Source organism: Eretmochelys imbricata, chromosome 12, assembly GCF_965152235.1.
Source record: "Eretmochelys imbricata isolate rEreImb1 chromosome 12, rEreImb1.hap1, whole genome shotgun sequence".
Taxonomy (NCBI): Eukaryota; Metazoa; Chordata; order Testudines; family Cheloniidae; genus Eretmochelys; species Eretmochelys imbricata.
Window position 1 is genome coordinate 43,201,835 of NC_135583.1, and position 215,751 is coordinate 43,417,585.

The 215,751-nt window shown below is 49.6% G+C and overlaps 5 protein-coding genes and 1 non-coding gene across 16 annotated transcripts; 3 read left to right on the top strand and 3 right to left on the bottom strand.

The window, feature by feature from the left end:
* Positions 1-11,379: 11,379 nt before the first annotated feature.
* DHODH (dihydroorotate dehydrogenase (quinone)) lies at positions 11,380-18,826 on the bottom strand. 3 transcript variants are annotated; one of them, XM_077831343.1, is made up of 9 exons: positions 18,693-18,826; positions 16,493-16,705; positions 15,811-16,010; positions 15,239-15,321; positions 14,304-14,491; positions 13,650-13,763; positions 12,945-13,098; positions 12,701-12,860; positions 11,380-12,310 (listed from the first exon to the last, which is right to left on the bottom strand). In XM_077831343.1, exons 1-9 carry the CDS (start codon positions 18,708-18,710, stop codon positions 12,256-12,258), a joined length of 1,185 nt encoding a protein of 394 aa, XP_077687469.1. In that variant the 5' UTR covers positions 18,711-18,826; the 3' UTR covers positions 11,380-12,255. The 3 variants fall into 3 exon arrangements, with proteins under 3 accessions (XP_077687469.1, XP_077687470.1, XP_077687471.1); XM_077831344.1 differs by lacking the exon at positions 12,945-13,098 and having other exon boundaries at positions 12,701-12,855; XM_077831345.1 differs by lacking the exon at positions 11,380-12,310 and having other exon boundaries at positions 12,707-12,860; positions 12,945-13,094.
* A 22,182-nt stretch (positions 18,827-41,008) lies between these two features.
* IST1 (IST1 factor associated with ESCRT-III) lies at positions 41,009-64,911 on the bottom strand. Of its 4 annotated transcripts, none has more exons than XM_077830797.1 (10): positions 64,823-64,911; positions 50,939-51,038; positions 49,091-49,271; positions 48,474-48,561; positions 47,608-47,691; positions 47,076-47,186; positions 46,544-46,720; positions 45,384-45,476; positions 44,069-44,117; positions 41,009-42,276 (listed from the first exon to the last, which is right to left on the bottom strand). In XM_077830797.1, the coding sequence occupies exons 2-10, from the start codon at positions 51,024-51,026 to the stop codon at positions 42,077-42,079; spliced, it is 1,071 nt and encodes a 356-aa protein (XP_077686923.1). In that variant the 5' UTR covers positions 51,027-51,038; positions 64,823-64,911; the 3' UTR covers positions 41,009-42,076. The 4 variants fall into 4 exon arrangements, with proteins under 4 accessions (XP_077686923.1, XP_077686925.1, XP_077686926.1 ...); XM_077830799.1 differs by lacking the exon at positions 64,823-64,911 and adding an exon at positions 64,620-64,686; XM_077830800.1 differs by lacking the exon at positions 64,823-64,911 and adding an exon at positions 63,882-64,393 and having other exon boundaries at positions 45,388-45,476.
* A 4,864-nt stretch (positions 64,912-69,775) lies between these two features.
* ZNF821 (zinc finger protein 821) lies at positions 69,776-86,104 on the top strand. 6 transcript variants are annotated; one of them, XM_077831321.1, is made up of 9 exons: positions 69,836-69,884; positions 71,621-71,710; positions 73,671-74,076; positions 75,302-76,461; positions 81,636-81,761; positions 81,929-82,077; positions 82,957-83,061; positions 84,202-84,368; positions 85,176-86,104. In XM_077831321.1, exons 4-9 carry the CDS (start codon positions 76,341-76,343, stop codon positions 85,828-85,830), a joined length of 1,323 nt encoding a protein of 440 aa, XP_077687447.1. In that variant the 5' UTR covers positions 69,836-69,884; positions 71,621-71,710; positions 73,671-74,076; positions 75,302-76,340; the 3' UTR covers positions 85,831-86,104. The 6 variants fall into 6 exon arrangements, with proteins under 6 accessions (XP_077687449.1, XP_077687447.1, XP_077687446.1 ...); XM_077831320.1 differs by having other exon boundaries at positions 69,859-69,884; positions 73,425-74,076; XM_077831322.1 differs by lacking the exon at positions 69,836-69,884 and having other exon boundaries at positions 71,375-71,710.
* A 7,032-nt stretch (positions 86,105-93,136) lies between these two features.
* On the bottom strand, positions 93,137-102,769 carry ATXN1L (ataxin 1 like). The gene is made up of 2 exons (XM_077831026.1): positions 102,667-102,769; positions 93,137-100,199 (listed from the first exon to the last, which is right to left on the bottom strand). The coding sequence occupies exon 2, from the start codon at positions 100,080-100,082 to the stop codon at positions 97,992-97,994; it is 2,091 nt and encodes a 696-aa protein (XP_077687152.1). The 5' UTR covers positions 100,083-100,199; positions 102,667-102,769; the 3' UTR covers positions 93,137-97,991.
* Positions 102,770-111,618: 8,849 nt separating this feature from the next.
* On the top strand, positions 111,619-211,397 carry AP1G1 (adaptor related protein complex 1 subunit gamma 1). Its single transcript, XM_077830860.1, has 23 exons — positions 111,619-111,843; positions 131,598-131,801; positions 151,760-151,884; positions 161,747-161,888; positions 163,096-163,192; positions 169,818-169,894; positions 177,065-177,160; positions 177,757-177,837; positions 178,119-178,217; positions 182,269-182,324; positions 182,835-182,948; positions 187,318-187,458; positions 188,037-188,091; positions 191,372-191,494; positions 191,869-191,958; positions 192,541-192,668; positions 194,435-194,539; positions 196,355-196,496; positions 197,021-197,147; positions 197,647-197,742; positions 197,993-198,153; positions 199,112-199,210; positions 207,216-211,397. The coding sequence occupies exons 2-23, from the start codon at positions 131,601-131,603 to the stop codon at positions 207,315-207,317; spliced, it is 2,457 nt and encodes an 818-aa protein (XP_077686986.1). The 5' UTR covers positions 111,619-111,843; positions 131,598-131,600; the 3' UTR covers positions 207,318-211,397.
* On the top strand, positions 184,493-184,579 carry LOC144273074 (small nucleolar RNA SNORD71). Its single transcript, XR_013347730.1, has one exon. It is a non-coding gene; the product is annotated as a small nucleolar RNA SNORD71 (small nucleolar RNA).
* Positions 211,398-215,751: the final 4,354 nt, after the last annotated feature.

Here is a 215,751-nt window from a genome sequence, read left to right on the forward strand (position 1 = left end):
GGCAGGGTGCGGGGGGGGGGGGAGCAGAGGGCAGTGTAGGAAGGGGGGGAGCAGAGGGCAGTGTAGGGCGGGGGGAAGGGGGGGAGCAGAGGGCCGTGTAGGGCAGGGTGCGGGGGGAGGGGAGCAGAGGGCCGTGTAGGGCAGGGTGCGGTGGGGGGGGAGCAGAGGGCAGTGTAGGGCAGGGTGCGGGGGGGGGCGGAGCAGAGGGCAGTGTAGGGCGGGGGGGAGCAGAGGACAGTGTAGGGCAGGGTGCGGGGGGGGAGCAGAGGGCTGTGTAGGGCAGGGGCAGGGGGGGAGCAGAGGGCCGTGTAGGGCAGGGTGCGGTGGGGGGGGAGCAGAGGGCAGTGTAGGGCGGGGGGGGAGCAGAGGGCAGTGTAGGGCAGGGTGCGGGGGGGGCGGAGCAGAGGGCAGTGTAGGGCAGGGTGCGGGGGGGGCGGAGCAGAGGGCAGTGTAGGGCAGGGTGCGGTGGGGGCGGAGCAGAGGGCCGTGTAGGGCAGGGTGCGGTGGGGGCGGAGCAGAGGGCAGTGTAGGGCAGGGTGCGGGGGGGGCGGAGCAGAGGGCAGTGTAGGGCAGGGTGCGGGGGGGGCGGAGCAGAGGGCAGTGTAGGGCGGGGGGAGCAGAGGGCAGTGTAGGGCGGGGTGCAAGCAGAGGGCCGTGTAGGGCAGGGGGCGGGGGTGGAGCAGAGGGCAGTGTAGGGCAGGGGGGGGAGCAGAGGGCCCAGGGCTGTATATCCTGTGGCACTGGAGGGCTGAACTGGGGTGGGCCAAGGCCTGGGGGATGAGTGTGGGGCAGAGGCTAGTGTAAAGGGGGGAGGTTTGGGGTTGGCAGGTGACACAGGGCAGTTCTGCGGGGGTAGGAAGGAGCCGGGGCAGTGGCAGGGCAGCCTGGGGCAGGGGGGCGGCGGGTGAGGTCCCGGCCCTGGTGGGGCAGCCGGGGGGGGGCTGATAGGGTTCTCGGAAGAGAACAGGCTATGCTCTGGCGCGCTCGCCCTGGGGCTGGCCGGGGGCCATACAGCCTGGATCCCTGAGCCCTACTTGGCACGATCCTCCAGCCGTGGGGCCCTGGCTGCACACAGGGTCTTCCCCACGCAGCAGGGACCCAGTGGGAACGGCTGCCATGGAGGGCCTTTCCTTCTCCACCCCTTCCCCATCCCTCGGGGGGAGTCAAGGGGGGTGGGGGGCTGCCGCACCCCCTGGCTTGACGTGGGTTCTGTTACAGGTTGGTTTGATGGCCCTCAGCACCCCACAGTACACGTTGTTCCAGGCCCCCTGGGGGAGCTTGTCCCTCAGCACCCTTCCCTGCTGCGCTCAGACCCACAGAAAACCAAAGGGGGGCACACTTCCCAGCCTCACCCGCTTGAGATGCCCCACCCAGAAATTGTGCACTGCTCAAAACGTGATCATGCACCCAGCTCCCCCCATTGCACCAATGCCCCCCACTGGTCCCCTCATGCCCAGCTCCCCCCACAGCAACGGCCCCTCCCCCCACAGTGCCAATGGGGCCTGGCTCTCACCCCCCCCCGTGCCAATGCCCCCCGCTGGTTGCCTCAACCGTGGACTGCCAGGGAAGAGCCCCCCTACTGAGCCCCCCAGCACCACCCAGGGTGACCAGCTCTGACTGCTGGGGAGAGCCCCCCTGCTCAGGCCCCTGCAGTAAGTTTTTCGTGCCAGGACTGGGAGCCACTGACCCACAGCCCAAGGCCAGGGCGTTGCAGGCTGGCCTGCTCCCAGGGAACACTGTGTTTCTGCTCCAAGGACTGGGCTGCATCATTAGCATGGGGCTGACCTCTGCCTAGTTCCTCAGCTCAGCCTGGTCAGCGAGTGAGCTGGCTGGGGCAGAAGGGCTCACTGCAGAGGGGGCCTGGGGGGCCATGGAGGCAAGGGGATTCTGGAGGACACAGCGAGAGCAAGGGGAAGGCCCCGGAGCAGCACTGAAGCTGGGTGCACGTGCAGCAGCCATAGCACCTGTGAAGTCAGTGGCAGCAGGAGCTTTGGAGCCGAGGATGGGACCCCAATTCTCCCAGAGAGTTTGAGGACAGCAGGCCCGAGCTAGCTTCCACCGCCTGGCACTTGCAGGCCCAGCACCTATAGAGGGTTGAGGGCTGGAGGCTGCGAGCGGCTTGCCCAAGCAAATTTAAGCAGAGAACTGTGCAAGAGAGAAATCTAGGTTAAGAGCAAGTCTTTAGAAGCCTGCAGGAGCTTTTCTGCTGGAGCCAGGAGGGGAGGCCCAAAGGCCTGGGAGCGAGCGTGCGGGGCAACTGGGCAGGGAGTTCAGAAGACAGAAAAAGGAGCCTACCAAAAGTCAGGGGTGAGGTCTGTGCAGGAAATGCAGGGGGCCTCAGGCCTGGCACTGGCCCCGTGGCCAGGCACTCAGCCTGATCCCTGGCAGCTCAGCTGGGGACTGTGGGTGGCTGCTGGGCACAAGAACTGCCTCAGAGCATCACTGTGTTCCCCAAACCCTGTCCCAGGTGAGAAGTGGAGATCCCTTCCCCTGGAACAACCTGCCAGGGCTGGCCTCCTGCACCGTGCCCAGGAGAGCAATGGGGCCTGAGGGAGGATCGGGCCATACTCCAAAGTGGAGGGGAGCCCCAGCTTGGCAGAATCTGGCTGAGTTTATGAGGGCTCTCAGCTGTGCCCACCTGCATTTCCCCAGGCTTGTGCCCAGCGTGAGCACACAGGCCCCAAGTCACTCCCAGCTGTGCTTTGTCTACACTTGGAGCCACTGCTGGGCCCTTAGGACCACCCCGGGGCTCAGCGTCCCCCAGCCCCACACTGGGGCACTGCAGCCAGCCCTGACTCCCCGAGGGGAGTGCACCAGTTACAAGCCCCCACCCTGCTGGCAGCATCGTCCTGGATTCTTTTTCCCATGTGTCTCCCCCGACACTGGCATGGGAGGACTCTGCCTAGCTGGCGAGCATAGACCAGCGCCCTCGGCCAGGGCCAGCTCTCTGGCATGGCCTGCTGCAAGCGTCCCCAGCCCACAGGCATGGCCTGGCTCTTACCAATGCTCTTAGCTGGAAGCTGAAGCTAGACACATTCGGACTGGAACCGAGGTGCACATTCCTACCTGTGAGAGTGATGAACCCTGGGCCAATTCACCAGCACTGGCCATTTTTAAACTAAGCTGGGATGTCATTCTAGCTCCACTGCAGTGATTAGCCTGTGACGAAGTGGGACTGTTCTTAATGTTTCCTCCAAATATTGTGGGGGTGCCTTAGTTTCCCCTATGCAGTTCTTAAGTATCTAGGTGGTGGGGTAAGGGTGTATAATCACTGCAGAGCCCTAGAGGGCATGTGTGAGTTGTCACAGAGTCTCATCCGGGCCATGCTCTGGAACTGCTCCCCATGAAGCCAGGCAGGCCTCTGGTGACATCTGCTCTCTGGGAGCAGCCTGTCTGCAGGACACCCAGCTCACACAGCTTCCACCTTCCTGGGTCTGACCTTGGAGCATTCAGCATCCTCTGCCCCTCCGTGCGCTTCTCACAGCGAGTCCACCCAGGCGGGGTCCTGGGGAAGCCAGAGGGTCCTGCCCCCCAACTTCGCAGTCAGACGTGACTCTCAGCCAGCCAGTAAAACAGAGGTTTATTAGATGACAGGAACATGGTCTAAAACAGAGCTTGTAGGTGCAGAGAACAGGACCCCTCAGCTGGGTCCATTTCGGGGGGCAGTGAGCCAGACAACCACGTCTGCCCTTCACTCCATGTCCCAGCCAGCCCCAAACTGAAACTCCCTCCAGCCCCTCCTCCTCTGGGCTTTGTTCCTTTCCCGGGCCAGGAGGTCACCTGATTCCTTTGTTCTCCAACCCTTCAGCTTTCACCTTGCAGGGGGGAAGGGCCCAGGCCATCAGTTGCCAGGAAACAGGGTGTCGGCCATTCTCTGTGTCCAGACCCCTGCACACACCTGCCCTCTAGGGCTCTGCAAGGATCATACACCCTCACCCCACCCCCTAGACACTTAAGAACTGCATAGCGGAAACTGAGGCACCCCCACAATATTCAGAGGAAACATTAAGAACAGTCCCACTTCGTCACATCTCCCCCCTTCGAGATCGAACTGAGTGGGGTCACTTTACCCGGTGACCTGGGGAAGTTCGAAGCCACCAATGTTTCCATGGATGCCCCAGCATCTCTCCCATTCCTTGGTAGGAGTTACACCAGGCCCTTCCAGTTTCACGCCCTCCTTTAGGTCGGGGGTGGTCGATAGCACTCGCAGGCCGCATGTGGGAAAGTCTATGCAGCCCGTGCCCTTTGGTCACCCCAAAACCCCAGGAGGTCAAACTGGGATTGAGTCTTCTCCCCAACAAGCTGGCCAAACACAGCCACTTGGTTATAGGACTGTTTAACTTTCTTAACAGTTTTCACTTCATAGAATAGAATACCAGGGTTGGAAGGGACCTCAGGAGGTCATCTAGTCCAACCCCCTGCTCAAAGCAGGACCAATCCCCAATTTTTGGCCCAGATCCCAAATGGCCCCCTTAAGGACTGAACTCACAACCCTGGGTTTAGCAGGCCAATGCTCAAACCACTGAGCTATCCCTCCCCCCCAAAACACTGAGTGAATTTGCTCATCCGCCTTTTGATGGCATTTCCTCCATCAAGGGTTCCACTACCCTTGTCAGGTGCTCATCGGTCCAAAGCTGTTGGCGCTTCCTGAGGTTTCTGGGTTAGAATCATAGAATATCAAGATTGGAAGGGACCTCAGGAGGTCATCTAGTCCAACCCCCTGCTCAAAGCAGGACCATTCCCCAATTTTTGCCCCAAATCCCTAAATGGCCCCCTCAAGGATTGAACTCACAACCTTGGGTTTAGCAGGACCTTCTCAAAGCTATCCACACTGGATCTTTCAACAGGAAAGTCAGTGGAGCCATTCACAACAGAAAATTTCTGGCTGCTAGGAACTGAAACTTTCTTGATTAAAATCACTTTCACACCCTTCAGTTGCCGTGAACTGCTTGCAAAGACTCCATGAGGATTCCTTTCCCTAGGGCTTTTCTATGCAACAATTCACCCCTCACAGAAATTCTGCTCTTACCCTCTTCACCTAGGGCTTGCTCTAGAGGAACACTTTCCTGAGCAACAACAAACTCTTTCTGGGTCTCCCTTACATCCAGAATCACCTCTGGCCCATCAGGCGGATTCCTACCCAATTCCATTTCAGGCAAACTGACAGACTTCCTAGATAAAAGGTTAGAAGCATTCTCCTTCCCTTTGCCACACACAAGTTCAGGAATCTTTTCCTTCTTGCGACAGGTTTCCACACCCTCAGTAGGTAACACAATCACATTACCTTCATGCTCTCCTTGTGCCCTGGCTAGGATCTCACTCTGATTAGACATTGCTGCGACACCCTTTTCCAACAACACACTAGCAACAGGCAAAATGCAAGCAACAGAATTGTCTGGACTCTGGGATTTTACATAGACACTAACTGGATGCGACTAGTTACAGGGCCATTCTCCCGAGCAGACACAAACTTAGGACCCTTCCCTTCCTGGGCTTTAGCTGAATCCAGAACAAATTCTGAGACAACTGCACTACCCTCAACCATCACAGGCTGAAAGGCCCCTTCTGTCTGCTCCACAGACAAAGAAGAGCCGGACACACTTTCTCCTTTCCCAGACACACAGCTTGGGACCTCTTTCCCCTTGTCCCAGCACACAAGGCTGGTCACAGACAACTGCTTGGGGATCAGGGTAGCTCCCTCCACAGGCAAGTCAATACCCGACAGACACAGGCATATTTCCTTCCCTGTCCCAATTCTCCACCCAGCTAACAGGTAAGGTCCAGGGACACTCATCTTCCGCTCTCCTCCTTCCCACCCTGCTGACTAGACAAAGCCATCAGCTCACAAGGCTGCCTGGGCTCATCCAGACTTTCCTTACCAAGCACCTTGCCACTCCCCACAGATCCCCTGCCCTGCCTGTGTCTCCCCCCCCTCAGCTGGGGTCTCAGCTCCCACTGTGCTCAGCGCTGCCCTTGCTGACTCAGTGGGGGCAGGCAGCGAGCTCGCTGCTTTCCTCACTTCATCAGAGCCAGCGAGAGCCCCCGCTCTGGTGTGCAAGGGGGGCGGGGAGCATCTCTCTGTCCCACCCAGCCCCAGGGGTCTGGTCACAGGCACGCAGGTAGCCTGAGCCTAGCGGATCCTCCTCCCTGCCAGCCAGGTCATCCGCATTTTCACTGACCATTTCCCTCTCCGCCGATTGGTTCCCTGGATTCAAATTCAAACCCTCAGCAGTTACAGGAGCAAGGCCTGGATCCTGTCCCAAAGAGACACAGTCGCCCCACAACAGGGTCTCGCAGCCGATATCCTGGAGAACCCCAACGGCCAGCCAGCCCCACCCCTCCTGGGTCTGCACAGGGATCTGGGCCATAGGCAGGGTGAGGGGCTTCGTCCCTGGGACCCTCACCCAGCTCACACAGCCCCTCAGCATCTGGTGAGGCTGCACCCCCCAGGGCCTGACAACAGTTCTCTGTCCCAGGATCTTGCCACCCCAGGAATGTCTCCCCATTGACCATCACCTTCCGCCCCCACTGGGGGTCCGAGGGGCCAGAGCCCAGGAAACTCCACACTGTCATATAGGTTGGGGTCAGGAGTGGGAGCCTGTCCACCTCCCCACCCATCTGGCTGACACAGTCTATGGCCTTGGGACCCAGTAAGGGAGCTAGACACCGGGGCTTTTCCGCAGGGTCCCCCTGGTTCAAATCGCCAGCCTGCTCAAAGGCAGTGAGGTGGGCATCCACATCCCCCCCTCCTTAACCAGGGGCAGCAATTTAGTCTCGAGGTTCCCTGCAGAACTGGCCCCCCGGGGTCTATCCCCACTCACCCCTGGGAGGTCCCCTAGGCCTCTCCGCTCCTCCACTGCCAGTTCATGCTGCTGGTGCTTCTGCCACTCTCGGGCTCTCGCTGTCTCTCACAGTCCTCTTGCTCTCTTGGACTCAGCTCCAATCCCGTCCGTCTCCGATCCCCCGATGGGGAACCTGACCGTGAAGACCCCCATCTGGTCCTGGACAGGAGTCTTGGCGATGCCTGGCTACTACTCCAGCTGCTCCCAGATCCTGCTATAGCCCTATTTAGGGTCAGGAATCTGTTCCTTAGAGCGGGCATCCTCCTCCAGCTGCAAGATGAACTGTGCTTTGGTGAACTTTCCAGTGCTCAACCCTCTCTTTCTGCACAGGACTACAAAGTCCTTCTTCAGGAGACAGTGACAGACCATCACTCCGCTCTTCCCAAGTTGTTGTGAACTCACAGGCCTGTGTGCTCTCAGCTCCCCACAGTTCCAGGGAGAACCCCTAGTGTGCCAGCCCTTCTCGAGGTCACCACCTCTTTGCCAGGGTCGAGCTGCAGACTCCTCTGCCCCTGGGACCACCCGCTGCAATCCCCCGGGGGACCCTGTTACTGCAAAAGTCCTTCTCTCTCGTCACACACTTCCAGGGGTTAACCACCCCCTGAAACCGTCTCTCTCTGAATCTTCAGCACGCCTGGTCCCCGTCAATCCCCCTTCGTTTTACTGCTCCCCAGTCACTTACTGCAGGAAGCACTGTCCACAGGGTGCAGTAGATCCCACCACTTCCACCAGTTGTCACGGAGTCCCTGGGCGATGCTCTGGAACTGCTCCCCATGAAGCCAGGCAGGACTCTGGGGCAGTCTCCTTTCTGTGAGCAGCCTGTCTGCAGGACACAAAGCTCACACCTTCCTGGGACTGACCTCGGAGCATTCAGCATCCTCTGCCCCTCCGTGCGCTTCCCACAGCGAGTCCACTCAGGCGGGGCTCCTGGGGAAGCCAGAGGGTCCTGCACCCCAACTTCGCAGTCAGACGTGACTCTCAGCCAGCCAGTAAAACAGAGGTTTATTAGATGACAGGAACATGGTCTAAAACAGAGCTTGTAGGTGCAGAGAACAGGACCCCTCAGCTGGGTCCATTTTGGAGGGCAGTGAGCCAGACAACCACATCTGCCCTTCATTCCATGTCCCAGCCAGCCCCAAACTGAAACTCTCCTCCAGCCCCTCCTCCTCTGGGCTTTGTTCCTTTCCCGGGCCTGATTCCTTTGTTCTCCAACCCTTTAGCTCTCACCTTGCAGGGGGGAAGGGCCCAGGCCATCAGTTGCCAGGAAACAGGGTGTCGGCCATTCTCTGTGTCCAGACTCCTGCACACACCTGCCCTCTAGGGCTCTGCAGTGATTATACACCCTTTCCCCTAAGCAGTTCTTAAGTATCTAGGTGGTGGGGTAACTGAGGCACCCCCACAATATTCAGAGGAAACATTAAGAACAGTCCCACTTCGTCACATAGCCTCAGGCCGGTCTCCAGCCTGTGCTATGCAGGGGTCAGACTCGATGATCACCATGGGCCCTTCCGGCTTGGAATCCATGAACATACCCGACAGTTTCCACACCACCTGTTTGCGGCTGGAGCAGATGCTACATCCTAGCAGCCTCAGGTCCCAGGCTGGAGAGAATTCACCCAACTGCCCTGGACCTGAGGCCGGGGACCTGCCCTGCTTCAAACACCATGCCCCATAGCTTGGCTGTGGTTCTTAGGGCGAAGGGCAGGCACTGGCCCAGCCTGTTCGGTGGGGGACGCAGGCTTGAGGGGTGGCTGGTCAGAGCTCAGCAGGGGTAGATCCAACTCCTCAGCCTGCTGGCCCCATGCTCTCTGGCCTCCCCGCAACCATGGGGTTGCCCCACAGGCTACAGCATCCAAGCCAGGAGGGGAGTTAGTGATGCCCCTACTGATAGCACTGGAGTAGGCTCCCTGTGGTGCCCTTCAGTGGGGTGTCTCCAAAGGAGACAATTGGGATCATTTAGTGCAGTGCATCAGGAGAGAGGGATCCAAGTTCACCAGCGAGGCCATGCTAGTAAATTGCAGAACATAAGAACCAGGGGGACAGGCCATGAAATCAAAAGGCAACAAACCACTGACAGGAAAGTTAGCCTGTGGAACTCACTGCCACAAGAAATCTGGGCCCCAGGCTCAGGAGGATTTAAGACAGGATTAGAGGCGTTTGTGGGAGAGAACATCCAGCATTACCTTCAACCAGTCAGAATAAGCCAGGCCGTAAGCCTGCTCCTGGCCTGAGGAATAGGGAGCTGATGGGCTCAGATACCCGCTCCAGGTGCTCCACTGGGACCACACCAGGGCTTCCCCCACCTGTCCCCCACAGCAGCTAGCACCAGCCTGGCCCCAGCAAGGCACGGTACCAGGCCAGGCTCCCCACAGAGTCCCCAGCAACAGCAGGGGGAGGCAGCGTGAGGCACTGCAGCAGCCAGCACAGCGACACCCCTCTGCACCAGCCCAACAGGGCCTGGAACAAGCCCCTGCCTCCCGCCAGGTCCCCGCTCTTGCAGGGGTCACATCACGGCCATACGCGGGGGGAGGGAGGAGGTGGAGCCAGCAGCCTGCCCTGCTCAGAGATCACGGAGGGATGGACACAGGACACCAGCTAACTGGACATGGGGGTGCTGACCCTGGACTGATAGACACAGTCGTCCCCCATCAATGGTCTCTGACCTGGCCTGTTGATCTGTCACCCTCCAGCAACAGTGGGGCTGGTCCCTGAAACAGGCTGCGGGCAGCTCCTGCCTGTCTGTCCAGTGAAGCCGTGCACGTCAGTGCGTGGGAGAGGGGGCGATGCCCCATGCCTGCACAGCTGGGTGGGCTGGGGCCAGTGCTGACAGCAGCACGCAGTAGGCTGCCATTAGCTCATGGAGACATTTGCACAGGAGGGTGTGCCCAGGGGCAGATAACAAGCAATGGGGGGGAAGGGAAGACCCAGCTCATACCAGCCTGGCACCCACTATTAAAACACCCATTGGCAGCGGAGCCAGGAGGCTGGCCAGTGCCACCCACCCTCCCAGCCACTGCCAGTGCCCTCCTGCCCGCACTCTAGGCAGGCCTGGGTGCTACCGGAACTTGACAGATTCTAGACAGGCCCCGAGACGTCACCCCTACAGGACACTCTGAACGTGCTCCAGGGCAGAGCCCCCTCCCCTCCTGCTGGGACAGCCAAAGCCCCCCGCCCCTCCCACCAGTGGGGGACAGGTCCGCAGGAGCATTCCCTACCCAGCACAGCCCTACAGCTGCGCCTAGGTGAGAGCTGCAGGAGGCAGGACCAGAGCTGGGGTGAGCAGCCAGCAGGGATCCTCATCTGCCAGCAGAAACCTGAGCTCTTCCCTGGGCAGTGTAGCCTACAGGGCTATCCTGCCTCTATCTCTTTTCTTATAGGTTTCTTATGGTTTTAATTATTTGTTTTATTATAATAGGCTTATAGGTTTATATTAAAGTAGTTTGGCTGTAATGCAAGGGACCTACAGGCCACATCCTGCATGTTGAGCTAAGGCAAAGCTAGCAAACATAAGTCTAGGACCTTTCACCTAGATAGAAAGAAGCAAAATAACTGGGAGGGCAAACACAACAAATGTAAAAATAATCAAATGCAATTAATATGTACAAACATACCAGCCTGTGGCGTAAGTGTGCCCCAACCTTTCGCTGGGTAAGAAAACTAGGTTTAAAGAGAAAAGAAGGGCTCAACCACCCATGCCTCATAAAGGGGGTAGCTCACCATGCCAAGGAAGTGTCTAGGCCTCTAAGCGTCTAAGTGTTTTTTGTACCTGCTTTCTAAATTTTCTAAGCTCCAAGCTTCTTTGTTCTTTGTTTTAATAATCTATTTGTCTGTAAATTCTTAATGTTAAGTTTTAAGTCAGTTAGTCCAACTCTTAGCTCTAGCTTCTTCTAAGCTCTGCACCACCCACTCAAGAATTAAGAAACCTAAACCTAAACTCTCTTGGCATGCCAGTCTCTTACCACCCGGTTATCAAGAAAAGGTGTAAGTATATGAATCAAAAGCCAGATAGTATATAATACCATATGTATCTTTAAAAGTACTGCATCTGTCATTCTAATTTAACCATTTAATTACCAATTATTATTCCATTTATCTCAAAAAAAGTCAAGACTGTATTTGTCTCAGTATAAGCATCTTGTCATACCCCCAAGGGTCCTTTGCAAACTCTGTACAGCCTGATTCTGAAACAAAAACCCCATTATCTTCTAGTCAGATGAACTGGCAAGCCTATAACCCATATTAGCCAAATTAATCATATAGCCTCCTAAAAATCAGGCAACCGCAGGGCAGCAGGCCCTGCCTGCAGCTGGCAGCAGCTGAGCAGAGCCCAGCCCAGCCCCCAGGCAGCCCCTCAGCCAAGCCACCCTGCTCCAGGCCACAGGCTAGAACTGCTGCTGTGGTACCTGCATGGCCCCATGAGCGGCCAGAGCCAGCCTGGAGGGACTGTAGGGAATCCAGAACCAATGCTCCAGCCCCCAGGGCAGCTGGGGGTGAGAGCCACAAGCCCCCCACACACACACAAAAAGGGATGCGAGACTGAACGAGCAGCAAGTTTATTGACAGTCCAGTGAGAAGCCAGGCCCAGGCAGGGCTCTTAGCCCTGCCTCAGTCTCCTTCAGTTGCAGCCCCCAGCCAGCCAGTCCTGGGGAGCAGCACAGACAGCTATGGCCATGGAGGCGAAGTCAAAACCAGAGCCCGGGGCAGATGCCAAGCCAGCGCTCAGGCAGGGCCCTGCAGGCCAGCAAGGGCTGGGCTGAGGCAGCAGCATGGAGCAGGGCTGCCAGTGATGCTGCTTGGGGCACTGCCTGACCCAGCTGGCTCCATGAACAGCATGGCCAGGGCTCCATCAGGCTCAAGGCCTTGTGCACCCACATGGGGGGTGGGGAGGAGGCGAGTCCCTTCGCAGGCAAATGGCAAAGAGCTTCCCCCTTGGAGAAGGGGAGCAGGGACTTGGCACCAGCCCAGCGCCAGCAGCATGCCAGGCCTCGTGCGTCACAGCTTCGTAGGGCAGGGACCCCGACCTGCAGCTGCTCAGGACTGGCAAGGGTCAGCCCAGCCCCACACTGCCAGCACTGCTCAGCAGAGACATCTGGGAGCAGCTCCCCGCCCAGGCCTTGCTTAGGTCCCTCCACGCAGGGCAGCTGGGAGCCTTCTCCACATGCCCAGGGCAGCACCGGCACAAAGACCACGAGCTCCCCAAGACCCCATAAGCCCGCTCACTGGACAGGGGCTGGGGTCTCTCTACGTCACTCGACCCCTCCCATGTTCTGCACAGGGGATGACTCAGTCCAGAGACTCCTGACTGGCTCACACCTGGGAGGTACCAACCATTGTTCCCAGGGCACTGCAGCTTCTCTAGGCTGGGGCATCCAGGGGCGGTGCAGAGAGCCCTATCCACAGCCCCACACGCCCGTCAGCACCGATGATCCGCTCCAACAGCTTCTGTGACGCTCTGAAACCCCTGCTCCCTAAGCCAAGAACAAACAGCTGTGAGCACTCCCCCGAGGCTCAGTCCGGCACTCCCGCCCCCCAGCCCAGGAACAGGTCCTCCCAAACGAGCTATGCTCTGGCCCGTCCTGGGCTAACCCCAGCACAGAGCATAGCTCCGCTTGCAACACAAGCCTGCTGGACCCACGGGTCACAGCTGCCCAGCATCCCAAGGCATGGGGCCTGCAGGACGCTGGCTATGGCAGCAGCCAGCAAGAGCCCTCGGCAGGCCTGGTGCCTGTCGGCCATGAGGCCTTTAGACCCAGCACCTCCCACACCACTGGGATCACAGGCACAGAGCCGTGGCTGTGACGGAAGCCCACCCCCCCCTACGCAGAACACCGCTGGGGAGCAGCCCAGCCCTCACTCACCTCAGCAGCACCTCCAGTTCCCGTTTCACCATGCTCACCACAGGGGGCCCCTGGTAGGTGAGCGCCGTGTACATCTGCACCAGAGAGGCCCCAGCCCGGATCTTTTCCAGCGCGTCCTGCCCGCTGCTCACCCCGCCTACGCCAATGATGGGCACCTTCCCTAGGAGCAAGGGTGGGCATTAGAGGCGGATGGAGCACCTGGCCTGGGGCTGGCGGAGCGGGTGGGGTGGTGGCACTGAGTTACCTTGGGTGAGGGCATACATCTCGCGGACGGTCTGCGTGGAGAGCGCTCGCAGGGGCCGCCCGCTGAGGCCGCCGGGCTCCGCGCGCAGGGTGCCCCGCAGGCTGCTGGGACGGCTGGTGGTGGTGTTGGTGACGACCAGCCCATCCACACCTAGCTGAGACACCGAGGGGACATGATGGCAGCAGAGCTCCAGGCCCCTGCCGCATCTTGTGCCAGCTCGGCCAGCCGCCCTCACAGGGGCGCCAGAGCTAGTGGGGAGCAAGCAGCAGAAGCCTGCTGGCGACCGGCTGCCCGAGCAGCCTAGCACAGCAGCCACCACTGGCATCAGAGCCAGCAGCTCCTGGCGGGGACTGGGGAGGACCTGCCCCTGAGTGCAGCCGGTCAGCAGTGAGACACGGCCCCATCCATCGCCCGCCCTCTGGCCAAAGCCATTTGACTGCAGCCTGCTCCGTGCCCCAAGCTGGAGCTCCTGGCTGGGACACCCTCCCCTTGTTCAGCCTGCACTTCTCTTGTCCCAGCCCCTTTCCCCTAGTGACTCCCCCACGCTCCAGGCCCCTGCAGACAGGTACGTCCCCTGCCAGGGCTACCACTTCACCCCTTCCCTGCACTCTCCCCTAAGCCCCCCACTCTGCCCCCTCCCTCGGGCACAGCAAGGCCTGCGCTGGGCAGCAGCCGCCGCCCCAGAGCTACCTGCCCACTACCTACCTCGGTCACCGTGCTGGCTATGTCCTGCTTGTCCTGGGCAGTCAGGTCAGGGGCAATCTTCACCAGCACGGCCGGCTTGCGCTCACACCTCAGGGCATCCCTCTCCTCCAGCACCTGCAGGGACGACACCAGTGCCAGGAGCTGCTGCAGTAAGTGACATGCCAAGGGAGACACCCACGCTGTCCAGAGCCCCCGCCCCCCCAGACTGGTGTTACAAAGGCTTGACAAGCTGGGTGGGGTGGCAAGGTCAGCGCCCAGGGAGGAAATGGAGGGGGTACATCAGAGCAGCAGAGACGTCTCTGGGGAGCAGGGGAAGAATCCCAAAGGCACAGCCAGAATTGGGGAGGGTAGAGACACAGACAATGCTGCTGCCTAAAGGGAGGAGGGAAGAGCTTGGGATGAATCCCCTCCTCAGGGCCACAGCACAGCCCCCATGCCTTCCAAAGTGAGACGCCCAGCCCCCCACCGAGTCCCAGCTCCCTGCCCATCTGCTGCTCTGCAGAGCCCCCCCCCGAAAACGGCTACCTCCAGCTCAGACAAGCGCTGCGCGAAAGGGCTGGCAGCTGGAGCAGCGAGGGGAGCACCCGGCACCGCCATGCTGCACCAAGGAACACCAGGGCAGGTGCCGCAGGCTGGCCTGGGACAGTCACCCACCTTGGCCAGCAGCCGGCGCAGCTCAGCTTTGCCCTGCAAGTCCCGCAGCCCCGGCGTGTTTGGACTGGACACATTCACCACCAGGTAGTCGGCCAGCGGGCCCAGCGTCCGGACCCCATCCACATAATCTGCCACCGCATCTGCTGAGCCCTTGTTCTTACCCAGGTTTATGCCGAGGGGAATCCCAGCTGGAACACACGTGTGCCACTCAGAGAGGCAGGAGCGCCTGCCTGTCCGCGTCCCCAGCCAGGCCACCCCAGAGACGGCAGCACAGCTGCAAGCACATGCCCTGCTAGCTGCTGCTGGACCAACCCCAGAACGTGCAGGGCCCAGGCCGGGCACCGGGGACGCAGCTGTGCCGGGCCAGGTTTGGGGGAGAGTCCGAACGCAGGCAGCTGCTCTGCACCATGCCAACACCATGGCTAGCTGAGGGTGGCCATGCCGGTGCCAGGCCAATGGCGGAGAATTCCCTGCACTCACCAGGCCCCTCAGCACTGCCCCATCCCTGATGCACAGGGGTCCCAGTGACACCAGTGCCCGCCCCCTGCTGGGGAGCACAGGAATTGCTGTAGCAGGTCACACCCCCACACATCAGGCTAGCCAGGGTCCCCACCCCCCACCCCCCCCAAAAGCAGGTAGTAATGACCAGAGCTGAAGGCGTGAGACTCTGCGGATGGGCAGTTACGGAGTGGCCTGCTATGAAATAGCAAAGCTCTCCTGAGCCATGGCCTGTTGGCTCACGCTCTGAAGCAGGGGCAGCCATCGCCCTTATGGCCTTCCTCGTTATCCCAACATCAAATCCCCTTCTGAATCCCATCACGCCCTTGGGCTCAGCGATATCTTGTGACAGTGAGTTCCACAGGCTAACAACCGACTGCTATAGCACTCTCCCTTGTAACCTTGTTAAGGATTTTCATGATAGCAAGGAGTTTTACCTTCCGTGAGCTGGAGCTGCACTCCCTGCCGGGCCCGAAGCCTACACTCCACAGCGGCATGTCCATGGCTGTTAAAGCCGTATCTGCGTGGGAACAAGGAGAGGTGTCAGCAAGCAGCACGGAGCTGGGCTGGAATCACTCCCACCAAGGAACAATATGCCAGGAAAGGGAGGCCCTCGGTCTCCTTGTGGGACACAGGGGGCTGCTGGCTGCCAGGCCTGGGGCCACAAGACACTTACCTAGAGGGGAAAGCTGCAGCTCCGAGCCCTCCAGGGCTCTGCCCAGCAAGAGATATAGGATGGCAACAGATACCTCTGCTCACTGCCCAGCCACAACACCCTACCCCCACAGGTCACCTGCCCCTCCCACCTCACCCACAGCCAAGGCCCACTGGCTTGCCCCACCCTCAGTCTCCTCCCAGCCTCGTCTCTGGCCTTACTCTCTTTTGCTGCAGGACAATGGAGGTGGGGTAGGGAAAAAATGCCCACCCCCACTGCTCCGGGCAACACCTAGAGGCAAACATGGGATTCCCCTCCCTCCCCCCGTGACAGCAGCCTCTAACCCCAGCCTACCTGTTAATGACAGCCTGGTCCTCTGGCAGCCGGAAGACCCGGGGTTTGGGGTTCCCTTCCTGAGGCTGTGGGGTGACACTCCCCACTTCCACGAAGCCAAATCCAAGCTTGGAGAGCCCATCCACGGCTTCCCCGTGCTTGTCAAAGCCGGCGGCCAGGCCCACCGGGTTCCGGAACCTCCGTCCCAGCACACGCACCTCCTGGGAGAGCAAGCGAGGCCCCATGACCCCCCTCACACTGCACAGCGACTGGCCCGGGGCCAGGGCCCAGCTGCGGGCCAGTCATGAGAGCAGCCCAGATAGGTTATTGGGAGGGGAAGGGAGGTTGACCATCCACAGCCCGAACGAGAAGGTGGGTCCCTCGCTCACTTGGTCTAGCCCAACCTCCAGCAGGCTGCCCCGCACTCAGCAGGGGCAGAGCCCCACAACAGCCAGCCCCCTCCCCCATGGTGACGGGCTCCAGTCCCAAGCCCCCGGGGGTGCAGCTGGCAGAGCAGGGATAGCTCAGCTCCCGGGGACATCACCTTCCCCCAGAGCCACTGGGGCATCCCACCAGCTCTGACGTGGGGTAGGTTCTGGGGCCAGGCGCACGCCCCACATATCCCACCCGGGGGTGATGGGGCAGCCCCCGGGGGGCTCAGACGGGCAGATAGTGTCCCGCGGAGCCCGTGGGAGGGACGCACCAGCATGGCCGAGTCACGCTGGGCCATGCGGGGCAGGACCCCCAGGCTGAGCAGGCGGATGGCGAGCAGGTGGGCGGTCTCGGGCCCCAGCAGCCGCTGCAGCCCCGGCATCAGGCACTCAGCGTAGAACCGCTCCTCGCCCGCAGCCACCAGGTACGAGGCGCAGAGAAGGCCGCCCCCGCCCAGCACGGCCATGGCCTCCCGGAGTCGCTGCTGCAAGGCAAGAGCTGTCAGTTACCTCCCCCCTGAGTGCTCCCCCCGGCCCCGCCCCACTCCCCTCCCAGAGTGCACCCCCCTGCTCCCCCCCAAAGTGCTCCCCCTCCCCTCCTCTGCTCCCACCCCCGAGTGCTCCCCTGCTCCCCCCGAGTGCTCCCCCCAGCCCCGCCCTACCCCACTCCCAGAGTGCTCCCCCCAGCCCCGCCCCACTCCCCTCCCAGAGTGTACCCCCTGCTCCCCCCCAAAAGTGCTCCCCCTCCCCTCCTCTGCTCCCACCCCCGAGTGCTCCCCTGCTCCCCCCAGCCCCGCCCCACCCCACTCCCAGAGTGCTCCCCCCTGCTCCCCCCCCCTCCTCTGCTCCCACCCCCGAGTGCTCCCCTGCTCCCCCCGGCCCCGCCCACCCCACTCCCAGAGTGCTCCCCCCAAAGTGCTCCCCCTCCCCTCCTCTGCTCTCCCCCCCGAGTGCTCCCCTGCTCTCCCAGAGTGCTCCCCCCGGCCCCACCCCGCCCCACTCCCAGAGTGCTCCCCCCCAAAGTGCTCCCCCCTCCCCTCCTCTGCTCCCACCCCCGAGTGCTCCCCTGCTCCCCCCGAGTGCTCCCCCCAGCCCCGCCCTACCCCACTCCCAGAGTGCTCCCCCCAGCCCCGCCCCACTCCCCTCCCAGAGTGTACCCCCTGCTCCCCCCCAAAGTGCTCCCCCTCCCCTCCTCTGCTCCCACCCCCGAGTGCTCCCCTGCTCCCCCCAGCCCCGCCCCACCCCACTCCCAGAGTGCTCCCCCCTGCTCCCCCCCTCCTCTGCTCCCACCCCCGAGTGCTCCCCTGCTCCCCCCGGCCCCGCCCACCCCACTCCCAGAGTGCTCCCCCCAAAGTGCTCCCCCTCCCCTCCTCTGCTCTCCCCCCCGAGTGCTCCCCTGCTCTCCCAGAGTGCTCCCCCCAGCCCCACCCCGCCCCACTCCCAGAGTGCTCCCCCCCAAAGTGCTCCCCCCTCCCCTCCTCTGCTCCCACCCCCGAGTGCTCCCCCCAGCCCTCCCAGAGTGCTCCCCCCAGCCCCGCCCACCCCACTCCCAGAGCGCTCCCCCCTCCCCTCCCCTGCTCCCACCCCCGAGTGCTCCCCTGCTCCCACCCCCGAGTGCTCCCCCCGGCCCTGCCCCACTCCCCTCCCAGAGTGCACCCCCCTGCTCCCCCCCAAAGTGCTCCCCCTCCCTTCCTCTGCTCCCACCCCCGAGTGCTCCCCCCGGCCCCGCCCCACCCCACTCCCAGAGTGCTCCCCCCTGCTCCCCCCAAAGTGCTCCCCCTCCCCTCCTCTGCTCTCCCCTCCGAGTGCTCCCCTGCTCTCCCAGAGTGCTCCCCCCAGCCCCGCCCCGCCCCACTCCCAGAGTGCTCCGCCCTGCTCCCCCCCAAAGTGCTCTCCCCTCCCCTCCTCTGCTCCCAACCCCAAGTGCTCCCCCCAGCCCTCCCAGAGTGCTCCCCCCGGCCCTGCCCACCCCACTCCCAGAGCGCTCCCCCCTCCCCTCCCCTGCTCCCACCCCCGAGTGCTCCCCCCGGCCCCGCCCCACCCCACTCCCCCCGAGTGCTCCCCCCTGCTCCCCCCCACCCCACTCCCAGAGTGCTCCCCCCTCCCCTCCTCTGCTCTCCCCCCCGAGTGCTCCCCTGCTCCCCCCGAGTGCTCCCCCCGGCCCCGCCCTGCCCCACTCCCAGAGTGCTCCCCCCTGCTCCCCCCCAAAGTGCTCCCCCCTCCCCTCCTCTGCTCCCACCCCCGAGTGCTCCCCTACTCCCCCCGAGTGCTCCCCCCTGCTCCCCCCCACCCCACTCCCAGAGTGTTCCCCCCTCCCCTCCTCTGCTCCCACCCCCGAGTGCTCCCCTGCTCCCCCCGAGTGCTCCCCCCGGCCCCGCCCTGCCCCACTCCCCTCCCAGAGTGCACCCCCCTGCTCCCCCCCAAAGTGCTCCCCCCTCCCCGAGTGCTCCCCCCGGCCCGGCCCCCCCTCACCCGCAGCGGCGCCCCCATCCCGCGGGCCGGCCACACACAGGCCACGCGATCTCCAGCACGTCCGGAACCGGAGCCCTCTGATAGGCTGAGGGCCCAGCCAATCGCGGCCGAGCCCGAGGGCGGGGCCCCGCCTCCACACAGCCTGTGAGCACGCGCGATAGAACCCAGGCGTCCGGGTCCCGCCCCGCCCCCTCCCAGAGCTGGGGCTAGAACCCAGGAGTCCTGCTGCCGCACCCCCGCTCCCACCCCACTCCTCTCCCGGAGCCGGGACAGAACCCAGGCGTCCGGGCGCCGCCCCCTTCCCCACCAGACCCCGCCCCCTCCCAGAGCTGGGGCTAGAACCCAGGAGTCCTGGCTCCCGCACCCCCGCTCCCACCCCCACTCCTCTCCGGAGCTGGGACAGAACCCAGGCGTCCGGGCCCCGCCCCCTCCCCCACCAGACCCCGCCCCCTCCCAGAGCTGGGGCTAGAACCCAGGAGTCCTGGCTCCCGCACCCCCGCTCCCACCCCCACTCCTCTCCGGAGCTGGGACAGAACCCAGGCGTCCGGGCCCCGCCCCCTCCCCCACCAGACCCCGCCCCCTCCCAGAGCTGGGGCTAGAACCCAGGCGTCCGGGCCTTCATCCCAGGGTTAGGCTGGCGCCGTTCTGGAAGGGAGCTGCGCCCGCTGGCCCTGGCCTGTGTCTTGGGGACGTGGACACGCCCCGGGGCAGGGCCTGTCCTGGCTCTGTGGGCGCAGCGCGTGGCCCAGTGGGGTCCTGCTCCGTGCCTGGGGCCCTCGCTGGGCGGGAATACAGAGACTGCGGATGGGCAGCCCCATGCCAGGCGTGCAGCCCACTCCGGCCCGCCCTGAATGCTCTCGCGGGTTCCTTTCCTCACTGGCGACCCCTGGATGAGAGAAGCTACTGGCTGCCCCGGCCCCCTGCCCTAGACGGGAGGCCACCTCCCAGAAGGGAGCGCCAGGCTGCGGCCACGCCTGGGTGTGGACGTTCACAGGGTGCAATGGGGCACAGCAAACCCCTGCAGGCTCAGGGCCCTGCTGTTCTACAGCCATGCCAGTCGCGGCTGCTTATTCACAGGTGCACACGAGGCTGGAGGAGACGACGTCTCAGGATTTTACACCCCGGTGCCCTCCCCCCTCTGCCCATGTGAATCTGCCCCCAGGAGAAACTGTACATCTCTAGCCTGCTTAGTGCTGTCTGGTGCTCATGGCTTGGCATTTGCATCAAACTTGCCAAGCATCTGAACCGCCCCATTGTCTAGGGATGGGGTGTGGATGAGGGTGAGATTCAGGCCAGAGGAGACAGGGGTGCTGGAGTGCCATGTTCCCCGGGGGCCCCTTTCTATCTCAGCACCGCTACCTGCCAGCCACCTCTCTAGGCACTGTCACTGAGTCTTCCCTGGCTACCTCGCGAGAGCTATTGTGGGCATGGCAAGGAGGCTGGTGTGGGGCACACACCCCTCAGCATCGACACTGCCAGAGTTTGGCGCCAAACTGGTGGGGGTAGGTGGAGGAGGGGAAGCTGAAGAGATGGTCACCCCAGGTTACAGCCAAAGAGCACTAAGCAACTGAAAGAAGTGTCCAGAAGAAGGAAAACCTGTTTCTATGGCCTTTGTGGAGCTCACAAAGGGCTTTGACCTGCTGAACAGAAAGAGCCTTTTTCAACTGCTCAAGAGAACTGGGCCCTCCAGTCCTCATCAGTCTGGTTCAAGCCTTCCACGCAGGCTGCAGTCCAGTATGATAGTGGTCAGTCTGGCAGCTTTGAAATCCATAGTGGTGTCAAACAGGGCAGTGGTTTGGCACCAACACTTTTCAGTTTATTTTCTCTGCTGCTTTGTCAGACTCTCTCTCTGCTAGTATAAAGGGTGTCCATCTTCATACGAGCTCAGCTGGAAAACCCTTCTTCATTGCACATCTGAGAGCAGAAGGCGAAGTTAAGCGCCTGCAGACAGGAGAACGTCTATTCGCCAGTGACTCAGCGCTCATCGTGTGTCGTGAAGAGGCGCTCCAGCAGCTTTATGCTAGCTTGGCCTAGCCAGCGGTCTGAAGAAGACAATGATTATGGCACAAGGCGCATTGGCTGCACCAGAGGTTTCAGCAGCTAACATCAAGCTCAAAGTTGTACACAAGTTCTGCTATCTAGGGTTAACTGCACTGGATAACTCATTTCTAGCTGACGAGCTTCAGCCTTGCCTCAGAAAGGTGTCCACTACATTTGGTCAACTGACCAAGCACGTTTGGGACAACAGGAAACTAACATTTCATTTTCCCTCTCAAGCCCGACAGACACCTCCACAAGTTCCCTTGGGTGCAATATGACTCCTACCCAGGACCAGTTATTATCCCACATAATGTAAATAGTCCTTGAAAGCCCCAAACACAGGCCATTTATCCCACGCCCAGTGCACACAGTCCATAAATGTTCCAAAGTCCAACACCACAGCTCATCCCCCAGGTCCAGTGGCCCCTGCCATGCCCGGGCACGCCTTCGGTCCCTGCTTGTCATACCACAACCACCACCCCAGCCCTCCCACCTAGAGTCCTTCCCAGGCTTCTTCCTGGCTTCCACACCTCTGCCTGGGGAGGGGCAGCGGGCTAGGGAACTCCGTTCAGAAACCTGCTCCCTAGTCACAGCTGCCTTCCTGTCATTGGTTAGTCCCAGATGCTCTCCCATGCTCCTGGGACTGGACTCACTTCACTTAGGGGGGCCTGCTGCGCTGTGAACCTGTGGGGCCAAAGCAAGGCTGCTCAGGGCTAGCCACACGGCCCAAGGGGGTTGTACTGTGATCTGAGAAACTCGGGGGGCGGGGGGGGGGACACACCAGATTGGAACAGTATGTCTGGGTGTGAGGGAAGCAGCAATAGACAGAAACAGACACGGAAGGAGCAGCAAGCCAAGGACACAGCAGAACAACCACTAGGAGCGTGACCCTGGGAAAAGCTGAAAGAGGGAGCTTTGGGGCTGAGCACTGGCTGAAAGAGGTTTGGAATTGCAAGCTAAGAAAATCACCCCTGTTGGAGTTCCTCGTCCCAGGAAATGGGATTTTGTATCTTCCTTGTAAATAAACGGCTGCCTCCATCAGCCATTTCTTCTCCTGGCAGAAACAAGCCCAGGCCCCAGTGCTACCCTGGGTCAAACGGGGAGCCACATTATGGTGTGGGAGGCAAGAGGGGGCTGGGCCGGTCTTTGTGGAGAGGACGTTTCAAGCTGTGGAAGGAGTCACGCACACTCAGATGAATGCTGGCTCTTGCAGGGTGACTGGGGCCGAGTTCTGGCCCCCGTCCCAAGAGGCTGATGGCAACTCTAGCCAGACTCCTGGGGGAGGGGCAGGCTGGACCCTGAGTCTCCGTTGATAGCGATATTGCCATGCATGGCCCCAGCATCGGTTGTAGTGCTGGACGGCTTGGGGACGGCTGCGCTGTTCTCTCTCTGGTCCTCAGAGTGTGAGGGGTTAACCTCTCCTGCTCCCTCTTGCAGGGGCTGCGAGGCTTTTCCTAGTGGGCTACAGAGCCTTCTCCATATGGATCCAGGAACCCAGCTCCCCATGGTGCTGGGGCACAGGATCCTTCAGGGAAAGGCCATGCCCAGCTGCAGGCTCCTGCCTCCCCCCCGACTTCCTCCCCAGCCCTGTGCATGGGAAGCCCTAGCTGACCTCATCCAGGGTGTTGCCTGGAACACGGCCAAACTCTCTACACCCAGGTGTAATGATGAGGCCTTTGGCGGGACACTACTGAGAGTATCAATTCAGGACAAATTGCTTAGAGCAGGGCAGTCACAGCCCAAGGCTGGGGTCCTTTGCACACCAAAGCAGCCAAACAGAGAGGACTTCGGTTCTACCCCACTGGCTAACCAGCAGTCATACAAGCAATTCCCTTAGACACTCCAGTTCTCTTGTATCACCACCAGCACCACTCGTTATGGGGATGAATGGGTATGAAAACCCATACCCAGTAAAAGAAAAAAGGTTCTCTCAATCCCAAAGGACCAAGTCCCAGACCCAGGCCAATATACAAGTCAGATCTTACCCACAAATCACGCTGTTGCCAATCCTTTAGAATCTAAAATCTAAAGGATTATTCATAAAAAGAAAAATATAGATGAGAGCTAAAATCAGTTAAATGGGATTAATTTCATACAGTAATAGCAAATTTCTTGGTTTAGGCTTATAGCAGTGATGGAATAAACCGCAGGTTCAAATCAAATCTCTGGAGTTCATCCACAGCTGGGATGGGTCATTCAGTCCTTTGTTCAGAGCTTCAGTTTGTAGCAACGTTCCTCCAGAGTTAAGAAGCAGGATTTAAGACAAGATGGAGGAGATGCAGCTGCCTTTTATAGTCTCTTGCCATGCGGCCTGTGCTTCCTTTGTTCCAAAAACAAGCTACACAGCACGTGGCATGGAAAAAACCTTAGAGTTCTGTCCAGAGGCCAGTCCCTGCAACCCTTGCTGAGTTACAAGGTGTATCTGCCTTCTCTCAATGGGTCAGTTGTGTCGCTGATGGTCCTTAATGGGCCATCAAGCAGGCTAGGCAGAGCTGACACCAAATTGTCTGGGGTGTCACCCAGAAGCATAGCACAAGTTTGAAATACAGACTGTATAGAGCCAATACTTATAACTTTAAATTAAAAAATGATACATGCACCCAGATAGCATAATCAGAAACAGCAAACCATAACCTTTTCATAGACACCTTGCTTAACCTACTTTGTACAAGATTTGGTGCCACTATAGGGCCTTGCTTGCAACAATGATCTATACAGTCACAGTTCATGCTATTAAGCCCAGACCTGCCGTGGCCGGGGGAGAGGCGTCTATCCTGCGGGTCCAGCCCTGGTGCTGTTGCGGGGAGAGGCACCTCTCCCCCACGGCCCAGGTGCTGTTGCGGGGAGAGAGAGCTGGGGGGAGTCCTCGCTCCCTACCTTAGCCCCAGGGCAGCCTGCACCCCAAACCCTTCATCCCTGGCCCACACCCCCAGCCAGAGCCCTCGCACACACTCACACACCCGCACTCCAACCCTCTGCCCCAGCCCTGAGCCCCTCCCGCACTCCAAACCCCTGGACCCCACCCCCACCACATGAATTGTGTGCACCAATATGGAGGTGATGTGTCGCCTCCGTACTGGTGCACATAACAAAATCCATTCCGCAAATGTGTGGGGTAAATTAGAAGGAACACTGCCCACCAGGACCCCAACCTACCTGCATCCAAGCCCCTCCCAAGGACGCCAGCAGGAAGCCAGCTGAGATGGCTGGTTGCAGGGGGTCCGTGGGGCTCACTCTGCACCATGTGAGGCATGAGTTCAAACTGGTGTAGCAGAAAGGCCTGGGCACTGATTTCAGTGCGAGAGCAGCACAGCACGGTTCAGCTGGGGCCACCCATGAACAAGTGTAACTGCCCTGCCGCAAGCCACTCGTACACCAGTGTGGCTCTGAAGCCTTTTCCTGGTGCCGTTGATTTGAACTCACGCCCGGCATGGTCCTGGGGCCAGTGGCCCATGCAGCCAACTCCTGAGCCTCTAGAAAAGCCAGCCTAGCGGCAGTGCCCACCTGCGCCGAGCCTGGCTGTGCTGGGGAGTCTTGGGGCACACACTGGCCTTTCGGGGGGGCACTCCCTGCCTGCAGGCTCTCCCACGACAAGCGGCCCTGCATACTGCCAGGCTGTGACTCCCTTTTGGGGCGTGGGTCTGACACAAGCTGGCACGTTTATGGCACAGGCAGCTCCATCCCAGCAAAGCCCAGGAACACGGCTCCCCGCGTACTAAGTGGGCACAGCTGCCAGTGCGGTGACAGGCCAGGCGCTCCCTGGGCAGAGGTCTGTATTTACACCGAGGATACTGCATAATTGGCTGAGATGAACCTGCCCATCACACCCGCAGCGTGAAGCTGGGCTCAGTGGGAGGCCCAGGATCCAAGAGGAGAATCCTGGATTAGCTAAAATGATTCAACTGTCTGGCAGTAACTGTCCCCTTTGCACAGCCTGCTAACTGAGCTCTCGCTGCCCGGCCCCACCTGCAGCCCCGCCCCAGGCCCCTAGCCCAGCCCCAGGGACCCCAGCCCAGCCCTGCCTGCAGCCCCTCCCCAGTACCCCCAGCCCCGCCCTAGTGCCCCCGCCCCAGCCCCAGGGACCCCCAGCCCAGCCTGTAGCCCCACCCCACCGCCCCCAGCCCAGCCCTAGTTCCAAAAGTGCCCTCCAGTTCTCACACCCCCAGCCAGGCAGGCAGCAGGCCCACCGCCCCCAGCCCCAGCCAAGTGGGGGGGGCTCCCCAATTCTAATTGCAAAGACCCCATTTGGTTCCTAAATCAAGGCCCTGTCTTTCTAGACGAGATGCTTCCAGCTCAGCCCCAGGCAGGGGCTCAGTGCTGGCAGCCCAGGGGTTTGGGGGTGCAGCCGCTCTGGCCTTGTCACACAGGCAGTCAGCCAGGGTGGGCACCATGGTCCCTGTGTATGAATCTCACATCATGCCATAGAAACATTGGGCCCATCCGCCTCCAGGGGCTGCGGTTGTCCTCCTCCCCAGCACCCTGCGGGTTCCCTCTCCAAGGGCAGGCTGCCAGTCCAGCCCCAGCAGGTGTTCAGCTCCCTGTGCCTTGCATGGGAACATTGCATCCTCCGCTCTCCTTTGTGTCCCACAGCCAGGCTGAGGCCCAGCAATTGCCTCACCCTTCTCTGCAGACAGCCGCCGGTCTCAATGGCCCTGCCTGGCAGGCAGGTGGGACGCGCTCGCCTCTCTCTGTTTGCTTGGCAGCCCTGGGTGGGAACCTGAGTTGGGTGGGTTTGTCTCAGCTTGGACGTGGGACAAAAGTGCCGGGCTTGTATAAAGGGCTGGGCGGGCAGCCGAAGCCACCGGCACCATTCGACTCCCATCAGCGATGTGGCTTTGGTTCTGTTTGGCAAGCGTTACCCGAGCTGGGCCTGCCTCGAGATGGGCCTAGCACCAACAACGCGTGGGAGACGTCAGCTACAAGTTCGTCCGGCTCTGGAACAGCTTCTGGGGAGCCCAGGCCTGGTGCCAGGCCAATGGCGGGTGCCTGGCATGCACCTGGAACCCAGAGATGCAGGCCCTCCTGAGCCACCGCCTGGTGGAAGGGGAGAAGTGGTGGATCAGCCTGCGAAAGCACCCGTGTGAAAAGAACCCAGGTGAGGGCGAGGGGTCCTGGGACTTGCTGCCCCTCTCTCTGCTGGGAGGAGGGCTTTGGGGGGCTCATCCTCGGCCTCCCTTGCCCTCTCCCTTGCCATTCCAGAAGGCTGGCCAGCCCCAGCGGTGCTCAGGGGCGGCTCCCAATCGCTCTGCACCCTGCCTGTCCGAGCACATGCAGCAGGGCTCACGGCAGCCCCTAGCTTTCATGGGGACGTTCGCACAGCCCGCAGCAGGTCGGCAGACTCGGGCTCACGCACCAGCGCTATACACAGCTGTGCAGATGTTGGTCTGGGGCTGGAGCCTGGGTTTCAGAGCTCGAGCTCCTGCCTGAGACAAAGCCCTGCCCACTTGGCTAGCTCCTGTGGGTAGCACGAGCCCGGGTCTGCTGACTTGGGCTCTAACTCGGGCCATGGGCTACTGCTGGCTGGGTAGACATCCCCTCAGAGCTCAGCCAGCGAGTCCTGGGAGCACCCTGCCTGACGTGACAGGGAGCAGCTTGAGGCCATGCTGCTAGGTGCCGCACCCCCTCAATTTTCTCCATGGGCGCTCCAGCCCCAGAGCGCCCACCCCCGGAGTCCGCACCTCTGGCCCGGCAGCAGGTAAGAGCGGTCGGCTCCCGCACAGCCGGCGCGTGCCGCAGTCTCCTTACTAGGCAGGGGCCGTATTCACAGAGCCGAAGGCGCTGGCGTACGGGCACCAGCTCAATAATACCGCGTAGGGCCCCATAAATCCTAAGGACAGCCCAGCTCGGGCAGGCTCCGAGCTGCCATCCTCTGCCTGCCCGGCCGTGCAGCTTGTTCTCCTGGCCTCACTGATGGTCATGGTGCTACACGGAGCGGAGCCCCCACGAGCTGGACTTCAACGAGGCCATTCGCAAGAGCGTCACACGCAACTTCTACCACATCCGTGGCCTGGGGGACTTCTATCGCTGGGCCCGCGGCACGCTCCTGCCCAGCCTCGACAGGCCACACCCAGGTGAGAGCACCCACCCTCTGCCCGCGCCACAGGGACCCACCAGGGCCCTTCCCTGCCCCGGGGCAGACACAGACATGGGCAGAGCGGGGAGCAGGGAGTGCCTCGCCCACCTGGACAGTCGAACTTGGTGTAGAAGAGTGAGGGCATGGCTGAGGGGAGGGGCTGCTCCCCATCATTGCCCCCCAGGGTGGTGCATCCTCTGCGGGCCTGCCCTGGCCTCGGCAGCGAGGCCCATAGGGCTGGACTCCCAGAGAGCAGCACAGCTGGGCACCCTTTGCCCCCAGGCTCTTCAGGGCTCTACGGGTTCCACTGGGGTCTCCACTTCGATGCTGTTCTAGAGCAGTGGCTTTCAGCTGGGGCTCCATGGACCGTCTGTGATTTCCAAAGGGGGCTGCGCCCCCAGGCATACATTTTCAGGGGTCTGCAACAACAGAACATTAAACAACACAGGGCTGGAGAGAGGGTTCCCACCCAGCTGGGATTTGACTGGCCTGGCTGGTTTTTTATATATTTGCCAGTTGCCAGAAAACTCATTTAATCTGCCAGGGTTTTAGCTGGGTCTAAAGCTTTGCTTTATCATCACAATACACTGAGGTAGCGAATGGTAAAAGTTTCTGTGTCCAGCTAGAGATGCTGCAGTGTTCCCACTTCCCAGTTTAAGTCCTAACAGACCAGAGCTGTTGAAAATACAGCAGCTGTCTGCCCACCACCATGCCAGCGCTGGGCGTGGCAGAGGGCTTGAGGCGCGCGTGCGAGGAGCCGCGCAAGGTTCTTGATCTTAGCGACACGTGTGACCTCGTTGGATACTGTAAGTGGCTGCTGCCGTGGGGTGCGGAGTTGCCTTGGGGCAGGGGGGCCAATTAGTTTGCAGTTCAAAGGTGGTAACCCTAGCGCCAGGCTGATGAAACTTCCCCCCCACACACACACACACCGTTTTTCTGAAACGATGCATCTGCAGCACAGGCTCGAAGGGGTTGGGGGGGCTGCCTGAGTGACTCAGACGACGGGGCCCGAGGCAGGCAGCGGGGCGCAGTGTCCCAGCCCCCCCCCGCCCGCGGCGGGCACTCCATGCCCCAGCCCCCCCCCGCCCGCGGCGGGCACTCCATGCCCCAGCCCCCCCCGCCCGCGGCGGGCACTCCATGCCCCAGCCCCCCCGCCCGCGGCGGGCACTCCATGCCCCAGCCCCCCCCGCCCGCGGCGGGCACTCCATGCCCCAGCCCCCCCTGCCCGCGGCGGGCACTCCATGCCCCAGCCCCCCCGCCCGCGGCGGGCACTCCATGCCCCTGTACCTTCTATTCAAAGACCCTTTCCGTGGCACTTACCCCTTGTGCCGCAGGGTTCATCTCAGACGGAAACGCCCTCCTCCTCGGCGGCGTGCGACCGCAGCAGCTCCGGCCCCAGCCACAGCACCAGCTCTGCTCCTGCCGCCAGCAGGACGCAGGGGCCATGGGCCTGGCTGGGGTCCCCCTGGCCAGAACAGGGCCACAAGACAGCATCTGGGTGAACCACAGTGCAGAGAGCCTAGGGGAAAACCCCGGGTAGAGGGACAGCTGCCCCCACACGGGAGGAGGCTACCTGGCACACCTGGGAACCAATTCCAGCAGTGCACACAGGTGGGGGTAGAGCCTGCATGGGTCACACTCCCCCAAGCTGCCTGCCCTTTGCACCCCCCATGCCCTCTGTGCCGCCCATGAGAACTGAAGCAGCTGGCTCAGCTCCACTTCGCCATCACTGCAGCCTCCTGCTGTGAGGACAGACACGGTCTCTATCCCTCAACTGACTGAACTCCACGTGTCTGTCACGCCCTGTTCTCCCAGGCTGGCGGGTGCTGGGCCTGCCCCGCAATCCCCCTGTGCAGCCCTGCACTGCGCCAAGCAGCCAGCCCGGCCTCAGCACCAGGGACTGACGGGACACGTTAGCGGCAGGGGGCTGTAAAGAATGGCAGTGTGGGGAGCAGTTCAGAGCTCTGGAACTCCTGGGGGTGGGGGGACAGGCCCGGGGCTCCGGCGGGGGCGGGGGCACGGGCCCCCGGCTGGCGAGCGGGCCCCCAATGCAGGGAGGGTCAGAGGTGAATCACTGGCCACTAGTACATGCCCCAGTGCTCCTGGCCTGATGCTCTTTCCAGGCCTGGTTCCAGGCTGGCTGCTTTCCTGGGCAGGGTCCTGCCGTCCGGGCTCCCAGCCTTACTCTGTAACAGCCCCCCACCCCTTACAGTGTCCTGCGGCACCTGGAGTGGAGCCGGTGGCTCGACGGATGCAGCTGCGCCATCTTTGTAGAATTCACCGTCTACAACGCCAACGTGAACCTCTTCTGTGTGGTCACCCTGCTCCTGGAGACCCCCGGGACGGGTAGGTGGCATGCCCAGCTCCTCCCCGCAGCCTAGCCTTGCGGCCGGGGAAGGCACAGCGGGAGGGCAGGGTAAATTCCCAGTGGCAGAGGGTCCAGCTGGCACAGCTAGTGGACACCAGTTAGGAGAAATAGGAGCCAGCCCCTGCCGGCACTGTCCTGCCCCACAGCTTCCTTGGTCCGGGAAGCAGGCCTTGACAAGGCAGGTGTTGCTACTTGCCTGCTTGGGGCTGGGCTGTTCCCAGGGATGCAGGGGAAGAAGGTGCTTTCTAGAGCCCAGCGCTCTCCTCTCCCACTGCCTTTGTCCCTCTCAGGTGCCTTCCTCCCCTCTGTGGAGCTGCAGAGCGTCCGGCTCTACAGCAGCAGCGGCTTGACCCAGCTGGCCTGCGCACAAGTCACCTACCTCCTGCTGCTGCTGCTCTTCGACATCTGGGTGCAGGCGAGCCGGGCGAGGCGTGAGGACAGTTAGGAGGGCCTGGCGTGCACCTGGCTGCTCTCAAGAGCATCTCCTGCCTTGCTCCAAGGAGGTGGCATGGCCCTGGCGGTGAGCACACAGCATTTAATTTCACTCTGAGGGACCCTCCGCTCCCTGCGGTCCTCCCAACACAAACACTGCCACTGGCCCGTCCCCTGCGTCCCGACAGGCCCACGTCCAGCCCCTGAGCTGTGCCTAGTGCTCCCACTCTGCAAGGCCATTAGCGCGCTCTGCCGGCTGCCCACTCCATATCTCGGGCTCTCCCCTAGCCTGGCCTCTCGCTCTGCTCTGAGTGGAGCCCCTCGCACTGTGCCCATCGCGCCCGCTGAGTAAGGGATTCACAGGGCACGCCCTGACCACGGAGGTCCCCTGTGTCCAGGGGCAACGGCTGAAGCAGCAGAAGTGGGGATACTTCAGCAGCCAGAGAAACGTGCTGGACATAAGTATAATTCCCATCAGCCTTGCAGCATTTGCGATCTACATCGAGTGCCGTCTCCTGCAGAAGAGCGTGATGGAGAAATCTCACCAGGACTGCAGCGGGTGAGCCAGCGGGCGCAGGGAGCAAGACCCAGAGAGAAGGGTGGGACCTGGAGCTACTGCAGGGCAGACATGCTGCCACGTCCAGGCTGGCAGTAGCGCAAAGCCAGACAAGTCTCTTCCATACCCAGAGCCTGCCCTTGAACTCACTGGTCCACGCAAGGAAGGCGCTTTCCTTCCACTGAGCAGGGCTTGGTTGAGCGGCAGGCCCCTGAGCAGCTGGCCTGGCACAATGCAGCCGCTTGGCCTTTGCCGTGGGGCAGGGCGCTCCGTCACCAATAGGCTCTCAGGCCTCCAATGTCCCACTCCACTCACTAAGTCAGGCTGCGAGGGGGTCCTAGGACTCCGTGCCGGGGTTGTGCTCTGAGGAACGTTCTCTAACCTAACAGCTGAGGCCTCACCTCCTCTAGCAGGTCTCATCCCCCTCTCAGCCCTTTGGCCAGTCAGCCTCCTTGCAAAGAAGCCATGTTTGCATGTGAGTCACTATGGGGCAGCCAGACAAGCCCTGACTGGCTGAGAGACGCTGCTCTCTCTCCCTCTCGAAGACAATGCGTATAGCGGGGGTGCTGAGAACCATTGAACCAAACTGTAAACCCTGCATATAATGGAAGCCAGGGGGTGCTGCACCACCCCTAATTCCAGCACCTATGGACAGAGGTGGGTGACAGAGGCTATTGAAATCCTTTCTGAGTGAGTTTCAATTGGAATTTGCCCCATATTCTGCCCTGGAGCTGTGAAAATGGGTCCCCAGGACAGGTCAGAGCAGGCCTCCAGCTGCATCTCTCCCCCTGCTGAGGACATCTTACCAGACAAGCAGGGCTGCAGGGACCATCCCATAATCCCCCACCATCTCTGCCAGCCTCGGCCTGGGGAGAAGGAGCAGAGAACACGCTTTGCAGAAACAGGAGTTGATGGAAGACGGAGCCTGTCAAACTAGCTTTTCTTTTTGGACAACATTATAGGTTTGGTTGATAAAGATAATTCATGGTGCTGATGTAATAGGGTCCGTAAAGCCTTTGACATATCACTGTCATGCAGTACTATTAAAAAGCTAGAGCAATACGCGATCAACGTGGCAGACAGTAAATGGATGAGATACTCCCCACCTGGCAGCTCTCAAATGTAACTGAATGAGAATCCCCACTGAGCAAGAGTGTTCCTGTGAGGTCCTTCAGGGGTCTTGGCCCGAAGCTATTTAATATTTTTATCAGTGACCTAGAAGAAAACAAACGCATGACTGGTTTCAGAGTAACGCATGACTGATAAAGTTGGCAGGTGACACGAAATTGGAGGAGTGGTAAATAATGAAGAGGACAGATCACTGATTCAGAGCAATTTGGATTGCTTGGTAGGCTGGGTGCAAGCAAACTGTGTGTTTCAGTACAGCCAAATGTAAGGTAGTACACTCAAGAACACAGAACGCAGGCCATACCCACAGGATGGGGGACTCTACCCTGGGCAGCAGGGACTCTGAAAAAGACGTGTGGTCTGAACATGGGCTCCCAGTGTGAAGCTGTAGCCACAAGCACTAATACAGGTCTTGGAGGTTATTTTACCTCTGTACAGTATTTGGGAGTGGTGCAGCCAGCATGGGAATACTGTGTCCAGTTCAAGCAGGATGTTGATAAATTGGAGAGGGTTCAGAGAAGAGCCAGGAGAATGAGTAAAGCATCAGAAAACCTGCCTTACAGTGAGAGACTCAAAGAGCACTGTATTTAGCTTAGAAAAGAGAATGTTAAGGGCTGACTTGATTCCAGTTTTTAAGTGTCTACAGGGGAACAGAGGTTTGAAAACAGAGAGCCAATGTAGCAGACTAAGAGCTAACATGATCCAATGGCTGGAAGTTGAATCTGGACAAATTCAGACTAAAAAAGGTATAAAAATTTAACAAGGGAATTCACCATTTGAACATCTTACCAGGGGTTGTGGTCAATTCCCATCACTGGCAGTTTTAAAATTGCAACTGGAGACACAGTCTAGTTCCAACAGGCATTGCTGGACGGAAAGCCGCTGGCCCGTGCTGTACACAACGTCAGACTAACATCACAATGGTCCCTTCTGGCCTTGGAGTATGAATTGCTATAGCCCCTGGATCGAGAGACTCTCCTGGCGTATTACAGACATTTCCTTACTGAACCTTCCCAACTCCCCACAGCTCGAGCCCCCTGCGCTGAGAGAGAAACAGAGGGTGCACCCCACAGAAGCTGGGTGGGGGTGCCAGCTCTGGCAGATCTACCTGCGCTGACTTGGATCAAGCTAGCTTGCTACAACAGACATCCAGCCCCAGCGGTGTGCGCAGCCAGCTGCCCGAGTACAGTCCCATTGGCGACCCTAGGGACACCCTCGGACTGCGACAGCTACCCCTCTGTAGAATGCTCAGAGCCCTGGTGAGACCCCACACCTCCAGCTCCTGGGCAGACGTCTGAAGGCACCGGGAGGTGAGGTGACTTAGCCAGCTCACGGGGTCCATGGCAGAGCGAGGAATAGAGGGCAGGTATTCCGACTCCCAGCCCCTGTGCCGAGCCTCTGCTTCCCATGAGTCACCATCCACCTGCTCCCGGAGGAACCACCAGCCTGGGGGAACCAGCCCTACTCCACCCCCGGGATGGGTGGGGAACGCAACCCCTGTTGCTGGGCCTACAGGGCCCCATCTCTGCTGCTGGGTGGGCTGGGGCCGCGGGGCGCTGGGACGTGCTTGGGGCATGTGCAGACGGGCTCCGCTCCTTTTTGAGGCACGTGTGTCAGTTTCTAGGAGACGGCGCAAGCGGCCTCAGCTCTCACCTACCTGCTGGCCTTCCTGGTCACCCTGGCCAGGGGAAAGCTGTGAAACCGTCTGCGCCTCAGTCCCAGAATGCATCCGATCAGCAGCACGCTGCGCCGAGCCGGGCAGGAGGTGCTGGGCTTCCTGCTGGGGGGCTACGCCATGACGGGAAAGTTCCTCTGCAGGGGCTAGCACCGGCCCTGGCGTGGTGCTTTCTGGGGGGGGGGGCCAGAGAAGCAGGGGGTTAGAGCATGTTCCACTGGGCAGAAGCAGCCAGGGCCATGAATTGCACAGTGTATCAGAGGTCAAAACAGAACTAGCTACGTTCCTGGGGGATAGGGCCATCAGTGGCTATTAGCCAGGATGGGCAGGGATGGTGTCCCTGGCCTCTATTAGCCAGAAGCTGGGAATGGGTGACAGAGGATGGATCACTTGATGATTACCTGTTCTGTTCATTCCCTCGGGGGCACCTGGCTCTGGCCGGTGTCGGAAGACAGGATACCGGGCTGGATGGACCCTTCGTCTGACCCAGTAGGGCCATTCTTGTGTTCACACTGCACGCTCCTCTTTCCATCCTCCCTCCCTATCCTTCTCCTTCATTGCTGACCAGTGTAACCTCCTGTTTGGCTGGAGCATCATGAACTACAAGACTTTCTTCAGCTCATCTGTGACCATTGTTGGGCTCCTGGTCGGGATCTTTAACTAGGACACGGTGAGAGCCCCGAGCCTGGTACCATTTTGTTTCCCCCAGAACAGGGTTCAGAGCAAACAAGGACCTGCTGCTGCCCTTCTAAGCAGCCCCAGGTAATCCCAGTGTAGCAGGAGAAACAAGGGGGTGGGGCCCACAGAAGTGGAGCTGTGCAGTTACTCACCCCAGGTTTGGTACCAGGCACTTCCTCACCCCGGGCTGCAGCCACCACAGAACCGCACACTCTGCGGGGAGCGAGCATGCAGCTCGGCCCCCACAGGAAGCTCTCAGCCTGCACCGGGACATGCACTCTTCGCAGGGCCATGTGCTGTAGGCCCAGACACTTGTGCAGATTTGAAGAGTTTGGAAACATTTGCATGTGCCCCAGCGTTAAACACGGCCTCTGTAAAAGGCCCTGGGAGCAGCTGTTTGTCCAGGCTTCCAGGTGTATCTAAGGGCCGGCCCAGCTGGAAGCATGACTCTGTACTTGTGCCCCCTTCATCCTGGGCTCTGTGCTGCTGCCTTCTAGGTTATCAACTTAGACCCAGTCTTGGGGTCCTTGCTGATCACCACCAGTGTCATATCCATGCTGTACGTGGTCATTAACCTGTTTGTCTCTGGCCTGCTGACAAGCTTCAGTGGGGAGCGAGCATCTGCCACGGTAGGTACACATCTCTGGCTCTATGCCCAAGCTCCCCGCTAGGCTTGTGGCTGGTAGGCAGAAGGCGGCCTCACTCGGAAGCAGGCATGCTTGGCTGTGAAGCAGGTGCAAGGTTTACATTCAGCATTCAATACAGCTGACTCCCAGCACCTAGCCAAGTGTTCAGCGGGACTGTCGCTTGGCCCTGCCTCCACTTGCTCTGCTGACAAGCTGGAGATTAGCCTTTATTATTTTCCTCCCTCATTTCCAGGCAAACAAGGATGAGTCCATGATGGAAGTGATGCTCCTAAAGTTTTCGGGCCTGTTAGCAATTAAGCAGCAGGCCCTGCAGCTGACCAGGCTGGCTGGAGCAGCCAAGAAGGCTGTACCTGTCTGAAGCACGAGCCCACAGCTGTCATCTCCATCCCCCAGAGACATGCTTCTGCTACATAACTTCGGCTGTTGTCTTGATTAATCATTTGCTCCCTCCCTGCGCATGCCCATAGGGAGTAATGAAGGAGCAGGACAGTTACATTTCCAATAGTGTAAAAGTTAAATGCCTACAACCCCAGTCACCAGATTCCACTTTGGGGGGCTCAGCTCTGCCACTCAGCAGCTCAGCTCACCTATTACAAGAAGTGGCCACCTGGCGCCCAGAGAACAAGGGCAATGGAGAGAGAGGCCCTGGTCAGACAGGTACAGGCAGGTCGAGCCCCATCTTGCCCAGCTGGTCGAATATAGCACTGTATGATTACAGGTTTGGAACAGGTCCCATATTAGGAGAGATTAAAGAGGCTAGGACTTTTCAGCTTGGAAAAGAGGAGACTAAGGGGGGATATGACAGAGGTATATAAAATCATGAGTGGTGTGGAGAAAGTGAATAAGGACAAGTTATTTACTTGTTCCCATAATATAAGAACTAGGGGCCACCAAATGAAATTAATGGGTAGCAGGTTTAAAACAAACAAAAGGAAGTTTGTCTTCACTCAGCGCACAGTCAACCTGTGGAACTCCTTGCCTGAGGAGGATGTGACGGCTAGGACTATAACAGGGTTTAAAAGAGAACTGGATAAATTCATGGAGGTTAAGTCCATTAATGGCTATTAGCCAGAACGGGTAAGGAATGGTGTCCCTAGCCTCTGTTTGTCAGAGGATGGAGACGGATGGCAGGAGAGAGATCACTGATCATTACCTGTTAGATTCACTCCCTCTGGGGCACTTGGCATTGGCCACTGTCGGTAGACAGGATACTGGGCTGGATAGACCTTTGGTCTGACCCAGTATGGCCATTGATATGTTCTTACGATCTTTAGTGAGACAGTCAATTTACAACTTAGCAGCCGCAAAGTTCCTGGCTATTCATAGCACCATACAGCCAAACTGAATAACCCTTCCCAGCCCTCCCAGCTAGCTGGGTAAGCACTAGTCACATTTTAGACAAAGATGAAGAGATCAGCCCAAGAACTACCCAACCCCCATCCTTAGCTTCATGTCTCCAGTCCACACTGCCTACAGCACGATTGAAGAGTCTCAGCTCTTAGTTCTGTTGCTAAGGAAGCCTTAGGCTTCCTGTTAGTGTTAGTGTCTGACTCTCCCAGATGGCAAAGTGCTGTCATCCCCTATTCCCATTAGCATCAGCAGGGCACCAGGTAGTGCTGGCAGGGAGCACTAGAGGGTTATTACATCCCATCACTTTCTAGCAGAGTGGTTGTTTATGCTCTTGGCCTGAAAGTGTCTGACCTGCTGGCTGGGGGCAGTCGCACTTCTTAAAAAGGGTGGGGAGACAGGAGAACTCAACCGGTAGCGGTGCCGAGAGGGTGACCTTGAGCGGCGCACTATTGCCGGCTTCCCTCTGGACGGCACCCTTCTAGGTGATGCCGGAGGCTTCTCCCTGCACAGGAGGGGGCTCGGCACCAACAACTCAATGAGGTCTTTTGCTGCCTCGAAAGCGTCAGGTGTGGAGGGGCGTTCGAGGACCTCCTCCAGCCCTTTGTCGGCACTAAATTCGCCGGGTACCGGACTCAATGGGGCCTGTGGCGTGGGAGTCAGTGGTGCCGGTTCTTGGCTTGGGCCCGCAATGTGTCTTTGCATGCCGGGAGCATCTTTGAGCAGCTTAGTAGCTCTCTGGGGAGAGCGCCCTCTTTCCCCTTGCTTGTGCCACTTAGACGGTGCCGGAGAGGTCGATCGGTGCCCAAGTTTGTCGTCCCTTCTCAGTGCCGACGATTTGCGGTGCCGGGTCGTGCATGGACGCCGGGGCACTTCGCACCGAGGACACCAGGGCTGGCCGGTTGGTCGGAGGCCGGAGGTGGTAACGCAGCCTCCATGAGCAACTGCTTAAGGCAAAAGTCTCTTTCTTTCTTCGTGCGCGGCTTAAAGGCCTTGCAGATCTTGCAGTGCTCTGCCCGATGAGGCACTCCTGGACCCCGGAGACAGGAGTCGTGGGGTCGCTGTTGGGCAGAGACTTGCGGCACTTGGTGCAAGCTTTAAAACCCTGGGCTTGCGGCATGCCCCTTCCAGACGCCGGAGACCATGGATTCCTAACTACGGGATTTCTAACCGATAACGGCGTATGAAAGGCTAAGGGATCGCTTGCGAGCAAGCGAGCGAGCGAGAACGTTCCAACGCCGCCATGGAAGGTAAGAAGGAACTGAAGCAGGGGTCGGGCCGGCAGGGGCATATATACACCACCACGAGGGCACTGCTCTAGTGGGCTCCCCACCAGCCCGCCGGGAGCCGCTAAGGGAAAAAGTTTCCAACACCCGTGCACGTGGCGCACACACACCTAATTGGAATGGACGCGAACAAGCACTCGAAGAACCACCTATATTTCAGAAAGGGAAAAAAGTGACCCAGGCAACCTTAGACCCATTGGTCTCCCTTCATAGCGTGCAAACTTCAGAACAAATTTTGAAGAAAAATATAATTAAATGAATGAAGTAAAGGAGATAAAAGCACAAAAGCGGATCGTGCCAGACTGACCTGAGCTTTCTTTGAGACAATAACATTCTCTCAGCAAGGGAAACAGAACGATTTGGATTTCAGTAAAGCATTTAATATGATGCCACATGGGAAATAAGTAAAGCTGGAGAATATGGGGATCAGCACAAGATTTGTAGGGTGGCTAAGGAACTGGCTACAGGGGAGATGACAACAGGCTGTGCTGAAAGGAGAACTATTCAGCTGGAGGGAGGTTAGCAGGGGAGTGCCTCAAAGAGCTGGTTTGGGACTGAACTTATTATTTTAATTCATGACCTTGGCACAAAAAGTAGGTGTGCTAATGAAATGTGATCCCTCAAAGATGGGAGCATGGTTGGCCCATAGGAGGCTCAGAGTATTGCCCAGGGAGGACTGGATGACCTTGAGAACTGGAGTAACAAATAGGATGAATTTAATAGTACAAAGTGCAAGTCATGGATTTAGGGGGTTATAAGAATGTCTGGTCTAAGCTGGGGGCTCACTAACTGGAAGCGGAGGAGAAAGATTTGCATATCAGTCCATCACAGAATTACTATAGTTGTAGACACCCATGTGATGTGGCTGTGAAAAAGACAAAGGTGATCCTAGGATGCATCAGGTGAGACATTTCCTGTAGAGACACGGATGTGTTAATGCCATTGGACAGGGCACTGGCCAGGCCTCTGGCCAGGCCTCATCCGGAACACTGTGGAGTTCTGGTCATCCATGTTCAAGAAAGATGAATTTGACCTGGAGCAGGTGCACAGAAGGGCTGCAAGGACGATTGGGGAATGGAAGGCCAATCTTACAAGAGGAGAGTAAGAGCTTGGTTTGTTTAGCCCGGCAAAACCCCAGGTGCGAGGGGATCTGATTGCTCTCTAAACACCAGGGAGGGTGAAGAGCTATTTAAACTACAGGACAGAGTTGGCACAAGAACAAAAGGGAACAAGATGGCCACTAATACAATTAGGCTGGAAATTAGAAGATTTCTAAGCATGAGAGGATGCCAGTCCTGGGACAGCCTCCAGAAGCAGGAGGGGGTGCAAACACCCTAACCCAGGGATACTCTAGGTGCAGCTTGCGTGCCACCAGTTGCTCTTTAATGTTACTCCTGGGGGAATTCTGCGCTACTGCACATCGCAGAATTCATGTGTCCCACATAATTTTTTTATGCAGAAAATACATTCTGCCCCAGAAGTGCTGCAGTTCCACCTTGCACCCACCAGACGTCACTGTGGTGCCAGAACCGGCAGCCCCATGAATGCAGCAGGCTGCTCCGATGCCACAGCGGCCTCTGGTGGGCAAAAAGCAGAACTGCAGCGCTTCTGGGGCAGAATGTCTTTTCCGGGAGGGGATCTGCGCACAGCGGCACGGAATTCCCTGAGAAGTTCATCACAGCACCTGGCCCATGGAGTCAGGTTAGGACAGAGTGGGCCACGTGGGGCTGCTGGGGGGGGCCAAAGACTGGGGTTCAGAATGGCTAGTGGGGGGGGACAGACTGGGGCATGGGCTCAAGAGCTAGTGGGGTGACTTTGAGCAAGGGACTGAATGGCAGTGAGGGTACATAGCCACTTGGGGATGTGGGGGGGGGCTGCAGGGACCCATCCGGATGGGGGGTGCGGGAACAGGGGCAGACGTGCCTGACTCAATGGGAGAGGCTTGGGATCAGTCGGGGTCTGCATGGGGGAGGCTCCCAGCTCTCTAAAAATCCTCCCCCCCCAAAAAAAACCCCTGTTCCATACTTCTCCCACCCACACCCAACAACCCTCCAAATTCACTCCAGGCTCCTTCCCTCTCCCTCAGCTCCTCCCTTACCCCTGACACTCCCCAGCCTTTGCACTGCTTCTGACAGGTGCAGGAAATACAGTCCTGTAATTTAAATGAATTACTTAAAGTTCTGTGTTAATATGCCCAGTAAGGAATCTATGTATTAAAAAAAAATTACCAGAATCTTTTTGTTTTTGGTCTGAATTGTTAGACATACTTGCTGACATATTTTTAAATCAATTACCAAAATAATTGAAACTGGCATGATTATTGTGTGTTATTTCAGCAAATAAAATAGGCAGAATTTTGCAGGTTTTGACACAGAATTCCCCCAGGAGTCATTTATTGCGTCTCCTGTAGCTCTTTGCAGCACAGGATATTAAAATACTGATTTAATTATTAACCAATCAGGATGCTTTTAGGGTGTTATTAACCAATTGTAGCAGATAAGACAGTAACACACGGTCATTTTACTGTGAGAATATATAATATGTAACTAAATATTTCCCATCCTAACTCTTTAAACATCACTCTGTAGCCCTAGAGCAGCGGTCTCCAGCCTTTTTACACCCACGATCACTTTTTGAATGTAAGGGCCATCCAGGATCTCCCCTGCTCCTTCCCCGCGGCCCCCTGCCCCACTCACTCCATTCCCACCCTCACTCACTTTCACTGGGCTAGGGCAGGGGCCAATGGGTTCGTAGTGTGGGAGGGGGCTCTGGGCTGAGCCTGGGACAGGGGGTTGGGGTGCAGGAGAGGGCGAGGGGTGAACGTGCTGGGAGGGTGTTGGGGTGCAGGAGGGGGCTACAGGCTTGGGCAGAGTGTTGGGGTGCAGGAGGGAGTGCAGGGGTCTGCTGGTTCAGAGGGGGGTCAGGGCTGGGGCAGGGGGTTAGGGTACAGGAGGGGGAATGGGGTTTTGGCTCTGGGAGAGGGGTCAGGGCTGGGGTGCAGGAGGGGGAATGGGGTGCTGGCTCAGGGAGAGGGGTCAGGGCTGGGGCTTGGGTGCAGGAGGGGGTTTGAGGTGCTGGCTCTGGGGCAGGGGCTCAGGACTGGGACAGGAGTTCAGGTTACAGAAGGGGTATCGGGTGCTGGCTCCGGGAGGGGGCTCAGGGCTGGGGTACGGCCTCCCGCCAGGCAGCACTTACCTTGGTTGGCTCCTGGACAGCAGCACAGCGAGGCTAAGGCAGGCTCCCTACCTGCCTTGGCCTCACGCTGCTCCTAGAAGGGGCCAATGTGGCCCCTGGGGGAGGGGGGCACAAGGCTCTGCACACTGTTCCTGCCTGCAAGCGCCCTGTCCCCGGCCAATGGGAGCTGTGGGGGCAGTGGTTGCAGGCAGGATCAGCATGCAGAAGGAGACCCCTGCCCGTCGTGTCCCCCCCACCCCCGCCGGGGCCGCAGAGCTGTGCTGGCCATTTCCTGGAGCAGCATGGGGCTGGGGCAGCCCTGCAGCACCACCGGAGATTGCGATCGATTGGGAGGGTCTCTAGGATTGACCCGTCAATCAACCGGCTGGTGACCACTGCCCTAGAGTAAATGACAGTTAATTCACACAACTGTGGCTCTTTTGGGTGATGCTGATCATTAATTTGGCTCCTGAACCACGGAGGTCTGAGCGTCAGTGCACTAACTAGTTTGATATATTTGCAAATGGGATACAATATGCCAGGACTGCCTGTGATAACAGGGTCTGGACTTGATGACCCAGGTGGTCAGTTCTAGTGCCATGTTTTTATGTTTTGCTGAGAGCATCCACTACAGTAAGGCAGGAGCAGGAGGGGCTAACCACAACGTGCCCATAAATGACAAGCCGGCCTGTTGCTGGCTGGCCCTGCAGGCCCCTCTGCAGAGCTAGTGTTACGACCTGGAGCAACGACTGACACAGTTAATCACTTTCCGAGAGAGCTGTGAGAGCCACCACTTCAGCTCCACACAGAGCTGCCATACCAATGCCCTTTCCCCAGGTGAGCAGGCAGTGCTGAGTGGCTACACTCACTGCCCCCCAGCCCGACGACACGTAGCCTTTCGGACACAGCCACTTCGGTCCTGGACTTTATTAGGAACTAATCTACAAGATACAAACCAATCAAAACCATTAAAGAAAAGCTGTTTGAAAATGTTATGTACAGATACATTACACAGAAGACAGCAACAGTCGTCTTCTAAAGGCCTTTCCAGTGAGCAAGAGCAGCACTGGCTAGCGACGGGGTGGATGGAGAATGATGCAGCTCTGCCTACTCATCTCTGGTCTGGCCACAAGCATCTTCAGCTGTGCTGAGTCCAGTGACACCAGTAACGCTGCAGCCAAGCGTCCAACTCGAACCCTGCTCTGTATCCGCTGTCCTGCCAGGGCGCGCTTCCAGCAGACCCAGGCTGAAGATGAACGGAAGAGACTGTACAGCACTGCCCTCCTGTGAAAGGGAAACAAACCCTCCCACCCAAATAAAGCAGTAAAGGCCACAAAGGGCTCCCTGAGAATCCAGTGGGACTAAACAAGGCCATCAGCTTCCTAGATAAGCTCTGCAACTGGATCCACTGTGGAGCCAGGAGAATTGGGCAAGTATAAGGTGCGGCAAAACCTCTAGGAAGCCCTCGTTTCTACTTGCCATGATATTCCCCATCTCAGCCTGAGCAGCAGGCTCAGTGACCCTTTCGAAAGGGATTTCTGTCACCCTCAGCACTTTGTGCCCTGTGTGTGGGGTGGGCACCCTGTGGTGACTCTCCACTTGGGCCCACCTTCATAAGGAGACAAACTTGTCATTCTTCATCCTCCCTCCCTTTCCCATCCCCGTGGGAGACACTGCAACAGCTATGGAGAGAACCAGGAGTCAAACCTAGAAGGCAGAACAAGGTTTTCTTGTGGAATTACCAACAGAGAGCTGTTCCCTGCTCCAGTCTTATCAGATCGCCCACAGTTCCCCTCCTGGAGCAGCAGATACCAGGACAGCAGCAGCATTTGGTATAAGTACAGCAGGAAGAGAGGTCAAGAGAAAGAGCATTCATTTTAGGTTAATACAGGAAACTGATTTCTATGGGAGTCTGTTTCACAGAGAAGCAGCATGGTCCCAGCTCCTAGACCACACACTGGTGTTACAGCCGAGTCAGTCTTAGGTTTTCTTCTTTAGCTCCTCAAATCTCCGAGAAAGATCATCGAAATCAATATCTTCAGACGCAGAGGTGTTGGCACCAGCAGATGCCATTGGCAGTGTATCGGGCACAGATGGTAATTCGGGCAGCACAAAGTTATCATAGATATCTGGAGCGCCGGTTCCTGGCTTTGTGGAGGCTTCTGGCTTAGGTCCAGGACCTATTTATGATGAGAAACCCAGAGTTACAAGCTATGGGCAAGCGGCCATACCCTGGCTCCCCACTCCAAGGGGAGCTAAGACCAAGCAAACCAAGACACCTATCGAAAGGCTGTAGAACTCCCACACTTTCAAAGAGCACACTTAGCACTGAGATTCCTGGCACCAGAAAGCTATCACAGTGCAGCTCAGCACCTGGCGCTCAGCTGAGCCACACGGCTCCAAACTGCATTCAGATACCCTGGGGATCTCACCGAGACCTGTTGGGGATAATCCCATAGATCACAGAAGAGACTGGAAGAAAGCTGCATTCTATGGCAGAACACTCCTAGTCATGGGTGTGCTGAGCCAAGTGGAGGTGGGTCAGTCTCTAGCCAACCGCTGACATATTAGATGGTAGAGCTCCCTGCTACAAGGCACTAGTGTAGTTAGTTCTGCAGGTCCAGCTGCCCTGAACAATATGGACAAGTCCTGGCATTGGCCACTGTCGGCAGACAGGATACTAAGCTAAATGAGCCTTTGGTCTGACCCAGCGTGGCCGTTCTTATGCAAGTCCCAGGCCAATGAGTTTCTGAATTCCAGAAGCCCATCCCTTCTGCCAGCCCAAGCAGACAAACATCACATTCTCTCCAAAGTGCGCTTCATGTCAAACTTAGTTAACTCTAGAACGCCAAGTGGGCAAGGGCATATGAGCCCACCCCAGAGCTCCTGTGGGCCCAACCCACACATCAGCATTCACCAACTATTTGGACTTATCCTCCTCAGCACAGAAAGCTCCACCACACTGTTGGAAGCAGCAGGCTGGAGCAGACAAGGGACCCATTTAATCTGGAATCCCATCTCTGCCTACGGTCAATGCCCCTGCTGAGTGTCCAGACACCACTATGATGGAGGGTGCTTCAGAAATGCATTGAGCATCTAATTGTTCATTGGTGGGAAACTGCCGATGAGCTTTTACTCTGAAGCATGTGGGCAGCTCAGTAGCTTTTACAGAATGTGGATTTGTGGTCAGTAGCAAAGCTTTGCCACTGCTCCTCATCTTCTGACTGAAGCCAGTATCAGTGCTGGTGTTCTCAGAAACATCCCATTCTCTCCTAAAGCTCCCTGGTGCCATTTCCTCTCTTTTCTGCACCAGAATACTTTGTAAATGACATAATTAGCCATATTTCCTGGCATCAGTTTAAAAACTGTTGCCTTTTAATTTCATGCTGTGCCCCCTTGTTCCTATTGGATTCAGAAGGGAGCACTGTGATCTAGTCTGACCTCCTGTGCAGCACTGGTCAGAGACCTGTCCCAGGATAATTCCTAGAGCGGAGCTTTCAGAACAACCGGCTCTCGATTTAAAAATTGTCAGTGATGGAGAGTTCATCAGAGCCCTTGGCCAAGTGCTCCAATGGTTAATTACTCTCACCACTAAAAATTTACACCTTACTTCCAGGCATAGAGAAGAGGCCAGAAGCACAGGGCCCTCTCCTGTATCAGTGACTACATTATATATCTACCCCACTACTTTCCTTTTACAACTCTCATCAGCTTACTCTTCTCCACTGGGAACTGAATAGTCTTGGGCTTTTGACTTCTCCCTGGGGAAGCCCCTGTTCCTTTCAGCCACCCCACTCCGAATCATCCCAATGTGTTAGTGCTTCCAGTCTGGACTCACATCCTGCTCCATTTCTGGGCGGATGTTTCCAACCAGACACATTGTTCCCTCCTGAGAGAACCTTCCTCTTAGTGACACCAGGAACCTATGCCCCAAGCTGTCAACGGTCCCCAGTGCCTCCCTGGCGTACTCACCAGCCACCTGTGCAGAAGACACATCCTTGTCAGTACTAAGGTCATCAACCTGAAACAAACAGACAGACAGACAGTCACTACACACCCAGACGCGACTCCAAGCAAGTGATGCTTGGGGCTGTCCTCCAGGTGCACCTCACCGAGGACAACACCCGCACCATGTGGAGACTGGCAGCTCCCCTCTGCCCTGCTCAGATGAGGAGCAGTCACATGTAAGCCCCAGCACCATGCATAGATATGCCCCATACATTTCTCTTCCCTTCCTGAGACAAGGGGCATGTTCTCCAGCCCAGATCACAAAGCAGCTGTCCTCAGGAGACACGATAACTAGGATTTATCCAAATGCAGAACTGAAATATTTATCATCCGGTGAGGAAAGAGAAGACAAGCCCCAAACCTGTTCCTCTTCCCTCACAACGCAAGGATAAGAAGCTATGCCACATGCAGCAAGGAAATTCTGGAGTTCCACAAGGAGGGATGAAATCATCCCTCCTTTGTTCCCGCCTGATGTGGGGCCGTGGTCCCGCAGTGCATGCAGTGGCCAGTACTGCAGAGAGAACCCACTCTAGACAATGCCCCAGCCAACCAAGCCAACGGAACTTGGGCACAAAGCTCCAGACAGCAGCTACTGCATTTCTGTGACCAGGGGCACTGGGCCAGCATGCTCAGGGACTGAGCCACATACCCACCCATCCACCCCTCTTAGCACAATCTGAGGGCAGATACACGGATGCTGGTCACAGTACAGAAGAAAAGGCATGATGGGGCCACACACACCAGCATGCACAGAAAGGCCAAGCTGAAATTTCCCTCCCTGTCCCCTCAACAACTCAGTGAGGGGGTAGAGAAGAGTTTGTTCTGTATAAATCATATCAGCTGGTGTCAGCCAAAATTCTCATTTAAGGTTAAACATTAAATTGATCCAAAAGGGATAAGTCAAACACCAATGAAGGCTGCAGATGGCAAACCTGTTACCTGGAAAGATGCAAACCCTTTATAGTCTGCCTGTTAAATACATGGCAGCTCAGGAGAGTCTGCTACAGTTTCATTATCATCAAGGCCATAAAGCAACACAGGCTCAGCGTTTAGAGGCCAGCTCTCTGCCCCAGCCTGCGCAGCAGGGCTGAGCTGGGAACCCTCAAGAGCTGCACGCGTCAGAGTTTACAATGCAACCAGTGCCAGAACCAGCCGCTCAGAAATGAGCGGTGTTTGGGAAGAAGTGTTCAATGGGGAAAGTTTGCCTCCCCTCTGGCTACTGTTCTGCCCTCTTCTCAGGACTTTTGCTGCTGCTTATAAAGAAGGCTCGGGCACTTACAGACTCATACATTGGGGGAGCTGCTGGGATCGGAGGTGGATGTAGGTTGGCAAAAGGCTGGTAAGTCCCCACAGGTACTCCATTGAAGATCTCCTGTAAGCAGGGAGAGGAAAGTCAGCAAAGCCGGGGGGAGCCGGTGGGACAGCACAGCAGCTTTGGGTTTCACTGTACCATCCGTGATCACCGTCATGTCTGGAAATGTATTGAAGGATGTATATCAGCCAAGAAAACATCTCAAATACGCCTCAGACACTGACACTGCAGTGACAAGTCCAGCCTCAGCGCACCAGAAATGGTTTTACTCACCAGATCAAATGCCATGGGGAATCCAGTGCCTCCTGGTACTAAAACCTGAACATTACATCTTCCAGTGCACGCAGCAATCCGACCAAGAGAGGAGAGAATGCCACAGCCCCAGCTCCTGGAGCATTCCACCTACGTGCAGGGGCCATAGCATGGTGCAGAACTCTCACCGGGAACCTGGGCAAAGACCCTTCCAGGCTTTTACTGAATGGCCAGAGGGTTACTGCCCCGAGATAGTTCAGCTCAAAACCTGGACACTGCCCAGGCCCAGGCTTTCCGGGCAGAACACAGACAGGCATGACGGAGCGTTTGCTGGGAAAGTGACCCTGCTGCTAAGTGGCTGGACTGCCTCACAGCTAGCCTGCCCTGCAGAGAGCTCATCAGGCTCCACAGTCAGAGGCAGAACCTTCCCCCAGCTGTCTTTCCGTTCCTACAGGCCTGGCGAGGAGGAGTTTCCCCTGAAGACCTCTGATCCTTTCCCCCTCCCCTCACTGGCTCGCAAAGAGTTCCTGCCAGTTCTTCTCGGTGTTCGCCACCTAACAGAACTTACTCGAGTTCTTTGCCCTGTCTTGGCTTAGGGCTGCAAGCAACTGCTGCCACGGTGAGAGCATGCTACAGTCAGAGGAGGGAGAACCCTCTCTTCCCACAGGATTCTCATTCTTTTAAGACAGAGGAAAGTTGTTGGAGCCCATGGGAGGGGCAGTGGGCAACATCAGCCACACTGGCAATGTCTTCAGTCCCAGGCACACCCTTCAAATTCGCCAGCTAGCGGGCTGCCCCCGCTACTTACGCCTCCCCTTTAGTCCGCGCGTAGGCTCCCATTCAGCTGCCCCCCGAGGCGAGACACACTCACTCACCGGTCCCTTTATAGGTGGATAGGGCGATGGAATGGGCACGGGCATTGGCACTATTCCGTCAGGACCAACCAGCGGGGCCATGAACCCACCGCCCCCTCCTCCACGTCCACCTTTCTTCGTGTCGTCTATGAACCCCACGTCGATCAGATCCGCCTCAACGCCAGTTGGGGCTTCAGCCTGAGGGGGGAGAAAGGGCTCGTGTTGCTAACCCAGAGAGCCAATGGCTGCCTCTGCAGTGTCAAGGAAGCCCCCCGCTCACTAGGAGAGGCACTCATGCCTGCTACAGCAGCATACGGGAACGGGGGAACAAGAGGCAGGGTTCCTGGCTATTCCAATGCCTACAAGAGGAGTGTATATGGAGCAGGTGAGAGGACAGAGCTCACAGCCACCTCAATGCCCACTAGAGGAGCCCAGGGTGGGGGCTGCTGCAAAGCTCATGGCAGTGCCAGAGGAATGAGGGAGATGGTTTGGCTGTCAGAGGAGATGCAGGGGAAGATGCCAGCTCAGAGGTCTCCAGCTCTGCCCCACTCACCATCACCACCGAGTCAGGTTCATAGGGCACATTGTAGTTCTTCGCAATCTCAATCAGGTACCTCTCCACCAGGATTTTGGGGGGAGCCTCCACGCTCAGCTTGTGCATCAGCTGGAACACAGGGACAGAGCCATCAGCCAGCATGGCAGAGGCCAGGAGCTAGCATCCCTGGGGAGGACACACAGCTGTTGGGCAGCTAGGTGCAAGGCCTCCAGAGTGAGGCAGCTCCTTATGACAGGGCCGCTGGAAAAAGTCTCTGCTCAGTGGCCTTGCTCCTCCTGCTGCTGCCAGCTCAACAGTAAGTGCCGGCCCTGCTGCGTACTTCATGCCTCTGTAAGTCTGCGCCCCAGAACTGCCCCTGACAACGTCTCAGTAAGGAGGGCTGCTTGGGCTATCTCAGCTCTGAGCACTCCCCAACGTGACATGCATCCTGGGAACAACCCAGGTGATGTCTCACCTGAAGCAGCATGTGTGTCTGTATGTTACATGCAGCCCCCACCCTGTCACTTAGCCTTCCCTGCTAGGCTGTTACCCTGTCATTGACTGTCCCGATCTGGTTTGTCCTGCATAGCTTGCCATACTCCTTGCTGTACTTTGCACACAGCTGGTCAGCAACCTGCAGTGGAAAAGAAATTCTGGAGAATTTGACCAGAACAACATAGTTTCATAGAGTTTAGTACCAGCTCATCGTCTGACTTCCTGTCTATTACAGGCCATGACATTTCCCCAGGTACCCCTATATTGAGCCCAGTAGTCACACTAAGTCATTTCAACTCTCCGGAGACTAAGCTCTTGTGTGCCACAGAAAACAGAAGAGACTGAGGTGCACCAATGCCAGAGGCCTCTGCAGGGGCAGAGAATTGATTAGATGCAATATACCCAGATGATTCCCACAGGTGATCCGCACCCCATACTGCATAGGAAGGCAAAAGCCCCCAAAGGTCCCTGCCAACTGGAAATGGGAGAAAATTCCTTCCCAACCCCAAGTCTGGTGATCAGTTGGCCCGGAGCATATGAACAAGAAACACCATCCACGGAATGAGATTCTCTGCACGACCTCAGTGGACTCCCAGGCTGTCCTCTCTCCAGCTGCGGCCAACCCCCAATGCATCAAAAAAACAACCAGAATACATACAAAGCTTCCTCCCCACAATTCCACACACACCTCAACTCCTGTCCAGGTGACTTTTGCACTGATGTGCTCTCATTCCCATGCCCTGGGTGCCCCAATCAACCACCCCACAATGACCCCAAGGGTGCAGTCCTCCCCACAGAGATTCACCCATCTCTCGTTCCACAAAGCCCAGGCTGGGAATATAAACCTCTGCCACAGTTAACAGTCCCCAAAGGCCAGGGAGGCTGCCCCACAACCAGCACTGCAGACATAGCTCTACTCACAATTTTCAGCTCGGCCACTTCAGACTGTAGTCGTGGGGCAGCCCAGATTAGTGTAGAGACGGCTTCCGCCAGGCCAGTGTCCAGATCCCTACAGAGACATGAATCCGTAGGTTACCCACCCTAGCTCTGCTGCTTGTGTGTGCAGCTCAAGAACTGCCAGGCCTGAGGCACCCCTATCTTCTCCAGAGGAGCTGCCAGTCTGCCTGAGCCAGGGCAGATCTTTAGGGGTGTGTCTACACTGCACTACACTGCCAGCTGGCTCAGGCTAAGGGCCTGTTTAACTGTAGTGTAGACACACAGGCTCAGGATGGAGCTCGGGCTCTGGGGTCCTGCAAGGGGGGAGGGTCCCAGAGCCTAGGCTCCCCCCAAGCCTGCCCATCTACACTGCAATTAAACAGCCCCTTAGCCCAAACCAGCTGGCATGGACCAGCCACATGGATCTAAGCGCAGTGTAGACAGACCCTCAGAGGGCTCAGCAGACTGACACACACATGCAGGCCCCCTCCAAACTATGGGAAGCCCATGCCAAACTCTTGCTCTATAGGTAACTCCTCCCCAGGTCCCAGCGGGTCCTTCGCCCCCACTCCCCACAGGTAACCTTGTATTCAAGGTCTTACTTCATAGACTGAATCAAGCCGAAGCGAGCTAAGAGCAGGTCACAGTACAGTTCCAGGATCTCCATGGCCTCCACTAAGTAGTCTTCTCGGATGATGTGCTCCACACGGATCCGTGCTCGTTCATCCTTCCCTGATGCCAGGTAATCTGCAATCTCCTTCCTTGCCTTCTGGGCTAGCTCAGCTGCAGGACAAGGCATGAGCGCTGGTTACCCAGTGGCCAAGAGCTGCCCTGCTACCAGCATCACTGGAACTCATCTTATTCACTAGCTTCTTCCTCTCCTCTGGCCATGGCTTTGTAGAACCCTCTCCCGCCCTTACCCGAGGCCTCCCTACTGTTATGCTCAAGAGCACCAGTGCATTTGAGCAGGGCCCAGGGATTCCAGGCTTTCTGGGAGGCGCTGGAGCACCTTTGGGTGCTGTGGCAATAATACAAATGGGGGCACTGGGCATCCACACACGGGGATCCCTCTGCCCGAATGTCTAGGAAGGAAGAGCATGGTCACAGAAGCTGCCACCTGCACTACAAACCCCAGGCTGTGGGTTAAAGGCCATTGTGCCAAGAGAGAAATGGTCACTCACGTAGCCCTTGAGCTTGCTTCAGCTACAGCTTTACTGAAGCCACCAAAGTACCAGACGCTTGCATCTCGTCAGCTCAGGGGCCTGTCTTACAGGTCACATGCCAGAAATAATTAGTGGGGAGACCCTAGGACAAACTGCACTTTCTAGATTTTGTCACCCCATCTCAAAAAAGATATATTGGAATTGGAAAAGGTTCAGAAAAGGGCAACAAAAATGATCAGGGGTATGGAGTAGCTGCCGTATGAGGAGAGATTAAGACAACTGGGACTTTTCAGCTTGGAAAAGAGACGACTAAGGGGGCATATGATTGAGGTCTATAAAATTATGACTGGTGTGAAGAAAGTAAATAAGGAAGTGTTACTTATGCCTTCTCATAACTCAAGAACTAGGGGGTCACCAAATAAAATTAATAAGCAACAGGTTTAAAACAAACAAAAGGAAGTATTTCTTCACAAAACACAGTCAACCTGTGGAACTCCTTGCCAAAGGATGTTGTGAAGGCCAAGTCTATAACAGGGTTCAAAAAAGAACTAGGTAAGTTCATGGAGGATAGGTCCATCAATGGCTATTAGCTAGGATGGGCAGGGACGGTGTCCATAGCCTCTGTTTGCCAGAAGCTGGGAATGGGTGACAGGGCATGACTCAGTTGATTACCGGTTCTATTCGTTACCTCTGGGGCACCTGGCATTGGCCACTATCAGACGACAATACACTGGGCTAGATGGACCTTTGGTCTGACCCAATATGGCCATTCTTATGTTCTAGTGTACGGCTCTCAAATTTTTTTTTACTGGTGACCCCTTTCACATAGCAAGTCTCTGAGTGCAACCCCCTTATAAATTAAAAACAAACACTTTTTAATAAATTTAACACCATTACAAATGCTGGAGGCAGAGCAGGGTTTGGGGTGGAGGTTGACAGCTCGGGACCCCCCAGGTAATAAACTCGCGACCCCCGGGGGGTCCCAACCCCCAGTTTGAGAACCCCTGTTCTAGGGCACCCCAGGAACAGGGCATATTTTAAGCCCTGAGCCAATTCTATTTCGAGGGAAAGCAGAGGGCTCCAGATACATGGTTCTACAGCTGCCTGTATCTTCCCTGCCCCAGTTCTCAGCCTCTCAAGCACTGGAAGTTTTACAAGATGGAAACACCAACTGGGAGGGCAGGGCTGGCACAATCAGCTGGGCCCAGCTAGCAAGAGCAGCGAGTGCTGGGGTCAGGCAGAGAGCACGGTAGAGTTGGCCCTGCAACTACCGTACCAGATACCCACTTTTCTTTTTCTCCAACAGTTTGAGGCGATTGATAACCAGGCGCAGGTTGACTCGCAAACGCTCGGCCTTGAACCCGGAGCCCAGCATGACGTCCAGTTCCTGCAAGAAGAAGAAAGGAGGGTCACTGGGCCCCCTGCAGCCCCCAGGTGTCCCCGCCAGTTTAGCATCACCTCCTCCAGCTGAAGAGCTGCCCAATTCGCCAAACACATGGATACCAGCCGCCAACTCTTAGATGCCTCAAAGGCATGAATGGAACGAAAGCCTCTGTTCTGCTGTTTGTGCTAGAGCCCCCTGGAGCAACCAACCTTCCTCTTCAGGGCACTCCCACACTCCACCTCAAGTGGAACAATCCTGCTCCGCAGACCTGGGAACAGGAGTTCCTTCTGAGTGCACTAGCTTAAATCACCCATTTCAATTGTGAATAAGGCCCTACTTGAATCGCGGGATGACTGTCAAATAATTGCAGTTGAGCTGCGGACAAAACATGGAAAAAAATCACAGAAAAGTAATAATGGACATTTAATTGTGGTAATTTGGAAAAGCTGGAGTAAATATATTTGTTTACAAAAAATTTCCTGGAACAATATAAACACTCAAGTATTATGTTATGCCCTTGAATTGTTTTGATAACCAGACATTTTGCTTCAACTATATTACAGCCAAAGAAAGTGACCGGTACAATATAAAATTCAGAAGACAAAGTCTTAACGCAACTGCTGTAGAAATAGAGTTCAGCCCCTTTAGTCTTTTACATTTACAGGGACTGAATGTTAATGCAGTACACCCCGCTACAGTAGTCTCCATCATGCCCTGTCTTTGCTTTGGGAAGATGGGTCTGGATCAAGATACTGCACACTCAGCATCCACAGAATTACACAAGATTGCTAGTGGTAGCTTTGCTATCTCTGCTAACTCTGGAAAACACTGCAGAACTGCAGCTAAATCCTAAAACTCTCCAAGATCATTTGAAAATGCGTATGGGGAAGCTGTGCTTTAGCTTCATGGCCAGACGTAGGGATTGCCTCCAGATGGAGCCCCTGCACCATTAACACGTTCACTTGTTTCACATCAAATACCCAAACTGCTGTTATAAAGGACAGTGTGGGTTGCGTGAACCTTGGTCCTTGCCGAGCAGGTCTGGCAGCCCACTCCTCAGTGTTGCAGTCCTGTTCCTTCAGTTTGTCTGCGGTTTCCTTGAACACTCCTTGAAAAACCCATTCCGCTCTGCATCTTTGCTATGCTTTTCTTTTGCATTGGAGTCTGCCCAGTGTATCAAATCCATGACAGTGCTGGGCGATTGATGGATAGAAAGAGAACACATCTCCAAAGATTTAACGGTTTGGCATTCTGAGCATTCGCAGCCGTGGGGCTGGAGCAGCTCTGTGCCCCTGTCCATTCCAGGTAGGATCCAGGGATGGGGTTCGGTATAGTTCAAAGTTCGCTATTGTGAAGAGCATTATACCCAGAGCATACTGCATTGCCAAAACTACCTAAGTTAAGGTGGGAAATACTAATGGGGAAGAAAAGTGTGTGTGGCAAACCTCAAAATGTATGCAAAATTGCAGACTGTTCAAAGTAAGCCAATAAAAATAAAAATTGCAGTGGAAGCCTAATACTGCAGGATCAGCAATTTCTGCAATATTGCAAATGAAGTAGGGCCTTAATCATGAATCCATAAGCAGGAAACTGTGATTTAAATAATACCTTTTAATCTTGTTTTGTATTTGTACTTTAGTTATTTTCCAAAGGAAAAGCTGACTCATTATTTGGTACCCATTAAAACATGATGTTTTACAACTCAATTTGGTGATAATTTTTGCTAGCCAGGAGGATAAGCTATATTGATACACATTTTTAAGCAATTATATAGCTGCACTTATTCAGATTCATGATTTTTACTTTATATTAGAAAATGGTGAATGACACTTTTCTTATTTACTAGATTAATTTTGTCTTTGTGATGGGTCAAGCTCTTTTTAGATGGAAACTGGGATTCAATCAAAATTGCACATAACCAGCATTTTTAAAAACTAGGTTTTCAGTAACGACCTTAGACCCAACATATTTATCAGAACATGTCTTGTATTTAAAACTAAATGATTTATTAAGCAAAGGAAGTATATCTGTAGTTAGTGAATTGGACTAATTGTTTCTCATCACCATGTCCTTCAAGATTTTAGCACTAGTAAATCTCATTTCTCACACCTTGTTTTTATTCATAGATTGGAAGAGGAAAACAAGATTTCCTGCTTTTTCATCTCCACATCTGTTTCTCAATTTTCAACAAGCTAGTCATTGAGCAGAACAAGCTGAACTGAAATCCTAAAATCATAAAGGTTAGAAGGGACGGCAAGGGTCAGCTAGTCTAACCCAGTGGTTCTCAACCAGGGGTATGCATACCTCTGGGGGTACACAGAGGTCTTTGATAGGGTACATCAACTCATCTAGATATTTGTTTAGTTTTACAACAGGGTACAAAAAAGCACTAGTGAAGTCAGTACAAATTAAAATTTCACAGACAATTATTTATGCTGCTCTGTATACTATCACTGAAATGCCAGTGCGATATTTATATTCCGATTTATTTTCATCATATGGTAAAAATGAGAAAGCAAGCAATTTTTTAGCAATAGTGTACTGTGACACTTTTGTATTTTTAGGTCTGATTTTGTAAGCAAGTAGTTTTTAAGTGAGGTGTAACTTGGGGGTACGCTAGACAAATCAGACTCTTGAAAGGGGTACAGTCATCAGGAAAGGTTGAGAGCCACTGGTCTAACACCTGCCAAGATGCAGGATTCGGATAAACACAATATTCTCTCTGCAGCTGTGGAAGAGGGTCCTGCTGCTGAAAGCTGGCTTAGCACTCACTCTCATTGCATGTGCTTATCCAGTTACCTCCACCAGTTCAGTGGTTTGGCTTTCTTTAAAATTTCTACAGCAAACATGCACTGCTTGAATAGTTTTTTTTTTTTTATTTTAATAGGATTATAGTAAATTTAGGCCATAGTATCATAGAACTATAGGGCAGGAAGGGACCTCAAGAGGTCATTGAGTCCCTCCCCCAATGCTGATGCAGGGCAAAATAAACCTATACCATCCCTGAGAGGTGGTGTTCTTAAGCACCTCCTATGATGGGGATTCTACAACCTCCATTGGTAACCTATTCCAGTTTCTATCCACCTTTATAGTTAGAAAGTTTTCCCTAATATCTAACCTAAATCTCCTTTGCTGCAGATTAAGCCCATTGCTTTTTGTCCTTCCTTCTGTGGACAGAGAGAACAATTGATCACCACCTTTTTTTATGGGTTTCAGAGTAACAGCCGTGTTAGTCTGTATTCGCAAAAAGAAAAGGAGTACTTGTGGCACCTTAGAGACTAACCAATTTATTTGAGCATAAGCTTTCGTGAGCTACAGCTCACTTCATCGGATGCATACTGTGGAAAGTATAGAAGATCTTTTTATACACACAAAGCATGAAAAAATGGGTGTTTACCATTACAAAAGGTTTTCTCTCCCCCACCCCACTCTCCTGCTGGTAATAGCTTATCTAAAGTGATCACTCTTCTTACAATGTGTATGATAATCAAGGTGGGCCATTTCCAGCACAAATCCAGGGTTTAACAAGAACGTGGGGGGGTGGGGGGACAAGGGGAAATAGGTTACCTTGCATAATGACTTAGCCACTCCCAGTCTCTATTCAAGCCTAAGTTAATTGTATCCAATTTGCAAATGAATTCCAATTCAACAGTCTCTCGCTGGAGTCTGGTTTTGAAGTTTTTTTGTTGAAATATCGCAACTTTCATGTCTGTAATCGCGTGACCAGAGAGATTGAAGTGTTCTCCCACTGGTTTATGAATGTTATAATTCCTGACATCTGATTTGTGTCCATTTATTCTTTTATCATACACATTGTAAGGAGAGTGATCACTTTAGATAAGCTATTACCAGCAGGAGAGTGGGGTGGGGGAGAGAAAACCTTTTGTAATGGTAAACACCCATTTTTTCATGCTTTGTGTGTATAAAAAGATCTTCTATACTTTCCACAGTATGCATCCGATGAAGTGAGCTGTAGCTCACGAAAGCTTATGCTCAAATAAATTGGTTAGTCTCTAAGGTGCCACAAGTACTCCTTTTCTTTTTGCAAATACAGACTAACACGGCTGTTACTCTGAAACATGTTAAACTATATAATTACTTAAATAACTAGATATAATGTATTGTCCTGGTTAACAAAGAACACCTGATTTTGTGTTCAGACTTTATGTAGTTAAAACATGTTGACTGGGAATGGTTACCAACCAATAAAAATAAACTTTTATTTAGGGAAATAATGTACAAATGCAAAAAACAAACCAACAACCACCCCCACACACACACAAAAAACCCCAGTGATTTAAATCACTGATTTAAAAATCAATCAGCCCTCCTACATCATCATATGTAGTATGTAGTTCTAGTTACTGCAGATAATAGCAATATATACAAACATATTTCAATATAAAGTACAGTGAGATCTGTACAAAAGACCACTCTTGCAGGCAACTCTAACCATATCGAAATATCCCCAAAACATGAGTACACTTTTGTTCCCCCTTTGTCAGAGCACCGCCTCTGCTAAGTAACATATTTTGCTCTTTCCTTGTATAATTGTTTGAGTTTCACTTTTTTTTTTTTTTTATTTATTATTAAATTGAGGCACTCTGACTTTATGGTGATGGATGTGGCATGGATTACAAATTTTAGTAACTAAAAAACCTAAGGGTTTGTTGATTGGTAACTATGTCAGAACAGGTTGTTTCTGGAATGTCTAATAGGAATTTTCACAAGCGTAGATGTGAAAGTCAGGTACTGAAATTAAATATAATAGAAATTGACATCTTCAAGACCAAACCCCCTGAAGTTCATACATTCTCTTATATCCATTCTTTTATGTAAAGATTTTTTAATCATGGTAAAATTCTTCATAGTGTCTGTACTTAGTTACATAACCATAACTTTCATTTGACATGTTTTTGGATGGGAACAATAATGCGAGTGAGAGGAGTTAAACATCAGGAAGAACTTAAAGTCTAAGCCCCTATTTTCAGGCAAACAGCTTCCCAGAAAAACTACTCTTTGGGCTGAGACTTCTTATGTTGTGTCTCAGGGCAGAAGGAAAAGGAGTACTTGTGGCACCTTAGAGACTAACCAATTTATTTGAGCATGAGCTTTCGTGAGCTACAGCTCACGAAAGCTCATGCTCAAATAAATTGGTTAGTCTCTAAGGTGCCACAAGTACTCCTTTTCTTTTTGCAAAGACAGACTAACATGGCTGTTACTCTGAAACCTGTCAGGGCAGAAGGGAATTCGTTCAAAAGAGTTGGTACAGCATCTTTTTTGCTGTTATTTAGGTGGTCAGGCTGGGGATCAGTTTTCACACAAGTCATTTCAACTTTTTTTTGCACTTGGATAACGAGTTATTTTTAAAAGGTTCAAAGTTTGCCTGCCCCTCCCGGCTATATAGAATGTGGCTTTGCCACACAGGAAAAAAAAAAATGGTTGCACAATGAGTTTACTGACAAGCAAAAACAGTGTCCAGAACAAAGCAAACACTATTTATCTTCCTGATTTAAGGACCACATTGGGTGCAGCTATCCAAATACATTCACGTAAAGATGTCAGTGAGTGAACAGGTTTTGATCACTCATTCTGCTTTTTTCAAACCAGAAAATTTTAATAAAAACAGAACTGCAACATTATGGGTGAGATTTGTACAAGCACAGATGGCATGAAAACTCTTGACAGGCAAGTGGATCAGCTTGGTTTTAGTTCCCTTGCAGGAGAAGTAGAGCAGCACTAGGGGCTGCTGCTCCTTTTCCTGTAGGGAAGGGAGGAGCCCTTGTCACTGAAAACAGAGCAGGAGGGAGAAGAAAGAGGCGGCCATGTTTTATTAACATAGTGTTTTGCATTTTATGGAAGTCAAACAAACAGCAAGCAGCACAAGTGCCAGGAAGCCTAGCCATCCTGTCACAATAGCATCTCTGTGCTCTACTCAGCTAGGATTCCAACTAGCCATATTCCAAAGCAGGGACAGAGACTAAGGCAATACAAACCAGATAGCTTACAAGCCTTGCACTCCCATCCCCATTCTTCAGCACTGGTTTAACACAACCCCTTGCTAGGTCACATCTAATTTAGAGTGTAAACTCCCCAGGGACTTGCCTTTCTTGTTGCCTATAAAATGCTGCACACACGAGGCTAAAGAAATAAAAAATAAGGAAGTCCTAAGAACAAAGGTACCTCTATGTCACATTGAAAGAAGGTGCTATTAGGATAATGATTTCTCTCTTCCACCCTTTATCTTATCTATGTAGACTGTAAACCAGGGGTGAGAAAACTTTTTGGCTCGAGGGCCACATCTGGGTGCGAAACTGTATGGAGGGCCAGGTAGGGAAGGCTGTACCCCACAAACAGCCTAGCCCCCGCCCCCTTCCCACCTGCTGATTGTCCCCCTTAGAACCCCCGACCCATCCAACCCCCCCCGGCTCCCTGTCCCCTGACTGCCCAGACCTAGCCACACCCCCACCCCCTGACAGGCTCCCCAGGACCCCACCCCCTATCCAACTCCCTCTGTTCCCCAACCGCCCCCTGCCCCTCCCCAGGGCCTCCTGCTCCTAACCACCCCCTGACTGCCTCCTGGGACCCCCTACTCAACCTCTTCACCACTGCACCCTTACCATGCCACTCTGAGAATGGCTGGAGGGGAGGGGGAACAGCAGGGGAGGGGCCAGGGGCAAGCCTCCCGACCAGAAGCTCAGGGGCCGGGGAAGGACAGTCCCACGGGCCGGATGTGGCCCGCAGGCTATAGTTTGCCCACTTCTGTTGTAAACCCTTTGGACAGGGTCTTCTCGTACTCCATGTTTGTACAGTGTCAAGTACAATGAGGCCCCCAAGCACTACTGTAATATAAATAATATATTTCACATTCACAGCACTAGCACCTATAAAGTGTAAGATGCTTGATGGAGCAGAGAGCACTCGTACCTCAGGAATAGGCAAACTGAATCAAATAGATATTCCTTTCTTTAAGGAAAGTCTTAAATTATGATGCCATGTCCACAACAATATCTATCTTAGATACGCCCATCCCTGCAGCATCTGAGCACCTCACACTCTCCACAGCATCCTTGTGAGGAAGGGAATCATAGAATCATAGAATATCAGGGTTGGAAGGGACCCCTGAAGGTCATCTAGTCCAACCCCCTGCTCGAAGCAGGACCAATTCCCAGTTAAATCATCCCAGCCAGGGCTTTGTCAAGCCTGACCTTAAAAACTTCCAAGGAAGGAGATTCCACCACCTCCCTAGGCAACGCATTCCAGTGTTTCACCACCCTCTTAGTGAAAAAGTTTTTCCTAATATCCAATCTAAACCTCCCCCACTGCAACTTGAGGCCATTACTCCTCGTTCTGTCATCTGCTACCATTGAGAACAGTCTAGAGCCATCCTCTTTGGAACCCCCTTTTAGGTAGTTGAAAGCAGCTATCAAATCCCCCTCATTCTTCTCTTCTGCAGGCTAAACAATCCCAGCTCCCTCAGCCTCTCCTCATAAGTCATGTGTTCTAGACCCCTAATCATTTTTGTTGCCCTTCGGTGGACTCTCTCCAATTTATCCACATCCTTCTTGTAGTGTGGGGCCCAAAACTGGACACAGTACTCCAGATGAGGCCTCACCAATGTCGAATAGAGGGGGACGATCACGTCCCTCGATCTGCTCGCTATGCCCCTACTTATACATCCCAAAATGCCATTGGCCTTCTTGGCAACAAGGGCACACTGCTGACTCATATCCAGCTTCTCATCCACTGTCACCCCTAGGTCCTTTTCCGCAGAACTGCTGTGGAACATGTCACAGAATCACAGAAATGCAGGGCTGGAAGCCCTGTGCTGAGGCAGGACCAAATAAACCTAGGCCATTCCTGACAGGTGTTGTCTACCTGTTCTTAAAAACCTCCAGTGAAGGGGATTCTACAGCCTCCCTTGGAAGCCTGTTCCAGAAATTAATTACCCCAATTGTTAGAAAGATTTTCCTATATTTCTCTCGCTGTAAATTACGCCCATGACCAACGTTCCCTCTAATTTTTTCCATCCATGTGTGGAATAAATTTTGTTCTGTGCACCGAGGTAATGTGTGGAGGTGCGCCACCAGTAGAAACAAAAAACCTAGATAGAATATATATTTTTAAAAGGTAACCATAGGGATAATTACTCCAGCCAGGAGAGGTTAGGCATTTTAGAACGCGCTACTCAAAGAATTAAATTTAATTGTAAGAGAGAATTTGATTTGAGAACTTCAATAGCTCAGACATAGGTGAGAGGTTTAAAGCAGGAGTGGGTGGGTGAAATTCTGTGGCCTGCATTGTGCAGGAGATCAGACTAGATGATCATAATGGTCCCTTCTGACCTTAATAATAATAATATTAATATCTATGAGAAATGCATATACCCGTCAAAAAACCTAAAACAACACACTTTGAAAGACTAAAATTACAGAGAATATATGCACACGGCAGGGAGTACCAAGATGTAACAATACAAGCGTGCGTGGGCACGCGCTGGCTGCTGGGGAAGTTTCGGAGAGATGCTGTGCACAGTCTCTTTAAGGCACTCTCACTGAAAGTTCTCCTGCTCTTGAGCCCTGTCCCCCCTCCCCTGCTCTGCAGAGATGGGGTACATGGGTAGGGGGAGCCAGTGAGAGAGAGATATTGTGTGTGCTGCCTGCTGGGGAAGTCTATGAGAGACCTGTGTCGCCTCTAAGGCCCTCACTCACTGCCCAGGTGGGTTGTTCAGACCTCAGATTGCAGCAGCTCTCTCCTGCTTTGACTCCTGAGCCCTGTCCTTAGGTGCTGGAACTAAGGGTGTGGGGGGTGCTGCAGCACTCCCTGACTTGAAATGGTTTCCATTATATACAGGGTTTACAGTTTGGTTCAATGGCTCTCAGCACCTACAGTATAAAAATTGTTCCAGAGCCCCTGTCCCCTCTCCCCTGCTCTACAGAGATGGGGTACGGGGCAGGGGGAGTGGGACACCCTGACATCCACAGCCCCCTTTTCCCCCCACTCAGCACAGCCAGCAGGAGGGTCCCAGGAGCAGCTGGCCAGGGGCTCCAAAGCAGAGGGCAGAGCAACATGGCAGCAAAACAGTGGGGGGGGGGGGAAGGCACCTGAACACATACTGCCGGATATGCACAGTTCTGCTAATCAAGTGCACAGCACTTGAATCACTCCTGGGCAGCCGTTCAATTGTACAGCTTAGAGGGAACACAGCCCACGACTCCTTGACCTGCCTTCAGTGGACATGGATCACTGTCCTCTTTACAACAGCCCTTTTTGGTTCACATTTCCACTTTTTGTAGGATTCCTTTTTGATTTCAGGTCATTAAAGAGCTCCTGATGGAGCAATATTGGCCTCTTACTACCTTCCTACCTTTCTTTTGCACTGGGATAATTTCCAGTTGTGCCTTTAATATGATCTTCTTGATAAACTGCAAGCTCTCCTAAACCCCTTATTTCAGAGTAGCAGCCATGTTAGTCTGTATCGCAAAAAGAACAGGAGTACTTCCGGCCCCTTAGAGGCTAACGAATTTATTTAAGTGTTGCGGTTCAAATACAAGACAGAACAAGGCTTTAAGCAAGCAAGCAGGCTGGTCTGCTGACGGGCTGGTCTCCCTATCAGCTTTCCACCCTTTCTTTTATTTCTCTCCCTCCTCCTGCGCATTACATACTCCAACAGATAAAAGGAATACACTGGCTTTGTTTAATATTCTTATTTACCAATATCTATCTACCGCATTCCTTGCTCTCGGGCCTTGAGCCCAGTCCTGGGAGGCTTCCCACGGTTCATTTCATCTGGGCGAGATTCCAAGGTTCATGCCCTTGAGAGGAGCCGTGTGTGCACTGCTCCTACACAACACTCCGGGTGTGCCCTGAATGTTGCCAAGTGCATGAACCCTGCATGAATCCTACATTTGAGCATAAGCTTTCGTAGGCTACAGCCCACTTCATCGGATGCATAGAATGGAACATATAGTAAGAAGACAGACAGACACAGAGAGAACATGAAAAGGTGGAGTAAGAGGCTAATTAAGATGAGCTATTATCAGCAGGAGAAAAAAACTCAACTCCTTGGATTTTCTTCCCATGGGATTTTTTCTACCCTGTGTTCGTGAAAGTCTGCGTTTTTCAAGTCCATTATCCTTATTTTGCTGTTCTTACTCCTTCCTTTGTCACACAAGGCCAAGCTTAAAGGTCTGCATCATTTATAATGCTGTAAAGGGGATTCATGGCTTTTACTGCTCTTTCCCCTAAGTATGTGGAGGGATTTACACATTTTCTAGTTTCTCTTACACCTGTTAATCCATTAAGACCTGAACTCAAGCTTCTGATATTTTAACAGAACCCTCTTGTCCAATAGTGATGAGTGAGGTATACATACTTAGAAGATTTGCATAGTTACCCAACTGCCAAAGTTTCAAATTCTGAACTTTTTTAAAAGCACGGCATGGGTCAGATTTCAAGGAACGAGGCAATAAACGTTTGCTCAAAGGGTAATTCCTCCTGTTTTAGCACTGGCCTATTATCCCACTAGGTGAAATTCCGACAATGGATACAAACCAATGTTGTAAAACAATTTTACATTTGATATTTTTAATTTAAGTTTACACTTGTTTTAAGCTTACAATTGAACATACAGCCATCTGCTTTACAGGCAAAGTGCCCAAACCGTTTCATTATTTAAATGAACTAGGCAATTCAGTCTGACCATCTTTAGGAGATGCTGCAAAATCTCTCTTTGAAAAAAACCTTTGTACCATATCAAGCCTGACTCTTAACAGGCAAATCAACAACAACAACAACAAAAAAGCAGCACCACGAGCAGGCTTTACCTCAAAAAGGGAGGAGGAACCAGTCCACTAGGGACTTTGCTATTGATATTATATGGAAGGTGCTCAGTTACTATAACAACCAGCTATACTATAAAACCTTAGAATAGATTAACTGATGAGTAAGTTTTTCAAAAACTAAACTACAAGATTTAGGAACTTAAATGCCATTGATTTGGCTCCTTGGTCTCTTAGGCACTTTTGACAATTTTAACCATGGATCCTTTTCAGTGTAATATGTTAAATCAGTTTCTTCCATTGTCACCACAGTAAGACATCACACTGTGTAAGCAGCAATGGCTTACTACACGGTGTCATAAAAATAAAGGGAAGGGTAACCACCTTTCCGTATACAGTGCTATAAAATTCCTCCTGGTCAGAGGAAAAACCCTTTCACCTGTAAAGGGTTAAGAAGCTAGGATAACCTCGCTGGCACCTGACCAAAATGACCAATGAGGAGACAAGATACTTTCAAAGCTGGAGGGGGGGAAACAAAGGGTCTGTCTGTCTGTGTGAAGCTTTTGCTAGGAACAGATCAGGAATCCAGCCTTACAACTGTTAGTTAGTAAGTAATCTAGCTAGAAATGCGTTAGATTTCCTTTTGTTTAATGGCTGGTAAAATAAGCTGTGCTGAATGGACTGTATATTCCTCTTTTTGTAACTTAAGGTTTGGCCTAGAGGGATTCTCTACATTTTGAATCTAATTACCCTGTAAGGTATTTACCATCCTGATTTTACAGAGTTGATTCTTTTACCTTTTCTTTAATTAAAATTCTTCTTCTAAGAACCTGATTGATTTTTCATTGTTCTTAAGATCCAAGGGTTTGGGTCTGTGTTCACCTATGCAAATTGGTGAGGATTTTTATCAAGCCTTCCCCAGGAAACGGGGTGTAGGGCTTGCGGGGAAGATGTCTCCAAGTGGGCTCTTTCCCTGTTCTTTGTTTAACACGCTTGGTGGTGGCAGCATAGGGTTCAAGGACAAGGAAAAGTTTGTACCTTGGGGAAGTTTTTAACCTAAGCTGGTAAGAATAAGCTTAGGGGGTCTTTCATGCAAGTCCCCACACCTGTACCCTAGAGTTCAGAGTGGGGGAAGGAACCTTGACACACAGACTATGTCAAATTGAAATCTAGCCAATTAAAAAAATAGTTAAAAGTAGGCTCAGGTCATAGGCATGTCTGAATCCCCTGCCAAATTTTGTCATTTTGCAGACACATTTTCCTACCCTTAAAGATATTTTTCTCTTCCCTGCTGCATGTGAAAAGCTCGCAAAAACAAGGGCAAGAGTGAAAGTGACTATCAAACACACAAAGTAAAATTAATTTTTCCCTTTAATCTTTTTCAGTTATAACAGAGGTTGCTGATGACCCAGGGAGCTGGCTGGTCACATGGTGCTAGTGCCTCATTTCCAGCTGCTACACTGTATTAGAAGATGGCTAGACTACAATACCTTCCTAATATTACTTTTACATGTAAACAATTTTATAGGGTTGCAAATGAGAGTGGGTGATTCCTGCTATTAAAGTTTGGGAATCCTTGAGTTACTTTATTTTTAATGTTACTTACACCAATAGGAGTAAAAGTGTTCAGACAGATGCAGTGTTTCAGCTGACAGGGTCTCTAGACATTATGGATTGCTAGGAATAAGCATTGGTTAGTTACTGGAAGTCATTTTATCCATCCCTCAATTTGTTAAAGATTGGTCCCTACATTTATGTAGCCTGGATTAATTGTCCATTTCAGATTAAAATATGGGAAATAATTAGGCTTCTACCTATTAGACAGACTACTGCACAATCTAACATATCTTAATGTTATTGTCAACAATACAATACACAGTCAACAATTTTCTCAGTTTCTCAGAATCCCTTTTCACCTCTTTAAATAATTTCATTTCCTCCTTGATGTTTACCCTTGCCACATGCTTGTACACTCATGTTCCCTCCCACTACGTACCTATCCATTAGCCAACATACACACATGTAGCTCATTCCACATGTCCTCAAATCACTTCATCTTCCTTACTTTTATGCTTGTCTCTACAGTCTCCCAAATCTGTCAATATCTTTTGGTAATGAAGTGTCCAACAATTAATCACATTTAAAACTCTTGCGTAGGTGACGCACAACCGCAGGCAGGTTCCATCCCAGATGCAGATGCATTCAATGGCAGGTTAATCTCTGTAAAATGTTTGAGATGTATCTAGAGTTTCATAAGAAGTATGCATGCGCTTTACATACAAATGAAGATGAGACCCGACGCTGAAGATCTTACAATGTAAATTAAAGCAAAAGTGAGGAGTGACACGCGAGTAGAGAAGAGGCTGAAAGCGTGAAGTCATCCGCTTGACCGACCTCGGGGCCATCTCAAAAACTCCGAAACGCGATTCCCCGCCAGCACAAGCCTGTCCCCGCAGCTGAGCCCCAGGCAGGAGCCGGGCCCGGCCGCCGGCAGAGCGGGGAAAGCCGGCGCGGGGGGAGACCCGGCCGCGGCGCGGCTCGGCCCCTTGCCCGACAGCCCGGGCCGGGTCCCCGCAGGGCCCCAGGGCTGGCGCGGCGCCCGCCCACCGCCCTGGCCCGAGACCTCCGCGCCAGCACCTGGCCAGGCGGCTGCCGGCCCCTCGGAGCCCGCAGGCCTTCGACGCGCTGCCCCGGCCCGGGCCCGGGGAGGCGGGCGGGAAGGAAGGGGCCGGACCAGCCGGCGGGGCGGGGGCGGCCGAGCCGCGGGCCGAGCCCGGCGGGGGCGCCCGCTGCCCCCACTCACCGGCCGGTCCCCGCGGCTGGGCGGTAGCAGCCAGGCGCCAAAATGGCGGCGGCGCAGCCTCAGCACCGCCGCCGGCGGAGCGACCCACGGGGCGGGACTCGGACCCGCGGCGAAGACGCGGCCGCCGCCCTGTCGCACCGGCCGGCGCGGGGGCTGCAGGGCCCCTGAGCCGGGCGCGGGGGTGTCCTCGGGCACTACTTTACCTGGGGGAGGCAGCCGCGCTACTCCGCTGCCGGCCGTGAGAGGAGTCACACGGCTCTGAGTCACTCCGCCGCTGCCCCGCCCCGCCGAGCGCGGCCCGGCCCCGCCCCTCCGCGCCCCGCCCCGCCCCGCCCCTCCGCGCCCCGCCGAGCGCGGCCCGGCCCCGCCCCTCCGCACCCCGCCCCTTCCCTCCCCGCCCCGCCCCGCCCCGCCGAGCGCGGCCCGGCCCCGCCCCTCCGCGCCCCGCCTGCCGAGACCCGCTTCACCGGCCGGCGACCAGGTTGAGGGGCGGGGCCTGGCGGGAGGTTGGCCTGACTGCCCCCTCCTCAGCCCCGTGCAGCATCTGGCCCCGCCCTCGTACGACACCTGGCCCCGCCCCCAGCCCCGTGCGGCACCTGGCCCCGCCCTCGTACGACACCTGGCCCCGCCCCCAGCCCTGTGCAGCACCTGGCCCCGCCCTCGTACGGCACCTGGAGTTGTCGGGGGGTTGGCTTAGAAATATGGGCTGGTCTAGAACCCATCACCATGACGGAGATTGGCTCAAGGTAGATTGCTAAAAGGCCAGATATTAGCATCAGCGCTGTAAAGGAAACTGCCCCCGGTTTGTCCGGTAAGGCTGCTGCAGAGAATGTGTAACTTAGAGCCAGGTAGGGTCAATGATCCAGTTTTTAGTTTGACTGGTATGACACTGAGCTAGAAAGGGCTAAGCAACTAGCAGGCTAAGTGACCCCAATTCAACCTTTAAAGACATATTAGGAAAGGATATAAATGATAATTAGAGCTATTCCTTATCAATAGCTAACAAAGCATGTTAGATAGAGTAGAGCTTTGAAATTTAAACTTGTATTGTTAGAGAATTAGAGTATATACTAATTGTATGTGTGTTTACCTATATCTTGTCAGATGTTAACCATGCAACCAGATTAGTTTATGGATGCTAATTCACTTTGATGTCTTAATTACATTATATTATGTCTGTGGATGGCTAAGTTAACCTTAAGATCAAAGATGTAAGATATTGTAGGAAATAATATTACTTACATTGTCTTCCATTTAAATTGTCTGTGCAATAATGGAATGCTTTGATAGTTTGAATGGATAATTGTCTTATGTTCATTAATACTACTAGAATAGGAAATAGGGAATTTTACTTCAAAGCAACTATGTGCATTACCTATTCTTCATTCAAGGAAGGCCTGTTGTGTTATCATGCTGTCAAGAGGCTATAGTAGCCTGCTAGAGATCTATAAAAGAACTCAAGACCTGATCCTATCATCTCAGATCTGCTTAAGCTTGGTCAGGGGAATCTTGAGTAGCAAGACTGAGGTCTCCAGCTCCAGTGTGGATCACCCTGATATTGGACATGAACTGCCTATTTTGGACTATAACCTGATGAACTGATTCTGGAAAGAACTTTTTGCAGCTCACCATCTCTACTTTGAAACTGACCTAAGAACTCTATTCATATCTGTATGTATAATCAAAAAGAAAAGGAGTACTTGTGGCACCTTAGAGACTAAGCAATTTATTTGAGCATAAGCTTTCGTGAGCTACAGCTCACTTCATCGGATGCAGCTGTAGCTCACGAAAGCTTATGCTCAAATAAATTGCTTAGTCTCTAAGGTGCCACAAGTACTCCTTTTCTTTTTGCGAATACAGACTAACACTGCTGCTACTCTGAAACCTGTATGTAGAATGATCTTTTAACCACAGTACTCTTTTCTTTTTTAATAAATCTTAGTTTAGTTAATAAGAATTGGCTGTAAGTGTATATTAGGTTAAGATCTGAAATATTAATTGATCTGGTGGATATGTGTCTGATTTCTTGAAATTTTCAGTAATCCTCATCATATTTGACTTGGCTGCCTGGGTGGGAGCCGAAGGTTGGGTTGATTTAAGGGAGCTGTGGTTTTGGCTTCTGGGTAACCAGGAAGGTATTGTAAAAGCTGTTTTGTCACTGGATTGGTAAATCTAATTATCATAGAATATCAGGGTTGGAAGGGACATCAGGAGGTCATCTAGTCCAACCCCCCGCTCAAAGCAGGACCAATCCCCAACTAAATCATCCCAGCCAGGGCTTTGTCAAGCCTGACCTTAAAAACCTCAAAGGAAGGAGATTCCACCACCTATGTAGGTAACCCATTCCAGTGCTTCACCACCCTCCTAGTGAAAAAGGTTTTCCTAATATCCAACCTAAACCTCCCCCACTGCAACTTGAGACCATTACTCCTTGTTCTGTCGTCTGCTACCACTGAGAACAGCCTAGATCCATCCTCTTTGGAACCCCCTTTCAGGTAGTTGAAAGCAGCTGTCAAATCCCCCCTCATTCTTCTTCTGCAAACTAAATAATCCCAGTCCCCTCACCCTCTCCTCATAAATCATGTGTTCCAGACCCCTAATCATTTTTGTTGCCCTCTGCTGGATGCTTTCCAATTTTTCTACATCTTTCTTGTAGTGTGGGGCCCAAAACTGGACGCAATACTCCAGGTGTGGCGAATAGAGGGGAATAATCACTTCCCTCAATCTGCTGGCAATGCTCCTGCTAATACAGCCCAGTATGCCATTGGCCTACTTGGCAACAAAGGCACACTGTTGACTCATATCCAGCTTCACATCCACTGTAACCCCGAGGTCCTTTTCTGCAGAACTGCTGCCGAGCCATTCGGTCCCTAGTCTGTAGCGGTGCATGGGATTCTTCCGTCCTAAGTGCAGGACTCTGCCCTTGTCCTTGTTGAACCTCATCAGATTTCTTTTGGCCCAATCCTCCAATTTGTCGAAGGCCCTCTGTATCCTATCCCTACCCTCCAGCGTATCTACCTCTCCTCCCAGTTTAGTGTCATCTGCAAACTTGCTGAGGGTGCAATCCACACCATCCTCCAGATCATTTATGAAGATATTGAACAAAACCGGCCCAAGGACCGACCCTTGGGGCACTCCACTTGATACTGGCTGCCAACTAGACATGGAGCCATTGATCACTACCCGTTGAGCCCGACAATCTAGCCAACTTTCTATCCACCTTATAGTCCATTCATCCAGCCCATACTTCTTTAACTTGCTGTCAAGAAAACTGTGGGAGACTGTGTCAAAAGCTTTGCTAAAGTCAAGGAACAACACGTCCACCACTTTCCCCTCATCCACAGAGCCAGTTATCTCGTCATAGAAGGCAATTAGATTAGCCAGGCATGACTTGCCCTTGGTGAATCCTTGCTGACTGTTCCTGATCACTTTCCTCTCCTCTAAGTGCTTCAGAATTGATTCCTTGAGGACCTGCTCCATGATTTTTCCGGGGACTGAGGTGAGGCTGACTGGCCTGTAGTTCCCAGGATCCTCCTTCTTCCCTTTTTTAAAGATGGGCACTACATTAGCCTTTTTTCAGTCGTGCAGGACCTCCCCCGATCGCCATGAGTTTTCAAAGATAATGGCCAATGGCTCTGCAATCACATCCGCCAACTCCTTTAGCACTCTCGGATGCAGGGCATCTGGCCCCATGGACTTGTGCACGTCCAGCTTTTCTAAATATTCCCAAACCACTTCTTTCTCCACAGAGGGCTGGTCACCTCCTCCCCATGCTGTGCTGCCCAGTGCAGCAGTCTTGTTCGTGAAGACAGAGGCAAAAAAAGCATTGAGTACATTAGCTTTATTCACATATTCTGTCACTAGGTTGCCTCCCTCATTCAGTAAGGGGCCCACTCTTTCCTTGACTTGCTTCTTATTAGAATAATCACCAGTTTTGGGGATTGTCTGTCTGCCACATTCTTTGCAGTTTGCCCTGATTGAGCAATCTCAGTGTGAAGCCCCCAATGACAACTGTCACATATATTTTATCTTTGGCTGATTCATGGTCCTTGCACCGCTATGCCTTGGACAGTCCCCTTCAAACTTCTGTGTACTGAGATGGTTGATAATGGATTTGAGAGGTATTGTGATGGGGTGGGGAAATAATGGTGAGGTAAAGATGGGAGGTTTGGAAGCATGAAGATTGTGAGGAAGAAGAGAGAAGGCTGGGAGGATCTGAAGAACAGGCTGATAGGGAGTTGGTGAGGGGATGGAAGTAATGTTGAGGTGATAGGGTGATGATGGAGTAGTCAAGTTTAGTGAGTATGTGACTTAATAGGAGCAAGGGGTGCTTTGGAGTATGGTGGATGAATGGGAGGTTTTGGTGTTAGGGGATGATGGCTGTGAAAGAAAGCATAAGGGATGGGCGAATGGATAGGGTAGGGTAGGGTAGGGTGGGGGACCAGGGTGAGGGAATGGTGGATGCATAGGGGGATGGGTGAGGGAGGTTTGGCAGGAAAGGGTGAGAAGAAGGGTATGCAGTGTGGAGGTGATGGGGGAATGGAGATGTGTTGTGAGGGGTTGTTGGGAAGGGATGAGAGAGGCCTGGATGGTGGGGTGCAGGGATTTGGATTGGTGGATGGATGGCGAACATGGGGATGGATGAGGCAGCGGCAATGCGCGAGGATGTGTTGGGGGTGGCAGGGCTGGGTGTGAGGCAGTGGGAGGTACCTGGGTGGTGGGATTATGAAGGGGTGGAGGCTACAAATGGTGGGATGAGAGGTTGGGGACATAAAGGATACAAGGGGGGCTATGAAGGGGTGGGGGGAGGGTACATGGGCAGGGAATCCACAGATGGGGGTATGTGGGTGGGGTGAGAAGGTGGGCGACATAAAAGGATACCGGGGACTATGAAGGGTGAGGCCACATGGGCGGGGAGTGCCCAGGTGGGGCTGTGAAGGGAGGAGGGTCGGGAGTCCATGGGGGGCGGTGTATGGGGGGGTACGAAGGGCGGGTAGAGGGCTGGGGAAGGTTGGGGGTGAAGTGGTGGGGGACAGAAGGGGATACATAGGGAACTGGGGGTACGGGGGGGCACGGTTCGTGGGGGCAGGCGGGGCTGTGAGGGGACGGGGGGGGGAATGCTGCTGACGCTCTTGGCCTCGCGCGCCCCCAGCCGCCCCCATGCACTAGCGGCGCGCTCCCGCGCCGCCGCCATCTTCGCTCCGTCTGTCTGTCCGGCGGCCCCTTTGTCTGTCCGCAGCCCCGCCCGGCCCCGCGCTGGAGCCGGTAAGAGCCCGGGCTGGCCCGGGGGGGCCGCGGGGCCGGTTCTGTCCGAGTCGCTGGGGGGGCGCGGGGCCGGTTCTGTCTGTGTCGCTGGGGGCGGGGCGCGGGGCCGGTTCTGTCTGTGTCGCTGGAGGGGGGCGCGGGGCCGGTTCTGTCTGTGTCGCTGGGGGGGGGGGGTGCGGGGCCGGTTCTGTCTGTGTCGCTGGGGGTGCGGGGCCGGTTCTGTCTGTGTCGCTGGGGGGGGGGTGCGGGGCCGGTTCTGTCTGTGTCGCTGGGGGGGGGGCGCAGGGCCGGTTCTGTCTGTGTCGCTGGGGGTGGGGGCGCGGGGCCGGTTCTGTCTGTGTCGCTGGGGGGGGGTGCAGGGGGGGCGCTGGGCCGGTTCTGTCTGTGTCGCTGGGGGGGGGTACGGGGGGGGCGCTGGGCCGGTTCTGTCTGTGTCGCTGGGCGGGGGTACGGGGGGGGCGCTGGGCCGGTTCTGTCTGTGTCGCTGGGGGGGGTACGGGGGGGGCGCTGGGCCGGTTCTGTCTGTGTCGCTGGGGGAGGTACGGGGGGGGGGCGCTGGGCCGGTTCTGTCTGTGTCGCTGGGGGGGGGCGCTGGGCCGGTTCTGTCTGTATCGCTGGGGGGGGGCGCGGGGCCGGTTCTGTCTGTGTCGCTGGGGGGGGCGCTGGGCCGGTTCTGTCTGTATCGCTGGGGGGGGGCGCGGGGCCGGTTCTGTCTGTGTCGCTGGGGGGGGCGCTGGGCCGGTTCTGTCTGTATCGCTGGGGGGGGGCGCGGGGCCGGTTCTGTCTGTGTCGCTGGGGGGGGTGCAGGGGGTCGCTGGGCCGGTTCTGTCTGTGTCGCTGGGGGGGGTGCAGGGGGTCGCTGGGCCGGTTCTGTCTGTGTCGCTGGGGGGGGTGCAGGGGGTCGCTGGGCCGGTTCTGTCTGTGTCGCTGAGGGGGGTGCGGGGGGGCGCGGGGCCGGTTCTGTCTGTGTCGCTGGAGGGGGGCGCGGGGCCGGTTCTGTCTGTGTCGCTGGAGGGGGTGCAGGGGGTCGCTGGGCCGGTTCTGTCTGTGTCGCTGAGGGGGGTGCGGGGGGGCGCGGGGCCGGTTCTGTCTGTGTCGCGGGAGGGGGTGCAGGGGGTCGCTGGGCCGGTTCTGTCTGTGTCGCTGAGGGGGGTGCGGGGGGGCGCGGGGCCGGTTCTGTCTGTGTCGCTGGGGGGGGGCGCGGGGCCGGTTCTGTCTGTGTCGCTGGGGGGGGGCGCGGGGCCGGTTCTGTCTGTGTCGCTGGAGGGGGGCGCGGGGCCGGTTCTGTCTGTGTCGCTGGGGGGGGCGCGGGGCCGGTTCTGTCCGTGTCGCTGGGGGGGGGCGCGGGGCCGGTTCTGTCCGTGTCGCTGGGGGGGGGCGCGGGGCCGGTTCTGTCCGTGTCGCTGGGGGGGGGGCGCGGGGCCGGTTCTGTCCGTGTCGCTGGGGGGGTGATGGGCTGGTTCCCTGGGTGTTGCTGCGTTGGGGAGGGATTGCTGCTGCTTGTCCCAGTGAGCAGGGTCAGGTGTGCCGGGCCTTGCTGGGCTGGGTCGGTCACGGTGCCGGTGGGACGGCTTCCAGCCGGGCCGGATGGGCTCTGCATGCACAGCCGGGTGACCCTTGTTCTTGAGTTTGCGTGGAAGGCCGGAGGCAGAGCCCAGCCGCCTGAGTGAGTTTGGCCGGGGACTTCGCGGGGTTCAGTGGGTTTGTGTGACCCTTCTTCTCCTCCTCCTCCTCAGGTGAGCCCTCCGCCGAGGGAAGGACCCCTCTGCTCCTGGGCCAGGGAAACATGTCCCGTCGGAAACAGACCACTCCTAATAAAGTTCATTGTGAGTATTGTGCCCCACGCTCTGACAGCAGTCTTGCCTGGTCGCGTTTCCCTGGAGTCGGGGTGGGGGCCGGCGGCGGCAACATGTACAGATTGGGGGCAGGGGTGTGGAGTTGGCATGGTCAGAACGGGGCAACTGTGCTCTGTGAGTGGGGGATTCGGGCACTGGCCGCTCTCTGCCATGCGGTGGCAAGGCTAGGCATGGACAGGCAGCACGCTTGAGTAGATGTGTTTGTGTAGGGGGTGCCAGCCGCACTTAGTCTTCTCATTTCACAGGTGGAAGTGCCCTAGGAAGTGTGGTGTTTGGCCTTTGGGCTCGGTTGGCATTTTGGGCAGTGAAGGAAATTTTGGGCTTGGTGCCAGGACCTCCTGGGTGGACAAGTCACTCAGGCCAGGTCTGCACTACTGACCTGTATCAGTATAACTGTGTCTCTCAGAGGTGTGAAAAATCCACCCCCCGGGGCGAGGTGGTGATACCGACCTAACCTCCCCTGTGACCCTAGGTTGTGGGAGAGCTGCTCCCTTTGACATAGCCGCCATCTCTCAGGGAGGTGGATTAACGACGCCGGGGGGGGGGGGGGGCTCTCCTAGCCGTGTGGGGGAGTCTTCACTAAAGCGCTACAGTGGCACCGCTGCAGGCTGTGAAGGCAAGGCCTTAGTCTCTCTGTGCCTCAGTTTCCCTCCCTGCAGTAGTGGTGATGAGGTGGGTTGGGTTGTTAAATACTGCCTAGATTACGCTCCCTGTTAGGTGAGAGATCACCCTGTGTTTCTTGAGCCTTGTCAAGCACCCAGCATTTGATTACCGTTGTAGTCAGTGTGTGTGTCAGCACTGACTGTAGGCAGACACGTAGTGAGCCATCACGGGAGCTAGGAGACAGACATACAAACTTTCAGTGACAAAGGGGGCACTGCACAACTCCAGCCTGTTTCTGCATGACTGCATCAGAGTGGGGGGAGTGGCGAGGCGCTGTCACCCACCCAGAATGATAGTTGGTGGCCTCGACGGAGCTCATCGACTCTTGTGTCTCCTAGGAGAACTGTGAAGGCGGGGGCATGAGAGGCTCGAGTCCTTGCTAAGAATGGAGTGACTGGTGGGAGTGCAGGACTGAGAGCAGAATGCTGCAGCTAGAACAGTCCTACCAAATGCCCCTCTTGGCTGATGCTACCACCTTGCGTGCATTTGTGTGTTTCTCTCTGCTGTCCTTTTGTATGGATGAGGCACTAGAAAGAACTCTACACATGCTGCTCTCTGCACAGCCAGCAGGTGTGTTTGGGGAGATTGTAACAGGGACCCTGAGACTGGGATTTGGAAAACACCAAGAGCCCAAGATAGGCATGGGAGCAGGAGAAGCCTTCCCTGGTGGCATTGCCGGGGGTGCTAGCGGTGACTTTTGGCAGCTGCCCTGTGATTTGTGCTCTCTGATACCTACTCCTCTGTGTTTGGTTTGAGACTGGGCACAGTATATCTGTGACTTGCCGCCCAGTGCACTAACTCTTGGGCCTTGTTTTCACAAGAGAAATTTGGGGCACTAACCACTGTGTGGTCTCTCCTAGCATGCCTGTAACACACTTCGCGTCCACGCACCCAGTGCAGAGGCCTTACAGCCATTATTTGGGTTAGATTTGCTTTGAGCACGTCAAGGGAGATCAGTGGATGAGATCAGTGACATAACAGCTCTCACGGTACAAATAACCTTCCCCCTCCTGTCCCACAGTGCTTAGTTGGCCTGTCTGGTCTGTTTTGCTGCACTCCACTGCACAGGTGTGAAGTTATTCAGAAGCTAGTAATTTGTATAGCACCGCACACACTGGAGTTCAGTTGTGTACTATTTTCACACTGAACAAGATCTCCTATTTTTGCAATATCTGATTCTATCACCAGCATGTCTCAGAGGAGACCATCATATGAACATGCTGCCAGCTGGTGTGAAGCTAACATACAGGCTCTGGTATCCATTTAGGGAGAGACGCTCTGGTACCAATTGAACTTCTTCACACACAACACATTAATGTATGACCAGGTATCTGAGCAGCTGTTTGACGTAGGCATCACCAGGAGAAGCAAGTGGTGCCACAAGAAGAAAAAGGGACTGAAAGGCCTATGCAACATGACCGAGGACAATAACAGTCTCCAGCTCAGGATGGAAAACTCACCCCTTTTATAATGAGCGGCACTGAACTGTTGGGACTCACCCATCCACCCAGCCTGCGGAGAGCCCAGAGCACTTGTGACGGATAAGGAGCATCAGCTCCAAGAACTGAGTGAACTGGCAGTATGAGGAGTCAGAATGGGAGATGACAGGCGTATTACTGGGATCTCTTCCTGGGGACGGAGATGGTTTGGGAGGAGGAGGAATTGGGCCACAGGTATGCAGCATTTTATTGTACTATCTACCACCGGGGTCTGATTTTTGCAGGTTGGGGGCTGGAGAAGAGTTTTCTATAATGTTCTGAACACCGCAATTAATAATTGTAAATGGGCAGATACAAGCTCACAAGAGGGCAGAAGTGTTCACCTCTTCCCCACTCCACTAGTCCATATTCTCCCCTCACTCAGCCACACTGGGGCATTTGGCAGCTGCAAGTCCCTCCTTTGCCTGCCCAGTTTAGTCCGCCATTATTCCTCAAGTGTGGCACCCTCTCATTGAAAGACCAGGATTAGCTATATTGTCTGCTTTTCCCAGTTAGCACAGAAATACTCGGTTGCATAGCTGCACTCAAATGGGTAGAATAGCAGGGGGAAAACTTCAGAAGAGCACAGAAACCACAATAAAAGTGAGAATGTTGTTTCAAGTAGTCAAATATCAAGTACTATGGTCCATTGCATTTACATTTCATTGTATTGCTGCCCCTCCTTTAGGACTACAGTAACTGATTAGTACATGATTCTAATATCATCCTGTTTTGCCATTTAATGCATGAAAAACAATCCTACCTTGCAAAGTGATGCAAAAATAATACCGTCCATGATATTAGGATTCTGTAGGTACACTGCCTGTTCCCTGCTGATTTGAGATATGCAGTGCAATTCTTTAAATCCAGTGGGAATACCGTGGTAGTTCAGTTTAGCCTTTAGTTTCTCCCAATCTTCAGGATTTATATCTGAAAACCTTTCCCAGACGTCATCCAACCTTGCAATCAAGCGTTGTGGTAGACATAGCTGCCCCCTGAAGCTCAGCCTCCCTCCATTCAGACAAGTCACCCTTCTCATCCATGCCAACAATTCTGCTACAGAGCTCAGTCTTTTCCTCCTGCTCATATGTTACTTTTCTTTTTGTGCCCAGGACCCTTTGCAAAATGATGCTTTTGAGGTTCTGCAATAAGTAATCTTTGCTAGCTGAATTCCAGTCACCACCTCCTGGCCCCATTCCCTTGATCTCATTGGTTAATCCTCCCTCCCCATCCACCCATATTCTTCTTAGTGGTGTGTGAATTCTGCTGTATCTTTAACATCTCTGGGTGGAGGAAGAAAGCTTACTTTCAGTTTCAAACTGAACATAAATTGTTACTTGTACCAAATCCCTTGATACTAGGAGAGCTAGATGAGCTATTGCTGTGGTTATTAACTTCCCTTTCTTTTTTTTCATTTCAGTGCCCTCACAGCCATGGACATGCCCAAACAGGGATGGGCAGGTGCATTAGCTCCCCAGTGAGCAAGTTTCAGGTCCTGGAAAAGGAAGTGTGGAGAAGACCTGTGTGAACAGGGACTCTGGTCCCTCCTTGAACTTGTACAAGTATTTAAAGAGGCTCATCTCAGAACTCGTGTAGGCTGAGCAGGACAGGGAACTTATGTAAGGCTTTTTCCAGAGAGCGAGAGATGTGAATGGAGGAGGCAGAGTCCCAGAGGGGCAGGGCTCAGGAAAAACTGCCTGCCATGTTGACACCATCTGGTTTTAGCAGCTGTGCCTTCCCCTCCTGCCCAGCCCCATACCACCACAGCCATTCTCAGGCACCCTATTCCTTTACAAGACTGTGGAAAGGAGAACTGGAGCCCAAAAGAGAGGCACTATCAGGAATCTCAGCATGCTCTCTCTAGCCGGTTGTGGCGTAACTCTGGTGACTTGTTTTGGTATTGCAGCAGACCTGCAGCCTTGTTTGTATTTAATAAAGTTGTGGAAAAGCATCTGTGATTTCAATACCAAGCATACTGTCCTTTATCCTCACAAGCCGCTCCTTGTGCTCCTTTGCCAAAGGGAGTGCAACACCACCAGGGCAGGAGCTATATGAACGCGCACAAACAATGAGAGGAAAATCCTGCTACCGCCAAAGCCCAAGTCCTTTGCCTGGTGCGCCTGGCCTAGCAGTACCCCAACAGTGCACTTCTCCATCAGTCCCCTGAGAAGCTAGGGCAGGGTAATAGGGTAGGCACTTAATGAGGGATCTAAAAAAGTAGCGTAACATTGAATTCCCTATGCCCAGTTCCACACTGGCACTTAGGATGCATGTGCTCCTGGACTGTGTGATGTGGGCAGAATGCTGAGCGCACGCAGCACTGCCGTGACGTCCTCAGCAGAGCAGCCAGTGTGTCCAGCTGGGCATGGCACTTCCTCCACTGCTCCTGGAAGTAACCACCCTAGTGTCGCATGTGATCTGCAAAAAGCCAGCAGGCAACTATTAGCAGGACAACACTCATGGAGACTGAGGTTGATATTATTCATAGGAAGAGTCTCCCTCTGCACACTCCTGCGCTTTGGAGAATCCTGATGTCACACATTGGGCCAGTCACATTACATACATGTTCAGGAACCCAAGGTAAGGCCCGCATCCCCATGGACTAGACTGGGAGGGACATATCTCATCAATAGTGCCAGATTATAGGAATAGGAACCCTAATTACCTGACTCCTTTAGTGATCTCTGGTACATTCTCTACTTTGCTCTCATACCCTTACTGCGTACCACAGATATACGAGTCTAGAATGGTTCCGTGCTCACTAGTAATAATCCAGGAGAGCAATTTACCACAGTACTGAAATTCTCTGTTCTTTGCTGCTTGCCTCAGGTCTCTCGTACCTTGGTTCTGCCAGTCTGAGGCTGAGATCGGGACCCAAAAGGACAGAAGCAGCACTCCACCCAATGGAAATCATTCTCCAGCACTATTTGGAATCATCCACTGGGTGAGGGTGTGTGTGACTGGGAACTGCTGATTTCAGACGCAGGCCCCACCACAATATCCTTTGCTACCTTGCCTCACACACCTAGGAATTGCTTTCCAAAAGCTCCAGGAGAAACCTTCCTTGTTGAGCATGCAGCCTCGGCTCCATTTCTGACAAAAGAATTAGGAAATTATGCTGGCAACCAGAGGCTTTTGGGAATTTACCAGAGGATTATGGGAATTTGACCTTTCCCATAATTCCCCTGAAATTTCTGAAGGCTTTTTGAACTCTCACAAGTCACGGCTTCAAGCATGCCAGGAACTGTGGGATAGGTAATGAGAAGGCAGGGCAAGTGTGGACGTGGGACAAAACTAAGTGAAACAGCATGCCTAATATGGATGTGCTGTGTCATCAATACTTATGCTGGTGGCTATCCCAATGAAGTTTAACTATGGAGGTACCAGCCATAGCTTCAGATTCAAAGCGAGTTTTGCACTTAAATCAGGGATTAAATTTCTTTGTTATGTACAGTGCTTCTCCAAAATCTGAAATCTGCACACGATTGGCAGAGAGGTGAAGAATGATCTGGTGCAATGAGTAGTTTTTGTGTGGGATTGATGTACTCCGTCCAAAGAGGCTGATGAATCAAAGAACTGCCCTATGTCAGCATTGCTGCCATCTCCTATCAGTAGGACTAAGGCCATGACATGCCCTCAATTAAGATACTGGCCATTTGGAGAAGTGTATCCCCCATTGCTCTCACTGAGGCTGCCCTCAACACGAATGCCTTCCACTGCCTAGCATTTTTGCCTCCTGATAGTATGGGGAGTCACCATTTTCCTGGAGGGCAGCTTGGCTTCACTTCCATTGGGAACAAATGATGGCAGTGACCATATTTGCTAAGGGCAGCCAGTGCTCTGAGTCTTATTGAGAACAGGCCATTTTGAAAGAGGGAACTGTGTATGAGTTTTTCAGCAGGAGAATTTTTCAGGTACAAATAATAACAGCAAAGAATGACAGTATTAATTACTTGTTTTCAAAAGCTACGTGTTGCATCAAATCTACTCAGCTGAGAGGCTAGGAGAGAGAACTGATGAGGACAGGAAAACACAGGAGATGGGGGGAGGGGGCATGTGCAGGGGAATGTGGCGGACTGCAGGGAAGGTGAATTTGGCATGTGTGGATAGGATAATGTAGCAAACAAGATTGGGAGGAACACTAGGGTATGCACTCCAGTTGGTTTGTGCTGCTCTGACAATGCAAAGAAGCTGTAAACGCAGCTTAACCGGCCACTATGCCCCAGCTGCTTTGCACTGCTCCATAGTGGTGTGAAGCAGCCAGAGCACACCCATAAATCTGGCCTGATAGGTTAATTAGAAAAAAAACAACTTCAAATCATTAGAAATATTCCATGGTAGCATTTTTGTTGTTTAGGACTTTTTAATAATTTAACAAAGAAATTCACTGACAAAAGCTAGATTAAAATGAAGCTAAGGTCTCATGTTATGGTGCATGTCAGTAATTTAGGGTAAAATACATATACAGGGATGTTGTAATTACCCCAAAATCAGGCATTATAAATCCAGGAAATTCAGACTTTGGGTTAAATTTAAGAGACAGCTAAACATGTTAAGCTCTGAAAATGCACAGGCATGGCACCCAAATAACCTTAACTCTGCACCTAGTGACACCATGAAGGGGGATAAACAAGAGAAAATGTCATGTGTCTTTAACAATCAATCAGTTTAATCCACTGGTTCTCAGCCAGGGGTATGTGTACCCCTGGGAGTATGCAGAGGTTTAACTCATCTAGATATTTGCCTAGTTTTACAACAGGCGACATAAAAAGCACGAGCGAAAACAGTACAAACTAAATTTTCATACAGACAATGACTTGTTTATACTGCTCTGCATACTTATAAACTGAAATGTAAGTACAATATTTATATTCCATTTCATTTATTTTATCATTATATGGTAAAAATGAGAAAGTCAGCAGTTTTTCAGTAGCAGTGTGCTGTGACACTTTTGTATTTTTATGTCTGATTTTGTAAACACATAGTTTTTAAGTGCGTGAAACTTGGGGGGTATGCAAGACAAATCAGACTCCTGAAAGGGGTAGAGTAGTCAGGAAAGGTTGAGAGCCACTGATTTAATTTTATGTGTGATCTCAAGCACTAAAAGGCACTTATCAGAATGGTCTGATTATTGCATAGGGTCACTGCAGGGCAAAGTTAAAGTTGTGTCTGGACTCTGCTTGTGCATTTCCAGACCTTACCATGGTTGGTGTTCTTTTATATGTAATCCTAACTCTAAACGTCTGAGTTTATAGTGCCTGGTTTGGAGCTAATTACAACATTATTGTAACATCTTTTACTCTAAGTTACTGATATGCAGTCTCAACCTTAACTCCATTTTTGCATGTTTTTTGTCAGATAATCAGGGTGGATAAAAATCAATCCTTCGTTTTAAAAAATTATTTTTTGTTAGATTTTGCATTTAAATAGAGCTTTTCTTTTTAAAAATAACCCTATTTTAATTAAGATAACCTATACTGAGGCCTAAACTTACAATAATCTACTCAAATAATTTAAATTAAATAAAAAACATTCCAGTAGTATCAGTTTGCTGCCGAAGTGTTAAGAAAAGTTATCACTGAACTGGTAGGAGTCGCTGGCTAAGCATGGGGAACCAGAGTCTAATGCTGAACCAGCTTTTGACAGCAGCAGCCTCATCTACAGGTGCAGAGAATATTTTCTTCATTTCAGTTTATTCAGCTAGTTCAGTTCAGTGACTGGTTACTTCAAAGTTGAGCACCACTTAGGAGTTGAACTGGCAGGAAAGTTTGTTTTCCTCATCCAGTCGATGACTAAAAATGAGGTGTGAGTGGGTGAGAGCTACTGGTTCTGAAATCTTGAAGGCCAGATGCCCAGATCCTCAAGGTATTTAGGTGCCTAGCTACCATTAGTGTCGTGGCAGAGAGACGCCATGGGTGGGATTCACAATGGGACAGAGAGGTTGCAACACTCAGTGTCACGCTGCACAGGACCAACGCTGAGATCCGTAGAGCTGAGTTAGGAGCTGGGGCCTCTATACAATCCATGGGCCGAGAGAGGCCTAAGAATGGGAACCACGGAAGCCAGCAAACCAGGCAGGGAGCCGCCTAAGGGAGCCAAAGGGAGATGTGCCAAGGGTGTGTGCTAAGCCCTCCATCCCTCTTTGGAGAAAGGTGCCTAAGCCCAGGCTGCAGCTAGCGAGCCATGAACAGACCCCTGCAGCCAGGCGGTGTAGGTGCTGAAGGGGTTTCTTGCGGGAATGAGGTAGGCACCTCATGGTGTCACACAAAATGTAGGCAGGTAGAGGAGAAATACTGAAGGAGTGATCGGCGCAGGGGGAGTGGCCCAGGGTCTGCTAGCTCTCAGGCAGATGGCTTAACTACTGGGCTCCAGCGTCATTCCCATGGTCTTGCTGGAGTATTTATCTGCAGTGGTGACCAAGTCAGCCCCACATCAGAATAGCCCATAGCTCAGCGGTGAGAGAGCTCTCTGGAGAGGTGGCAGAGCCCTGTGCAAATCCTTTCTCTTCCCATGGTTCATGGAATGCCCTGGGACTTGGATGTGAGACAGGCACCCAGAAGTCTAGTGGGAGACAGCAGTGCACACGCCCCGAGGCAGAAACTTTGGTGCCAAGTGAGTTTAGGCACCTACAGAGTTTGATGGGAGTTTTGTGGATCGCAGTAGAGCCAAACCTGGCACTTGGGCAGCTCCCTCTGAGGCTTAGGCATGTAAGTGCTTTTGTGGCTCTGGGCCCCGGTCAGGTCACTGCCCTAACTGTCACTAATACAGCCTTTCATAGACCCAGTGAAGATGCAAAACAGAGTTTGATAAATTCATTTTTCCCAGTGTATCCAACACATTTCAAGGAGTTCTGTTTAGCTAATGAGAAACGATGGTCTTAGAGTCCAACGCCAGAGGGGACCCTGGTGCTCAAGTAGTCTTACCACCAGCATAACACAAGCCACAGCGCTTCCTCAAAACAATCCCCCTGGACGTACGGCGTCACAATGCTGAGTCTGTGCATTTTTAATTGAATTCCAATTTCCAAATGCAGCTTGACACAGCTCACCAGGAAAACAAATCATCCAAGAAATGTAGCACTTACCATTTGCCAACAAAATATAAAACATGTAACCATTAAGAATCTGACTAAGCTGTATAATTGCTTAAATATGTGTAAATATAGCACATCCTGCTGCTTAGCAGAAACCTGCCGAATCTAGTGGAACAGCTACATTTAGCTGCAAATCAACATGTTTTAATGGTTACCAACCAATGAGAATCAGCCTTTTTTTAAAAAAAAACCCTAATTATAAATACAAAACAAGATTAAAAACCAATTCTTTACATCAGTCACCCCTGCTGGCAGTGTGGCCATATGGTGAAAGCAGACCTTGTCGGTCCCATCTGGCTGTGGCGTGAGCATATCTTGGGATAGAAGAGGGTTTCTGCTGGCTCCATGTGCCAGGTAGGGGATGTAGGGAGAGGATGGGCAGGGCGCAGTGTGTTTTTGGTGGGGAGGGGTGGCTGGGGTCAGGAGTTTGTCACTACCAGCTTCTAACAATTAGCCCCATGCTAAGCAGGCACAAGCGTGTTGGTGCCATGGGGCAGGACAATGTAGACCTTTCAGAAGATTCTTGCTTGAGACTGATAAGAGGTGGGGACTCTTGTATCTGAGCAGCTCAGTGCCTGAATGTAGCTCCTGGGAGAACATGCTGAAGAGTGAGTGCTATGGAAACGCAGCCCTCTGACTGTTCTGTCTTTGTGGCTGCCAGGGGAGCAAGTCTTCGCAGGGCTGGAGGAGCAAGCCCGCCAGGCCATGATGAAAAGTGACTTCCCTGGAGCCTTTGGAGACCAGCGGCCGACAATTCACCAGTTGCAGGATCAGGACTCCAGCAGCAGTGAGTTCGGCACCTTCGGGTGATGGATGGAGGAGACTGACTGTGTGATAGTTAGAGGGTGCAGGGTGTGTGTGTACACTTTGATGAGTCCTGTAGCTATTGACTGTTTTAGGGGTTGGCCTTAAGGTGCTGCATAGGGCTTTGAGTGATTGGTTTGTGTGTTCCAGGTGACAGCGATGGTGAGGAAGAGGAGACCACGCAGGATGAAGTCTCTTCTCACACTTCTGAGGAGGATGGCACAATGGTGAAAGTGAAAAAGGAATTAGAAAATGCAGAGCAGCCTGTAGCTGGAAACCAACGGACTGGAGAAAGTGAGGCAAGCACTTCACTCCCTTGTAGTATGTTTTGGCGCCTCCCCAGCATGGAGGCGCTTGGGAACCTAGTCAGGTCTGGCTCCGTTTTCTTTATGGGGAGTGGTGCTATGTATCTTGCCTTCTCCAAACACAGGCCAAGCCATGTAGGATACTGGTTCTGGGGATCTCTCGGACTGCCAGGAGCAGCTGCTCTGGGGTAGGGGACAGAAGGGGTGGCAGAGGGAAGCTAAGCTACATCTGCTCAACTGAGCCACTCTCAGACATGGCACTGGACAGGGTCCTCAGCTGCTCCTATCCCCACTCTCCTCTCTCTCTGATCCATTTCCATCCACCCTTCTCTGAGCTGTTGATTGCTGCCCAGACCCATGCAGTGTAGTTATAGCTGTGTGGGTCCCAGAATATTAAAGAGAGAGGGTGGGTGAGGATATTACCTCGCTCACCTTCTCAGCCAGTCCCAAGTGTCTTCCATGTCCAACTTTTCTGCCTCGTATCAGCTGGGTCCTTAGCAGTGCGGGAACTATTCCAATGCCTCCTCCATGCAAACAGGAGGAAAAAGCCGACACTATGCAGTGTCCACAAGAAACCTGTGGACTCCATGGCGCTTCTGACTCTTCTGCCTTGTGGGCTATGGAAGCTCTGCATGGGGTCAGCTTTTTCCTCCTGTTTGTACAGAGGAGCTGGGACTAGTCCCCCACTTCCAAGGACCCGGGTCAGAATGCTGTGAGGTCAGGCCTGTTGTCTGAGCTGTGCAGGCAGTGAGGTGAGGTGAGGCAGAAGGGTTTACGTAGAGTCCTGCTGCAGTCCACAAAAGAGTGGGGTGGGCTGCGAGAAGGAAATCTCTTTTCCTGACTCTTACTGAATTGGCGTCTCCTTGTTCTTAGGTGATTGAGGATTTGAATACAGCACCCATGCTGGGACTGTCGCAGTGCCCACTCTGCCAGCTGGAATGTGGAAGCAGAGAGCAGCTCATTGCTCACGTGTACCAGGTAGGAGATGTCTTTCCCAGGAGACATCTTCCGTATGAACTCAGATAACCAGGGCTCAGCCCTCTCTCGGGGTGAAAGGAACTGAAGTGATAGAAGGACCTGGAGGAGCCCTTTGCTGGCGCCAAGTTCAGACTTCACACTGGAGGAGGGGCTGCAGGGTTATCCTGATTCTGATTTTGTCAGAAGCAAAGACACATTTCCAGCTGGAAAGTAATTGAAGGTGACTGTAGACACTGCAAACCAGAATAGTGGGTGAAGAATTAGCCGAGCGCTCTGGAACGTGAGCCTCTCTGCCACGCCCCGTCTCACAACTCCAGGGGCTGACCTCACCTCATTTCAGCCCTGGTTGGGAATCTCCAGCTGTTTTCAAACTAGGCACAGAAATTGCTTTGCAGTGTGCATTGGGGCCAGTCCTGTCATGGCCAGTCCTAGCCAGTCCTGTCATGGGTCCCACCTATCTAAACAGTTGCTCTTTCACAGAGAGAGCTGCAGCTCTGCATCAGGCCAGCCCTTGCTGGGGCCTCCCAGAGCCGTGGTCTCCCAGAGCCGTGGTCTCAGCCCTCACCCCCCACCAAGTTAGTGTTTGTACAACTAGTAATGAAACACTTTTCCGCCCCAAACCAGCAGCCATCAAGGGCAGCCCCTTTGGTATGACTGAAAAAAGTCACCCCTTCTGTAGGCCTTTCATTTTAACCCAGTCTCAGTTCCCAGTTGCCGTTTACAGTGAGGCTGGTTTTGCGTGCACACGTTTGCAGGCACCTTCCCTAAGTTAGCTCGATCATGCTTTACACAGAGGAAGTGCTCCCTCAGCTGCAGCAGTGAACACTGCAAGTGGACTTGGTCCAGGCCCTTCTGCTCTAAGGGCCTGAGCCCTAACTGCCTCCCCATGCACCAACATGCAGCTGTAAACATGCTTCATCTCCCATAACCAACATGCCTAGCACTGCAGTTCATTCTCAAGGTGCTTGGGCTTTGCCCGGGAACCTGCAGACAAAGGTTCTGGTGATAACAACAGGGGTGAGCCAAGTAACAAACAATGGGGAGGAGCTGAAAGATTTCTCCATACTCACTGAGCATTTAATAGGCAGAGCAGGCTTTCTGGGCAGTTTGGTCACTGAAAACCTAAGGCTTGTTTTGCAGCACACTGCAGCTGTGGTCAGTGCCAAGAGCTACATGTGTCCAGTGTGTGGCAGAGCCCTCAGCTCCCCTGGGTCCCTGGGACGACACCTCCTGATCCACTCAGAGGACCAACTATCAAACTGTGCAGTGTGTGGGGCGCGCTTCACCAGCCATGCCACATTCAACGGGTGAGACTTTCCTCCCGCTTTCGGTTGGGGTTGCATGCAGACACCTCAGGCCCCGAGAGTCACAATTAGCAGGGCTGCTTCAGGTGAAGCCACCGGACTGATCACCTCAGCCTTTGGAGACTGGAGTAAAACATGAACTGCTGCCATCCTGCCCTTGTGGGAGAGCTGGAACTATTCCCCAAGGGAGCTACTTCCAGCTGTCCTTCACCACAGGCAGACCCAGAGAACTCCCTGACCATGCTGTCTAGGACTGGCTCCCTAAGTCCTAGACCAAGCCATGCAGAGCCCACTGGGATTTCCAGTTACAGCAAAGCAGTGTTTTTTCCTTTACTCTAGAAATTCCAGTGTGGGGTGGAGCACTAGAGCCAAGCTCAGTCCCATGCTGCCCCCTGCCCTTTGTCCTTCCTGGAGGAAGCTTCGTGGGCACTGAGTCTCTGGGCAGGGCAGGTGGCTGTGAGGCTCTGGATTCAGGTAGCCCTGGCTCTGGTGGATGAGCTGTTCAGGAGAATTACAACTGAAGCATGAAATCCAAAGGTGCCAGGGCTGGAGCATCTGAGCGGCTAACTGGGTAATTCCTGAATTCAATCTCCCCAGCCTTAATTCTTTGCTGACATTGCCCCCACACCCTTTACGTGGGTGTTCCTGGCAAATATGTCTAGGTATGTTAACATCACCAAAGCCCTTGATGCACACCACCATCGTGGGCTGTTAGTGGCTGGGCCATTGCCTCTCCCCTATGCGGGGGGCTCCTTGCAGGGCACACAGTGTCAGCAGGAGATCCTTGAGTCTGTTCTTTCTGCTTTCCAGTGAGAAACTGCCGGAGGTGCTTAGTGCAGATTCCTTGTCCACCCCGCACAGCGAGGGCCCTTCTGGTACTGAGGAGAAGGACGTTGCCTTTAACGCCCCTGTGTATCCTGCGGGCATCCTCCTAGTGTGCAACAACTGTGCTGCCTATCGCAAGCTGCTGGAGGCACAGGCTCCCGGCGTGCGCAAGTGGGCACTTCGCCGGCAGAACGAGCCACTAGAAGTGCGGCTGCAGCGCCTGGAGCGGGAGCGCACGGCTAAGAAGAGCCGGCGGGACAGTGAGACACCAGAGGAGCGGGAGGTGAGGCGCATGCGGGATCGAGAGGCTAAGCGCCTGCAACGCATGCAAGAGACAGATGAGCAGCGGGCGAGGCGGCTGCAGAGGGACCGGGAGGCCATGAGGCTGAAACGCGCTAATGAGACCCCGGAGAAGCGGCAGGCTCGGCTCATCCGGGAGCGCGAGGCCAAGAGGCTCAAGCGGCGCCTGGAGAAAATGGACATGATGCTTCGGGCCCAGTTTGGCCAGGACCCCTCTGCCATGGCTGCTTTGGCAGCCGAGATGAACTTCTTCCAGCTGCCAGTGAGCAATGTGGAGCTGGAAAGCCAGCTCCTGGGCAAGATGGCCTTTGAGGAGCAGAGCAACAGCACACTGCACTGAGCTGTAGCCCAACTACCGCTGCGGCTCCACGCAGCCCACTGGGCGCCGGCAGCCTTGCCGCTCCCCAGAGGGAGGCTCACATGGCACCTGACTGACCCTTCCTGCCCCACCCCCTCACAAAAGGCAGATCTGGGCTGCTCCTGCACGTGGGAATGGAGCTGGGAGGCTTCTGCTCAGGCAGCACTGGTGAGAGCGGGCTGTCGGGATACAGTCTGCTCCAGTGGCCAAGCCACAGCCGATAAACAGAGGGAAAATAAATTAATTTTATGTGTAATGAGTCACCTTCCATGCCTGTTGCTTCCTCCTGTGCTTGGACCCTTGTGGCGTAGCTGGCTGCTGCAGGTCCTTTCTGCAGGTGGAAAGCCTTTCCCAAAGGGCGGGCAGCCTGGGCCTCCGTTCCCATCCCAAAATCCGTCTGGCTAGAGGGGGCGTCTCTAGCAGCATGAGTACTGGAATAGAGGACTTTGTTCGGCCACAGCACAGAGCTTCACCCTTCTTTTTTACAGACCCTTCCTTCACCCTTGGGTCTGTAAAAAGGACGGGATACCACCAACCTTCTGGGCTGGGGGCTGTAGCTGCACTAACCCCAGTAGCGTTGTGACTGCCCTTTGGTTCCAATAGCACTCATGACATACTAGCAGAAGAGACCATTCTGGCTCCTAGGAACTCATTCTAAGCAGACAGCCTCGGAGACAGGGTGGGGAAAGGGAACAACCACGGGTAACCTGCTTCACTGTAAGCAGCATGGCAAGAGTGGAGGGGATCTTGCTTGTGGACCGGGAAGAGGGTTGGGGGAGGAGTTCGGAGGCTGTACCTTGCCTAGGGGTGGCCTTGGAGAAGCTGACAGACATGTCGCATGGTGGAAACTTCAGGGTAATAGTGGAGGCTCCTGTTGCCCAGATGAGGTACCACCTTCAAGGTGATGCTCTGCTCCAGGGGACCAGGCTAGGACCTAAACGTGAGACTTGGCTTCCAGCCCTGGTTCTGACACTGACATGCTGTGACCATGGACAGGTCACCTCACCTCTGCACCACACTTTCCCCATCTGTAAAATGGGCCTGATTAAGGTCTGTGAAGTGCTGTATGTGCAGACTGAGGCCAGTCAGTAGCAGGGGTAGGAAGTGAGCTGAGGACCTCCTGCTTCCTAACCCTAGGCTTCATCCATGAGACCATGTGACTTTAGGGGAGCACCATCACGTCTTTGTATTATTTTCTGCTAGCATTTTTCTTTATTTCACAAGACGCTCACTTTTCCCAGTAGCCTCGCAGCACCATTAATGTGGAGTCATTCGTCATCTTGTTTCAGCAAAATAAAGAGTTACACAAATTAGCCAGGCACATTGTACAAACGATTCCTTCTGAATCTTTACCAACTTTAGTGGAAAGCATGCTAAATGTGTAGCTGCCATCGAGGGCAGAGAATCGCTCTGTGCCCTTTTGGAGATGAGGAACATGGGCAGGAAATAATTAAATTAGATTTATCATAGAAAAAATAATCAGAAACCTAGGGACACCATAGGAGGAAGAAAATGAGGAGCAGTGATCCTGAGAGCGGGCAGAGATAGAGCTAAACACTGATATGCCTCAACTACAAAGGCTAAAGTCATTTTGGGCTGCACTGGGAAATGTACCACATTAAAGCAGAGGAGCAGATGGTAACCCTTGTGTATCTGTTTTAGTGTTACTGTGCCTAGTTCTGGCAGGGATGGTGTCCCTAGCCTCTTTTTGCCAGGAGTTGGGAATGGGTGACAGGGGATGGATCACTTGATGATGACCTGGTCTGTTCACTCCCTCTGGGGCACCTGGCTCTGGCCCCTGTCGGCAGGCAGGATACTGGGCTGGATGGAACATTGGTCTGACCCAGTAGGGCCGTTCTTATGTTCTTATTCTTATGTACTTTAGGTTATATTGCAGGGGTAGCCAAACCGCAGCTCTCCGAGCCACATGTGGCTCTTTTACAGTTAAAATGCAGCTCACGGAGCCCCCCTTCCCCCCTATCATTCTCTACCTATCAGCCTGGGAGGGGGGAGCTCAGGGCTTTTGGTGGGGCTAGGAGCATCTGCCAGAGGATGACTAGTGCTTGCTGTTGGGGTTGGGGGGAGAAACAACTTTGTCCCCCCAGCTTGAGTCATCTCCCAGGTACACACCCCCTTTTACCCTCCAGGGCACCTTCCTGTAGCTCTCAGGTGTTAGCTCTGCATGAACTGGCAGTGGCAAACAGCTGAGAGCTGCAAGGAGGGTCCGCTGATTTAGCTCCCTGCACCTCGCAGCTGTTTGCCACTGCCTGGCCTCTCTCCAGGGCTGCAACTCCCGTTTTCCTGGCTCCAGCAGCTGCCATGCAGGAAGGACCTGGCAGCACATGACGGAGCAGTGCCAGGAAACCCTGGCAAACATCTTGGGTGGGCGTGTGACCATACATTCCCCTCCCACGCATTGCCTCTGCAGGGAAGGGGGTTTTGGGGCTTCAGGCCTGCAGGGCATACTTGCTGGGCTCAGGCCTTCAGCAGAAGCCTCAAGCCTGGCAGGCAAGCCCCGACTCTTGAACTTCTGAAGATTGCCGTATGCAGCTTGGAGGGTCAGCTTGGCCACCCCTGTTATATCTTTGCAACAAAAAATACGATTTTTGTAAATGAAAATGCAGAAGTTGCATAATGGAGCCACAGTTGAGCTAAAAGAAGAGTTACAAGCGTGACCGTTTTCTCACCCCTGATTCCTTAGCCTGGTTAATAATAGTTTGTTTTTTAAAGAGTTGGTGCATTTCATTCTCACACACGCAAATGCACTGCGAGGCCAGGGGATCAGGCAAAGTCTTAGCAAATGCTAGTCAGTGTGCTCACAGATCTTCGCTTCATTAGCCCACTTCTCAACCACGGCTGGGGCTTTCGTCCAACACGAGCACTAGGCACCTAACAGATTTCAAGGTTCCACTGTCCCCAGGTGTAACAATGCTGGTTCTGGCAGGACCCCACTGAGTGCGCCACTTCAGGACAAATTGCTTGAAACAGGGCAGTCACAGCCCAAGGCTGGGGTTTTCCACTCTAAGGCAAACCAACCCAGCCAAACAGAGAGGACTTTGGTTTTACCCCACTGGCTAACCACAAGTCACACAAGCAATTCCCTTAGACACTCCAGTTTCCCTGTTTCACCACCAGTGCCACTTGTTATGGAAACGAATGGTTATGAAAACCAATACTCCAGTAAAAGAGAAAAGGGTCTCTCGATCCCAAAGGACCAAGCCCCAGACCCAGGTCAATATACAAATCAGATCTTACCCACAAATCACACTGTTGCCAATCCTTTAGAATCTAAAATCTAAAGGTTTATTCATAAAAGGAAAGATAAAGATGAGAGCTAGGATTGGTTCAATGGAATCAATGACATACAGTGATGGCAAAGTTCTTGGTTCAGGCTTGCAGCAGTGATGGAATAAACTGCAGGTTCAAATCAAGTCTCTGGAGAACATTCACAGCTGGGATGGGTCATTCAGTCCTTGGTTCAAAGCTTCAGTGTAGCAAAGTCCCTCCAGAGGCCAGACACAGGACTGAAGACCACATGAAGGAGCTGTAGCAGCTTTGTATACTCTCTTGCCATGTGGTCTCTGCTTTCTTTGTCTCAAAGACAAGCTGCCCATCCCATGGCCTGGAAACACTTCAGAGTTCTGTCCCTAGGCAGGTCCCTGCATGCCTTGCGGAGTCACAAGGCGAGTCTGCCCTCTCTCAATGGGTCAGTTGTGTTGCTGATGGTCCTCAATGGGCCACCCAGCAGGCTAGGCAGAGCTGACCCCAACTTGTCTGGGGTGTCACCCCGAAGCATAGCACAAGTTTGAAATACAGACAGTATAGAGGTAATACTTATAACTTTAAATACAAAAATGATACATGCACACAGATCGCATAATCATAACCAGCCAACCATAACCTTGTCTTAGACACCTTATTTGACCCCCTTTATACAAGATTTGGTGCCACTATGGGACCTTGGTTGCAACCATGTTCTATAGGGTCCCAGTTCAAGTCAATAACGTGACACAAGGGGAAAAAAAGGATGACTACACAATAGTCAGAAAGACTTTCAGCCTCAGCTTAGAGGGCAAAACTGGTTTTCCTCAAAACTTTTCTAATAAACTGACTTTTGTAATGTTGAAGGTGAAAAGCCCACACCCCTTTAGTGCATTCTACAAACCCCACCGCTGCTCCCCAGAACAGCAAAAACCTCAAGCAACTGCAGGTGATTGTAGCAATGGTAAAGAGCAGGCTCCTATATGGACAAATTTGATGAGTCTTAAAGAGGCATCAACTTGAAAGTCACATCTAGCTGAACATTTTGTACCCACTGTAGCTACAGATAACACCCTCAATTACTGCAACAGGACCTAGTGAGTGAAAAAGAGACCCCGTTTTTAAGATGTTTTAGTCTGGGCTCACTCTTCCTTGCCGAAAAGACTCAAACATCAAGGCCCTGATGCTGCAAGGACTGACTTGCTTGTGCACCTGTCCAACGTTCCAGGCTAAGCAGCCTGGCTTCAGCAGGACTCCTTGGAGCAGAACGTTCCACATGTTGAGTCATTGCAGGGTCAGGACTCAGCAAGAGACAAAATGTGTGTGTTGGGGGGGGCGGGAGGAGGTGCGGGGGAATCTATTTTCAAATGCTTCTAGGAGGATCCCCCAGCAATCTATCCTTGGCCCAATGCTACCCATTGTCTTTATCTGTGATACTTATATAGCCTCCATCCTTGTAGTATCTGAACACCTTCCAGGCTTCAGGGTATTTAGTTTCACAAACACCTCTGAAGTAGGGCAGTGGGATTATCCCCTTTGTACCGAAGGGGACTGAGAAACAAAGTGACTTGCACAAGATCATACAGGAAGTCTGTGGTGGAGTGAGTCTCCCCAGTCCAGGAGTTATGACAATAGCTTGGGCCAAAGCTTACTCTCTCGGTGATCTGGAAGAACTAAATAAAATCATTGCTGGTGAAGTTTATGGATGACACAAAGATTGGCAGAGTGGTAAACAATAAGGACAAACCAATTCTACAGTACTATCTGGATCACTTGGGAATCTAGGCTTACTCAAACATGCGTTTTAATACAGCCCAATGCAAGGTCAAACTTCTAGGAACAAGAATGTAGGTCACATATCCAGGATGTGGGACTGTATCTATAAAGCAGAGACTCTGAAAAGGACTGAAGAGTCATGGTGAAAACCAACTGAACAGAAAGTTCCAGGGCAATTCAGTGGCCAAGAGAGCAATATACAACACATAGATGTATAAGCGAAAATATCCAGTAGAAAGAGGGAGGTGTCATTACCCACGGCATATAGCATCAGTTAGACTCGTGTAGACTATCCTGACGAGTTGGAAAGGGCTCAGAAATGAGCTGCAGGAATGATCTGAGGTCTGCAAAAAACTGCCCTGCAGCGAGTCTTAAGAAGTTCAATTTTGCTTATCCAAGAGGTGGTTAAGAGGTGACTTGAAATTGGTGTGTAAATACCTACATGCAGAGAACATTCCTGATACTAGAGGGCTCTTTAACCTGGTAGAGAGCAGTATAAACATCCAGTGGTTGGAAATCGAAGCTAGACCAACTTGGACTAGAGATAAGGCACAAATTAACAGCGAGTGGGATTAATCAATGGAACAGTTTACCAAAGGATATGGTGGAGTCTTCATCATTTGAGGTCTTTCCAGCAAGACTGATGTTTTTCTAAAACACATACTCTCACTCAACCAGAACTGTCCCTGTCACAGGAATCATGGGGGGATAAATTCTTTGGCCTGCATTATGCAGCTGGTCAGCTGAAATAATCATAATGGTCCCTTGTGTGCTTGAAATCTAAGTTTAAAATAAGAAAAGATCCAGCCACAGCATTTAAAAGAGGCTTTCCCAGAAACAGGATTTTAATTTGAGTAAACGTAAAGAAACTAATTTGACAGTGTCCCTTAATTTTGTATTAGGTGCTGCAGATACAACAGTGATGGATGCCTGGGAACCAATTATGAGCATTGTTTGGAGAGTTGCAAGCAACCAAAACTATTTGGGAGCCTGAGCGTTAGCTGCAACAAGCATTTAATCCTTCTCAAAGCTTTCTCAACAGTTTGCACCAATCATGGGTGTCACATCCTGCCAAAATTGTTATTTTCTTACCTTCAGTTGCCCCATCATGTGTCACTGTGGGGGCTGACTTCCAGGAGCAAGCATTTTGTCTCTGGGCCTTGTCAGATACACTTTGTCCTGTGTTGTCTTGTTTAGTTCTTCTTTTGCTGTTGGCTCTGATCTCCTCCCTCTGTTCTTCCCGCTATCCCGTTTTACTCCTTTACCAGCCCCAAGAACTGCGATGTTTGCCCTTCAAATGTTATTCCTGCTGCCCCACAGTGCATTAGAGGGATATCAGAGGGATAAATACCATCGAGGGAGAAGAATTATTTAAGCTCAGTACCAATGTGGACACAAGAACAAATGGATATAAACTGGCCATCAGGAAGTTTAGACTTGAAATTAGATGAAGGTTTCTAACCATCAGATGAGTGAAGTTCTGGAACAGCCTTCCAAGGGAAGCAGTGGGGGCAAAAGACATATCTGGCTTCAAGACAAAGCTTGATAAGTTTATGGAGGAGATGGTATGATGGGATAGCCTAATTTTGGCAATGAATTGATCTTCGATTACTAGCAATAGTCCCAATGGTCTGTGATGGGATGGGATCTGAGTTACTACAGAAAATTCTTTCCCAGGTGTCTGGCTGGTGAGACATGCCCACATGCTCAGGATTTAGCTGATCGCCATATTTGGGGTCAGGAAGGAATTTTCCCCCAGGGCAGATTGGCAGAGGCTCTGGGTTTTTTTTGCCTTCCTCTGCAGCATGGGACACAGGTCACTTGCTGGAGGATTCTCTGCACCTTGATGTCTTTAAACCATGATTTGAGGACTTCAATATCTCAGACATAAGTTAGGGGTTTGTTACAGGAGTTGTTGGGTGAGATTCTGTGGCCTGCGTTGTGCAGGAGGTCAGACTAGATGATCATAATGGTCCCTTCTGACCTTGAAGTCTATGATTCTATGATTAGGGGATTAGGCTTTGCTGCTGATCAGGGCTAGCCCAGAGGAATGGCTGTAGGAACTGGATATTCAGCGCAGAAGGGTTTGAACATAGACATTGATCATAAGCCATGTTTACTAGCAGGCTCTTGCCACTTACTTACACTTGCATCATCAGCCTCTAGGTCACCTTGTAGAAGAAGAGGGGGCCTGCATCCAAATGCCCAAAGGAATATGGGTGCCACAGAGAAGCAAGAAGTCGCAAACACAGAAGGAAAAACTATTGGTTTATATATAGATATAGATATATAGATATATACTGTGTTTACATAGTCAACAAGTTAAATGCAATATTCATAAGAAGAGCATTAACAATAAAAATACAATCTGTGTGTAGCCAAGTACAGACTTAAAATGGTAAAACAGGAAAGGATCTCACCAAAAGTACAAATATACAGTACAAATTGATTTATTTAAAACAGTTACAAAAAAAGCACAACAAAATAGAGATTATCCTTAGAATTATTAATGCTTTGTTAAAGATCAGGTAGGAAGAGAGGGACTGGAACAAGGTTGGAGGGGAGCACCTGACTAGTTCTAAGGCTTTAGATACAATGCAGTTGGTTACATGTCTATACAGCCATTACATAACTGGGGATTATAGTTGAGGGTTGAGTAGTTATCTACAAGACCACCTAGCTGTGGGTCAGCCCAGCCCATTTCCCCAGCGTGGCAATTCCCTATTTCTTGAGATCCCGAAGCCATTTGTATGCAACAGTCCTTCCCCTTACTCTAAGGTGCTATGCAAGTGGAGAGAAACTGGGATGTACACTGTCTGGAGGGGCCTAGCATGCCTGGGAAGGATGCTAGGGGCTAGCTGTGCAGTCCTCTCCCCTCAACGCACACAGATATAAATGCAGCGGAGGGGTCTCCACCATCAGCACATTCATGGCACCAAGAGCACACCCTGGTTCAGACTCCCTGTACAGAATGCACATTCAGAGCCATTTTAGCAGCTTCCTCTGAACAATTTCAGGCCTTAGAACAGCCCGAAAGACAGAGTGGTTGTGAGTTTGACACTAGGGGAAGGCACATGCGCTGCTGCAGGCAGGAACTGGTGTTCAGGCTGCTTGAGTTGCTGTGGTTAACAAACAGAACATTTGCTAAGTTACAGGGATTTTTACTTCTCTACAGGGGAAAGAAGGGTATGAAATGGAACAAATACTTAATGTGAAAAGTGCATTTTACTAGTGCCCCTGCTAGGAAGGGCTGGCAGAGCTCCCTCTGCAGCACCCCTCCTTTCTAACCAGGGCTTCCTCTGCATAGTCTGGGAGTAATGGGAGCTCTGTCACTCAGACCTAGTCCCCCATTCCTGGGGAAACAGCGTACACCATAGCTACCAGCCTGGCCTCTGCTGGGCAGCTGTCCCCTGGAATGTTTCAGGAGATGGAACAGATGGCTGCAGATCCCCATTATTGCATATTACGGAATCTTCCCAAAGCCCCGCCGTGAGCCTGGCAGGGAAGATGTGCCTGAAGACCCCAGTGCTCTGGTCAGATCACCTACACTGGGTGAGGCTGAGGTCAGCAGCTCTCCTTCCCTCTGTAGTGTAACAGCAGAAACACCTTATTGCTCTGGTAAGTCTATCCCCACTCTTGCAAACACAGAAGCCCCTGTGGCCAACTCATTCTGGATCCTCTTTCAGATCGTCTCTTCCTGCAAACCAGAGAACCCCCCAGCAGGCTCTGTCTTGGGCTCCCCCACAGTCATTCCTCTCAGCTTCTCCCCCACTTACTACCTCCAGACTTTCCTGAGACCAGCCGACACACAAACTACCACTTCAGCCACCCATAAACAGCTAGGGGAGGTTCTGCTGACTGCTGGGGGACCTGGCAGCTTCTGTGGTCCATTTCTGTTACCTGCCTCTGCGGCAAGGGCCCAGTGTCCTACATCCTTCATTTGGTACTCCCCTTTGGATGTGGTTTCGGTGCTGCTGTAAGGGCCCAGAATAGAAGAGTGACAGCTGGAACTTACTTGCTGAACTGTGGGATTGGTCAGAGGGAGAGAAGAGGAAAAGCATTGAGAAAGGTCACACTCTCACTGGCTTCCTCCACTGAGCCCACATCAGCACTGCTTACCATAGATATGCAAGCAGGCAGCAGGACAGACTGGTAGTCAGGTGGAGAAAGGCGACAGAGCAAAATGTGGGGAGCACTGAAGTTACATTTTAGCCTGGCTGTAGATGGCTTGGAAGGCATCTGCGCCTACCCTTTTAGCTGGCTGACAGAGCACAGTGAAGGGGGCGGGCACAGTAACATCTTTCACTATGAAGCAGACTCTTCAAAACCCCTTTCTAAGAGGGACAAAGAGGCTCCTGTATTTAGTGAGGCACATGGCAGGGGTCTACACCATTCAACTGCTCAAGTAATCTCCCTCCATGCACACAACCAGCCCCCTTACATTTCTACTCCAAGATGCATGTGTACCTGCCATAACCTTCTCCTCACCTATCAACCCACTACAGAAAACTACCCCTTGGCTCTTTGCCCTGTGTCTATAACCAAAGTGCAGGCTACTCAGGACAAGCCAGTGTAACAACCAAGATCTTCATGCAGGAGAGTCAAGCAAGCAGCAAGTAGGTGAAACAGCAGGGAAGAAGTGTGATGAGAGGCCAAGCACCTAGAGCTTGACCAATCTGTTTTACAGTCAAAAGGTGCTGTGCAAACATTTGTCCTCTCTGCTGCTGCAACCAAGGGAGGCCAAAGTTTCCCAGGAAGAGTGTCATTTTGGTTTTAGTCTTTCAAATTTACTAATGGGACTAACTAGAAATTGCTTATTGGCCAGAGGGAGCTGCAGATTATGCATCCAAAGGCCAGAGAAAAGTAAAGACAGCTAGAATCTCTGCTCTGGTAGAGGCCTGGTGAGGCTACATGGCCACAGGTCCAGGCACCTTCCTGACATCAGACCAATCCACGAGCAACACAGGGAAAGCATCTGTTTGCCTTGGGGAGAGAGACAAGTGCAGACATTTCAAAGGTGGTGACAGAATAAACTGCCAAGAGTGTTCTGGGGATCCCAGCACTAGGGAGACAGGGAGATATGCCGGGTGAAGGAACATTCTGTTGACTCTCTAAGCTTCTTAATGCCTAAAACACAGTGTTCCCACATAGTGCACATACACTAGTGCCAACTCGGTTAGGAGGCACGTCAAGGGGAATGTGGACAAACACTGATCTGTTAGGAGCCACAACTACGGCAAGCTCAGCAAAACAACAAAGGTTCTGGAGGAAAATAAAAGGTGCAGAGACTGTTCACCAGCTGGAGGCATTGATACCCAAGCTACTCAGGGAGACAGAATAAAAATAGCGCCCAGCAGCCAAGCACTCCAGGCAGCAGTGTTTGGGAAGATGGAAATTGAGGAAAAAACAAGAGGAAGAGAAAGCAAGAAGATGCAAAATAGAACTGGAGTGAGACACCATCAGGAACCAGCTCGAAGCTTGAGGTGCACGCACTCCTCAAAGATACTAACGCCTCTACGCAGGCGTGTTCCGAATACAAAACCTGTTGACTGTAATACCATGAGGAATACTCAAAAGTCAGGATATGCCAAAGTGAAGGTTCTCTCATTCTCACCACCTAGTTGGCCTATTCTGGATTTCTTCTTGTGCAGTCAGAGGTGACTCGATACTAAGAATGTCCAGAGTGAGCAAGTTAGTGTGAACACAAGTACTTTCACTTGGACGGAGTGTTATGACCATAATAATGTATTAAACTGTTCTACACATCCTTGTTTAAGAAAAACGCTCATCTCTCGATTTCACTGTGTAGTTCTGCAGTGGACTCCACAGTGAAGCATCAGAGCATCCAGCGTAAAAGGACACCTACGAAATTGTCCAGAGATATTGTGCATGTTATTCCATAGTCCTGTGATTAGTATAGGGACTCTAAACTTAGTGGAAATTTTGTATCATGCCTGCACACACATTTCTCTCTTGTTTATAGTTGTTATATTTAACAAATTACCCTGGAAGGAGTGATGAGCCACCTGAAAAGTTTTTGTTTGGAGTAGTTCAGCCAATTTTGATGTATTGATGTACACAAGTGTCAGTCTTTTCACAGTGGAAGAATACATTTTCATCCTTATCTAAAGAGCAACTTAAAAACATTTTGGCTCAGTTTTCTCCCCAAAAATTCAGCTACAGTTTGAATCCAAGAATGGAAAGTTAAGCCCAAAAGGAGATTTTTTTTAGAAAGTTATGACCATGTGAAGAAAGCTTTAAAATACAGTCTTCATATCACCTTTATTATAGCAATTACCATTAGGAAATGCTATAATTAGACTTAGCTTTGGTGACAAATAATTACTTGGTATCTGTATAGTGGGGAACCAACTACAGCTCATGCCCTATCCCAGCTGCCATAGGCCCGTCCCCAGTTCAATCACTCCCTACCCATCCTCTAGGACCTTCCTCTCCAATTTCTAATATTCACTGCAGTCTCTCTTTCTACAGATGCTTTGCTAGAAGAAAGCCCAATAGGATTCAGTGGAGGAGATACATCAAGCAGAGGCCACCCGAGCAGCACCTGCATCTCCCCGCACCTCACGAACAGCTCCATTTGTGAAGAAGTTTCCTTTTAAAGTGCATGTGTGAAGAAAGGGGGTGCTAGGAGCAGTGTCCCCTGAATCCCAGTGGGGACTCACCCCTTCCCACCACGAAAAGAGGAATAAGAACTTCAGACATTTTATCTGCTACCTTAAGCTGTGGCTTTTTGGGTCTGCTCTTCTTGACTCCCCCACCCATTCTGAATGCTCAGACCCTGCCCTGCAGGAAACTCAGGCACTAAGACAGATGTGTGAAAGTCCCAACCTCTGGAATGCTTCTAGTCACACGCTCACGACCACATGCCCTGTCCTCCATCCTTAGTTAGCCCATTGCTGCTGCTCCCTGAAGACTGGAGCTCTCTAGATTCCTCAATGATCAACAATTGAACTGGAACAAATCCAGCTCTGCACGGCAAAGAGCAGCCAGGCTGGTGAACCCACCACTCAGTCTGTGCAAATTCTCCACCTGAAAAAGGTGAGGCTCACTCATGGGTGACGTCCCAGGTCATGGCCTCAAAGAGATCACTTCCCTGCATTAGAACGCCCTTCTATAGACAGCTTGACCTCCTGTGGAATGAAAGAGGGACGAAGCAGGGACGGATGAGACTCCTCCCCCTGCATGCTGTATCTTTGGAAGCCTGGGGCTGTCCAGCAGTGCTGAGCACCAGGGTCAGGCTGGGAGGACTCCGTACAGGAAATCTGGGCTGCACTGTCCCTTTCTGACTGATTCTTCCTCTCACTGGCTCTGTCGGATGGCTCTCTGGGCCCCTGACCTGTTCTCTCGGGCCTCTCTCTGGTGGGCACCAGCTGGCCTGCAAGAGGGCAGTTAGCCTGAGAAGCAGAGTTGCCATTCAAGCTCTGTAAACTGATTGATATGCAGACATCGCCCACCTGCAGCCTGTGACAGGGCAGAGCAAAGAGCTGAGCGGTCCGCCCCGGGCTACAGGAGGACCAGCCCTGGCCATACACGAAGAAGGGATGCTCGGGGGGTACGTCAATGCTCACTTTACTCTGCTGCTCCCCAACCACAAAATGCAATGTGACAAACCCAGGCCACTGACTCTCCTGGATATCCACCACTGTGCTGGAGTCAATCTTCAGGCCCCCGCTAACCTCAGCACTCCGCACAAAATCCTGGGTCTGCAGGTCTTCCACCCTCTTCAGCTCCCCTGTGGCCAGCTGTATGATGGCTCCTTTCATGAAATGGGAGGGCAGATGTGAGGAGCTGGGGGGTTGCAACTGGGCTGAGTCCTTGTCACGTGAGCTTCTGTGGGTCTGTGCATCTGGACTCTGTCTCATCAGGATTTCGGAAGCAGAAGACCTGACGGGCTCAGACCCAATACGCACCAAGACTGGCTTGCCATTAGCTATCACCATTCCTTTGGGTAACTGTCTGTGTCTAACTGGCTCCTCAGGGGACATCACATATGGACTCCTGGCCTGGCTTTTCTCAGCTGTTTCCACTGGGTTCCTCAGCAAGCCCCTTGACTCCCCCTGCTGATCAGGGATATTATGGCAAAGGTTTAAAGGGCTCAGGCCATCCTTTCTCTGGGCTGCCAGAATAGAGTAATCCTGAGAAGCCAACACCCCAACCACTCTCTGCACCTCCAAGTCAGTGTCCGGCGTGCTTCTGTGAGCTGGCACAGAGTCCTCTGTTCTCAGAGTCTGATAACCTGAAAAGAGCTGTCCATCCACCACACACTGCACTGCAGCCCCAGGGTGCGGGCCTTCAGCTTTATTGCTGGCAGAGGCCAAAGCCTCACTGGTCCTCCTCACCACACTATGCTCCAGATGTCTCTGTCCACCATTGGCAGAGGCTACCTCTGAACTCAGTTGACTTTCTTGCAGAGGAGGATCTGGGCTTCCCCCTACAGTAGAGGTCTCGTATGCTGAATACCCTGGTGGGAGCCGGGACATCTGGTAATAGACAGGAACTCTACTCTGTGTGATGTCCAGTGGCTGCACTCCAGCATGGTGCTGCATTTGGCCTGAAGGGGAGATGACAGAGGCAGCTTTGCTGAAAACATGAGCAGGAGAAGTAGTTTGGGGGGAGGGAGTGGCTTCTTCTGGAAAAAGAGAGGCATATGGCACAAAACGGGGAACATGAGAGGTGGGGAGGTTGGTAGAAGGTGATAGAAGAGGACTAGGGAGGAAGCCGGGGGGCACAGCATAGGGTACTGTGTAATGTGACCCTATAAACTGAAGAGATGTAGAGGGAATCTGAGCATAGTGGATGGGGGGATATGGAATCCCTGGATGCTGGATCAGGGAAGAGGTTACATTAAAGCTGGGGGGCAGAGGACTCATGTTCACAACCGGGTGGAGGCCAGTGGGAGAGAAGGTGGCTGGAGGCACAGCCACTTTGTATAGCATGCCATATTGATCCACAGTCAGGCCAGCTACTGCTTCAGCACCATCACTGCCAAGGCCATATGGTAATGGTGCTTGGCTCTGTCCAGTCACCATGACGCTCCTGCACCACTCTGGGGCATCGCTCACCGGCGTGTGATTGGTAGAGCAGCTGGCTACCCTCCCCACATCCTCACTGGTGACAGGAAGGTCTCGTTTCTTTGGGGGAAGGCATTCCTGGCTTCTCTCATGAGCAGGTTTCATATTGCTTTGTGGTGTCCCAGGAGAACTAAATGGCACTGCTTCCTCATGTGGGCATCAGCAGGGGCTGCTCTGCATTGGCTTTGAACTCCCCAGCACTGCTGGCTGCCACAGCCTCATCTGCCAAGGAACAAAGAGAGAAGTGAGAAGCCAACAGGTCCCACACAGCGAATGTAGAACTAAGGCAGAGAGGCCAGGGAGCCTCCTCCTGACAGGACACAAACCAGAAGTGAAAGGGGAGGAGAAAGCAGAGTGGGAGCAATGGCTGGGACAAGGCAGTCTGGAGAAGACTACAACACAACCAGTAATCCAGGAAGTGGAAAAAGCCCCCCCTCCACCCTGAGAACTGGGTTGGAAAAAGAAAAAAAAAGGCCCTAACCCACACAGACAGCCCACCCCGGGGGGGGAGGAGAGGAGGGAGAGGAGCCCCCCCCGCACACACAGTCCCCCCGGGGGGAGGAGACCAGGGCGAGGAGCGCCCCCCCCGCACAGACAGCCCCCCCGCACAGACAGGCCCCCCCGGGGGGGGCGAGGAGCGCCCCCCCCGCACAGACAGGCCCCCCCCGGGGGAGGGGGCGAGGAGCGCCCCCCCCGCACAGACAGGCACCCCTAGGGGGACGAGGAGCGCCGCCCCCGCACAGACAGGCACCCCCGGGGGGGACGAGGAGCGCCCCCCCCCCGCACAGACAGGCATCAGGCATCCCCGGGGGGGGGACGAGGAGCGCCCCCCCCGCACAGACAGGCATCCCCGGGGGGGGGGGGACGAGGAGCGCCCCCCCCCACACACAGACAGGCATCCCCGGGGGGACGACGAGGAGCGCCCCCCCCCCGCACAGACAGGCATCAGGCATCCCCGGGGGGGGGACGAGGAGCGCCCCCCTCCGCACAGACAGGCATCCCAGGGGGGGACGGGACGAGGAGCGCCCCCCCCCCGCACAGACAGGCATCCCAGGGGGGGACGGGACGAGGAGCGCCCCCCCCCGCACAGACAGGCATCAGGCATCCCGGGGGGACGGGGACGAGGAGCGCCCCCCCCCGCACAGACAGGCATCCCCGGGGGGACGGGGACGAGGAGCGCCCCCCCCCGCACAGACAGGCATCCCCGGGGGGACGGGGACGAGGAGCGCCCCCCCCCGCACAGACAGGCATCCCCGGGGGGACGGGGACGAGGAGCGCCCCCCCCCCGCACAGACAGGCATCCCCGGGGGGACGGGGACGAGGAGCGCCCCCCCCCCGCACAGACAGGCATCCCCGGGGGGACGGGGACGACGAGGAGCGCCCCCCCCCCGCACAGACAGGCATCCCCGGGGGGGGGGACGACGAGGAGCGCCCCCCCCGCACAGACAGGCATCCCCGGGGGGGGGGGGACGACGAGGAGCGCCCCCCCACGCACAGACAGGCATCCCCGGGGGGGGGGGACGACGAGGAGCGCCCCCCCCCGCACAGACAGGCATCCCCGGGGGGGGACGACGACGAGGAGCGCCCCCCCCCGCACAGACAGGCATCCCCGGGGGGGGGGGGGGACGACGAGGAGCGCCCCCCCCCCGCACAGACAGGCATCCCCGGGGGGGGGGGGACGACGAGGAGCGCCCCCCCCCCGCACAGACAGGCATCCCCGGGGGGGGGGGGACGACGAGGAGCGCCCCCCCCCGCACAGACAGGCATCCCCGGGGGGGGGGGACGACGAGGAGCGCCCCCCCCCGCACAGACAGGCATCCCCGGGGGGGGGGGACGACGAGGAGCGCCCCCCCCCGCACAGACAGGCATCCCCGGGGGGGGGGGGACGACGAGGAGCGCCCCCCCCCGCACAGACAGGCATCCCCGGGGGGGGGGGACGACGAGGAGCGCCCCCCCCCGCACAGACAGGCATCCCCGGGGGGGGGGGGACGACGAGGAGCGCCCCCCCCCCGCACAGACAGGCATCCCCGGGGGGGGGGGGACGAGGAGCGCCCCCCCCCCGCACAGACAGGCATCCCCGGGGGGGGGGGGACGAGGAGCGCCCCCCCCCCGCACAGACAGGCATCCCCGGGGGGGGGGGGACGAGGAGCGCCCCCCCCCCCCGCACAGACAGGCATCCCCGGGGGGGGGGGGACGAGGAGCGCCCCCCCCCGCACAGACAGGCATCCCCGGGGGGGGGGGGACGAGGAGCGCCCCCCCCCCGCACAGACAGGCATCCCCGGGGGGGGGGGGACGAGGAGCGCCCCCCCCCGCACAGACAGGCATCCCCGGGGGGGGGGACGAGGAGCGCCCCCCCCCGCACAGACAGGCATCCCCGGGGGGGGGACGGGACGAGGAACGCCCCCCCCCGCACAGACAGGCATCCCCGGGGGGGGGACGAGGAGCGCCCCCCCCGCACAGACAGGCATCCCCGGGGGGGGGACGAGGAGCGCCCCCCCCCGCACAGACAGGCATCCCCGGGGGGGGGACGAGGAGCGCCCCCCCCCGCACAGACAAGCATCCCCGGGGGAGGGGGCGAGGGGGAGGAGCCCCCCCGCACAGGCAGCCCCTGGGGGGGGAGCGGAGGCTCTTTCGCCGGGGCCGGGAGGCGCGTGGGGGGGGCGTAGCCCCTCGCGCGCCGTTGACTCACCCGCCATCTCCCGGCTCCTGGGCCCCGATCCCCGTCGGTCCCGGCGCCGCCCGCAGCCGCCTCCGGGCCCCGGCCCGGCCCCTCCCGGAGTGCGGCGCGCGGCGATGACGCACAGCTCCCGCGCGCCGGAATTTCCTCAGCCAGGACGAACCGCGCGTCACCCTGGGTCTTCGTGCGGCGCGCGGGGATGACGTCAGTGCGCGCGTTGCCGCGCCGCCTGGGCGGTGACCGTCACCATAGCGACCTGTCCTGCCCGCTCCGCGCATCGTCCCTGCCCCAGCCCTCGGCCCCGCCCCCTTTTCCTCAGCCCCGCCCACTGCTCCAGCTCCCTAGCGACCCCCCGTGGCCCGCCCCAGGCAGCCTCCGCAAGCCGGCCCTGGGCCACCCCACTGCTCCCCTGCGGTGCCCCGCCCCTGGGTAGCCCCTCCCCCCACCGCCAGGCTCCCCCAGCGCCCAAGGCGCCTCGCAGTGGCATCCCCCTGACTGCCCACCTGTTCTCAGCATGCCCCGGCGGCCGGCCGGCCTGGGCGCGTGCTGCAGCCCTTGGTCCCCGCGCTCCGGAGGGGCAGGCGGCTGAGGCCATCCCTTTTATGGCCCAGCTTCCATTGGCCAGAGCAACGCTCTCGAGCTCCCAGAGCTCTTCCTCGGGTCTGGAAACGGTACTCAGCGTGTCACAGCTCAATACAAATCATAGTCCTACCACAACGTTGGGGTGATTCAGTGGGGATCGGTCCTGCTTTGCCAGGCGGTGGGACTAGCTGAGCTCCTGAGGTCCCTTCCAGCCCTGAGATTCCATGATTCTAGGAACAAAGAGCGCGGTTATTGGGTTACAGATTGTTGTAATGAGCCGTAAATCCAGGGTCTTCATTAAGATCTTGATTTTTTAGTGTACAGAAAAGTTATAGCTATAAACCCTCATGCTTCAAGGCTTAAGCCATTCTCTAATTATTAAGGGTAAACCAACCCTTCACTTGAGATAGGTTATTCTATAATTTCTTGCTGTGGAGTTTCTTGCACCTTTCTCGGAAGCAGTTGGTGCTGCCACTGTTAGACACAGGATACTAGACTAGATGGGCTCGTACATCTGATCCAGTTTGGCGATTCCTGTGTTCCTAAACTAAAACCAGGGAGGTGTCTCTCAAACTCAGTTATTTGCTTCCATCTCTTTTCCTGATACTATTCTCAGCGTCATCCCTAAAAGAGACTCTCTTCAGCAAGTATAATGGCTAATGTGACATAGCAAATATTTCTTCTCCAGAGCTTTTTGACAATGGCAGCATGCCAAGGAGTCTGAAGCATGTTGTCTGTGTGAGCTCTTCAGGACAGGGGCCTCTCTGCCCAGGACTGAGCACACTGTTGCTCCAAAAATCATCAGTTTTATGATCACTAAATATTTTGCTGCGTTGTATCTACCTTATACGTCCAAAAAACCTTTGAAAAAGGATAGGTTTCAGAGTAACAGCCGTGTTAGTCTGTATTCGCAAAAAGAAAAGGAGTACTTGTGGCACCTTAGAGACTAACCAATTTATTTGAGCATAAGGTTTCGTGAGCTATAGCTCACTTGCATCCGATGAAGCGAGCTGTAGCTCACGAAAGCTTATGCTCAAATAAATTGGTTAGTCTCTAAGGTGCCACTAGTACTCCCTTTCTTTTTGAAAAAGGAGTTGGTATGGCTCCTCTTATTTCCTCTAAAACAGCATTTCTTGCTTGGCCAGCAACGCTGATGTCTAGTCGAGCAGTAAAGGAGAGGGGTACTGAGACAGGAGGTGGGACTCCAGAGGGGTGTATCTCTCTCTGCAACTGCCATCTAAAGAATATAGACAGGTTTCAGAGTAGCAGCCGTGTTAGTCTGTATTCGCAAAAAGAAAAGGAGGACTTGTGGCACTTTAGAGACTAACCAATTTATTTGAGCATAAGCTGCTCAAAGCATAAGATGCATCCGATGAAGTGAGCTGTAGCTCACGAAAGCTTATGCTCAAATAAATTGGTTAGTCTCTAAGGTGCCACAAGTACTCCTTTTCTTTTTTCTAAAGAATATAGAGAACCACTCACTGCAAATACATTCAGTTGATGCAGGGAGTTGAATTTCAGAGCAGACATCAGGAAAAACTGGGCAAGGTATGGCTAGTGTGTCTTGTGATGTGACACCTGGGAATGGGGTGTGTCTGCCTAAGCTGCTCAATTATTTCCTGGGTTGAGTCTCCATGCAGGAAGTCGCAGGCCCTCTCACTCTGTGCAATCCACATCCTCTTAGTTCCCTAGGGCTTCTCTATCCCTGCTCTCTGGAGCATTAGAATCACAGTAATCTGTTTTTCCCCCCCAAGTCCTAGGTCCTTATCTCAGCTCCTGCCTTTCTCTTAGTCTTTATTTCCCCACCTCCACTCTCACATGTGCTTCTTTCCCCCCCCCCCCCACCATACACACCTCCGTTAGGCTGTTGCCAGTGTGTTGCTGCTAATAGCTTGGTTTGTTTTCAGAGTTCCGTGATCTGTGTGGAGCGGATGACAGTTTCTGGGAAATGCAGAGAGAAAAACAATGTGTCTGGTTTGAAACAGAGGCCCTAGAAATGTCTAGGATCTGGTCTGGAGGCTTCCGTAGTATGCTGGGTGAAGGGGTGGTACCAAATTGGGCTCTGATGGTAGTGACATTGTGTTCAGGCTGCACTGGGATCATAGATATCGTAGGGCTAGAAGGGACCTCGAGAAGTCCTGTAGTATCCATTCCTCCCTGAGGCAGGACCAAGTAAACCTAGACCATCCCTTACAGGTGTTTGTCTAACCTCTTATTGAAAACCTCCAGTGATGGGGATTCCACAACCTCCCTTGGATGTCTGTTCCAGAGATAAACTATCTTTATGGTTAGAATATTTTTTTTAATACCTAACCTAAATATTCCTCGCTGCAGATTAAATCCAATTATTTCTTGTCCTACCTTCAGTGAACATGGAGCACAATTGATCACTGTTCTCTTTAGAAGAGCCCTTAACATATTGGAAGACTGTTAGTAGGTCCCTCCTCAGTCTTTCCCCTCCCCCCAAACTAAACATGCCCAGTTTATTTTAACCTTTCCATATAGGTGAGGTTTTCTAAACAGTTTGTCATTTCTGATGCTCTCCTCTGGACTCTCCAGTTTGTCCACATCTTTCCTAAAGTGTGGCACCCAGAACTGGACACGGTATTCCAGCTGAGGCCTCCACAGTGCCGCATAGAGTGGGACAGTTACCCCCTGTGTCATACTACAATGCTCCTATTCTACACCCCCAAATATTAGCCTTTTTCACAACTTCATCATATTTTTCACATATATTCAATATGTGATCCTCTGTAACCCACAGATCCTTTTCAGTAGTATTACCACCTACCCAGTTATTTTTGATTTTTCCTTCCTAAGTACTTGTCATTTATCTTTATTGAATTTTATCTTGTTGATTTCAGACCAGTTCTCCAATTTGTCACAGTCATTTTGAATACTAAGTCTGTTTTCCAAAGTGCTAGCAACCCCTTCCAGCTTGGCATCATCTGCCAATTTTGTAAGCATATTTTCCACTCCATTACAGATTGATCCACCTGTGCATGTTAGTCATTAACACACTGAGATTTTCCAAGTCTTATCTGATATTAAATAAGAACAGCCGTACTGGGTCAGATCAATGGTCCATCTAGCCCAGTATCCTGTCTTCTGAGAGTGGCCAGTGCCAGGTGCTTCAGAGGGAATGAACAGAACAGGCAATCATCAAGTGATCCATCCCCTCCCAACTTCTGGCAAACAGAGACTAGGGACACTCAGAACATGGTGTTGCATCCCTCCCGATCCTGACTAATAGACATTAATGGACCTATCCTCCAGGAACTTATTTAGTTCTTTTTTTAACCCTGTTATAGTTTTAGCCTTCACAACACCCCCTGGCAAGGAGTCCCACAGGTTGACCGTGTGTTGTGTGATGTAGTACTTCCTTTTGTTTGTTTTAAACCTGCTGCCTGTTAATTTCATTGAGTGACCCTAGTTCTTGTGTTATGTGAAGGAGTAAATAACATTTCCTTATTCACTTTCTCTGCACCAGTCAAGATTTTATAGACCTCTATTGTATCCTCCCCCATTACTCATCTCTTTTTGAATGTGAAAAGTTCCAGTCTTTTTAATCTCTCCTCATACAGAAGTTCCATACCCCTAATCATTTTGGTTGCTTTTCTCTGTATCTTTTCTCTGTATCTTTTCCAATTCTAATATATTTTTTTTTATATGGGGTGACCAGATCTGGATGCATTATTCAAGTGTGGGCATACCACGGATTTATATAGATGCATTGTGATATTTTATGTCTTATTATCTATCCCTTTCCTTATGGTTCCTATCATTCTGTTAGCTTTTCGATTGCCACTGCACATTGAGCAGATGTTTTCAGAGAAATATCCGTGACTCCAAGATCTCTTTCTTGAGGGGTAACAGCTAATTTAGACAGCATCATTTCTTATGTATAGTTTAAATTATGTTTTCCAATATGCATTACTTTGCATTTATGGAAGTAATGATATTCCATATTATGAAAACTGTGGCACATATCTGCCTTAGAGAAAAACTCACTGAAAAGACCCCTGCAGCCAAATGGAACATGTGCATGTATAGTTCTGCTGGCCCAGCTGCCCAGTTTGGTACTGCTATGTGCATTCCTAAAGCATCCTCCATTGTAGTGGTAACTGGGTGCCCAGCAGGGGCATTGTGTCTGCTTTAAGCTGGCAGTTCTAACAATTACTCCTGTGCCACTGTGCACATGCAGAATTCATGTCCCCTGCAGATGTCTTTGCTTCCTCACAGAACCACTGGTCTATAGTATATAACCTGGTGTCAGGAGTAAATTCAGACCAGAAATGGAAAAAAGCAACACATGTAGCAGACAGATGGAACAGCAACAAAGGTTGTGGGATCTCATCAACATGCCACACTTCAGTGCCCCAGAGAACTTCAGCTTTGACAAACCTTCGCTATGGACAGACTGGAAACAATATTTTACAAGATTTGGAATTGCTATCAAGAAACTGGAGATATTAGAATTCAAAGTCATTCCATATGAAGTATAATTTTGATCATATCAGCTACTCACATCACCCACAAACAAATGGAGAAGGTGAGAGAGCTGTACAGACAGTCAAGAAAATCCTACAACATCCATTTCTTGCTCTTCTGAGTTACAGCACAGCAATAGCAGCTACTGCATATAGTCCAGCACAGCTCCTGATGGAGCTACTGTTCCAGCTTTGGAAAAGAACATATTTCCATATTTCCAGACATGAAGGGAGTAGTCAAATCGGATAAAAAGGCTAAAAGAAATTATGAACACTTTTACAATAGATGTCATGCAGTGAACTCCCAGGTCTAGAACCTGGTGACCATGTTTACGTCTAATAGGATGGACAACTTTAGCTGCCATGAAGAAAAAGAATTCAGCACCAAGATCATATGTGATTGAGACTGACAATGGAGAGTTCAACAGAAACAGCTGACATCTACACTTTGTTCCTCAGAAAGAATAATTAGCATAGCAAACTACAGATGGCAGATGCAGAATAAGACTATGACGACTCAAGGATGCTAACCAACCACAGCCAGTTTACATCTAATGGACAGCCAGATGACCAAGTCGTTATGTATTCGAGTTGTGTAATTAGAAAACCAGTATGATTCAGAGACACTTAATAGACTGATTCATATTGAACTTCAAAGACAGTAATAATGTAAATATTGTAAATGGTAGAAACATAGAACTTAAAGAGAGAGATGTAATGGAATGCTAAACTGTGTTATTATTTTTAGCCTCTAGGTCGCACTGTGTGTAAAATACCTGATTTAAATAAACATCAGCCCAGGGCTGTCCTTACCCATACGCAAAGTACGCAGCTGCGTAGGACAATAGGAAATTTGGTGCACAAAATTTCTTGGTGCCCTACGCAGCTGCGTGCTGTGCCAGCCCCTGCTCTGCCTCTTCCCCATGACCCCCCGCCCCTACTCCGCCCCAGCCTCACCCCCACTCCATCCCTTCTCCTGAGGACTGCAGCAGGGGTCAGGCCTACCCTGCACTCACTGGGCGGTGGTAAGTATAGTGACCCAGCCCCAGCCCAGTTTGTGCTGCCGGCTCCCAGCGAGTGCAGTTCCCTCTGCCCCCAAATCTGGGAGCCAGGGGACCAGAGCGGAGCGGGCTGGGTCTGGGTCTCTCCACTTCCCGCCACCCCGTGAGTGCAGGGTCGGGCTTGCCCTGCACTCACCAGGCGACAGGAAGTGGAGTGACCTGGCCCCAAATCGCTCCTCCGGCTCGTGCGGTGGGGCAGTTTCCCCCCTGCCCCCAAAGCCTGCTCCTGCCCCCCCACAGAGGCCTGGGGCCATCCTCTGCTTCCCCACGGGGGGGCTGCGTAGGGCACCAAAATGGCTAGCAACAGCCCTGCCTCAGCCATACCTGGCAGAGCATTAAAGGATTTTATGATTAGCGCAGCTGGTGTATCTGGTGAACACTCTGTAGCTAGTCTATATCTGGCAGAAGCACATGATACCCTCTGTGCTGGGCAAGATAGTCCAGATTGTTGGTGGTGAATATTGATAACTAGATTGGGCCCACAGGAGCACTGGGGTTCGGCTCATCCACCTCAATCCATTACAAATCTCCATGACCAGCAGCGTTCTGTCATAGAATGCAGTTCCATTCAGATGTGTTCTGAAGACTTTAGAAATTCTTTGTCCTTTGGGGACAGCCTGAATGTTAGCTCCTTCAGTGATGACAAAGAGCTAATGGGAAAGCTACCAACATCTTCATCTCCATGTCCTTTGAGGGATCAGGCAGTTTTTACGCAGCGTATGTGGGACAGGAGAGAGAGAAGGGTAATTAATGGCTTCAAAGATAAAAAGGCTCAGACTACATACCTAGTAGCAATAAGGTCAACTCCAGAAGTGCTTGGTTCTAGGACTTTAGTTCTGAGGAAGCTCTTTGAGACAGAGACTGTCATTCACTAAATATTTGTACAGTGCCTAACACAACAGGGCCCAACCTGTTATCATCAAGCACCTGTTGTGGTTCCCCATGGAGTCTGAATGCAATTGGAGCTATGTGATTCAGCTGAGGGCTAGAAGCTGTGCTGCACTAGAGTAGCTTTCTGGTGCCCAGACCTTCTCTGTGCTCTCTTTAGAATCATTCGGATCATTGTTAAAGGATATAGAAGTTGAGTTAGGTATTTCCTGCCGTGTAGGAGGAAGGGAATATGAAGAGTTTTGTAGGGCCACCATTCCCTCACAGTGTAGGGAAGCTATGCTACCGCCCCCACCCTCAGTTTCCTCCTGGTTCTCCTACTAACTTACCACAGGTCAAGTATTTCAAACAAGATTTCCCTTCCAGGCTCTAATGTATTGGCTTTTTATAGTTTCCAGTGGCCCTCCAGTTCCAAAACTTCCTTCTCAGCTAAGGGATTACACGGCCTTACTTCCAGGGTTTAGTGCTACACTTATCCCTCATCTCTTTAAATTAGCTTCCCAGAGGTTCCACTGAAGCTAGCAAAAATCTTCAAGAAACAGAACTCAAAGCAGAATGCTTATAACAATGCTTTTTCCTGCAAGGCATACCTGCTAGGGTGCAGCCCCCCTCCATAGCTTGGAGCCAGATCACCACATCTTAGTCCTAGCTCTACTGAACTATCTTTCCTGGTGCCTTAAGGACTCCTACAAGTGAGGCCTCTACTTCACCTGAAGTCTCTCCCTTAGCCTCTCCCTTATTTACCTCAGAAGTGTGATTGTGTCATATGACTCACTGGTCACTTGACCATCTTCATTTTCCCCTCCTGGGGAGGAGATATGGCTGTATCAGAGCTGGGGCTGAGACCAATCCTCTCTTAAAGGGCCAGCCACATTCTCACAAAGAGCAGCACCAGAGTCTCACAACAAACTGGTGTAGTGAGGGAGCAGGGCTCTAGGTCCAGAAAAGAAGATTGGGAGCAAGAGTCAGGGACAAATAATATTTCTACTTTTATTGTTCTCACCTCTGCTTTGGCTCTTATTCTCCTCTTTGCCTCCCTCCCGCTCACCTCTTTCTTGCCCTCCTCCATCTACTGCTCCTATCAGTTCTATGTTCTCCATCTCTCCCATGATGCCTACAAACCCCAGAAGACTACTAACGGGAAGGCAGGTGACAAGCTATGCCTCTGCTTTTCTTGCTCTTTCTTTCCCTATATCTAGCCCCAATGAAAAAGAGAAAGGAACACCACCAAAAAAACATGTCAAGTACACAAAACTAACCAAGATGATCCAATTCTTCCCCATAGTCATTTGCTTGTATGTTGTATCTACACCTCGTACCTTTCACATGTGTAATTACATTGTAAGCTCTACAATATGTGAACACGGAGGCCCAGAATTTTGCCACACCATTCCTGTTAGTGAAGGAGAGAAAGGTTTGAATGCAGGAATTTCTTCTTCTGAAAACACATAAATAGTTAAAAGAACAGAAAACATACGTTCCAATGATAGTTTTGCCAATATTGTTTGTGAATTCAATGCACTAAAATATGCATCCATGGGCATCCTAAACCCCAGGTATCCTGGGACGTGTGCTTATCTTCTAATTCCCTAGCTGCTTGGAGCACTGGTGTGTAAGCCAGGCCATACTGAGTTTATTCCACTTGTAGAAAGGGGACAGAAAGTGTCTCTGACAAAGGACACAGCACAGCTTTCTACAGGGCTCCTGAAGCGGATTAAATAAGGAGCCCTCATTCTATTGCCAGATTTGAACCTGCGGGGAGGGGGCGGAACCCTCTTTCGCAGTGTCGGGGCCAGCCGGCCGCATCTCGCGGCAACACTCGGAGCGGTGACTAGCCACGCGTCTGACGTCATCACTGCCTGCCACGGCGCTAACGTATCGCTCCTCGAATATGGGATTTCAAGGCTGCTTCCGCCTAGGAAAGTAGTTCTCAACTTCCTCTGCCGCCGGCACCAGCGAACGGCCTGCTGTACGGGAGGCTGATCAGCTGGGACTGCAGTGTCGGCGGAGCGCCGCCCCTCACGAGGTGGGTCCGGGAAACGGAGAGGAGAGAGTTCCCGTCCTGCGAATCCTTCCGCCTGCGGTATCGGTGCTGAGGCCGCGAAGCCGCCATTTTGGATGCCTGGCTCCTACCTCCGCCGCTTCCTCCGCTGCAGGGACCCGGCCCGGTGAGTGGGGGCGGGGACCCCGGGGTCATTGCCCCCCCCCGCCAGGCCTCTCGCCCCCGGCGCCGTGTGACCCGGCCCTCTCCCGTCGGCCGCGCCTGACGGCCCCGGACTCCGCCCGCAGGGCCAGCGCAGCCCCCTCCCCTCCAGCCTGGTCCTCTGGACCCCCGCCCCCCTCGCAGGGCCAGCGCAGCCCCCACCCGTGTCCTCTCCCATCGTCGGCCCAGCCCGATTGGCCCAGCCCCCACCTGTCCGGGGGGCCCACGTAACCAACCCTCCCTCCCTCCTCCCGCCTAGCCCTGGGGCCTCTCCCCCGGCCAGCCCACTGCCCCGCGTCCCCCCGCCGGCCTAACGCTTCCCGTGTCCCCCCCCGCCCTGCCGGACGGCGTAACGCCCCCAATCCCCCGTGTCTGCTCCCCCTGCCAGCGTAACGCCCCCAATCCCGTACCCCCTCCGGCCACTGTAACCGCCTCGGTCCTGTATCCGCACCCCCTTCCCGTTTCCCTTCCCCCACCAGGCCAGCCTAATCCCCCCAAACCCACTCTTCTGTATCCCCCTCACCCACTGGCCCAGTGTAACTCCCCCGTGTCCCCTCCCCTGCTTCCCCAGCCCCTCTATCCTGTATCTCCTACTCTGTTGGGCTAGCATAATCTTCTCCCCCACCCCAATCCCGTATGCTCTCTTCCACCGTGCCAGCATAACTCCCCGATCCAACACCCAATCCCCGAACACCCTTGTCCCATATCCCCTCTTGCATTGGGCCAGCATAAATCACCCCCAACCCTCTTGTGTCCCCCCTCCCCGCCAACTTAATCTCCACTCCTGCATGTGTCCCATGTTCCCTTCTCCATCTGGCTAGCGTAACTACCCCCCTATCTTTGTCCCACCCACAACCTTGTGCCTCTCTTCTGTGCTTTACTGGGCTAGCATAACCCCTTCCTGTCCCATAGAAGCTTCCATGCATCCTTCATGCCCTTGCCCCATATGTCCTGTGAGCCCCCTGCCCATATTCATGTCCTCCACTCCTCACTTCAACTCGGCTGCCTCGTGTGACCCCCTTTCCCTACCAGCCTAGTGGAAGAGCTTTCTGCAGAGACTCTCCCCAGCTCCAGCATAACCCACCTACCTGCAATTTTGCTGCCCTTCTGGTCCCACTCTGTATGTCCCCCTCTGCTTCCCTACTGGCCCATCATGAGCCCCTCCATCAACCCCATCTCTGTCCCCTCAGCTCTGACTCTCCCTCCAAGTTCCACACAGCCTCCCATAAACCATCCAACCTGACTGCCCTCTTTCCCTTGATTCCCCTACGGCTGGGGTGAGGACAGTGGGTTCTGTTGCTCTGGTCCTGCCCTTTCTTTGCTGAAAAGACAGCTCCCACCCCTGCTGCTTCAGTGAGGAGTAGAAAAGCTCTCATACAACTTTTAAACAGGAAATTTTAAGGCTATTTACTAGAGGTTGTGCCAGAACTTGAGGAAAAACTCATGAAATGTCATTTCCTTTGAAGACTATTGGGGTGATGTCTGTGTACCAGGGGTACCACTGAGTTTGTCCGTACTCTTTACTCTGGTATTTCCTAAGCTGTAATGCACTGAGGTGTCCTGTTCATGGGTTTTTATTTAGTGTTTGTGGATAGCACCATAGTTATGTCTGTCTAGCTCTTTGCAGAGAGAAAAGCCACAGTCCCTACCTAAAGCCATTTCCAGCAAGCTGCGGGTGCAGAGTTTTGCTGGCAGTGGAGTGATTTCCAGTGATGGATCCTGGGACTGTTTCAGAGTCCCTTCTTCTAGGGTTTGTTGAACTTTTTCTCAAACCATATGGTGTGGTGTTACTCAGGTGCTGATTTTTGGGTGCGGATTAATTGTCGAAAGTCTCAAAATCAGACTTTGTCACCTTGTACATACTGACTTGTACATACTGATTTTAAATGCTCTGTTGTGATTTATTGTAGCACTTGGCGTGTGACATGCTTGATGAAGAGCTGTGGAAACATTAGTAGTGTCCTTAGGAGAGGTGGCGTGTTGAGAGTAGAGCTTGAAAAATGGGTTTGACATCTGTTTGCCTACTACTCAGAGTGAAAAGTACCCCTGCCACCTCAGTTCCCCCAAGCCCAAGCAATTCTGTACTGCATTTTCACTGTAGTGAATTTTAACTGTCAGTCTTCGATTTAGCATACTTTTAAATAACTTGCTATCTTTCTTGTATTTGTGTTTTAACTTCTTGCCTTTTCTGGCTTCACTCCATTTTTTCCCCTCTTTTCATTACTATGTTAGTGTATATTTTCTGGTTTTCAGTGTCTGTTTCCTCTTTTCTTTCTCCATCCCTTTCTCTCTCTTCAGTTACACTGTGTGCACTACTCTTTCCACTTTAGTTTGCCTGTCCCACTCAGCTGCCAGATTTTCTCTCCTTTCCCTCACCCACACTCTCTACTGATCCACTCCTTCATCCATGAAAACTTTGTCAGACACCGAGGAGCTTGGTTAGAGAAGAGAGCTCAAATTAGATTAGAGACTCTGCTCTTGTATGTTGCCCCACAACACAAATCCTCCTTGATCTCTCCTATATGCTGGGAAAGGAGAGAATATTTAAATTACTACAAGGATGTGATTCCCACTAGTAGGCTTATGATAAATTTGAAACTTCACCCTAGGATAATAGAAGGGAGAATGAGCATTTTCTTTCTCACATTCCTCTGCTCCCAACACAGTGTCTCCTGTCAGCTCTAAGGATAGGGTCTCTGCTAATCTACCCCTTTCCTAGCTGCCTCCACGTTTTTGTTGTCTTCGTCTCCAATGAATAAGTCATAACTTTCCCTTGCTGTTGCTCTTAGATTTGCCAAGCAGCAGAGAATATGACATGATTCTTGTCAGCTTCATTGTTGCTCACAGGGTTCTCAATAGCAACAGTGGAAAATTGATGAGACTGGTCATTTGTCACGTGACAGCTGGGCAAAGCTATGAGCAACAACAGAGGGATTGGAGTTGTCTGTCTGCAGACTTAGAAACAAGTACTTTATTGGTTTACATTTTGTTTAGATTTGGAAAGTTATCTTTGAAACCATGAGTGCTAGAAACTTTTAAAAATTAATGTTTTAAATTTTGTGAAAGTTGGTGGCAGGATTCCTCATCCAGGAAAATTTACCACTCGCTCTACTGGATTTTTCAGCCCTTATTGTGTTGGGAGAATTGCATAGTTCTCTATTGCTTTAGAAATTGGCCTTTGGTTTATAGTTGTCCCTATAATAATGCAAATCTTTCTGGTGAAGGAGATTAAAATTAACCAATGTTGAATGGCTTGTTCTTGATCAAATTCTGATGCTTTCTGGGACATGTGGGTCTTAAGTGCATATGTTTACTCAGATGGCAAGCACTATATTATTGGATTAGCATTAGCAGGTCTGGTAAGTAAATATCTCAGGCCAAAGTATCAAATCTAGCCCAGGTTACTAATGTCCAAAAGGCATTGCCCTCTGATAAAGACCACATGGTGACCTCTATGAAATGATTGGGATGTCCCAGTCCAGTTGCTGATTGGCCACTGTTCATGTTACAAATGAGACTCACTGACAGTGGCTAAGGATTGAATGGACTGCCGAAGCTGAATGATGATGGTGCTTCACAGCCTATGGCTGAAATTACCTAATGTGGAAAAAATTTACATTAATGCTGCCTGAGATGTGACTACTCTGTAGAGTGAGGAGCCTCCAGGCTTTCAGTCTGGCACTTTCCCCTGGTGTTAACTCTTTAAAGAAAGACAGTTCTTCTCTGTCATGCTGTAGTACTACATAAAGGATTCTGGGGTCTGTTTTGAAATTAAAAGGGTTAGTCTGCATATAGCTGAGCAGGAAACAGGCCACTCCACTGTCTTATAAATTAACTGGTTGGGAGGTCAGAAGTAGATGAAAACAGTAGAGGTGGCATGGTCTGTGGCGACTAGAGCATGCCAGTGGGAGCCAGGATTTTTGGAGTTCTAATGCTGTCTTTTCCCCTGATTTGTTGTGTAGCCTTGGACAAATTGCTTCCCCTCTCTGTTTCTCCCTTTCTCAACTTGTAAAATGTGGATAATATTTAGCTACTTGCCTTGTGGGGTGTTGTGAGGGTTAAGGACTATGTGTAATGGCAAAGTGTTACTATTATGGAAGGAAGACATGAGGAGGGTGACTGAGTATGTCTACACTACAGTTAAAAACCTATGCTTGGCCTGTGCCAGCTGACTAGGGCTCCTGGGGTGGTTTAATTGCAGTGTAGACTTCCAGGATTGAGCAGCGGGAATTCTGAGATCCTCCCACCCTGCAGGGTCCTAGAGCCCAGGCTTCAGCCTGAGCCCCGAAGTCTACACTGCAATGAAACAACCCTGCAAGCCCAAGTCAACTGGCATGGGCGAGCTGCAGGTGTCTAATTGCAGTGTAGACATACCCTCAAAGTACAAATACATCCTGCTCATCTTTGGAAATCCAAGTGAGAATTACAGTTTAATTTGATTGACATACAGTTGTGCATGAATGGGAACCATATCAAACTTCCCCACCCAGTGCCTCTAATCTGATATCTTCCTGGGGCTGGCATATGGTAGGGTTCAGCTGATGGCAGCAAGCAGAAATGAGAGGTAGGGCTGCATTCAGTTTAGCTAAAACTTAAGATTTATGCAAGTTAGAAATCACAGAGAAGTGGGGTCTCTTTTTTCACCCCCTACTTCTAGACAATGGGATTTTTCCCTGCAGAAGATGTCTGTGTTTTGTTCAATTTACTTGTAAATATTACTGGGGATGAGACTTCCACTTCCTTTCTTAGATTATTAAAGATCTTGCTTACAGAAATGTTTCCTGATATTTAACCATCTTCTTGTCCCATGTTATTCCCATGTGTGCAATCCAAAGTAGCATTGTCCCTTTTTGTTGCCATATCACATTTTAAACTCAGTTTTCTTTCCTTCCACTCTGGTCTCTTGGCACTGCTACTTTCCAAATTTCACCCTTCCATTAAATATTTGTTAAGATTTTCCCAAGAGAGATTAGCTGCTGGCTTTTCAGGCTGAATTCAATTTTTTATTTCCTGATCATTTTTCTTCTGGAAGACTTTTCATATTGCTTTTTCTTCTGTGATGCTAGCAACATTTCTCAGTTTAGTACCTTCTGTTAATCATAACATGCTGTTTACCTCTTTTCTGTATAAATATTGAAAAAAACTGGACTAAATACAGATCCCTGCTGTATTCTGTTAGATCTCTTCTATAACTTGATATGTTCATGTTGACAATCTACATTTACTGTCCTTGAGCCACTTTTCAAGCCATGTGGAAGTACACCTGTCCAAGACAGTTGGAATTCAGTAGTATTTAGTCAGACACTAAATTATTTCCCCTTATTGTAGTCTAGATATGTCTGCTCCATTCTTTGTACCCATCAAGGGCTTGATCCTATACCACTGAGGTATGGCAGAGTTATGCCATTGACTTCAATGAGAACTAGATCAGCCTCTGATTTTGTGTGTGTCAAAACAAAAAAAACTGGTTGGCTTGAGTGGTGCGGTTTGTTCTAGGTAATCACGGTGGGCCATTCAAATAATTGATTTTCAAAAGAAAAATCATTCATTTAAATCCCGGTGAGGTAATTTATTTGAAAATATGTGCTACTGGAATCTTAGATTATAAATTTGAATTAATTAAACTATAAACACTTTTTAAAAATGCCACTGCTGGTAGGGTGCCTTATTTGAATTTTAGAAAATGATCTGCAAAAACCAAAATATTGAAAATGAAGGCCCAGTCCTGCAAACACTTAAACAGGTACATAATTAAACTCTCACAAATAATCCCATTGACTTCAATGTGACTGACTACTCATGTGCTGTGAAGTGAAAGGTTGTTTAGACTTTCAATACATCAACATTAAGGGCTAAAATTGTATTTTTATTAAAAACAATTTCTTATTGGCAAACCAGCACAGGCTGGAGGGGTTAAGAACTGCAGTGACCACAGTCAGCCCTGCCTGCTACACCTGTAGTGCCTGTCAGGCCTGTAAGATCACCTGCTCTCACCTGGGGAGTGAAGCCTTGCTAAGCCAGCACCTGAGACTTGGTCTACACCAGAGGTTCGCAACCTTTTTCTTTTTGAGCCCCTCCCAACATGCTAGTAAAACCTCCGTAGCCCACAACTGGTTTTCTGTATATCCAGTAGATAAAAAGCCAGGACTGGCATTGGGGTAGCTAGCAGGGCAATTGCCTGGGGCCCCATGCCACAGAAGGCTGCACAAAGCTAAGTTGCTTTGGCTTAAGCTCCGCACGGCTTGGGGTTTCTGCCCTGAGTCCCAGTGAATCTAACGTCCGCCCTGCACTCTTCCTGGAAACCTGCTGGGGGGCCACGGACCCCTGGTTGAGAAACGTTGGTCTATACTTTATGTTGGTATAACTGTCGCTCCCAGATGTGGAAAATCCACACCACAAGCGATGACTTACCTATGCTGATGGGAGAAGCTCTCCCATCTGCATAGGTATCATCTTCACTAAGTGCTAGGGGTGCTGTAAGGGTAGACAAGCCCTGAGTAGGACTATGATGAATCAGAGCCTCCCTGGAGGGAAGGCATGCCTGACACCAGATTGCCTGGGTTTATCAGGGACCTGTCGGTGATTAAGACAGGCTGCAGGAAGAGGTGCCCCATCTGAGGGGAAGAGTGGGGTCTGAGCTGAGCCCAAAGGGTGGGTGGATGAATAACTTCACAGGGGCTGAGAGCTGACTCGCTTTGTTTTTGGCCTGTGGTTTTGGACCTGCTACCCCGGAAAGTGAAGTCTGAACCTGGCCAGTGGGCTGAGCCATAAGTAGGGCCCTACCAAATTAATGGCCGTGAAAATGCATCATGGACCGTGAAATCTGGTCTTTTGTATGCTTTTACTCTCTATTATACAGATTTCACAGGGGAGACCAGTGTTTCTCAAACAGGGGATCCTGACTCAAAAGGGAGTTGCAGAGGGGTTGGAAGGTTATTTTAGGGGGGTTGCTACCCTTACTTCTGTGCTGCCTTCAGAGCTGGGCGGCCAGAGAGCAGTGGCTGTTGGCCAGGCGCCCAGCTCTGAAGGCAGCGCCCTGCCAGCAGCAGCGCAGAAGTAAGAGTGGCAATACCATACTTCTGCCCTGCTGCCTTCAGAGCTGGGTGGCTGGAGAGTGGCGGCTGCTGACTGAGGGCCCAGCTCTGCAGGCAGCAGCGCAGAAGTAAGGGTGGCAATACTATATCATGCCATCCTTATTTCTGTGCTGCTGATGGCGACGGTTCTGCTTCACAGCTGAGCTTCTGGCCAGCAGCTGCCGCTCTCCAGCTGCCCGGGTCTGAAGGTAGCGCCGCTGCCAGCAGCAGCGCAGAAGTAAGGGTAGCAGTACCAGAACCCCCCTCCGCCCGATAACCTTGTGAAACACCCCCTCCCCCCCCAAACTCCTTTGTGGGTCAGGATCCCTACAGTTACAACACTGTGAAATCTCAGATTTAAATAGCTGAAATCATGAAATTTACAATTTAAAAAATCCAATGACTGACATTGACCAAAATGGACCATGAATTTGGTAGGGCCCTAGCCATAAGCTGCCAGAGCAGGCTGGATAGCATGTTGGGAAAGCTGCGGCAGAGTGGCTGCAGCAATGTGCCACACACAGTCTCTGTCACTTCAAGTGAGAATTGCTTCAGGTAACAGTGAAAGGTTGTTTAGACTTTCAATACGTCAACAAAGTTATTGTGAACTTTTATCTACACACAGACTTTCAAAAATAGGAGCCTAAACGCATATTTAGGAGCTGAAGTGATTTTTTTCAAAATGATTTAGGAACATAAGTCCTATTGGTTTCCGGCTGAAACCTGTAATGGAAGAATATACCTTTATTGAAGCAATTAAGCATTCTTGATTTGTGGAAGTTGACTATATTGGAAGGTAGTATTGGTTGCAAATATAGTTGGCTATTTGGTTATCAAAACTATGTTTGAGTTTTTGTTGGTCTCATAAGAAGAATGTTAATGAGGTCCTGAACTTTGAAACTGATGAGATCACATGGACAAGGGATTGAGATCCTGAGATGTAAGTGGGGTTGGGAGGTATTTTTGTTCCTCTAGATGGCACCAGGAAAGAGTAGGACAATGGATATGATAAGAGAGTAGTCCCTACAGGTCTTAATATCTAACCATCAGGACTGCTCTTGAAGGAAAGAAATTTGGGGTATGGGTGTATAATACAGGTGATCACTAATATGTACTGAACCGAGTTAAGTTAATAAGAGAGAATTAAAATCCCAAAAGATGAAATTGGGTTAAACAGAGCAGTCACAGAACATTTAGAAATGGGACTAATTATTTTGAAATAAATATAATTAAGACTATTGTAAAATAATTTTTTAAAGACGTTTGTGAAAAATATTAAAAAAACAGTTATGGGCAAAGGCTGCAAGCTAATCAAAGGGCAAACAGCCATGAGCAGAAAAGTACTGAGGGCTTGTCTGTATTGGGAAAATGCTTTGTATAACCAAGAAGACTTAGTCCAGAATGTGTCAAGAATGGTCACATTAAAATGGTGTTAGCTGGTTGTGGTTAACCCTAAGATCCCTGCTAGTCTTAACCACGGCCAGCTAATGTGTTTTTAAATGCAATTGTCCTCCACCCTAAGAGCTAAGTCAAGCTTACAAGGGTTATTTCACATGTTTTCTAATACGATGCATTTTCCCAGTGACTGTAGACATACGTTTAATTAGCCTTTCTGTCTTGGAGTAAGTGATCAGACAGTGGCCAGACAATTTTTTAGAGAACAATCACTCCCCACCCTGATCATTTTGCTCCTGGGAACAGAGGTTGTCTCATCCTTGTGCCTCCTGTGTTGCTACTGTGTTTGTATGTGGTGGGCCTGGTATCCCATCACAAGCCACTTGAAAGCATGAGAGTGACATGATCAGGTTGGGCAAGGAAGATCTTAATGGCTACCTAAGTTTCTTTGTGATCCAGGAGGGTGCTAGGTATGCCAGAGAAGTGCATAAACTGGAAATAGTGAAACTTTACTCCTCTTTATCTGACCGAAGCATAATGGCAGGACAGGGGAAGGCTTGGGTATATTTCTTCCAAGAAGGAGCATCAAAAGAACAGTCAGTTCAGTTTTACCTTCTCTGGATACTTTTCCTGTTCGCCTTAGTGTTTAATTGTACCCATAAACAAATTAATCTGCAGAAATATACCTAGTTGAGTAAATGAAGTCCTATGTAGATGACAGGTAAATGACTTGCAAGGTATTATTTGCCACTTGAAATTGGTGGGTCTGCTGCTCTCTAGGAATACCCCTTTTAAAAAACTCCGTTCTGCCTTTTCTTTGTCTTTACAGGTGCTCTCAAAATGCACATTCTTAGTCTGCAGATGCACTGCTTCATATGGTGAGCTAGTTAGTCTCATAAACTAAGCATAGTCAGTCCTTGGCTGGAAGCCATCCAAGGAAACTTGGGGTACATCTACACAGCAAAAAAACCCTCATGGCAGCGCGTTTCACAGCCCGGGTCAGCTGAATTGGGCGTGCTGCGATGATAAATACAGCTGTGTAGACATCTGGTCTAGCCTGGGCTCTGAGACCCTCGCCTTCTCTGGGTTTTGAAGCCCGGGCTCCAGCCTGAGCCTGTACATCTACACTGCTATTTTTAACCCCATAGCATGAGCTCTGCGAGTCTGAGTCTTGCTGCCGAGGGTCTTTTTTTTGCAGCATGGACATACCTATAGGGTTCTACTGAAAATGGTGTTGGTAATTCATTGTCAGTCTTTTCTCTGTCAGTACTGAGCTAGTGCTCCAGTATGGGAACTCTCTGGGGTTGGAGTACCAGTCTTTTAGATGAGATGTAAAATTGAGATTCTGAACGCACTGATTGTTAAAGATTGTAGCATTTTTTCCAAGTGTCATGGTTTTGATGCAGTTGATCTAGGCAAATTCCAGATTGCATCAATTCATTTTGTGTCTGTTTTCTTTGTGGTTTTAGATAAAGTATTTTAAGGCATATCAACACTACAATTTCAAGTCGACCTGTGTTAGGTTGGCTTACATCCACTGCAGTAGTTACTCCAGTGTAGCCATGAAATTGACAAAAATCACAGCCAGCAGCTGATGTAAGTAACCTGCAGTGTCTGCACTGACACGGCATCACCCTAACTACACTGATATAAGCCCTATGCCAGCGGTTCTCAGCCAGAGACCCGGAGCCCCTTGGGTGGCTGCCAGCAGGCTTCAGGGGGTCTGGCAAGCAGGGCTAGGGTTAGACTCCCTGGGGCCAGGGAAGAAAGCCAAAGCCGCGCTATGCAGTGCTGAAGCCTGGGGCCCTGAGCTTTACCACCTGGGGCTGAAGCAGAAGCCTGAGCAACTTAACTTTGTGTGGCCCCCTGTGGCGTGGGACCTCAGGCAGTTGCCCTGCTTGCTACCCCCTAACTCTGGCCCTGGCTTTTATATGCAGAAAACAGTTGTGGCACAGGCCTCAGAAAGGAAAAGGTTGAGAACTCCCACCCTATGCCTCTTGTGGAGGTGGTGGTATGCCTGTGTAATAGGACGCTTATATTGGCAGGAGCAAGACTGTAATGTGGACACTGACATAGTTAGGTTGACATAAGCTGCCTTATTTTGACCTAACTCTGTAGCATAGACCAAGTCTTACTTCCTGCTGTAAGTTGTTGGGTAGTGTTGCTTTGTGCTGTTAAACAGCGGCTGGCTTCTTGTATGATCAGTTAATCTTGTTAAAGCATTTTGGGATCTCTGGGGTTGGAAGGCATTATATGAATGTAAGATATTTAGTACAAGAAGCTTTCTGTTTAGGAGTCTGCTGTTACATTCTTGAGAATGTTGGCAGGACTTTTTCAGGTCGCACAAGTGTCATTATTAAGTGTAAGTCCTTCCCTCTGAACGTCCGGTGAGGGTACAGGCTCTAGCACAGAGGTGACTCATTACTAGGCATAGTAGGAGAGAAGAGGACAAATACTGCAGGAGTGGTGAACTATGGCACCAGTAGCATTGGGCAATCCACTTCCAGTGTTTGCAAAATCCACTTGCTAGTGGGGCATTGGAAACTTCCTTTGGTGAATGGTGGTGAGGAGAGGAAGGAACTAAACAATCAACTTCTGTAGACTCTAAGCTTTTTTTTTTTTAAAGCTACCATTTATGTTGGTAAAGAGCCTTCCATATGCAAAATGAATATTAATCAATGCTGTTTTTGATTCTGAAATCTGCAGACACCTCTAGTGCTTTTGCTGCAGCTTAGCTTTTGGCAAGCAGCAGATGGAAATTGATAATCTCTGGTTGGATTGGTGCTTGTCAGGACACAGGTGAAACTGACAAGAATCATGTTAGAGTGTTGTGAGAGGTAATGTGCACCAGCCTCTGTTAGTGAAAGACACACGCTTTCAAGCTTATACAGAGTTCTTCAGGTCTAGGAAAGCTACACTTGCAAGTTAGAGTGCATTAAAGCAGCCCTGGGTGTCCCAGCTCCCGATGTGTCCACACTGGGAAGGCACATAGAGCGCCTGGACTCTGCAGCTGGAAAGCTCCTGGTAATCCACCTCCACGAGAAGCATAAAGCTTGCTGCGCCCCGGCTGAAACGCCCAGGCGTCAGTGTGAACGAGGTGTTGCATTACTGTGCTGTGATTGGCCTCTGGAAATGTCCCATAATCCCCTGAAGTCAAATGGCCACTCTTTTCATTGTTTTGAAATCAGCTACAGGAATGTGGATATCCCCTTTCAAAGCACCGTTTGTGACAGCACGCATGCTTATCTGCTCTGGGACAAAGCAAGCCATTAGTATGGAATGCTGCTGTTGAGTGTGTATGAGAGACGGGGTGGAGGAGCAGGGTCTGCTGCTGCCTAAACTTGCAATACAGCATGCTGACACGCTCTCAGCACCCCAAAACACAGTCTCTCCCCCCACATACACACAACACATTCCCTGTCACACTCCACCCCTCCAGTTTGAAAAGCATGTTGCATCCACTTGCACACTGGGATAGCTACCACAATGCACTACTCTTTGTGGCGTTGCAAGAGCTGCTAATGTGGCCACGCCAGTGCACTTTCAGCTGACAGTGTAAACACATGGCAGCATTTTCCCTGCTGCGGTCTCTGAAGGCTGGTTTAACTCCCAGCGCTTTACATCTGCAAGTGTAGCCATGCCCTCAGTGTCACAGCTATATAGAAGGTTGGTGCAGATTGTTAAGCATAAGAAGTTAACATGTTGCAAGAGATGTTAAGGGTGAAGTAGGCAGTTAACACCTCTGCAGTCATAGGACAAAGGAGGCTTAGTGGGTTACAGATTGGTGCAGGGGACCATAAATCCAGTGACTGAGTCCATGATTTTTAGTGTCTCGCAAATTTATGAATTTAAGCCCCCAAGCTCATCTTTTGAAGGAGGTGTGCAGATTTCCTTTGAGGATGAGGACTAAGAGGTCAGATATGGAGTGATTGTTTTGTGAAAAGTATTTGCCCACGGGTGATGTAGTGTTTGTTCTTTTATTATTTTTCTGTGTGAGTTCATTTGAGTGCGTAGTGATTGGTTTCCACAACATAGTTGTTGGGGCATTTAGTGCATGGGGTTAGGTACCCAGCATGATAGTGTAATGGTGCGGGACTCACTCCTACGGCACCTCCTGCTGGTCATCCAGGGAATTAGCGTTTGCAGGCTCCGGCGCGCCCTCTGCAGGCCGGTGTCCAGCTTGCTGCTGGGCCCCTGAGTCCCTCCCTGACCCTGGTGCCCCTTTCATGCCAGGGTGCTGCCCCCTGCAGTACCTTGCACAGATCTGGGTCTCCCCTTCCCGGGCACCCCCCACCCTCTATCCCCACCTTGCCTCAGTATAGGGTTACTGCCAGTCACCATCTAGCCCCCGTTCACTGGGGCAGACTGCAGTATAATTGCCACTCATCACAAGCAAGAGGGGTTTGGACCTGCTGCCCCCTGCAACCCCAGTACCTATTTGGTCTTACTCTAGGCCTGCAGCCAGGGGGGTTTCCAGGCTGGAGCTCCTCTGGCCTTCCCCCAGCCCTGCTCCACCTTAAGTACCCAGGTATGCTCCCCAGCAGCCAGGCCCTTCTCCCTCTAAAGGCAGAGAGTGTGTGTTCTCCCTGGCTTCTGGCCCACTGCCCTCTTATAAAGGCCAGCTGGGCCTTAATTAAGCTGGCCACAGCTGTGGTCAGCTACTGACTCAGCTTCCCCCAGCTGTTCTCACTCTTCTTCCTTGCTGCAGCCCTCTCCAGGGCTGCTTTAGCCCTTTCAGGGCCAGAGCAGGGTAACCACCCTGCTATAGCTAAGTATGTGTAGGACCATGGATTTGGAAAGGTGTGCTGTGGGGAATACTGATCATTGTAGCAGTAGAGAGATATCTGTAGGTTTTAAGAATCATGTTAGTTTCACCTTGTTGCTGTATAGGAAAGCACTGCAGCTAGAGCAGAGATTCCAATGTTCCCTTATTTTCCATAACCCTAATTTGTACATGTAATTACAAAATTATTAATTCAGGCTTAAATCTACCAATTTTGCAAGAACGCACATTTTATATGAAAATGTGTGTCACGCCCCATCATTCAGGTCTGATGAACACACAAATAGCCGTGCAGGTGGCTGAGGTACAATAAGTGGAAATGTCATTCCTGGCAGAAGTCATAAGGGAGAAGAGAGGGGAAAACTGCAGGGGTATGTCAGAACAGGACTTTCACTTTGATGGATAGCCTTAGTCCTCAGGCTAGTCAGGTACACTTCTTAATCACTAGGTATGATGCACCGGGTATGACAGACTACAGGCGGAATGTACACTTTTTAATCTTTCTGTGGTACTTACATGCCCCTGGCACAGGCTGGATGGCCCTTTAAGACAAGCTAGGCCCAGTTTGGCTCGTGATCTAGCAGTTACCACTCAGCCTTACCCATGATCTAGCCACACAGAGGCAGTTAGTGGTTCCAGCTGGGTTAATGGAGTTAGAGACTGGCCTCGGGTGTGGAGGATTACTTAAGTAAAGCTTAAGAGAGAGCTCAGTCTAAGGGGAGAGACTGCTGAGAAGGCAGAACTTTAGGAAGGAGAACCCACAGGAAGCAGGATAGGCTCCTGTGGGGGGAGCCCTGAGATAGGGCCTGCAAAGATCAGGGAGATCCTTAAGGGAAGCTGCCAGAGTCCCTGGTAAAGGGAGGCAGCAGGGGAATCCTGCTGAAGAAGCAGCAAGATAAGAGAAGCTCTGCAGGGGCCAGGAAGCAGAGTGCTATATTGGAGCCTGGGAGGGGCAGAAGAATTATTAGTTTGGGCATTTGATTTGGATTTTCAGTTGGATCTTTTATAACCCTAGAAGGAGATTAAACTTGGTGACTTGGCCAACCCATGGAAGACCCCGTGAGAGGCAGACAACTAGTAGGGGGCACCAGAGGTGAGGACCTCTTGCAGCATTGCACCCTGACATAAGGGGGCACTATAGGTGGTGACAGGTTTCAGAGTAACAGCCGTGTTAGTCTGTATTCGCAAAAAGAAAAAGAGTACTTGTGGCACCTTAGAGACTAACCAATTTATTTGAGCATGAGCTTTCGTGAGCTACAGCTCACTTCATCGGATGCATCCTTTTCTTTTCCAAGTACTCCTTTTCTTTTTATAGGTGGTGAGTGTGGTACTTTAAAGACTGCCCTACAGTGATGGGGGTCTGTAATGTATTTTTCCTCATGACACTCCTGTGACATAGGGGAGTGCTGTTATCTCTATGGTGTAGATTTCAAGGCCAGAAGTGATCGTTGTGATCATCCAGTCTGACCTCCTGTGTAACATGGGCCAGAGAACTGCCCCACAATAATCCCTAGGGGAGATTTCTGAGAAAAACATCCAATCTTGATTTAAAAATTGTCAGTGATGGAGAATCCACCGCGACCCTCGATAAATTGGTCCACTGGATAATTACTTCTAACCATTACAGATTTATGCCTTATTTCCAGTCCGAGTTTGTCTAGCTTCAACTTCCAGCCATTGGATTGTTATACCTTCTTCTGCTAGACTGAAGAGCCTATTATTAAATATTTCTTCCACATGTAGGTATTTATAGACTGTAATCAAATCACCCCTTAACCATCTCTTTGTTAAAGCTCAATAGATTGACCTCCTTGAGTCTGTCACTATAAGGCAGATTTTCTGATCCTTTATTCATTCTTGTGGCTCTTCTCTGAACCCTCTCCATTTTATCAACATCCTTGAATTGTGGGCACCAGAGCTGGACGCAGAATTCCAGCAGAGTTGCACCAGTGCTAGATACAGAGGGGAACGGAGGGAAAGAGACACTAAGTGATTTGCCTGAGGTCACACATGGGGTCTGTGGCAGGGTAGGGAATTGAACCCAGGTCTTCCCAAGCGCCCTAATCACTGGACCATCCTGACACACCAGCTAAGGCAGGTCACATAGGAAATGGGGTGAAAGAAAATATAAGGAGTAGTAACAGTAAGATAATTACTTGAAGCTTTTTAACATCATAATGAGTAGACTTCTTGCTCCATATTTTTTTGCTATCCCGAGTCTCTCTTGCATACTGTTTCTTGCTCATTTACACAATACTGTTGTGTGGTGTTGAATTTGAAAGTCTCATTTGGATTTATTTTGTATTCGGAAACGAGCAGAAACACAGTGTCTTGCTTTATGTTCAAGAAGCACCCGAAGGTCTCAGTCAGGATCAGGGCTCAGATTTGCTATGCATTATATCTGACACACTCCTTGCCCTGACAAGTTTACAATCTAGCTTGAGACAAGATACGGTAAGTGGGTGATGGTAACAGTAGGATGGAAACGGGGAGTGAGAACCAGGTTAACAGTCACGGAGAGTGGGGTGGGGGGAGAGAAAACTTTTGTAGTGGTAAACTACCCATTTTTTTCATGCCTTGTGTGTATAAAAAGATCTTCTGTACTTTCCACAGTATGCATCCGATGAAGCGAGCTGTAGCTCACGAAAGCTTATGCTCAAATAAATTGGTTAGTCTCTAAGGTGCCACAAGTCCTCCTTTTCTTTTTGCGAATACAGACTAACACGGCTGTTACTCTGAAACCAGTCACAAGATTATGCAATTAGTCTAACAGTGTACAACAGAAAAGCTTGCACCATATTATTTTAACTATTTTACCTCTCATCTGCCTGTCTTTGTTACACTTGAATGGCTTTGGAGAAAAGTGGGTGAAAATCAGCAGGAATTATTGGGAGCATGTCACAGGTAACATTTCTGATGCTGTTGTGTGGGCATATGGTAGCCAGTCTATCCTGTGATATCTCTTGATTATATTCTCATGTTCTAGTTCTGTGTTGTCTTATAAAATTCACCTCCTATTCCTGCTTGAGTAACATGAATCTAGAAAGAGTAAAACTGCCTCTGAAGAGAAAATGAACATTGGACAGAATGAGAGCTGAACTTAGAGTAGTTCTGTAGCAAAATAACCCTCACTTAATTGTAATCCAAACTGTTACACAGGAGTTCCTAGTTGAGGAGTTCTAGAAAAATACAAAACCAAAGGAAAGTTTCAGAAGTCATAAGGAATAAATGTTTAAAGTGGCTTGTTTTTGGAGATCAGGAGGAAGGCAGTAGGAGAGAAGATGGGTGGGAAAGAGGAGATGTGTACAGAACATTTGGCTTTTCTGTGGGCTTGTTTAATTTGTGCATTAAGCAAAAGATTTGTCTAAAAATGAATTTAATAGATTTACTATTAGTTAAAAGATATGGAGTTGCAGTTCAAAGACTAAGGCCTTGTCTACACTGCCACTTACAGGGCTGAAACTGTTTTCGCTTAGGGGTGTGAAAAAACACCCCCCCGCCCCCCAAGCGATGCAAGTTTCAGCGCTCTAAAGTGCCGGTGTAGATAGTGCTACAGCGCCGGGAGCTCTTCCTCTCACGGAGGTGGGTTTGTTACAGCTCTCTCCCAGTGCTTGAGCCGCGACTACACAACCACGTTAAAGTACGTCAGCTCTGTAGACATAGTCAAAGTCTCATGGATAAATAAATAGTAGCTTTGTTTATAACTAAAGTGCCCTTCAGAATGCCCTCCTTTGGCAAATCTAGTGAGTCTGCTTTTTTGGGGCAGGAAGTTTGGAGAGTGTGATACAATCACAAATCCCGCCTGGGAAATAGTAAATGTCAGACGACATCTATTTGAAGATTGTTGTTGTATTTCATAACTGAACAAAAACTAGAAGTATCTTCATAGTCTTTAGACAGATGTTGGATAAGCTATCTAGCCATTCTTGGATTGCTAGATTTTTTTTTTAACAGTAGCTTTCCTGCACACATCATAACCACAACAAACCAGAAAGTAATCTATAGATTTTGTCCATTGCCTCTTGGTGTGAATGTTATATTTATAACAGCATAAACAAACTATACTAAAAGTGGTTAATATTATGAAGGTTGCCTTCAAAACTTTAATTCAGCCCCCTTGTATGTGTGCATTTTAGGCCTGTTCGACACTGAAAATTTACATTGGCATAGCTATGTCTGTCAGGAGTGTGAATAATCCACACCTCTGAGAGATATAGCTATGCTGACCTAACCCCTGATGTAGACAGTGATAGGTTGACAGAAGAATTAGGTAGACAGTGGTAGGTTGACCTAGCCTCTTGGGAAGGTGGATTACCTATGCAGAGGGGAGAACCACTCCTGTTGGTGTAGGTAGTGTCTACGCAGTGGTCTACAAAAAGTGATCTTGTGTGTAAAAAGATTGAATTTAAGATCAACCCAGGATCTACCCCTTCCCTGAGGCCCTGCCCTGTTCACTCCATTCCCCCCTCGCTCTCCCCCACCCTCGCTCACTTTCACTGCCATGGGGCAGGGGGTTGGGGTGTGGGAGGGGGCGCAGGCTCTGGGCTAGGGCCGAGGGGTTTGGAGTGTGGGAGGGGGCGCCAGGCTGAGCCTGGGACAAGGGGTTGGGGTGCAAGAGTGAAGAGTGAAAGCTCTGGGAGAGAGTTTGGGTGCAGGAGGGGGCTCGGGGCTGGGGCAGGGGATTGGGGTGCAGGAGAGGGTGAGGTGGTGTGGGTTCTGGGAGGGAGTTTGGGTTCAGGATGGGGCTCCGGGCTGGGGCAGGGGATTGGGGTGTGGGCTCTGAGAGGGAGGCGCTTACCAGAGGTGGCTCCTAGTCGGCAGCGCAGTGGGGCCGAGACAGGCTGCTTGCAGGGCCATCCCTACCCAAACACAAAGTACGCAGCTGCGTGGGGCACCAAATTTCCTGGTGCCCTGCAAAGCTGCGTGCTGCTCCAGCCCCTGCTCCGCCCCAGCCCCGCTTCTTCCCTTTCCACTCCACTCCTGCTCTGCCCCAGCCCTGTCCCCACACCACCCCTTCCCCAAAGCCCCTGCCCTGCTCTGCCCCAGCCCTGACCCCACTCTCCCGAGGACTGCAGCAGGGCTGGGCCTGCACTCACTGGTGGTGGGAAGTGCAGCTACCCAGCCCCAGCCATGCCACTGGTGAGTGCTGGGGGGCGGTTCCCCCCTGCCCCTGAGCCAGACCCCCCCGCAGGGGAGCTGCGTAGGGCCCCAGAGTAGCTAGGGACAGCCCTGGCTGCTTGCCTGCCCAGGCCCCATGCCACCCCCGGAAGCGGCTGGCTGCTGGCACGTCTCTGCACCTCCTGGGGGGAAGGGGGGCAGCGGGTCTCCATGTACTGCCTGCAAGCACCGCCCCTGCAGCTCCCATTGGCCAGTGAGCTGTGGGGGCGGTGCTGGGGGCGGGGGTAGCGCATGGAGCAGCCTCCACCTCTTCCCCAGGGGCTGCAGATGCGTGCCAGCAGCCAGCCGCTTCTGGGAGTAATGTGGGGCCAGGGCAGGCACGCAGCCTGCCTCAGCCCCACTGCGCCATCATACTTTTAGCGGCCAGAGATCGCAATGGACTGACAGATGCTCCAGGATCAACCAGTTGATCATGATGGTCTGGCTGGTGACCACTGGTCTACAGTGAAGCGCTATGGTGGTGCAGCAGCAGTGCCATTGTAGCATTTGTAGACATACCCTTAGACTTCTGTTTTTCCCACAGAACCCTGCCTTACTTGATGCACAGAAAGTACTGCGCTCAGAGAATGAATCGGGGTTGTGTAATGAAGGAGGGTGTTCTTGTAGGTCACCTGTCTCACTTGCTGTAGTAGCTGAAAGATGTAGAGAGGATGAAGCAAGGGACTGCAGGAAGAGAGAGGATGGTTTTATGTTTAAAGCAGTTGAAATACCACCCAGGAGAACTGGGTTCTATCCCTTGCTCTGGTATAGACATGCTGTGTGATACTGGGCATGTTGCTGAAAGCAGCGTTTTGACAGGTATCCAGATGTTCCTCATCTTCTGGGTGCCTAGCTTGAGTCATCTGGGCTCTGATGTTCCGAGTACTCACAACTGGTCCCTGGAGCAGTGATTTTCTAATCGTGGGTCTCGACCCCGAACTGGGTCGTGTTGGCTCTGGTCAGCACTGCTGACCAGGCCATTAAAAGTCCCATCGGCGGTGCTGCCCGGCTAAGGCAGGCTAGTCCCTATCTTTTCTGACATTGCGCTGTGCCTTGGAAGCGGCCAGCAGTGGGTCTGGCTCCTAGGCAGGGGGGCCATGGGGCTCCCCCGAGCACCGACTCCACTGTGTGGGGCGGTGCCTGAGGGCGAGAGCTTGTGCATCTCTGCCTAGGTGCCAGACCCTCCATAATCCATAGCCATAGGGCAAGGAGGAAAACTCTTTTCCATATTGAAAGCTGTGAAGGCTGTGAAGTTTCTTTTTGTTGTGGAGGTTTTACACATGCATTTTTTTTTTTCCTCCCCTTTCCCAGAGGATGCCAGCCCCCATCAGACTGCGGGAGCTGATCCGGACCATCCGGACAGCACGAACCCAAGCAGAAGAGCGTGAAATGATTCAGAAAGAATGTGCTGCCATCCGGTCATCCTTCAGAGAAGAGGATAATACATACCGCTGCCGGAACGTGGCAAAACTACTGTACATGCACATGTTGGGCTATCCTGCGCATTTTGGACAGGTAGGGTTGGCTGGAATTTAGCTCCAATTCCTGTTGTCTTCTGTTAAAGATGATTTAGTAGCTTTTGGAGTCTGTCTTGGTTTGTTTTCTTCTGAATCTGGGCAAGTTTGTTCTGCCCATGTTAGTGGTATACATTCTAATTGGAATCTGTCCACCTTTAGTCAAGGCTTATATAAAAATGTCCTGAATTTCATGAAAATGTCCAGCCTGCAGTACTGTCTGGTAACTGGGTATGGTGATTGCTGTGCAATAGTTGTTCTCAAACTGTATTAAGGAAACATAGGAATTTCCAGACTGGATCAGACCAGTAGTCCGTCTAGCACAATATTTTCTCTGATGGTGGCAAGTACCAGCGGAAGGGATATGAAACCCCATAATCAACAAATAGGCACTCATCTGCTTATATAGGAAGTTTCATCATAACCCCAGGCAGGTAGTAGGTGGTTTGTGCCCTGAAACAGAAACACTGTTACACTTTTATTCTAGCTAGTATGACTGAGAGAATATTTTATTTACCACATACATGTCTAATTCATTTTTTAATTACCCTAAGGCCTCGGCTTCTGTCTAGCGGCAGTGAGTTCCACTGGTTAACTATGGGCTGGATGGGGGTGCGGTGTGTGAGAGAGAATGGAAGGGGGGAAGTTCTTGTTCATAGAATATCAGGGTTGGAAGGGACCTCAGGAGGTCATCTAGTCCAACCCCCTGCTCAAAGCAGGACCCATCCCCAACTAAATCATCCCAGCCAGGGCTTTGTCAAGCCTGACCTTAAAATTATTTAAGGAAGGAGATTCCGCCACCTCCCTAGGTAACGCATTCCAGTGTTTCACCACCCTCCTAGTGAAAAAGTTTTTCCTAATATCCAACCTAAACCTCCCCCACTGCAACTTGAGACCATTACTCTTTGTTCTGTCATCAGCTACCACTGAGAACAGTCTAGAGCCATCCTCTTTGGAACCCCTTTTCAGGGAGTTGAAAGCAGCTATCAAATCCCCCCTCATTCTTCTCTTCTGCAGACTAAACAATCCCAGTTCCCTCAGCCTCTCCTCATAAGTCATGTGTTCCAATCCCCTAATCATTTTTGTTGCCCTCTGCTGGACGTTTTCCAATTTTTCCACATCCTTCTTGTGGTGTGGGGCCCAAAACAGGACACAGTACTCCAGATGAGGCCTCACCAATGTCGAATAGAGGGGGACGATCACGTCCCTCTATTTGCTGGCAATGCCCCTACCTATACATCCCAAAATGCCATTGGCCTTCCTGGCAACAAGGGCACGCTGTTGACTCATATCCAGCTTCTCGTCCACTGTCACCCCTAGGTCCTTTTCTGCAGAACTGCTGCTGAGCCATTCAGTCCCTAGTCTGTAATGGTGCATGGGATTCTTCCGTCCTAAGTGCAGGACTCTGCACTTGTCCTTGTTGAACCTCATCAGATTTCTTTTGGCCCAATCCTCTAATTTGTCGAAGGCCCTCTGAATCCTATCCCTACCCTCCAGCGTATCTACCTCTCCTCCCAGTTTAGTGTCATCTGCAAACTTGCTGAGGGTGCAATCCACACCATCTTCCAGATCATTTATGGAAATATTGAACAAAACCGGCCTCAGGACTGACCCTTGGGGCACTCCACTTGATACCGGCTGCCAACTAGACATGGAGCCATTGATCACTACCCGTTGAGCCCGACAGTCTAGCCAACTTTCTATCCACCTTATAGTCCATTCATCCAGCCCATACTTCTTTAACTTGCTGGCAAGAATACTGTGGGAGACCGTGTCAAAAGCTTTGCTAAAGTCAAGGAACAACATGTCCACCGCTTTCCCCTCATCCACAGAGCCAGTTATCTCGTCATAGAAGGCAATTAGATTAGTCAGGCATGACTTGCCCTTGGTGAATCCATGCTGCCTGTTCCTGATCACTTGCCTCTCCTCTATGTGCTTCAGAATTGATTCCTTGAGGACCTGCTCCATGATTTTTCCAGGGACTGAGGTGATGCTGGCTGGCCTGTAGTTCCCAGGATCCTCCTTCTTCCCTTTTTTAAAGATGGGCACTATATTAGCCTTTTTCCAGTTGTCCGGGACTTCCCCCGATCGCCATGAGTTTTCAAAGATAAAGGCCAATGGCTCTGCAATCACATCTGCAAACTCCTTTAGCATTCTCGGATGCAGCGTATCCGGCCCCATGGACTTGTGCTCCTCCAGCTTTTCTAAATAGTCCCGAACCACTTCTTTCTACAGAACACTTCTGGTTGGAGCTGTTGCTTAATCATTGTGACACAATCATGTTGCCATAAAGCTTCTTGTTGATTGTAGCTCAGCCTAGGCCTCTAATGCTTGCAGAGACTTTCCTGACATAACTACATTTCAAAAACCAAGGCATATTGGTGGAACTCTTGAGGCTGCTTCATGTCTCTGGTGTGAACTCATCCTTGATCAAATTTGCAGACACCCCGTGTGGCTGGTGTAGTAAATGCATTCAAGCAGAACCAAATTCCAGAGTGCCCTGATGTTGTTAGACAGGTTGGAGGCTGCAGAAGTGAGCTCAAACTGTTCTACTACACATAAAATTATCCATCCTGTAGCTGGGTCATTCATTTCCTCTCGCAAGATAGAGGGCTGTATCAAGCAGTTGCAGCCATTCTATCAGAACAAGTTTATTTACATCTTGTCCCATTCATACCCTCTTAATATTGATACTGCATGTAACCAAGCACTTTGGTTAAACTGTGAAATTCATTGCCACAGGAAGTCATTCAGGCTGAGAACTTAACAAAATTCAAAAAGGGGTTGGATATCTGTATAGATATCAAGAAAATCCAAAGTCTATAATTTAATGAGAAATTTTGAAAGGGATATTAAACTTTATTGGGCTCAGTGCAGCAGTAACTAGATGAAATTCTCTGGCCTGTAATATGCAAAAAGTCAGACTAAATGATCTTATGGTCCATCTGATGTTAAAACCTATTAACCTTGTGCTTCAAGACTTAAGCCAATTTCTAACTACAGCATAAAAGACCAGGATAGGATCTATGTAGGAGGAAGCAAAGGTGCCAACTTTGTACTGTGTCGGGGGGTGCTCAACCTCCTGCTCGGCCCCAAACTCTGTCCCCACTCCAGCCCTTTCTTCAAGGACCCACCTTGGGCCTACTTCTTCCTGCCCCATTCCACCCCCTCCCCCAAACATGCCCCGCCCTCGCTCCTCCCCCTCCCCCTCAGTGCCTCCTGAACGCCACGGAACAGCTGATACGCTGCAGGTTGGATGTGCTAGGAGGGAGGGGGAGATGCTGATCAGCAGGGCCAGGGGCGGGAAGAACTGATTGCGGGCCTGCAGCACCCACCTTTTTTTTTCCCTGTGGGTGCTCCAGCTCTGGTGCACCCATGGAGTTGGCGCCTGTGGGGGGAAGGTTACTGTCTATTGTGGAGTTCTTGCACCTTTCTCTGAAGCACATAGTTCTGGTCACGATCCGACAGAGGATAATGGATTAAATGAATCTTGGGTCTGATCCAGTGTGGCAATTCTTATGTCCCTGTGGTTGCTACAGGAAAAGGGTGGGGCCAGTAAGCTGGGAGGGGAGATTTCCACAGGAGGCTCTCAGGGTCAGTAGTAGGCAAAGCTTTGACCACTCTGCTCTTTAGAGAACTGGGAGTTACATTGCAAAGTGCTGGCTCTATGAAGGAGGTGTTCTCCACTCTTTGGCCTGCAGATGGCAAGTGAAGGGTGCTCCTGCTTTGTGTCAGGATTAGGGAACTGCTTAAAAAATGTACTGCCCAACAGTGGAATCCTCTCGTTGATAGGAGTTCAAGACTTTAGCACCCCAGGATAGGAAGTTATCAGCAGAGAGAAAAGTCCTACAAGGAGAAAATGAGTGGTCTTATGAAGGCCTGGGTTTGACTTGGACTGCAGTTCCCCTCTTGCTCAGTCCCCAGATGTGATCACATTCCTGGCATCATCAGCTTGAGGTTTGGGGGACTTGGAGCTGGAGGGGGGTAGCCAAAAATTAGAGACTAACATGGAAAAGGTGCCGGAAAAGGTGCAAGAGAAGGTGAAGGGCAGAACTGCTTCCTTCCAAGCCTACCAACATGTCTTGCTTTGCTGACATATCAATTAGAAAAGAAAAGCAGAATCTTTATTGTCTTTCCTCTAAATGAAATGGATATGCTGGTATCAGGGTTTCTTCCATTCACTAGACCTGGTGAGAGCTTCAGCCTGGTCATGTTACTGAATAGAGCTTTGCATGAAGCCAGTTTGTGTTTACATGACACTGGCGCTCACCAGCTATTTGTCAGGGTGAATTTTAGCAATCTGATATATTCTCTCTCTCTCCCACACACACACACACACCTCTTTTATGATCACTTACTTGTTCCTTTAGAGCTGGTTCCCAAATAGGGAGACTTGAGCTGTTTTTCTCCCCCAGCTCCTCCTTCGAGTCCCCCCCCATCTCTCTCTCTCCATAATATAATTAAATTTAATATCCCTGTGGCAGGAAAAACCCCACAGCGGCCCAACACTGTAGCATTTAATTGCAGAAAGGGGAACTACACAAAAATGAGGAAGTTAGTTAAACACAAATTAAAAGTACAGCACCAAAAGTGAAATCTCTGCAAGCTGCGTGGAAACTTTTTAAAGACACCATAATAGAGACTCAACTTAAAAAACATAGAGAGAACCAAAAAAGAGCCATTGTGGCTAAACAACAAAGTAAAAGAAGCAGTGAGAGGCAAAAAGGCATCCTTTAAAAAGTGGAAGTTAAATCGTAGTGAGGAAAATAGAAAGGAGCATAAACTCTGGCAAATGAAATGTAAAAACACAATTAGGAAGGCCAAAAAAGAATTTGAGGAACAGTTAGCCTAAGACTCTAAGTAATAGCAATTTTTTTTTAAGTACATCAGAAGGAGGCCACTGGATGATTGAGATGCTAAAGGAGCACTTAAGGACGATAAGGCCATTGCAGAGAAACTAAATGGATTCTTTGCATCGGTCTTCATGGCTGAGGATGTGAGGGAGATTCCCAAACCTGAGCCATTCTTTTTAGGTGACAGATCTGAGGAAGTGTCCCAGATTGAGGTGTCATTAGAGGAGGTTTTGGAACAAATTGATAAATGAGACAGCAATAAGTCACCAGGACCAGATGGGATTCACCCAAGAGTTCTGAAGGAGCTCAAGTGTGAAACTGCAGAACTACTAACTGTAGTCTGTAACCTATCATTTAAATCAGGCCACTTTACCAGATGACTGGAGGATAGCTAATGTGATGCCAATTTTTAAAAAGGGCTACAGAGGTGATCCTGGCAATTACAGGCAAGTAAGCCTGACTTCAGGACCGGGCAAACTGTCTGAAACGGTAATAAAGAACAATATTGTCAGACATATCAATGAACGTAATTTGTTGGGGGGAAGAGTCAACATGGTTTTAGTAAAGGGATATTATGCCTCACCAATCTACTAGAATTCTTTGAGGGGGTCAACAAGCATGTGGACCAAGGGGATCCAGTGGGTACAGTATACTTAGATTTTCAGAAAGCCTTTGACAAGGTTGCTCACCAAAGGCTCTTACGCAAAGTAAGCTACCACAGGATAAGAGGGAAGGTGGCTCTCATGGATTGGTAACTGGTTAAAAGATAGGAAACAAAGGGTAGGTAAAAATGGTCAGTTTTCAGAATGGAGAGAGGTAAATAGTGGTGTCCCCCAGGGATCTGTTCTGGGACCAGTCCTATTCAGTATATTCATAAATGATCTAGAAAAAGGGGTAAACAGTGAGGTGGCAAAATTTGCAGATGATACAGAATTACTACAGATAGTTAAGACCCAGGCAGACTGCGAAGAACTACAAAAGGATCTCTCAAAACTGGGTGACTGGGCAACAAAATGGCAGATTAAATTTAATGTTGATAAATGCAAAGTAATGCACATTGGAAAGCATAACTATACATATAAAATGATGGGGTCTAAATTGGCTGTTAAGGAAAAGATCAAGAGTCAAGAAAAAGATCTTGGAGTCAACCCAGATCAGCTGCATTGTGGATCGTTCTCTGAAAACATCCACTCGATGTGCAGCGGCAGTCGAAAAAGCGAACAAAATGCTGGGAATAATTAAGAAAGGGATAGGTAATAGGACAGAAAATATCATGTTGTCTCTATATAAATCCATGGTACGCCCACATCTTGAATACTATGTGCAGATGTGGTCGCCCCATCTCAAAAAAGATATACTGGAATTGGAAAAGGTTCAGAAAAAGGCAACAAAAATTATTAGGGGTATGGAGCTCTGCCATATGAGGAGAAATTAATAAGACTGGGACTTTTCAGCTTGAAAAAGAGATGGCTAAGGGGAGATATGATTGATGTCTATAAAATCATGACTGGTGTAGAGAAAGTAGATAAGGAAGTGTCATTTACTACTACTCATAACACAAGAACTAGGGGTCACCAAATGAAATTAATAGGCAGCACATTCAAAACAAATAAAAGGAAGTATTTCTTCACACAACACATAGTCAACCTGTGGAATTCCTTGCCCAGAGGATGTTGTGAAGGCCAAGACCATAACAGGGTTCAAAAAAGAATTAGATAAATTAATGGAGGATAAGTCCATCAATGGCTATTAGCCAGGATGGTCAGGAATGGTGTCCCTAGCCTCTGTTTTCCAGAAGCTGGGAATGAGCGACAGGGGATGGATCACTTGATGATGACCTGTTGTGTTCATTCTCTCTGGGGCACCTGGCACTGGCCACTGTCAGAGGACAGGATATTGGGCTGGATGGACCTTTGGTCTCACCCAGTAGGGCCACTCTTATATTCTTATTGTTCGTTCTCAAACTGATTCATGTCTCTTGGAACTCTGCAGCATTTTTCCTGAAGGGTTGCACAAGAAAGCATTTTGAGAACTTTGCAGATTGGGAAGTTGGGAGAGAAGAGTCCATGGAGGGATCGTTCTTTTGCAAAGGATCAGCAGAATGAGAGAACTGGAGATCCAGTGCCCTGCATCTTATTTTTGGATGGCCTCGTCCAAACTCACATGTTCAGTTACTTTTGTTCACTTTTGGTAGAGGCTCCCAGTTCTCTCCTCTCTGTTCAGTCTTGCATCTCTGGACTGTTTTCTCATCGTGGATTTTCCATCAGCTCCATCTCAGTGATGCAAATTGAGCTAATTTCTGCCCTCAAACGTTTCCTTCTAAATCATTGTAAATTCCACGGTCCCCTGTTCAAGAGTATGTCATCATATTTATTGTCTTCCACACATCCATGTTTCAATGGTCAGAAACTGTGATGGGGATTGCCAGGCCTAGTGGTCGGAGCTGGAACAGTCAGGCCTAGTGTTTGGAGCTGGAATCTGGAGTCCAGGGTGGAGTTGAAGCAAGGCTGGAGCAGGGCTGGAGCAAGGGCAAGGCTGGAGCAGGCTAAGGCTTGAGGAGCCTGATACTATTCTTAGGCAGCAGCAAGTTCCAAGCCTTGAAGTGATGCTGAGCAGACTGAACTGCTGTTCCTCCTGTGAGGTTTATGTACATAGTCTGGGAGTCACAAGACCAGTTCCTGACTTGTGAATTGGCTGGAGCCTAGCATGGGAGTGACTCGTCACCCTACATTAACCCCTCCTTGACGCACTTCCCCAATGTCTTTTGACCCGGCGTGCTGGGGTGCAATTGATGGAATTCACAAAGGAGGATGGGTGTATATATGTTACTAGCTGGTACCTGAACAGTCAGCTGGTCTATAACCTTCCCAGTCCATGAGGTACATCAGTTGTTCTTCTGAGGAGCTCAGAGTCCAAGGTCTGTCTTACCACATATTCTTCCTACACCCAAACCAAGATGGGGCATGGACATGCTTTTGTCCAACTAGGAAAGGAGTTGTCCAAATATTTCTTTAACAAGGAAACATGGAATATTGGATGCATCTTCATGGTATGGGGTAGTTGCAGCTTGAAGGCCTCTGAGTTAATCTATTGAATGATCTGGAATGGGCCAAAATAACAGTGCTCTAGTTTCCTTGAGGGTCGGAAGATGTCCAACTGCTGAGTTGAGAGCCATACTCTGTCTTCAACTGCCATGGGAGTAGTCCCATCAATGAAAGTCGGCATATTTTCATAGTTCTCTTTAGCCAAGTTTAAGTGTGATTTTAATGCTTCTTGAATGCAGTGGAGGTGTTGAACCAAATTGGAGGCTGCAGGGACATGGAAGGCTAGTGGTACAGATGGATGAAATAGGGAGCAGATTCCATAATTGGAATAGAACGGGTTTTGGCGGGTTGATTTGTGATCAGAATTATTGTAAGTGAACTTGGTGAACATCAGGAACTGGAACCGGCCATTTTAATGGTAGCTAATGAAGCAGCAAAGATATTGTTCTAGAATTTGGTTTACCTGTTCTGTTTGTCCATTTGTCTTGGGGTAGTAGGCAGAGTAAATGCATGGGGTAATTTCCAGGTGTTTGAACAATTCTCTTCAAAAGTGGGAGATAAACTGTGGCCAGTGATTGTATGTAATGTCAGTTGGTAACCCATGGAACTTGAAGATGTGGTAAAAAATAAGTGAGCGTCGCTTTAGCAGTGGGGATCTTTTGACAAGGCACAAAGTGCACCCTTTTGGTGAGGAGGTCAGTGGCTATCAGTATAGCTGGGCAGGCCTGAGAAGTGGGGATGTCGGTGATAAAGTCCATCAAGATAGAGGCCCAGGGTTGGGATGGGGTTGGAAGCAGGATCAGGAGGTTTGGCATGGGGGATCTTCATCTGGCCACACACCTTCCAGGAAGCTGTGTAAGGTTTGATGGAGGAAAATAGTTTTGACCACCAAAAGTAGCAGATCAGCTTTGCTGTCTTCCAGTACCCAAAGAGACTTGCCAGAGGGGAATTGTGGCCTAGCTGGAGTACAGCTAGATGGGGTAGTCTGTTGGGGACAAAAAGGCAATCCTTCAACCAGAGTTCCTCGTTTTTGACCAAGAAGTTTGGATCAGAATTGACTGACATCCATGTCACTGCAAGCGGATCATTGGGCAGTGTGGACTTCACAAGAGCCAAAAGATTGGTATGTCCTGCATATTTATAAAATGGCAGGGCTTCAATACAGTGGCAGGTTCAGAAGGGTTATCTCCCTTATCTAGGTACTTGCCTTTGTGGGATAATGCATCAGGTTTGCCATTTTTGGGAACTGGGCTGGTTGGCCAGGGTGAAGTTAAATCTAGAGAAGAAGAGGGATCAACATATCTGACATTGGTTGAAGGTTGTGGGCTTTTGGAAATGTTCCAGGTTTTTATGGTCTGTGAACACCTGGACTGGAAAACGTGCACCTTCTAGGTTGTGGCATGACTCCTGAAATGCAGCCTTGATGGCGAATAACTCCTAATCGTAGATTTCATAATTTTGTTCCTTGGGCGTCAGCTTCCTAGAATACAAAGAACAATGGAGGAGGTCCTTCAAGGGCCCATGATGCTGAGACAATACAGTCCCGATCATGTAACTGGAGGCATCTGTCTCAATGACAAAGGCTTTAGATGGATCCAGGTGTACTAGGATGGGGGCAGAAGTAAACATTTTCTTCAGCTGATCAAAACACATTTGGGCTTCTGGAGTCCAGCTGAAAGCAGAGTTCTTCCATAGCAGCTGAGTCATTGGAAATACCAATTGTGAGATAACTTGGATGAGTCATCTAGGGAAGCTGGCAAGCACTAAGAAGCACTGAACATTGCAGATGTTCTTGGGGATTTCCCAACTCAAAACTGCAGAGATCTTTTTGGCATCCAGACTTATTCTGATGGGAGAGATGCAATGTTCCTTCTAATTTTTTTCCATCTATGTGTGGAATAAATTTAGTTATGTGCACTGAGGTAATGTGCGGGTGTGTGCCATCAGTAGAAACAAAAAACCTAGTTATAATATATATTTTTAAAAAGTTACCATAGGGATAACTATTTTAGCCGGGAGAGGTTAGGCATTTTAGAACTCACTACTCAAAGAATTAAATTTTAGTGTAAGACAGAAATAAAAATTATGACATGCATTGACCAGTCAAAAACCTAAAATAACACACTTTGAAAGAATAAAATTACAAGGAATAAATGTGCATTGCAGGAAGTACCAAGAAGTAACAACAACAACACAAGTATGTGTTGGGAGGTGAGTGTGAAAGACTGTGTGTGTGTGTGAGAGAGAGAGACACACACACACACACATACACACACAGTGTGTGCTGGCTGCTGGGGTGCACTGCCTCTTTAAGGCACTCACTGAAAGCTCTCCTGCTCCTGAACCCTGTCCCCCCCCCCCCCCCCGCCCCTGCTCCGCAGAAATGCTGGAAGTCTGAGACCATGGGCTGTTGCTTTAAGGCACGCACTCACTCACCACCCGGAAGGCTCGTTCAGATCACAGGTTTCAGAGTAACAGCCGTGTTAGTCTGTATTCGCAAAAAGAAAAGGAGTACTTGTGGCACCTTAGAGACTAACCAATTTATTTGAGCATAAGCTTTCGTGAGCTACCGATGAAGTGAGCTGTAGCTCACGAAAGCTTATGCTCAAATAAATTGGTTAGTCTCTAAGGTGCCACAAGTACTCCTTTTCTTTTTTCAGATCACAGTGGCTCTTTCCTGCTCCAAGTCCTGACGCTTGTCCCCTGTCCCCTGCTCTGCAGAGATAAGGTTTCAGGGGCAGGGGAAAGGGGTGACATCAGCACCTCCTCCCCACCCCTCCACTCTGCACAGCCAGCAGGAGGGTCTTGGGAGCAGCTGCAAGGAGCACACCTCACTTACTCACACCTTCTTGTCAACTGTTTGAAATGGGCCACCCTGATTACCACTACAAAAGTGATTTTTCCTCCTGCTGATAGTAGCCCACTTTAATTGGCATTAAATTGGTTAGAATTGGTAAGTCAACCCCCATCTTCTCATGTACTATGTATATATATCTTCCTACTGTATTTTCCACTGCATGCATCTGATGAAGTGGGTTTTAGCCCATGAAAGCTTATGCCCAAATACATTTTAGTCTCTAAGGTGCCACAAGTACTCCTTGTTGTTTTTGCAGGAGCAATGTGGCTGCAAAGCGGGTGGCACTTGAATCACTCCTGGGTGGCCGCCCAACTGCACAGCATAGAGGAAACATAGAAGAGTTAATATAACTAGGGCTGTCAATTAATTGCAGTTAACTCATGCGATTAACGAAAGAAAATTAATCGCGACTAATTGTGGTTTTAATCGCACTATTAAACAATAGAATACCAATTGAAATTTATTAAATATTTTTGATGTTTTTTTATGTTTTCGTATATATTGTATTCTTTGTTGTAATTGAAATCAGGGTATATTTTTATTACAAATATTTGCACTGTAAAAATGATAAAAGAAATAGTATTTTTCAATTCACCTCATATATGTACTGTAGTGCAATCTCTTCGTCATGAAAGTGCAACTTACGAATGTAAATGTTTTTCGTTACATAACTGCACTCAAAAACAAAACAGAGTCCACTAAGTGCTACTTCTTGTTCAGCTAATCCCTAAGACAAACAAGTTTGTTTACATTTACAGGAGCTAATGCTGCCCTCTTCTTATTTACAAAGTCACCAGAAAGTGAGAACAGGCATTGGCATGGCACTTTTGTGGCCGGCATTGCAAGGTATTTACATGCCAGATATGCTAAACATTTGTATGCCCCTTCATGCATGGGCCACCATTCCAGAGGACATGCTTCCATGCTAATGATGCTTGTTAAAAAAATGTGTTAATTAAATTTGTGACTTAACTCCTTGGGGAAGATTGTATATCCCCTGCTCTGTTTTACCCGCATTCTGCCATATATTTCATGTTACAGCAGTCTCGAATGATGACCCAGCACATGTTCGTTTTAAGAACATTTTGACTGCAGATTTCACAAAATGCAAAGAAGATACCAATGTGAGATTTCTAAAGATAGCTACAGCCATCGACCCAAGGTTTAACAATCTGAAATGCCTTCCAAAATGTGAGAGGGACGAGGTGTGGAGCATGCTTTCAGAAATCTTAAAAGAGCAACACTCCAGTGCAGAAACTACAGAACCCAAACGACCAAAAAAGAAAATCAACCTTCTGCTGGTGGCATCTGACTCAGATAATGAAAATGAACATGCGTCGGTCCGCTCTGCTTTCGATTGTTATCGAGCAGAACCTGTCATCAGCATGGATACATGTTCCCTGGAATAGTGGTTGAAGCATGAAGGGACATATGAATCTTCAGCGCATCTGGCACGTAAATATCTTCCGACATCAGCTACAACAGTGCCATGAGAAGGCCTGTTTTCACTTTCAGGTGACATTGTAAACAAAAAGCAGGCAGCATTATCTCCTGCAAATGTAAACAAACTTGTTTGTCTGAGCGATTGGCTAAACAACAAGTAGGACTGAGTTGACTTGCAGGCTCTAAAATTTTACATTGTTTTATTTTTGAATGTAGTTCTTTGTACATAATTCTACATTTGTAAGTTCAGCTTTCATGATAAAGGGATTGTACTACAGTACTTAGGCAAAGTGAAAAATACAATTTTCTTGTTTTTTTACAGTGCAAATACTTGTAAACAAATAAATATAAAATGAGCTCTGTATACTTTATATTCTGTGTTGTAATTGAAATCAATATATTTGAAAATGTAGAAAACATCCAAAAATATTTAAATAAATGGTATTCTGTTATTGTTTAACAGTACGATTAATTGAGATTAATTTTTTTAATTGCTTGACAGCCTTAGGTATAACCCTATAAGTCCACAGAGGTGTAATCAAATTAACTTTTCTCAGGTTTTCCATACAGACAGTTTGCTTGGAGCTGTTCAAGTAGTAACTGGAAATGCTTGTTATGTAAGGTTCGGTTCTCTAAAAAAAATGAGTGTCTAGATAGATTATGATAAACTGGTTCAGAACATCTCTGAAGATATCAATGGCCACGTGCTGGAATGTGGCAGGGACATTAGAGAGACCAAAAGGCTTGACAAGGTACTCAAAATGTCAGTACGAGGTGTGAAAGGCTGTTTTCCATTTGTCGCCCTTTCGAATGTGGACCAGGTTATAAGTGCCATGTAGATAGAGTTTAGTGAAAATTTGAGCCAGGCTGACTTTACAGTGGTTCATTGATCAATGGGAAAGGATATTTATTTTTGATGGTGATACTGGTCAGCACTTGATAGTCTACGTCAGGGGTAGGACTTTATGAGACAAGGGCCATATTAGATTTTTGAAGGGGCTTCGTGGGCCGTAGCGACTGTGAAAGAAATTAAACTTATGCAGAATTGTTAAAAAAACAACACTACTCTACTCTGTGTCAGTGTTGCATTAATTCTAAGTCAGGTATAAAAGTTAATTGATGCAGCTACTGTGAAACCACACAAAATATTTGTCAATACATTAAAAATCATTTCACGTTTTTATTTTATTTCTAAAAACTCACACTTTTATCATACACATACATGTTCAAAAATAAAGAAATATTATTTTAGGATTAGTGAGACGTACGGTACTGATGCGTTTCTGACAGAATTGCATTCAGCTGTGGCTCAAAGTTAGTGTTCCCTATCCGCAAAATTGATTGTACCTGCTTGGCAACAGCAGCAGCAACTCTCCCCTAAGTTGGCTCCCCTTCTGGGGGGGGACACTGGCTCCCGGGGGCACTCACCTCAGTGAGCTGCTGTCGGCAGCCCGTCCCCCGCCTGCTCCGTGTGCCTACTCAGCTGTTCGCTGCTTCTCCCCTGTTGGTTGGAGGGCTGGACAAATGGAAGCCCCGGGCCGGATCCGGCTTGCGGGCCATAGTTTGGAGACCCCTGGTCTACGCAGAGGTGCAGGGTGCCTTTTTTTTTTTTTTTTTTTTTTTTTTTTTTAACAAAAAAGGATTGGTACCCTGGCCGGGGATGTAGAATAATGGATAAAATTCTTTGCTAGATTTTCCTCAAGGTACTCATATAGGGACCAGACTTCTCATGCTCTCTAGGAAATGCTCCGATTGTGAAGGGAGAGCCAGCGAATGCCAAGCATAGTTGGGAACTGGGATGAGCCAATCAGGTTAAATTGCATGGTTTCCTGGTGGTCTTGAATTACAGTTCAGAGAGATGCAGTCTCACAGACGACAGGATCTGAGGACAACAAGCTGTCGCCATCAATTGTCTCCTCCAAGTTGGGGGCAAGCTTCCGTTGCGTCGGTAGGTGGTTAGTTTTAGCAAATCCAGTGTCCATGAGATTGCCAGAAGCTCCAGAGTCTATCAGAGCCAAGCTGGGTGCAGCTCACTTCAGTTGTAGATAGGAACCAAAGTTGGAGCTGCACTTGAATGTGGGATTGGCCATTGTCCTTGGCAGTTAGCACCCCTATATGTATCCTGTTTGGGGAACCCAATCCTGTCATTCTGTCTGGTTGCATTCCCTTTAAGGAGGCTGAACCTGCCCATTTTCCCAGACCAGCCCTGAGACCAGATTTGAGGGAACACCTGGGGACAAAGTGGCCTTGTTCCCCACAGTACAGGCAGAGATCATTCAGAAGAGGATATTCCTTCTCTTGATCTGAGAGGTGCCGTCTTGTCAGGTCTACCTGCATGGGTTCGGGTCCAGCAATTGTGTGTGTGTGTGTATGGAATGGGACAAGACTAGGCAGGGACCGAGTGTGTACCTTCCTTCTTTCCTGACATCACTCAAACGGTCGTCAATTTGGATACACATCTTAATGTAGGGCAGCAGTGCTGTGGGGGTATCAACCCGGGCCAGTTCGTCTTTAATCTCATCGTTCAGGCCTAGAGAGAAATGAGAAATCTGTGCTGCTTCATTCCAGGCCATGTCCAAGACCAGATGATGGAAGTGGGTGGCATAGGCTGCAACAGGATGCGGGCCTTGTTTGAGTGACTGCAGGGCAACTTTGGTGGAGTGGGCGCAGTGTGGGTCATCAAACATGAGTGGAAAAGACATAAACGAATTCATCAAAAGTAATTGAGAATCGGGTCTCCTTGCCCAATCCAGCGCTTTGCCTGTCAGTAGGCTGGTGATGATTCCTACCTTGCTCTGGTTGTTTGGGTACACTGGTGAGCCCAAAGGAACAGCAAGTGACATTGAGCAACCCCCGAAACGTCTGACGGTTCCCATCAGATTTCTCCGATAGTGGGATCTTTGGGCCTAGACCTTGGGCTGTTGTGCCTGATGGCACAAGGGGGCCTGGGACTGCTGGGACCTGCGAACATAAGAAGGCATTTTTGCGTTGTAGCTAGGCCCCTTGATTCTGGAGACCTTGAACTAGTTCTGCCATATCAGTGGTGGGGTTGCCTGGAGACTTCATTTCAGTTGTAGGGGGTACCTGCTGACATAGATCAGTCCTGGCCACTGAGCCTGACTGGGGGTCAATCTGCTCAAATTCTCAGAAACTGGGCTGGGGATGGTCAGGCCTAGTGGTTGGAGCTGGAATCAGGAGTCCAGGGCAGAGTTGGAGTGAGGCTGGAGCAGGGTAGCAGCAAGAGCAGGGCTGGAGCACGACTAGGTACAGGGAGGGAATAAGAGCAAGGCTGGAGTAGAACTAGGAGCAGGGCTGGAGCAGGCTAAGGCTTGGGGACTCTGTTTTCACTGTCAGGCAGGAGTGAGTTCCAAGCCCTGGAGTGACGTTGAGCAGACTAAGGACATGTCTACACTACAAAATTAAGTCGACATACAGCCACCACAGTAATTAAAGCGGCGTTTCACATCCACACTGTGCTGCTTCTGTTGGCTGTGTGCATCCTCATCAGGAGTGCTTCTGCTGATCTAACTGTGCGGGGCATTGTGGGGCTCGGGCAGTGGAGCTCCAGCTATCCAGCTGACAGACAACAGGTGACGTAAGTAAGCACTACTACATCGACCGAAGTGCTACGCCTCTCTTGGAGGTGGTGGTATTGTGTTGATGTAGTGGGTGACTTACATCGGTGGGAGCTACGTTTTAGTGTAGATGCTTACAGATAGGTCGACGTAAGCGGCCTTATATCAACCTAACTCAGTAGTGTAGACCAGGCCTGAGCTGCTGGTCCTCCTGTGAGGTTTTTATGTACCTGGTCTGGGAACCACAAGACCAGTTCCTGCTTGTGGGTTGGCTGGAACATATGGGGCCTGTGCAGCTGTCATGTAGAATCGTACCAGCCATCAAACCTCCTTTGGAAGCTTGGTATTCAGTGAATTACCCATCTCTCTTCTAAATTGTCAGACAAGTTTGGCAGAGGCCCTGGGGGGTTTTCACCTTCCTCTGCAGCGTGGGGCATGGGTAACTTGGTGGAGGATTCTCTGCACCTTGAAGTCTTTAAACCACGATTTGAGGACTTCAATAGCTCAGACATAAGTTAGGGGTTTGTTACAGGAGTTGTTGGGTGAGATTCTGTGGCCTGCATTGTGCAGGAGGTCAGACTAGACGATCATAATAATCCCTTCTGACCTTAAAGTCTATGATTCTAAGTTAATCTCTAATTTAGCCTGTTTTAGAATATGGATTAGTATATGCTTAAATGTTCTCTAGGGCAGTGTTTCTCAGTGACTGGTCCATGGACTGGTGCCAGTCCCTGAGATCTCCCTGTCACAGTTTAGAAAGGCACCAGCTTGCTGCCTAGTATCAAAAAGGTTGAGAAATACTGCTCTAGGGTACCTCAGAGGTGGAGCACATCACCCAAATTGCCACGTTAAGGCTACACATCTTGATTGGGTTGTGATTTTAAATAGTTTACATTATTTTAATTTCACTAGAACCTCCGTTTTACAAACAGTGATCTTTTGAGCACCATTTATACAGGCCATTTTTCTCGACTTGGGGTGGGAGAAAGTCACCTAAGGAGTGATACTGATGAAGAGCAAATCAACATCCCTTCACATTGCAATGGCTGTCACTGTCCAGTGCTTTTGAAGAACAAGGAGAAAGCAGTGCAGTGCACTGTACCTATTGTAACTTCGCGATGTTCCATTTTATGAACTTCTCAATTCCCAGTTAGTTTATATAATAGAGAAGGAGTACTTGTGGCAGCTTAGAGACTAACCAATTTATTTGAGCATACGCTTTCGTGAGCTACAGCTCACTTCATCGGATACATACTGTGGAAAGTACAGAAGTCGTTTTTATACACACAAACCATGAAAAAATGGGTGATTATCACTACAAAAGGTTTTCTCTCCCCCAACTCCACTATCCTGCTGGTAATAGCTTATGTAAAGTGATCACATTGGTTAGTCTCTAAGGTGCCCAAAGTACTCCTTTTCTTTTTGCGAATACAGACTATCACGGCTGTTACTCTGAAACCTGTTATGGTGATGGATATGTTTTTTTAGGAGGAATTTTTTTTAATATTTACGGTTATTTACAGGAAGACATTAGTTATATTGTCTTGTTTTGTATAGGCACATGTCTGTGGCAGAGTGCTGCTGGCAAAGCCTCAATCAACTCCTGCCACTCTAGCCCCAACAGGGGGAATGGATAGGGGCTGGGTAAATATCTGAGGTTTGCATAATTACTGACTGCACCTGCCAGCCTCATTAGGTAGGGGCTATAAGGCTTGGAGGAAGAGAGTGAAAGGTGGGGCAGAGACCAGGAGGGACAGGAGGCTCAGGGAGAGGTAGGAGCCTGCTACTCTGTTGCTGACCAGGCTTGTGTTAGGCCAAGCCACTGTAAATAGCTTGTATATAGCGGGACACTGGTGGTGGGAAATGGACACAAATAAAGAGCTTGGGTGTTGCACCAGTTTGGAGTGTCCCTGATTCTATGAGGAGCAGGGCCAAGGGGCTGGGTACACAAGGGCATGCCATGCACCCCGTTACAATGTCTTATTACAGAATTAACAATATTCATCAACGTGTTGTATATTGGCCATATATCATTACCATTTTTCTTTCCCCCTCCAAAAAAATTATTTAAGCATAGCCTTAATATGATAAATATATATATTTAACCATTTATATTAATTTTCATTGTGGGAAGCTAAATGTTTCCCCAGTGGGGTGGGAGCGCACAGCGTCAGCAGAAGAAAGAAAGGAGTAGTGGTTATGTAATTCAGGCGTCCTCTGTGTATTTCCCTCTGGACTATCCTACAACTATAGGATTACCATGTCTATATCAAAGCATTTCCATGATTTCAGTATTTCTATTATATTGTTTTTGTGTGCAATGTATACTTTTACTGTTATCCATTTTTAAAAAATTTCTCTTGCACTGTTTTCATAACGTTTGTCTTCCACTACGAGATATTGTATTAATAGTTTTTTCCAGTGAGCTATAATAGGAATCGTCTGGGTCCACAAATTTGTTTGCCTTTTTTGGTATAAAGAGCAAGAGCAGAACTAGCTTCTTTATTCCCAGTTTGAGTCTTTTTAACATGCAGTTTCTCAATACGGGTCTTGAAGTCCTGTTTGAGTTCTATCTCTAATATTTTGTCGTCTTTCAGGATGGTTTTCAATTTTTTTTTTTTTACTATCCAGAGTTCCCGACCTGGCTATTTTGCATTTTGTATAGATATCTGGGGTAATGTATATTTTGTCAGGTATCAGGGGGTAGCTGTGTTAGTCTGTATCCACAAAAACAACAAGGAGTCCGGTGGCACCTTCAAGACTAACAGATTTATTTGAGCATAAGCTTTCGTGGGTAAAAACCTCACTTCTTCCTCACTTCTTCAGCTGTATCTGAAGAAGTGAGGTTTTTACCCACGAAAGCTTGTGCTCAAATCTGTTGGTCTTTAAGGTGCCACCGGACTCCTTGTTGTTTTTGTATATATTTTGTGTTATGGAGATGGAGAAACATACCTTATAGTATGTTGTATAGTACTGAACTTGCACTCATTGATTAGTGTTAGAGCCAGTACTTATTATCTGATTACATTTGCAATGGTGGTGTAGCTGTGTTGGTCCCAGGATATTAGAGAGACAAGGTGGGTGAGATATATCTTTTATTGGACCAGCTTCTGGTTGGTGAAAGAGATAAGCTTTCAAGCTGCATACAGCTCTTCAGTTCTGGACTTCTGTAGCTTGAAAGCGTCTCTCTTTCAACAGAAGTTGGTCCAATAAAAGATATTACCTCAGCAACCTTTTCTATTATTTTATTCCATTCTTTTGCTATTGTTTCATATTTACAGTCTATATTCCATAACAGCTTTATGCAGTTTGTTCTTTAAAAACACAGTCATGAGATTATACATTCCAACAGTAATCTTGATTGCTGAAACTTCAACCATGTATATACAATTTTCTGATACTGATAGCTTTAGTTCTTTTCTTCCATGGAAGTTGTAAATAAAGTTAAGCAATCTGTATAAACTCATATTATGCTTTATTTTCTTTTTTTAATATATCAGTTACATCTGTTTGTTTTAGGGGTTGTCCATCCTAATGAAATCCTTCCACTTATCAGAGTGACATTTGCCCCAACATTTAAAAACTTCCTTATTCAACCTCTGTTTGAAGGCACTGTTTTTTATTTTCAATATTACCAAGGTCTGCTCTTTTTGTTTGGTCAAGTGCCTTACATATGCTCAATTAATAAGTGTATTTTTAATTAATAGGTAATATTTCATGGGTGCTGGAATTTTGGGGTATGAATCCAGCATACAATTATATAATGAGATTGGGTTTGCCAGTTTCTGTTCTGTCTGTATCCATGATGGGTTTTCTCTATTAGACTGGTATTGGAAAGGGTTTCTAATTTGTGCAGACCTATAGTATGCCTTGAATGATGATGGATGATGTCTTTCACTTATTGATGACTTCTGTGTCACCCTGTTTTAGTTCATTCCCCTGGATCTCCTGTACACTTTGAGAGAGTTTCATAGCCATGAGAGGCAGCATGGTCTGGTAGCTCCTCTTCTGACTTGCTGAGACTTTGGGCAGGTCACGGGTTGCTTTTCTCCCTCATCTTTAAAATGGAGATAATACTAACTTTGCGAAGCACTTGGATGGAAGATACTATACAAGTGCAAACTATTATTGCTCCCAGCACAGAAATATGATTTATACTGATTTATCTATGGTTTTTTTTTTTGCAGTTGGAGTGCCTCAAACTTATTGCGTCTCAGAAATTCACAGACAAGCGCATTGGGTACCTCGGTGCCATGCTGCTACTGGATGAGAGACAGGATGTCCACCTTCTCATGACCAACTGCATCAAGAAGTAAGACTACTCTCTCCTTCCCCATTCACAAATATGTGTAGGGATTTCAGAACCACAGTTAGGCTCCTGACAATAACTTTTTTGATGCCTCAATTCTCAACTGGCATTTAATTTGAAAAGGGGGAACTTTTCAGTCTAGAAATCCCTAATGCCACTGGTACTGCCCAGGCCATTTTTTAGTCACCTTGTGTGTTGGATTGCTGCTAAGCTCCAGACTGCTATGGCCCTAAAAAGTTTTTGAAACTTGGTGCGTATAGCAGAGAGCCATTTAATGCGTGGAACTTCCATGTCTTGGGCATTCACTTGGTGATGCTGTGTAATTGGTGGCTGAGAGAATGGAACATCCTGGCCATTAAAACTTCCCTGAAAAGAAAAGGAAACTAATATGGTTATAATGGGCTTCCTGTAGCTGGTGGAACAGCTTCTAGAGACACTGAGGGGGCAGTTACCTTCTCACCTTGCAGAAGAGCAAGCCCTGATTGAATAATTAAGGGTAGCATAAAATCACTTAGGGCTCATCCACACCATACATATGACTGAATTCAGAGGATCTGGTTATAACACAGCTGCAATACGTAGTGTAGACTGGATCTTAGGCTAAAACCCTGAACAGTGCTGCAGCCATCTTGTACTGGTCCCCTGACTCAATTGTATTTATAAATATAGGTGGGCTCTTATAAGTTGTGTGACTCTAGGGTGTGAAGCTAGCTCTACTCTGTTCTGAGAGTTTGGCCAGGTTGAGTGTGGTGTTGTGATGGGGCACTGGTTGGCTGCAGGGGAAGGGCAGAACCTTTCTGGGATGTGGTGTTCAGCTGGTTTGGAATCTCCTTGAGCTGTGAACATTACCAGAAAATTCTGAGGTTTCCATAACGATTTTATTGAAGGTGAGTAGGTTTGAGTGGAGAGCAAGATGTAGAAAATCAGTGTTTTCTTTTTGATGAGGCCTCCTATTCTGGGGGTGGGGAAGGGGGGAAACATGTCAGTGGAGCTGGGAGATTAAGATTTATTTTTTTATTTAGATTTCTCAGATTCTCACTTGGTTCTGTACATATTGATTGTGCCTAGAGTATCTGAGAAATCTAAATAAAAAATTAAATCTCAGTCTCCCAGTTCCCACTGACTGGCTTCACTGCTGCCACTGCCTGTCCCCCAAAAGGGGATCCCATCAACAGGAGAACATTGATTTCCTACATCTTGTTCTGAATTCAGATATGAATATCTGTGTTGGACCAAGTGGTGGGGAGAGCAAAGGAGTTTGAACTGAAGACCCTTCACTGAAAATGCCTTGCCTCCAGCTAGCTCCCTTCCACTTAAATTAGGGGGCTGATTGTTATATCCCCAAACAAGTCTAATTTTAGGGGAACAGGTACTGGGAGTTGAGTTGGGAATTGTGCATATAGCTGGTTTACATAACCTGGCATCTTTCTATTATCTTTGTCTCCTCACCTTCCTCTTTCTGCTACCCCACTGCTTTCATAGAATCATAGACTATCAGGGTTGGAAGGGACCTTAGGAGGTCATCTAGTCCAACCCCTTGCTCAAAGCAGGACCAATCCCCAACTAAATCATCCCAGCCAGGGCTTTGTCAAGCCTGACCTTAAAAACTTCTAGGGAAGGAGATTCCATCACCTCCCTAGGTAACGCATTCCAGTGTTTCACCACCCTCCTAGTGAAAAAGTTTTTCCTAATATCCAACCTAAATCTCCCCCACTGCAACTTGAGACCATTACTCCTTGTTCTGTCATCTGCTACCACTGAGAACCGTCTAGAGCTATCCTCTTTGGAACCCCCTTCAGGTAGTTGAAAGCAGCTATCAAATCCCCCCTCATTCTTCTCTTCTGAAGACTAAACATCCCCAGTTCCCTCAGCCTCTCCTCATAAGTTATGTGTTCCAGTCCCCTAATCATTTTTGTTGCCCTCTGCTGGAAGTTTTCCAATTTTTCCACATCCTTCTTGTGGTGTGGGGCCCAAAACTGGACACAGTACTCCAGATGAGGCCTCACCAATGTCGAATAGAGGGGAACGATCACGTCCCTCTATCTGCTGGCAATGCCCCTACTTATACATCCCAAAATGCCATTGGCCTTCTTGGCAACAAGGGCACACTGTTGACTCATATCCAGCTTCTCATCCACTGTCACCCCTAGGTCCTTTTCTGCAGAACTGCTGCCGAGCCATTCGGTCCCTAGTCTGTAGCGGAGCATGGGATTCTTCCGTCCTAAGTGCAGGACTCTGCACTTGTCCTTGTTGAACCTCATCAGATTTCTTTTGACCCAATCCTCCAATTTGTCTAGGTCCCTCTGTATCCTATCCCTACCCTCCAGCGTATCTACCTCTCCTCCCAGTTTAGTGTTGTCTGCAAACTTGCTGAGGGTGCAATCCACACCATCCTCCAGATCATTTATGAAGATATTGAACAAAACCGGCCCCAGGACCGACCCCTGGGGCACTCCACTTGATACTGGCTGCCAACTAGACATGGAGCCATTGATCACTACCCATTGAGCCCGACAATCTAGCCAACTTTCTATCCACCTTATAGTCCATTCATCCAGTCCATACTTCTTTAACTTGCTGGCAAGAATACTGTGGGAGACCGTTGCTAAAATCAAGGAACAACATGTCCACTGCTTTCCCTTCATCCACAGAGCCAGTTATCTCATCATAGAAGGCAATTAGATTAGTCAGGCATGACTTGCCCTTGGTGAATCCATGCTGACTGTTCCTGATCACTTTCCTCTCCTCTAAGTGCTTCAGAATTGATTCCTTGAGGACCTGCTCCATGATTTTTCCAGGGACCGAGGTGAGGCTGACTGGCCTGTAGTTCCAAGGATCCTTCTTCTTTCCTTTTTTAAAGATGGGCACTACATTAGCCTTTTTCTAGTCGTCTGGGACTTCCCCCGATCGCCATGAGTTTTCAAAGATAATGGCCAATGGCTCTGCAATCGCATCCGCCAACTCCTTTAGCACTCTCGGATGCAATGCATCCGGCCCCATGGACTTGTGCACATCCAGCTTTTCTAAATAGTCCCGAACCACTTCTCTCTCCACAGAGGGCTGGTCACCTCCTCCCCATGCTGTGCTGCCCAGTGCAGTAGTCTGAGAGCTGACCTTGTTCGTGAAGACAGAGGCAAAAAAAGCATTGAGTGCATTAGCTTTTTCCACATCCTCTGTCACTAGGTTGCCTCCCTCATTCAGTAAGGGGCCCACACTTTCCTTGACTTTCTTCTTGTTGCTAACATACCTGAAGAAACCCTTCTCGTTACTCTTAACATCTCTTGCTAGCTGCAACTCCAGGTGTGATTTGGCCTTCCTGATTTCACTCCTGCAAGCCTGAGCAATATTTTTATACTCACCCCTGGTCATTTGTCCAATCTTCCACTTCTTGTAAGCTTCTTTTTTGTGTTTAAGAGCTGCAAGGATTTCACTCTGAAATCAAGCTTTAATCTAGACTATAAATTACTCAATGTGTCAACTGTCTTTCAGTGTTATGTAGGGTTTATAGTGAGGCCAGGTCTTGGTTGGAGACCCCAGGTGCTGCTGTGGTACAAAAGTTAAAAATAATATACAAATCTTTGTGAAGCAGTTGAGGAGGAGTTGCCCATAGCACATACCTGACAAATTTGTAAAAACAAGGAAATGAGCAGTTAAGTCACGTATCAGCACATACTCTGTATCCCATCCTCAACCTTATCATTCCCACAGCTACTGGACACCACATGCCAAAAACTTAACTCTGCCTTCTTTTTGCTTTTTCTGCACATCTTCTTCCTTTACCGGATTGTTTCCCCCACTTTTTATGGGTGTTTGGTGTAGTAGTTTGTTGTGTTGGGAGTTTGGTGAAGATAGGTGTGCAGACAGGTGGTTAAGATGGGAGCAGAGTTAAGGTTGCAGCAACATGGTCTGTGGTAATGGTAAGGAGTTGTGGTAATGCAGATGAAGAGCAGGGTATGTGGTAGTAAGTAGTTTAACTTTTCATTTTCTTGCTTTTGTGGGTGTGTCAGGAATACTTTGTGTGCAGCAACACTAACTGCTTCACTTCAGTGTGTTTAGGTTTTTATACTTACCTGGGGGAATGGGTTGGATGAGTGTGGAGCGGGTGGTAGGGAGTGAACATGAAGGGGGCAAAAGTACAGTTGCTAATAGAGAATATTTTATGCAGAGATTTGTGTGCTTCTGGCACCCATCTGTCAGGTTTCTGTACCACCCCCACAGCTCCTCCAATGAGAGGGGTGTGTGTGTGTGTGCATAATGCATAAACTTTCAGTGGCAGCATGAATAGCTGCTTAAAAATTCATGTCAATCTAAATAAATAGTTTAAAACAGCTTTATCTGTTGCAGGAGATCAAGTCAGCAGCCACTTCTCACGTTTTGAATGAATAAACATATTTTTAAGATTGATGGTCCATCTATGAAAGGTCACTGCCAAGGTGGAAAAACCAGAAAGAGCTCAAATTCAGAGGCTTCCCATTATAAATGTGTTCAGAGAAATCAAACTACACAGAAAATCCAAAGGGCATGGAAACTTTGTGAAATATCTTGCTGATAAACCAACTACTCTCTGAGAACAACAGGAATTTATGCCCTATTTTAACCCCATTTTGGAACACAACCTTAATTATAAAGTCACTACCAGACACCTCTGTAATGCAGAGACCTTCATCAAACTCCTTTTGCCATTATTCTTTCCCATAACTGGATCCCTGCACTTCAGATCTACTGATGTTCAGAGACTGTTTTCTTAATTTGTTTTCATGTTGGCATTTTTCCAGGGTGCAGCAAAATCTTTTTCTTGTCCTGGGCATTTGACTGTTATTCACAGTGTTTCCTCTAGCCAAGATAATGTCATCTAGTAGATTTTTGGGGGAATCTGAGGGGATGTAGTAGCATCCCATCTTTCCACAATTACAGGGCCAGCTGAGAGAAAAACAGAGCAGGGAATTTTATTTCCTTCGTGGTCTCTGCCATTTGAGTCCCAGACACGTCTGAGATCTGACTCTGACTTGGTTTTTAAACTGTTGTATCTGCCAGGCCTCCAAGAGGCATTGCTGTTTTCAAAACACTGTAAAAACACAGTAATTTAAAAGTAAGTGACAACTAAACACCCTCCCTAAATGTGCCATTATTGATCAATAGCAGGCAGACCTATCATTACAAGTGTTAACTTGTATTCCATATAGTTATCTAGGATTATCCAGTGACATAGGTGATCACATTGGTGATATCCAGTTTGCAAAGAGTTTCTGGGCGGTGGTGGGGAGGGTCGTGTTGTGTTGTGTGGAAAAGTCCTTTAACTGACAGATGAGAAAGATTGTTGTAGCCTGCTGCACTGGGAAAGGATTATTTATTGACTACTTCGTGTTCCAGATTAAGGGATTTTAGTTCTCGAATCCCTATTACTCTGTAAAACAGGTTCTCATAATTCTGCTGTCCTCTTCTCTTGCTATTCCATGTGCTACTTACATGTTTTCAGGGCATCTCCAATCCACCGGGGAGTCTGTAAACTGCAGAGGCTCACCTTTTCTTTCTTTAAACTTGGTCTTTAAGCAGGCCCAGCTGGGTGCATGACTATCCTGCAGTAAAACCGGGTACTTTTCGGGTGTTTAGGGCCTAGACTACCCTGTGCTGTTCTCTCTTTTCTCCAAGTAGTAGCTCTGCATATTGTTCAGGTAGTTTCCTAGGTGAGGAGAAGGGATGAGACAGTAACAACTGAGACTTTCTGAAGGCAAGGAGGTGCTGCAGATTCAAATATTAGTATCCACTTAAGGTTCCTGTGGGCTGGCGTTTGGGAGACAGGAGCATCTTTGCTCCCATCAAGAACCTGAGGCAGTTTTGGCTGTGGAGGAAGCTATGGCAAAAACATTTATCTTGTTCTGTGGGAGACAGGTGGGGTGAAAGAGTTCCCATGCTATCACTACAGCCTGTATCTCCCCTCACCTCCTCCAAGAATCTGTGCCAGGCTTGAGAGAAACTACAGTGAAGTTGTCCATCAGCCCCATGGATGGACAGCTTTGGGGAGGCTAGCCCCCTGGCCGTACCCCTTCTGCCTGATGCTCCAATCCCGCCCCCCGGTCCCGCAGCAGGAGCCCCAAACATGCCACCCTCCCGTGGCTGGAGGAACCCCGTGCCAGCCTGAGTTGCTGCTGGAGAATGGGAAGCGCGCTGCGCCTCCCCTCCCGAGACCCCGAGCCACCTGGCGGGAAAGTCAAAAGTCCTTCCCGAAGAACACTCAGCTTTTATATGTGCCACGCAGGTTCCGGGGCGGCTGAGGAGACGGTAGCTGCTACTCAGTTTCCTGTGTTCATCAGTAATCTCTCTGGAGTCCGGTGTCACTGCTTTTCCCGCTACATCCCTGAACTTCCCAATAATACTCGGTATACTGTGGTTGCAGGAGCATGACCTGCATATCTCCAGGAGGGGGAAGAGCATCAACATTTCTTCCTATTATTGCCAAGAAGTTTGCCTGCAACCCCCCTGTGAGCCAATCTCTGAACCTCAGGAAGGGATGTTACCACTCTAGGGGTAACCTGGGCCAGCCAGAAAGAAATTGCCTTGAGCCCAAAACCCTGTCTCTCAAAGAAATACCAGGAACACACTGATGTTTTTGAGAAAAAAAGTCATGAACATCCTGCCCCCACACCAAGACTATGATTTGCACAGCTTTGCATAGACCATAGATTGAAGACCCCATATGGATTGATACATACCATGTCTGGACCAGAACTGGCAGCAGTGCACCACTATATCCAAGAAAATCTTGAAAAGGGTTTCATCTGTCAATCTACCTGTCCAGCAGGGGCCCTAGTACTTTTTATACAGAAGGAGGATGGATCATTGTGTCTTTGCATGGACTGTTGAGCCCTAAATCAGGTCACAATCCACAACCAGTATCCTCTGCTTCTTATTCTAGGATTGCTAAATTGTGTGCGAAGAGCCAGGATCTTCACAAAGCTAGACCTTTTGGGAGCTTACCATTTAGAGCATATAAGAGCCACCAATGAGTGGAAAACCACCTTTCATGCCCAGTACAGACACTTTGCATATTCAGTAATGCTGTTTGGCATGACCAGTGCCCCTGCAATTTTCCAACACTTTGTGAATGACGTGTTCCAGGTCATATTGGATAAATGTCATTTAGCTCAATGATATCCTCATGCTCTCAGAGAGCCAAGAACAACAGTGTCATTATGTTGGATCTGCTCTAGAAAGGCTGCAGAAGCATGGACTATATGCCAAACTGAAAAAATGCCTCTTTGACTAGCCTTCCCTCGAAGTTGTGGGCTATATCATCTCCCCAGGGGGCATTCAGATGGATTCCCAAAAGATAACATCAATTCACGACTTAGTAGCTCCCTAGAAGCCCTGTCAATTATAACAGTTCCTGTGCTTTGCCAGTTTTTATTGATTGGTTATCTCCGACTTCTCACTCAAAGTGGTTCCCCTGACTTCACTCCTACGTAAGACCGTCTGTTTCACTTGGTCATCCGAAGCCCAGAATGCCTTTGCCCAGCATGACATCATCCATCTGAAGTCCTCCTTCACCATGGCTCCCATCCTGGTGCACCACGATCCAACCTGCCTGTTCATTGTGGAGGTCAATGTGTCCAACGTGGTCCATGGGGAAGTACTCTCTCAAAAGCTCCGAGCCCAGCAAGTCTTGTATCACTGCACATTTTTAGTCATCTCTTGCAAGCTCACCCCAGTGAAAATAAATGACGGAATGCTAGACAAGGAGCTGCTTGCAGCTAAACCTGTGTTCGAGGAATAGTGCCACCACCACCTCGAGGGGCTTGCTACCCTTTTTTAGGTCTTCAAACCATAAGAAGCTTGAGTATCTCTGCAAACCCCAAGTTTTAAACCGAAGGCAGCTAAGGTGGGCCCTGTTTTTTCTGTTAAAATTCACCATCATCTACCAACTTAGGTCCCAAAATGGAAAGGCTGATGCTGTCTCATGAAAAGGACAGTACTACCATGAGGAGGGCAAGGAACCTACCGCGTGCCACCATATCTCCTCAAACACACTAATTTCCTCAGCTATTCACTAAGATCTGACCTCCTTTATTTGGTTCGCCTTGAAGGAGGACCCCTCACCTGGGAACCACTGTGTTGGCTAGAAAGTCTGTCTCACTTTGAAGCATCTTCTGAACAATAGACCTTCTTGCGAGTGAGACTACCAGTTCCTGGGACCTTCTGGATCTGCCAGCAAGTCAACTCAGTCACCTTCAGATTACAGCTTCCCTGATCCCTCAAGGTACATCCCATGTGTGGTCCATGTGTCCCTCCTAAAACCCTACAGTGATAACCCCTTCCCTGGCCAAACCACTCCTCCATTTCTACTGGTCGAAGTCCAAGACCACAAAGAGTATGAGGTGCATGCCACCTGTAATTCCATATGCACGTGGGGACACCCGTACTACCTTGTAGACTGGGAAGCATATGGACTTGAAGAGCGCACTTGGCAACCTGCCTCCCATGTCCATGCCTCCAACCTGGTAAGAGAATTTCATGAGGTTCATCCAGAGAAGCCTGGTCCAGTTACACCCTGAAAAGAAGGGCCCTGAAGAGGGAGGAATGATGTAAGAAACCACAGGGCCCATTCACAGTTGCCACGAAAAGGAAGTGAGAGGCTAAATCCTATAGGAAGTCCCACCCTATGGGGCATGAGTGACAGCCCTCCATGATTCCCTGTTAGGCTGGCATTCCCCATATATATCAGGAAGCCATTTCTGAGAGTTGTCTGAGCAACGCAGACCTCCAGCATACTTCTGCCTCAGACCCTGGTCATCGCTCCTTGCTGCAGCTCGCGTGATCACAGGCTCCTGGCTTTTGATCTAGGCTCGCATCCCAACCCTGATCCTGTTTTAGCTTCAGACCATTGCTGACCCCAGTGAAATACTCTGACCTGGCCTGACCCCGATTCTCACCTCACACTCTCAATTTGGTAATGGCCTCTGACTTTAGTTCTGACCTAGTCCCGGATTGATCTCTGACCTTCGGCCCCAATACTGACCAACTCAGTCCATACCCACAGGCTGCCCATGACCCAGTTCTGACAGCATGTCTTTCCCCTTCCCCACCCGCATCTCCTCTGAGCAGGAATTCTTCTCACTCACCTGGACAGGGGGAGAGGGGCCTGGGATGAGAGGCACATGCCCTGTTTCCTCTTACTGGAGGAAGAGTCTGGGGGTCGAGGAGAATCAGCTGGGAAGCTCTACACATCTGAAATTCCCTTTTCCCTTGTAATGCCCAGGATTGGCTAGCTGTTCACACTATCCCCTGCTATGTGAAGTGAGTGTAATGGCCTTAGACAGTTCCCTGTTGTTTGTCAGGGATCCAAAGGCTGGGATCCTTTGCTGCAAAGTTGTTTTGTTATGGCTGGTTAGTGTGTTTCTGCAGAAGCTGGAATGGGGTCAGGGCCTGCCTCTCTGCCTGGGGCAGCACAGAGTGTGGTGTCTGCAACAGTAGCATTTCCCCCACTCTTCTGATGGCTTTTGAGCCCTATGCTTTCATGTGCTAGTCTGGTCAACTGTTGCTTGGATACAGGTGTGAAGTGGGGGTGGAGCTCTGCATGTCTGTTTCTCCTGGGCTGGGCTTCAGGCACTGGTGTTACTGTCACTCAGCCCATTTCACTTGTGACGGTAGCCATACCTGAAGTCTCCAGAGGTGAGTCTGGTGGTGGGCGACTATGCCACGTGTGTCTGAAGCATCCCATTCTTACTCAACTGCCCAGGAACATACATAACTAACGTCTTGGCTTCACAGCATACCTGCATTCTGACTCGCTTCTGATGTGCACCTGTGTCCTGTACTGGAGAGTTCCCTGTGCATGTGCTGACGGGCTTGTTCTTGGTCTCTTTTGCAGTGACCTTAATCACAGCACTCAGTACGTGCAGGGCCTGGCACTCTGCACCCTCGGCTGCATGGGCTCCTCTGAGATGTGCAGAGACCTGGCAGGAGAAGTGGAGAAACTCCTCAAAACATCCAACTCTTACCTAAGGAAAAAGGTACTTCAGGAAGTTTCCGAACTGCTTCTTTGCAATCTAAAGCCTGGGACAAAAGGAAGGGGGAGATGCTTTTAATATTTAGTGGGCTGGGTGGCATAGGGCACATCAGCAAGTTTTTTCTCTGAGAGTACATGTGCTAGCGTGATATCTAGTGACCAAAGACCTCCCTTTATCTGCAGTGCAGGTAAAGCATGGGTGGTGGCAGTGCAAAATTCACTCCCACGCACAGTGTACAGCTCTCGGTAGAGCATACGTTCCTGGGCCTTGAATGGAAGGTCACCAGCAGATGCAGAGGCAGTACCTTGGTGGAAGCCCAGCATAATTCCATCCCTTCTGTTACCTGGAACGTGTTTTTTGACTCCTTCCCAGGGTACTCTCCTTAGGGGACCTTTCCGTTCTCTTTCATCTGCATCAGCTAGTCAGTAGGTATATAGTAAACATGTTAAATGTTGATCTAACATGAATATTATTTGTGATTGTGCCCAGTATGTATAAAGCACTTTCCAAACACTTAAGGATGTTCCATGGTCCAAGGAACTCTCAAGCCAAGGAGAGATAAGTTGGCAGAGGTTGGGGTGGGGGGGAATAACAGGCCATTCGTATACAAGTCAACTTGTTTCATTATAGGCAGCAGTGCAGAAATGTTATTTGAGAGGGAATTAAATGTGGCCAGGTAAGGACCTTGCAAATGAGTTCCTGGAGGCCACACCATGCATAGGGGGATGCTTTGAGACTGCACTTAAAGTATTCTAGCCCTACCAAGATAGGCAGCTCTCTCCAGCATCCTTTCTGGAGAAGTTACAGAGAGGCTGATATACTTCTGTGGCATGTTCAGCTTCCCAGAGCCAGCGTAGCTTGTTGAGTCAGCCTGACGTTCTCTGACAATAATGAAAGTGGAAGAGCATATGAATCCCCAGAGCTACAGAGAGCTGGTATCTGTGGTGTAGACCGAATAGAACTCTCGTCCCAGTGTGTTCAGAACTAACAAGTCCATATGGCATTGGCCAGGATTTTCTCAGAATAGAGATGTTCTTGCACATGTGCTTGTTAACACGTTTCCAGGTGAGTGAAGTGTGCAAATTAGCTCTAATATAGAAGTGGATCCTCTTAAGAAGACTGTTCCTGGCCCACAGATGACTAAGCTTGGAGTCTGCTAGTAGTTGTTGGCATGGAAAGGTGTGCTAACTGTGCTTTTCTTCCTTTGCAGGCAGCACTGTGTGCTGTGCATGTCATCAGGAAGGTGCCTGAACTCATGGAGATGTTCCTGCCAGCCACCAAAAACCTACTGAATGAGAAGAACCATGGTAATGTCAGCAGGCAAGGCCCAGGCCCTGAAAGCAGTGCTCCTCCATTCAGGGGTGGTGCGCACCCACCATCTAACTCGGCATTTCATTTGGAAAAGGCCATTGTTATCATACAGTTTTCTGATAGGTGTCCTTCCAGTTCTGTAGAAAGAGAGCAAATGTCCCTAGTGCTACAAGAGGCATAGAGCTATATTTGATTCTTTGCTCCTGCTGGAAATTACACAGCACAGGCTACAGGGTAATTGAACAGTCTTTCTGTTCATTTATCAAAGTACCTGCTACTCTCATTGTAAGGCAGGTGAAACACATACAGAGTAAATATGGTGAATCTGGGACTCTAACAAACTGTATTATGTAATTCGTGGTATGTTTCTCCTCTGTAAGGATGGCACTCTGAGGTTCCACATTAAGTCTCTCTGACTGCAGGTCACTCTTGCTTTCTGTGCAAGGCAAAAGATTTTCCAGCTGCTAGGGTTGCAAACTCCACTTGAGATCTGAAAGTTCAGCTTCTGTCTGAGATGATTACTGTTTATAAAGATGATGCACTGGGAACTGATGAATAAAGCAGAATGGAGTTGAGCTTGCATTCCCAAAGCTGTGAGATCTTTGCAGTGCTAACTGGAGCAGAGTAATCAGAGGGTTCTTAAGTTGCATGGCAGATTGCTGGGTAAGAAAGGGCTACCTTTACATAATTGCTTTTTGGATCGTAATTGCATTTTAAAATAGATTCTTACTCTGTTTAGAGTAATTTTTTGCAAGCTTGAAACAATACTTCCTTTTGAAAATGTACTTTATTTTATTTTTCACAGCTGTTTTCCAAGTTGGAAGCACTTGTATAAGTGTTTAAAATAAGGATAAATATCCAAACAATTGACTCCTTGCCCATTCACATAACCCAGCACTCAAATGACAGAATTTTTGACTGAAACCATTCTCCTATATCTGGCTACGCAGTGTCTTTGGGCTATAGATGGGCATTAAAGCATGCCATAAAGGGGTCACAAATAGAAGCTGTGTTTCAGAGCTGAGGCTCTTTTGTGGAGAGTGGCCCTAACAAGGAGTTCCTTTCCATTTAAACCAATGCACAGTTGCAGCAGTATCTCCAGTAGCCAAGTAAACATTTGTTTCCTTCTCTACTGAACATGTTCATGTCATTTTATTTCATTGGGGTGTTAGGCTGCAGCACACCTGGGGGGTTGTGGGGAAGGAAAAGGGGGGGTTGCTTGTGGTCTGTGCTACATGTGGACATTGTGAACTTATTTAGGTTTTAAAATGCACTAATTGGAGTACTTAGCGCAGGGACTAATTAAAAAGGTAACAGTATCAGCACCTCACAGTCTTTAATATATTTATCATCACAGCACCCTTGTGAGGCAGGGAAGGATTAGTGTGCTTGTTTTTACAAGTGAGGAACTGAGACTTAGTGACTTTTCCAAGGTCACACGGGAAGTCTTTGGCAGAGCAAGAAATTGGCCCAGGGTCTCCTGAATCTCAGTAACCTGCTGTCCTTCCCTCCCTTACATTCTGAGGAAAAAGAACTTCAGGCAGCTCCAATATTCTGTCAGGACGGCTTTGCATTGTACTGTGAAGCCACCTCCGAATCTGTCAGACCAGCAGAAGAGTGCAGATCTGATTGCCCCATCTCAAAAAAGATATATTGGAATTGGAAAAGGGTAACAAAAATGATTAGGGGTAAGGAACGGCTTCTGTGTGAGGAGAGATTAATAAGACTGGGACTCTTCAGCTTGGAAAAGAGACAACTAAGTGGGGATATGATTGAGGTCTATAAAATCATGACTGATATAAGAAAGTAAATAAGGAAGTGTTGTTATTTATTCCTTCTCATAACACAAGAACTAGGGGTCACCAAATGAAATTAATAGGCAACGGGTTTAAAACAAACAAAAGGAAGTATATTTTTTCACACAACACACAGTCATCCTGTAGAACTCTTTGCCAGGGGATGTCATGAAGGCCAAGACTGTAATAGGGTTCAAAAAAGAACTAGATAAGTTCATGGAAGATAGGTCCATCGATGGTTATTAGCCAGGATGGGCAGGAATGGTGCCCCTAGTCTCTGTTTGCCAGAAGCTGGTGTGGCAAGGCACTCCTTCGTCTCATCAGATTTTGCGTTTTCCCCCTCTGGCCATGGTTGGCCTGGGGTAAACAGCCCCACTCAGGGCAGGGTTTGCCTTCCCCCTTCTGTGCTCCCTTTATTGTATGTCAGGGTAGGCCTGAGGGTCGGCCTAAAGGGTGATCCTCCACCAAGCAAAAAGGAAACAGTCTCAGAAACCCAAAAACCCTGGGGGATACCTTTTGCTGCCTCCTCGCTGGGGCAGGGTGTCTCCCTGTTGGTTGCCCTGGGGTGTCAGTCCTTCCCCTGCAGGCACTCAGGTTTGGTTGTTTCCCCTACGAGAAGGAGCACAACCTCTCAGACTGGAGAAGTTTATTTCCCTGCTGCCACTAGTCTGGCAGCAGGTTGTCCCCTTTTGTCTCTTCCCCTCTTCTCTGCCCAGAGGAGTTTTTTTTCTAAAGATCTCAGGCAGTCCTTAATTGGATTCAGGTGTCCCTGATTGACCTGAGGTAACCCCTTCTCCGCTTGTAGGAAAAAGGGCCTTTAACATTCTAGGACTAACATATCAGCCTTCCAAGACCCTCTTGCAGCTGTCTGACCCGACTTTGTCACACTGGGAATGGGCGATGGGATGGATCACTTGATGATTACCTGTTCTGTTCATTCCCTTTGGGGCACCTGGTGTTGGCCACTATCAGAAGACAGGATACTGGGCTAGATGGACCTTTGGACTGAACCAGTCTGGCTGTTCTTATGAAGATCTGAAGCCCTCTTTTTGAAAATGACCAGTCATCAGCCTCCTAGAACATCTTGGTGTCAGGCAGTCAGCAGGACCTAAAGGAGCTAGTGCACCAACTGTAGAGCTCTTTGTAGGCCAAAAATGAGACTTTTAAGTGCACCTGGAAATGGTTTAGTATAGACTTTGGGAAATGGATGTTGTGTGCTCCCTGAGACGAGCATTGCTGAGCAAGAAGGCTGGCATTTTGTGTGAGCTGAAGTTTGTGTGTCTTTCAGGTGCAACCCCAGTGATTACAAAAGAAAGAATAACAATGGAGAATACTGTGCCTAAAAGGGAAGGCTGCAACATCCTACCCAAATGTAAAAACAGCAGGGAAGGGAAACCATTTTTGCTCGTTGTTCAAGGTCCAGCAGAACAGCTAAAACATTGGCCTTACCAGCAAATTTGGAATAACCCGTACATCCTAGGGGCAGATACCAAGTCTGCCATCTCCTCCAGATGTTTCTGCCTGCGCATTAGATCTCCCTCTTCTCTGGAATTATGGAGCTGATTATGGGGGTAGGCAGCTGGCAATTAAAAACAAAAAGCAACTTGCTTGAGCATCTCCCCATGTGGCTGCTAAGAGTTACATTGACTGCAAGTTGATGGCCGGTGAAATGTTGATCTGGGTTGGGTCTACAATCTAGGCGATGTCCTTTTTTAAAAGGAATGAGTATAGGTTCTTGCAGTGGAGCATTTCAGTAGCTGGTCAGACTGGGTCGTGGATGAAAGAAAATATTTCTACAACCGTTGATTCAGCGTTAACGATTGAAGGTCAGTCTAGATAAGTCAAATGTTGATGGTAGGTTGGAGGAAGCAACTGGAGGATAGAACAGAAATATCTGCTTTTTTAGTGTGCCCCCACGGTTTGTCACTATCTGCAACTTTGAGGGTATTGTTAGATGCTCAGTTTGTGTTTAGATGATCAAATAGCAAAAGTGACCAGAATGGTGCATCTCATCTGCACCTGATCAGGAGGTGCCCCTTAAATTTACTTAGAAGCTCATACTAGGGCAAAATAATAAACAGTGTCATTTATTAACATAAGAATTGCCATGCTGGATTACTCCAATGGTCCATCTAACCAACTATCCTTTCCCAGCCAGTCGCCTATCAGATGCTAGGGACAAGAAATCTAAGTGGGAATTAGGGAAAGCTTTTTCTTAACCTAAGTCATTAGTGCTTGGCTTATGTCATAGAGCCATTAAGGTTTATATCCTTAATGTAATCTCATTTTAACTGATGTAACTGAGAGTGATTTTTAGCTGTATAAATGTCTAATCCCTTTTTGAATGAGTAAGTTTTTTGGCTTCAGTGATATCTAGTGGTAGAGAGTCCCTCAGGTTGATGGACCATTGTAGGAGGAAATCTCTTCTGTCCTCAATTTTAAATTTCTGTTTCGGTTTTGTTGAACGTCTCCTTGTTCTTGTACCATAAAGGATCACCCGAATGAGCTTCTGTTCCCCATTTGTTAATTTTGGATCCCTCAATCCTGCCCCCTTTTTTGTCTCCTACATAAACTATCTGTCTTTTCAGTTTCTCCAGACATCTAATGATTTTCTTTGCTCGTCTCTATGAAGTGGGCTATCTACCGCAAGCACACAACTCCAGTTCTTTATCTGCACTGATTGCTTGTTGGTTTTGACCTATAAAGTCCTGAATGGCTTGGAACCTGCCTCCCTGTGTGATACTGACTCTGTTCAGAGGCATGTAAATTGGAGCCTCTTTAGTGCATGAGACGAGAGCCGCTGGCAGGCATTCTCCGTAAAGATCAATGAACCCTGCTTGCTGGGACCCAAAACAACCATGCCCACCTTCTGGCCATAATCCAGCACCCCCAGTTCCCAAAGGCAGGCCAGAACCCCCTGTAGGTACACAGCTGCAGCTGAGCCATTGCAGCGCTTCAGTGCCGCTATAGTCTTCCAAGAGTAGATAAGTCCTAAGCCTTTTTTTTGGGCAGGGTCTCTCTCTCTCTTTCTCATGGCCTGTATTACTGCTACTCCAATACACACAGTACATAACAATCTAGTGATCTTCAGGGCATGCTTCAAATGCAGTGCCTCTTTGTAATTTATCACTTAAATCAGCCTCTGTGTCAGATAACTGACTGGTATCTAATTAATGTCTATCTTTTAAAAAAGGCTCCAGGGGCGAACCTGGCAATTACAGGCTGCTAAGCCTGACTTCAGTGCCAGGAAAATTGGTTGAAACTATAATAAAGAACAGAATTATCAGACGCACAGATGAATGTGATATGTTGGGGAAGAGTCACCCTGGCTTTTGTAAAGAGAAATCATGCCTCACCAATCTATTCGAATTTAAAGGTATAAACAAACATGTGGACAAGGATGATCCAGTGGAAATAGTGTACTTGGACTTTCAGAAAGCCTTTGGTAAGGTCCCACAATAAAGGCTCTTAAGCAAACTAATCAGTCATGGGATAAGAGGGAAGGTCCTCCCATGGATCGGTAACTGACTAAAAAATAGGGACCAAAGGGTAGGAATAAATGGTCAGTCTTAAGGGAGAGAGGAAAATAGCAGGGTCCCCTAAGGATCTGTACTGGAACTTGTTAGTCAGCATATTCAGAAATGATCTGGAAAAAGGGGTGAACAGTGAGGTGGCAAAATTACTCAAAATAGTTAACTACTCGCAGTCAGCTTTGGACTTACAAAGGGATCTCACTAAACCGGGTGACAGAATGGCAGATGTAATTCAGTGTTGATAAATGCAAAGTAATGCACATTGGAAAAAATAATCCCAACTATACATACAAAATGATGGGGTCTAAATTAGCTGTTACCACTCAAGAAAGAGTCACTGTGGATAGGTCTCTGAAAACATCTACTCAACAAGCAGTGGCAGTCAAAAAGGCTAACAACCATTAGGAAAGGGAACCATTAGGAAAGGGATGAATAATAAAACAGGAAATACCATGATCCTGCTATATGAATCCATGGTACACCCACACCGTAAATTCTGTGTGCAGTTCTGGTAACCTCACCTCAAAAGATATATTAGTGTTGGAAAAGGTGCAGAGAAGGGCAATGAAAATAATTAGGAGTATGGAACAGCTTCCATATGAGGAAAGATTAAAAAGACTGGGACTATTCAGTTTGGAAAAGAGACAGCTGAGGGGGGATATGACAGAGGTCTGTAAAATCACGACTGATGCGGAGAAAGAAGAGGGAGGTGTTTACTCCTTCCAATGACACAGGAACGGGGGGAAGGGGTCACCCAATGAAATTAATAGGCAGTAGGTTTAAAACAGACATAAGGAAGCACTTCTTCACACTATACACTATCAACCTGTGGAACTTGTTGCCAGGGGATGTTGTGGAGGTCAAAAGTATAACTGAGTTTAAAAAAAAAAATTAGATAAGTTCCTGGTGGATAGTTCCATTGATGGCTATTAACCAAGATGGTCAGGGACAAAGGTGTGCCTAACCTCCAACTTCCAGAAGCTGGGACTGGACGACAGGCAATGGGTCACTCAAAATCGCCTTGTTCTGTTCTCTTCCTCTCAAGCATCTGGCATTGGCCAGTTGCAAGACAGGATACTGGCTAGATGAACCATTGGTCTCACCCCCTATAGCCATTTTTATGTTCTTGTTGCAGGCATTTGTGGGGGAGAGGGGTTCAGGTGAGAGATGTTTGTGGGATTGCTGCTACTATTTTTCCTTTATGGCTTTCATTTTTAATTTTTTTTTTGGTCAGGTGCCTAGAGTCTTTATAAGTGAAATCTAAATAACTAGACTTGTTTCTGGCCTTGCAGGTGTTCTTCACACATCAGTTGTCCTCCTCACAGAGATGTGTGAGAGAAGCCCAGACATGTTATCACACTTCAGAAAGGTAAGTACAAACTGTGCATTAGTATCCCTGATAGCTAATGTTTACCTGCTTCTTCTGGGCTGACACTTCCATCCTTGATCTTAGCCAACAGGATGTGTCCACAAGTTTTGAGCAAAATCTGTACAGCTATTTTTAAATGAGGCACGTGATGATGATGCAGGCTTTCCACTTGAAAAACAATGTCACACAATATCATCAAATAATTAAATTAGAAGTTTTCCATGTGGTTCATCTTTGAGTCTCCTTGTGAGCATGGGAAGGGGTAAATTATAAGACACTGACAAATCGCTTATGTGCATGAAAACTGTGAAACTTGTCCCAGAGTTAAAGTTGCAATGACTCCTGTTATGAAAGTCCCCTAAATACATTATTCCTCATGTACCTGATTGCATCAGTGACATCTGAAGTGGATAAAGTTTAATCTCCTTTTTCTTTTTTATCTAAGATGGGGAACTAAAATCACAAGCTTACACTGTTAACCTTATAGTTTTATACATTCCACTCAGGAAAAGGCAGAATTGAGGTTTTCATAGTATAGCTAGGCTTGGCAGAATCCAATTTTTATTTTTCATAATTTTGATCAATAATATCATTTTAAGCATTTTATCTATTTTTATCAAATGTTTGTAGTTGTGCAAAATTGTGGGGAGGGTGTCAGACAGTAGGTGGAATAGACAATAATAATTTAATGATAGTAGAAACTAAAATTCAAAAGGTTAAAGTTTATACCCCTTAAAACACAAATTGTCAACATCACATAGCTAAGTCCAAATCAGACTGCAAAGAGTTACAAAGGGATCTCACAAAACTGGGTGACTGGGCAACAAAATGGCAGATGAAATTCAATGTTGATGCATACAAAGTAATGCACGTTGGAAAACATAATCCCAGCTATACATACAGGATGATGGGATCTAAATTAGCTGTTACCACTCAAGAAAGAGATCCTGGAGTCATTGTGGATAGTTCTCTGAAGATATCTGCTGCATGTGCACCGGCAGCCAAAAGCGGTAACAGGCTATTAGGAACCACTAGGAAAGGGATAAATAATAAGACAGAAAATATCATCATGTCACTATATAAATCCATGGTACGCCCACGCATTGAATTCAGTTCTGTTTGTCCCATCTCAAAAAAGATATATTTGAATTGGAAAAGGTTCAGAGAAGGGCAACAAAAATCATTAGGGGTATGGAACAGCTTCCATCTGAGAGAAGATTAATAAGACTGGGAATTTTCAGCTTGGAAAAGAGAGGACTAAGGAGGGATATGACGGGTCTATAAAATCATGAGTGGTGTGGAGAAAGTGAATAAGGAAGTGTTGTTTACTCCTTCACGTAACACAAGAACCAATTAATTAGCAGGTTTAAAACTAACATAAGGAAATACTTTTTTACCCAACACGCAGTCAACCTGTGGAACTTGTGGCCAGGGGATGTTGTGAAGGCCAAAAGAGTAACTGGGTTCAAAAAAAAATTAGATAAGTTCATGGAGAATAAGTCCATCATTGGATATTAGCCAAGATGGCCAGTGATGCAACCTCATGCTCTGGGTGTCCTTGACCTCTGATTGCCAGAAGTTGGGAGTGGACATTAGGGGATGGATCACTCAATAAACTGTCCTGTTCATTCCCTCTGGGGCACCTGGCATTGGCCACTGTCAGAAGACAGGATATTGGGCTAGATGGACCATTAGTCTGACCCAGTATGGCCGTTCTTATGTGTCAAAATATACATAGTAAATACTCTTAAATCAAACTCTCATTAGTTCTCAAGCAGCATTTTTCTTACTTTGCCTGTCTGTAAATTTTGGTCATCATTGATGGAAATATTTTTTCATTGGTTTGTGTATGTGTATGGTGAAATCGATGTTTACCAACATTTACTGGTTAAAAACCTAATGCTTCAGCCTAAGTATAGCTAACATGTCCACATTGCACACAGCATGTAATAAGTGGCATTTTTCCCAGGGCGGGTAGGAATTTCAGAGCCAGCAGTGTTCTTGTCTTCTAGCACACTGTCCTAGCACATGCCTCTTGTCACTGCCTGCTGTAATTGTTCTTGTTGTATCTGCTGCTTTCAGAATTTATTAACTGCAAAATCTTAAAGATTTCCTTCCAGAATGATTTGGAGGATGTTCTTTGGTGTACAGTTCTGATTCCTTTGGGCAAAGGGGGAATTGGGAACCAAATGAGCCAGTAGAATGCAACTGGCCAGTTGCTCCACTGAAAAATTTGAGAGGAGTCTTCTGCCTGTGTGCACAGCTCCCAACATACTCTTCCTGTAAGTCCTAGATTTGCTTGCAGTGACCTCAGACAGGCGCCCCCTTTGCTAGTGCACTTTGTGTGTGCTAGAGCTGGGGCGAATGTTATGGGGGCAGTGGTGTTGTCCTGAGCCATTGCTCACTACTTAGGAGGTGGCTGAGTCCTGGGGGGAGCGATGAGGAGTTGAGTCCAATGGCTTTGTCCAGGGCTTCTTTTTAGTGGTGCTTTCTTCTAGCCATCTTTCTTGTGGTGTTTTATGCTGTGAATAGTATGATGCTGATCTGTTCCTAATGCCTGCTTTGTCTGTTTTATCCCTTTTGTCTGTTTGGACTCCTGCTGTATGTTAGAATGAAAAGGTAAGAGTTAACTCTTCTAGATGGTGCATGCTTTCACTGGATCTGTAGAGGCTTCTGTGTGTCCAGTCACCACATGGAGGCGCTGTGCACTAACACTGCAGTTGTGATTAATGCCATGTGCTAGCTATGCTATACTTGTCTAACAAGCTCATTGTAGTCCAGTTTTTGTTTTGTCATTAAATTCCCGTATCCATGGCAGCCCTGGATCTCAATTGTGGCCTCTCCCAAGCTGTGAACCTATCTTGATCCCTTCCTTCCTTGTTTGAGGAATTTAGGCAGCTTCCTGTGTTCCTCTCTTTTAAAAAGTCTGATCGTCCTGGAGCCTTGATGTATTCTCCTTACCACAAGGTGTGTTTTGCTTCCCACTGGCAAAGTGGGACAGCGCTGGGTAATTCAGATGCTCTCCTGTATATAAGGGGGAGTGGGATAAGAACTCCATCGCTGGAGTGGTTACAGCCGCGTTGGGAAACAGATACATGCAGGGGAGCATGGACTACCACATACCACATAGGCTCAGTAGGCAGCACTGGACTCTTCAGTACAAATCCATTGCACATCTTTTCTGGAACTATCTGGCTGTCAAGGATCAGCAGAGTGGGGTAGGCATCAACTGATCTTTATGGCTGTAGCCTTTTTCTTTGTTTGTCCTGTCATCAGTTTTGGTACCTTGCGTTGTACGTAAGAAAACAAAGAAAATGTAAAGCAGGGTTCCAAGAATGTTTATGCAGACCACCCCAGTCAGCTGCACTTTGTATTCAGGGGGAGGGAGCATGTCCTCTTGCTCTCCTCTGAGATCTGAAGGGAAGCAACCTCCTCCAGTGATATAAAAGTCTGATTGCTGAAATGCTCCAGGCTGGAGGAAGAGAGAATCAAGAAAACTACAAGGAGAGAGATGTTTCCTTCTTGCAGAGCCATCTCAAATTTGCAGCAGAATGCTGCTGATCGAGCTTCTGTCAGGCACTCTAAACTCTGACATGGCTAGTCTGTGGCAGATCTCGAAGGGGAATAATAGGTACCTGAGCAGCTGCAGCACAATCCTGTAGGGAAGACAGAGGTGGCTTTCGGAGAAGGTTCTGCTGGAGGACATGGGGGTGAAGTGTGTTCATTCTGCATATACAGAGGTATAGGTGAAAGGAAAAATGAGGCTGTTCTAATATGGTATGGAAACCTGCCCCAACAGGTCTAGTATCATCCCACCTGCAAATCACCCATTGCTCTTTAATTGGCCTTCAGTCTGTCTCAGCAGGACAGCCAGCTCCAGCACATTTTTGGACTCCATTTGACTGCCTATTTCTTAGGTCATTTTACTTAATGTCAGCTCTGAGATGGAAAGATGAGTGGAATGAGAGAGAGAGAGATTACTTCTTCACTGCTTTAGTTAATTTACCTGGAGATCCATCAGCTTTAACAAGCATTATGTCATGCTCTGGCAAGCGGGTCAAGACTTTCTTTAAATGAGAACGTGTTTTCTAGAGAATGAAACTTGGAGAGATGTGCAGTATCCTTCCCTCTGAAAATGTGAACCCACCCTGTGGCTATTCCAGCCTGTCTTTAGTGTGCGAGCAAGAGTGTTTTGGTGGGTTGTGGTGGTGATAGGCTTCCATTTCATCACTCCAACTATTGTGAGGCCCATCACAACCTGTCTATAGTAGTCCTCACCTGAGAACTATGGTCAGTGTTATCTGCTGCTGGTAATCCCAATCTGAGTACACCCATGGAATGTATGTGCTGCTACAGAACAGTGACATCATAGAACCATAGGGTTAGAAGGAACCTCAGGGGTCATCTAGTCTAACTCCCTGGCAAGATACAGGATTTGATGTATCTAAACCAGTGGTGTCAACCTTATAACAAAGGAGGGCTTCAAACTGTGTCGGCCAAACAGTGTCTCCATATTTTAATACGATTTAAAGCTCCCTCTATTAATTTATATTTTAAGTTCAGCTTGTTTTGTATGTATTTAGATAGGTTGTTTTTATGTACAGTATTGTCTGTTTATGCACTTGTGTAAACTAAAATGATGTAAACATGACAAAACAATAATGAATCAGCCATTAGTATATTGTGTTGAAGCAGGCTCTGGACCTTATGAAATGCTCTAGTGGACCGTAGTTTGGGCACCCCTTGTCTAAGCCATCCAAGACAGCTGGCTATCCAGCTTCTTTTTGAAAGCCTCCAGTGAAGGATTTTCCACAACTTCTTGGGGCACTATGTTCCATTTTCCTACTGTTCTTACAGTTAAGAAGTTTTTCCTGAAATTGATGGATGGAGTAGTGAGACACCCATGACTACCAGTCCAAGAGTTAGAGTAGACTGAGGCAAACTATCTCATGCGGATGACTTGTCTCCTAAAAACAGCCACATTGCAGTCCCTGAAAGAGCGACTTTTCCTGAGGAGTAGGAAGATGACCCTGGTAATCAGTGCCATCAACTTCTGCAGAACCTAAGCGCTCATTCTGAAAAGTTTCTGCCCCTCAAGCTTGGAAAGAAAAACGTCCAAATGTAAACATTGGAGATGATAGTGCAGGTTTGCCGTCCTGAATTTGTGGGCAGTTCTGGTGCTATGTTGCTGAATGTCATAGAATCATAGAATATCAGGGTTGGAAGGGACCTCAGGAAGTCATCTAGTCCAACCCCCTGCTCAAAGCAGGACCAATCCCCAACTAAATCATCCCAGCCAGGGCTTTGTCAAGCCTGACCTTAAAAATCTCTTAAGGAAGGAGATTACCCAACCTTCCTAGGTAACGCGTTCCAGTGCTTCAGCACCCTCCGAGTGAAAAAGTTTTTCCTAATATCCAACCTAAACCTCCCTGTCTGCAATTTGAGACCATTACTCCTTGTTCTGTCATCTGGCACCACTGAGAACAGTCTAGATCCATCCTCTTTGGAACCCCCTTTCAGGTAGTTGAAAGCAGCTATCAAATTCACCCTCATTCTTCTCTTCTCTCATTCACCCCCTTCTCTTACTTCCTCATAAGTCATGTGTTCCAGCCCCCTAATAATTTTTGTTGCCCTCTGCTGGACTCTTTCCAATTTTTCCACATCCTCCTTGTAATGTGGGGCCCAAAACTGGACGCAGTACTCCAGATGAGGCCTCACCAATGTCGAATACAGGGGAATGATCACGTCCCTGGATCTGCTGGCAATGCTCCTACTTATACAGCTCAAAATGCTGTTAGCCTTCTTGGCAACAAGGGCACACTGTTGACTTGTATCCAGCTTCTCGTCCACTGTAACCCCCAGGTCTCTTTCTGCAGAACTGCTGCCTAGCCATTCAGTCCCTAGTCTGTAACGGTGCATGGGATTCTTCCGTCCTAAGTGCAGGACTCTGCACTTGTCCTTGTTGAACTTCATCAGATTTCTTTGGGCCCAATCCTCCAATTTGTCTAGGTCCCTCTGTATCCTATCCCTACCCTCCAGCATATCTACCACTCCTCCCAGTTTAGTGTCATCTGCAAACTTGCTGAGGGTGCAATCCACACCATCCTCCAGATCATTTGTGAAGATATTGAACAAAACTGGCCCCAGGACCGACCCTTGGGGCACTCCACTTGATACCGGCTGCCAACTAGACATGGAGCCATTGATCACTACCCGCTGAGCCCGACAATCTAGCCAGCTTTCTATCCACCTTATATTCCGTTCATTCAGCCCAAACTTCTTTAATTTGCTGGCAAGAATACTGTGGGCGAGCATGTCAAAAGCTTTGCTAAAGTCAAGGAACAACACGTCCACGGCTTTCCCCTCATCCTCGTGTCAGAGTTCTGCCAATCCACAGTAGCATGAATTAGCACAACTGTAGTCAATTTTATTGCTACTATCCAGAATCCTGTGGGCAGAAGTGAAACCTGAGAGAAATCAGGCCAGTTCCATGCTGCTGCTGGTGTGTGGGGAAGCTGTGAGCAGGAGAAGGTGGGTAGGCCCTGGGGAAGCTCTTCACTGGGGGTACTACCCAACTATTGGAGATGGGGTGGGAGGTAGATCAGTGGAAATTCTCCCACTTTGACTACCCTGGAGGGTTTGCAGCACGGAAGAGAAGAGAGAGAGCTATCCCTGCAGATAGCTAGGGAAGAGTGATAAACTTAGGACATAATGACATCTGTTTCTGTTGTGGGAATGCCTAAAGACCCCCATCAGGGATCCCACTATGCCAGGCACTCCATACACATAACAAAAAGGTGGTCCCTGCCCTAAAGAACTTAGATTAAGTCAGCCAGAAGCTGGTGTGAAAGAGCCCCAATGCAAGGACAGCATCCTGTGGAAGACCAGCAGCTCTTCTTATTTTCAGCAGCTGATGGCAGGGGAACTCTGTTTTTTATCTGCCTCTGGGCTGGTTGGCTTAGCTCTCTAGTAGCTTTGTAGTATGGTGTTCAGGTCCTGGCCAGACATCAGTATCAATATGTTCAGATAACCCAGCCTGCGCAATCACAGATGTTCTGTGTGGAAGGATGTGTACACTAATCTTTAGGAATCATTCTTGGATCCCTACATCAAAAGTGAGGAAGACAAGTGTTGTGACTATACTTTCTGATGGATCTTTCTTCTTCACAGCTTGTACCCCAGTTAGTTCGTATTCTAAAGAACCTTATCATGTCTGGATATTCACCAGAGCATGACGTGTCTGGGATCAGTGACCCCTTCCTGCAGGTAAGGATTGATAGTAAAACTCTCGGGTAGCTCTGTCTCCCGTGCAGTGTTTGGGACTTGGTTTCTGACTCCCTTGCCTATTCTGCGAATTCATGGCAGGAGGAGTAAGCTTATAGCTATCCATATTATTTCCATGTCAGTTGTTTGGTTGTAGGGGGAGTGCTTCTGGCTAGAGGATAAAGACCTAAACATAGTATAAATCCTTACATCCTGGGAAAGACCTCATTGAGGGAGAAGAGTTCAAATCCTCCATCTCTGCTCTAAAGCAGAGGGCCTTGTGATTTAATTGCCATATTTATCAGCATTTGATCTGTCTCTCCTGCACTCTTCCATGAGTTAACTGGAGGCCATTGCATAAAGTTGCTTTGTCATAGAATCATAGAATATCAAGATTGGAAGGGACCTCAGGAGGTCATCTAGTCCAACCCCCTGCTCAAAGCAGGACCAATCCCCAACCAAATCATCCCAGCCAGGGCTTTGTCAAGCCTGAGCTTAAAAACCTCTTAAGGAAGGAGATTCCACCACCTCCCTAGGTAGCCCATTCCAGATGGGTTATGCCAGATGTGATTTAATTTGCTGCCTTTTTGTCTTTTCAGGTGCGAATCCTGCGGTTACTAAGAATCCTGGGGCGAAATGATGACGACTCAAGTGAAGCAATGAATGACATACTTGCACAGGTGAGGCCTGCCAGGTTAAGTTGATATTCAGCCTAAATTGTTCCTCTTAATTTCATCTTGTTACTTATAGTTACGTCCTTATGTACCACAGCATGAGCATCAACTCATTGTGCCACAAGTGTGTGCTTCTGCGGGCAGTGATTTAATCTGGCAGGAGCTAACAAGCTGGGCAAGTGGGAGGGCGGTGCCTTGTTCTGATACAGAAATGGGAGGCGGCCTGGGCAGGGTGCTGCAGGTGCTGGCAAAGCACTGGCAGTTACTTTACTTTGTTTTTTTTCCAGGTTGCCACTAATACAGAAACAAGTAAAAACGTGGGTAATGCCATCCTCTATGAAACTGTATTGACTATTATGGACATCAAGTCTGAGAGTGGACTGCGAGTACGTTGCCTTTACCATGGTTTTTTTCACTAAACCCATAGGATTGTAAAAGTTAGAGATGAAATGACTGATTAAATGGAGTCCACCTGTTGGGGCTAGGGCAGGTACTAGTTTTCGTAGTGGATGTATGAAGCTAAACCATTACGCTTGATTTTAGTCAAACAATGGGCCCCAGGCTGAATTCATCAGTTACCGATGGCTAGTACTTAGGGCTCTAAAGTGTCACTGGAATTGGTTGAATCATAGAAAGGTAGGACTGGCAGGGACTTCAGTGGGTCGTCTAGTCGTCCCCTACACTGAGGCAGGACTAAGTATCATCTAGATCAGTGTTTCCCAAACTTACAACAGTTTTGAGGCATTTGTCTTACCTGCGTACCTTTCTCGGGTGAAGATAATTGGGGGGTGGGGGGTGGTAGCCACATTTTTTAACACACTCCTAATTAGTTTCATTCTGGATTAAATGTTTATTAGAAATAAATACAAAATTATATTCCATACAGTTGAAACAAAAATTGTAATAGAAATAATAGTTACATATAGAAATAGTACTAGAAATAATTAAAATAATAGAAGCGAATCAACGGTCTGGCAGAACAGCATGTGCGTATATGTATATATATTTATATATATATAGTGAATTCGTATCATTCTGAAATTAAAATACGCTGGTTAGGTTAGTGAAGAAAGCACTAGTTTTAATACTATTTTGGTACTAAAAAATTTTCAGTACAAACCAAACTATTCAGTGCGAGGGATGGAACTGCTTCTGACCAGACACTGTCGTGGGGATATCTGGTCGATGTTTGTGATCTTAAGATGAAGATGGGGCTCCATGTCAATAAGATGATTTCATTCTTTTGTTTTGATGCCAACCAGCACAGAGAATCTGATCTCGCACAAATATGAGGTGGGAAAAGGCAGAAGATACTTGTCCGATAGAGCTGGATATTCAGAGCTAACCCCCAGCCAAAATGACGTCAGTGTATTTTGCTCAAATTTTGTTTTCAGGAAGCTATCTGAAGCCAGCTCCAAGAGCTGCTGTTCTTCTGAAGCAGAGAGGTTATTTGGCAATGTTTGAACATTGATGATAAAAGGGTTCCTTATCCATTCAGAAGTGCCGTCCAGTTCAGGGAAATGCTTACGAAGATCTTTCTGCAAGCTTTCCAAATGCTACTTCATGGTTTGCAACACATCACTATCAAGTTCGTTAGTTGAGTTTATTACTAAGTCATGAAGAGATGGAAAGGAATCCAGTTCATGACGACTAAGACATTTATGCCACATTTTCAATTTTGTGACCATGGCGCTCACTCTGTCTTGAACATGGAATATTGATATGAGTTTCCCTTACAAGGATAGATTGAGGTTGTTTAAATGAGCAAAGATATCTGCAATATATGCTAGTTTGCATAGCCATTTCCAGTCATGTATACGGTCTCGCAGGTTAAAGGTTTCATCTAAAAAAAACTTGCAGTTCTTCTCGCAGCTCAAACAGGCGATTCAGAACTTTTCCACGTGAAAGCCAATGCACTTCAGTGTGAAACAGGAGTTGTGTGTAATCACTGCCCATCTCATCACAAAGCTGAGAAAACAGCCGGGTGTTCAGAGGGCGACCTTTCACAAAATTGTTTATTTTCGCAGCTTCATCCAGTACTTGCTTTAGATCTGCCTGCATGTTCTGGGTGGTGAGTGCTTCCCTGTGAATGCAACAATGAGTCGATTTGCTTCTGGCGCAAGAGCTTGAATACGTGCAACAACTCCTTTCTTCGAACCAGTCATGGCTCTGGCGCCATCCGTGCTTAGTCCAACACAACGACTCCAATCCAAGTCATTGTTTTTGATAAAGTCATCAATAAACTTTAAAAATAGCTTCTCCAGTTGTATGTGTTGGCCTAGGTTGGCAGAACAAAATATCATCGTGGACTTCATTATTCAGCTCATATCTGAGAAACAACGAAAGATTAGCTAAATTCACAATATCAGTGGATTCATCCGCTTGCAGTGCATAGTAGCGACTCTTGTACTCTTGACAATAATTGCTGCTTTACATTTTCGGCCATATCTGTGATTCTACGATGAACACGGTTATTTGAGAGGGGGACACAATCTATAGCTTTGCTAGCCTTAAAAAGAAAAGGAGTACTTGTGGCACCGTAGAGACTAACCAATTTATTTGAGCATAAGCTTTGTTAGTCTCTAAGGTGCCACAAGTACTCCTTTTCTTTTTGCGGATACAGACTAAAATGGCTGCTACTCTGAAACCTGTCATTTTGCTAACCTTGTCTCCAATCATCACTTGCACCATTACTTTGGCTGCAGGTTTTACTAATGTCTCGCCAATCGCTTCAGCAGCTCCGGGCTTTGCAATTAAGTTCACCACGCTATATGAAGCTTCCAAAGCTTTCATATTTTCACCTCCCGTCACATTACGAATTTGTTTTTTGGGACTTTTGGAGATCTTTGCGCCTATTTTTGAAGAATTCTACAGGTTTTCCCTTGTATTCTTTGTTTGCTATTGAAATGGCGTTTTGGGTTGGATGGTTTCATACTTTCATTTGTGAGTCTCGTAACAAATCACACATAGTGAAACAGGCTCCACCTCATCGCCAGTCCACGAAAATGCCAGTTTAAGATATTCTTCAACATATTTGCAGGCTTTTTTCGTTTTCTTTGCAGCTGATACGCTCAAACTTACAGATTGTTCACACGGTTCACTAATTTTGTCGTCACAATTGTCTGACGTAGCCATATCACTGCATTTTTCGGCATAATTATCACTAACATTCATATTTCCTTCATAATTTTCTTTTGTACGTTTCAAACTTCCCGTTTTTAGCCAGCGATCCATTGTAAATGGGTTTAACAAAAACAAAGAGAAATTTTGTATATTAATACACACCAAGTATGTACTTGCTACGATCTTTAGATTACTACGAGTAGTTATTCACTTTTATCTTTTATCCATCAGTATGACTTCTGCGCATGCCACAAAGGGAAGCGTATTGCCCGAGCCGTGGTAACATGCACGTGTGGTTTGCGTTGGTTCTGCTGTGCTATTAGATGTTACTGAACGCATTATCATATTAGTTACAATGTAAACCTGTGTGTATTTCTACTGTGCAAAGGTACATCACTCTCATATATTAAATTTTAATGAATTGTTTTCTGCTGCTAAAAAAACTATGATAAAGTAAAATAAAAAATTCTGCTGCGTACCCCTTGAAACCCTTTCACGTACCACTAGGAGTATATGTACCATACTTTGGGAAACACGGATCTAGATCATCCCTGACAAATGTTTGTCTAAAAAACCCCCAGTGGTGGAGATTCCACAGCCTCCGTAGATAACTTATTCCCATGCTTAGCTACCCTGACAGGAAGTTTTTCCTAACATCCAGCCTAAATCTCTGAGAGTGGCTATGGTGCTGGTGGTAGATGAGAATCTCAGATCTTGGGCTTGGGACGATGTTACATCAGTGAGATCCTGTGCCAGATGTGCTACCAGTAGCAATGTCTGGAAGTTAACTCCTTGTAACATTGTGAGGGAAGGGATGAGAGCTGTACAGAACCATAATGTGTTGACACAGTGTGTGTCTCTTCCTGAGCTCCAGGAGGGTGATAATGGATTCCTCTTGTAATTTGTATCCACTGGCCAAGGAGGTGGAGACATAACTTGGAATGTCTGAGGGGAGCTGTAGATCATGGTTAGTGAGTTTATTCCACAGTGGAAGCATGCACAGCTGTACCGAGACTTAGTGGCCTTGTATGACTTGCTGTATGCTGTGCAGTGAGATTCCTCTTTGGCCGGGTGTGCAGCCTTCTCCCAGAGCCACACTGCACTTAAAGTGCAGCGGGGAGCCGGAGCCATGTGCGTGACTCCTGCCTCTTTCTCTGATTAATCAGTGTCTGGAGTTCTTGCTGTTTCGGCCCATCATTAGCCTTAGCACTTTGCATGCAAGGTCACTGAAGGACTATGGGGGCTCATGAAGCAGCGGTGAGGAGCAGGAGCTTGCTGTGATCACTAACCTTCCCTAACTCTCTTTTTCTGCAGGTGTTAGCCATTAACATCCTAGGCCGTTTCTTGTTAAATAACGACAAAAATATTAGGTAAGTTCCCTGAAGTGTGTCAGACATGGGGCACTGTTGTGTTAAGAGTCTGCAGAAGCAGCTCCCAAGGCAGTGTTGGGAAAGGTTACTGGGGTGAGTATGGCTAAACTGCCTTGGTGACTAGTTTTCTCTCTCCCTGCCACACTTCTTTCCCTGGGTGTATCATGGCCTTTCTGCACTAGCCGGCAGGTCTACAGCAAGCTACTGCAGCCCAGTTATAGTCTGGACACAGGTTCCTGGAATAGCTCAGACAATATGTTTTTTCCAACGGCCAGTGAAGCTGCGCTTTCCCTTTGTCACAGAAGAAGTATCTCTTATGGTACATCTACATCCTCTGCTTGGAAACTCCCCTGGTTGGCTCAGAGAGCAAACTGGCAGATTTTCCTTTGCTCCCAGTAGCACTGGGAAAATCCTGTCTTAGTGCAGAGGAAGACTAAATCCCTTTACTTTGCAATGAAACAGAATGGCTGGCACCAATGTGGTGTTCTTCCTTTGTCCTCTCTATCCCAGATATGTAGCTTTGACATCTTTGTTGAAGACGGTGCAGACAGACCACAATGCAGTACAGCGGCACAGAAGCACCATTGTGGACTGCCTAAAAGATCTGGATGTCTCCATTAAACGGTAATTAAGCTACAGAGAGCTATCTTTCTGACTTATTACATCAGGACTGTGAGCCTGTGGGATGGGGAGAGAGACAGATGCACGTTAACTGCCCAGTGCAGCAGTCCCACAAGGGAGGCTGTTATTACTGTCCAGTCTGCCCCCTGCTTCAGAGAGAACAGGGATGGTGACAGGCAGCCAACTTATCAGGGAATTTGATCTTACATAGTAAGTGTCTTAGGGGCCTGGGCCATGGAACTCCTTGCTAGAAGAGCTCAGAACAAGCTCAAGCCTAAATGAGTTGAGATCAAGTTGTAAAACTCATCTTTTTAGTAAACTCTCTCCCTTCCCCCAAGTTTATGCTTGTAAAGCAATCCGTGAAAGGCCTACAGGCCCAGAGTGGTTCTCCACTGCCTGGAGGATCAGGCAGAAGTGTACAGTGTTCTGGGCTTTTGTGCAGTACTCCGCTGTCATGGTAATAGGAGTTATATAGAAAGCTAGGGGAGATTGTCATAAATGCAGGATTGTTTCCTGTTGTACATTTTCTAGTGTTCAGTTTGAATTTAAATGTTCAGACTGGTAGGGTTTCCACTCTGTCCCTTGGGAGATCGTTCCATAGTCTAGCACATCTCACTTCCAGGGATTTTTTTTCTTGACATTCACCCTCAGTTTCATTCTGTTACCGCCTAGTTACTTCCTTTTTGCCACACTAAACACCTTGATTTTTCATCTTGCGCCTGTGCAATACTTGTGAGCTGTTTTGTGGTTCTGTCTCTCCCACCATGCCCTAGCCTCACTTTGCCAAGTGTTGCATATTTAGCTTTTTCAATCCTTCTTCTAAATTAGGCCTTTCAGCCCTTTGATCACATACTACTCTTACCTAAACTCGCTCCGGTTTGTCAGTATTGTTCCTGTAATGTGGTGTTCAGAACTCCGTGTGATATTCCATGTATCTTTGCACCAAAGCCAAAGAGAGAGGGGCCAATGTATCCTTGCTCGGTGATGACACATCTCTGCACGTGCAGCCCAAAATTTTATTGCCCTCATTGCTGTCCTGTCACATTGCAAACATATCTGTTTTGTTATCCCTGCAATCTGAGTCTCCTTCGACATCACGGCGTGTCAGGTTTCTCTCCCTATTGAAAATCTGTGTAATAGATTCAACTTTGACAAATAATCAGTTTTCATGTTTTTAGTCTCTCTGGACCTTTTATTTCTGTCCTTGCTCCTGTCATTAGCTCAATTGTTCTGAATGTTGCTATTCTGCAAATTGGATCTGCCCTTCTGTTAACATTTAACTTAATCTGTCTTTGTAATGGGTATTGTGCGCCCCAATCTTGTAATCAGTGAACCCCATTCTGAGGTATGATTGCATAAGGATTCAGCAGATCAACCTCTTTCTATTGTTGAGAGCCAGGGCCTGCATGAGAGGCTACAGATGGCTGTGGTGTGTCTGAGCCTCGTATGGCCCGCAGGTGTAGGGTGGGAGGTCCAAGTGTCATGCTCTAGAGCATGGTAAGAAATCAGTGGTATGCTAGTGCCCCGTAGAAGCTTCTACTCTCTTTGGTGCAGTTGGAGGATGAAGCTTTAGAGTGATCCATCGGCAGAGTGCCCTGTCACAATGCTGACACTCAAGCTGCTGACAACGCACGTCTGTCATTCTGGTAATCAGCTGACTTGGTGACAGAATCCCCAGGAGCACTAAAAGCAGATGTGTGTGGAAGCCAAGGGGGATGATAGCTTTTTTTTGTGCATTTGGTATTGGCTCTCTATTTAGGTGCATCCTTGTCTCCTTTAGCTATATTGTTGTGTATGTCTGTTCAGTGCAGTTCAAAGTGGGCTTGGCCCTTCCTTTCAGCTTGTCATCTGCCCACTAAATAAGCTCAAGCTTTGTGCTTGGGAGCTCCATAAAGGAAATAAATCTCTGAATATGGTCAAAGAAACAGCAGCTGTGTCCTGTGCTCAGTGCTCTGATGTATGGGGTTGTGAAGCACCAAAGCACTTCCTGTCTTGCTGCTATATTGATAAACTTCAACATGACACAAGATTAAAATTTAAACATGAAACACCAATGGCCTAGTAGGGTTAAGGACAATAAAAAGGAAATTTTAAAATATATAAGGAAAAAAGCAATCTAGCAATGGTATAGGTCCATTATTAGACAGGGTGAAATTGTTAGTGGTGTAGAAAAGGCAAAAGTGTTTAATTTTTTTTATATAGGGAAGAAGCTAGATTACATAGAATTTACAGTGTTAAAGAAATACTTTATATTATGACAGTAACTAGGGAGATATTAAATGGTAGCGGCTAACGCTAAACTGTTTCAAATCTTCAGGACCAGATAACCTGCATTCAAGAGTATCAAGAGTAGGATGGGGAGCTCTCTGATCCATTGATATTGATATTTAACAAATCTTGGAATACTGGGGAAATCCCAAGTAATTGGAAAAAAGCGAATGTGCTCGTACTTGAAAAGGGTCAGCGGGTAACTTCAATAACCACAGGCTGGTTGCCTGTGCCTCAGTCCCAGACAAACTCAGGAAAATGGTGATATTGAGCATAATCGGTGAAAAACTAAAGGATGGCAGCATAATTCAATGATTTTACTGAAAATAGGTCTCAGCAAATAAACTTAATATCTCTTGAATACGCATTTGATTGACAGAGAGAGGTGACTTGGCATAATACACTGAGACTTCAGTAAGAGATTTAACTTAGTCCTGCACAACAGTCTGATTTAAAATACTGAGCACTAAACAAAATGATTGTAGCACCTATTAAATGGATTTTAAAACTGGCCAAGTGATCTCCAAGATAACTGTAAGTGATGGTGTTTCCTCTTCAAGAAGTCTGTCTGTGGCCTCGTGATATTCAGTATCTCTGTTGATCTGAAAGAGAAAATAAAATCATTGCTGATTGATTGCAGGTGACAGATTAGTGAAATGGTAAATGGTCTATAGCTCAGTTATATAGAATAATATGTATTGCTTGGGAAAAATAAGCTGGGCTCAAGTGAACAATGTGTGTTTTAATATAGCCAAATACAAGGTAATACATCTGGGAACCAACAATTTAGGTCACACTTACGGTATGGCGGCCTGTATTCTGGAAAGCAGTGACTCTGAAAAGGACGTAAGGGTCATTGTGGAAACCAGCTGAACATGAGCACTCAGTGCAGTGCTGTGGCTGAGAGCTAATGCAATCCTTGGGCCTGTCAACAGGGGAACACTGAATAGAAGGTATAACCATTGTGTAAAACATTCATGAAACCATAACTGGAAAATCGTGTCCAGTTCTGGTGTCCACAGTTCAAAAAGGTTGTTGACTAACTGGAAGGGATTCAGAGAAGAACTACAATGATTTGCGGTCTGGAAAATCTGTTTTACAGTGAGAGTAAAGGAGTTCCATCTATTTAGTGTATGCAAGAGAAGGTAAGAGGTGACTTGATCACTGTGTACAAGTACCTACACGGGGAAAAGATTTGTGATCGTAGAGGGCTCCCTAATCTAGCAGACACAGACAGAATGAGACCCAATGGTTGGAAACTAAAGCTAAACAAATTCAGACTAGAAATAAGGCACCCGTTTTTAACAGTCAGGGTGATTAACCAGTGAAACAGCTTACCGCGGATGTGGTGGATTCTCCATCCCTTGAAGTCTTTCAGATTGGATTGCTAGCTCAACCAGACCCTTTGGATTTGATGGAGTGAGGTTTTCTGTTCTGTGCTATGTGGGCAGTTAGACTAGTGGGTCTCAAACTTTTGTACTGGTGATCCCTTTCACACTGCAAGCCTCTGAGTGAGGATCCCCCCCACCTTATAAATTAAACACTTTTTTATATATTGAACACCATTATAAATGCTGGAGGGAAAGCAGGGTTTGGGGTGGAGGCTGACAGCTCACGACCCCCCATGTAATAACCTCACGACCCCCTGAGGAGTCCCCACCCCCAGTTTGAGAACCTATGAGTTAGACTAATGATCATCGTATCCTTCTGGCCTTCATCTATACAGTTGTAGTCTCTCACGGCCTGGGGTTGCTTTCACTGTTATGTCAGTCTAATTCTGCAAGGCAGTGACCAATTGCTGGAAGTTCAGAAATTCTCAGATGGACACTTGCTGCTGAAAGGTGTTCTGTTCTTTAGGATAGTTAGAGGCTTCTATAAAAATGCTGGAGAACTTCCCTTTTCCCCCTCTTTTCAGTTGTTTTTTGTTCTCTGGTGCTTAATATCTGCTGGTGAATGGAAAAGTAGCGTTAATCAAGATTGCTGCTCCTTTCCTTACTGAAATGTGAGAATGCAGGAAATGGAGAGATTTGGGCAGGTGGGAAACATGTCCCTGTATTTGTCATTTGATGGAGATAGCTGCTTATCTCGCTCTCTCTTGTTCCAGGCGTGCAATGGAGCTGAGCTTTGCATTAGTTAATGGGAACAACATCCGTGGAATGATGAAGGAACTGCTGTATTTCCTGGATTCCTGTGAGCCAGAGTTCAAGGCAGATTGTGCCTCTGGAATATTTCTTGCAGCAGAGAAGTAAGGGCTCAATTAAAGTTCACATTAATCCCCTGTTGGTCCTGGGAACTTTGTGGCTGGGCATTTGTGTGTCTCTCTCTGCCACGCCAGAGCTAATGAGGCTGGGGGACATTGTTGGTCATTTCTTCCCCTCCACTCTGCAAATCAGCGGTGGTGGCATGCCTACAAACAGTGCCTCCCATAAAATAAGCACTTAATTACTGATTACATTGTTAAACAAATCCAGTGTGCTTACTCCTTCTGCTATGTGGAATGGATGCCGTGTTCAGTCTCATTTCCATTAAATTGTGAAACAAGATGATCTTATTACTACTGTGACTTTATAATTGGAAGACTAGCTCTACTGTCCTGTACTGCAGAGTATCACTTTATTCTGTAGTAAAGCTAGTAGTTTAATGGTGACATATTGAAAAAGTGAATCCATATACTATTTCCCAGCAAATGTGAGATGGCCTCCTAGTGAGCGATGGATCAGGAGGTGAGGGAAGAGGAAGCTTTCACAATCCTACCTGATTTTTTACTGGTGGTAAATGCCAGAACTAATCACTCCTCTGACTTTTTCTTCATTATCTTCTCAGATATGCCCCTTCCAAGCGCTGGCACATAGACACAATTATGCGAGTCCTAACAACGGTAAGTGGTGCATATCCTGAGAACCTATTAACAGCTTTCTGTAACTTCATGCAGTGGCTAGTCCTGCATCAGTTTAGAACCATCAGCCACTCTGCACTATAGTTGTATTGACAGCATCCAAGGGCCTGCAAATACAGAGCCCTGTGTGTGTAGGAGCCTGGGACAATTAGGGTGTTTCCTGAAAGGAGAATGGGAAAGGATTATTTTGTCGTCATCCCCCGTTCGTGTGTCGTCCGTCCGTTCCCCCCCTCCCCCCCCCCCCCCAAAAAAAAGAAATCATTTCAGAAGAGAATGTGCAAGAAGCCACTATGAAATGATGTCCTAATATTTAATACTTCAATGGCAGTAGCACCTAGGGGCTTCAGGAAGGATTAGGGCTGCTTTGTGCTGCGTGCAGTACAAGTAAATATGGAAATACAGGCTCTTTACCATAACCCAAGAAGCCAAGTGACATATGAAGGGTGAGAGGAAAGGGGTAAAATCAAATACATCTTTTTGAGATGGATACTCCTGCCATTTTTATGTAATTAATTATACACACAGTGCCAGCTAACCCAGCTACCTTTGGACCTAATTATCATTTATTGACTGACCACTTGATAACAATCACTGCTGAGGTGGGACTAGAGGAAGGCCTTGCAGATGAGATCAGGGAGGGCATGCCATGTGTAAAGGGCAGCATGGAAGAAAGCATGGAGGAGTTTGTGTGAGAAGCTGACAAATGGGTGCTATAATTTAACGTTTGAGACAACAGTCTTCTCACAAAACGCCTGAGAAACTGGAGCTGTGGTCTCCAGTTTGATTCCTGTCCTGAGTGTCTTCGTGTGGAAATGAGTAGCTTCCTTTGTTGAGACTGAGACTTGATTTCCATTCGAAGGCTAACTTCCACTGAGAACTGCCTTGGTAGTAAGAGGGGAGCTTCTAGCAAACAGTTGCCCTGGGGATTGCACAAGCTCCCTCACACAGTGCCCTGACTGAGGCCTGCTGAGGCATGTCTGCACTGCAGCTAGTGGCAGGCCTCCCAGACCAGGAAGACAGACACATGCTTGCTCTGCTCAAGCTCGCACGATAACGTCGTGGCACAGGCGGTGACATGGGCTCGTCACCCCAGTACAGACTCTGGGTTGTACTTGGGTGGCTAGCCCAAGCTACCGCCCACATTGCAGCGTCCACACTGACTGTTTCTAGTACGCTATCTAGCTAGCTTGAGCAGAGCTAGTGCATCTGTCTAGTCGCACTGGGAAGCACCCTCTCAGCTGCCATCCAGATGTACCCAACGGCCTCAGTCCCTTCTGGTCTCTTAGCTGTGTGTGTTGGGGTCCATCACTCTGTGCCCGCAGCTCTTAGTTTTCTTTTTGGCCAGACTTTATTCTGCTCACTGTTAATGCCAAGGGTTAGCTTAGTTGGTGTCATTAGGCTGCGTGTAATTTTCCCTTTGTTTCTGTGATCTTGCACGGTTTTGACTTGGCCAGCCTTTTGGCTTTGTTCTTGATGTCATGGTCCACTGTACAAGAGATGCAATTCAAGTAGTATACCTCCTTCCTCCAAGATGCCAAAGTCAAATGACATGTTTGCTGCTTCATCTGCGTTGTGGGGAGAGGTTATTCCCTGGCTCTTTGTTCAGTGTTCCTGGCCCCTAGCCAAAGGGTCTGTAAAGATAGATAAGCAGGCAAGTCCCCTGGCCTGTCCTTCATCAGAATAGACTCCAGCTGTGAGCAAGAGAACAAATAGAACCGCCTTCTGCATCCAGGAATTTTTGTGTCTTCAATGAAGCCTTTCTTGGCACCGGAGAATGTGACACTGCTGCCTTCTGTGCTCTGTTCTTTGGAACCGAAATCCAAGGTACTCTGCATATTTGCATCTTCAGTGCTGAGGTCCACGCAAGGAGCAGAAGCCAGTGGTGCCATCATCCTTAGGGCTCAGAGAGATGCTTCTTTGGTGGAGGCATCTGTTCCTTTTTCCGCTGTCTTAATGCGGAAAAGGCAAAAGAGCCATGGTCCTGGGATCTCAAGTAAAGGAACATCTGTATAAGCTCTAAGAGAATGGAAGACCGTGGTGCTGAGTGATGCTGTGAAAGAATTTCTATCTTGGAGAGAACTTTTTGTGTGGATTCAAAATAAATATTGGCATTGGTGTTTGTGCAGCAGGGCCAACAGGAGAAGTTGTCGGGCCAACTTCTCTCCTCATTTCATCCTCTGTTTCTCCCTGAAGAAATGGAGTCCTAATCCATGCAAATGCATAACAGAAAATCAGTCACTACCTCCAAAGAGCTCTGTCTGGATTTGCCAAGACACGACGGGGGATGAAGTAGACATAGTAGGATGGGGGCAGGACAAACCTGTGGTGTATTTGGCACATTTTTGGTAGTAAGCAGCAGCCTTCGCTTACGCCTGCCTAGCTATTCATGTACTGAGTGATGCAGATGGCAACGACTTATTTTCTTCCTGGTTCCTGTGGGGAAGCTTTTAATTTGATTACTTTTTAGTTTGTGTTGTGATAGCCTTCATTTTGACAGAGAAACCAGAGGGCCTCTGCAACTTATATTTTTCTGGATCATCAGGATGTAGTTTGTTATATAGAGGGGTTGGGGAGAAGCTAAATAATGACGGTCTCCTACTATTACCTGACGGTGTGTGTTCACCATCAGCCATAGGATATGTCTACACAGCATGTTCACTGAGGCATGTGGGGTATGCGTAACTATGCACTGCAGTGAAAAGCAGGTGCGTCCACGCTGCGGTGTGTAGGTACAGGTGGCAGTAAAATGCTGTGGCGAGGGGATGCACTGAGGAAAGGCTCTGATGGGGGAGGCTGTGGGAAGGGCTGCTGTAACTCCCTGCGCTGGGGAAGTGCTTCAGCAGCAGGGAGGCAGTGGGACACTACGTTGCTATTTTTAGCCATGTTGGCAGGAGAGGCGCTGCTTGGGCGTGTAGTGAGATGTGTAGGGTATGAACCCTAAGGTTCTGGTTTGTCTTTACTGTACTTGCCTAAGCAGCGCCTTGCCATCTACACTCTTCTTTATACCATTGCCAGTGGGTTGTGCAGCATATGTACTCCACATGCTGCTGTAAGGAGTGTGCAGTGTAGACAAACCCATAGAGCATCTCTTTAGGATGTTGCAAAGCAGTTTTTAACTCCTAGCAGATTCTTTAAAGTACCCTTTGAGTCTGCCCTGAGCTGGCTTGCGTTTCACTGGTGGATGGAGTATGCTGGAAGAGGGCGTGACAGTGAAACCAAATAAGCCTCCTTATGTTTCTTGGAAATATGACTTCTCTTTCAGGCAGGAAGTTATGTTCGAGATGATGCTGTCCCCAACTTGATCCAGCTGATAACAAATAGCATGGAGATGCATGCCTATACTGTACAGAGACTCTACAAAGCCATCCTTGGTGACTACTCCCAGGTAGATGTCCAGCTCAGGTTTCGCAGCGACCCCTAGTGTCCCTGTTAGTGAGCCAGCATGAGTGACTTGCTTCCAAAGGAAGCCCAAGGCTCAGTAATGTCCATTGAAAATCCCCCATAGGCCAGTCCTCTGGCCAGTGAGGACAGGAGTGGTCCTAATTATACCTGTTCTCTTGGTGATATGTACTGCCCTTTTGGACCATACCAGACACCACCACACCCCCCCCCCCCCACCCCCCCCAGGAAGCCTCTTGGTGCACTGGCCAAGCCTGCTGTGTGCCATAATGAGCTGGATTGGATGCTCCTGAGCCTGAGCTTTGTCTGTCATGCAGAGAGCTGTTTGTCCCCAACATGTCTAACTTTCTCTTCTGACAGCAGCCCCTAGTGCAGGTGGCCTCTTGGTGTATGGGAGAATATGGAGACCTCTTGATATCTGGTCAGTGTGAAGAGGAGGAGCCAGTTCAGGTAGAGCTCTGGGAAAGGGGAAAGCAGAGCAGTTGTGAGTGTTCTGGAGGGGCGTCGGAGTAGTGTGGTGCTGAGCATGTGGGAGTGGGGGGATGCTCTTGCTTGAGTTAGCACTGGTGGACATGATGCTGCTGGGCCGGAGAGTAATTGCCCTGTGGTAGGATGGAGATGGGCTGTGGCATGTGTATTGTCAACTCTGGGAAGCTCCTGGCATTGATGTCGAGTTGGAGGGGTTGGGAGCTAATTTGGCTGGGTGTTCTGGCCAAGCAGGGTCTGCGCATTGCACTGCTAATGCTACTTCTCCTTGGTGTATGGGGAAAATGTGATTTATAAATATATCAAATTTATGGATTTTAATTTTTAAATGGATTTCTCAGTGCCAATCCAGTGCTCTGCATGCCTGTCCCAGAAATGGAACACAAACAAAGGGTTGGACCGCCCATAAATATACCCGCCAGCCCATATCCTCCTTGGTGATGTAGGAGCAGAGGGAAACAGTGGTTTGGGAGTGTGCCCAGGAGGTTGTGCAGCAGAACCCATCTCTTTTCTCGGACACTAACCTGCTGCGCTTGCTTTGCTCAGGTAACGGAAGAGGAAGTACTCGATATTTTAGAAAGTGTCCTGATATCAAACATGTCTGCATCCGTTACACGAGGTTACGCTCTCACCGCCATCATGAAGCTTTCCACGAGGTTCACCTGCACTGTCAAGTGAGTCTCCCTTGGGTGCTCGCACTGCATGGGGAGGGCGTGCTGGTGAAGGCCAGCAGGACATGCATGTGGCAGGCAGGAGGGCACAAGCTGCAGTGGGGCCAGAGGGAGGGTTTCTGTGATGTAGCTTCTGCCTTCATGGACCATAAGGGGTTTTCCTGTTGCGTAGACTCTGTGATCCTGCCTTGCATACATGTATGAAGAGTGTTGTGTGGCTTTGTATGTGTCGTACTCTCCCTGTTCGTTATGGTCTGTGCTCTGTGTGGAGACAGTGTGACTTCATTCGAAAATACTCTGTTGCGGAAGTGAATCCTCATTTATGTATATAGTTTTCCTTTTGAATTCCCTCTGTCCATAATTCAAAGGGAATGAGCAGCCATGTTGCTTGCAGGTGGCTTGTCTAGCACTGTTGGGCACGCTGCTGGCACTGGGGATCTGATACGCCCTGTAGTATTCCAGCAAAGTGTCAGACAGCATAGCATCATGGGCCCTACCAAATTCACAGCCATAGGATTTTAAAAATTGTGAATTTCATGATTTCAGCTATTTAAATCTGAAATTTCACGAAATTGTAATCGTAGGGGTCCTGACCCATAAAAGAGGTGTGAGGGGGTTGCAAGGTTATTGTGGGGGGGTTGCGGTTCTGCTACCCTTACTTCTGTGCTGCTGCTGGTGGCAGTGTAGGTTTCAGAGCTGGGCAGCGGGAGAGCGGCGGCTGCTGGCTGGCCGGCCACCGCCAGCGCAGAAATAAGGATGGCCTGGGATGGTGTTGCCACCCTTACTTCTGCGCTGCTGCCTGCAGAGCTGGGCCCTCAGTCAGCAGCTGCCACTCTCCAGCCACCAGCTCTGAAGGCAGCAGGGCACAAGTAAGGGTGCAATACCGCAACCTCCCTAAAATAACCTTGTGACCCTCCGCAACTCCCTTTTGGGTCAGACCCTGCAATGTGAGAAACACTGGTCTCCCCCGTGAAATCTGTATATTGTAAGGTAAAAGCATGAGCAGTGGGTGGAGCCCCCCCTTGGGGAGGTTACCCCCGGCTCCGCCCTTTTTGCCTTGGTGAACATACCCCCAGCATCTGAAGCCCCAAGACCCCCTACTCCCCCCTTGGTTGGAGGATCCCTGGGCTGGCTGAAGCCCTGAGGGCCCCCCCGCCCAGAGGAGTCCTGGGCCATCTGCAGCTGTGCTGTGCCTCCCCTCCCCAAACCGCCTGAGGAAAAGCATCTCTGGCCCGGAAGAAGCTTTTGATATGCCCCACGCAGGTTCCAGGGCAGCTGAGGAGGCAGTATTTGCTACTCAGCTTCCTGGGTTCATCAGTAATCTCCCTGGACTCCAGGGAAGCTGAATAGCACATATCACCTCCTCAGCTGCCCCAGAACCTGCATGGGACAATAAATCAGAAACTTCCCCCCAAAGCCCTGCAACTGGGAGTGTGCTGGCTGTGGCAGTGGCAAGGGAGCCAGAGCCTCCCCAGGCCTATTATACCCACCGCCCATGGGGAAAGCTCACAAAAGACCAAATTTCACGGGTGGGGGAAGGGGGGAACACCAGATTTCATGGTCTGAGAATTTTTCATGGCCATGAATTTGGTAGGGCCCTAATAATGGGCCTGCATAGTTGCCAAGGTAGTAAATTAGAAACAACACTGTCCCTATTGGGTTACAGGCCAGTTACATGGACACTTGCTGGAGAATTCTGAGCTCATGTCTGGGGAACATTGCCCTTGCTCAGTGTTTATTGGTTTCATTATTGGTTTCTTGCCCCTCAGCCGCATTAAGAAGGTTGTGTCCATCTATGGCAGCAGCATTGATGTGGAGCTCCAGCAGAGGGCAGTGGAGTACAATGCACTTTTCAAGAAGTATGATCACATGAGGTGAGTACAAGAAAGATTTAAGGTGAGAAGGTGACCTCCTGCATAACTTGGGCCAGAGAACGTCGCCCAGGGATTCTGCATCAAGACCACAGCCTGTGCTTGAGCTAGAAGCATATCGTCTAGAAAGACGCCAGCCTTGGTTTAAGGACATCAAGTGCTGGAGAACCCACTATCTACCTTGGGAAGCTTTCAGTGATTAATGACCCTCACTGTTAAAATGTGCATCTTATTTCCAGATTGAACTTTGCTGACATCAACTTCCAGCTGTCTGCTTGTTATGCCTTTGTCTGCTAGATTAGCATCCCTGTACGGTCTGATGTAGTCTTCCCATGTGAGTCTCTTTTTAGACTGGTTTCAGAGTAGCAGCCGTGTTAATCTGTATCCACAAAAAGAAAAGGAGGACTTGTGGCACCTTAGAGACTAACAAATTTATTTGAGCGTAAGCTTTTGTGAGCTAAAGCCCACTTCACAGGCAGTCCCCCAGCCCACAAGAAATACCCAGACAAGGTCTGTCCTCCTCCTCCCCAGACTTGGGTACAAAGGAAAGATAATGGGAGTCCAATGACAACACTGGGAGACAGCCAGTTCCATATGCTGGCCAGGGCCTCCAGAACCAGTTCCTCAGCATCCTAGAGCTGGGCTTCTGAGGACTACATTTTAATAGCTTGTCTTGTCCGTGCCTCCTCCATTCACAATTTCATGGAACCCAGCTCCCTTCCCATTGGTGATGCCATAACATCTCTGTGGCAATTACAGTAACGGCTTTCATGATAAGGTCACAGGAGGAAAGCTTCTTCTAATAGAATTTAGTTGCTGGAAACATGATGGAGCCAGCATCAGATGATCACCCAGCTCCTTGCAAATGCACGCAGGGGCACTGCAGAAGACAGTTTAGGAAGCGTTGCCTTAGAGCAAAAAGAACCATGAACTTTGATTGTGTAGCCTTGTGAGAAAGGGTTTGAAGTGCTGGGGTGGTGAGTGTATTGGCCTTCATTACACCGGAGTGATTCCAGGGTTGATGGTTTTCACTCCTGAAGATTTTAATAATGGCTGAGAGTGCACAGTCACGGGGCTCAGGTTCCTTGGCAATGTGACATTTTTCATTTTCTACCCCTCAGAGGCACATAGGCAATTTAATAGTCTGTTCAGCATCCTGCGCAGTGTCTGTGGGGTGTCCCCCAAGTAGTTCATATCAAGGGGTGGCTCTCATCTTCCATCTCTTTGACTTTGGTAGCATGTCCTGCATCCCATCTTTCGTCCCATCCACCCCTTCTACACACACAATCTCTCTGTGCTCAGACTGTTACCTAGTAGCTCTCCTGAAAGACTGGAACCCGGGTAAGTTTGCTGCGTGGGTGCTTGCCTTCCCCATTCCATCACCATGCCTTGTGCTGGATAAACATGCCTGGCAGGAAAACGCAGTCAGTTGCTCTAACTCAGCTGCATCTGCAGTAGAGCAGGGATGTCTTCTGTGAGCACCCACTCCATGCCGCAGTGTGCTTAGGTCTTCTCCCCCTAAGTCTTGGGCTTCCCTATCCTAGCTCTGCAATGGGACCTGTCCCATGTAGGTGCAGGGCAGGGCTCTGTATTGCGTATAAAGACAATACCTGTCAATAACCAGGTTTATGCTGGTGACAGAGTGGCCCCAGTCTTTAATCAGCTCAAGCTCAGTTGTGTGATCCCAGAGTTCAGTTCTTCTCGTAGAGCTAAAGCAAAAGGCTGGGCACCCTCTTCACATCATCCTTACCATCTCAAGTACTTTGGATTGGGATCAGGGTAGATGGCCCAGAGTGTAACCATGTCAGCTTCTTTCAGGTCAGCCCTACTTGAGAGAATGCCAGTTATGGAAAAGGTGACCACAAATGGCCCCACTGAGATTGTACAGACCAATGGAGAGACAGAGCCAGCAGTGCTGGAAACCAAACCTCCCCCCTCTGGGCTGCAGCCCACCAGCCAGGTAATGGAAGGTGCTCTCTTCAACTGGTGTAACTCTCCCACTGTCCTCTCAGACCCAGGTGCTGGAAGACTATTCCCCTCTCCCTAGTAAGCCAAGGGCATCTCTGCTTCTCTGACCTGTGTCTGCCTGCCTGATGCAACCTCTCTCTCCCCTGCTGATTCCCAGGCAAAAGAAGGGAGTCAAGGACTGGCATCAGGGAAAGGTGCCACAGCAGGAGTGCAGGCTGGAGCAGGTGGGGTGGATGGAGTTAAATCCCACCTACAAGTTGTGACCTGCCTCTCAGAAACTCCTCCCCTCCTTGGCACAGCACCTCCCGCTGTCTTTCTGAGACCCCTGGAAACTAGACAGCTTAAGTTGCTGAGCGCAAATTGTCAGCATTAGTCCGAGACTAGTGTAAGAGCTTCACAGGCAGATCACTGAGAGAGGGACCTTTTCATCTGAGAGCAAGTGGCATTTGTCACAGGTAAATACAAAGGTAGCAGGGAGCTGAGAAGATAACAGAGGTTTTATTGCTTTTTTATTAGGCAAATGACTTATTGGACTTATTGGGAGGAAATGATATAACCCCAGTCATTCCAACTGCCCCTACAAGCAAGCCAGCCTCTGCCGGTGGGGAGCTCCTTGACCTCTTGGGAGATCTCAGCCTAACAGGTGAGACCAGGCTGCAGCTATTGAGATGTATTCCAGGTCCCTCAGCTTGATGGGAGGAGCTGGGCCAGGATAAGAGGGGCATTCTTCCCTGTTCTTTTTCCAGGGATAGGATCTTCTGCAGGGGAGGTAGGGAAATTCCCCATTCCTCTGGCAGGGGATGAGGTTCAATGGCATTGCATGCCCTCTCACAGGGGGCTTGGTCCAAGGCTAATATGGAGAGGGTGGGAAATGCGTTGGAGTCAGATGAGTGTTCCTCTGTCCTGGGACAGGTTCTCAGCCTGGCAGGAGAGAATCAAGAGAGGGGAGAGGTGTTCTCTCTGCCTGGAGACTTGCTGGTGATGGCTGAGATTAAGGTCATTCTTGGGGAAAGGAGATGGCCCTGTTGGGTTTTTTGTTTGTAAAAATAGCATGCTCCTTCTAGCTAATTCTTGAGCTGGGAAAAGCCACTCTATATTTCCTGCTAGCTAAACTCTACCTTCTTCTAACCTGCTTTCTCTAGCTTCTCCAGCCTCAGTCCCTGCCCCGCAGATATCGCAGCCTCCGTTCCTGTTGGATGGGCTCTCATCACAACCTCTCTTCAATGATATTGCTGCTGGTAGGAGCATAGGAACCCTGAGCACATGTAGCTGTTGTAACCATCGGGGGTCTAGTAACAAGGAGGAGGATTTGGGAGTGCTCGGGAGCAATGTGTGAAGGGGTGAAGGAGGAGCTGGAATAAGGGGGAAAAGGAGAGTAGTTCTCTACGTTCTGGACATAGGGTTTAGGGGCGGCAGGTGGGCCTGCTGATATTGAGAATGCTCTCCAGGTCCTTACTGGGGGCTGCTGCTCTTGTCCCTTGGCTGCAGGCATCCCCTCCATCACTGCATACAGCAAGAATGGGCTGAAGATAGAGTTCACCTTTGAGAGATCGAACACCAACCCCAGCGTCACCGTGATCACGATACAAGCCTCCAACAGCACAGAGCTGGACATGACAGACTTTGTTTTCCAGGCTGCGGTACCAAAGGTAGAGCTGCCATGACTGGCTGGGTGGCTAGCCCCCTGTCTTTTTCCAAATTCTTGCTATTGTTTTGTCCCTTCTGCACGGAGGAAGCGAAGCTCCAAGAAGCATAAGGAGGAGTTAAAGCTGTTAAGCTGTTTTCTTAGATCTCAAGCTGCCCAAATAGTCCTGTTTTAAGATGGTATTTAGAGTTGAGCAGGTACCTTTAGGGCTGAGCTTTCCCAGGCCTGGCTCTGTCTGGGGCTAGGGGGATCCTTCTGGGAAGTCTGATTAAACAGTTCAGCTTCTCTTTGAGAACAAGACACACTTATCCTTCTCAACAGCCAGAAGAGCCCTTTGAACAGCTCTCACTCTGAAGCGGGTGGGAGTAAGATGAAACTTGGTAGGAGGAAAGGTGCCTTACTGTGTCCCAGATGCAATCCAGTTTGGTTTGGTTGAGTGGGAAGACTTGTGCATGCATGTTTACTTAGCAGCTCTCCAAGTGAGAGTAGGTTTCCTGGCTGTGTGTGAAGAGCTAGTCTCGGATTGTGGTAGAATGGAGCCAGTGCCTTTGTCCTTGAGAACCAGTGCAACTCAGCCTTGTGGCAGAATCATTCCTATGGTTATCAGGCTGTTTGCTGTTGGCTCAGGAGCACAGCAAAAGCAGTTCTGCCCTTGGGGCAGTGAGGCTCTGCCTCCTCCCCATCTGCCAGCAGTTATGTCAATCTGATTTCAGCCTGTGAGAAAGCAGGAGATGAAAACCCTCCAGCCTCTTGAGTGCTGCAGGCATGCTGCGTGCTTCTGACCTCTCTAAAAGGAGAAAAGACCAAGGAACTCCCTTAAAGCAGTCTCTCAGTAGTGCTTTCACCATTGCTGTAAACAGCAGGAGATGGTCTTTCCTTCCCCACCTGGGGTGGCAGTGTAGCTGTATCTGCTAAATGCTTGGTGTAATCAGCTTTCTGAAAGTCTTTTCCCTTTTCTTCAGACATTCCAGCTGCAGCTCCTGTCTCCCAGCAGCAGCATCATCCCAGCATTTAACACGGGGAACATCACACAGGTCATCAAAGTTCTGAACCCACAGAAGGTGAGCAGTCCACTGGTGGAAGGAATCCCTGAGCCTGGTTCTCGTGGCTGTTTGTGAGACTGGGGGGTTTAGTGCTGTGTGCTCTCGAGCAGAGATTTCGGGCTTGTTCCTGGGGAATGATCACTGGTGGTGTGACAGTGTAGTTATGGTTGCAGTGTTGATGTAGCCATGTTTTCAAGATATTAGAGAGACAAGATATTCCTTCACCCACCTTGGCAGTGTAGTGTAGTTATAGTCAGAAAAGGGCTATGGAAAAACAGACCTTTTTCCTGGGTGAATCCAATGACTTATCATAAGAACAGCCATACTGGGTCAGATCAAAGGTCCATCTAGCCCAGTATCCTGTCTTCTGAGAGTGGCCAATGCCAGGTGTTTCAGAGGAAATGAACGGAACAGGACAATTATTGAGTAGTACATCCCCTGTCATCCAGTGCCATCTGGCAGTCGGAGGTTTAGGGGACACCCAGAGCTTGTGGCTGCATACCTGACCACCTTGGCTAATAGCCATCGATGGACCTATCCTCTATGAACTTCTCTAATTTTTTTTTAACCCAGTTACACTTTTTGCCTTCACAACATAGCTGGCAACAAGTTCCATAAGTTGACTGTGCCTTTTGTGAAGAAGTACCTCCTTATGTTTGTTTTAAACCTACTGCTGATTAATTTCATGGGATGACCCCCAGTTGTTGTGTTATGAGGAAGAGTAAATAACACTTCCTTATTCACTTTCTCCACACCAGTCATGATTTTATAGACCTCTATCATATACCCCTTTAGTCGTCTTTTTTTTTTTTTAAGATGAACAGTCCAGTCTTTTATTCTCTCCTCATATGGAAGCTGTTCCATACCCCTAATAATTTTTGTTGCCCTTCTCTGCACCTTTTCCAATTCTAATAATCTTTTTTGAGATGGGATGGCCAAAACTGCACTCAGTATTCAAGGTGTGGGTGCACCATAGATTTATATAGTGGCATTATGAGATTTTTCTGTCTTATCTGTCCCTTTCCTAATGGTTTCTAACATTCTGTTAGCTTCTTTGATTGCCGCTGCACATTGACCGGATATTTTCAGTCATCCACAGTGAGTCCAAGATCTTTCTTGAGTGGTAACAGCTAATTTAGACCCCATCATTTTGGATGTATAGTTGGGATTAGTTTTTCCAATGTGCATTTCTTTGCATTTATCAACACTGAATTTCGCCTGCCATTTTGCCACCCAGTCACCCAGTTTAGTGAGATCCCTTGTAAATCCTCACCGTCAGCTTTGTACTTAATTATCTTTTGACCTTACTGCACTGCGCTCCTGTTGTCCCCGTAGAGCCAGTTCAGCCTTTGGCAAAAGGTCTTGGGGTCTCTTCTGTTTCAGGCTTCACACGCAGAATGTTAAACAAGTTCTGAGTGCAGAATCTTTATTGCGGTGGCTTACAAAGGAAATGGATATTGGGTTTGTACACTGGCTCTCTGATGTATGAAGGTAACCTGAAAGGATGGTGCCTTTTTAACGTTAGGAATGCCAACCCTGGTCTTTCCTGCTGGAGCATTTTCTAGCGTCTCAGATGTACATTGAAAACTTACTTGATCCTTAATCTTGAGCAAATACAGGCTTTCACTGGAGTGTTCATAGTGCTTGGAGTTTAATTTGTGTTTATAAAGAATGAAATTAAGCAGTTTTAAACATTTTGACTAAAAATCCCTTTCTCTCAACTGCTCTGACTTTGTCTCCTGTGATGTCAAGAGAGTTGGTAGATTTTTAGAGACACATTATTAAGGCCACAATAGGAAACTATCAATAGGAAGTATGGCAAGAAACCACATTGGCTTAATCAAGAGATTTTCAATGATCTGAAGCTCAAAAAAGAGTCCTACAAAAAGTGAAAGCTAGATCAAATTACATAGGATGAGTATAAAATGGCACAAGTATGTAGGGACAAAATTAGAAAGGCCAAGGCACAAAATGAGATTAAACTAGCTAGAGACATAAAGGGTAACAAGAAAACATTCTACAAACACATTAGAAGCAAGAGGAAGACCAAGGACAGGGTAAGCCCGTTACTCAAGGGAGTGGGAGGGGGAAGCAATTGCAGAAAATGTGGAAATGGCAGAAGTACTAAATGACTTTTTTTTTTGTTTTTTCATCCAAAAGTTTAGCAGTGATTGGACGTCTAACATAGTGAATGCCAGTGAAAATGAGAGGATCTGAGGCTAAAATAGGGAAGAAACAAGTTAAAAATTACTTAGACAAGTAGGATGTCTTCAAGTCACCAGGGTTTGATGAAATACATCCTAGAATACTCAAGGAGTTGACTGAGGAGATACCTGAGCTCTTAGCGATTATCTTTGAAAAGTCATGGAAGATGGGAGAGATTCCAGAGCACTGGAAAAGGGCAAATATAGTGCCCATCTATAAAAAGGGGGAAAAAGACAACCCGGGGACTTACAGACCAGTTATCTTAACTTCAGTATCTGGAAAGATGATGACTGCAAATTGATTGCTTAATTATTTGCTCCACCTAGAAGATAATAAGGTGATGAGTAACAATCAGTGTGGATTTGTCAAGAACAAATCGGGTCAAACCAACCTAGTAGCTTTCTTTGACAGGGTAACAAGCCTTGTGGATGGGGGAAGTGATAAATGTGGTATATTTTTACTTTAGTAAGGATTTGATATGGTCTCACATGACCTTTTCATAAACTAACTAGGGAAATACAACCTAGACAAGCTACTATAAGGTGGGTGAGAGTACACTTATAAAGTTTGTGGACTATACTAAGCTGGGAGGGGTTGCAAATGCTTTGGAAGATAGCACTAAAATTCAAAATGATCTGGACAAACTGGAGAAATGGTCTGAGGTAAATAGGATGAAATTCAATAAGGACAAATGCAAAGTACTTCACTTAGGAAGGAACAATCAGTTGCACACATACAAAATGGGTAATGACTGACTAGGAAGGAGTACTATGGAAAGGGATCTGGGAGTATAGCAAATCACAAGCTAAAACTGAGTCAACAGTGTAACGCTGTTGCAAAAAAAGCAAACATCCTTCTGGGATGTGTTAGCAGGAGTGTTCTATGCAAGACATGAGAAATAATTCTTCTGCTGTAGTCCATACTGATTAGGCCTCAGTTGGATTATTATCCCCTATTCTGGGCACCACATTTAGGAAAGATGTGGACAAATCAGAGAAAGTCCAGAGAATAGCAGCAAAAATGAGTAAAGGAAGAGAAGACTGAGGGGATACATAACAATTTTCCAGAATATAAAAAATTTGTTACAAGGAGGAGTGATAAACATTCTTCTCCTTTCAGAGTAACAGCCGTGTTAGTCTGTATTCGCAAAAAGAAAAGGAGGACTTGTGGCACTTAGAGACTAACCAATTTATTTGAGCATAAGCTTTCGTGAGCTACAGCTCACTTCATCGGATGCATACTGTGGAAACTGCAGAAGACCTTATATACACACAGAGACCATGAAACAATACCTCCTCCCACCCCACTCTCCTGCTGGTAATAGCTTATCCAAACTGACCACTCTCCTTACAATGTGTATGAAAATCAAGGTGGGCCATTTCCAGCACAAATCCAGGTTTTCTCACTCCCCCCCCCCTTTTCCAAAAACCACACACACAAACTCACTCTCCTGCTGGTAATAGCTTATCCAAAGTGACCACTCTCCCTACAATGTGTATGAAAATCAAGGTGGGCCATTTCCAGCATAAATCCAAGTTTAACCAGAACGTCTGGGGGGGGGGTAGGAAAAAACAAGGGGAAATAGGCTACCTTGCATAATGACTTAGCCACTCCCAGTCTCTATTTAAGCCTAAATTAATAGTATCCAATTTGCAAATGAATTCCAATTCAGCAGTTTCTCACTGGAGTCTGGGTTTGAAGTTTTTTTGTTTGAAGATAGCGACCTTCATGTCTGTAATTGCGTGACCAGAGAGATAGAAGTGTTCTCCAACTGGTTTATGAATGTTATAATTCTTGACATCTGATTTGTGTCCATTTATTCTTTTACGTAGAGACTGTCCAGTTTGACCAATGTACATGGCAGAGCGGCATTGCTGGCACATGATGGCATATATCACATTGGTGGATGTGCAGGTGAACGAGCCTCTGATAGTGTGGCTGATGTTATTAGGCCCTGTGATGGTGTCCCCTGAATAGATATGTGGGCACAGTTGGCAACGGGCTTTGTGCAAGGATAAACCAGTCGGAGAACACTTCAATCTCTCTGGTCACGCAATTACAGACATGAAGGTCGCTATCTTAAAACAAAAAAACTTCAAATCCAGACTCCAGCGAGAAACTGCTGAATTGGAATTTATTTGCAAATTGGATACTATTAATTTAGGCTTAAATAGAGACTGGGAATGGCTATTTCCCCTTGTTCCCCCCCCCTCCCCCCCCCCCGACGTTCTGGTTAAACTTGGATTTGTGCTGGAAATGGTCCATCTTGATTTTCATACACATTGTAAGGAGAGTGGTCAGTTTGGATAAGCTATTACCAGCAGGAGAGTGGGGTGGGAGGAGGTATTGTTTCATGGTCTCTGTGTGTATATAATGTCTTCTGCAGTTTCCACAGTATGCATCCGATGAAGTGAGCTGTAGCTCACGAAAGCTTATGCTCAAATAAATTGGTTAGTCTCTAAGGTGCCACAAGTACTCCTTTTCTTCTCCTTAACTTCTGAGGACAAGACAAGAAGCAATGGGCTTAAATTGCAGCAAGGGTGGTTTAGGTTCGACATTAGGAAAAACTTCCTGTCAGGATGGTTAAGGACTGAAATAAATTGCCTAGGACAGTTGTAGAATCTCTGTCACTGGAGATTTTTAAGAGCAGCTGAGATAAACAAAATGGTCTATAATGCCTAGTCCTGCCTTGCGTGCAGGGGACTAAATGACCTCTTGCGGTCCCTTCCAGTCCTACAATTCTGTGATTTTAAAGTTTCCTTCTAAGCTCTTGAGTTTGGGGTTTTGTTAGTTGTATCTATGTAGATGCTGAGTGCCACAATGTATCTGTTCCAGATACCACCTAGGAACAGAAATGCATGTGGGAGGGGATGTGTTTTCTTAAAATTTCAGTTTGTGGAGGCCACTTCTAGATGCCAAGGCTTTGTCTACATTTAAAATGCTACCGTGGCACAGTTTCACTTGCTGCAGTGCTTCAGCGTAGACACTGGCGGGAGGGATTCTGGTGCTGTAGGTAATCCACCTCCCCGAGAGGCAACAGAATTTTTCTGTCGATCTAGTGATGTCTACACCATGGGTTAAGTCAGCATAGCTACATCTTATAGGGGTGTGGATTTTTCACACCCCTGAGAGACATAGTTATGCTGATGTAACTGTTCAGTGAAGACCAACCCTTTGTGGCAAAATAGTGTTTGGCTGTTCCATGCTTTTGACCAAAACTCTCTAAAACTGACCCTGCATCATTTCCATTACTGGTACCTAATGCTCAGTTATCCTCTGTAAATACAGCTTTGCAGGAGTCGGTCCAGAACAGAGACTAATTAGTTTGGGTGTGTTGAGGAAAGGGTATCAGCACTGATGGCACATTGTCCAGGAGCCATTTCCAGTGGTTTGTTTCCTTGTAAGCACTCAAAACCTGGTAACTGCTCTGTAGTTTGGCATGGGCTACCTTTGCTGCTGGTTAAAGCTGACCACTGGGGGCCTGTGGAATGGACTTTCTGAGATGGTGGAAGGCTTGGATGAAATTGCCTGTTTTTCTTTGCTTTCTTTTGGTGCACAGTTAATGAGTAAGGCTATTTGATTCCCATAGAGTCACACTTTTTTTTTGCAAAATGGCAAGGTTGTCAGAGCAACATTAAATGTCAGGAACATGTAATTTACTGGCCAGTATTGGCCAAACAGTACCCTATACTGGTGACGCCCAGCCTCTTTAGACGGAGGCTGGATATATTATTTCAAAGAGGTCAAAGGCCACACTCTGTATTTTAGGCCGGATTCTTTGTCCTGTTGTGCTCCTTTGCGCTGCTCAGCTCTCATAAGGCAATGGAGGCCACACATGTTCCTTGCTGCGGAATCCCCGGAGGGTGGAGAGCCAGACCATCAGCTCCTTGTGGGTCTCACATGAGGTGCTTTGGGGACAGAGGAATTGATTGGAGCATGCTGGGCTCTGGCTGTTTATTAGATGGCATATGGTGCCTTCAGCCATAGGCAGCTGGTGTAACTTAAAACAACTTCTGCTCTGCTTTAATGTATCCCAGGGCTGGACACAGAATCAGGGAGTGGTAACTGGTTCTTGGCTACGCTGGGGGTGGGAAGAGGTGTCCTGTCTTGGGGCTCTCCCCAAAGCTCAGGGACAGCCAGTTAAGCTCCTGTTCTATTCTCCCAGGGGCTCCCACTGCCTAGCAGACATGTCTCTTCCTTCCAATACAGTGGGCAGCCTGCAAGGGAGCTGCTGAGCATCTTCAGCAGGGAAGGGCCAGCTCTCAGCTGCTCCAAGGGCTGTAGGGTAGGTGGTGGGTCTGACTCAGATACTTCACAGGATGTGCTCACAGGCACATTCAGTTCATGATCAAATATAAACCTTAACAGAGTTGCCCTTTGGAGCCACAGTTTAGAGCATGGAGAGAGACGAATTGGGAGCCACTTCTCTGCAGTGCTTGCAGAGGTTCAGTACAGGCCTGGAAAAAGAAACACAATTCCCCTTTCCCATGTAGCTGCCAAGAGCTGGGCTTTAGTAGCACTGTATTCTCTACTTCTTTGGGGGAGGGGGATGTCCCCTTTCTCATGGTTCTTGAGGCTGTTTCCTCTTCAGCCCTGTTAAGTGAGGTCATGCATTTGAATAAGGCCGGGGTCCTGTGGAATAAATAGTATGTGCTCATGTAATTAAAGACGGTATCATAAGGCATGGGAGTAAGTAGAATTACAGTTGCCGAGGCAGCCTTAATTCTGGCACTTCCTGACTTTTGAGAGCTTGGCTGTGCAACCTGAATGTCCTTTTAATATAACTCATTGGCAATAGTCTATAATAGATCTATACGGCATGTCCCCTTGGACAGGGTACCTCAGGGCATTGCTGGTGGGCTCCAAACCTTTCACCTGTGGGTCACGAAGCTGAACCCTGCCCACCTTGGTAGGGATAAAGAATTATTTCCATCTCACAGACGTCTGGCCCCATAGAAGATCCGTTTGGTTTCAGTTCTGGCCCCCACCTCACAAATCACTAGGCCTTGCATTAATTGGTGACAAGCTAGGAACTGCATGGGCAATGGAGATTGAACTGCTGCCCCCTCACCTGTAGTGGGTTGGCGGGCTGGCAGGGCAGTGTCTGTTTACCTATCAGGCAGCAGCAGGGCCAGGCTTCCAAACAGCTTCATTACTCAGGGCTGTCCAGCTGATGCCTTTTTCCAGTTTTAAAGTCAAAGTTTAGGGTTGTATGGAAATTGGATACTTAAATTTACATAGTGTCACATGGAGTACCGTCAGGGACCTGAGACAGAGCCTGCCCTGCAGACTGTGCAATAAGCAGGAGAGGAAAGCGGAGGAAATGCAAGAACTTAGACAGGGGACCTGTCCCACAGAGCCTGCGAGCCCAAGAGCTGGCCAGCAGCCACCAGACCTGCCTTCTGCACTCTTCATTAGCTGCAGCTGGTTGGCTGTCTTGAAGTGTACAGAGTGGAGAAGAAGGATGGGGGCAGAGCAGACTGAGTCCTGTGGGGGTGCACAGATTGGAAAAAAGAGCTGTGCTCTAAGGCTTCGACAAGTTTCCATGAGAGGGACTGGAAGATTAGAAAGCTCTAGCCTGTTTTAGATCAGCATTGGCTTTAACTGAGTATCATCCTACCAGATTAATTGCCTGTGAGACACATCCTAGCAGCCCATGTGACACAAGTGTGCCCACAGGATGGGACAGTGCTCGTGGTGTGTCCCTACCTCCTCCAGAGGTGACCGATCAGGTTGCACAGGGTGAGAGAGGTTGTGGGAGGGATTGTGAGTTTGGGGTTTACTGAAGACCCTGATCTTGTTTTTTCCTCTCTTATAGCAACAACTACGTATGCGGATCAAGTTGACCTATAATCACAAGGGTTCAGCAATGCAGGATCTAGCAGAAGTCAACAACTTCCCCCCTCAGTCCTGGCAGTGAGGCTCTGGCACCATTCTTACTCACCCCACCCAATCAGAGGAACTTGGGGAAGAAGGTTGATCCCTGGCAATCCCCCAAACTGCACCATGGACCTGGGGAACAATGAGACCTGCTGATGAGGAGGAATCTTCCTGAAGTGATTGCTGATTTTTGAAGCATATCTGTTAAGACTAATTTCCTCCCCTCCGCTGATGAGGCTTGCTGCTTGTGGAGGCTGCTCTGCACTCCCCCATGCATTCACAGCCAGAAGCAACATTGCCCTTCCCCCTAAGAAACATACAGCTCGCTTGGAAGAGAGGACTGGAATTGCTTGCAAGGAAACACTTTTTTCTCTCCTCCCCCCTCCTGCCCCCGTGCAGCAAGTGAGCAGCTTCTCTTCTTTCTGCTGCCTTCGTTCTATGGGGTGGGTGAGGTGGTTTTGAGTCATTACTTGCTGGGTTACCATCTTCAGGCACTTTCATCTGGGGTTTGGGGGAGAGGTTATCCAGAGACCATTAGGGAGTCTTGCCTTTTTCTTTCTGTTTCTCCAATGTGTGAAGAGGCTGTAGGCTCCTATTGGCCTATTCTGTGCATTGCTGTATACACACAGACACCTTAGCTGTATGATACCGACAGCAGGTCAGGGACAGAGCGCAGGAAAAGTGATGCTGATGAGATCTGATCCAGTTGATTTGGTGCTATATTTGAACATGAAGCCCTGACACTTCAATTTCCTTCACTTTCCTTCATTGGTTGCAGCCATGCAGACTCACAATGGCTCTTCTGAAGCTATCTCCCCAGAAAGCATCACAATGGATTAGAGACCTAGAGCTCCAACCCAACCTATGCCCAAAATTTCAAAACTCTGATATTCCCCAGTCCCTTGACTGTTGGCTGTGGTAGGTGGGTAGAAAGGCAATGTTCCACTCTATAGATCACTTTTTGATAAAAGGCCCCATTGCCTGCTGGGAGGCTCAGCATAGACTACACTATAAAGTCACTTTTCCCTGTTACTCCAGACCTTCCCCCCTTTCATTTCCTAAGCCTGTCATAGACCCCTGGATTCCATCCAAGTTCATTCTTCTGACTGGGATGTTTATATTGTATCTGTAACACTGGCACTGAAATAAAGACCATGCAGTTTAAAGAGACCATTCCCACTTTGTACTTAATGGTGGTGTAATGAAACCCTGTTGCTCCTTGCTCCCCTTTCAGTGAAGTTCATATCAATCTGATGTGGCACCCATATTTATTCTCAAATTGAAGGTAACTAAGCAAGTTGTTCTTTGCGTGGAGGCCAGTTTCTTGAGCATATGGGTCCAAAGACCTGAGGTCTAGTGCTCTTCAGAGCTATGTCAGTTATTTCTAGAGAAGAACTATGTATTGCTGCACTGTGCATTTTTTAGTATGCAGTGTCAGCCAAGTAGTGGCTTCATAAACCTCTGTGGAAAGGTGAAGAATGGGAGCCAAGGTCCATAGTGCGAGACAGGGCAGCTATGTATGGTGTTGAGCACCCTGTAGGACTGGGGAAAGGGAGGGGGCACACCTTGGATTTTCACCTTGAGCATATTGGCATTTTGAATAGACTCTTGTCTCCAACCCTGATTCTTTCTCAGAGGAAACTGGTGTCAAATCTGCTTTACTTCTCCCTTAGAGCCTTCTAGATGATGACCCGTAAGTGGTCCTGAGACCTGAACCCTTCAGGTGGTCACAAAGGACTGACACCAGGTGCTGGTCTTCACTGGAAACATTTCCATCTGTCTGTATAACTGATTTGGATGCAGGATCTGACGTTTGCCAACTGTTGATGGGTGGTCAGAGCAGGCTGTGTAGCCTTGGGCTCTGTGAGACTGCATACAAGTGTGGGACCCTGGGCATTTAGAGAAAGTAGAGAGAGCTGCTCTGCCTTTGCCTTTGAAAAGTGGTCATTAAAGATTTATGTTCAGACTGCTTTTTTAAATGGTGTTAAATAATACTGTCAAATTGGCACAAGGCTTTGTAGTATGATTGATGGGTAGGTCCCTACAGCAGCACTAGTTTATCTCTTAGTCATGGAGGCCATCTCTTTGCCTTCCAACATTTGGAGGGGATCAGCTAAGACCTTTCTGATTAGAATAGAAGCTCTGTAGCATTCTGCTGGCATTGGCATCTGCTTGAGACTATAGGAAGAATAAGCTGCACCCACACAGTGTCTCTCTTGAGAACAGAACTGATCCTGGGTTGTAGCATTTACAAGAAGAGCAATGTCTTGGCCAAATCATTGAGGATGAGGTGTCTGCTTCAGACAGAAGTGTGATGTTACAGGCAGCCCAGTGATATTTAACAGTTGTATAAGGGTCTATTCTTGGAAGTGTTGAGCGTTACTTTCCATTCACTTCAGCCATGAGTGAGGGTGGTGATGGGCATCTCTCTGGTTCAGAAACACTTTCAGATATCAAGCTAAGTCTGTGCCTTAGTTCCCACAAACTCTCCCATTCTCCTCAGTGAAGGCTGCAGCTGCTACAAAAAAGTCGCTCGTTACTGTGAAGACTGCTGCACTTCAATAGTTCCTTTTTCGTAGGAAGAGCAGTGATGCTGGGGCATAAGTGAGGTCAGAGCTGATGGTGCAGAAGCAATGGTCACTCTGGTCTGTTGACTGCTATACAACTGGAAGCTGAATACCTCATTGCTTCAGGTGCCATTACTTCCTCTCTTCTGGAGCAGCATGTGTTTTGCCAGTAGCTTTCCAAATGGAAAGCTTGTTGGGATAAATTCCTCTTGTGTGCTTGGCTCCTCTTCAGCCTCATTCCATGGAAGAGATGTTTGTATATGTATGGAGCTCTCTGCACTTGACACAAAGTTTTGGTGCAATTGTCCTGAGTCTCCTGACTAAGTTTAGGAGAATGCATGTGGCAGGGTGAGTGGTGTGGATTGTACACCTGTAGGACGTTCAGTTTGAGGCCATCCTTTGGCTGTGAGATAATCATCATGAAGAGGCTAAGCATTTCCGTTGTCCTTGGAGGTCTCTGCCTTCCTCTTGCTAGGGATAATGGTGCTAACACCATACCAGAGAGAGAGCTTCATACCCGCTGTGCACACCTAGTGATCAATCCCTTTGTTTGCTACTTGACCCTGGGCAAGTCTCTTAAACCCCATCCTGTTTCCTTGTTTGTAACTTGGGTGTAATAATACTTGCCCACCTCTGTAAAGTGCTTTGAGCACTGTTTACGTTCACACCAATGGAATGGGACAGTTGTACATGTCTGGTTGACTGCCACATCTGATGACATGCTTCCCATTTTAATGCAGGGGGACAGTGCTGAGGGCAGGATACAGACTTAAAGTTAACCTTTTTAACACTCTGCATAGAGAGTTTGGGGCTGGGAGAAGGCGGTGAATATCATTTTATTTTTCCCCCCCTCTAGTGAATGTATTAATATCTTTGAGCCATGAGACAACAGAAGGAATAGGAGCTGAATCAGGCTGAAGGCAGAGGAGATGGGGAGGAGACAAGTAAAAGTCCTGAGATTTGATTTTGTGCAGCTTCTTGGGGGAACGGCACATGGAATTGATGTAAACAACTCTTTCAAGCAATAGCAGTGAGTAGCTGCTGCCTACACAAGTCCTTTGGATATTTAACCCAGAAGATGCTGAAGCATCTGGGAGAAGCATTTCATTCCTTTCCCTAGGCCTGGTTCTGGAGCAGCAAGGATGGCTTTTTTTAGACCTCCTGATGTGCTTTCCATGTGTTCATTTTCTGCTTGGGGGCTGTAAGGGAAGGAGCCATTGGATGCTTCCCTCTGTGAACTCACTTTATTCCTGTAGTCCTTTTTCTTTCCTGAAGTTGTAAGTTACATTTTACATGGAATCCCATCTCCTTGACTCTATTTAAAAAAAAAAAAAGCCCTTTCTGAGAGGGGAGCCTGATGACGTTCTAACTATTGCAGATTTTTGAGATGTGAAAAAAATTTAATTAAATGCTAAGTCTTAGAGGTGAGTGAGGAGCATAACAGATGTAAACATTTACATGGGATGCATTAGAATTCTGCTGTGTGTATTGTCTTTCAGTTGAAACAAATTATGAAGTGACTAATAATAAAGTCAATACTCAGTGATTTAAAACTGTGTCTTGTTACTTTTTTCAAGTGTAGTGGGAGAGGACTGGGTTTTTAACCACATGACTACCTGGCTAATCACTAGTGGGCATGAGAAGGCCAGGCGCCTGGAAGAGCCTGAGCAGTGACCACTGGAAATGCCACAGAGCTTGCAGATTCTGCCAGTGCGCTTGCCTAACGGAATGAGGACAGGTGCGTATTAAACCTATAAATGTTACATAAATTTCTCACTAAGAGAAGGCTGCCCAGCCACAAATCCATAAACAAGCTTAGGAACTGTACCCCTTCAGTGCTATAGCATACTGGTGGGGCTACTGAATGCTGCAGAGGGGAAACAGGAATCTTGGCCATATGGTATGGCTTGTCTTAGTCTCTCCATCATAGCAGTACGTAAGGAATTAATCCTGCAATCCATTCTTGGAGTCTGTTATAGTTCAGTCTGGACTTTGTGATATTTGGTCCTCTTTTTTTTATTATTGATATCTCTAGGTATGAAGAAGTATCCAGTCCAATTATCATTGGAGGGAAGCAATGCGAATGCCAGCTGTGCGCTCTCTGCTGACTTTATCCCTGTGATGTATGACACTAGTCTTGTTTTCATCTATGAAGTAACCCAGTGATTGTTTTGCTCTGCAGAAGTCCAGACCCACTGTGCCATGATCGTGTGTCCCTACAATAATCTGATCATAGAAATCCCCTCCAATACAACAACAGTGTTGAACTATAATCCAGTAGCTTTCCTTCACATTGTCCCATTTTGGGTGGAAATTGGATTCTGGAACTTGATGATGCTGGTTGCCCTAACTTCCCCATAGGAGAACCCAGTGGAGAAATAGCTTATGGTGGGAAAAAAACTTTTCAGCCTCTGCATTTAGGTTGCATGTGTCAATGAGGGAATGGGGCAAACAGCCTTATCTGCACATTGGTCTGTAGGTGTCCTCCTTTTGGTGACCAGCTTGGCATTCGCAGGAAAATTCAGGCCAATAGCTCAACATTGTGCTTCCTGTTGGCAGTGGGACAGCACCTTGCAATTTGTTTCCAATCCAAAGTAGCACAGTCAGGTGAGCTGCCCAGATTAAAGCTTTGCTTAGATCCTCTACTGGGGATCCTCTAGTGGGGGGACAGAGCACAGAAAAATCACCCATTAGTGATGGTTCTAGAAAGGGACAAAGATGTGTTTGGAGAGCCAATTTCTTTTTGCCCACCCCTCTGAATCAGGGCAATAGTAACTTCATCGTTCCTCTCTGATGGAGTCTAGCCCTGTCAACGCCACACACTTCCTCAGCATACTTAATGTATAACCTGAAAATGAAGTGCACAGTGCAAGCCTGGCCTGTACAGCAGGGCAAGAAGGGCATGCACGTCTCAGCAATGGCAGCACATAGGAGAGGGCTAAAGCATTTGGCACTGTAAGAGTTCTTGAAGTGATGAATAATTGCAAAAAGCACAATTGAAAGATAACTCTGAGGCAAACCTATTTGGGAGCAATGATGTAGCAAGAGAGAACTAGGGACAGTAATCTCCTGGCATGTGGCTAAAGTTGTCAGAGTAGGCTACAGATCTATTGCTATTTCAGTTGGCTGGCAGCCTGAGTTCTGCCCCTGTCAGCGGGGGAGCCGGCCGCCCAAACCCCAGCGCTCCGCGCAGGGCTGACAGCCTGAGCCCCAGGGAGAGCGGGGCTGGGCAGTTGGGGCTGGCAGCCCGAGCCCTGCCCCTGTCAGCAGGGGAGCTGGCCGCCCAAACCCCAGCGCTCCGCGCAGGGCTGGCAGCCTGAGCCCCAGGGAGAGCGGGGCTGGGCAGTTGGGGCTGGCAGCCTGAGCCCCAGGGAGAGCGGGGCTGGGCAGTTGGGGCTGGCAGCCCAAGCCCCAGTGGTCCTGGCAGCCCAAGCTCTGTGGAGCTTAGTTGACCAGGGCGGTCAATGGGGTCCAGCAACAGGAGCCCCACAGAGTGCGGAGGAAATTTAAACTTAAATCCCTGGAAATATTCGTCTTTAAGAGGGGGTTCGTGAGATTTCACAATTTAGTGAAAGGGGTTCACGGGTTGCTAAAGTTTGGGAACCACTGTTCTAGATAAACATCCAGTCTTAATTTAAAAATTGCCAGTGATGGAGAATCCACCACGGCCCTTGGTAAATTGTTCCCATGGTTAATTACCCTCACTGTTAAAAATGTATGCCTGATTGCCACTCTGAAATTGTCTAGCTTCAACTTCCAGGCATTATACCTTTCTCTGCTAGACTAAGGAGACCATTATTAAATATTTGTTTTCCAGGTAGATCATAGAATCATAGAATCATAGAATATCAGGGTTGGAAGGGACCCCTGAAGGTCATCTAGTCCAACCCCCTGCTTGAAGCAGGACCAATTCCCAGTTAAATCATCCCAGCCAGGGCTTTGTCAAGCCTGACCTTAAAAACTTCCAAGGAAGGAGATTCCACCACCTCCCTAGGCAATGCATTCCAGTGTTTCACCACCCTCTTAGTGAAAAAGTTTTTCCTAATATCCAATCTAAACCTCCCCCACTGCAACTTGAGACCATTACTGCTCGTTCTGTCATCTGCTACCATTGAGAACAGTCTAGAGCCATCCTCTTTGGAACCCCCTTTCAGGTAGTTGAAAGCAGCTATCAAATCCCCCCTCATTCTTCTCTTCTGCAGGCTAAACAATCCCAGCTCCCTCAGCCTCTCCTCATAAGTCATGTGTTCTAGACCCCTAATCATTTTTGTTGCCCTTCGCTGGACTCTCTCCAATTTATCCACATCCTTCTTGTAGTGTGGGGCCCAAAACTGGACACAGTACTCCAGATGAGGCCTCACCAATGTCGAATAGAGGGGGACGATCACGTCCCTCGATCTGCTCGCTATGCCCCTACGTATACATCCCAAAATGCCATTGGCCTTCTTGGCAACAAGGGCACACTGCTGACTCAGATACTTGTAGTCAGGAATTAATTCACACCTTAACCTTCTCTTGGTTAAGCTCCTTGAGTCTATCACTATAAAGCAGGTTTTCTAATCCTTTAATGATCTCATGGCTCTACTCTGAACCCTCTCCAACTGATCCACATCCTTTTTGAATTTGGGGACATCAGAACTAGACACAGCATTTCACCAGCAGTTGCACTAGTGCCAAGAGTAGAGGTAGTATCTGTCTACTGCTCCTTGAGATTGCCCTGTTTATGCATTCCAGGATCGCATTAACCTTTTGGCCACGGCATCACACCTCCCCAGCCCTGGACCACCGGGCGGCGTGTGGCCCCCACCCAGTCCCCCGGAGCCCTGAGTGGGTGGCAGGCAAGCAGCCCCTCCTCTAGCCTCGCAGCAATGGGTGGCACGCGGCCCCCAGAGTACTAAGCGGGCAGCCCCCCAGCTCCAGAGTGGTGGGGGATGCATGGACCCCCCAACCCTGGAGCGCTGGGTGGCACAGACCCCCCAGCTGCCCCAAATCCCAGCTGCCCCAGCAGGCTTTCCTTCCCGGAGGAGGAGCAGCCTGGCTGGGCTGGGGCCAACTAGCAGCACTGGGGGCCCCCTGGACAGAGCGTAGGCGGGACCCCATGGGGCTGTTTGAGTAGGCACAGCCTTCCCCTGCCTATTAGATATGCCACCCATGTCCCCAAATTGTTTTCAGTCGCTACTTTCCAGGATAGAGTCCCCAAAAGTATGGCCTGCATTCTTTGTTCCAAGATGTATATTTTTACGTAACCATATTAAAACTCATATTGGTTACTTGCACCCAGCTTACAGGGTGAAGCAAATCACCCTCTTCTTCGTTATTTACCACTCCTCTAATTTTTGTGTCATCTGCAAACTTTTTATTGGTAATTTATTTTATTTTCTTCCAGGTCATTTATAAAAATGTTAAATAGCGCAGGGCCAAGAACCAATCTCTGTAGGGTCCCACTAGATACACGCCTGCTCAGTGATGTTTACAATTACATTTTGAGGTCCCTCATTTAGCCAGTGTTTAATCAATTTAATATGTGCCATGTTAACTTTATATCATTCTAGTTTTTTAATCAAAATGTTGTGTGTTAGCAAGTCAAATGCCTTACAGAAGTCTATGTATATGTATCAACCAAACTGTTAATCTTATTAAAAAAAAATATCAAGTTAATTTGACAGGATCTATTTTCCATAAACCCATGTTGATTCACGTGAATTATATTAACCCCCTTTATTTCTTTCTTAACTGAATCTTGTATCATCTTGCTTGGATTGATGCCAGACTGACCGGCCTCTAATTATCCTGGTCATCCTGTTCACCCTTTTTAAATATTGGCACAACATTCGCTTGCTCCCAGTCCTCTGGAATTTTCTGGTGTTCTGAGACTTATTGAAAACCAACATCTATGTTTGAGTAATC

What these genes read in the sequence shown, in the direction of transcription:
- DHODH (XM_077831343.1), bottom strand. An exon ending in GACCAGGCTGTCATTAACAG is followed by an intron (nt 15,322 to 15,810) that starts GTAGGCTGGGGT and finishes GTTCCCACGCAG; the next exon opens with ATACGGCTTTAACAGCCATG. An exon ending in GCAGCTCCAGCTCACGGAAG is followed by an intron (nt 14,492 to 15,238) that starts GTAAAACTCCTT and finishes CGTGTGTTCCAG; the next exon opens with CTGGGATTCCCCTCGGCATA.
- IST1 (XM_077830797.1), bottom strand. Translation starts at nt 51,026, where the DNA reads ATGCTGGGCTCCGGGTTCAAGGCCGAGCGTTTGCGAGTCAACCTGCGC. An exon ending in ACTGTTGGAGAAAAAGAAAA is followed by an intron (nt 49,272 to 50,938) that starts GTGGGTATCTGG and finishes CTTGTCCTGCAG; the next exon opens with CTGAGCTAGCCCAGAAGGCA. An exon ending in GGCTTGATTCAGTCTATGAA is followed by an intron (nt 48,562 to 49,090) that starts GTAAGACCTTGA and finishes ATGTCTCTGTAG; the next exon opens with GGATCTGGACACTGGCCTGG.
- ZNF821 (XM_077831321.1), top strand. Translation starts at nt 76,341, where the DNA reads ATGGAGACTGAGGTTGATATTATTCATAGGAAGAGTCTCCCTCTGCAC. An exon ending in TACATGTTCAGGAACCCAAG is followed by an intron (nt 76,462 to 81,635) that starts GTAAGGCCCGCA and finishes TGTGGCTGCCAG; the next exon opens with GGGAGCAAGTCTTCGCAGGG. An exon ending in AGCCATGCCACATTCAACGG is followed by an intron (nt 84,369 to 85,175) that starts GTGAGACTTTCC and finishes TCTGCTTTCCAG; the next exon opens with TGAGAAACTGCCGGAGGTGC.
- ATXN1L (XM_077831026.1), bottom strand. Translation starts at nt 100,082, where the DNA reads ATGAAACCTGCTCATGAGAGAAGCCAGGAATGCCTTCCCCCAAAGAAA.
- AP1G1 (XM_077830860.1), top strand. Translation starts at nt 131,601, where the DNA reads ATGCCAGCCCCCATCAGACTGCGGGAGCTGATCCGGACCATCCGGACA. An exon ending in ATCCTGCGCATTTTGGACAG is followed by an intron (nt 131,802 to 151,759) that starts GTAGGGTTGGCT and finishes TTTTTTTTGCAG; the next exon opens with TTGGAGTGCCTCAAACTTAT. An exon ending in ACTCTTACCTAAGGAAAAAG is followed by an intron (nt 161,889 to 163,095) that starts GTACTTCAGGAA and finishes CTTCCTTTGCAG; the next exon opens with GCAGCACTGTGTGCTGTGCA.